General features: G+C 32.0%; 20 protein-coding genes, 1 long non-coding RNA gene, 4 other non-coding genes and 3 pseudogenes across 41 annotated transcripts; 15 read left to right on the top strand and 13 right to left on the bottom strand.

Moving 5' to 3' along the window:
* Window positions 1-23684: 23684 nt before the first annotated feature.
* Window positions 23685-26441, bottom strand: LOC107631924 (uncharacterized). Of its 2 annotated transcripts, none has more exons than XM_016335519.3 (2): window positions 25454-26441; window positions 23685-24513 (listed from the first exon to the last, which is right to left on the bottom strand). In XM_016335519.3, the coding sequence occupies exons 1-2, from the start codon at window positions 25861-25863 to the stop codon at window positions 24051-24053; spliced, it is 873 nt and encodes a 290-aa protein (XP_016191005.1). In that variant the 5' UTR covers window positions 25864-26441; the 3' UTR covers window positions 23685-24050. The 2 variants fall into 2 exon arrangements, with proteins under 2 accessions (XP_016191005.1, XP_016191006.1); XM_016335520.3 differs by having other exon boundaries at window positions 23685-24510; window positions 25454-26436.
* A 6211-nt stretch (window positions 26442-32652) lies between these two features.
* On the top strand, window positions 32653-34195 carry LOC148572596 (serine/threonine-protein phosphatase 7 long form homolog). Its single transcript, XM_088507620.1, has 3 exons — window positions 32653-33338; window positions 33422-33518; window positions 33599-34195. Exons 1-3 carry the CDS (start codon window positions 32653-32655, stop codon window positions 34193-34195), a joined length of 1380 nt encoding a protein of 459 aa, XP_088363746.1.
* A 5945-nt stretch (window positions 34196-40140) lies between these two features.
* Window positions 40141-45377, top strand: LOC107631922 (eukaryotic translation initiation factor 2 subunit gamma). Of its 2 annotated transcripts, none has more exons than XM_016335517.3 (9): window positions 40141-40480; window positions 41783-41948; window positions 42108-42169; window positions 42802-42914; window positions 42994-43096; window positions 43378-43605; window positions 43788-44006; window positions 44367-44627; window positions 44794-45377. In XM_016335517.3, the coding sequence occupies exons 2-9, from the start codon at window positions 41843-41845 to the stop codon at window positions 45100-45102; spliced, it is 1401 nt and encodes a 466-aa protein (XP_016191003.1). In that variant the 5' UTR covers window positions 40141-40480; window positions 41783-41842; the 3' UTR covers window positions 45103-45377. The 2 variants fall into 2 exon arrangements, with proteins under 2 accessions (XP_016191003.1, XP_016191004.1); XM_016335518.3 differs by having other exon boundaries at window positions 40280-40480; window positions 41787-41948.
* A 1062-nt stretch (window positions 45378-46439) lies between these two features.
* On the top strand, window positions 46440-47986 carry LOC107631926 (toll/interleukin-1 receptor-like protein). The gene is made up of 2 exons (XM_016335522.3): window positions 46440-46995; window positions 47484-47986. Exons 1-2 carry the CDS (start codon window positions 46529-46531, stop codon window positions 47755-47757), a joined length of 741 nt encoding a protein of 246 aa, XP_016191008.1. The 5' UTR covers window positions 46440-46528; the 3' UTR covers window positions 47758-47986.
* Window positions 47987-55892: 7906 nt separating this feature from the next.
* LOC107631925 (toll/interleukin-1 receptor-like protein) lies at window positions 55893-58555 on the top strand. Its single transcript, XM_016335521.3, has 2 exons — window positions 55893-56546; window positions 58096-58555. The coding sequence occupies exons 1-2, from the start codon at window positions 56053-56055 to the stop codon at window positions 58421-58423; spliced, it is 822 nt and encodes a 273-aa protein (XP_016191007.1). The 5' UTR covers window positions 55893-56052; the 3' UTR covers window positions 58424-58555.
* A 3069-nt stretch (window positions 58556-61624) lies between these two features.
* CRR28 (Tetratricopeptide repeat (TPR)-like superfamily protein) lies at window positions 61625-63610 on the top strand. The gene has a single exon (XM_016335514.3). The coding sequence runs from the start codon at window positions 61691-61693 to the stop codon at window positions 63536-63538; it is 1848 nt and encodes a 615-aa protein (XP_016191000.1). The 5' UTR covers window positions 61625-61690; the 3' UTR covers window positions 63539-63610.
* Window positions 63611-64026: 416 nt separating this feature from the next.
* LOC107633980 (uncharacterized) lies at window positions 64027-69231 on the bottom strand. The gene is made up of 4 exons (XM_088510075.1): window positions 68530-69231; window positions 66210-66884; window positions 65460-65751; window positions 64027-64553 (listed from the first exon to the last, which is right to left on the bottom strand). Exons 1-4 carry the CDS (start codon window positions 69040-69042, stop codon window positions 64519-64521), a joined length of 1515 nt encoding a protein of 504 aa, XP_088366201.1. The 5' UTR covers window positions 69043-69231; the 3' UTR covers window positions 64027-64518.
* A 1639-nt stretch (window positions 69232-70870) lies between these two features.
* On the bottom strand, window positions 70871-78929 carry LOC107631918 (uncharacterized). 4 transcript variants are annotated; one of them, XM_016335507.3, is made up of 3 exons: window positions 78444-78929; window positions 72001-75526; window positions 70871-71429 (listed from the first exon to the last, which is right to left on the bottom strand). In XM_016335507.3, exons 1-2 carry the CDS (start codon window positions 78771-78773, stop codon window positions 72068-72070), a joined length of 3789 nt encoding a protein of 1262 aa, XP_016190993.1. In that variant the 5' UTR covers window positions 78774-78929; the 3' UTR covers window positions 70871-71429; window positions 72001-72067. The 4 variants fall into 4 exon arrangements, with proteins under 4 accessions (XP_016190993.1, XP_016190996.1, XP_016190997.1 ...); XM_016335510.3 differs by having other exon boundaries at window positions 70871-71361; XM_016335511.3 differs by lacking the exon at window positions 78444-78929 and adding an exon at window positions 75706-78422.
* A 55-nt stretch (window positions 78930-78984) lies between these two features.
* On the bottom strand, window positions 78985-79056 carry TRNAW-CCA (transfer RNA tryptophan (anticodon CCA)). Its single transcript has one exon. It is a non-coding gene; the product is annotated as a tRNA-Trp (tRNA).
* A 1415-nt stretch (window positions 79057-80471) lies between these two features.
* LOC107631921 (uncharacterized) lies at window positions 80472-84263 on the bottom strand. Of its 3 annotated transcripts, none has more exons than XM_016335515.3 (14): window positions 83899-84263; window positions 83635-83787; window positions 83441-83539; window positions 83068-83169; window positions 82631-82774; window positions 82264-82358; window positions 82053-82182; window positions 81819-81923; window positions 81513-81622; window positions 81374-81425; window positions 81199-81288; window positions 81019-81103; window positions 80802-80866; window positions 80472-80696 (listed from the first exon to the last, which is right to left on the bottom strand). In XM_016335515.3, exons 1-14 carry the CDS (start codon window positions 83989-83991, stop codon window positions 80607-80609), a joined length of 1413 nt encoding a protein of 470 aa, XP_016191001.1. In that variant the 5' UTR covers window positions 83992-84263; the 3' UTR covers window positions 80472-80606. The 3 variants fall into 3 exon arrangements, with proteins under 3 accessions (XP_016191001.1, XP_088366198.1, XP_088366199.1); XM_088510072.1 differs by having other exon boundaries at window positions 80472-80866; window positions 83899-84019; window positions 84103-84235; XM_088510073.1 differs by lacking the exons at window positions 83441-83539; window positions 83635-83787; window positions 83899-84263 and adding an exon at window positions 83274-83431 and having other exon boundaries at window positions 80472-80866.
* Window positions 84264-84948: 685 nt separating this feature from the next.
* Window positions 84949-86621, bottom strand: LOC107631927 (glutathione S-transferase U17). The gene is made up of 2 exons (XM_016335523.3): window positions 86213-86621; window positions 84949-85771 (listed from the first exon to the last, which is right to left on the bottom strand). Exons 1-2 carry the CDS (start codon window positions 86534-86536, stop codon window positions 85385-85387), a joined length of 711 nt encoding a protein of 236 aa, XP_016191009.1. The 5' UTR covers window positions 86537-86621; the 3' UTR covers window positions 84949-85384.
* A 212-nt stretch (window positions 86622-86833) lies between these two features.
* LOC107631928 (glutathione S-transferase U17) lies at window positions 86834-88000 on the bottom strand. The gene is made up of 2 exons (XM_016335524.3): window positions 87531-88000; window positions 86834-87340 (listed from the first exon to the last, which is right to left on the bottom strand). Exons 1-2 carry the CDS (start codon window positions 87864-87866, stop codon window positions 86963-86965), a joined length of 714 nt encoding a protein of 237 aa, XP_016191010.1. The 5' UTR covers window positions 87867-88000; the 3' UTR covers window positions 86834-86962.
* An 836-nt stretch (window positions 88001-88836) lies between these two features.
* On the bottom strand, window positions 88837-88907 carry TRNAG-GCC (transfer RNA glycine (anticodon GCC)). The gene has a single exon. It is a non-coding gene; the product is annotated as a tRNA-Gly (tRNA).
* A 169-nt stretch (window positions 88908-89076) lies between these two features.
* Window positions 89077-91420, bottom strand: LOC107631929 (glutathione S-transferase U17). The gene is made up of 2 exons (XM_016335525.3): window positions 90985-91420; window positions 89077-89608 (listed from the first exon to the last, which is right to left on the bottom strand). Exons 1-2 carry the CDS (start codon window positions 91303-91305, stop codon window positions 89225-89227), a joined length of 705 nt encoding a protein of 234 aa, XP_016191011.1. The 5' UTR covers window positions 91306-91420; the 3' UTR covers window positions 89077-89224.
* Window positions 91421-102131: 10711 nt separating this feature from the next.
* On the top strand, window positions 102132-102818 carry LOC107633982 (uncharacterized). Its single transcript, XM_016337568.1, has one exon. The coding sequence runs from the start codon at window positions 102132-102134 to the stop codon at window positions 102816-102818; it is 687 nt and encodes a 228-aa protein (XP_016193054.1).
* Window positions 102819-103127: 309 nt separating this feature from the next.
* On the top strand, window positions 103128-103625 carry LOC107633983 (uncharacterized). The gene has a single exon (XM_016337569.1). The coding sequence runs from the start codon at window positions 103128-103130 to the stop codon at window positions 103623-103625; it is 498 nt and encodes a 165-aa protein (XP_016193055.1).
* Window positions 103626-114101: 10476 nt separating this feature from the next.
* BPEP (transcription factor BIG PETAL P (BPE)) lies at window positions 114102-116865 on the top strand. Its single transcript, XM_088508765.1, has 6 exons — window positions 114102-114549; window positions 114835-115050; window positions 115247-115312; window positions 115546-115614; window positions 115694-115765; window positions 116272-116865. The coding sequence occupies exons 1-6, from the start codon at window positions 114229-114231 to the stop codon at window positions 116398-116400; spliced, it is 873 nt and encodes a 290-aa protein (XP_088364891.1). The 5' UTR covers window positions 114102-114228; the 3' UTR covers window positions 116401-116865.
* A 1222-nt stretch (window positions 116866-118087) lies between these two features.
* Window positions 118088-140424, top strand: LOC107633984 (phospholipid-transporting ATPase 3). 4 transcript variants are annotated; one of them, XM_088508568.1, is made up of 27 exons: window positions 118088-118721; window positions 120813-120878; window positions 121642-121703; window positions 123403-123484; window positions 124231-124341; window positions 124911-124988; window positions 125077-125173; window positions 127219-127325; window positions 127779-127844; window positions 130356-130477; window positions 131183-131273; window positions 131363-131440; window positions 131522-131638; window positions 132221-132367; window positions 132455-132559; window positions 133535-133677; window positions 134349-134450; window positions 134545-134608; window positions 134701-134913; window positions 135789-135954; window positions 136050-136129; window positions 136208-136447; window positions 138118-138339; window positions 138430-138597; window positions 139100-139462; window positions 139570-139673; window positions 139904-140424. In XM_088508568.1, the coding sequence occupies exons 1-27, from the start codon at window positions 118539-118541 to the stop codon at window positions 140208-140210; spliced, it is 3684 nt and encodes a 1227-aa protein (XP_088364694.1). In that variant the 5' UTR covers window positions 118088-118538; the 3' UTR covers window positions 140211-140424. The 4 variants fall into 4 exon arrangements, with proteins under 4 accessions (XP_088364694.1, XP_088364697.1, XP_088364695.1 ...); XM_088508571.1 differs by having other exon boundaries at window positions 118289-118721; window positions 121647-121703; XM_088508569.1 differs by lacking the exon at window positions 120813-120878 and having other exon boundaries at window positions 118295-118721.
* A 4144-nt stretch (window positions 140425-144568) lies between these two features.
* Window positions 144569-159807, top strand: LOC148572595 (protein neprosin-like). The gene is made up of 7 exons (XM_088507619.1): window positions 144569-144718; window positions 144826-144912; window positions 145227-145427; window positions 146399-146563; window positions 147493-147546; window positions 147648-147794; window positions 159436-159807. Exons 1-7 carry the CDS (start codon window positions 144569-144571, stop codon window positions 159805-159807), a joined length of 1176 nt encoding a protein of 391 aa, XP_088363745.1.
* Window positions 159808-160740: 933 nt separating this feature from the next.
* Window positions 160741-162654, top strand: LOC107634797 (uncharacterized). The gene is made up of 3 exons (XR_015906919.1): window positions 160741-161397; window positions 161743-161852; window positions 162147-162654. It is a non-coding gene; the product is annotated as an uncharacterized LOC107634797 (long non-coding RNA).
* Window positions 162655-185201: 22547 nt separating this feature from the next.
* On the top strand, window positions 185202-189341 carry LOC107631931 (serine/threonine-protein phosphatase PP2A-2 catalytic subunit). The gene is made up of 6 exons (XM_016335526.3): window positions 185202-185831; window positions 186978-187092; window positions 187723-187831; window positions 187933-188010; window positions 188477-188668; window positions 188759-189341. Exons 1-6 carry the CDS (start codon window positions 185579-185581, stop codon window positions 188930-188932), a joined length of 921 nt encoding a protein of 306 aa, XP_016191012.1. The 5' UTR covers window positions 185202-185578; the 3' UTR covers window positions 188933-189341.
* Window positions 189342-190888: 1547 nt separating this feature from the next.
* Window positions 190889-191734, top strand: LOC107634799 (uncharacterized). The gene has a single exon (XM_016338216.3). The coding sequence runs from the start codon at window positions 190997-190999 to the stop codon at window positions 191459-191461; it is 465 nt and encodes a 154-aa protein (XP_016193702.1). The 5' UTR covers window positions 190889-190996; the 3' UTR covers window positions 191462-191734.
* Window positions 191735-191883: 149 nt separating this feature from the next.
* Window positions 191884-191955, top strand: TRNAM-CAU (transfer RNA methionine (anticodon CAU)). The gene has a single exon. It is a non-coding gene; the product is annotated as a tRNA-Met (tRNA).
* A 3880-nt stretch (window positions 191956-195835) lies between these two features.
* LOC107631932 (glycosyltransferase family 92 protein RCOM_0530710 pseudogene) lies at window positions 195836-197993 on the bottom strand (annotated as a pseudogene). The gene has a single exon (XR_015907720.1). The product of XR_015907720.1 is annotated as a glycosyltransferase family 92 protein RCOM_0530710 pseudogene (transcript).
* A 7686-nt stretch (window positions 197994-205679) lies between these two features.
* Window positions 205680-206315, bottom strand: LOC148572594 (secreted RxLR effector protein 161 pseudogene; annotated as a pseudogene).
* Window positions 206316-211227: 4912 nt separating this feature from the next.
* On the bottom strand, window positions 211228-211334 carry LOC148572593 (small nucleolar RNA R71). Its single transcript, XR_015908474.1, has one exon. It is a non-coding gene; the product is annotated as a small nucleolar RNA R71 (small nucleolar RNA).
* Window positions 211335-240838: 29504 nt separating this feature from the next.
* LOC107631935 (protein EARLY-RESPONSIVE TO DEHYDRATION 7, chloroplastic pseudogene) lies at window positions 240839-242385 on the bottom strand (annotated as a pseudogene). The gene is made up of 3 exons (XR_001618644.3): window positions 241714-242385; window positions 241339-241484; window positions 240839-241144 (listed from the first exon to the last, which is right to left on the bottom strand). The product of XR_001618644.3 is annotated as a protein EARLY-RESPONSIVE TO DEHYDRATION 7, chloroplastic pseudogene (transcript).
* Window positions 242386-244412: 2027 nt separating this feature from the next.
* LOC107631934 (paired amphipathic helix protein Sin3-like 3) lies at window positions 244413-248482 on the top strand. Of its 5 annotated transcripts, XM_088510203.1 has the most exons (12): window positions 244413-244544; window positions 244804-244858; window positions 245057-245091; window positions 245411-245566; window positions 245712-245898; window positions 246133-246231; window positions 246388-246495; window positions 246577-246694; window positions 246839-246975; window positions 247395-247470; window positions 247735-247901; window positions 248201-248482. In XM_088510203.1, exons 3-12 carry the CDS (start codon window positions 245069-245071, stop codon window positions 248204-248206), a joined length of 1077 nt encoding a protein of 358 aa, XP_088366329.1. In that variant the 5' UTR covers window positions 244413-244544; window positions 244804-244858; window positions 245057-245068; the 3' UTR covers window positions 248207-248482. The 5 variants fall into 5 exon arrangements, with proteins under 5 accessions (XP_088366329.1, XP_088366328.1, XP_088366324.1 ...); XM_088510202.1 differs by lacking the exon at window positions 248201-248482 and having other exon boundaries at window positions 247735-248097; XM_088510198.1 differs by lacking the exon at window positions 244413-244544 and having other exon boundaries at window positions 244610-244858.
* The last annotated feature ends 20961 nt before the right edge of the window (window positions 248483-269443 follow it).

Raw genomic sequence — 269443 nt, 5'->3', positions numbered from 1 at the left:
TACTTAATTTTAAGATCAAAATTTTTTATCTATGACACAAGTTTTGCTAGCCTATCATGCCTCAGGAGGGGCAATAATAGCCCTCCTAATAAACTTCAATTTTCTTTGTAAACTATGTGTAAATTTTGATTTATCTCCCTTTAAATTTTTTTTAATCTCTTTATATTAAAAAAATTAAATTTTGGTCCTACCCCAAATTTTATACTAGTTTCGCTCCTGCTGTTAAGAGGGTGAAATAAGAAAAATTATGAGAATGTGAAATAAGATGGAGAGTTTTAAATTGTACATAATTTATTAGAAATAACATCAAAATTTTTCAACTGACACAAAAAATTCTTAATTTTGACACTGAAATTTTTTAAATGTGATACAGGTTCTTAGTGAAACCAAAAATTTATGAAAATGTGAAATAAGAAAAAGATGATGATGAAGAAGAGAAGGAAGAGGAAGAAAAATTCTGAATTGTATAGAATTTATTAGAAAAATAACAGCAAAATTTTTTAACGGTGACCCAGAAATTTTTTTTACCAATTTTTCTTATCATTAAACTAATTGAGTTGTATTGAACTCATATATAAGAAGTTTAGTCATTTCTGTATTTTTTTATAATAAATTATATTTTTTAATTCCTAAACACATTTGAATGTATTTTATTAGTTGAGTGAGTTAAGATTTTCAATTTATGTTTTTTTAGATATTTTTTGTGCTATTTATAAAAAATTTCGGTGTCATTTTCAACAGATTTCTTGTGACATCAATTAAAAATTGTTGTCACTTTTGTTATTGTTAAACTAATTAATTGTGTGATATTAAATTAAGAAGAAAAAGATGGTAATGATGATGATAATGAAGGAAGAAGAGGACGAGAAAAAAAAGAGGAGAAAAATCAAATGAGAAAAGAAGAAGATGGTGAATACAATTTTTTAACTATTTTTTTATTATTGAACTAATTGACTGGTATTAAATTTATATATAAGAGGTCTAACTATTTATGTATCATCTGTAATAAATTATTTTATCTTTTTGTTTGAAAATATGTTTGAATATATTTTGTAAGTTGAGTGAGTTAAGATTTTAAATTTATATTTTTTTAAAGATTTTTTGTGTTATCAACTAAAAATTACTGTCATTTTGTTATTATTAAATTAATTGTATGATATTAAATTAAAAGAAGATGATAATAACGATGATAATGTGATGATAATAAAAAAAGAGGAAGAAGAGAAAAAAAATAAAAATAATGAAAAAAAAAAAGAAAAAAAAGAAGGTAATAGAAGAAGAAAAGATGGTATAATGATAATGATGATGAGAATAGAGAAAAAGAAAAAAGAGGAGATAAAAAAAATATAAATGTGCAGATATAAATTTAATTTAATTAGATTTAGTTAAAAAAAAATTGATTGGCTAGTATTTTTATTTTTTCATCACACATTACAATAAGCCTTTTAAAATAAAATCTATGAGCGGTTGTATGTACCAAATGAAAAATGGCGGCTCAAAGCAAAGGTGACAGCATCTTTAGTTTTATTATTAAAAAAAAAAAGAAAAGAAAAGATATTGATTCCCTATTTCTCTTTCTGTTTCCCTGGAGAGAGTTTAACCGTGAAATAATTAAATAAATTAAGAAAAAGAGCTGCACAATTGTCAACGCTTATTAAAATTATAGAGTAATTACCCAAATCAATTCCCAAGAATTTTAGAATCAGACATTCTAGTTTTAAAAAAAAAATTAATACATAGATCAATCTTTAAAGTTTTACTTCGGCAGACAAATCAGTTCTCAGTTCATTTTTCGGCAGAATAATTACCTAGATAGTCCCCAAAGAATTTAAAAACAGACATTTTATTCTTTAATAAAAATTAATGTACAAATCAATCATCAATGTTTCTCTCTATTAGACATAATAGTCCTCTGTCTAAAAATAAAATAAAATAAAATAATTATTATTATTAATTACACAATAATTTATTTTATATATATATATATATATGTATATATATATATATAGTCACTCAATAATAATAATAATAATAATAATAATAATAATAATAATAATAATTAGAGATTATTTTACAAGAAATTAAAGGTTAAAATCATTTGATATTTTTGTATTTAATATAATCAAAAGATGTCCTATGTAAAAAAAATATATATTTGTATTAAAAGAAAATATTTTAATTTAGATTTATATTAAATATATATTTTTTTAATACAAAAATATTTTTTAAAATAGTACATCTTTTGATTATATTAAATACAAAAATATCAAATAGTTTTAACCTTGAATTTTTTGTAAAATAATCTCTAATAAATTTATTGATTATTATTATTATTATTATTATTATTATTATTATTATTATTATTATTATTATTATTATTATTATTATTATTATTATTAATATTGTGCCATAATTTTTTGTATTTTCTAGATAAAAATAATGATAAATTTATTCATTAGATTCTTATATATGTATTTATATATACCAGCGGCTCAATAGTCACTATCGTGCCTGTTCAGTCGTTTTTCTATTTTTTGTAAGAAATTAATTTATTTTTTTTATGTTAATATATTATTCACTCTTTAAGTTATTAAATAAATATTTTTTATATTATTTTAATATTGACGTGATCTTATTTATATCATATTTTTTTACCATAAAATTATTATAAAAAACTTTTAAAATGTTAAATTATAAAAGCACAAAATAAAGAGGTAAGAAAAAATATAGTTCAAAAAATAATGATAATAATATTATCCTGATTTAAAAAGAGTATATATAAACCAAAATATATGTTAGTTATTTATAAAACATAATTTTGCTTAAATGCAATGGATTTTCATATTTGTCTTCTTTTTTTAAAGTGGTATGCTAAAATATGGATTTGAACTTGAATAGGCTTTATTTCTCTATAAATAGTGAAAAAACTAAAGAAATGAAAATGCTTATTTTTTTTTTATTTTTAAATATCAAACTATAAGAATAATTAATAAATAAAATAGGAGAATATAGTAATTAATGATAACTGCTTCGGTTGTTTTGGGTCATAGTGATAGAAGTAAAATAAAAAAAATAATTGGACACCAAACTCTTATATCTCTTTTAATTTATCAGGTAACTAATGAAATAAAATATTACTATTTACAGTATAAATTAAATTAAAAAATATTTAATCCGTAGCATTATAGTAGAAGGAAATAGTTATTATGACAAAAATTAAAATTGTCAATCATACAATAACACTGTTTCAATTGAATCATGTGAAAAAAAAATCGAATCTAAATTTATTAGGTATTAAATAAAATAAACTAAAATATTATTTGCACTATAAATTAAATAAAAAAATATCAATACTTTTAGAATTTATAAAATTATATTTTTAAAAATAAATAAATAAATATTTTATAAAACAACTACTATTGTACGTGAGAGTAATTGTACATAGTTTACATGACTCACTTCAAAATTTTAGTATTCAAACTTAAGTTTTAATATTATCTTTTATGGTAGAACTTCTCCCCCTACATTCGTTACATAAAGAAACCACCTCCACACGATAACTCATATTCTCTATCTTATTTTCATTTGTATTTCAATAACATCTTCTTCTTATTTTCATCTTATTTTCATCTCTATCTTATTTCAGTAACAGCCGTAGAAAAATCATGTGTAACCTCTTCTTCAATTTTCTACTCTATTAATTTACCTTTTAATTTGTTTCATTTCTTTACTTCTATTTCTAATTCAAGATGCACTTCTCTGTATGGAATAATTATTATTAGAATAAAAAATAGTCATTATGACAGAAATTAAAAAAAATAGTAAATAAAAATTAATAGAAAAAATAGTTATTATGATAGAAATTAAAGTTGTCAATCATACAATGAGACTATTTCAGTTCAACCATGTCAAAAAGAATAAAAGAAAATCCGAATCTAAATTTATTAGATATTAAATAAAATAAAATTACATAAAACATTATTATTTACCGTATAAATTAAATAAAAAATTACTAATATTTTTAAATAAATATTTTATACAACAACTGCCATATAAAATTCACTGAATAATAAAAAAGAGTTGAACATTAAACTCCTATATCCCTTTATATATTGTTATTTTGTTATAGTATAAATAATAATTTTAGAATTATCTAAATATTTTAATATAAATTATTTAATATTGTCAGAACTAAAAAAATTAAGAAATAAATTTAATATTTCTTCTAAGAATGATTATTTTTAAAATTATAAATACACAATAAAAAATTAGAGTACATTAAAATATTACTATAATAAAAAATAATTTAAAAGATAAAATTAACAAATTAATAGAATATATATACACAACTAACCAATGTTATCATCATTCAGTATATTATTTAGACTAATTCTAATACTTAAATATCTAAAAAATATATTATTAACATATAAATAATATTTTTTGAATTATCTAAATCTTTTAATATAAATAATTTAATATTGTCTTAACCAAAAAAAATTAAGAAATAATATTAATATTTCTTCTAAAAATAATTTTTATCAAAATTATAAATATATAATAAAAATCTAGAGTATATTAAAATAGTACCATAATAAAAAAAATCAAATATAAAATTAATAGTATAAATTTTTTAAGTAAATATTATCAATCATAATACGCTGTATTATAGATATATGTAACATACTATATTAGAAATAATTAAAAGTTTACTAATTATGAATTAAAGCTTTTAGAAAAATGATAATTTATACCCACTAATGTTATTATTGTTCCATTTATTACTTAGACTTGAACCAATTCTACTATTATTTTCAGTATCTGAATGTTTAAAAGGTAAATATATTATTGATATGAGATTGATGTATTTTTAAATTTTACCAAAAATAAAGTAATTTCTTATATAAATCATAGCTACTAAGAGTAAAAAAAAAGTATAATAATAATAATCAAAACATAAATCTAAACAAAAAAAATTATTATTTATAATTTATAATAATTAATTTAGATATAGTACCTCAAGTAAAATATCGAAGGGCAATAATTCTGGGCATGTGTCTATTTCTGTTTGTGATATTTTTAAGAAAAAGATAAATTAGATTAAAAGTAAATTAAATAAAAAAATTTCTATCTATATTCAATAATACTAATAAGGGATGAAATGAGAAGAGAGAAACGGACGAGAGGTGAAAGATAACGGATAAAAGTTATGTCAAAGGTGGCCAAGTAGTGGAAAAGTTAATAGAAAGGGTAATATTGAAATGAAATTTTGGACACCAAACCCATGTATTGTAGATATATATTGTTATAGATATATATAGTCACTCAATAATAATAATAATAATAATAATAATAATAATAATAATAATAATAATAATAATAATTATTATTATTATTATTATTATTATTATTATTATTATTATTATTATTAGAAATTATTTTACAAGAAATTTAAGGTTAAAACCATTTCATATTTTTGTATTTAATATAATCAAAAGATGTACTATTTTAAAAACTATGTTTGTATTAAAAAAAATATGTATTTAATATAAATTTAAATTAAAATATTTTCTTTTAATACATATTTTTTAATACAAACATATTTTTTTTACATAGCACATCTTTTAATTATATTAAATACAAAAATATCAAATAGTTTTAACCTTAAATTTTTTATAGAATAATCTCTAATAATTTTATTATTATTATTATTGAGTGAATATATATATATATATATATATATATATATATATATATTTATCATTATTTATGTCCAAAAAATACAAAAAAATATAGTACAGTATTATTGTACAAATAATAATAATAATAATAATAATAATAATAATAATAATATTATTATTATTATTATTATTATTATTATTATTATTATTATTATTATTATTATTATTATTATTATTATTATTATTATTATTATTTTATTTTATTTTATTTTATTTTTAGACGGTATGTCTAATAGAGAGAAACGTTGGGGATTGATTTGTACATTAATTTTTTTTGGGGACTAAAATATCCATTTTTTAAAATCTTTGGAGACTGATCTGGGTAATTACTTTGTCAGAAAATGAACTGAAAACTGATTTGTCTGCCGGAGTAAAATCTTGAGAATTGATCTGTGTATTAATTTTTCTTGGAGACTAAAATATCCAATTTTAAAATCTTTAGGGGCTGATTTGGGTAATTACTCAAAATTATGTTTACTATTATTATATTTAAAGGTTTGCTTGGATGAGATACTTTTTTAAATTTCATTATTCTAGTTCAAATAGAAAGCAAATTAAATACTATAATTAAATTCTCTTTAATAGTTTAATTTCAAAATATTTTATTTGGTTGAGATAATCATATTAGATGTAGTTTAAAACTATTTTGTTTAAAAAGATAGTTAATTTATCTATATTCATAAAATGTGTACTTGATTTTATCATTTATTATTTTTAAATATTAATTAATGCTTATAATTTTATTAATAAATTTATAAGAAAGAAATTGAAATCTTATAGTATTTAAATTGAAAATTGAAAATTGAAAACTGAAGAGATAAAAAAAAGAGAGAGAAATTGAAATTCATTCATTCTAGGTGAAAATTGAAATCTTATATTTTCAATAGTTGAAATTCTTTTTAAAATTTTTTGAAACTCGAAAATACTTTTGATTAAATAGACACAAATAAAATATTTTATCTTTAAAAATTTTAAATATTCCTAAAAAATAAATTCCTTCCTCAAAATCTCTTGAAATTTTTAAAATTCTCTCTAAAATATTTTCAAACACATTATTTTATTATACATTAGGAATTTTAAATACTCAAAACACACTCTAAAAGTTATTTCCATGTGTGATAAGGTATTTAACTCTATATTTAGAATTTTTTTATTATTATTACTTAAAGAGAATAGCATTCGTTAAATCAGATTATATATGTATAATATATAACAGGCCAAAATGTCAAAATTTTTTAAACAATTAGGTAAGGACGAGGCCAATTTTTTTTTATATGTGAGTTATGCTGAGTTATGGAGTATTGGGGAGATATACACGATTGTGACGGCGTTCAATTTTTTATTTTAGTGGGAAGAAATCGGACCGTCCGATTTTATTGCAGAGAGTGGATACACAAATCGAACCCAGAGTTTTTTGTCAGTACACAAATTGAACCCAAGATTTTATGCCAATACACAAATCAGACCCAAAATTTTCAGTACCTCCAATCGAACGGTCCAATTTATCTTGCACAATCCTCATACCCTAATAAAACATCATATACCTTCATAATTCTGCTATACACTAACTCTCTCTCCATATTAAAATTAAAAAGTTCTAAGGACGATGCTCATGTGATTTGAGTCATGTCAAACAAAGTCAATGATGAGAACCGCATCAATAATATATACCTTCTCAGCCTAACAAAACTTTTATTCCATATGCTAGATTGCTAGGTATACTATGTGCGTGTTTCACTTTGCTTAAAGTGTTAAGATACAACAAATATATATATATATATATATTTACCAATGTGTTACCTGTTTTCAAAACATTATTAAATTGTTATTCATTTAAAATTACTTATCCAAATGTTTCTTTTTTATATTATCATAATTAAAAATAAAGTAATCAGTTACCATTATAACAAAATAGTGATATATATATATATATATATATATATATATAATTTCAAAAAAGAAAATATTTTGATAATAAATTTTAAAAAAATTGACATATTGGTAAAAAAAAGGGCAACAAATTCATTTACATAAGACAGTATATTATTGCAAATTCAATAACTAACAATATAATATAAGAAGAGTGTTAGGAGACCAATAATTTTTGTGTTTTATAATTATTAATTGGCTATTAATAATATTTTTAATAGTGTGAGATTAAATTCAATAATATAAAATCATTCAATTTTTTTTAATAATTAAATACTGGCCAATTTCTTAAAAAATTGCTGACTCCTAGACTTTCTGATGATAATGTAATTCATAAGGAATTCAAGATGTATCAAAGTAATCCTAAAATCATAAATGTTATTAACCTTTCGAACATCCGAGAATCATCAGAATAGTGTGTCTTCTCTAGAATAACATGATAATATCACGAGCACAAAGCAACGGAAAGAATAGAAAAACAAAATAAAATAAGAGGTGAGAGTTACATGCATGTGAGAAGCGCGTATATATATTGGACAAAACATTGATATTCTTCTACTTTGATTTGTTGTGACTATATATGCACATTATATCAACATTTTGAAGTGTGATTAATGAGATATATATGATGCTGAGGCTATAGAGCACTACCACTCTCCAACCAATAATAATCCCAAACTTTTTATAATGAGGCCATTATTTGTGTCGGCATGCAGTGCTTAGTTACATCATTGATGGATATGCATCAGTGTCGGCAACTTCAATTCTTATAATTTTATGAAATTTATATCGACAGTAATATTAGATATTTTCATATATTAATAATATTATTATTTAATTATATTGGTTTTTTATAATTATTTATATATTTAATATAAAAAATAATTATTTTTACTGATATTATATTATGTATTAAATATATATGTAAAATTATTTTATATTAATAGTATATTAAAATTATTAATATTATATATATGAGAAATCGTATTCTATATTATTTAATGATAAATGAATTGATATCATACGCATGCTATGTATCACACATATAGATTAGATTAGTTACCCACTCTTGAAAAACATGGAAAAGTGACATTGACGTGATTTTTTAAATTTTTTCTTAAATATCTTCCTAATAATAAATAGTAATAAATAAAATAAAAACTAAATATAATCGATCAATGTCTTAAATCTTAAATAACAATTTATCTTTCCTTTAAGTTTGACTATCTTATTATAAGTGTCTATTCTTAAAATTTTATCTTTTTTCACGAATAAAGATTCATTAGCAAATCGATCAGTGTATTATTATTATTATTATTATTTTCCTTAATTAATTTATCGATGTTATTACCTTAATCAATCCTGGAATTAAATGTGTTGAGAGAGAAAATAGATTAAGTAATTGAAAAAAAATTATTACTATAATAGTTTTAAAATAAGTTTGTAAATTTATTTTTTATTTTTATAACTCTTACACTTTATAATCAATAAATAAAAATTTGAATAATACTATACATTTAAATTTTTATGAATTAAATTTAATTAAATTAAATAATAAAATTTAAAATAATATTAATTATAACTAATTTTTGTTACATTAAATCAATTTAGTTAAACTTAATTAATAGAAAAATTTAGATATATAATATTATTCTAAAAATTTATTATAGATAAACACCTGTCTAAATAAAAATGTTTGAAACTGTGTGGTCATATCAAATTAGTAGTAGGCGTAGATAATGTAGATAACTTTTAAAAGTGTGATGATTACGAATTCAAAAATACTATTTGGATAATAAAATCATCCACTAAAATTAGTTATCAATATATTTGTATATAAATATAGGAAAAGTATGAGGAGTTAATAAAATATATGTTGTTTAATTTATTTTTAATGTGTATTTATATTTTAACATGTGTGACCGATTTTAATAGCTGATTTTGATGTAGATATAGTATTAGTCGAATGAATTTACGATTTTTGTTGAAGAAGCCATGCTATAGGCCAATGAACTCAGCCGTGAGTTACGTTGAATCAAATTAAAGCGAAGGAAACACAAAAAGAAAGTTGCATTATCGTTTGGAGTTCTGTTAATAAACAGTATCGGTGAATTTTGGGATATGTTCGATCTCTAGAGGCACTTCATCGGTAGACCTATAACTTTATCCTGGTAACCCTAAATGTTTAGAAATCAATATGTAAATGTACTTAGGATTAGCAAATTAAATGTAAGCATTGTAATAATAATGTCTTCTAAGAACTTCATTAAATTATGTACATTCTATTTCACGTATTAATATGTTTTTTAGGTACATATATCTAATCGAAAATTGTTGTGATCAAAGTTTGGGGTCAAAAGTAGCTATAATTTTTCGTTTGTTTTTGTAATTTTGTTTGTATTCATTGATTTTCTCGGTAGAACGAATATATAATATTAGATATAATTAATATATAATTACAAATATTATATACATAAAATTGTAAATATTAAATTAAATAAAATAATTTTAAATTATTATCTTCTTATACTATTAAAAAAATTATTTTTAACAGTTATTTATTTAATTTTAGTGACAATAAAAATAACTACTAATATATTTATCGGCAATTAGATATTATAGTCTTATGTTGTGTTACTAAAAAGTTTTAGCGATAATTATATAATTGTCAGTAAAAAAATTTTAGTAATCGCAAAAAGTATATAATTAATATTACAACATATAATAACAATGATAAATATATAATTATCACAAAAATATAAGTTAGACAAACATATAATGGTTATTATATTATTACTATTAAAATTTTGCTACTAAAAATAATTTTTGTCATATGGTTATCGTTACTCTTTATTGACAAATTTTGTTCATCACTGGCAAAAACATAATAATAATAATAATAATAATAATAATAATAAAGGATAGTCTAAAAAATTTTACGAAATAAGAATGATAAATACAGTTTTAAAATTCAAATCAGACTGACCGGGTCAAGCGGATTAATTAGAAATCGGTTATTAGATCGATTCGGTTGATCTCATAAATCGCATGACAAAAAATCGATCAAAAAATTAATCAAACCAACAATTAACTGATAAACTGTTAGAACCGATCGATTTTTTAAAGAATTTTCAGTTCGGTATACTCCTTCACATAGCGCCGGTTTACCCCTTTAAAAAAAAAGAGAGAAGAAAACCCTAACTCCCCAACGCAGCCCCAGTCCCCCTCCTCTCCTCTCTGAAACTGAAAAGTGAAAATTTAAATTGAAAGAACAAAGAATCCTAGTCTCCGCAGTCCCGCTTCGTTATCATCACCGAACTCTTCTCCATTGGGGACAGGCGTCGCGTGTGGAAGTTCCGTCGCTGTCGTAAGAAGTTGTGTCCCCATCGTAGGAAGTTTCGTCGCCGTCCTAGAAAACTGTGTCGCCGTCCTAGGAAGCTCCCTTGCCGTCGTATGGAAGCTCTGTGGTCGTCGTCGTCTCCTCTGTTTGAGCTCTCTCTCTCTATCTCCGCTAGCAATTCCATCTCCTTTGTCGTCGCCGTCACTCCTCTTCCTCCTTTGCCGCCGGTAAGCACCGTTACTTGAAATCATTTTTGCTGGTTTTACTGTTAATAATATTGAGTTGCAAATTTTCAGATTTTGATAATACTTTGTAGTTTTGTTAATAATACTGGATTTAGTAGTTTATTGAATGTCTGAGTTGTGAGTTGCTGAATGATTCTGTCAAATATTTTTTGTTGAGTTAATTTTGTTCATGATTTTTTTTTGTATGTTAATGATGAAATCACAAAGTGATCAACAGCCACAAGACAATGCTGTGATTGATGTGGATATGCCTGATATTGTGATTGATTATTCTTCAAAATACAAATTTTTTGGTGGTACTTTTAAAGATGGTGACTTTGGATGATTACCTGTTTATGATAGAGATATTGGAACACTTAATGATGATTATAATTTGTGATGAGTTGTGCTTTTGATTAGTTGAAACCTTGTTTGTTAATGGTTCTTTTGATAGTAAAACATTATGTGTGTTGTTACTATGTGCATTTTGGTTGTTTTTAGTTATGAATTTTGATGTTTGAAATTGTTTGTGAACTTCTAATATTAAATTATGGATAATTTATTATGTAAAATTATAAAATTTTAAATTTTATTAAATTAAAAATTATTGAATTTATATATTTAAAATTATACATAAATTTTTTAATAATTTTATTTAATATTTAATTAAACCAGTTGAATTTCGGGTGAATTACGGTCGAATTAATAAATTATTGAATCAATAATCTTATTAGTTTATTGACCTGGTTCTCGCAACTTTGATAATAAAATCAAATTTATGACCAAAAATATTGTTTTTTATGCATAAAACACTTTTATTGTGTAGGAACATACATATTAAGAATTTAATTTTAATATATTATCTGTATAAAATAATTTTATATGTAGATCTAATAATATAATATAATATTAATAAAAATAACTGCTTTTATATCAATTGCATAAATAATTATTAAAAAAATAAATATAATTATATAACTGTATCAAATATTTTATATTGTCAAAACATCAAATCATTCCATTCAAAGTTAAATAAGATGATGAACATCGCAATCGCAAGTACTTTATCCGCTAAATTAAATAGATTAATTATATGGTGTTGGACAACACCAAAAAAGCTAATCCTACTGGAAGAAGAATGTCAAATGCATGCATGCCTCAGTCACCACTTTACTTACCTCACTGATGCATGTGTATAAACATAATATAATTATAATAATAACACTCTTAAATAAAAGGGTTGAAAAATTTAAATTCTATCTTGTATATATATTGATCCGATCCGGTATATATGTGTATGAAATTAAATATCAATGTGGGATTCAGACCAAAAGATTAAAAGAAGGAACAGTTTAGAAGCAGTGTATTAGTGTTCCTTTTTGTACTTGCATGCATATAATTCATGATTTGTTAATGTTTATGTCTTCGTCTGCGTCATGAAATCTACATTCTTTTCCCATTGAACCAAAGTAGATGCCACTTTCCAACTCACTTCGATTGTGTAACAAACACTTCACGCCAGGTTTTGTTTATTTATTTATTGTATATTGTCAAAAGAAAGAATTTGTATTGCGTCGCAAAAGTTCATCAAAGAATCTATTAAAAAAAATGAAAATCACCCTTTTTATTATATTTATATTTATTATAATATTTTAATTTTTAGAATAATTTTATCAAATACTATATATTATTATATCTTGTGTATATTTGTTGAAAGTAACTTTTATTTCATTTTACCGAATATAACTACTATACAACTTAAAAAAAAAATTATTATACATTTAAGTATTTTTATCGATAAAGTCTAACTAAGTTGTCCTAAAACTAATAAAAATCACTCACACAACCTGTGTATAAATTAGACATTTTTTTCTTTGCGTATTTTTTCTTTTTAATTTGTATCAGGATATCCATTAGGTCGGAAACCCAATAATTAATCTCTCGAGTACTGCAGAGGCACAAAGTGGACGACCTTCTCAAACAAGCAAATTCTATTTTCATCCTCCAGTGAGTATCGAATCCAAGAGATATGGTTAAGGACAAAGACCCTCATCTATCTGTGCCAACTTGCGTTGGTTGAGTATTTTTTATTTATTATCGTTCTTTTGTTGCTGCTATTATTGTGTTTTTTTATTTTATTTATTCTTCTCTTCTTTTTTTCTGATTATTGAGTTTTTTTTTATTTGTTTAATTTTTTTCATATTTTTATTCTTGTTAACAAGGTAAAATAAGAAGAATTATGAGTTGGTAAAATAAGAACGAAAAAATAAAGAAGAAAAGAAGAAAAAGATGATGAAGAATAAGAGGGGTATACAAAATTTTGAATGGTATAGAATTTATCTAGAAAAATGACATCGAAATTTTTTAACAGTGACATAGAAAGTTTCTTAATTTTGACACTAAAATTTTTTAACTGTGACACAAACTCTTATTAAAAGGGTGAAATAAGAAAAATTATGAGAATGTGAAATAAGATGATGACAATGATGATGAACAAGAAGAAAAGGAAGGAAATTTTTTAATACTGCAGAATTTATTAAATATAATATTAAAATTTTTTAATTGTAATACATGAAGTTTTTTAATTTTGACACCAACATTTTTTAAGCGTGACACAGGTTTTTATTAAGAGGGTGAAACAAAAAGAAAAGAAAAAAAGATGATGATAAAAAAGAAGAGGAGAAAGGAGAATTTTAAATTGTGTAAAATTTATTAGAAAAATAATATTAAAATTCTTTAATTGTGATATAGGAAGTTTTTTAAATTTGATACCGAAATTTTTTAACAATAATATAAAAAAAAATTTAGCAATTTTTTTTTATTATTGAACTAATTGAGTGGTATTAAACTCATATAAGAAGTTTAGTCATTCTTATGTCATTTTGTAATAACTTGTTTTATTTTTTCATTCAAAAATGCACTTAAATGTATTTTGTTGGTTGAAAAAGTTATAATTTTGGATTTCTAGTTTTTTAAAGATTTCTGGTGTCATTTATAAAAAAAAGTTGGTATTATTTTTAATAAATTTTTTGTGTCATTAACAGAAAATTTTTGTGTCATTTTTGTTATTTTTAAACTAATTGTGTGATATTAAACTAAAAAAAAAGCTAGTAAAAAAAAATGAAGATGATGATGATAATAAAAGAAAAGGAAGAAGAAAAAGAAGGAGAAGAAATTAAAGAAAAAAAGAAGATGATGATTAAAAAAAAAGAAAAAGAAGGAGGAAGGGTGGTTAGAACCGTGAAGGAGAAAGAGGAATAAAAAGAAGAAAAAGAACAAGGACAAAAAATGAAAACAAAAACGAGAATGAAAATAGAAATGCATCTATATAAATTTGATTTGGTTATATTTGTTTTAAAAAAAAGTCTTAGTTGTCTAATATTTTTGTAAAAAAATTAAATTAAAATAAAATAATAAAAAAAAATTTGAATTTCGTTTGGATGGTCATCAATTCACTCGTTCACTTAAGTAAATGTCGAGAGTTCGAATTTTACTTTATACATATAGCAATTTATTAACCAATAATATACCATTAAATAAAACTTAAATATGCAACGGATTAATTTTTGAGCTATTAGACTGATAAAAAAATACCCTAAGTAACTAAATTTTTTTTTTTAAAAACACTATTGATAGGATTTTCCCTCATAAGATATATCAGCATATAACCTTCAATTCACAAATATTATTATGTAAAGTAGGGGACGGAACATATAAAGTAAAAAAAGAAAGAAGACATGATAAGGTGGAACCAAACAGGTGCTCCCTCCTTCCAATTCACACATATCATTATTGCACACTGAATGTTTAATATGTTACATTTTAATTTATCCAGACATATACTCATTTAATTTGTTACAAAAGAATGAATTACGAATGAGTAAATACCCTTTTTGTTACTGATTATTTGTCTGAAAAACAAAATAATCTTTTATAATTCAAAATTTTTTAATTAGATTCCAGTCATTCAAATAATTGATTTAGTTAAATTTTAACTATTTAAATAATTGAAAATTAAATAAATATTTTTAAATTATAAAAAATTACTTTGTCCTTCAAACAAATTACTATGTTCCCAATTTTTTTTCCTTCCATATCCAACATGTTGAGTTGATTTTAATTTTCATCAGCTCAACCGTTTCAGTCCAACTCCCTCAAAATTCCATAATTTAACCTACATTTGTCATTTATGGTATTGGGGCTATATAAAATTTATTTTATGAAGACGCGTCGGAATTCGATTTTTGTTTGGTTTGTAAGAGAAAAGTTTGGTAACCAAACTTAGGAACCAAAATCAGCAAAAATTTTCTATTTTTAACTTTATTTAATTAGATGAACTAAATTTAATTAGAACTCTTTTACGCGCTTATCGTTTTTATTACAATATTTATTATATATAAAAACATTAATTATATATTTAATAGTATATTATAAATACATACTTTATCAATTTATATTCTTATTAAATGAATATAGAAGGATCTTCAATATATATAATTTATATTCTTATCAATTTATATTCTTATCAATTTTTGAGTACATTTTTTATTTATTATGTAACATCTATATATATATATATATATATATATATATATATATATATATATATAATTTTTATAATTAATATATTTTTACAATTAATATTATGTAATTTTAAACTATATTTTATTATATATTTCAAATTATTTCATATATACACTAATAATTATGATTCATATTTTAATTTTTTTTTAAGATAGTATACATTTAAATTAACATATAATTTTTTAAATCATTGATAATTTAAAAATTTGTTTCATATTTTTCAAAATGAAATTACTTATTTTGATTTACATATATTTTCAAATTTTACTATAATTAAATTTGAAAAAGGAATATCCAATACTTAAATTAATTTATTCAATTAGCAAATTTACTCATAACATTCATAAGTTCATACACATAACATTCATAGTTAGGTAAGGTATACATAACATCCAAAATTTCATATTAATAACATCCATAATTTCATATTACTAAATTTTAAACTATATGTCTTGTTATATATTTCAAATTATCTTATATGTACACCAAAGAGTCATAATTTTAATATTTTTTATTTACTATTTATACGTATTTTTATTTATTGATTTTAATATGACGAGTTAATAATTATTTTTAAAATGTTATTTCTTAATTTTTGTTTATATTTTATTTTCTATTTTTTATTTTATAATAATCTATATATAAAATATGAGTTGTATAACAGAAGTTGTTAAATTCTCTGATTTAATATTCATATTTTATACGTATAATATTTATATTTTTTTAAAATGTATTGAGGTGATTTGAAATTTTTAAAAAATTAAAAATATAAGAATTTGAGATTTTTATTTGGAGAAAAAAAGTTATAGAATTATAAATGCATATAGTAATAATGAGAGATAAATTTTTAGAATTTGATTAACATTAAATTTAGCATTAATTTTTAGTATAATTAAATGAAGAAAGATAATTAATTATAGAAAGAAATTAATTGTGTCAATTAAATTAAGAGAACAATTTACATTCTCTTATAAACGCAAATGTTATTAATCATATATCTTTATTTATTATCTATAATATTTTAGCTACGTAGCATTGCCCAATTTGTAAATACTTCTTTAAACCCTAAAAAATTTAAAATTTAAATCTATCCTAATTTAAACTTTTGTTTAAAAATATAAGATGTGATCATTGCCAAATCTAATTAAACGTTTGTTGAGTAAATAGCTAAATTGGTCCCCGAAAGATAGCCCATTCTTCAAACGAGTCCCCGTAAGAAAAAAATAATAAAATTTGTCCCCGAAAAATTTAAAATTGGTAACGTTAGTCCTTCCGTCAGTTGGATGATGACGTGGAGGGCTAATGCCACGTGTCACAATATGATTGGTTGACATGTCAGATCGGTGACACGTGGCATGCCACGTGTCAGGTCAGTGACACGTGACATGTCACGTGGCACTTGACATGTCAAAAAGTTATTTATAATCAAAATAGTTCTTGAAAGTTCAGATGTAAGTCATTTTCATCCCTAAAATTTTAAAAATTAATCAAATTAGTCCTTATATAATTTTTTTTATTTTTTCTTTTATAATATTAAATTTAAAATATTTTTTGATACTACTAATTTTAATAGAAATGTAATTGACAATCAAAAAATTAGTAATTGTATCTTTTCTTCTCAAAAATTTGTTCAATAAAATTATATCTCTCCTCTAATTCTTGTCAAAATCTCTTTTATTCTTTTCTATTCTAAAACCTTTTTTTTACATTATTACATTTTGCTGGAATATATATATACACTCAAAATTGAAATGTATGTATTTGTTACCCTAAATAAAGTTATATGCTCAAAATAAAAATTTATGTATGTTAACCTAAACAAATTTAATAAAAATTTATACATCTTTTTTTTCATTACGTTATTACTTTCATTTAGATTAACATACATAAATTTTGATTTTGAGCATATAACTTTGTTTAGGTTAACAAATACCTACATTTCAATTTTGAGTATATATATATATATTCCAACAAAATGTAATAATGTAAGAAAAAGGTTTTATAATAGAAAAGAATAGAGAGATTTTGATAAGAATTAAAGGAGAGATATAATTTTATTGAACAAATTTTTGAGAAGAAAAGATACAATTACTAATTTTTTGATTGTCAATTACATTTCTATTAAAATTAGTAGTATCAAAAAATATTTTAAATTTAATATTATCAAAAAAAATAAAAAAATTTATATAAGGACTAATTTGATTAATTTTTAAAATTTTAGGGATGAAAATGACTTACGTCTGAACTTTCAAGAACTATTTTGATTATAAATAACTTTTTGACATGTCAAGTGCCACGTGACATGTCACGTGTCACTGACCTGACACGTGGCATTAGCCCTCCACGTCATCATATGCCACGTGGCACTTAACGTGACACGTCATCATCCAACTGACGGAAGGACTAACGTTATCAATTTTAAATTTTTCGGGGACAAATTTTATTATTTTTTTCTTACGGGGACTCGTTTGAAGAATGGGCTATCTTTCGGGGACCAATTTGGCTATTTACTCAACGTTTGTTTATAAAAGTATAATTTATCTATCTTGTATCATAAAAATATATGTTAAGTTTATAAAAATATGATAATCTGATTTTGTTAATTTTTTAGTGTTAAAAATTTGGGACATAATGTTTTGAAAATAACGTATTGACTTCCAATTAATTTTGAGAGATACAAATAAAATAATAGATATTATGATAAAAACGGTGATGAAATTCATATTCATAAGTGGAGCTTCAGTTATCTTAAAAGAAATTTAAAAATAACATTTAGATAGGACTATCTTGCTTCTTAAGCAATTATTCTTTATTTTTTGATTCGCGGCGGTTTTTAAACCGCTGATAAATAAAGTAGAGAATCGTAGAACGTTTATTTTGCGGCGGTTTTTTAACAGATGCTGCGAAATACGTATTTAGCGGCGGTTATACCAGCGGTTGCTGGAAACCGCCGCTGAACTCAGTCCCAGCGCTCATAACCAGGGCGGTCATTATAGCCGCCGGAAATCTATTTTGCGGCGGTTTAAAACCGCCGCTAAAAGGATAAAAAAGCGCCGCTAAGCCCCGCCTGTGCTGTAGTGGTTACTTATTTTTAAATAAAAAAAATTTAAAAAAATTAATATACTTATTTTATATTTATTAAATAAAAATATTTAAAATTTTTTACTTGTTTTAAAAAGTTCGTGTTAGCTAAACTCATAAAAGTAAAAGTCATAGACTGCTTTAATTTGTACCTCGGGAAAGCTAATTGTTGTATAGAAATGCGATATATACTTGAATGTACAAGCTGGGAAAAAAAACCATAAAATACATGAATGGATTATTGACAATACTACTAAGGTAACATTTTTAAGGACAAGAATTATTTTGGGATCACATAGCAGGGAAGGTACTTATATTATTTTCAGTTTTTCACAATCTCATCGCATAATGATGTGCCTAAATTAGCTTTTAAGGTTCCATTCTATAGTTTGCTTTGTCACTTCTCTCTAGCAGAATCCAATGCCGTTTCAAAAGACATACTGACATACTATTACAAGTCTATAAAACTTTCCCTCTATCTTGCATTGTTAGTCCTTTCGTCATTTTAATTCTACATTAATGCACAAATGATATGTATCCATTTTTGGTCTATCATCATTATATATAAAAAAGAAGCAATTAATTAATAACCATTATCATGATACCCAATTTAGAATTTATGGGTTTTTTTTAGGCACTAATCTAATAAGAGATTATAAATATTTTATAAATTATTAGAATTATAATATTGATGTTTAGAAATTTTAATGGTATAGAATTTAATTGAATTCTATCAAAAATTGAATTCCAATTAGAACTTAATTGAATTATAGTATTTGAAATGAATTAGTTTTATAGAATTGAATTGAATTTCAGTGTTTAAAATATTTATCAAATGAATTAAAATTTTATAATAGACAACTTTATCTTTTATTAATATAACATTATATTTAAATAATAAATATATTTATTTATTAAATTATATAAATAATTAAAAAAGTTTTTTCTAACTAAAATTTTTTTCAACTAAAATTTATTCATCTCTTTTAAAAAAAATTAGATTAATCTAAAAATATTAAATTTAAAAAATATTATTATTATTAATTAAAAAAATTAAATAATTCTTTATGGTTGATTCCAACACAAACCAACAACAAAAAACAAACATGAACTATTAAAAATCAATTTTTTGAGTGGTTTAATGACATAGCAAGTAAAAAAAAGCTAGTTATTAACGATAAATTATAGTAACTAATTCATATTAGTGAAATGGAACAAAATTATGCCCTTTTTTACTAGTGTCGTGATTGGCACAATTTTACTTGAAATGTTCAGATACATTGGCAAACCTTTGGTGTCATTAATCTAAGTTAAACACATAAATCTATATATGTGGATCTTTTTTTAGATTTACATAGTAGACATTTAAAAAAAAAACTATATATTATATTAACTATATATTATATTAAGTGAATTGAAGGAAAAGAAAAGGAAGAAAATAAAGGTGGTGAGAGAAGAGAGTGTATGTGTTGAAAAGTGGGAAGCATTGAGTGAAAGTGAGCGAGAAAATTTAAGAAGAAGTAATTAGATTATAAGGATATTTTAGACATTTTAAGTTTTAAATGAAATTCTAATGGAATAGAATTTCAAATCCTACCTATTTGAATTGAAATTGATTTTGAGAAAAAATAATGAAATTGAATTGAATTCCATATAAACTAATTTAAATATTTTTGTTTTAAACACTGAAATTAACTTTTAAATTCTTTTTTGATTTCATGATGAAACTATAATGCGAACACGTAAAATTGAATATGTCCCTCTCTTGTTGTATTAAAAAATTGGATAGAAAGTTAAAGAGTTCATTCGATTCAATTCTCAACTTATGACATGAACAAATTAAGTTAAGGGTCTTTTTTTATTATTTCAAAAAATTAAATAAAAAATAAAATAATTCTCTTTTTATTCAACTTTAATCTATCTATCTTATTTTTATTTTCAATTACAATTTATCTTTTTTATTCAATTTCAATTCTCGTCTCATTTTTTTTTTTCCTTGTCATTTGGTCTAGTTTATTCTATATTCATTATAGATTATCATCCTTAGGATAGTCACACTTCACAATTGATATGTAGATGGAATGCATATTTTAATGGATTCAAAGAGACGGACAAATTAAAGCTGTTATGCTAGTAGATACCAACAATGTTTATTAATTTGTATCACTGTCAATTGAAGTTAAATGTTTCTTCGTTTTACTTATTATTATATCAATCTTTTTATTGAATTTTTTTTTTTTTTTGGTGATACAATCTTTTTATTGATTTAATTGGCATAATTATGTAGATGGCGATTGATTTCACAGCATGCAACATGATGTTTGTGGACCTTGAAAATTAATGGGCCGTGTTGATGTCCAACAATTTGCTGCAAAATACACAGGGGTTGGGTTTGTCAATATTGATGTGGACGAGTTTATGGTATATCCCTCCTTCTCTTTCACCATAACTCTCTTGTTTCATTCTATATAGCAACCCATTATAAGTTTTTAGATTCGGTGAAATTATTCTCACCTCCCATGTTTGGTGAAATCCAACCTTGTACTCCTTCTGTGTACATTGATTTAGTGATTAATTCACTAGTCCGCTTAAATAAATATCGAGAGTTTAAATTCTGTCTTATACATATAATAATCTATTGATTAGTGACAAACTCTTAAATAAAATTCTGATCCGTACTTAATTAGTCTTTAGTCTGTCGAATTGAAAGATATTTTGGACAATATATATATATATATATATATATATATATAGTAAAAATACATATGGTGTTCTTGTATATATATTACTAAAATGTAGTGTTAGATATTCTTGTAAATGTAATACTAGCCTTTCCTAAAACTTTATTATTTGATAAACGTCTCAAAACAAAAAATAAAAATGATCTATGAATATATAAATATATATACGTGTTTTATACATTTTTTTTTGATAAAATAGTCAACTACTAAATAAAAAAAAAATTATATTGTAAAATAATTAAATATTTTGCAATAGAATAATAGTTTTTTTTCTCAACATCAAATTAGTCGACCATTGAATTTTTATATTTTTATTCATATTTTAAATAATTATAATGCAAATCTAGTTTGATTATATTATTTATAAAGTTTAATTTTATATTTTTCTCTAAATTACAAATATATTGTCCTTTTAATAATATTTTTTATAAAGTATCGTTTTTGTCCCAACATTTGGAGTAAGTCCGAAAGTTATCCCTAACGTTTCAATCGTCCTATTTAAATCCCTAACGTTTCAAAACTGACTCAATGTTGTCCTACTGTTAGGAATCTGTTAACAAAATTGACGGCGGGACAAAATTGAGACGATTTTGAAACGTTAGGGACTTAAATAGAACGTTGGGGACAAAAATGATACATAGAAATAAATTTTAATTTTATCCTTCAATAATATCAATTTTTTACTATATATAGTATTCAATTATTTTTTAATCACATCTAAGTAAATTACACTTAATCATATTACTTTCATTTTAAATAAATTAATTTTTTTATAATTTTACTCTTAAAGATTTTGTTATCATGAAATGTTTGTAGAATGACTAGTATATAAACTTGCAGAAAAAAAATATATATATATACAATAAAATATAAATTATACCTTTTGTCTCTAATGTATCAAAATTTTTTAAATTTATAAAAAAATAAATTTATTTAAAATAAAAGTAATGTGATTAAAAAATAATTGAATACTATGTACAGCAAAAAATTAATATTATTGAAAGATAAAATAAAATTAAAATTTATTTTTATGTATCGTTTTTGTCCTTAACGTTTTCGTCCTATTTAAGTCCCTAACGTTTCAAAATCGTCTCAATTTTTTCCCTCCGTCAATTCTGTTAAGGGATCCCTAACGGCAGGATAACATTGAGTCAATTTTGAAATGTTAGGGACTTAAATAGGACGATTGAAACGTTAGGGACAACTTTGGAACTTATTCCAAAGGTTGGGGACAAAAACAATACTTTACTCTTTCTACATTTTTCTTTACTAAATAAGACCTTTTTTTTTTTAAAGAAAAACAATAGTATCTAGACAAATAAAGGTAGATCATGATAAATTTTACTAAATTTCAAGAAAAAAAAAAGTACAATTTCTTTATCAGCCTACCACAAAATTAATGATTGATTGATTCTAGCACCTATGAAACTTATTTGAAATCACTATTGTAATTGAAAACAGGTGTCTCAAGGATGAAAGATCCATGTGCAGGTAATGGCAACACCATGCTTATTAAGAAAGACATTCATAAAGTGGTTGGAGTTAGAAATCAGGAGCTACAAAGATGGAGGGAGAACAAGCAAGGTTATGTTGGATCACCTAAAAAAACAAAATAGAGGTGTCATTGTTTAATGTGATTCAAATCAGAATGAAAATTATTTTTCTAGACCTATTTGTCATGTGTCGGTGCTAATTTTAAAAATGGAAAACGACATAAAAGGGGTTACCGATTCATGTCTCTATTATTTGTAACCTCACATCCATTGGATTCTTTATTGATATTTGACACTAACACTACTCATCAAAGATTATATTATAACCATCAATATTATTTGGTCAACCAACACAATTCTCTCTTTTTTTTTTTTTTTCTTAAACAAAATAAATTATTATAAAATACAAGGCCAAAGGAGAATGAAAAAAAAAAAAAAATTCATGTCATGGGACCTTAGAGAAATATCTAGAGACAAGTCATTTTCATAATAAGCAATTAATATGAGAAACTAAATAAGAAGCCTATAACTTCTTTAACTGAAACCACTCATAAGATGAACCATACACACTTTACACATAGCAAGTAGCAACGTGTTATAATAATATTAATAAAACAAAATCCAAGGCAACTTGTGGTGTTACACTTATTTATGTAAATTACAATATAACTATAATTAACTACCTTAATAGACCAATTCTCAAGTTACAATCACAAAAAGTTTTCACACACCAACGATTTTCTGCTATCAATTCAAAACCTGGGTAGCAGCAACCAACCATGCCTTGTTTATTAGTATTATGCACAATTTCTTCAAGACTAGAGCTGGAAATTACATTACATATATATACAGTGTAAGTAATAAAAGATTGAGAGAATTAGTTTATTTATATATATATATATATATATATATCATGTTCATGATGACAGTTTATAATCCTTTCTCATAATCTTCTTAAGCTCATGCTTCTGATGTGTGGAAAGCCTTGAAGGGAACATAACATCAAACTTGATTCTCAAGGATCCTTTCTTCCCTGGTTCTTTAGAAATTGGCATCCCTTCATTTGGGACCACCATAACATGCCTCGGTTTCACAACATCGGTCACTTCGATGGCGATTTCTCTTCCGTCCAAGGTTGTCAAGTTGAGTGTCTTCCCTGAGAGTGCCTCCACAAGCAAGATCTTCTGTGTGATCACTAAGTCATTTCCATCTCTCTTGAACACAGCATGTGGTTTCTCATCCACTACAAAGACTAGATCAGAAGGTTGAGACCCTCCTTGTTCTTGGTTTCCTTTTCCAGGGAATGTTATCTTTGTTCCTTTTTTCCAACCTGGTTTAATGTCTATCTTCAAGGTTTCTTCCACACACTTCAACTTGCTGCTAAAACCAAAAACAGAGGAACTTTTTTAAGTTCACTCAACCGCTTATTACTAGGTCAATTGTTGTGCATTCGCAACGATATAACTCTATTTAAGAACCGTTAGATAATTTGATATATCTGATATAATACAGTGGTTCTTAACTATTATTATAAATCGGAACTTAGGGGTGACGCTGGTAAAATAAAACTAAGGTATATTCAAATCAAACTTAGGAATGAAGAGATATTGTGATTGGAATGGCTAAGTTGAAGATTACTACAACCAATAAAAAAAAAATACTGTATTCAACTTAGTAATTTTTTATAGTTAGTTGTTAATGGAAGAATGGTCTTAGCATTTTGTGTATTGTTATTTGTTAATAACCAATTAAATAAACACAGGAGGGACCAACACAAATGCCAAGAAATAAATAAATGAAACAAGAAAATTGATTTTTTCTGTGGCATGTGGATACACATGTAATCTTGCGTGTCTACACATTAGGCCTACTCAATGTACAGCCAAAAATTTCAGTGTAGTAGCCACAGCCAAATTAATTACAGAAAACAAAATTCTGCAGATGAGTTAAATAAAAATGATGGCCAAAGCAAGACAAAAATCATAGGGGTATTGATTGAAGTTAGGAAAAGATTCAAGTTCAAGAATCAAGAGCCTAAAGTATATGTACTAAGTGATAACAATGAGTTTCAGTACTAGTAGATTTTCAATTAGTTATAGTCCAAACATGTAGCCGACAAAGGCATGCAACATTAATAATATAGCTTAACTAAATCAAATAACATCTCCAAAATTTGTAAATTTGTAACCAAATCAAGAAGCAGAAAACCATCACAAAATCAGACCTAAAGCCTCAATTCAACACTTGTAATGCATACCGCAATGTAAAACCATGGCATGGATTAATTAAAGAAAGAGGAGTAATTGTAACTACTACTTACCCGAGTTCATCAACAACATTTCTTGAGATCTTCAACTTCTTTCTACAACCTTTGTAAAGCTCCTCAAGGGTGCACACAAGTTTGGTCTCAACCACCACCCCTGCTTTCTCCTCCTTCACATTATTATTCCTACCATCATAGTCTTGTTCCTTTTTGTTAACCTTCATGGAATTGAGAGGGTAGTGGCCATAGAAATCATAGATCTGGCGCTTTTTGGGGTCACTCAAGACATCATAGGCCTCAGATATCTGCTTGAACTTTGCTTCAGCTTCTTCCTTGTTCTTCACTTCTTGATGGTGGTTCCTATCTGGATGCCACTTCATTGCAAGCCTCTTGTATGCTTTCTTAAGCTCCTCTTCTGTGGCGTGACGATTCACCTTCAGAACCTTGTAGTAGTCCCCTGCACCCATCTTCTTCACAATTCACCTCAATTTTGTGAAAAAAGGGGAAAAAAAATACTTTTGTAATGGGGTTTATGGAAACTGAAAAGTGAGAAGTTTCTTCTTTTGAATTCACAATTCAGTTCAATTATATGGAAAAAAGATTATAACTTTCGTGATGGGGTTTATGAAAAGTTTCAATTTTTGGGTTTGGTATGTGTGGTTGCAAAAGGGGGTGGTTGTTGGTGGTGGAGGGTTAGTGAGTTGAAGAAGAAAGGAGCGTGTTAGTGCTACAGTAATAAGCAGTTCCAGCTGTTGAAAGAAACAAGGGACAATGCACACGCGCAAAAGTAGCAGGATTCACGTTCACCTTCCGCCAGAGAGAGAGAGAGAAAAAGAGAAAGAGAACACTGACAGAGAGTTAGGACTTGAGAGTGTGTGTTTATTTGAAGAAAGAGAGAGATGAGATGAGAATTAAGGTTGGGTACTTGGATGATGCTGATTGATTGCTGAGACTTGCATTTTGATTTTTCGGAATATTTGATTTTTTCAGAGAGAGAGAGAGAGAGAGAGAAGAGTGTGTGCTGTCATAAGCACTTGTTTCAGCAAGCACCAATAGATAAAAGCCAGGTATTCATATCAAGTTATATATTATTCTGGAAAATCCTTTCTTTTTCTTAAAATAAAAAAAAATGGTGAGATCCCTGGAGGCTAGAATACATCTCTAATTTCTCAGACCGTTTTGTGGACTTGAAACGGAGAATCACTCAAAATATGGAATTGACAGCACAGTCAGTTACTTGATTTTGAATTAAGTTCTCTCTATTTGATTTACAGATTTAGGCCTTTATTAGGGTCCTTTTTTTTTTCCTTTTGTAAATAACTAGAATTTATGTATGAAAATAAATTATTTGTTACCAATGATGCTTTAATTTAGTTAAAATAGATTACGTCACCAATACCAAAAAAAACCCTATTAAAATGTTTGTAAAGTAACAAGAGATTAATTCTTGTGTTTAACGATAATAAAATTTTCGATTGTAAATAAAAACCATCAATATTACACTTGAAAACTAATAAATAAAAGAATTTTGTTAACTTATAGTCTTATACTCTAAAAACACAGGTTAAAATATACTTTTAATATACAAATTAGCTAAATTCTAAAGAAAATAGCAATATTTTGGTTAATTTTGGAAACTTGTAGGGTGAGTTACTTTTGAGTTTTGAGTTAGAGAAATGAAGCTAAGACTTGAATGGGTTTGATCAAGTTTGAGAAAGGACAAGTGCTTAGTTTTTGATTTAAGAAAGAGAAGGCAGAATTACAGCGAAGAAATGCCTGGCGAGTGGAGAAAGAAGACATGTTAGGTTTATGAGATAGTGATTAAAGAAGTGATCAATATTATAATGAGATTGAGAACGTGCAATGGAGTGGGATGGTAGGCATAATATAGCTGGAGTGAAACGAAAGAGAGGTACCACCAACCATGATGTTTCTTTTCCTTTTCCAATTCACTGTTTCCTTCCAAAACACTAAGGACCCAGAATCTAGTTGGTGCTCTTAGAGGGATCTTACACTTAAAATACAGGTTTAAATTAATCTTCTTTTTTTTCTTATTTTTTCTCAAGCATATCTAATGTCGGATTTAATGGTTTTCATAAAACTCCCTCTTATTTTTGGATCAAGGCCTTTAAAATTTGGATCACTGTGTGGGGGGTGATGGAGCCCTTTAAATAAATATCCTATTAAGCCCAATTCTCAAAAAATAAAGAAGCCCAAGGATCTATTAAAGTTTATATGAGAAACAATTCAACTATTCGAGACATAACTAAAACTATGCATTCATACAACTAAAACTTTGTAGAAATGGTTTGTGTAGTTATTTCTGTTTTGTACATTTAAGTTGATTAATATTTTTTCATTATTCATAGTTTAAAGCTACCCTCAATTGTCCATAACACAATTTGTAACGTAACCCTACTAGTGTCAGATTGTACCAAAGGGGGGTTAAAGGCACTGTGTTCCAATTTGATTTGCAACAACCATCACCGACCAGATCTTTTGTTCTAATCAAAAGTAGGGGATGAGGCTTTGTGATTAGACACTATTCTGCAGTGCCAAGTGCTATAGTCAAGGATTAAGTTATAAAGTCAAACTGACGTAATAATCAGCAATTCAACATCATAGTGAGTGTCTTGTTACCACTTGATGATAATTGATAATGCTTCACATTTTGTGCAATTTTTATTTTTAATATGGAAAGTAAAATTGTGTTTTCGCTCAATATTGATATTCGATATTTTGTTAGTTTGTGGAGCAGGTTTTCAATATGCAGGAGACAATAGGGGTGTGCATGGGTCGGGTGAAACCGGGTTTGATGTAACCCAGACCCGACCCGAAATATATATCGGGCCTATTTGTTAGACTCGGACCCGACCCTAGACCCGATGAAACCTATACACTTTCGGGCCATGATTATACCGGGTAAAAACCGGGTGAAAACCGGGCCGTTAACATTATATTACCTTGATACCTTCTTGTAAATTAGCATGTAAAAATATCCAAATTTCTAAGACTCCAACCATTATTTGACATGGTAAAATTCACTTAGAAAAATATAATAAGAACTAACTCTTCTCTAAAATCAAAGTATAACCATAATCAATACTAATATTGCCTAATAACACCAAATATTTAAATCAATACAAATAACACAAGATTATGCATTAGTCTAAAGTCTTATGCATTTTAAACATAAAACATTAACTTATAGTCTTATATATAATGACTAATAACACAAAATATTAAGGTTTACAATACTTAAATTTCACATAATAATAGCCATCATCCATCACTAATAACACAAAATATTAATTGTGTATGATGACCGGGCCGATTTCGGGTGACCCGAGCTATGGCCCGGACCCGACCCGAAATAATGACCGGGTCTACTTTTGAAACCCATACCCGACCCTAGACCCGATGAAATCACATCAAATTAGCCCCTAAAGTGTTCCGGACCGGGTCGGATCTTCGGGCCGGACCGGGCCATGCACACCCCTAGGAGACATGATGAAACAGGATCGTCAGCAACATAGCAGCATCCTGTCAACACACGGGGTGTGATGAAATAGGAACGTCAACTACGTAGCAGCACCTTGTCAACATGCGGGTGGCATGGTGCTTTAGAAATTTACTAGCTTTTGTATAGATTAGCGTGCGTTTTCGAGGAATAACATATATGCGAAATAGACCAAAACTTTTTAAATAGAGCTCCTTCTTCTTCAATTTGATGTCACCGAGTGAGAGTGCGTTTGAGAGAGAAGCTAAAGTGAAGAAGAAGAAGAGAGTTGGGTTAATAGTGTTAGTGTTAGTGTAGCTAATTTTTTTTTTAAAAGAGTGATTATACAAAAAAAAATATTAGTTTCTATTAATAAAAAATAGTACGTAATTGTACTGCACCCAAAGAATATATTATTAAGGGTAAAGTACTAAATTAGTCCCCTATGTTTGGGCGTAATTCTGTTTTGGTCTTTAAGGTTTAAAGTGTTCTATTTAAATCCAAAAAAGTTTCATTTAGCATCAATTTAGTCCCACACTGAGGTCAAAATTAAATAATTAACAAAATGTCCTACATAACAACAGTTCAAGAACAAAATCGATAATCTGGAGAACAAGTACAAGCTCCAGAGGCACAAAATCAATCATTGATGCATCAATACATTTATTTATCATTTTCTTTAGTTTTATAGAAAATATTTTATTTATATTATAAAAAATAATAAATAAATGTATTGATGTATCAATGGTTGATTTTATGCCTCTGGAGCTTGTACTTATTCTCCAGATTATCGATTTTGTACTTGTACTGTTGTTATGTAGGACATTTTGTTAATTATTTAATTTTGACCTCACTGTGGGACTAAATTGATGCTAAATGAAACTTTTTTTAATTTAAATAGAACACTTTAAACCTTAAGGACCAAAACAGAATTACGCCCAAACCTAGGGGACCAATTTAGTACTTTACCCTATTATTAATTATTTGGATCATCCAATTTATGTAAGTTGATAAATTTTTATTTTTTATGTATTTAAATTTTTTTAATTTTTATTATTGTTAGTATCATATGAAAATATAGCATTGTTATTTTATTTTTTTTATTTTATTAATATTTTTGAATAATATTTTTATTTGTCCAAAATAATTATATTTTATTTTATATAAATATGAATATATAATTTTTTTTGTTATAATGGGTTTTTTTTGTACATTTAATGAATAATTTAAATATTAATAAATAAATAAATATTTTTTAAAAAAATATGCGAATATTTATTAAATATTTTAATAAATAAATATTATAATAAATATGTGAATATTTATAAAATATTTTATTTTTAAATATTGAAAAAATAAATATTTTAATAAATAAATTTTATTAAATATTTTTTTATTTATAATATTTAAATAAATAAATATTTTTTATTTATTATTAGAACAATATTTATATTGATGTAAATTAGTATTATAAATATTTATTTGTAATAATTTTTATTTATTTAAACTAATTTATTCCCTCGTCACTACCTGTATTTACATATTCGAAAAATTTTGGTGCATGCATGGTGTCAAGATCCAAAATATGCATAAAAGGTGGAACGCCCATCGGTTGACTTACTACGGGGGGAACCGCTACATTCTCCACTACTGCCTCACCTCTCACAACACCATCCTCGTCTTCGTCACCGGCTTCATAAGTAGTTTCGAAGACCTCTTCGCTATCATTGTTCATTTCTTCGTACACTTCAACTCTATCATCTTCTATATTTGAATCATGTTGAATTCCATCTTCTTCTACATTTTCAAACTCAACATAAAGCTCAATCTTTGGCTGTCGTACTTGAGTCTGCCGGTGAATATAAAACATATTCTGTATACTTGCTTCGTCAATGATTAGCATAATATCAAACTGTATTAGACTACCAAAAACTATAACGGGATCTCGATATAGAATATAGGTCACTCTCCTGAACATATCGTTCTCCATGTTTTGATAGAGACCGTTTTGAAGCTCAATGAACGTCATAGTAAATGGACCACAAACAAAAGTGGATTCTTACACACAAAGCTCACTCCCTTATGAGTATTCCATATAATTTTACCATTGTGATACACCATCAAATTGACTGTACCCTCCATTACACTAGCAATACACTTAAACAACTCTCTTTTTCGCAATGAAATGGTACCGAGTTTTGCCTTATATAAGGGGAACACTGAGTACACTATTCAAGTGCTGCTTTACCAACTAATTAGACTTTGACACGTGACAGTACGCCCCCACATATTGACTCAACATGCTTCCTACGTGTTGAAATTTCTCTATGACACATCTACTAATTTGTAAATACACTAACTACACCCATCTCTAACTAAAACATCAATAATATTTATATTTTATAACAAAATTACACTTTTTTATTTTACATATTGGGGAGAAGATGGTGTGTAACACGGTTATGGGCATCCATGGTGCTTCATGCAGATGTGACGGCTGTGATGAAAAATCGGACGGTCCGATTTGATGCCAGTAATCGGACGGTTTGATTAGGGATTGGAAAGGTACACAAATCGAACCATTCGATTTGTGCCCCCATTCACGTGTCGTGCATGCAAGTGTCCCCTCCCACCAAGATGTATGCATGCCTTTACTGATTGAATCCCCCCATTCCCTTTCACTTTCAAGCAGCAACGAAATTCTCTTCTCCTCCAACCCCACCACTAGCTTCATTCTTCCATGGCCCTCCATTGATGAAGCTTTGAATTAAAAAAAAAATTGGACCACTCATTTTTAGCAATGTCTAGAAGAAGAAGAATAAAAGATGTCAATCGTCCGGAACTCCACATTACTAATTATCTTGATCATTTTAATTATGTAAGTTTTTATTTTAGAAATTTTTATTTTAATTAAAATAATAATAATTATAATATTAGAGATTAGTAGTTTATTATAATGATAATGTTAGAAATTAGTGTAGTAATAATTTTTAAATATTTTAATCTAATTAAAATAATTTTAGGGATTAGTAATAGTAGATTATAATGCAAATGTTAGAGAATAGGGAATAGTGTAGTAATATTATTTAGAAAAAATGATTATTGTATATTATGATAATAAATTAATTATTGTTATTAATAGAATAATTGCAATAATAATAATAATACTGTTATTAAAAATGGAGATATGATAAATAAAATAATTATTATTAATTATTATTAATGAATTTATAATAATAATAATAATAATAATAATAATAATAATAATAATAATAATTGTTATTTACTACTGATGGTTTAATTATTATTAGAATACATCACTAATATTAAGATTGGTAGTACGTGTGATAATAAATAAATTAATTAGTATTAATTGTTAGTAATAAATATTTTTTTTGTAGTAATAATGTTTATTATTAAGCTTTCGTAGGATAGTAAAATAAATATTATAAATTAAAAATTATTAATTTAATTATTTTTGTTATAAGTATAACATAAATATTTAATAAAGGATTAATGATTGATTTATTATTGTATGTATGTTGTTAGAATATAATTGAATAGTTACTTGAGTATTAGTATATAATATAATAGTTATTTATTTAGTAGTATTGTTATTATTATTATTTTTATTGATTGTGGATATGTTTTACTGGTTATTTGATAATGAAATTTTTATTCTGTTAAATTTAAGTTGTTAGTTAATTAATATTATGTTTGTGTTTAGGGTTCTAGAATGTTGCAATGTGACCACTACATGCCGCCGGATCGGTACCATCCAATAGTGGAGGGGTATTTACGGGACACCGACTTTTATCATGTTTCACAGATTGGAGTTGTCCAATGTCAGTCGGCACTGATTAATGCTCTGATCGAGAGATGGCGCACTGAGATCCACACATTCCATTTTCCGGTTGGTGAGCGTGTCATGACATTGGAGGACGTGGCGTTAATTCTTGGTCTTCCGGCGAATGGTCTGCCAGTTACAAGACCGACACTCGGTAGTTACGAGGCATTAGATGGTGAATGCTTGGATCAGTTTGGTGTTGCACCTAGGAAGGCATATTATAGGGGAAGTTTCATCAAGTTGACGTGGTTTCGAGGATTGAAAGATCGTTTAGTGTTGGTTGACGATATTCAAATTCAGAGGTACGTGAAGTGCCACATAATGCTACTGTTTGGGACTGTCGTGTTTGGAGATAAGTTTGGGGCATGGGTGCACTGGAAGTTTCTATTGTTACTCCGTAATTTTGTCGGGATCATACAGTTCAGTTGGAGATCGGCATGCTTGGCACACCTGTATAGAGCGTTGTGTAGGGCAACTCGTGTCGACTGTAAAGAGATTGATGGTCCGCTGACACTTTTACTTACCTGGACTTGGATCCGTCTACCATTCATTGCGCCTATTCCTGGCAATCCTCGAATCTTTCCGATTGCAAATAGGTAAATTTAATTACTAAATGCTTTCAAATAGTGTATTTTAAATTGTATTGATAAATGTAAATTAATGAATTGTCTGATGTCAGGTGGCGTAACTGGGAGCGTGAGAATCGGCCTTACAGATTTCATACCCTAGCTCATTTTTGGAGAGAACTGATAGTCTGCAAGAAGGACAGGTTTGTTGTAATAAGTAAGTTGTTGTTTTCGTTTAGCCGTATTATTATTCAGTGTGTAATCCTCTTTTACTTGTATAATGTGTGCAGTTTGTTTGGGAGGTTTATGCAATTAGTCGGATCGATCCATACGTGATTCCTCCTGATATCCGTCAGCATTCGACCACAGTTCTGCTTATATCTATTGAATGTATTGAGTGGCATGCATCTGATAGACTAAGGAGGCAATTTAGCTTGACTCAGGGCATTCCTCATCAAGAGCGGGATCTAGGTGAAGCACACGGCAAAGTTCTGATAGGTCCGAAGAATCAAGATTGGTCTGGAACCCACTCATTCTGGGTTATGCATTGGACGAATCAGTATAGTCATGTTCTTGTCGAGCACATGGTGCCATCACAGCACCAGCTAGATATCTACTTGCATTGGTACCGAGGTACATATGGTGACCACTTGCATCTATCAGATCTCAAACCGCAAGAGAATCAGGACGGTGATCCTATGCAAAATCAGGAGAATCAACAAGTACAACCACCGCCACCGCAACCGCCATCGCCCCCCCAACCACAAGCACAACAAGAGCCTGAGCAGTTCACACCATACATTCCTGAGACGCATTCTGCGGATTACTTCACACCACCAGTACATCAACAGTATTGGAGTGTCTTGCACCAAGAATCAGGTGAATAGGGTTCGTTCAGCCAGCTGCTTAGATTCATGGCTCCTGTGCCAGGTTACTCACATCCAGCTTATAGAGACATTCCCACAAACCAGAGGACCCAACCGAGTGGGATTGCTCCAGGTAGATTGTCATTGGATACGAGACCTCGTCAGCTCACTTCCTCTGGTAATTCCGGAGGTAGAATTTCTGTTGACTCAAGTAGGAGTGATGATGCCACGAGGGGGATCATACAGAGCAGAAATTCACGTCGTGTTCCGATGTGTCTAATCCAGGAGAGCTACCAGACAGTTGATGATGGTGCTGATGACTTTCTGGTTGACCATCCGGATGGGATGAGGATGAGGATGAGGACGATGATGAGGATGAGGAGGTTGATGATGCTGATGATGAGGGGGCAATGGTCTAGTGCCTAGTGCAGGTAAAACAATTTATTGGTTAGACTGGCTTGATTTAATTTGATTAGTTGGTTATTGAGTTAGTTGACTTGATTAGTTGGTTTCATTAGTTGGTTATTGAATTAGTTGGTTTGATTTGATTTGCTTAGTTGATTATTGAATTAGTTAGTTTGATTTGAGTTGATTAGTTGGTTTGATTAGTTGGTTATTGAAGAAACGGGTCATCCTTGGCCGACCTTTGGATACTCGTCTGAGGAACAGATTACCTATGAATCGAGGTTCATGATAGACAGGCCATGTTGTGGGATTCCCTAGTGGTCTAAACCTAGCCCTGTAAACACGTCGAACTTAGTCCATTTTGTATACATCATGTACATACAATTGCTAATCCATCCGCTGGTTTGCACAACAAGCAAACATATGTCGACACGGATGCCGATCGACCTGGAATACACCACACACACCGATGTTGACGAAGGTTCACTGCATACTCTACACCACTTGGACACTCACGCACTTCAAATACCTTATTCTGTCGGTCAACGCAAGTAACTTGGATGTTACCCACTGCCCACTGATTTGCATGCAGTTTGGAGGTTACAATCTCAGAGAACTCATGTCCTGCATTGATCCGAGCCTCAGCCTCGGCTTTTTTTCGGGTGAACAATTCATTAAGCATATAAAACGTTGCCTTAACAAGTGCAGTGACTGGAAGATTGCGAGCCCCTTTCAGTACCGAGTTGATGCATTCCACTAGATTGGTGGTCATATGACCCCATCGATATCCCCCATCAAATGCTAAAGCATATTGCTCACATAGAATCCGATCCAACCAGTTGGTATAAGCCTCACCCCTATCGCGTAAACGCTGATAACGCGTCTCATACTCGCGAACTGTTCGCGAGTATCTTGTCAATAAAAAAAAGACCCACTATAAACAACGTTCATCATAATAATTGGGTTCAAGAGTAACTATAATCGTAACTATCATACCGATGTTTACGATAAGCTTCTGTAGATACAGAGCCTTGAACTTCCTCAAAAAGTTGGACTCTATATGTCTGATGCAAAACATGTGGAATGCTCTGGGAGGAGACCAAGTTCCGTCATTGCGAGCAATAGATGACCTAATAGAATCATGTCGATCGGAGATAAGGCCCACACCATCACGTGTCACAACATGCTGTCGCAAGTTACTTAGAGAAAAGTGCCAAGCCTCAGATGTCTCTCCCTCAACTATCGCAAATGTAATAGACACGATGTTGTTGTTGTCATCCTGTAAAACTACAACCAACAAACAACCCTTGTATTTTCCATACAAATGAGTTTCATCTACCTGCACTATTGGCTTGCAATGTCTGAATGCTCTAATACAAGGGTAATAACTCCAAAAGACTCGGTGTAGTACACAAATATTAGGAACCAAGTCATCTCCCTGATACCCAGGCATTGTTTCAAAATGAACGACTGCGGATGGCTCCTTGTGACACATGGCCTCAAACCATATCGACAAGGCTTCGTACGAAGCTTCCCAACCTCTGAAAATTGACTCCACTGCTTTCTGTGTTGCCAACCATGCTTTGTAATAACTTATGGTGTAGTTAAACTTTGACTGCGCTTCTGCAATCACTGATTTCACCTTTAGAGACGGGTCAACTTCTACCAATGGCTTTATTGCTTCTGCAACATTGTTGGAATCCACCTTCGAATGATCTTGAGAAATGGTGGCCCTAGTACAGGTGTGACTGCCATTGTACCTTCTTATCTCCAACAGTACTTTCTGGACATTTTGCTCACCCTGATAAGCCAATCACATCCTGCGCCATACTGGGTGCATTTAGTATAGAATGTCGTTGGCTCTGACTCATGCACCCGATAATTTATACCTCTGCGGATAGTATAATCTTTCATCGCCTTAATTACTGCCTCCCTAGAACTGAATTCCATTCCCACGGTAAATTCACCATCTGGCATAACGGGAAGCTCTGCTGCAATCACATCACAAATTTTATAGTTGTCAGAACTAATAGTGTAATAAACTAACAATCACACAACAATGGAAAAAATAGTAAGTTCAAAACTGAACCGATCATCGAACCGGTCAGGTTACTGGGTTATCACATCACTGGTTCAATCGGTGGGTCACTGGTTCAACCGATTGACCCGGTCCTATGTAAGTAAAAAACAATCCATAGTAAAAAATATTCACTAACATTTTAAATATATCTATCTATTCTAAAACAATATGAAACAGTAACAATAAATATTTTGTTAACTTTACCGAGTTTGACTGGTTTTAACCGGTTCACTCCAGATTGGATCGGTTCACACCGGTTCGTTGCTTTGTGCAGTCTCATCATCGGACTGGACTGGAATCTGGTTCATCAGTTTTTGGTCAAACCGGCCAGTTCGATCCGGTTCATCAATTTTCCGGTTGGACCAGTTGGTCCAGACCAGTTCACCGATTTTTTGGTCAAACCGACCGGTCCGATTCGGTTTTAGTAACAATGATGGCAAATACTAAATATCTCAGTATACATGTTTACTTGATAATCAAACATTAAACAATTACTAATTATATGCTATATTTACCGTTGTCTTGAATATTTGTCCTAAACTCAAAACCTATGCACAAATCATACTTTAAGTCTTTAACAAATCTTAATTTAAAATGATGACGTACTTGCATTTATATATTGAGGAAACTCCGGTGCATGCATGGCGTCCAAATCCAATGATCGCATGAAAGTCGGCTCCTCAAATGGCTGCTGGTTTGTTAGTGCATTTGCCACATCCGCCACATCTGCCACCATATCATCGTCAGCATGATCCTCGTCTATACCCGGATGAACGTTCTCGTAGTTACTTTCAAACTCTTCTTCACTATCACTGTTGTAAACTTCCAACTCAATATCTCGGTCCGCTGGAGATTGCTCGAACTCAATATACAGTTCGATGAACGATATTCGGGACCGACTTTCAAGATACACTGAAAATATTTCTTTCATGCTCGCTTCATCGGTCACGTATTTCGTTTGAAATTGAACGAACTCACCAAACACAGATATCGGATATCGTGTACAGAATATACGCCATTCTCCTGGATACTTCAGAATTCATCTTTTCACAAATGACACCTTTTAATTCTTCAAATGACAGTGTGAATTGAATAATAATATCTAACGGATTTTCACACAAATTTTACTCCTTCTGATTTTTGTAATAAAATTTGGCCATTATAATACACCTTTAATCTTACTCTATCATCCATGATAATAGAGAAGAAGATATCTACAAAGAAGAAGAAGAGATCTGCAGAGAAGAGCTTTAGGGTCTTGTAGCACCGGAGAAGAAGAAAATGAAATGGGTTGGTCAGCTTGGGTAGGTATATATTACACTGAAATCGGACGATCCGACCACTTGCATGGTCATTCGAATTTTTTGAACCAAAAAATCGAACAGTCCGATTACTAAACAGCCCGCCCAAAAACATTTGAAACCCAGAAATCTTTGGGTCCGATTTGGGTGTTCTGCCAATTTTTTTGAATGCAGCCCTCAAATTGGTGGGTCCGATTTGTTTGGGCCAAAAAAATTTTCTCACCCATGCAACAAATCGCATGGTCCGACTTCTGTGCACAACTATCCACCAAGCACAAATCGGACGATCCGATTTGTGTTCCCTCCCACCTGCAAGAATTCGGACCGTCTGATTTTCTTTCGTCACCTAACCACCGTCACACTGGTGTAAAACTCCTATAAGTTCCATAACCTGCCGTTACATCAAACCTTGCGTCATATGCAAAAAAATTAGCCGACACATATTCCTAACAAATTTTAAAAAAGATTCTATACTATTTTCTGCAAAATTCAAGTAACAGATACTAATGTGAGATTGATCAATGTAATGTGTTTTTAATCAAATGACACTCATGTTCATGAAAAAAATAGATTGATATTTGAAAATAGAAAATATATATGTAAAAAATCAAAATTAATAAGAGTAAAAATTCAAAATTTAATTAATGTTAATACACAAAATTGGAATTTTTATTTTTGTTAGTTTTATTTTTTTTATATTTTATTTGAATTAAAATAAAAATATTTTTTATTAATATGTATATTTTAAAATTAATTATTTTTTATTAACTTAAAACCAAAAAATGTCAATAAATTAATCTGTTTTCTATTGTTTTAATTTCGTTGACACCATCGGTTAAATTGCAATAAAAATTTATATTTCGTAAATAATAATTATGAAATTGAGTAGTTTTTTTTTTTTTTTTACCAAAGATAGAAGACTCGAACTCGCAACCTCTTACTTGAGTATAGAGAGATTATGTCATTTGAACTATAACTCATTGGCATGAAATTGAGTAGTTACGACAAAAAGAATACATAAAATAATAAATATTTATATTTTTATATAAAATTATAAATATACAACTTTTTTTATAAAAAAAATTCTTAGAGTCAGTAATTTTTTGTATTTTTGGCTATTATTTGGTCAGTACAAATACTAAATTGTCTTTAACAAATAAATTTTATTAATTTATGTGTGTAAATTTTAAAAAAATATAAATACAAACTGTATTGATTCATATGTGTAAAATTTTAACAAATATAAATGTAAAATATATATTTATTATATACAAAATGTCTATAAATATAAGTATAAATTATTGTTGACTAAAAATAATAATATTTATTAACCACGTAACATTATTATTTTTTTATAAACAAGGTACATTAAAAACTCAGAAAAAGAGAGAAATGTTAACCATTTTTTCTATTTTGTTAGAAAAAGAAAATAAAAAACATGCTTTTCCTTGTCTCATATTCCATTATGTGACATTTCAGAATTTCACCCAATGATGGGTCATATGCAAAATTTTTCCCCAATATTAATGCGCTTTTTTTATGAAATTAAATTAATATAAATTAGGTGATTCATATATTATTTATTTATTTTTACAAAAGTTATAGCAAAATACAAAATAAAAAGGAGAATAACTTTTTCCCCAATTTTAATGTGCTTTGTCAAAAGAAGGTTAACGCACTTTGAAAATTGAATAACCCAATGGAAAATTTAATCTAGTAACTGGATTTCAACCGGTCCGAAAAAAAAAAAAAACTAGATTTAAAATAAAATATTTTAAAATTTCATATCAAATTAGTCTTTATTCTAAATTTTTTTTTCACTCGAGATAGAGAGACTCAAACTCGCGACCTCTTAAATGAATATAGAGAGACTATGTCATTTGAATTATAACTCATTAACTTTTATTCTATCGAATTAAAATATACTATAAAAAATTAAGAAATAATTTTAAGATTTATTATATTAAAATAATATTACACATTTAAATTTTTTTATGAATGAAATCTAACTAAATTAAATAATAAAATTTAAAATAATATTAATTATAACTAATTTTTATTATATTAAACTAATTTAATTAAATTTAATTAATAAAAAAATTTAAATGTATAGCAGATTCTTGTACTAAATTGAACCAGCCTTTTATTGATAACAAATTAACAAGTAATAACATTTTCCTACTGGTTCGTCTTGTAAAAATATCAAAACAGAAAGTAATCCATTAAAATTAATTATTATGTAGACATTTAAAAAACAATTTTCTGTATTTCATTTTATTTTTTTTATTGATTTCAAATATTATATTTTATTCTTTTGACATGAGCATTGTCATTTCTTGATTTTCTTCTGAGCAATTACTATAGTTAGGGTTTCTTTCTTCTTTCACTTGGCTTCAGCCGCACGCAGTCTCTCTGCACTCTCCTCAGCTGCCATCATCTTCCTTCTCCTCCTCCTCCTCCTCCGCCTCCGCCGCCGCTGCCGCTCCGCTCAACACTTCTGAGCTGCTCTACTTCTTCCAGGTTACTTCTCTCTCTGTCTAAGTCTACTAATTTCAATTTCAATAATCATTCAATTGTTTTTTTTTTGGCTAATTTGGTTTGGTTGTGTTTGCTTAAGATTCGATATTTTATATTTTATATTTTATATTTTTCAAAATAATTTATTCTGCATCAGTTTGATGTGTCTCTTGTATGATAGCTTTTGCAGATTGTATGATACTGAAGAGTTGTCTTTTTTGTTCATTTGTATTGGATGATTGGGTTTTAGGTCGTATATATGGGATTTGATTAATTTAGACATTACGACTTTCATTAAATAGAATCAATGATTGGATCGACTGTTTGAAGAGTATGAATTATGAAATGCCCAATTTTATTGTAGTGTTCTTTATTGGGTTTTTGGAGAAGGGGGTGGAGATTGGGGTTTAAGGAGTAAGAGGCATTCAACTTTCATTCCTTTGCAATTTTTAGCGATTGACACTTTTTGCCCTTTCTGTTAACTGTTTTAGTAAATAGTTTTGCCAATATTCTCCTTTCAGTTTTGTAAGTTTCTCATCAAAATGTGTTGTTGTTGTTGTCGTCGTCTTGAGCTACATTCTTTTATTCACAAATGATGCTGTATTTTGTATCTTTTCCTCTCATTTTCCTGACAGTTTGAAGAGTTATATGGTAGTGCGATGCTAATTGGCATGTTGTATTTATAAGTGTCTGTGTGCTTATGCTGTGAGGACTGGAAGGGTTTGGGGTGGTATGGGAGTATAGCTAACAACTGTGTTAATGTGCCATGTACAATTCAGAGGTGTGGATGAATAGGAAAAGAGAGATACTATGAAGAGTTATGAATCATTTGTACTAGGTTATAAACAATCTCTGTTTGTACTTATTATGCCCTAGCTAAGACTCCACCATTTACTATATGGCTTAAGATCAAAACTATTAACATACTTCTTTTCTTGCTTCAATTTATTTCTGAGGGTATCCAAGTAAGAGTGGTAAGTTTGAAATTCATTAGTAGTAATTTTTTGGTAGATGGTGAGAATTGAGAAAATTGTGTGAAGGGAGACATTTATCAAATTGTTGGGGGATCTGTTAACAAAATGGAAACAATCTGTTGATATTTCCAAGAAATTGATAAATAATTTTATAATCTCTGAAGATAACGATAAACTAACACTATTAGGGATGAATTTCTCTTAATGTTGACTATCGATGCAAGATATTTTGGATGTTTGTCACTGCCACTTTTAAAAATGCAGATTTTTATCAAAATAGATATGTTGATGCTGATGCAGGTTTCTTGTCCTGTGTTTTTTTAACCTTTAGATAGGTTACCATCACACATTTTGAATTGTAAAGTCATTCATACCATCTTAAACATCCAAGATGTCGCGGAAGGGTTTGATGGAACAAGACCTGAGTAAACTGGATGTAAAGAAATTGGATCCACTCTCTCCTGAAGTCATATCACGACAGGCTACCATTAATATTGGTAATATTTTCTCTAATGTATATCACATTCATTTGTCAGCTTTGTTACAGCCATATTTGAGCTGAAACAGATTTTTATTCCAAAGGACTAATGTTATTTCTTCCTTTTTATTAATGAATAATGATACTTGGAACTTATGATTTTTTTGAATCTTTGCAGGCACTATAGGTCACGTGGCACATGGCAAGTCAACTGTTGTGAAAGCAATATCAGGTGTTCAGGTATTTCTCTCTCTTTAGTTTCTCTGTTTTTAACTTTGTCTTTTTATATACCAAATCCTGGTAACATCTGTTGCAATTTGTTATTGATGCTATTGCTATACTATTGTATGCCTTTTTTTCCTCATTTATTGGTCATCTTAAAGCTTGAATAATAATTTTTCCATCATGGGTGCCACCACTATGATGCTGTATCACCTGACTGGATTATAATTTTGGAAATCCTTGTAACAAAAGAAAGGAAGGGTCAATAATAATGTCTATTGTTTCTTTCAACTTTGCAAAGAATAATATATACTCATTGTCATATAGGTCGTCACCAAGGAATTTCACTTAGTTTTAGACACAATACTCAGCTTGTAAAATTCAGTTGTTTGTCAAGGGATAATTAAGTGGCTTTGGAAGTGGTTTTAGCATTTTGCAGATAAGAACATTTTTATTTTCCCCGTTGATCAGTGGTCACAAAGTCTTTTGACAACATACATGAGTTCCATGTGATAGTTGTTACTTTTTTTCCTTGGATTTGTAGTGTTAAAAAGAAATTTTATTAATAATTTCATTCTATCAATAGTATATGTTCCTCGAGTGTTAGTTAATCATACACTGTTAACCTCTTGTATACTGTGAATGTGCAGACTGTTCGTTTCAAAAATGAGTTGGAGCGTAATATTACAATTAAGCTTGGCTATGCAAATGCTAAGATATATAAATGTGAAGATGAACGTTGTCCTAGGCCTATGTGCTACAAGTGGGTATTGATTTTATGAATGCTATTATATTATCAGTTGATTTCAACTTTCATTATGGTGATCAGCTTTCCTCTTCAGGGCATATGGAAGTGGGAAGGAAGACAGTCCTATGTGTGATGTGCCAGGGTTTGAAAACAGCAGGATGAAATTGCTGAGGCATGTTTCTTTTGTGGATTGCCCGGTAATGCCTTGATCTGTCATTTATTATTTTTGGCCGTCTTTTCTCTACATAATTTCATTATAATATATGTTTTGCTTTTTTGTTGCCTTTTCTCTGCTGTTTTTACTTTTTTTTTTTCTCCATATGGCATGGGATTTTCATATTTCTTGGGTTATCCCTTTTTAGTGATGTTAGTATGTTACCAGTCACTAATCAGCGCCAATTATCTAATTTAATATATCTCTAGTTTGCTTGGTTTTACTTTTACATGATATTTATCTTTACTTTTCCTATTTGTTTAGGGACATGATATTCTCATGGCTACAATGCTTAATGGAGCTGCAATCATGGATGGAGCTTTGCTACTTATAGCTGCTAATGAGAGCTGTCCACAACCACAAACCTCAGAGCATTTAGCTGCTGTAGAGATTATGCGTCTGCAGCACATAATCATCCTTCAGAATAAAGTAGACTTGATTCAAGAAAATGTGGCAATCAATCAACATGAAGCAATAACGAAGTTTATTGCGGTTAGTTTTTTTGTGAATAAGTTTTCTGTGAGAAAGATTTTGTTGTGCAAGGAAGCCCTCTTTTATTTAATTGTATACTCATTATTATTATTATTATTATTATTATTATTATTATTATTATGTTCTTAGTGGGTCCCTTTCTGCAACTTACATGTTCTCCTTTTGGTGGCTATCCAATCCAGGGAACTGTTGCTGATAGTGCACCAGTAGTACCTATTTCAGCACAACTGAAGTATAACATTGATGTTGTGTGCGAGTATATTGTAAAAAAGATCCCAATTCCAATAAGGGATTTCGTCTCTCCACCCAATATGATAGTAATTCGGTCATTTGATGTCAACAAACCTGGTTTTGAGGTTGATGATATAAAAGGAGGTGTAGCTGGTGGAAGTATTCTGAGGGTAAGCCTTGTTTGGTACTCCTGACCATGTATAATACATGTTTTTAAAATGTTTAGCTCGTCCTAAATTTAAATTGCTCTTGCTCTATTTGCGAAATGTTATACAAATAGGGGAAGAACCAAAGAAGGCATCACCATGTGCTAAAAGGTGGATGCTCAGTGAATGAGAAACAATGTCTGAGCTGATTTATTAGCACCTCATTAATCTTCTTTCCAATGTATACTTTTTTTAATAACTATAAACCAAGTTAATGTGTTAGAATATGACATAAATTTATGGCTGGTTAGAGGCATTCTATTCTTACTCTGTGTCTCTCCCTGACATCTTTGGTCAAACACATCTGACGATTTTTTGCCGCAGGGTGTTTTGAAGGTAAACCAATTCATTGAAGTTCGACCTGGTATAGTTGTTAAAGACGAGAGCGGGAATATCAAGTGCACCCCTATATACTCCAGAATAGTATCATTATATGCTGAGCAAAATGAGCTTCAATTTGCTGTGCCTGGAGGTCTCATTGGTGTTGGGACGACAATGGATCCAACTTTGACACGTGCTGACAGGTTGGTTGGGCAAGTTCTTGGTGAGGTTGGATCTCTGCCTGATGTTTTTGTTGAACTTGAGGTACGGGGCTACATACTTAACTATCTGCAATTTAGCATACGTTCATAGTCTCACTATCTCTGCCTCCTGTTTTTTTGTGCTCTCATTATTACATCTGCCCTCATTGCTTGGTATTGTGAACACCTGTCTTGCCTGTTTGGTTGTGTTTTGACTTGCGGTCTTGCAGGTGAACTTTTTCTTGCTTCGACGGCTTTTGGGTGTGCGGACAAAAGGCTCAGAGAAACAGGGGAAGGTATCGAAGCTTGCTAAAGGAGAGATGCTTATGTTGAATATTGGATCAATGTCAACGGGAGCCAGAGTTGTCGCTGTGAGAAACGATTTGGCAAAGCTGCAACTTACTTCCCCGGTGTGCACCAGCAAAGGTGAGAAGATTGCTCTTAGTCGGCGTGTTGAGAAGCATTGGCGTCTGATTGGATGGGGACAAATCCAAGCAGGAATCACTCTGAATGTCCCGGCCGCTCCCCAACTGAGTTAAACAAGAGAGAGTAGACCTGTTATTAAAACTTGAGAGGGATTTAAGAGATGTGGGAAGGAAGAGAATTGCTGGGAACCATTTTTTTGAGGTGGAGAAGAAAACATATGAATGACGATGAGTTTTTGTTTTTGCTTTATTATTTTTGTATACTGTTGTCTACCTATATTGAAGTTGTATGTTATGCCCAATTGAGTTTTATACTAGGCTTCAATAATTTCACATTCACGCATAGTTGGCACGTTCACGTTGAAATGAAATGGCGGTACTTGTGAATAGAGGGTGTGCAGATTTGTGGTCAATATTTTTAATATGCATTATGCACTGCGTATACCTTCCTCGAAAGAATGAATGCACGAATTGTCAAGGCTGAGAAGGGAAGTTGTTGAGGAGTTTTCTTCTTTTATATTTTTTTTGGTCTTGCGGTGGGGGAGTTTCCGGAAACGTTCTCTGAGAACAATTTCATTTTAGGGGAAGTATTCATGCGAGTTGTATATCCAATTGCCCATTTAGCTGTTGATTGAACTATAAATGGGTTTATGAACTGAAGTATTAGCCGGTTAGCCCTAAATGCAGCTCTTTGAAAATCGTCGCTTTGTTCTTTTTTCTCTCCAATATGCCGCTCTTAGGTGTTATCATTTTGTCAAGTTCTATTTGTTAGTTTTTTGATTATTGGGACACGTCTCTAATATTTGAAGGTTTATTCTATGGTGTTTAAATTTGAGACATAGAATTCAAAAATAAAAAAATGTGTCTCATCTTTCTCTATCTTTATTTTAATATTTTTATACAATTTAAACACAAAATTCATAATCACTTAAAAATTTTCCAATATCTAAAATGCTATCATAAAATTATTAATTATGCTATATAAATCAGCAAACTTTTAAATTTGAAAGATTAAAAAAGGTGTGTGTGTTTCAATGAAAATTCAGATGTAATTATTTTTATATATAGTTGATAATTAAAATTATTAGATATCTAATCAAGTTGGGTTGATCTAGTGGTTAGCTCATTAGTTCGTTTAAGCAAGTGTCGGGGGTTCGAATCCCCTCGGTCAGCACTCAGCAGGAAGGTCACTATGATAAAACACTGATACATAAATAATTTAAAAAATGTGACATTTTAAAAATAAGTTCCAGAAGCATTAACATATAGGGGAAAAAAAGAAAACGAGAGTCGTTGAATAATCAATCTCTAGCTTCCAGGGATGATCAAGGAAATAGACTAACCCACTTGTTTTCCTTTATCTGCGCCCAATGTTTCCATATAATCCAAAGTCAAAGTAAACTCAAAATTACAATATTGTCCTACCACTTCTCCCAAAAGTCAAGCATACAACGTATAAGAAGGAGTAAGCATTTTATCATTTCATCCAAAATCAATTAAGTAACATATTGCAGCGTACCTGTTTGTGAAAAATCCAAAGATGGCAAAGTCAAGTGAAGAGAAACACGAAGTGTTCATATGCTTTAGAGGTGAGGACACACGCAACACCTTCACCAGCCATCTCAATGCTGCACTAAGAAGGCTAGAGATAAGAACCTACATAGATCACGACCTCAGAAGAGGAGAAGAGATTCCTGAGAGGCTTCTTAGAGCAATCAAGGATGCTAAGCTTTCCGTCATTGTTTTCTCGGAAAACTTTGCGGCTTCAAAATGGTGCTTGGATGAGGTTGTCAACATATTGGAGTGCAAGAAGAGGAGTAACCAAATTGTTGTGCCTGTTTTCTATCGTGTAGATCCGGCCATGGTGAGGAACCAGATCGGAAGTTATGGTGACGCATTTGGCAAGCATGAACAACGGTTTGAAGGTGAGATGAATAAGGTCAGAAAGTGGAGGGAGGCTTTGACTGAAGCTGCTAATCACTCTGGTTGGGGATGCTCCCTCAACAAGTAACTTCCTTTCTTTTCTTTTCTTTTTTTTTTTATTTGAATTTAATTTTGATGTGCCGATAATTTTACACATTTAAATAATTATTTATGCAGTCATTATAAAATATAATTGTTTTTATTAATGAAAGTGTTACATAATTGAATTTTTTGCAGGAACATAACATTTTTCAATTAATTTTTTAATATTATTTTATTTATTTTAAATTTTTTGTATTAAATCCTAAATCATTAATCTTATATTTTAAATTATAATATCTAAATTTTAAAATTAGTTAATGTTAATGAACTAAAAGTTAGTTTCTCGCTTAATAAAGCAAGATAACATTTTTTGTTATTATATATGATTGCTTTATTTTAAACAGTAGACTTGTTGGTATGAGTTATATTTAAATTCAACCCTTTTTTCATACAAAACATGTTCATATTACGCACATTTCAAATAGTTGAGATAATAATAAAGTTGTTTGAGTGATATGTTGGCGTGACAGGGTGGAATATGAAATAGTTGAGGGAATCGCAAAGGATGTGATGGAGAAGCTGAATCATGTGTATGTTGGTGACCTGGATGAACAAATAAGAAAATTTGAGCAACTTGCAGAGCTTCAAGATCAATATTACAATGCTATACCAAATGTGGAAAATTTACAAATCTACCAGTCAACGCTTGAACGCATCACCCAACTTAAAATGGAGAGAAGCATTCGTCTCCTTCGTTTAACTCCTGACATGCTTCCATATGTCGGAAATTTCAAATCCCACTAACTCTTATTCATCATTGCATTTAATTATTACTGCCTGCTTAAATGCCTTCATCAAGAGTATACTTGGTTAATTCGATCCTTGTTACAAGTCGTTTCATTTTCAATTTGTTGACTTATGTACTTCCTGATCAAACTTTTCATAATGTTTTTAATTTCTTGTTGAATGCTCATTATCCGAGTCATTAATGATTGAATATGTCCTCGTTGAAGGAATTGAAAACAAGAACAAATGCATGTGCCCTGCCCTCGTTATACGTTAGGAAAACTTGGTTACTCTTAAGAATTAACATTAACAAATGGGCTTTAAGTCTTTAACTAAATATATCATCTTTAAGATGGAATAAAATATGAGATGAGCAAACTAATAAACTGAAATTAAGGAATACTAGCTAATATAGGAAGCTCGTGAATAATTTAGGCATAAAAAGAGCTAAGAAAATTGCAGATTCGTTGAATTACATGTATAATAATTTCTTTCTGGCGTACAAAAAAAATATATATACAAGGAAACTCAACATTTTTTATTAATATTAGTTAATATTTTAAATCAATACTTTATTTTTATATTATTAAAATTTACGATTTAACGTTAATAATTGCTATGATGTTTAAAAAATAGTGACTAATTTGTTCAAAAAGGATTAACAATCAGTTTTAATTTAAAAAAATATAATAAAATGATTTTTAAATATTTAAAATTTATTATGAAAAATAAATTAAATAAAAATTAGGTACTAAATAATAAATACTATAAATTAACTTTTAATATTTAGAGTTTAAAATTTAGCAAACTCATAATGTTCATAAATGTTCTAACTATTTGAGTAGTAACTAATGTGATATATAACTATGTTAAATGTATATTAAAATTAATTATTAAAATAAAATATATATTAAAAATAAATTAAATTATATGTGTTTAATTATAATATAAAATATATAATGATGTTTAATTTTATATTTTAGTGTGATTAATTTTAATGGGTAAATAATATTTTTGATTATGATTTAATATGTGATGTTACTGTACCAGCCGCAGCCGACAACATGCCTATTGAATAAGTAAAATACTGTTTTAAATGGTTGAGTTGAAAATGAAGAACGCGGTTTTCTAATCATAATTCCGCCACTCCAATTAGATATCCGCAAAACAAATTGAACGTCATTTTAATTTATTTTATTCAAGTTTGAACAACTTAACAAAAGAGGATGTTAATGTTAGGATAGTAGGGAGGGATGGATCTAAAAAAAAAATAATAATGGAGGGGTCGAAAATTAAAATCTTGTATAATTAAATATAATGTTATATATTTAATAATAAATATAATTATAATTAATTTTTAATTAAAAAATTAATAAATACTTATCAAATAAAAGAATTATCTCAGTCTTTATAATTTTTTATGATTATATATAATAAAATTATCTATTTTTAAATATTTTGTTAATTAATTTATTTTAGTAAGTATTTATATGTAATGAGTTAAATTTTTATGTTTTATATCATTATAAAATATGATGTAAAATAATATAACTTAATGTCACTAACAATTTTGTTACGTGAATTTAAAATATACTAAAATATTTTTATATAATAATAGGGGTAAAAAGTAATAAAAAAATAATAAAAAATAACTAATAATGCCAATTAAAAAAAGAACAATATTATTATAAATAATATTAAAGTAATTTTTATATGATTATAGATGTTAAAATTAATTTTAAAAAATTAAATGTAAAAAGAATTCTAAATCAAATAAAAAAATATAAATAATATAAATATATGTAAAAAAATTTAAACTCTAATACATAAAGAATACTAATTCTTTTTATTATTATTATACTATTAAATTTTACTTTATATAATACATCTATTATAATAATATATGAGTTTAAAATTTGTTGGAGAGGCCAAAATTACTACTTACCCCCTTAAGTCCGTCCCTAGTAGTAAGGTATAGTAGTAAGGTACAAACAATTATTTTCATTTAGAAAAATATATTTTGCTTCTATTTTATTTTTATTACGAGTTTTTATTTAATTTTATTTGAAAAAATAAATATTTGTGCATATTTATAGATATTAATCTTTAAATAATTAAAAAACAACACAATAAATTATATTCTAATACAATTTAACTAAATTTATTATATTAAAACACAATCCAAATATAAATTTAACGTAATTCATGTATATATAAAATCTCTAATATACACGTTTATCAAAATGAAATAGAAATAATTTTCAATAAAATAGAATAATATAACATAATTTTATATATAAATAAAAATATTTTAATAATTTTACTTTTTACAAAAATTTAGTAGATTTTTATAAGGCAAATATCTTTATTCTCGTCGCTATTTATTCGTAGAAACGTATTTCTATCTCCATATAAATTTTGCGAGTCCTTCTTAATCCCTTCATTGCCACTACAACAAAAATACTTTTAAATAATAAATTTTTAGTGACAATAATATAATAGTTACTATAACTTTTTTTTGCGATAATTATATATTTATCGTTATTACTCTATGTTATAATAATAATTATATATTTTTTGTAGTCATTAAAAAAAATCTTTATTAACAATGATATTATTATCGCTAAAAATTCTTTAATTTTCACCCAATATATTAGCGGCTATTTTGATTGTTACTAAAATAAAAATGTATTACCGGAGAAGCGGAGATATTTTTACCATTCCTAATTAAGGAGGGAATATACATAGTTAAACGAAATTGTTACTAGTCACCAAAAAAAAACGAAATTGTTACTGAAATACAAACACTTGACAATCCTTTTCAAAGCGAACAAATTGGTTATCATCGTCATTAATAAAGTGTCTACCGGATTCAAAAGGTAGCTATAAATCTATGGATGTATGGAACTTATAGCATAAGACGTTAAGCTGAAGTATAGTCATATTAGAATGAAAAGAAAGAAGGAGAAATCAACAAAGGAAGCTGTTGAAATGAGTTGTCACAGTAGCCCCACTAGTACTACTGTTTTTGGAAGCATCCATTCACTATTTGTGTAAGATTATTGGTGTCAAAATTTCTCATAGCTTTTACATCTCTGATCTTATTGCAATTTGGCTTCTTTCTTTGTGGCTGGTTTGTGACAAATGCTGCTCTACGTTTCTCCTTTTCACATGGTCAACTCTTTTATCGTCTCCACATCTCACAGATTCTTATTCTTCATCATCGACTACATAACTCTACCCGTTAATCATTGCATAATTCTATAACATACCCCAACCCCCATACGTCATTGTCTGATTATACATTTATAATTATCTAATAATAATAATAATAATAATAATAAATAATTGGACTTTGTCAAATGTAATGATGGAATTTCGTGTGTGGACTTGCTTTCATTGATCGGTTGCCTGGCTTTTATCTTTTTTCAGATCGAATTAAATCTTTATTAAACATTATATTCTTATAAGTTAATATACTGGATTATAATAATGAGCTCATCCGATAATGAATTCAATAGTAATTGAATATTTAGAAAGTTTTGTAAAAGAAGAAATAACCGTGTTGAATCTTACATTTAATTCAAAGATATTGAGATATATATATGAGAGATGAGTATGATATCAATTAAGAACGTAACGAATTAAGTGAAACTCATATAACATTAAAGAATTCATACACCAACCAGAAATTTTAAATAACCAATATTTTTTTGTTTTCATTTTGAATCAATAGTAATTAACTACTCTTTATTTTTTAATATTAATTAATAGTATTAGTCCATTAACAATTTTACCTGTTCTATTTCTCTCCAACAAGAAATCGCTCACTAGTTTATAATAAAATAACGATAAAGAGGACTTTTTTACTTTTTAAAATTCAATCACTTCATCATCATTATTATTATTATTATTATTATTATTATTATTATTATTATTATTATTATTTAATTTTAATATACTATTAATATAAAATAATTTTATACATTCATCTAATTATAATGTCATGTTAATAAAAATAATCTATTATTATTATTATTATTATTATTATTATTATTATCAAAAATGTTAATTGCACACTAAAATTAGTCACTAAAATAAATCACTATATATTTATGTATAAATATATGTAGTTTAACTAATTATAGTATGTATTTTATATTTTTACGTGTATTCTATACTGATAGTTGATTTTAATGTATACCCACCCGTAGTTGTATTATTATTGTTGTTAGAGTAAAGTATTATTTTTGTCTCCAACGTTTGGAGTAAGTCCTATTTGTGTTTCTAACGTTTAAATCGTTATATTTGTATTCTTAACGTTTGTAAAAGTGATTCAATGTTATCTTATCATACTGTCAATTACACATCATGAGCTTTAGTTGGAGTTCTGAAAATCTCTTTTTAAAGTTAGAATATAAATATGTGAAACAGAACTCATGATCTACTCCGGATAATAGCTCATTAAAAGTTGAAACTAATCCCTGTAACATTTACATAATTCATTTTTAGGGACATAATTAAATCTGAACACAACTAACGGATACAATATTAAAATCGAACACATCCAAGTGAGATCTAATTGAGAATAAATACATTTAAGTGAGAATAATTGACAAATACAATCTGATCTATTAGTAAAATTGATGGCAAGATAATATTAAATTACTTTTATAAACGTTAGGTGTACAAATAGGATGATTTAAACATTAAAGACACAGAATTTACTCTAAATATTAAAGATAAGAAGGATACTTTACTCTTGTTGTTTTTATTATTATTATTAGAGAATAAAAAAGAGGCCACTCAGATAAAGACGCCTAAAACGTCTTTTTTTAAAGATGTTTCTATGTTGTGTTTTAATTGGTTTCTGTATAATTTATTCGGTGTTCCTTATCACATATTATTAAATTCCTCAAAAGATTTTCTTTCCAAAAACAATAAAAAATATTTAATTAACTATTAAATTTTTTTTAAAAGATTATTTACATAAAAAAATATATCACATTCATCAATATATATATATAACAAGCTTAAGCCTTTTAAAATTTTTATAAATAAAAAAATAATTAATTTATATTCGTACAATATATAAAATAATTACTATATTATTATTATAATATTATAGATTAAGATTCACTAATTTAAATTTTCTTTTTATTTTTAATATAAGTATTAGAAATAAATAAAATTTTTATAACTAAATGTAGTGTAACAAAATATATATAATATTAATTAGTTCTTAAAAAATTCTAAAAAAATAGTTTCTTTCATTTTAGTAAAATAACTATTTATTAAAATAGATAAATTAATTATTTTTTTTCATATACAGTTTTTTTAAGAAATAAAAGTAATTAATTAGGACATTGGTTAAGATAATTAAAGTCACTATTTCATTAAATTTTTAATGTAAAGACAAATTCTAGTTAATTTTTGTATAGAAATTTCGAATTTGAAAACATTGATAAAAATTATGTTGAATTTTGATTTATTTGATTCTCATTTAAATTAATCACTACATAAGTTAAAGTTCTGTTTTGAAATTATATTCGAGCTTTAATCTGATTTTTAAAGTTTCAACTTACTTAGTTTGATTTTTTAACTTAGGTATCCGTGACTCATATTAGGGTTTTAAGTGTTTAGTTGAAAAAAAATAAGGTAAAAAAAATTTCAATTGTCACATCAAATAGTCGCTAGAATGTATAATGTAGCAGTCGTTAGTCCATCTCAGCATGTCGTTAACAATTTTATGAGACAGTGACAAAAATAAGATTAGGAACCAATGTGAGTCATAACTATTAAGTTGGGAGACTAAATTAAGTAAATCGAAATTTTTGAAATTAGATTGAAACATAGTTATTAGAACCGAACCAGTGATCGAACCGGTCAAGCTACTGGTTCACTGGTTTATTGGTTCAACCGATAAATCACTAGTTGAACTGATAAAACCGATCTCACGTAAATATAAAATATAAAATAGTTAAAAACTTAAAATTAAAATTTGAAATACATATCTTCACTAACATTTTATGAAGAATCAAGTCTCAACTTCTAAAAATAACTAATATAAAAAAACCATAAAATTTTAATACTACAATAGTATCTTATTTTGACACAATAAAAAAATAATTAATTCACAAAGCCTATCATCTAACTATAATATCAGTAGATTTTAACACTAACACCAAAACAAATAACTTTAATCACAATACTAGCAATAAAATAGATCAAGTAAATTAATAAATTTTTAGTGAAATTTATATTTATATTAATAATGGTATATAATTAAAATATAATTAATTTTAAAAATAGAAAAAACAAAAATTAAATTAAATTAGATATTTATGTATACTATATAATTAGTATTTGTCAAATACAATACTTAGAAGTGCAATGGCTAAGTGGCAAGTAGAGGTTGCTTTTGCTCCAAGGTTCTTTGTTCGAGACCTTGTGGAGACATTTTAAAAATTTTTTTAAACAGACCAGTTTGGTTAGACCGGTTTGCACCAATTTTTATCGGTTCACACCGATTTTATTCCTTAAACGGTCCAAGGAGTAAACCTAGTCTGGTTCCGATTCTAGTACAGTTCACTAGTTTTTCGGTCGAACCAACCGATCCAGTTCGGTTTTTACAACTATGGATTGAAATATAAACATAATTTTAGAAACCAATAAGTATTATAAGATGATCAGATTGGATCGAATCGGATCCACACTCTAATCAGATAGAAGTAAATATGTTTAAAAAAGTAAACAAAAAAAATTATTGACTTTTTTTATAAAAATAAATTTTTTTAATATTTTTTATTTTATGGATATATTTGATATCTGATCCAAACATAAAAAGTGCGAATATCGAATTTGATCTAATAAGTTTAGTGCGGATTGGATCGAAATTTCAGCCATATCCCACTATAAACACCCCTAGCAATAATAACTAAAAAATTATAATAATTGTATTTTTAACTAAGAGAAAATGCAAAAAAAAAAGTACTAAATACAAGAACATTTAATTAAATATTAAAAAAATTTTTACTTTAAAACAGTTGGACTTTTTTTGCTTTTATATATATATATATATATATATATATTATATTTGTGTGATATATAAAACAATTATCATATTATTATTATTATTACATTATATATATATAATGTAATAATAATAATAATATGATAATTGTTTTATATATCACACAAATATAAACGTTTTTTTCTATAATCTTAAGAAAGGTTTTGTAAATCCCTAACCTTGTTATCGATTTTTGTAGTGTTAGCCCTCATATTATCAATTTGATTCATATATAATTCGGATGATAAATTATTTGGTGACGTACTTCCTTTTCTACTGTGATATACTTGTTTTTTTTTTTTTATTATTATTATTATTATTATTATTATTATTATGTACATTAAAAAATAACAGGCCAAATTATTGCCATAACATAATAGAAGTATGAAAGTTTATCATTCTTCTCTAATGGAGAAAACAAAATTCTTTTCAATAGTTTATTTAATGTTTAGTAGAATAAAAATAAATTTTATTAGAATAAATTTTAGTATGAGTTTAATATTTTTATTCATCATAAAATATTTATAGAATTACTCGTAGATAAATTTTAGAAAAAAGAAAAAAATCATGATTTTTAATTTTATTTTAAATAAACTTTATTTTTAATTTTAAAATAAATTTTATTTTTATTTTTTAATAATATTAATTTTTTATCGAATATATTTATTTAATTATTTTTTAATCATATATAATTAAAAATAAACGGTGTTTTCATGGTTTAAAATAATTATATATGATTAAAATAATTTTCATGGTGTTTACCGTATATAATTATTTATAAAATTACCGTATATAATGAATGTGATATATTTTTTTTATGTAAATAATCTTTTAAAAAAAATCTAATAGTTAATCTATTACCTTTTTTGTTTTAGTCTAAATTAAATATTTTTTATTGTTTTTGGAAAGAAAATTTTTTGAGGAATTTAATAATATGTGATGAGGAACACCGAATAAATTATACAGAAACCAATTAAAACACAACATAAAAACATCTTTAAAAAAAGACGTTTTACGCGTCTTTATCGGAGTGGCCTCCTTATATAATAATGTAATGTTTGCTTGTATTTGTTCCTACGAAAAGTTCAATAGAGATATTGCCTGAATTCTACCCCCGGAAGGTACATAGGAACTAACACCTACTAAAGTCAACTAATAAGGCAAATGGTAATAATGCTTTAATTTCTTGCATGTTTTCACCTATTTAGGAGTATTTGAAACCATAGAGATCGAGAACGAAGATGGCAGCAACGTCTTCATCGTCCTCCACCAATAATGGTGTTCACGAGGTGTTCCTGAGTTTCAGGGGCGAGGACACAAGGAAGACATTCACCAGCCATCTGCACGCTGCCTTCAAGAGATTTGAGATCAGAACCTACATAGACTACAATCTTGAGAGAGGAGACGAGATCTCGGGGACGCTTCTCAGGGCCATAGAGGATGCGAAGCTCTCCGTGATCGTGTTCTCGAAGAACTTCGCATCCTCCAGATGGTGTCTTGAGGAGGTGAAGAAGATAATTGATTGTAAGAAAACGAGGGGGCAGATGGTGCTGCCCATATTCTACGATGTGGAGCCTTCCATTGTTAGGTACCAAACGGGAAGCTTTGCAACTGCTTTCGCCAGACATGAGGAGCGGTTTCGTGATTCTGATCGCCCTAACAAGAAGATTCAGAAATGGAGGGATGCTCTTGCTGAAGCTGCCACTTTCTCTGGCTGGGATTGCTCCGTTGACAGGTTAATCATAATATACATCTAATGAACTCCAGTTTGTGAAAATTTACGTGCAGCTATCTTTAGGTAGAGTTGATAAATAATAATTTAGTCAAACTTATCAAATTATTTGACCAAATCGATCATTAGGTCAAAGATCAAAACTCAAGAGATAAAAATTAGGTGTGAATGAGTAATCAAAATGTCAAATATGATTTTTTAGCTGTTTAAATAATAAAATATATAAAAAAATATTTTTATTATATAATATATTATTTTATTATATGTGATTTAATTTTGATAGAATTTTTAATTTTTAAACTTTTAACTCTACAAATTCAATAGTTGGTTCAATTTTAGAACTTTGGTATGCTTATAATATCCTATTTATTACCTTAATCCTAAGCCAATTATTAAACACACTAAACCACGGACTCACAATTCTTGATAGTGGTCAAGCTTCTATTATTTTTGAAAGTTTACACGGCAAAAAAAATTTGATTATCGTTAAATTTACTGTTAAATTTTATATACAGAATCGACGATTTTAAGTATTATTATCAGATTTATTTTGTTGAAGAAACACACAACGTTAATGTATTATTATTGAAATTCTAAAATTTGACGATAATTACCGTAGGTTTTAAACATTTTTCTAATAGTGTTAGAAAGTGCAGTTTTTCCTCTTAAGATTATTTTATTTTAGGGTCAAAATATTGATGGTTTAGTTTAGCTTGAGAATATATAATTAAATATTAATGTAAAATAGTTTATGGTAATGGTACACTAAACTAATATCTCTCTATATGTTTCTTGTTTATTTGTACATGATGATCCAGAAAATCAATAGAAAGTCAAACAATATGCCCAAAGTGGTTATTTTCTTGCTTATTATATATAAACCTAGATAATCATATAACAATAATGTCAACTCTTCACACTTGTATATATATGGTATAAGGCAAAGTTAAATTATGAAAAGGTATATATAAAGTAAGGTGACTTTACTTTTCTAACTAGAAGTTTAATAAGTGAAGGAATAGAATAACTCATTAATTTTTTATCATAGAGAATATTTTAATAATAAAAGAAATAGAGTAATTAATATAATGAGATAATAGAAAATTAAAAAAATGCTTCAAAAGCGATTAAAAATGTAACATATAGTTTACCTCTACTCTTAAGGAAAGAGGAGTGTATATATTTGAAAAGAGTTATGTTAGGTGTACACTAAAATTAGTCACTAAAATAAAATCAGTCATTAGTATAAAATATATATTAGAATATAAATACACATTGAAAATAAATTAAACCACACATGTATTTATACACAAATATATTGGTAGTTAATTTTAGTGGTTGATTTTATTGTACAAATAGCATTTTTTATTTGAAAAATATAAATTAAAGAATATGAGTAGTGTAAATAATAAAGTAGTTTCTCAAGTAAGAAATTGCAAGTTTTGAAATATATATATATATATATATATATATATATATATATATATATATGTATATATGGTCACACATGCATGTAGGAATTTTAATGTTTGCAAATAATATATGTTGATAGGTTGGAATCAGAGATCGTTGAGGAAATAGCGATGGATGTGCTAAACAAGTTGAATAGAGTGTATGTTGGGGACCTTGATAAAGAAATTGCAAGGTATGACCAACTTGCTAAGCACCAAATGCAATATTTTCAAGGGAGTCCTCATCCATTGCATTACCAAAATTACAAAGACTCTCTCAATCGCATTAGAAAGCTTCAAATGGAAAGGCACCAACGTTTGCTTCGCATTCCTCCTAATATGTACTCACAAGCTGATGATTTAAACAACAATAACACCAATATTGATAATGGTATCTATAATCTGTGGTCTAATGTTTTTAGATTTTGATTACTCGTATTATTTCTGTAGCTACTGGAATTTAAACTAATTAAGTATATGTCCTCGATCGTTTCTATTTCATGTAATCCAAATTATGGAACACTTATAATAACTACGTCTGTCTGTGTTTCTTTATTGAAATGTCCTCCGTCTATATGTTTTTACTTGCCAAATTGTTTGTTTCATTATTTCACATTATTGTTATTCATATATGATGGAAATGGTTAGGATTTGAGAATGGAGTTGAATCAAGTTAGCTCAAAATTAAATTTCTTTAGTTCTGTTTTCACGAAAGTTAAATATGTAAAAAAAAAATTTGTTTTGTCTCATGTACAGAAATAAAACAGAAAAAGAAAAAAGAGATAGAGACTAACATGTATCTTGGTTCAGTTTCTAAATGCCATAAAATTTATATCCAGTTTCTACTACAATTATAGTGGAATTTTCACTATAATCAACAGATTACATTCATTAATACTATTGAATTACAATCTAATTCAACTAGTATCTACCATTAAATTTTCTTCATCAAAGCTCAACTTTTTAAGTGCTGTCCCAACTTAGAAGAGGAACTTAAACAGATTCAAACTCACCAAGTATAGTGCTATCCCAACTTGGCAAAAGGAACTAGTCCTAGTTCAACCATTCAATTACACAGATTTATTAGTGGCTCTTTCATGTATCTTTCTTGCTTTTTCTCTCATGACTTTTTCAACTCATATATTCAATCTTTTCTCAATACAAAAGATGACACAAGATAGCCATAACAAAGAAAATCAGAAATGAAGCACTAGTAGAAGAAAAAGAATTCAGCTCAAGTCTGTTGAGATGATGCTCTTGAATTTGCTCTCTTTTTTTAACTTTCAACTGTTGAAGTGAGGTCTGTTTTATATCATCACCTTGCTCTCTAATTTGCCTCTTTCAATTCCTTGTCCATCAACTCGTTGGAGCTGTCTTTGATGATATGCAGTCTTTGCTCCATTTTACTCCACTACCACTGCTTGTCGAGGAACTACTCCACCACCTTTATTGTCCTTTGATTTGCTTTCTTTCATGGAATGCATTTTTTTTTCTCTCTACTCCATTACTTCTGCTTTCCGATGAGCTGCTCCACTACTTTTACATTCTTGCAAGTTTGTGTTTTTTTCTTCCATATTTTGAGCTTTGCTTTACTGATGTCTTTAGTGTAGTGAACTTATCCTTGTGTCCTTGTTTTTGTCTTGGTGTTACAACTGTCCTGTGATGTCAAATGTCTTTATTCTCTTTTTCTCTAATTCCGTTCTCTCTTTTAGCATGTTTAGTTACTCATCAAAATACAAAAGGCTAATGATTTGTATCATTTGAAGTTGCTGAAGCACTGTAGACTTGGACTAAGGAGTAAGTAATTGGGCCTGCATCAGTAGCACACACATTAAATAATATTAACCTTTTAACTCAAATAATGTTTGTCATCATATATGAGCCCAAAATCAACCTTAACTCAACAATATGATATAACGAGAATGTAGAACTCAGGATTCAATTTTATACACTTACAGGTTGGTGCATAAAATAATTTTACACATTTAATCAGACTTTAAAAGACAGTCACTCACATAAAATATATCTTGAACTATAAAATACATATTAGAAATTACTTAAACAAGGTAAAAATTTAAATACAGTCAATTTTACGTAAAGTTGATAATTGAGAGTCGTTAGATGAAAATTTAGTCAAATTAATCAAATCATTTAACGGTTCTTAACTATTAACTTCACGTGAAATTGACTGTACTTAAGTTTTCATCCTTAAACAATACATATATATAGGTGAATATTCACGTGAAATTGTTTTCATGTGAAGTTGATCATTAAAAACCGTTAGATGATTTGACAAATTTGACTAAATTATTATTTAACGATTTTTAATTATTAACTTTATATGAAGACAAATTACATATGAATTTCTATCTAGGGGTGGCAACGGAGCGGAAAGGGGCGAATTTTCGCTCTACTTGACCCGCCCCGTCGTACAACAACCCGCATAGAATCCGTCCCACTTCTATCCGCGGGTAGTAAAACGTTGAACCTTAACCCGCCCCTGCGGGTATCCGCCTCCCCCATACCTGTCCCTATAATTATTAAAATCCAATAAATTAAATTAAATTTCAAATTTTGTATAACCATCATCACATAAATAACATAAATTAAAGTAAAAATTTAAATATGATACAATATTATTAATCATTTACTAATTATTTTACATATATTATACATATTATATATATATATATATATATTATATATATATATAATATATATATATAGTAAGGCGGGTATTACCTAAACCCAATCTCGTTCCGCCTCTCCCAAAAACCCACCACAGTGCGGGACGGGTAATTATCCGTCTCGAACGAGTAGGGATGGGGTGGGTACCCGCAAGTTTGGGTGGTTTTTTTTTTTTTTTTTTTTACCAAATATATGAAGACTCGAACCCGCAACCTCTTAGATGAGTATGGAGAGATTATGCCATTTGAACTATTACTAAGAGTCAGGGATTGAAATAAATCTCAGTATTCTGTTTGGTGTAAAATGGGAGACAGGAATTGAAACAAGAATGAAACTCTAATTTAATTTGCACAAAGGGTAAAATTGGAATTAATTAATTGAAATAAAAGTATTTTAGGTATAAAATGTTATTAAAGTTTCAGTCTCCATCTCTTAAAATTCCAGTCTTTTGTGTCCCTATTTTTTGGAGGTACTGAAATACTGAAATTTTAGAGACAGAGACAAAAATTTTAGTACCAGTCTCTGAACTAACAAATACGATACTGAGTCTCAGTCTCTCAGTCTCTGTCTCAGTACCTTAAAACAAACGCTACCTTATTCATTGGCTTGGGTGGTGTATGTTACCATCCCTATTTCTATCATATTTATATAAATAATGACTAATTTAAAAATTGGTTTTTTGTAAACATAAATTTTAATAATAAATATATGACTCCGTATTATAATAACTTAATTTTGAGCTATATAAACTATAAAGTATCAAAATTGAATTAAATAATTAAATTATTAGGGAGAATGGGAGATACACTAAATATTTAAGCTAAAAGCTTTCTAATGTTGATATAAAATTATAATCGAATTTGATATTTTTTAATTGTTAAAGTATAATTACTTATATATTTTTTTATATAGAAAATAATGAATAATAAGATGTTTAATTTGGTAGCATGGTTCCACCTTATCTTGTTGTTGATAATAAGTAGGAGAGAGAAATGAATAGCATTGGGCATGGCAACAACTCAAACTCCATTGCTTTTCTCCACCAACAACAATGGCCAACCCTTTATCCATAACAGCCACACGCGCCTCTTCCACTTGCTCAACCACTCCATTGTTGATATCTCTCACTTGAAGCAAATCCATGCTCAACTTCTACGTACCATTCACACCAACCATCATCCACAATCCCTCCTTCTACACAGCAGAATCCTTCACCATTCTTCTCTGCTTGATCTTGGATACGCCACTCGAATTTTTCATCACTTTCAGAATCCCAATTCCTTCATGTGGAACACACTCATAAGAGCCTATGCTAGAACCGCAGACCAAAAACACAAGTCCATGGAACTTTACAAAGCAATGTTAATGATGGAACGAGAACAACAAAGTGCAGCGGTTATTCCTGATAATTACACATACCCTTTTGTTTTAAAGGCATGTGCTTACTTGTTCTCTCTTTCTGAAGGGAAACAGGTGCATGCTCATGTATTGAAACTTGGGTTTGAATCGGATACTCATATTTGTAACAGTTTGATTCATTTTTATGCAACTTGTGGGTTTCTAGACTTGGCACACAAGGTGTTCGAGAAAATGTCCGAAAGAAGTGAGGTTTCATGGAACATCATGATTGACTCTTATGCAAGTGCTGGTGAGTATGACACTGCATTGAGAATGTTCTGTGAGATGCAGAGGATTCATGATCCTGACGGTTACACCATGCAAAGTGTGATCAGTTCCTGTGCTGGATTGGGTGCTTTGTCTTTGGGTTTGTGGGCTCATGCTTATGTCTTGAAAAGGAGTGACAAGAACATGATTGGTGATGTTTTGGTTAACACTAGCTTGGTGGATATGTATTGCAAGTGTGGCTCAGTGGGATTTGCAAAACAAGTCTTTGAAAGCATGCCTTATAGAGATGTGAATTCATGGAATTCAATGATTTTGGGGCTTGCCATGCATGGCATGGCTGAGGAGGCGTTGGACTACTATGCAAGAATGGTGAAGGTAAAGGGACTCATGCCGAATTCAATCACTTTTGTTGGTGTCTTGAGTGCATGTAATCACAGGGGCATGGTTAATGAAGGGATTATGTCTTTTGACATAATGACCAGGGAGTACAAAATTGAGCCAAGATTAGAGCATTACGGATGCCTCGTTGATCTTTTCGCTCGAGCCGGACGCATCGAAGAGGCTATGAACTTGGTTTCAGAAATGCCTATGAAACCGGATGTCGTGATCTGGAGGAGTCTGTTGGATGCTTGTTGCAAGCAACATGCAAGTCTTGAGCTAAGTGAAGAATTGGCCAAGAAAGTGTTTGAGTCAGAGGGAAGTACTACATATAGTAGTGGTGCTTATGTGCTATTGTCAAGAATCTATGCTTCAGCTAGCATGTGGAATGATGTTGGATTGCTTAGAAAACTAATGACTGATAAGGGTGTGAATAAAGAACCAGGTTGTAGTTTGGTAGAGATTGATGGTGTCACTCATGAATTTTTTGCTGGGGACACTAGTCATCCTCAAAGTGAAGATATATACAAGTTTATGAGTGAAATTGAGGAGAAGCTAGAAGCAACCGGGTATGTACCTGATTATTCAGGTGCACCTTTAGTTGATGAGGTTAATGAGGGAAAAAAGAATACTATGAGGTTGCATAGTGAGAGATTAGCTATAGCTTTTGGATTACTAAGGTCAAGACCAGGCATGCCAATAAGAGTGTTTAAGAATCTTAGAGTGTGTAATGATTGTCACAGTGTTACAAAATTACTATCAAGAATTTATAATGTAGAGATAATTGTGAGAGATCGTGCACGGTTCCATCATTTTAAAGAGGGAAACTGTTCTTGTAAGGATTATTGGTGACGAAAAATATGCACAATCATATATAAATGAAAAATCTATGGTGAACTAATATATCGTTAAAAAATTTTATTGGCCCGGGTTTGATGTTATGGATTTCTTAAAATTTCATGTGACAATAGAGAATCCTATCTTCACAGCAATTATTATAATCATATATCTCTCTGGATATTAAAAGCGACACGAATGATGAATGATTTGGTTCAACTAATAATAGCCAGCTAGTTGATACTAGTGAAACTGCCGGCCACATGCATTCCATTGACACAAATTCAACGGACGAACAGTAACACAAATTGGTTTGATATAAGATTGTACCAGAGAATTGAATTTTATTTTTTTTAGGTTCAAATTGTAACTTTATATATATAATGCACATGAAACTTTTGGTCTTTGTCATAATGCTTGACGCTCATTGATAAATTTAGTTTGCATCTCTCTGTTTTGTTTTGTTCTGTCATTTGTGAATTAGAATCTCACCCAATAAGACATACACATATAAACAGAACCTTTTCTATTAGAAAAATAAGCCTGTTTATAAGTATTGTAATAAATAAATAAAAAAAAAATCTATACAAAGGCATACTGATACACTAACACTGATACACCTAAGAATAGCATAGTCAAAGAAAATTTACCCCAATACAAATGAAATGAAATAAATGAAACAATAGTAGTGCACATGAAGAATTGACTAAGTTATAACTATAGCTCAAATACATAGGAAGCCCAAAAACAACTACTACCAGAAGAAGGGGACAATATGCTGATATGATCCTAGCCAATGCAAAATTTAGGGCACCTCCATTGAAGGTTGGTAAGACCTTAATGAATTGTGCTTTTTCAACGCAATGAAGATGGTGTAGTAGTGCAACATCTTAAATGCTTTCACATGTATAATTGATATTTGAACCCGCTTGGATCTCTATGTACATACCCCTTGCATTAATGTAATTGATTCAAGACTCCACAAATCTCGCTACTCAAAGTAAACCTTGTGCCTCAAAGTCTTTTGCAACTGGAATGGCATAATAGAAAAATAAAAGTTAGGGAAATAATTGAAGTATAATGCGCAAATATCAAATCATTTTATATAAATTCTTTTGGATTAATGTATCAATTATTCTCACATTTCTATGATGAATTTCCAAAGTATATCCTCCACTCAGATTAAACAAAGTACAATAAGATATAAAAAACAAAGTACAATAAAAATGTTAATGATGCCATAAATTAGTTGTAAATAAACTGTTTCGGTAAACATTGGTTAATAGTGACAAATATTATGCATTGGAAGGAGTATATTTTATTTTTAATTTATTTATTTATAGGATGTAAGATTAGCGAGATGTGTGAAAGGTAGAGATGCCACATCCTTATTTCTTAACTATTAAAAGTCACTCTAAATGGCTAATTATTTGTTGTATAACATTTTTATGAAATTTGACTAATTAAGCCAAAATAGCATTAACTATTATTTTAAATTACTTCTATTATAACAATTCAGCATTTCACCTTGAAAACAAATATGACCATCAATCAAGTCCTCCACTTGATTTTTCTATAAAGAAGGAAGCAAAGCAATGCATATAAGTCTGAACAATGTCTTAAAAGGCTTGATGTTAAGGATCCTAGAAGATTTATATTCCAAGGGAGTTAATAATTATGTAATTCAAATGATCCATAATTTTTCAAGTGGTAGGCTTATGTAGTTTAGTCCTACATCAACTAGAGACTAGCTATTGTAGAATTCCACACTTGTAGTTCAATCCAATTCTCAACACCAAATTATCCTTTCTCAACTTCGTATAATATCAACTCAATCTGATTTCAATTGATAATCTATGACAACTTCATGAAAATACTCTGATGCATGTAACTGACTACTAGCAGCTCAGCATCCATAAGAACTCTGAAAACTCACCTTTTGACGATTGAAGAACCAAAACAACCTGCATCATCACATTGTTTGGAGGAAGCTGCAATCGAAGAGGATAAAGCTTCCCATTCAAAGGACTCCGACTGCACACAATAACTCCCTCTAACCCTGTCTCCTCCTCGAACTTCTTTGTCAATTCTTCCACCCCGTTCCCTTTGAAGATCAGAGAATACCCCTGCACATTCTCATCGTCCACTTCCCCATCATCCTCGGCAACATGGTAGTATATAGTTCTCCCCTCCATCTTCGGCGGCGAGCCCACATATGAATCCGACGACTGCCAGCAAACAAATCAAGACAAAATCATCATAAAAAAACCGCAGAACCTTACCATAATAAAAGTATTATGTTTCCCTCTACGAAAATCATGCTTGTCCAGTATGAAATCACAGTCAGAATTAGTCCTTAAATGATAGTCAAAGGCCAATATATATTTCTAGGAACTACAGTAATTTAATTTTAACCGCACAAACAAACATCCAACGACCAATTTCATGTATCTAATCTAGCTATATCATAAACAATTAACCAAGCTAATTACAGCCCTCCCTCCATTCCATATTAATAGGTTCATTCATAAATCAATGTAACTATCCAGACACACTACACCAATTTAGTCAAAATAAGCATTATTTTGAGAGCTAAAAGTACCATCAAGAAAATAAAGAAATAAAGTCAACAAAAAATCAAAGGCAGCAGAGATGAAAATTTCAAAACTTTTCCCCAAAAGCATACCTCCTGCCTAGAAAATTGAGCAGATTTGGCATCAACAGCAGAAGGAGTAGACGATTCAAAATTGAGGGAATCAGAGTGAGTAGGAGGAGGAGGCGGAGGAACATAATCAACATGAATCTCCAACACATCAACATCCCACAAGACCCAATCCTGAGTGGAAGTCCGATGCGGAATATCATGTGTAACGGAGTTCCTCCACGGCGGCAAGCCACCGTTGGCCCGCAAGAAGTTGCCGTAACGGGTCTTGAGCTTGACCTGGGCGCCGTCTCTGATGGGTTCCCATTCGACGGAGGAGTCAAGTCTTGAGGGGTGGGTTTGGAGGACCTTCCGGCCGGTGACGCCGAGGAGGAAGGGCTGGTTTGATGCCGTGAGGTACTTGTTGTAGCAGCTTTTGAGGCGTACGATGTTGTCGTATTCGGGAACTATTTCGACGAGCCACTTGGCGCTCTTGGTGGCGCCGTTGCGGTCTTGGACGACGGATTCTTCATCGTCGTCGGCGGTGAGGTACTTGTCGTGGTGGCTGCGGAAACGCACCACCTTGGCGCGGTGGAAGAAGTCCATGGCGAACAGAGAGAGAGAGAGAGAGAGAGAGAGAGAGAGAGAGAGAGAGAGATAGATGAATGGAAAGTGTGGGAGCTTTGATTGATTTTGAGAAGTGATATTTGGACTTGGTCTCTTATATTGTGGAAGAGAAGAAGAAAGAGAGAGAAGAAAGGTGACTACTTTTCTTTCTTACCATTTTGCTTATTTATTATTTATTTATGAAAAAGTCTCAGTGCAGTATTTTCATTGAAATTTAATTAGTATTTAATTATTAAAAAATGTGTAATTCTACATCATTAAACAACAACTTAAAAAATAATTTAATTCTATATTATAATTTAATTTTAAAAATTACATCAAATATTAATGCTATTATTTTTTATAAATCAAAAACTCAACAAAATAATTTTTAAAACTTTTCAAACGAACCCTAATCCTTTTAAATAATTGGCCATATCAAATTTTGAAAATGTAGGAGATGATTTATTCAACATTGTGTGCTGTAAGGGGGAGCCAGCAATAACAAAGCAGAACGCGGTTGTTAGCTGGTGGCGGTGGACGCGGCCATTAGGTGGCCAAAGTGAAAGTGCTAAATGCTAATCTCTTCAGGAACCACATGAGCCAATCACGTGCACCACCACCCTACGCTGCTGCTTCACAGTTCATCAAACCAACTATTTCTATTTAGGACTCATCTTCAAAATTCATGTGACATTTAATTTTAATATTTAAATTATATTAATATTCTTTAAGATCAAATTAGAATATCAAATTTTTCTTAGACCAAATTATTTTATGACATAATCCTTCGTAAATCAAACATTAATCTTCTACTTTTGTATTTCTAGTTTCAAATAATATCTACAACTACGGTTGGGCATTCTACGATGCCTATAATTACGATGCCTAAGAAAACTATGTTTTGATCCTGAATTTCAGTGATGACATGTAGGAGTAAGATTATTCAATAATTAACTGGTATGCAAGATTTGGAGTTGGGCACGTGGATTTAGAAAGTCATAGAAGTTGATTTGGACTTTTCTTAAGCTGAAACTGGAAGGTGTTCATAGAAAACAAACCTTATGTAATTTACAGCCTTGGAAAGTGTTTGGGGATACGGTGAAAATGAATCTTTAGAAAATAAAATTAGGAATAAGTTTATTTAAATGTTTTAATAAAACGAGTGTGAAAAATAAAACACCTATCTGAAATAAAATTGTCGACATTTTATTTAAGTGTAATTTTGATGGCAAAATATTTAAAAAAAAAAAAAAGAATTGTAATGTGGATATAGAGCATTTGAGAACTCGTAAGGAAGCCATAGGACGTCGTCATTATATTAGTGCAGAGGTTTTGGCCCAGCATTGGCCAAACACCGTCGCCATTTCGTGGCGGACACTGCTCTCATCACCATCTAACCCTACGTTTAATTCCCCCATCTCCACCCACCCATAATCAATCCAATCACAAGATAATATCTACTAATTAATCACAGATGCTTTACCATCGTTATATTTAGAAAAACTTAAATGCCATAAGTCATCATATCATAAAAATTTGAATAAAAATATTGCTAGCTAAACTTTCTCTTTTTTATATTTTAAAAATATTAAAAATGGTTAATATTCGGTTTATTTATTTAAATAAATAAACAAATTAGAGAATCAATATTTTCAATAAAATCTGAGAGACGTACCGTAAGCTGCAACTCCGCGGGGTCCTCACACAGCGGCAACGACGACGGAGATCTTACATAAGAATCAGAAAGCGCCGCCACAGAAACAACCGCATCATCATCATATCTCTCTTTGGAAAAAGATCCAACTATAATGTTGTCAACAACCTCCACAGTCCACAAGATCCAAGAGTGAGTGGTGGAACTATGAGGATCGTCGTGCGTAACTGAATTCCTCCAAGGCGGAGTGCCACCGTTTCCCCTAAGGTAGGTCCCACACCAACTCCTCAGCTTCACGTGGTTACTCAACCCTTCCCTTCGTGGCTCCCACTCGTACTTCCAACTCGAACCTGCTGCGTCCATCTCCGACTGCACCGCCCGGTTTCCGGTCATTCCTAGAAGGAACGCTGTGTCCGTTGCCTTCAGGTACAGACCGTGACAGCTCTTGAGCCGAATGCTGTGGCTCTTCCCTTCTACTAACTCCACCTCCCATATTGCGTTCTTCGCCGAGCTTTTTCTGCTCTGGTAGAGGCCTTCGCCGTCCTCGTCTGCGATTAGGTACTTGCCGAGGTGGCTCCGAAGCTTCACGGATTTGGCTTTGTTGAAATACTCCATTGCTACGTAGTTGAATAACGTCTACCAAGTGTTCGATGAATGTGCTAAGTGAAAAATGATCATATATCATATATCTACTAATAATCTAATATGCTACAAGTTGACCCGGTGGTCAACAATAACATACGGCATTACTTGACCCGCACATAAGAATCATGGAAACTTTAAAGAAAACATGGAACGAAGAAACAATTTGTTACTTGGAGGTATTAGCTAACCGACAAGTTCCTTAATCAATCTTCTTATAACATAATATATATCTATTTATAGCCTCAACAATACGAGTATAGTAATCAGATTTATGGTTTTTGCAATATATATCTTATTTTCAAATAAGACTAACATAATGTCAACTTTTCAAAAAAATAAAAATGAAAAAGAAACACACAAAACTATGAATGAACAGTGGTTTGACTCCAAGAGATACATAGCGATACCAACCCAAGTCTAGAAGACATAAGGGTAGTCAACGTTCAAAGGAAGACCAGATGATGCTACGTTGCAGTATGCAGATTCTGACTTCGATAAACTTGGTCTTTGCTCTTGCCATTATTCAAATAAGTAACAATGTCCTAATCAAATTCCATTTTTCCTATGTTGTGCGTAAACTAAACAGCGCGGCAAAATCACATCATTACAAGATCTAGGAATAATATATCCTTGTTAAGTGGGAGAGAAACAGCAGAGGGAGTGGCTTCTTCCTCTGCTCGTTCTAATTGGATTATAAACGAACCAAATTTGTATAAATATTATTAAATCACGAATATATATTATTAAAGTTCTTTAGCAACATAACTTCAATGTAACGTTAATAAAATGTAGCTAGCAAAGTTGTTCACATACACATATATTCTTAATGATTTAATACAGTTAAACCAGAACAATAAAGGAACAAAGTTCTGCAAGAGGACAAAACGGATGAAGAGGATAATTTATAAGCTTTGTGAACGAATTTAGTCGTTAGCAATGTTTGTTATATCTATTCCTTAGACATTTCTATAGGTATACTACGACTTGTTATAATAGGCATTGGTTGGTGTCCCTGCCATTGCATTTCTTCCTTTGACTCGTCTTATAGCCGACGGAAACAACAATAGAAAGGGGCCAACAACAACGTCGATATTTCTAAATTAAAAATATTATGAAAAAATCAACTATTAAATCATATATATATAGAAAGGGGCCAACAACAACGTCGAATTTTTATATATTATCAATATATCTTTTTATTGCATGCATCTCATATGAGTGGTAATTAATCACTCATTTTTTAATTTACAAATAACAATTTTTTCTAAATTGCTTATCTTTCTTTTTAAATAAGAAAAAAAGTTATTGAATTCTCAAGCAGATTGTTAGGAAAAGTTAACTTTATATTATTATAAATCAATAAAAATGATAGCTTCTGGAAGATAACGGCAACTGGAAAAGTTATTAATCCCCAAGATTTTCACTTTAGAACTGCCATTGCGTTAAGGATTCAAATCCAAAACAGTCAACTTCTTTGTTTTGGTCTGGGCAAAACTGTCAAGTTTTTTTTTTTTTGTTTCCCACGGTATCTCCCAACCCGACAGGTCAAGGACTAATCCGTCGCGGATCTGAGCTCCATTCAAGGATCTGCCGCTGGCCAATGAGTTGCTGCATGCACAAGGCAGGATTCGAACCCCCCGACACTTGCTTAAGCGGACGAGTGAGCTGACCACTCGACGAACCCAAGTTTAAGTGGGATATTCTCCCAACTCCACCGGTCTTTTAAAAAAAAAATCGATGTTTTTTAAAAGAAAATGAAGATAAGAAAAAAAGAAGGGGGAGGGAAGGGGCTCAGATGTGAAGACTGAAGAATCCAATGAAGATTAATTGCCAGTGGTGTGAATAATGTCTGAAACTCCTCAACAGCAACACAAAAAAATTATAATACACATAATCTTCCTCAGAAAAGCTAGCTTCGAATGTACAGTGGTCGCATTCTATAAAACAACACAATACCACCATACGCGGTTTACAATAAAAGACGGATTCAGGAAAGTGGAATCACAACACTAGATCAAAGTCACCCTCCACCCATTCATCCAAGAACACAGAGAATATAGGCCCGTGCTCAAGAATAAAAGTTAAACTTACATGTGAAGAATGACTGGAAATCAATAAGAAAAATGAATGTCCATCTTACTTTTGGGAAACTCTAAGACTGCTCTCAAGCAAAAAGGAAAGATCACGCATCTGAGAGACATTAACATTTCCACATCATTACCTTTTGACCCTACTTGTGCAGTGGAAACTTCTCTCGAGTCTCATCGCCTGGTATCCACATCAGCCAGCCTGGACATGCAACATATTGGATAAATTTCTACTTTTCGGTATGAAAGATCAACATGTAGGTTTGTAGGCTGACCAAAAACCACATCAAGAAAACACATCATCAGTGATAATATGTAAAGCCTGTCCAGGGTTTAAAATGAAAAAGGCATTTCCAAGGTAGACAGTACTGGAAAGGATAGATATGTTGGGCCATGGATTTTGTAATGAATGATAAATATTAGAACCATCCACTAATTTGTTCCTTTCTACACCATCTCTCCTTTGTACTATCCACATGCAAGATGTAAACCCTTGTTGTAAATGCTAAGAACTATTCCATCAGTCAAAGTCCCGTTCAACTTGTCAAACCAAACAGAACAAAAATACCCTTTAACACCTCTCCAATATCAAATTTAATTGGCTTAACTAGACCATCAGTTTCCTCGCAAGACTTGCTGTATAGACAGACATTCTTTTTAATGAATCATATACAATACTACTAACATAATCTGAATGATTAACCTCAACCATTAGTGTTGGAACATAAAAACACATTCTACTCCTCCCACTTGTATTACAAGTGGTTGAAAGCTTGAATTCACTTACACATACTTTTCAAAAAGAATAACAATGCATCTGAGTTAATGTCAGTCAAGTTACCTGTTTGTAGAAGCAGCTTCAGATTGTGTACTTGCTGCAGTAGTACTCTGTGGGCTGCTAAAACGTCCTAAAAATTCACACTATGCGATTTGTTTGAGGAGCTGAACAAATTCAAGACAGAACTTTGCTCAGAAGAAGTCTGAACTGGTATTGAAATAGTGCCGGAAGAATCTCGTGTAGTGGCCTTTTGTTTGAAGCCATTCCAAATATCATCAAATGAATCAGAAACTACATTAGTAGTTTTGGGATCATTTGATTTTTTTTGGCTAACTGGGCATAGGTCATTTTGCATCCAATCAAAACTTTGAAGTTGAACTGAAGTATTAGCACCAACTTGTTTTTTGGTTTGATGAAAATCAGAAGTCACAGATTGCCCAGAATATGAAGCATTACTAGAAGGATTTTGTGTAACAGAGGAGCCGGTAAAATCATTCCAATCATCAAATGAATCAGCACCTTCATTAGCAGTCAAAATACCAGAAGCCTGTTTTTGGCTCCCCTGCCATTGATTATCTTGTTTCCAGTCAATATTTTTAGAGGAATATTGTGCATTGGCTGATCCAATGAAATCATTCCAGTCATCAAATGAATCAGCATCTTCATTAGCACCCTTGGTATCAGTTGTCTTGTTATTTTTACCTGGCCATCCTTCATCTTGCATCCAGCTGAAATCTTCAATAGAAGAGCTATTACCTACTTCTGTTTTAGTTTGATGACAATCAGAAGAAGTCTCAGATTTCCCAGCTAGAACATTTATCTCAGAATATGAAACACTACTGGAAGGATTTTGTGTAACAGTGGATCCAGTAAAATCATTCCAATCATCAAATGAATCAGCACCCTCATTAGAGGTCGCAATACCAGAAGCCTGGTTATGGCTCCCCTTCCATTGATCATCTTTCGTCCAGTCAAAACTTGATGAGCCACTAGCACCAACTGCTATTCTTTTATCATCACTATCCTTTGCAAATTCAGATTTGCCCGTCTTGCCAGTTGTCTCAGAGTTGGAGGGATTACTTGATGAAATTTGTGCATTGGCTGATCCAGTGAAATCATTCCAGTCATCAAATGAATCAGCATCTTCATTAGCACCCTTGGTGTCAGTTGTCTTGTTATGGCTATCTGACCATCCTCCATCTTGCATCCAGCTGAAATCATCAATAGAAGAGCTATTACCTACCTCCGTTTTGGTTTGATGAGAATCAGCAGAAGTCTCAGATTTCCCAGCAAGAGCATTTATCTCGGAATACGAAACACTATTAGAAGGGTTTTGTGCAAGAGAGGATCCAGTAAATTCATTCCAATCATCAGCTGAATCAGCATCATCATTAGTAGTCACAATACCAGAAGCCTGGTTATTGCTCCCCTGCCATTGATCATCATTCATCCAGTCAAAATTTCTAGATGCACCACTAGCACCTTCTGATATCTTTTTATCATCATTATCCATGGCAAAGTCAGATTTGCCAGTCTCACCCTTTATCTCAGAGTTGGAGAGGTTACTGGACAAATGTTGTGCATTGGCTGATCCAGTGAAATCATTCCAGTCATCAAATGAATCAGCATCTTCATTAGCACCCTTGGTATTAGTTGTCTTGTTATTGCTACCTGGCCATCCTTCATCTTGCATCCAGCTGAAATCTTCAATAGAAGAGTTATTACCTACTTCTGTTTTAGTTTGATCACAATCAGCAGAAGTCCCAGATTTCCCAGCTAGAACATTTATCTCAGAATAAGAAACACTACTGGAAGGATTTTGTGTAACAGGGGATCCAGTAAAATCATTCCAATCATCAAATGAATCAGCACCCTCATTAGTGGTCGCAATACCAGAAGCTTGGTCATTACTCCCCTGCCATTGATTGGCTTGCATCCAGTCAAAATTTCTAGGTGAGCCACTATCACCCCCTGCTATTCTTTTATCATCATTATTCTTGGCAAGTTCGGATTTGCCAGACTCACCTGTTATCTTGGAGTTGGAGAGATTACTGGACAAATGTTGTGCATTGGCTAATCCAGCGAAATCATTCCAGTCATCAAATGAATCAGCATCTTCATTAGTACCCTTGGCATCAGTTGTCTTGTTATTGCCACTTGGCCATCCGTCATCTTGCATCCAGTTGAAATCTTCAATAGAAGAGCTATTACCTACCTCTGTTTTGGTTTGGTGAGCATCAACAGAAGTCTCAGATTTCCCAGCTAGAATGTTTGTCTCAGAATACAAAACACTACTGGAAGGATTTTGTGTAACAGGGGAGCCAGTAAAATCATTCCAATTATCAAATGAATCAGCATCTTCATTAGTAGTCACAACGTCAGAAGCCTGGTTATTGCTAACCAGCTGTTGATCATCTTGCATCCAGTCAAAATTTCTAGATGAGCCACTATCACCTCCTGCTATTATTTTATCATCATTATTCTTGGCAAGTTCGGATTTGCCAGACTCACCTGTTATCTTGGAGTTGGAGAGATTACTGGACAAATATTGTGCATTCGCTGATCCACTGAAATCATTCCAGTCATCAAATGAATCCTCAACGTTATTAGTACTCTTGGTATCAGTTGTCTTGTTATTGCTACCTGGCCATACGTCATCTTGCATCCAGCTGAAATCTTCAATAGAAGAGCTATTACCTTCTGCTTTGGTATTGTTAAGATCAGCGGTAATTTCAGATTTTCCAACCTGCTCAGTTATATTTGATCTGGAAATAATACTTGAAGGATCTTGTGCACTATCTCTAGCTGAGCCAGTAAAATCATTCCATCCATCAAATGAATATTCAACCGCCTCAGTAACAACAGCAGCAGTTGTTTTATTATCACTCCTTTGCCATTGGTCATCTTGCATCCAGTCCAAATTTCTGGTAGAGGAACTGGTAGCGCTTTCTGCTGTTTTGGTATCATTAAAATCCACGTTCAGCTCTGGTTTGCCACTCTGGTTAGGTACCTCTAGGTTAGAAGTTCTCCATCCATCAACCTGAAACCAATCATTTCCTTTGGACACTGAATGATTGAAATCATCTTTCGAGGATCCAGATACTGTATCTTGAACTTTAGAATGACCAAATGATGACTCGGGCTCTTCATTAACTGGACCAGAACTAGCGGATCTAAAGTTGGCCGCCCAACCAGAAAAGGAATCATCACTCTGATCTTCCATAGACCTTGTAGGTGTAGCCAATTCTGAAGCTTGGACATTCTGAAACAAACTAAGATTTTCACTAGCTTGGATGGCACTATAAGAAGCAGTATCACCCACTTGATCTCCGAAAGCCATTGTCTGTCCAGACGCATTTGAATCGGATTCCCTGTGATCGAAAAAACCATCAAGATCAACTCCAGCCAAACTCAACGAACTCTTCCCCTGGAATGCTTCCGAATCTGAATTACTAGACAGAGTTCTCTCTGCCTCACTTGGCCATCTAATTTCCAAATCTAGCAGCTCAGATAAGGGAATCTCATCTTTAGATTCACTCCTCCTCCTGCTTGATGAATTCTCCTCCTCCTCCATAGGTGCCACCATCTCCTGCAAAAGCACACGAAAACATTATTTTCAAACAAACTACCAAAACTATTTTTATACCCAAAAAAAAGGGCACTGCCATAATTCTTTTATTATTGATGACATAAACTCTTAAAATGTAAATTTTATCTAGTAGCAAATCTTGGCTATATAGGTGCGACTCTGGTAATCCCGTATCCCACCTTTTTGTCCAAGTGTTATATGACCACTGCATTTCAACTTCATGGATGCTAAGTCTGATGCTTCATCTATGTGGAATTGATGTTCTCTGCAGCATCATAGTGCAACATGCATGCATGCTTTGTGACGTGTAGCAGCATGAGTAAATGAACATTGAACACTTTGAATGGGAGGAAGCAAGGGTGCAGGATACAACCTTTTTGAAAGTTTTAAGCAAAGAAGGCAAATACTATTCAAATATGCATGCCTCATTAAATCTTAGGGAGCAGATATCGGAGACATAGGGTAGCTTAGGTTATCCTCAATTGTAGAATATTAATCCAAAAGCAATTATTTCAGCAACCAATTTCGAAAATTCAAATTGTCCAGCCAATCCATGTTTCTCACCTATTATATCTCTATTTATACACTATTCTTCCTCCATCAAACATGCAATGCCAACACAGAACTCAAATTGCTCGGTGAATATCAATCAGTGAGAATCCAAAGATAATTAGCCACAGAAATGGATGAGAAAATTTATATACTCATTACTCAAGGAAGTTAATCCCAAGAAACTAGAGTTGTGCTTCAATGTTTGGGTTGTTAGGCTTTGGAGAGTTCCACCAAAGTGGAATGAGCAAGAGATTAATACCATTGAAATGGTTCTTCATGCTTCAAACTTCAAAGTATTCTCATATTCTTTAACTTCCAGATTAAATATTCTCATATCAAGGATTGCCCCACTATAGATGATCGGTAGTTTCTGTCTGTTAATCTCTGTTACTTAATGAATGTGTTGAGTTGTTTTATTTTCTCAGCAAACTTTATGGGTATTATTATGGTGTCATAAATATCCAAAAATGAAGACTCTTGAATATGTTCCTTCAGAAACATTAATCAATTAAGAGACTTGAAACCAAAACTCATTTCACAGCAGCACATTTTCAAGACCCCCATATACAAACTATCCTTTTACTAATACTGTAACTGTACTTACTGTAAAGCGGATTTAGGTGGAGTATAAAACAAAGACACTCTTTAAGTTTAATGACTGATTCATATTTAATCCAAAGTAGAAATACATATTAATCCATGTTCAAGGGTCGTGCTTATGCTTATTGGCTGCGAATGCTAGGGGACTTCTCATGCAATATTCTATTTAATTTGGATTATAAAGCAACGAAGAACACAAATCCACACATCATGCATAATCTAATAGTTAATATACGCCACTAATTTTGGATGATGCATCAATGCATATGTTAATGGAGGTTTGTATTGGTCAGATAATGAGGTTTATTGACTTCTCCAAATTCCACATACTTCACTTTTCATTGAAAACAAACAACCAAAAAGAAAAACAAAACAAAACAAAACAAGAAGATAAAAAAGAAAGAACGAATGAATGAAAGGAGAAGCTATGAATAAGAATTTGAAAATATCTAAATCATTGCCAACTGTTCCATAAAAATACAAAGTTCCCATATGGAATGAATCTGTGAGATCTTACTAAATTTCCTTGAGAATTTCTCATTAACTTAATCGTAGAGCACTCTATCTTAGTCAATCTGAACCATTTAAGTGGATCAATAATGCCTTAGATTATTTATTGTGGTGCTTTGCATATAAAGCAAAATTACTATCTATCTCCAAAAGTTGGTCATGCATCAATGATTACAACCAAAATTTTAAGAGAGCCATGTTATTAGCAGCTTAAACATTATATGGCCAATTGTATTATAAGTAAGAGTTGTGCTTCAACAAGTTAGGAAATGATCCTACTGTTTAGAAATGTGAAAAAAATACTATGAATAAAAAGTCTAAAGCCAACAAGCCAATTTAACTGCAGTCAAAAATTCAAAATATTGTAAAATTATGTTAGGAAGTTTAGAAATAATGGAAAATGCAAGAAAGAAGTAATGGCCTATTTACAATCCAAGATCCATAAGTCATTGTCATGAAACCACTCATCCTAAAAGCGTAAACTGATAGGAAAAGCCAACATGAATAGTTATATTTCTAGCACTCTCCCTCAAGCAAGAGCCTCTTTTGGATTTGCTTGATTTTTTGCTTAGGCCTTCTTTTTTTTTTTCTTTTATTTGCCTTATGATATTTTTTTCACTTTTGGGGTTCACCAAGAATCGAACCCTAGACCTTTCAGATATAGAGCTCTAATACCATATCATGAAACTCATCCCAAAAGTTTAAACTGATAGAAGAAAGTAACATGATTATATCTCTAACAGTCATCATTAGACAGATGAACATATATCCCTAGAAACATGCACTTAATAGACAGGTTACATAAGTGCAAGATTAAAAGATGAAGGTTCCAATGACTAATCAATGTGAAAAATATTTAAAAATCAAAGCAGTTGCTCCAAGATGAGTTATTAGTTAGTAACAAACATCATATTCAACAAATCTCTATCAAATAAATATGACTGGAATTATCCCAATTTTTTATCACATTTAAATGTATTTATCCCACAGTTCTAGAATTTTTCTTTTTTCTTTTAACAAGAGATATGATGGGTAAATTATATGTAAACATTCTAAGTAGTTGTACATGTAAATAGCATGGATCCACAACTACGCCAATTAAGCCACACCTAGTTAAATAATTTGCACAATTATGCATAAGAATTCATCAAAGTGCTACATACAATTTCCCAAATTCCAGCACTATAGGAGAACAATTTCAACAAATTGATCAGTAGAAAACTGATTATATATAATTAAGGAGATTTGACATTACCGATCCATCGAGCTGAAGGGAATCAAGGAGCCACTTGTAACCGAGTGTGTCCTTGAACTTGATGGGCTCGGGAGGGAGATCCTTGTGAGGATTGGCGCCGCAAAAGACGCAGATGGAGGACTGCACCCCGCGGAGGAGCCTACCATCGCAGTTCTTGCAGCGAAGGTACGGTGGCGAGGGATCGAGATTGGCGACGGTTTCGGCAACGGAAGGAAGCTTGGGGAGGGAGAGTTGGTCGTTCTTGTCGGTGTCGTACCACGAGAGGTTGGCATCTTTGCGAAGCAAGATCTGTAACTGCTTTATCTGATCCAATGGCATCTCGAACGCCATTCTTAGGTTTTCGTATTTCGAGTTTCTTCGATTCGCACTGTGCTCTTCTTCTTCCTCTTCACACTCGCGGTTCAGGATGAAATGAGATCTCAGTTTGTTAGCAGAGCCAAACGACAAAACGCCGCCGTTTTGCAGCTTAAAATGCTCTGAGAAGTTGAGAATAAAATAAAACAAATTTTATTTTGGTAGATAAAAATTGTGATCCGGGATTTGAACCCGACGTGAATCGAACACGCAACCTTCTGATCTGGAGTCAGACGCGCTACCATTGCGCCACGGATCCGATGTTGATGAGTTGCTAACTGATTTTATTTATTTTAATTTATGATATTAATTATAATTGTTCACTAATTTTAAAATTTGGATAAACTATCAAAATCGCGCTAACTTTTTAATACGCTGAGAAAAATATCCTCCAAACGCTTTAAAATGTGACAAAAATTCCAAATGTGAAATATATATTCTCAAAATATTTTAATACAATTATTTATAAACATGATTAGAAAAAAATAAATTTTTTATCTTTAAAATTTAGTAATTTTATGGTAAGTATATTTTTTTGCAATTATTTTTGTTAATGGTTAACAAAAAATTAAAAAAGAATCTAAAAGTTAAATTTTTATCTGTCATTTTATTCACTTTTTAAATAATTATTTAAATATTCTTATACAAAATTAGATCAAATGCATAAACGATTTTACAAATACCAAAAAAATTTGTTACTTATATTATATTTTTTTAATTATTTTTGTTGTATTTTATAATATTTTGTCAACAGTTTCGAAAATCGGGGATAGAGGTGAGCACGGGTCGTTTGGTTCGGATTTATGGTAAAATTAGAAGCGAACCGATCAAAATGTAATTAGTTCGGTTTGGTTCAGATTTATATTCTTTTTATATGTACCCGAACCAAACCAAACCGATTAAAAACAGATTGGTTCGGTTCGGATAATTGGTTTTCCGATGACTTTGAAATTCATAAAAAAAAACCTAATTTTTTATTTTAAAAATTCAACAAGTACAATAAACATGTAACATCAATAACAATAATTCAAACATGTTAAACACTAAATACATTAGAAACTAAACTCATTAAAATCCAAACATATTAATAATGAATAATCATTGTCTAATGAAAAAGTCATATATATTTTTTTATTTTTTTATTTAATTTATATATGATCGGGTTCGTGGGTTGGTTCGGGTTCCGCACCCCCAAAACCGATACCTGAATCGATCACTAACAAAAGTCATCAGTTTGGTTCGGGTTGGACCCGATTATCCGTTGGTTTCAGAACCAATTTAATTGGTTCGGATTCGGATTCGGACGGGTAATCGGGTACCCGCTACCCGTGCTCACCCCTAATCGGGGACGGGTTTGGTTGTTTATCCTAATGCCACATAAGTTTGACAAAGGCCAATGAGCTATAGCTCACACGGCATTCCGCCCCTTCCTCATCTCAAAGGTCTTGGGTTCGAGTCCTACCAGCTGCAGTCGAGAAGAAAAAAATTGGTAAGTATGTGAGGAGTGTGTGGGTGTGTATTGTGTACCTAGGATTGGGGGTTGTCCAATCCATTGGGGTACCTAGGATTGGGGTTGTCCAATCCACCGACCAAAAAAAAAAAAAAAAAAAAGTTTGACAAAGTAAGTGTCTTTGTTTTCTTTTACCAAATTAGATTAGATTAAACAACACAAACTAGACAATATGTAAAATTTTATTTTATAATACTACTAGTTCTTAGTTCATACTTCTTACATTAGCACAGATGTGTGCTAACTCACTATAATTCATCAACTTATTACTGGGATTATTATGTAATTGTTTGTTCCTTTCACTGGAAATATGCACACTCCAAAGCTCTTGCTTTCTCATTTGCTATAGTAGCTTCTTCTGGCATCTTTGCTAGTTTGTATGCACTCTCCTGAAACACAAATTTGAAATAACAATATGTCATCAACTCTGCTACAATCATCAGATCATAGCCCCTCTTGTTATTCTCCAAAACCATGAGCAAACAGAGATGTACCAGCAGACGCCACAAGAACGCGAACCCCTGCCTCTTCTCGATTCGCCTCTCGAACACTTCAATAGCTGTATTTAAGTTATCATGGTCAGTCATGGCTGATAGAGTTAGTTGTTTAGATTGTGTGGATAATGAGACTGATTTCTGAAAACTCCTTACAAAGTTAGCAACCAACTTGAAGTTGTATTAGATAACATTAGACTAAAGTTTGTGATTTTACCCTTGATTGCTTCACCAGCATTCAGCAACATGATGTACCAAACTTCATTGAACACATCTAGTTGTTCATCAGATGCACCAATCAGCTGAAAATGAGAGTTCAATTGATATTGTAAATTCCAAAAAGAATTTAAGGAATGTGGAGCCACAACTCAAAAAATAGGTTGATAAACACCACAACCTTAAAAGAATGAGCATCGAAATCTGGACCAAGTATTTCCAACCCATGTCTGTCATTGCCACTCCCATAAGCATAAACTGCCTCTGCAAGCTATGTTAAAAAATAGAAATGGAGAGATGAATTTTATCTATGGAAATGTATCATTCAGGTGAACAAAGTCGTATCTCGGGCATACCACCAATCCTCTATGCATTACTCGTTGCTTCTTTTTCGTCATCCTCGAAATCCTATGGTAAGAAATACAGTATTATAATTCATGATGCTGTAGGTCTAGAATACTTTCTGCAAAAGATGAGTTAACACTTTCTACCTGCCTTTTAAGTTTTAATCCCTCAAGAAGCTCTTCAGCTTTGGAAAATTCTCCAGTCTTTGCAAGAGTCCACACTGTCAATATATCAAGTTGCCACTTCATATACCAGTTGGCCTAAATATTTAAGTATACAATGCAAATAAACTGTCAGCATTTATATGCTTCGATTGCAAGCCAAGTTAGCAAGTTTTTCTCCACTAGCTAGATAATACCAAGAATCAACTATCATAAATTTCACCATCAAATCTACACTACCATTGCGAGTCTTCGCTCATATAACTTGTAAGACGTAGAGTGTATCCTAACTTACTTTATCAGTTAGGTATTCTGCTAGGATCTTGAGACGATCTCCAATGATATCCATTTCGCCACGTACACACAACCGCAAAAGTAGGCCAGCAGCATTTAGATAAACCTATTTGTGTAATGTCAGAACTCATTAAAAGGAACCAAGAAAACTAGAAACTGTTAGATGGAATGATGTTGGTGATTTTTCTTTTTCTTTCTTTATTTCTTTAAGAGATGATGTTATGAAATAACAAACCTCTGCAGCCACAGCATCAGGTTGATCTAACTCCCTCCATATATGATGATCATATATTTCAAGCACTCTGTTCATTGGACCATTACCTTCTAAGTAACAAAGTGCTACATGCCACCAATTATGGGTCAACCTGAAAAAATGGAAACATTTCAAGTTACTGATAGCAAGAGAAACAAAACTCTTGTAATAATAAATCAAGTGCCTTGCATACATAAAGGATGAACAAGAACTCCATGAAGGTGAACATTCTTCCATGAACTCCACAGCTTCTTTAAAACGGCACTCGTACTGATAAATATGGCACAACTGCATAAAATAAAGCCAGTGATTACAGTAATTATTTAGTTTAGTATATAACTTATTACAAGGTCTTTTTCAAAATGCATTTCTAGCATGTGTCCATGAATCTAAACAAAACTAGAGACAATAGTCCCAGCATGATTAACTAATTGATCATTTAACAAAATTGGAAACTTCTATGACATCAAGATTTGATAGTTAAACATCTTTTAGAAAGCACATTGCAAATCATAAGGTAGAGTGAGCATTCCCTTGTTCAATGGAATATGTTAACTTACAGCATGATGTGCCCAGCTATCTTGCTTATTAATTTCAAATCCCCTTTTGGCAGCTTCCTCGGCTTCTTTCATACGACCGAGCTCCAATGAAGGAAAAGAAAGCATGCCATATATGAAACTTTCTCCCTTATTTTGGGGTAGTACCTATAAAACATAGGATAAGGTTCTCAAACTGTCCAATTAACCAATGGTTTGCAGTAATACAATTGTTTGCTTCAAGGGAAGAATTTTGATTAACTCTCAACTCTTTATAAACTTCAAATTAGGGAGCCCCCTTCATTGTACATGCTGATTCAATATTTACATATTCTAAATTCTTCAAACAATATAGAATATAGTGATAATAGCAATGTACTTTTTTATGGCCAAAGAAAAACTACTTGCTGCATGCAAATTATAACATACACAAAGTGATAGTTCTCTGATTAGTAAAGAACCTGATGAACAAGAGATAAAGAAAGATCAGGCCGGCCTGTGATGAAGCATAGCACTTGCGCCCTCTTCAGAGAAACAAGATCTCTCGGGAACTCTTTTAGAAGCTACGAACCAAAGTGAAAGATGTATTAATCAAGAGAACCTATACTAGAAATATAGATAAATTTCAATACATAGTGCAGGAATATGCAGTAGGCCAGTAGCATACCAAGTAAAATAAGTCGAAATTCAATTTTGAATTTTCCAAGCATGAGTAACAACTAGTCCTCAAACTCGAGAATAAAAGCATCAGTTATTAAGCAGAACATAACTGTGATAGATAAATATGCAGAGATATAGAACAAGAACAATGAATCAAGGGGGAGGTGAACTCACTTTAGCATGTAATTCATAAGCCACATCATCATCTCTATCTTTAGATATTAAATAACTGACAGCATCAAAAACTAGCCTCTCGTACAAGGTAGCTTGTTCCTGTCACAACTCACAACTGAACTCTTATTATGTGTGAAAAAATACAATTTGGAGTAAGCAAGCATAATTTATAGCAAAAACAAAAGGAACATTACCAGATTGGATTTAGCAGAATCAAGAAAAAAGGAAGCTTTGGAAGGATCAGAAGAGTGGAGAAAATGGGATGCTAAGATGTTGGCCAAGGTACAATCTTTGTCATGAGCTACAGCTTCAAGAATCACATGCTTCTCTCTGCCATAGCTTAGTACCTTCACAACATTCAAAAACCAAATTCCAGGCAAACCCCACTCGTCAAAATTGAAACTTTATCAAACACATAATTAAAAGAAAGAAGATCAACCATTTATGAAATTCCACACCTGATGATAGTAGGCATTGATGGCTGAAATACATGCTTGAGAAGAAGTTGTCACCTCATATCCCCAGTTATCCAATTTAACAACTTTCTCCATTTTCCTGCTATCTTATCTAATTTACTATCTTTTTTTCATATACCAATCTCAAGTTAGCTTTTGGGTTCAGACTTGAACATAAGAACATCCCAGGAAAAAGACAGGAACTACCTTGTAATATTTGGACTGAACTGAATCAACTGGTGAAGTGTGTCAGAGGCTGAAAACTCCAACTGTACTATGATGTTTTTCGGTGAGGATAATGAATAGTGAATAGTATGATTTTTATTTTTTTTAATTTGGATTTGATTTTAATGCTAGTAAGATCTCGTACATTATTATTTAAAAGATCTTTTCTTTTTATAAATCTGTATTTGGATTTAATATTCAAAGATTTCGTTCTAGTAATTCTAATAATTCTATTTTTAGTCTTTTTATTAAAAATATTTTCATAAACATATCAAATATTTTAAAAAGATATTTTTTAATTAAATATTTTTTTCTAATTATAGAATAATGGCTCCCAAAAAAATTAAATTCAAAAATAGATATGCACAGAGTCTTCTTTTTTCTTGAACTTTCTTTTGAAAAATTGATTTATAAACAAAACCAATCAATTTATAAAAGAAGTATACATGTGACTCCAAAGATATACTTAATGTGATTATGGGAAGTGAAGGAAAAGCTATAGCAATTCATAGCAGCAAGAATCTAAGTGGCAACACAAATATGCTTATGCCATTACATTACTCCTCTTCTTGATAGTAGCAACTTCAAAGAGGAGATTTTCAAGCAGCAAGTGCATTTGATGTTGAATTACTTGCAACAACAGTTTAAAAATACTATTTCAGCTTACAAGCTCAAAAGCAGAAGAAAGTTAAGGTTAAGATATAAACAATTCATTCATGAGAAATATACTACAACCTAAGAGTATTGATATTTTCACATAAACATCAGCATCTGCAACAGCACATGTTATGAACACTGCATGTGACAATAAACCAAAATGAATCATCATTGTTCAAACTTCAAACCTTGCAGTTAAAAGGAATTAAGCAATGTTGTTTAACTGTTATCAGATAATGAGAGTTGTTGATCAGGACAGTTACATAACATTGAATCATCTAAGCAAACCAGTAACTTGATACATGGAACTGTCACTAAAAATGAGATAACAACTTTAAAGCTCAAAAACAGAGGAAAATAGATCAATGCAATTCTACTTTATTTTTCACACAATCTTTGATCATTTGTACTAGCAAATCCCACTCCAAATTCTCTCGAGAAATAATAATTGCACGCTCGCAAAGCGCACTAAGGCGGATTATGCTCCATCTATTCATTGATAGAGCGGCATTTCAAACGAAACTGACCCATGCCATTCTATGAGTAGATGGAACACAATTCGCCTAAGTTTCCGGTCTATGAGCATGCAACAATTTCTCATTCTTATTCAATATTTCTTGCCAACAGCAGCTAAAGCTCTCCATTTGATCTGAAGAGGCTTGGAAATCTCAAGAAGCTTGTCATGATCAGGAATAAGCCCCTTCACAGCAGGATCATCAGCAAATCTCTCAGCCCATTTCACCAAAGAAGGAGCCTTTGCCTCAACAAGAACCTTCCTTCCATACAAAGATTCTGTGACATGGAGCCACCCTAAGAAGCTCCCAAAAGCAATGTCAAGGAATCCAACACTATCCCCACCAAAGAAGGGCTTCCCTTTGCTGCACTTCCCAAAAGCCTCTTCCACCCTCTCAACCACTTCTTCCATCACCTTATAATATGGCTCCCTCTCTTCTTCTGTTTCAACAGTTATAATGCTCTTCATGGAAGGAAACCACTGCCCCCATTTGCACAGAAAGGAAAAAACTGTTAAGAATCAATTGATCTACAATTGACATATAGTTTTTCGGTAGAGACAAAATCACATATAATAAGAGAAAGCTAACTCATTAGAGTAATTACTATAACCTACCAACTAATCTTAAGTTATTAACTAACAACATGTAACAAACTTCCATGTAAGTTTATTTTATTGAAATAATAGTATAATCAATATAATTAATAGAACTAATCTAATAATAGTAAGCTAGTTGTAAGGTTGTTAATAAAGAATCGAATTACTGATAGTTTTTAAACAATTAAAAGTCTCTCAAAACTCACTAACATAAACTTTTAAGATCTTCTACTCAAATAATTAGAAATAATCCAACTTACAATCCAACTTCAGGGAAACAATGAGAAAAGAAGAGTGAAAATAGGGAAAACAAAAAGGAATCACCTTTTCATCTATATAAGTGGCCCAAAAGCGAGCAATTGCTCTGTCATAAGGATCAGAAGGAAGGATTGAAGGAGAGTTATTATTGGACCAAGTCTCATCAATGTATTCAACTATGATGAGAGACTCAGAGATGGGTTTGCCATGGTGGATTAGAACAGGGACCCTGGCATACACAGGATTAGACTTGAGAAGAAGATCACTCTTGGGGTTCAAGGTCTCTTCAAAGTGTTCATGTTCAATGGACTTGATTCTGAGGGCAATCTTCACCCTCATAGCATAAGGGCTTGACCATTTTCCAATCACCTTCACCTCACTCTCACCCATGGCAGAAATCAGAATCAAAGTTGGATACTCCTCTTTGGAATCTTCTTTGGACCGAATATTTTATACTACAAACTTTCAGATACATACAAACGCATGAGTACCATACTTTTATAAAAAAAATATTAATTATATAATTTAATTGATGTCTCAATTTCAAATAAATCGGCTTCTCATTATGTTAGTTTGTCTATTAGGAAGATTAATTTTAAATTTAAGAGACCAATTTAATTATCGATTACAAATTAGGAGATTAATTAATTATTATTTCCGTAATTATATAATACAAAATCATATATATTATTGAAACCATATCATATAATAATGTTTATGTCTTTTATTCTGTAGTAACACACCATATAATAATAGTAAAGGTTAGAATGACACAATACATTATTAATGATTCCACCTAGTATTAATTAACCAAAATTACTTAGGATTAATGACAAGATCCACATTGGCCCTTAGCATCTTAGAAAAGGCAATAAGCTTGTCAATGGGTGGCAGAACATCCTTAACAGCATCATGTGCACAAAACTTTTGAAGCCACTTAGCCAAGCCAGGAGTGGTGGTTTCATGCACCAAGTTCACACCTTCAGTCACCTCCACCGTCTTCAGCCATGCCAAGAAGCTTCCAAACCCAATATCCAAGTACCCAATTTGGTCACCTCCAAAGAAATCTTTTCCTTTGCTTATTTTGTTGAATGCATCCTCTAACAATGCCAACCCTTCTCTTACTTTTTCCAACTTTTCCTCTATGGGCTCTGTGTCTAGTCCCAACACAATGGATTTCAAGGGCGGGAACCACTGTCAAAACCACAAAACTAATTACCACATTCAACTATGAATCATTTTTTATATGCACATACATATTCTAATTTCCACTAACATAGTAGAACTCACTATAATTATTCCACTAGAAAATAAAATAAGAACCTTTGTTACACTAAAGACAATAATCTATGATTTAACATATAGAATGGTTATAGATAGATACCTTATCATCAATATAAGTAAGCCAAAATCTAGCGATGGCACGATCATAAGGAAGAGAGGGAAGAATAGGAGGACCTGAAGAGGACCAAGCTTCATGGATATATTGAACAATAATCATGGATTCAGCTATGCATTTGTGACCATGAATCAGAACCGGGATTTGCTTGTTGACAGGGTTGGACTTTAGAAGTAGCTGGCTTCTCTTCCCAAAAGTCTCTTCAATAAAATCATATTCCACTGATTTTATGTTGAGTGCTATGCGAGCTCTGATCACAAAAGGGCTTGGCCATGCCCCCAACAACTTCACCTCACCATTACTATTCTTCTTCTCTGTCATACTCTAATGCAGAACAATAATAGTCTAGGATACCCAGAACAAAGCAAATAGAGTGAAGTTACTTATATATATGAGTGACTACACTTTGGTAAACGGTCAACATAAAAAACTGCATTTTCAAAATTATAGAAATAGAAATAGAAATGCTACATCACCTTAGAAATTAATACTGGACAAGTGCCATAAACTTTAAGCTATTAGCTATGATGCAACAATAATTAATTAATTAATACGTAGATCAAAATGTCCCTGTTGACTATAACACTGTTAGACTGTTAGTGTAATACATCAGACACCTAATCTTGTTTTGCTTTTTTATTTATTGAATTTAGTTCATCTTATATATATATATATATATATATATATATTAATTTTTTTATGTTAATAAACTATAAAAAAATTTAAGTTATGTATGGTTTTTTATAAAATAAATATATTTTATAATTTTAATATGTATTTTTAAGACATATATTAACCAAAATTTTATTTATTTATTTACTATATATTGGTATATTAATTTATATTTTTATTTATAAATGTATACAAAATATATAATAATAAAAAAAAATTAGATTCAAGTTTTAATTTATAAAATGTAAGACTTGGTAAGTTTGTTATAGTTATATGACAGTGTCACCAGCAGCCGTCCTCGGACGCCACCTTCTATGACATCAAAGGGAGAATGAAAACAAAAGCTTGAGAGTTCATTTAACACTCTGAATGATGATATTGCATGCCATTGTTGACTTTATTTTGGAATATATATATATATTTGACTCATATTTGTTGCACAATTAATGTTTGAACTTTGAAGTCCAACAAGTAAAACTACTTATTCAACAAACAAGATCCTATTATTTTTTAGTCTCTACTAGCTAGTATGTTATTTAAGAATAAAAAAAATTCATCAGTTTTGAACGGGGGTTCTAACTTCTAAGAATGCAAAAAACATAAAAAGGAAAAGAAAAACTGCACCAGCCGGGAATCGAACCCGGGTCTGTACCGTGGCAGGGTACTATTCTACCACTAGACCACTGGTGCCGTTTGCCTTCACATTACAACGTATTTTTAATATCATATATTTAACAACGACTATGCTACCTGCAAACAAAAATCAGCCATCAAAATTTGCCAGCAATATAAAATATATATTAAAATATAAATACACATTAAAAATAAATTAAACCATACATATATTTATACACAAATATATTAGTAACTAATTTTAGTGACTAATTTTAATATACGAATAATATTTTTTATTTAACAAAGCCTCACATTAGACATTACAAGGCACAAAAGCAAAATCTCACTCACTCAGCAACAATGGCTTAATTATTACACTGCATGTTCCTCTACTAATTTGTTAAAATAGGAGCCAGTTTGGTCATAAGTGTCTTAGCAAACTCAAGAAGCTTATGAGTGTGAGGCATAACATCTTTGACAGCAGCATGTGCAGAGAACCTCTCAGCCCAATTGACCAAACCAGGTGTGTTGACTTGGTCAAACAACTTCACACCATTGGTTATCTCTGTCACCCTTAGCCACCCCAATAAGCTACCAAATGCAATATCAAGGTACCCAATTTGGTCACCACCAAAAAATAATTTGTTATTTCCTTTGCTGGTGATCTTTTTAAATGCATCCTCTAGTAGTGCCAATCCTTCTTCCACTTCCTTTATCAATCTCTTTCTTTCTTCCTCTCCTTTTGCTCCTGCAATGGATTTCATGGCTGGGAACAACTGAAAAATAATCACAAGTTGGATTTAGAAAAAAAAAAGAACGGACTGAAGAATCAGAATTTATTACTCTCAATTCTGTTATACTTTCATGTATGTAACCATCTTCAACTCTTCATCATCCCAAAATTTATTTATACAAAATAAAAAGTATTTTTTTTCTCGGACAAAAGAAGAGTTGAATTAAAGTAGGGCCTTGGGCCTAAAGCCCATTTAACAAAACTATATTCTAATTTGCATCAATTTCCACTTTTAATATTCTTAGATGAATTCACTAAAATAAAAAGTGAAAACTTTCATAGACCTGTCTATTTCTATCATTTAGTGGCAAACGGACAATTTTTTGACGTGACGAATCTAGAAAATTTTGGTAGTCGGGACAAAATTTATATAACATGATAATAATTTTTATAATAAAAATAATGTGTATATAAAAAATTAAATATTAAATTATCTATTAATTATTATATATCTATGTATAAATATATGTATTATTTAACTTATTTTTAAGGTATATTTTATATTTTAATATATATTTTATACAGATAATTATTTTTTATGTATATATAGCATGATTATTGTTATTATTATATTTTGTTATTGTAAAATATGATTAGCCTTTAAAATATATAATATACAAATTAAAATACTAAAATAGTAATTTAAATAATAATATATAATTTAAAATTCTATTCTTTTAGGTTTTATATTTTTAAAAAATTAAGTAATTTTTCTCTTAACACTACCATTAAAATTTCGCTCTTTCCATATATATTACTAAACAATTATTTAAAAATTCACTTCCCAATACAATTAGAAGCCGACTCTTATTGATATTCATAGTTAAAAAAGTTCTTTCAATTAATACAGTTGCTACGTAAAAATTAAAGCTAATTTGAAAAGAAGATAAATAATATTCTTTTGAGTTGATTTTTAGAAACGAATACTAATTTCGTTTAAATATGAGAATTGATCATTCTAACGAATATCTAATATAAAATTTTTAAATTAACGATTAAGTACTAAAAGTTGAATAAAAAATTATTGTAGAGTTAAATTTAATAATCTAATGAGGGCAGATAAATATTATTATCATATATTACTCAAAAAAAATTTCAAATTGTAGCCCCTACACCACTGCACTTTAGATCCGTCCCTGATTTCTTGGTTTTATTTATGTTCTTGTCTCACTCGGAATATATTTAGTTTCACATTATCTAAGAATCTAGTTACAATAAGATACTTTTTTAATTTCTTACTTGGTTAAATTCATTCAATTCTAATATACTATCAAAGTATATTCGCTTGGTTCTTAAACCCTAAATTCTAAATCATAAAGATTATGTTATGAATATCCAACGAAAGTTGTATACATATACCTTGTCATCAACATAAGTTGCCCAGAATCGAGCAATGGCGCGATCATAAGGATCCGCCGGAAGAATAGAAGGGCCGCCGGAGGACCAGACATCATCGACATACTGAACAATGATCAAGGACTCACAGATAGGTTTATTTTCATGAATAAGAACAGGAATTTTCTTGTAAACAGGATTGGATTGAAGAAGAAGTTGGCTTTTGGGTTGAAATGTCTCTTCAAGGAACTCATAATCCACTGATTTTATGTTAAGAGCAATCCTAGCCCTCAATACAAATGGACTTGGCCATGCACCCAACAACTTCACCTCACTCTTTGCCATGAATATATGATAATTGATAATTGATATGTTAATGCATACTATAAATAGAAGACTAATATTAATGGGACAGAAGAGAAGTTGATGTGGGTGTTAAAGAGGTTAAATGATTCATGGTGTGATGACTGTGATCATTGAACATTTCATGAAGTTTTGTACCAAACAACCAACTACTTTTTTAATTACTTTTGCATGTTTTTCATTTAATTAACTGTCACCACGGCCATTCTAGTTAATCACCACACAACTACTACCTACTTGTTGAGATTTAAAATTTAAATCCAAGCTACAATATATTATATATTATATATAGCTCCCTACTTAAACAAAAAACTATGTGAAGAGAAGATATTATCATAGGGATCATGCTACATCATTTAGTTAAAAAAAGTGAAGAAAAGGTTGGTGAGTTTTGTGGCTAAGGATTAGACACGTGCGTGATCTCTCTATGTCACAAGAGTATCTGTTTTAGATCCGTTTTTTAAATTAAAATTCAAAAGTCTCCATATAAAATAATTTCTTAGATCTCAATAAATTTAAAATTTTCTTTTATAAATTTTAAGAAATTATTAATCTTTTCATTTTAAATTTACAAGTGTGTGAATATGTATTTTTTAATTTAAATTAAAACCCAAAATTTAAATTTCTATTATTATTATCCGTTTAAATAATTATATATATATATTTTTTAATTTAAAAATTATATTAATGTTGTTATTTTAAAATTAATGGAAGTAAAACAAATTATTAGAGAACATATACTTTGTAGTAAAAGTGTAAAACTGATTTTGCCAGATATTGCTGGCTACAAAATATGGCCCAAGTTTCGTAACATAATTTCGCCCCCTTGATATCGAAATATATGGGGAAGATTGAACAAAATGACAAATCTTTAAAAATTTACACTAATTGGGATTTGGGAGAGCCAATAAAAGAAGGGAAAAAAAAAAAAAAAAGAAACGAAGCGATTTTTTTTGGGCTGGAAAAAAAGAAAAGCGTTTGAAGATCATTATATTTATACTACGATGGAGTCACCAAAAAAAAAATATTTATACTATGATGGGCGAATATTGACACGCACACGTTGACACGCAAATTTTAAAATCTTATATGACACGGGAACACGCATTCATATAAAATATAAAGTATTTTTTAGATAAATCGTAACGATATTTTGATATTTTATTGATATTAAAATATAAATTAAATTTTTTTATTATTTTTAATGTCTTATTTTAATTATATCAAGTATTTAAAATATTTTTTGGTTTTAATAAATAATAATATATGCTATATCTAAATTTATTTTAAGAATATATGTTAAGAATAAGACTGAACACATTGACACGTGATGATATTTAGGTGTGTCCAGACGTAGACGTGTTCGGAGAAGAATTTTTATTTTTTATTAAGATACGGTTGGACACAGCAAACATGCGTGTCGGACGAGTGTCGATAAGTGTCGTATTCAAAATATGTCCGACACGCGCGCACGGCAACTCAACGAAGTGTTTGTGCTTCATAGTATTTATATATAAATAATTAGATATCTTGTATCCAGCAGGATACTTGGGCCTGGATTTATATCCTTGGGCCGCATCGTATTTCTAACTATCTAAGCCTCCTTTTGCAACCTTTGGGCCTTGGCCCCATGATATATGAAATTCAGAACTTTATATTAAAAAAAAAATTTATTACCAAAAAAAAAAAAAAAAGAGAAAATTTTATCCCTGCCAATTCAATACCAGAGGTGGAAAGATATTTTTTTAGATTTTATTTTAGATATAGTCTCCTTTCTCTTATTTGCGTTCTCAAATAGAAGTAGTTTTTTATATGTGCTTTAAGCCTTTAACATATGCTATGGTTTATTTCTCTTTTTAATTTATAGGTTTTAACTTTTAACTGAAGTTTGAATAATTTCTCTTTATTTTCAAAATCTATTTTAATTTTTTTTTTAAAGATGAGAGAGTCGTATAGATATGTGACAAATGGGGAGGTGGATCCTTTTGTCCCCTTCTTCTTCTTCTTCTTTCTTGTCTTCTTCTCTTGTGTTTGCTAAATTTTGTCCTCTCCTATTTTAATTTTGTGCACATATATGGTCAATGTTTATCATTTTATTGGCTTGCATTTGAACATTGCAGTTTAATTTTGGTGTTAAGATTTTGGGAATTTCTCAGTGACATTTGATAACCATATTATATATTATTATAGTATTTAAAAACCAAATTAAATAATCTGTGTTTAAATAAAAAAAATACTAAATGTATATTAAAATCAATCATCAAAATCAATCACTATTATATTTATGTATAAATATATGAATAATTTAATTTATTTTTAATATTTTTATATTTTAATATATTTTTAACTAATAATTTTAATAGTTGATTTTAATTCGTAACATTCTTGTTTCAAATAACATGCATGTTAGTTGTAGTGAGAATTTACCACAGAGAGAGAAAACAGGTATAAATTAAAAATCCAGAAAGTAGCTAGTTTCTTTCTTAAGCTTATATAACCCAACAAGGGTACAACATCTACCTTCCTATTCATTAAAGAAACGTCAACCACAGCGGTGGTAAACTGATTATTCAGCATAGAAAATTCCAGTACCAAAATTAAAGTCCTTTATTATGCAATCTTACTTCCTTCTCTCATATTTATATTTGTAATAAAGTGTGTCAATTTACTCAATTAGCTTGAGCTATGTGAGTTATTAATTATTGTAATGAGTAAGAACAGTGGAAAATCTATAGATCAGATTTGTGAATTCTTAGGTAGTGAGTTTGAGTGCTCTTAATTGCTGGGAGTTTGAGTGTTAGGTTAAACCGTTAAACCAATCCAATAATATCTAAAGGCTACTTGATCTTCTTCACTAAACTTCAGTGAGAATTAAACAACTACAGAAGATTCTTTATAAAGACAACAATTAACTATTGGCTATTAAATTACAATTCACTAATATCGTATTAATTAGTATTTGACACATAAATAATAAGATTTAATTAATATGTATTTTAAAAGATAAGTGTTAAGAAAGCAAATAGAAGATGTTTTTATTTGTGTTCGACACTAACTATCTAGATTTATCTTTAAAAAAATAGAGATTTTTATGAAAATTCATGCTCTGAGTGCAGAGTTTGTGAAGGTAAGTGAGAAAAGTACAATGGTGTTTATATACACAACTAAAAATGTAATTAACTTCTAACTATAGCTAACAAACTCATATTAACATCTAACTCTAGTTAAGTTATTCGGTACTTAAATAGCAGCTGCAGCATAACTGCCTCTATATATGTACATCAGTGAATTATGTAGTGCATCACTCCATTTCTTCTATTACTGGTGAATAAGCTCTATTGTCCACATCCCCCCACAAGTTAGGAGCATGAAAATTCAATGTTCCTAGCTTGGAGAGAAAGGTGCTAAAGGGTCCAAGAGCCAGCGCTTTGGTAAAGACGTCGGCTAATTGATTAGATGAAGTAATGGAAAGAAGTTTGATCATCCCACATTGACCCTGGTCACCCACAACATGGCAGACAATTTCTATATGTTTGGTACGTTCATGGAAGACGGGATTTGCAGCAATATGCAAAGCCGATTTATTATCACAAAACATACGAATGGGCTTAGACAATGGAAGTCTGAGGTCAACGAGCACATAAGAGAGCCAAAGACCTTCACATGTGACCAAGGCCAGGGCGTGATACTCAGCCTCGCAGAGAATCTAGCAACAGTGGTCTGTTTTTTGCTCTTCCAAGAAATTAGGGACTTTCCAAAGAAGAAACAAAACCCAAAAATAGAACGCCTTGAGTATGGGCAGCTTCCCCAATCTGAATCTGTAAATGTTGTGAGAGAAAGATCTGGAGAAGGAGGGAAGAGAATAGAATTGGCGGATGATTGCTTGAAATAACAAAGGATATGCAAGGCCGCCTTGAAATGAGAATCAGTAGCATAGTCAAGATATTGATTGAGTTTGCTTACCGCAAAAGTAATATCTGGTCTAGTGTTGGTGAGGTAAATGGGTCTTCCAATTATTCTTCGATAGGCAGTAAAGTCTTCCAGCTTCGTACCAGTAGTTCTTGAAAGTTTCATTGTGTAATCAATAGGAGTTGATGCGGGTTTGGCATACTCGAGATGAAACTCCTTCAAGAGCTCCAAAGTGTACTTGCGTTGATAAAGAGCAAAACCTTGAGTGCTTATAGCTATCTCCATACCCAAGAAGAATTTGAGATTACCTAAGTCCTTAATTTTGAACCGGTCATCAAGGAGTTTCTTTATATGTTGAATATATGCCAAACAGTCCCCAGCTACCACCAAGTCATCAACATAGATGAGAATACAAGTGAAACCTCGAGGGGACAGCCTAGTGAACAAACACGGATCAGCCTTAGATTGCAAATAACCTGATTATGACAGAATAGAGAAAAGTTTGGTGTTCCATTGACAACTCGCTTGTTTCAACCCATAGAGGGATTTTTGGAGTCTGCACACCATTCCCGGAGGTGCAGCCAGGCCCGGTGGAGGCTTCATGAAGACTTCTTCTGGAAAATCGCCATGGAGAAATGCCGTATTCACATCCAATTGGTGCACGTACCAATCTTTGGAGGCAGCAATGGTAAGTAACAAATGAAATGTAGTCATCTTTATCACCGGGCTAAATCTGTCAAAATAATCAAAACCAAGAGTTTGGGTGAAACCCTTGGCCACCAAACGAGCCTTATACCTTTCGATGGAACCATCTTACTTGAGCTTCACTTTGAACACCCATTTACACCCAATGGCCTTTTTTTCCTTCGGTAGTTTGGTCAGAATCCATGTCTTATTTTCATTTAAAGCATCAAGTTCAGCTTTAATAGCTTGTTTCCAACCGTCATCAAGAACGTATCTTGCTCATAGCTCGTAGGTTCTATGGTGTTAGTAAGTGTTATAGAAAATACTTTGTGCTCAAGTGATAAAGATTTATAGTCCAGATAATTGGAAATGGAGTATTTGAGTGAGGGTGCAGGAGTAGAGTTAGAAGAGGTTTGAAAACAATGATAGTCGTAGAGATAAGATGGTTTGTGTTTATCCCTAGTGGATCTTCTTAATGCATGCAGTGTTGATGTATGTACTGTACTAGGGCCTAGTTTGGGTAACCAACTTAATTAAGCTCCTTTTGATAAAATAACTTAAACAATAAATGATTCTGTTAAAAGTAACTTATAAATAAGTTATTTTGTGTTTAGATTTTTAACTCTAAAAGTGCTTATTTTATAGAAATGTGATGAAAAGTAGAAGTATTATGAGAGAAGTCATTTTTTTAACTTCTCTATAAGCTCCTAAATAGCTTCTTAGAAAGTTGCAATTTAGTTTTGAAAATTGCACCAGACATTAATACTACTACTTTTCATAAGTCAAAAGTTAAAAAAAGTTATTTCTAAAGTTTTCCAAACGGGCCCTAGGTGCATGTGGTACTATAGGAGAAATACATGGGACACTAGAATTATGAGATGCAGGTGAGACGGTGGTATTAGTACTGCCTAAGGATGCATGCGTTGAATTGGAGGAAAAACATGAATGAGTACGAGAATGTGAGGAAGTAGACATTATGGCATCAGAGGGAAGGTGAGTGGAATCATCACCATCATCCATGAAGTATGAAGAAGGAGTGTTGTTTATAGTAAAATCAACCTTTCTATTGGATTGATGGTGAAGGTTTAGTGTTATGAAAGGGAAAGCAATGCTCATAGAATTGGACATGTCTTGAGATTAAAACCTCTATGGTTTGAACATCCATGAGTACATAGCCCTTGGTACCAGTTCTAAAACCCAAAAAAATACATTTTCGAGCTCACTTATCTAGTTTCTTTCGATGGGCAACTAAAGTAGAGGCATACGTTAAGCACCCAAGAATTCTAAAATGACTGATGTCAGGTAGTTTATTGAAGAGTTTTTCATATGAACTGCAATCATTAAGAACAGAGCTTGGTACCTGGTTCACAATGTGTACAGCATATGCAGTTACATATGCCAAAAATTTTTAGATAAATTCGTGTGAAAAAGCAATGCTCTTGTCATATTTAGAATTTCTTGGTGCTTAGGTTCCACCACAATATTTTGTTGAGGTGTCTCAACACAAGAGGTATGGTGAATAATGCCTTCTTTTTAAAAGAAATCACCTAAGATAAATTCCTTGTCATTGTCTGATCTTATGCATTGTATACTGCAATTAAATTGCGTTTTTACGAATTGAACAAATTGTTTCAAACAAGAGGATGTCTCGGATTTATTTTGCATAAAGTACAACCAAGTAAATCTTGTTTTGTCCTCAACTATAGTCAAAAAATACTTGTGACCGACAATTGAAGAAATGTTAATGGGGCCCCAAATGTCTACATGAATGAGGGAAAATTTTCTCTCTGATTGAGTGATGTTAGTGCCAACTGGAATTTTCTTTTGTTTGGCAAAGTAACAAGAGTCATAAGACACACCAACATTAGGACCAATCAGAAAGGGATATTTCTTTTTCATAGAACTAAGCCTATCTAAAGCCAATTGTCCTAATCTTTGATGCCAAATGCTACTGTCTCCAATGGAATGTCTGATGTTGTTTGTGTTGTGCTGAGATTCATGTGTAGTGTGAATGTTGTGGTTGATGACATGTGTGAAAATAGTCTCTATTTATGATGTATAAACCTCCTAACTGTTTAGCAGCTCCAATCATCCTCAAGGAAAGGAGTTCCTGGATCTTACATGCATTTTTATCAAATGAAAAAACACAAAGCAAGGATTTAGTGGCACGTGAAACATAAATCAGATTGAAAGAGAAGAACAGAAGAACAGAAGAAGAGCCAGAACTAACCGCAGAAGGGCACAAAAGGCCAGAGCCAGGCGACGACGCTTCGGTGACGGTGAGTCGGTGACGACAACAAGCCGACGACCCGCGACGGTGAGGCTTGGCTCCAGCATCTGTTTCGTTTGACGGTGGTTGGTGTCCTTCGTAGGCAGAAGCTTGAAGAGATTAGGGTTGGGAGTGGGAGGTGACTAGGTCCAGGAGTCTTTTTCGAAGAGATTAGGGTTACAATGCATTAAGACTTCACTTCACTTCAGCCTTCTTTTTTTTTTTATTTAGCGCCAAACGACGCCGTTTCGTTACCTGGGGGGAGAACTGGTGCTTGCAGAAACCCAGCCAGTTCACCCAGTTTGTCGGTTAACCACCGGTTTGGCCGATTTTTTGTCGGTCTTTTGCAGGACGGTTTTACAGGTAGACCAGACCAGCTAGATGACCGGTTTTCGGTTGAACTGGCCGGTCCGGTCCGATTTTCAGAACATTGGTTTCAAGTATTTTAAATTGGATGTTCGATTCAGTAGGATATCAGATGTTTATTATCCCTGGTAGCCGGATGGTTATTCTAGATAGTATGAGTGTATTGTGTTTGATAAATTAGTAGTAATTTACCCTGGATATTCGAACATGTACAATATCGGATGGTTACTTCTTCTTATACGCAGATAGTTATATAAAATTGTCATGGCTTATTGTGTGTGGTCTTAACCTGGATGGCACAACTTCGATTGAACCGCCGACGTCCTATACACCTGTGACCGAGGGTGAGCCGCTGGAGTCTGGTGGGCGGGAGACACGCGACGGAAGCTAGCGGTGAAGGATGCTCAGCGCTGATTAGAGTTCCATTGGGGGAGACAGTGGGATGTTCAACATTGTATGTGAATGGTTTGGTTTGAAACGTTACGGTAATGGAAGAAAGGGTGATTGAGAAAAAATTAAGATTACTGAATATATGATGGTGGTTATCTCAAAAATGAACATCATTTTTGGAATAAGGGAAAATGTGGGTAATTTTGATTTTTTTTATTTTTATTCATATTGGGCCAAAAAATTAATCCATTATACACATTGTATACTTACTCTATTGGCTCTCTAGCGGAATTCTTATAATATATCTACTATGAATTTAAAAAATATTTATAGTAGATTCTTACCGAATTTAACGAGATACGATATAGTTCGAGAATCTTGTGCCTAATTATATCTACAAAGAGGTGTGTTTGAGCTAATAAAATGCCTTAGACTCAGTTGAAGATACTAAACCGTAACAATTTGCATTTTTATTTTGTCTTTATTTTTAGTATTTTTCTTAAATAAAAAATATTTTTTTTGTTTTTATTTTTATTTTCTCTTTTTATTTCATAAAAGTCCAAAAAATTGATAATGATAAAAATAAAATGTGAAAACACAAATCAAACAAATTCTAATTTTTATATTTTCAATGCACTTTTGAAGTATTAAATGTGTAAAAAGAAAAATTGAATATTATTACTTCTAGTGTCTTTAACAAATTAAATGTCCTAAAAATATAAATTAGCTAATTCTTTGATAATAAAATAAATAAAAGGATTTTGTTAATTAGAAAATTGGTTAAAATTACTAATTAAATCTTTTTGTGTAAAACTTATATTTGTTATATATTTATTAAAAATTTGTATAAATACTAATGTTAAACCTACCTTAAATTAAAAAGTACGTATTTAATCTCCCAATAATCATGAAAACTATTTAAAATAATGGAATATAACAAATTTTAAATATTTAGATAAAGTATATTTTTTGTTTCTGAAGTTTGACAAGAATTTTAAAAATATTCTTAAGTTTTATTTTGTTTCAATTTTGTTCCACAAGTTTTTAATTTGCATCAAATATACCACTGACAGCTAATTTTTCAAAAAATTTAGGATCAATTCAATAACAATTTCATAAGAACAACCTTCAATATAAGCAAATCAAATATAATTGTCATGCATTATTATTGGATTGGTCTTAAAATTTTTGAGAATTTAGCTGTCGGGAGTATATTTGATGCAAATCGAAAACTTTTAGGACAAAATTGAAATAAAATAAAACTTAAAAGTATTTTTAAAATTTTTACCAAACTTCATAAACAACAAATATACTTTACCCTAAATATTTTAAAAATATTAGCATTTTAATAATTTTAATCGTTAATTTTAGTTATAAAAATATATAATAATATATATTAATTAAAATTAACTAATTAAAATCACTAAAACATTAATATTTTTAAAATATTTAAAAATTTTCTATAATATATACAATTAAATTTTGATAAGCTATGGTAAATGAAAATGAGGGTTTTTTATTTAAATAAATTATTTGTCATCCTATTTTACCTGAATCCCTTAAATGATTTTTTTGAACGTGAATCTCCTAAACCATATAATATATAAATCGTCCTAGGCTCGTGTGTTTTAATTAATATATAAACCATTGTACCTTGGGACGATTTATGCGTAAATTGCATAAGTGAATAAGGCATAAATCGTCCCACCCTAGTGTGTAATAAAAGTAACACATAAATCGTCCTAGGCTAGTTTGATTTATGCGTTTTACCCTAAAATCCCATACCCTGGCACGATTTACGTGCAAATCCCAAACCCACAAGCCCCTGGGACGATTTATGTAAAAAACTTTATCCCTCAATACCCTAGGACGAGTTATGTGTTACTATGATAAGACACGTTAGTGTGAGACGATTTATGTGTAAAAACACAATACCAGACACCATGAAACGATTTATGTGCTGGAAGAGCCTATAAATACAGGAGGAACATCATTGTCGAGCCATATTTCAGCTGAGGGTTGCGGGAAGATGGCTGAGAGTGTGTTCTTGTTAGTTCATCATCGGGAAAAGATCGATAAAAATACAAGTGAGGGTGTAACGTTCAGTTGCAAGAAATAGATTGGAGTGTTCATAAATCCATCAACGAGTTTAGATGATTTACGAAATAGCATACTACAAAAGTTAGGTAAGTGCGGTAAGAAGCTTGTGAAGCAAATGTTTTTCAGGATCCCTATCTCACTCAGGCAAGGTTATGTGAAGTTTGGAAAATATGAGATGCTAGGCGATGACGACATTCGTGTTATATTTCACAGTCAATCGAGATTTCCAGATTTGGGAGCTATGGAGTTGTTCGCGAAAATGGATGATGTGGAGGGTAGCTCCGGTGGATCTACTCCAAATCCGCCCACAGTCGGGGTAGATGGTGCTTCAAGTGCCATTCCTATTCGTCACGACGTCACCGCCCACATTTCATCTCCATCATTTGCAGCCGATCTGGCAGTTCATGCCGAAGATGGGGATTGCTTGGGTGATGCACGAACCTTCGAGGAGCTTGCAGCGGCAATCAGAGAAGGACCGGTATTGGATGGTGCAACTACGTTTATGGAGGTCGGAGATAGGGATCCAGTTGTTGAGGCCATTGGTGATGATGATTCAGATTCGGAACCACCCGTTATCGGTGATGAATCTGACGATGAGGATGACACAAGAACAGTTGTGAGATCGCAAGGCCAAACAAGCTCTCAGATACAACATTACCCTCCACACTTCTCTACATTGGATCTTGAGGCGATGAATCAACCAGCATTTCCAGGTCGACAAATGTCAAGTATTCACAGAGACGAGCATGGTATGCATGCGGCAGAGGAGTTTGAGGTCGGGCAGCGGTTCCAGAGCAAGGAGGAGGCAGTGTTGATGGTGAAGAATTATAATATTCTTCGTGGTGTTCAGTATAAGGTGTTTGAGTCGGACTAGTTGAAGTATCACGGGAAGTGCGTCCAGTTTGGGAATGGGTGTAATTGGCTGATACGCGTGACTATGCGGCAACGGAAAGGATAATGGGAAGTCCGGAAGTACAATGGGCCTCACACATGTCTTGCAACCGAGCTGTCCACCGACCACAGGCAGCTTGATTATCATGTGATCTGTGCATCAATTCTATCGCTGGTTAGGGCGGATGCGGCAATCTCGATGAAAGTACTGCAAAATGCGGTGTCAACGACATATGGATTCAAGCCCAGCTACCGGAAGGTGTGGATGGCTAAGCAGAAGGTGATTGCACAGATTTATGGTGATTGGGAGGAATCTTACAACATAATTCCGAGGTGGATAATCGGGGTTCAGATGTACATGCCGGGCAGTATTGCAGTATTGCGCACTTCACCTGTAAGGTCTGGTAATACGGTTGATGAGTCGAGGGTGTTTTTTCATCGATTGTTTTGGACGTTTCCGCCATGCATTGAGGCATTCAAGTATTGCAAGCCACTGATATCCATTGACGGTACCCATCTGTATGGCAAGTACGGCGGAACGTTACTCATGGCGATTGCACAAGATGGAAACTCGAACATACTCCCAGTGGCATTTGGACTTGTTGAGGGTGAGAACACTGAGTCATGGAAGTTCTTCCTTGCTCACCTTCGCCAACATGTGACCCCGCAACCCGGCATTCTAGTTATATCTGACCGCCACAATGCAATCAAGGCTGCGTTAGTTGCAGAAGACGGTGGGTGGCTCCCACTGGCCACCTATCGTGCATATTGTGCTAGGCACATAGCTGCTAATTTTGCGCTTAACTTTAAATCCAAGGATGCACGGAAGATTCTGGTGAACGCAGCCTATGCAAAGTCCGAACAGAAGCATCAATATTACATGTAGATCTTGAGGTCCGAAGACCCGACTATGGTTGAGTGGTGTAACCGGATTGGGTTAGGGTTATGGACCCAATATCGGGATGGTGGGCGCCGGTACGGTCACATGACAACCAACATATCTGAGTGTATCAATGCCGTCTTGAAGGGCACACGAAACTTACCGGTGGGGTCACTTGTGAAGTCAACATATGGACAATTGGCTGAGCTCTTTGTTAGGAAAGGAAAGGAAGCGGAGATGCAACTCGGGGCAAGGCAGAAATTTTCGCAGATGCTTATGAGGGCGATTGAGAAGAACCAATAGGCCTCCAGAAACATGCGGGTTGAGCTATATGATAGAGGAAACACAGAGTTTGTTGTGGACGAGATTGCTCCGACGGGAGGGAGAATCGCTCTGACTGCATGTAGGATATCGCTTTCGGCCAGGACTTGTGACTGTGACTATTTTCAGACCCTCCATTACCCATGTCGTCATGTGCTTGCAGCTTGTTCGTATTGCAGACTGGATTGGAGGATTTACGTGGATGACGTGTATCGCTTGACAACCATCTTCAATGTTTATAACATAAGTTTCTCCCCTCCGATGGCAGACGACTTGCTTCCCTTGTACGAGGGTCCTCAAGTTATCCCAGACCCCGGCATGATGCGAGCGACCGTGGGTCGTCCTAGGACTACACGGATAAGAAACAGTATGGATGAGCCCGAACCGGACAAGACGAAGAGATGTGGTATGTGTAGGGTTCCAGGTCATACTAGGAGACAGTGTCCCCTTCGCGCATGTGCATCCGGTCCTCATGAAGGGACTAATGCATAGAGCCTCGAGTAGCATTATAGTTTATGTTATTTTATTTGCCTTAGCATAGTTAGATTGTTGCTTGATGTCGCTCTTTACACTTTGCATTTAATGGTGTTCTTTGTCGTTCACTTCATTTGTTGTTAAAGACCTTGTGTTAGTCGGTTTAAATTTCACTTCTCGTTTACTTTCAAAATAGTCCTTAAATCTTTCCATAGTACTAGATAATACATAATATTAACGAAACGGCAACAGTGCTTAATAACAACATAACAATATCGAAACGACAACAGTAAAAAGTACTAACTGAATACCATAACAATAACATAAGAATACCCCACTATCTAACACATATGTGACCCGGTGCCACACTTGGCTGGCCTGATGATGCGCTTCCTCCTCTGTGTGACCAGTACATATGTCTCCGGTGGCTGCACCTCCATCCCAGCAGCACGATCGGGCTCGTCAGACAACTCTGTGTGTGTCTGTCCCTGCACGGCAGATGCCGGAGTACCGCCCATGGCAAACGGACCTCACTGATAAGTAGTCGGCGATTCATTCAAATCGACGTTAAGATCCACTGTCCCTCCCTCAAACTGAGGCCTATAATCACCATCTGTGCTGGAAAACTCCCGTATCTCAGCAAAAAAATCACTCCCCGCACTAAAAACCTGCTCCATCTGGTTCGGGCTGCAGAAGTCAGAGAACAGTGTCGTACTCTCATCTTTTGTTGCCTACGGATAGTCCGTACACACCGGGTTGGCTGATAAGAAAATAACAAGCACAGTCACAACTCAACATCGCACAACAACCAAAAACATGTATCAGAAATCAACCAAACCCCTAAACTAAACATGACCCTAACATATCCTAAACATGTTAACCTTAACATTTCACTAATTTCTAACACAACAAGCATTTTTTTTCAAAAGAATCACATTCTTGTAACTAAATACATCAACGACATTGAATATATCAGTTGTAAATCAAATTAACTACTAACCTCTTCGTCGATAAAACCTGCCACGTGCGCGATGCCGTTCAATCGGTACATGTCGTTCCTCGCCATCTTCGACCGCCCCCCTAAGCCACCAAATCAGCCTCCAACAGCCGCCAACCCAACCTTCAGAAGCCGCCCTCCGCCGCCGTCAACGCCGTCCACCGGAGGCCACCTCTTCCGAACCCTAACTAACCCTCCACTGCCGCCGACCACACCCTTCCTTGAATTTTTTCCCGGAGCTCTCCTCCCCTCCACTACCCTCCTCGCCGCTAATGGAGTCTCTCACGAATGAGACTTTACTCGTGGAAGGTAAGTAGGGTTTGGGTCTTTACACATGAATCGTTCTAGGGTGCTGAGGGGTATATATGCACGTAAATCGTGCTGGGTTGGTGGGGGTTAGGTTTCCACATAAATCATCCTAGGGGCTTGTGGGTTTGGGATTTGCACGTAAATCGTGCGAGGGGGTTGAGGGTTATGGAGAAGCACGTAAATCGTGCCAGGGTATGGGGTTTTAGGGTAAAACGCATAAATCAAACTAGCCTAGGACGATTTATGTGTTACTTTTAATACACACTAGGGTGGGACAATTTATGCCTTATTCACCTATGCAATTCATGCATAAATCGTCCCAGGGTACAATGGTTTATATATTAATTAAAACACGCGAGTTTAGGACGATTTATATATTATATGATTTAGAAAACAGGTTCAAAAAAACTATTTAGGAGATTCAGGTAAAATAGGATGGCAAATAATTTATTTAAATAAAAAACCCTGAAAATGATGAGGGAGGAGGATCTCTACAATGAATTAAGTGAAGAGTAAGAGAAGATAAGACACCCTGTCTTGTAATGAATTTTGATTATTTGTATGTTGTCTTATTGGTTGCTCTCCACTGTAAGCTAAGTATGTGCTACGTAGGACACACACATATATATGCATATGCCAGCTAAGTGAGCTAACTTATCAATACCACTTTTCACTCATTTCTTTCAAGTGGATAAATAGATACTTATTATATGGCTGGCACAGATAAGACATTAGCACTTCACTTCACCACACACTAATCAGGTACCACCTTTAATTTCTTTCAAGAATATATATATTGAACCTACATTACGTCACTCATCATTATTCATCAATTGATAATATACCGCAACTGCCAAATACTGCTCATGATATAGACAACCATACATTTATACATTTAATTTAATTACTTCCCTTAATTATTTTGTTTAGTTCTCTTGAATTGCTTAGTTAGGTCACAAATATATGCATATCAAAATAATACAAGAGTGATTTTTGTAACCTATTTTTTACTCACCAAAATGTAAATTAAATTACCTAGAAAAACAAGGGCAAGTGTTATAATTGCAGGCTTACATTCATAGTTAGCAATCATAATATAATTATTTAAAGGCTTTGTTAGCGAGCTGACATGACCAGACTTATGTTTGTATTTTCCACTATGTCAACATGAAGTCCTTCAATTCATAATAAAACAAAGGAAAAGTTTAGGGAGAGTAATTTTTTTAAATTCTGGTAAGTATGTAATCAGTAAAGAAAAGTGAGCTATTGGATAAAATTTCACAACAATCTCACACCATTAAAATCATCATTAATAGCTATTTAATGACTATAAATCACAAAAATTGATGGCCTAGCACTCCTCTAAAACAAAGCAAGAGAGAAAGATTGGTTAATTAAAGCAAAAGTAAAAAAGTAAATAATAAACAAAGAAAAGGAAATTACAAAAAGGGTAGCATGCATATATAACTATTGTTTTTGCATGGGTGTATAGATGGTACCCAGCTATGAATAATTGTGGACACCTTTCTTCTTCTCAAACTTGAAGACTATACTTAGAATCTTTCAGAAGAATAAATGCAAAGCCATATCCACCACCATAGCCATAGCCATAGCCATACCACAAAGCTTTAATTTTTGCCCCCAAGCTAAATATGAACCCCTCCCTCTCTCTTTTCTCTTCTCCCCACAAAGCTAAGTTGTTAATAGAAAGAAGTTCGAACTACGAATTGTGGCCACTCCCATTTCAAGCAAAATAGCACATGGTGTGTTCACATAATTCAATTCGGCCCCCATTGTTAAATGTGAAAATTCCCTGCCCAAGTTTATTTCAGAATTTTGCACATGCATGAAAACCACACACACAATGCCAATTCTGAAACGTGCTCAAAATAAAATTTTGATCCTTTGATTAATTAGTTACCCTTTCATAAATATTTTGATAAAAAGTTAGATTATATAATAATATTTTTGATACAAATAATTAGTTAATAAATTTTGAATATAATAATCTAATCATTTGTTGAGTAATATAAAATAAAATTTAATTATTTTATATTTTTATGTTGCAATTTAAAATATTATTTTAATATTATAGAAATTTTATTACATAATAATTAATTTTAATAAATAAAAAATATTCATATTTTTTGTATTTATGTGTTTTATATTTATTTATTTAAAAATAAAAAAATATATTTCATTTAAAGTATTGTATATTAAAAAGTATTAATTTATATACTATGATATTCTGTATTTATTAGGTTCCATCAATACTTTTCTTTTATATTAGCTAGTATTTAATTTTTACTTAATGAAATCTGATGATTTATATAAATGTGACACATTTAATGCGCACAAAATTATTTTACTCGTTTTAGATATATTCTAAATTCTCGTACTCTGTATTAATATCTATCTATTATTCTACTAGCTATTTTTAAATTTTGAAAAAAAAAGTTGAGAGCCATCAATTTTAATTTATATTGACCAATATTTTTAGCTAATAGTTCAACATTTTTAATTTAATAATCCAGTACGTACAATTTTCTTAGTCAATATTTTTAAATATTACTAATTTATTACTGACAAAAAATAATAAATTATACTGATATTGTTCTTAATTTTTTTTTGTGTTATAGTCTTTATTTTAACACTAATATATAATGGTCTTATTATTTTTTTACTATTAATAAATTGAGTTTGGTGATAGAAATGTTTTAGGGTAAATTGACTCCAAAAGATCATTTGAGCAAAATAGATTTTAAATACAAGAAAGTCACCGATAATTCTATGAAAGTCATAAATTTGTTGGCTGATTTTGAACCCTTTTTTCCCAAAAAATAAATTGTTAAATTTCATGATCTGTAAGCGTCATAATACAAAAAATATTTAAAAAATAATAAAAAATCAATTCGAATTTATTTGATTTTACATTCTTTAATTATCAATTGCTTATTTTATTTTGCATTTGTTAATTACCACTAAAATAATAAAATAAAATAAAATAATTTAAAATTATTGTTACTTTAGTATTAGCATATTGGTGAAAATTCAGGTGAAGTCAACTTCACGTGAAGTTGATACCCGAGAGCCGTTAGATGAAAATTTAGTCAAATTAGTCAAATCAACTAATAAATCTCAGATATCAACTTCACGTGAAGTCGACTTTATCTGAATTTTTACCTAGTATAATCGGAGAATAATAGTTTAGCAAAGGGGGTATTATATACAGCGCGTGAAAGGCATGGGAATAAAATCATAATGAGGATGAAGTCACAAACATGTGCTGAAAATTGTTAAGTGCACGGATAGGACTTCTTTGAGGTGGTATCCAAAGTAAGAGAAGGAGGTAACTTTCTGGCTATTATCTATGTCTAACCATATTTGATATTAGATATGGCAAAGTATTTGGCGTGACCTGAGCATGAATCAATGTCACACTTTGATCAAATCGTACTTTTGCAATAACTCTAGGGACCAAATTAGGTCACCTTCGATTGCTAGTGCATACTAACACACAAACTTCATAATAATAATAATAATGTAAATAATAATAATAAAAAAAAGAATAGCATCCAAGAATTCCAACTGCTTATTGCATTGCCACTATTGGTATCATAGAAAAGGGTAGCACATAAAATTGAACAAGAATTTGAGTGAATATGGAATGAAAACGTGTTCAATTGGGTGAGTAGTAGTGTGTGAAAGAAGGGTTAAACATGATGTTGACTGTGTGGTGAGCTTAGTCTTTTTCATTGTTGGCATATAAATATAAAAGCTAGGTATTACTCTTCCTTTTCATGATAAAGCCATTTACATTTCCATTTTGGGTATTTGGTATATATATATATTTTTTTATTTAATTGGGAATTTCACTTAGTTCCAGCTGCCAAATCCTTGATTTTTTTTTTCTTTCTATGCAACACTTTTAGCACGTGAAAATTGTGCTTCATAAATTGTTCACTCTTCTGCTTTTACTTTATCTTCTACTAGTTGGAACTAACAACAAAAACAGTTTTTTAAAGGCATCTAAAACACTTCGATTGAGACTTTTATATGTTAAAAGCATTAAGAGAAATCTAAGATGTTGACCCTTTTTTAGTAACCTAGTAATATGTATGTAAATAATTGGGATAAATTCGGGAGGATGTCCTTTTTATACAACTCACACTGATTAAGAATCAAGAAAGTGAAAATAAAGCAACAAAATAAAATTCAGAGTTTATGGATATCGTTGGATGATTGAAGAGGCTAACCCTAAATAAGTTTTTTTCTTAAAGAGTGTATTTTATATTATCGTTATAATAATTTCATGATATATTTCACCACATTATTCATGCCTTTATATTTGCATAATTTTTTTTAAAAAAAAATTACTGAATGAAGATCGAGAATATGTTCTTAATCCTTCTTTTTGTGGTCCTTCTTAGCTTCTTCCTTTACTTCTGGACTTCTAGTGGTGTTGCATAATTTTATGAGCATTTACTATTTATATAAAAGAGTTAGGTTTATTTTTGAAAGATGGAGATTTTGCAGAATGGTTTTATCTCATTTTTCAGAAAGACAATAATGAATGAATATTTTGTAATTAACATTCTTTTTCCAAAAGTTATTCCCCACAAATAAAGTGATTAACTAGCTAGTAAGAATACGAAACTAATTTTGTACGTCACAGAAAATACAAGTAAGAAGTTCAATTATATATCGAACTATACCTACCTTGAGTTTAATTTATTGTAAATTTGTTATATAGTGATGATTCTAAGTCTGGAAAAATAAACAGGAGTGTTACGATAGATTTTTTATAGCTAACATAAAACTGTCGAATGACCATCAGATAAAATAATACAATTAAAGTGATAATTAGGTCCTTAATTTAAAGATTTCCACCTTGAACTACTAAGAAAATTAAAAAAAAAAAAAAGTATTAATTTGATTCTTTATGATAATGAACAGTGAATATGTGACGCTTTTCTATTAACTTATCATGTAAAATTTAATTATGGTGCTTATATGTATTGTTAATTATTGTAACATGTCTATTTATAAAAGATCGTCGTGTAGATAACAATTTTTAAAATGAAACTTCACACATTTTGATAGGATTCGTGATAAAGAAAAAATAGTTAATAAATATTATATAAAAATTCAAAAGATAATAAATGTTTTACTATTCAAAGCTGTCTTTTTATGTTCATGTAGCTGACTATAAATAACAAAATCTATGGACAACTCTATTTCATTTTATACTATCCATTAAGGGAAGGACATATATGTCTATTATTTACTATTGTGGATGACTTAGAGCCCATTTGAAAAATAGTAGAAGCTACTTTATTTGACTTTTGAATTATGAAAAGTCACAAAAAGCTTTTAATTTCCCGAAAAGCTAATTCACAATTTTTTAAAAAAGTAGAAATATATGACTTTTCCTTTTCGATAAGTCATTCTATTTCTATCATTTTCGTAAAAAAAATTGACTTCAAAACAAAAAAGATCTATTTCAATTATTGCTTTGTTAAAAAATATTTTTTATTTCTGCTGAAAATACTGACCATCCACCACCATTTTTACGCAAGGTTCCATCTGTTATAATTAAAATTTTATTACTATTCACCACATACAAGAATACCGTTATGGGTGAAGATGAAGTAGAAGAACCAGTTTCTAATGATATTACATAAGAAGAATTAATTGCCTACAAAATGAAACTAATAAGAGAGCAAATAAAAAATGAGTTGTCTAAACGATTGTAATCTTAATTATTAAATTATGTAAAATCAACATTCAATATTGAAAAGTATTTGTTATCATCGTTTTTTTAATATCTATTTTTCTATGTAAAGAAAATTGTATTTTTTGAGTTATTTATGTAAATGCTACAACTTTAAATAAGTAATTCTATAACTAAAAATACAAACAAAAAACAACTTATTTATAAGGTGCTCTTAATAAAAATTCTTATCCTTTAAATTCTTTTTTCAAAAGAGCTTATTTAAGTTGTTTACCCAAACTAAACCTTAATTGATAGTTTTTTTTTCCAAAATTAATTAGTCCAAAAGTAAAATTCTCGAAAATCTAATTATCATTTTACTCCTCGTATAATGAAGTGGATATTTTTTTAGGTAAAGTGATAATATCATCACTCTTAATTTTATTAAATCTTTATAAATATTTTTTGAGAGTATTATGTCCCAACATGGGAGATCAACATCATTTAAAAGTGACAATATCCATTTTGCTTTATGATAAATTTCTAAATGATTATTCCAAATTCTTACAAAATTAAAATATATCTAAAAGCTAAAAAGAATTCTATATATCAAGTTCAAGTTATTTCAGCAAAACAAGGCTTGATGAGCTTACTATAAACTGTTTACTGTTCCATATATAGAAGAACAAACTCAATTTTTGAAAGAAAAAGAAAGAAACAATTAAGTATGCAACAATCATTAACACTTAAAAGTGTCACTAATCCCTTTTAGCTTTCGCAAACAGAACTCTCCACCCTTTCCTTTATGGCCTCCTCTACCAGAATTTAAATGCAATCAAACCAACATAATGTACTGATCCAATTGGTTAAGATTGAACTACTACTCATTGAATAAAATTTTTAATCTTATATATAAAATATTGAATCTTCTATAAATGGTTCTGCTAGAATACCAATTTTGATTTTTTTTTTCAATAACTAATCAACAAAATATAAAATTAGTAAAGGCTAAAAGATTGAGTTATTATATTATAGAGAAAAAATAAAAACTAAAAAGTACTGACTGATTGCTAGTCGAAAAAATGTTAAATTGTAATAATTTCATAGATAAATTTTAGAAATGAGATAAAATTTCTTAAGAAACTTATGTTTGTATTGTGGGATATAAAATATTAAAATAGTCTTGATCACGTGCTGATGTCTAGTTTGGACCACTTCTCCACTCTTCTACAGCATATATTGCCCTTGACCTAACGCGATTATTTTGTTGCCATCGTTGCTTACTTGAAAGAAAAAAATCTAAAACTATGGAACAAGTGAACAGCTATAAATTTAACTAGTTAAGGTAGCGGTTTCCTTTAAGGTGCACCAAATTAAAAGCATAATCATATTAGAAATATTATTTTTTAAATTTTTATAGTATATATAAAATTTAGGTTTATTTGTTCTGTTAATCTTTATAATTTTACTAAATTTTTATATTTTTTATTTTTAATTAAATTTTTATACTGTTTTTAATTTGTAGTTAGGTAATTTTTATATCAAAAATACTAAAATAAACAGAATATTTTTCCTAAAATACATGTGATTAAAGATCTAGTTAGGTTTTTAATTATGAATACTTTCAATTTGCGAAAAAATATTCAGTTAATTCAAACATTTTTTACACTAGAAATGACATAATTATAAAATAAAAAAAGTGTAGAGATCCAATTAAAAAAAAGTATAGGGATCTAATTTAAAATTTGACGAAACTATAAGGATCAATAGAGTAATTAAACCTAAAAATTATTATTATTATTATTATTATTATTATTAAGTGTTGATTTTGAAGATACTTTTAGAAGCCCAAAAAATATTTTGAAACAACTTTAATTAATATATATTAAACAAAAAGGCATTTTAAAACAATTGTTAAACAAACTTTAATTAATATTCTTTCATCACTAATTCACAAAGAGGGTAACTAACTAATAATGAATTTATCTATTTTATGCTATAAGAATACATTTAATAGTATAATAATATTTTTTAAAATTTTTAATATATTCAATATATTAAAAAATAAATTTAAATAATTTTAGGACACATGTTAACAATACCTGACTAACTAAATGCCCTTGAATTAATTACTATTACTATTACTATTAATTACAACCCCCTCTCTGTCCGTTTGTTTTGTATGTTCATCTAATCGAAGCCAAAGGAGATGATATTAACAAGGTGCTACTTTTGGCTTTCATTAATCCATGTCTTTAGTAGTGTTATTTCACTTAATTGATAATTATTATAGCTAGGAAATGGGACCTTGAATTATTATCCAACAAAGTGGGGGACATCCTGGTACATCAAACATGGGAAGAGAAAAAAAAAAAAAAAGAAATTAAAATGAGAGGAACCAAAGAAACAAAACGGATCAGCATTAGTGGACAAGATTAGTGTCAACATCAAAACAAACTCCATACTGAACCAGTTTAGCTTGTGGGCCTTCTTTAATTTTCATCCAAAACACCGCCTACTTTTCCCATAATTTTTTTTTAAAGTTATGCTAATTTTACAATTTAGGAGTTGCCCTACAATTTTATTTGAATGATGAGCATATAAATCAAATAAAATAGTAGTTATCATGAGTATTTCATTATTGGAATACGAATTAGTCCTACAATTTTACTAGAATATTTTACCTATTTGAGTACAAATGATTGATTATGACTGATTATTTTTTTTTTTAAATGTACATATATGAAATTCATTTTATTTTACCTAAATCTAATAGAAAATATGGATCTTACATGTTATATTAATTAAATTTATTGAACAATTATCGAATTAGAAAATTAACATAGCTTAGACATTGTAAGTCCATTGAAAATAGTGAATAACTAAATATTAGCCACTTATAAAAATTCACAAAAATTAAACTAAAAAAAAAAAGAAAATCTAGTAACTTGTTTTAGTCCTAAATTTTATTGACTTTTGTGACTATAAAAAAAAAAAGAAAAAAGAATAATAGTTTAGTAGTAGCGAGTGTAGTAGTGTTAGTTCCTAATTAAAAATCCATAACTATCATTATTAAGAACTTTATCACAAATTGACCCCTCTCACTAAAGTTATCGAAATGAAAACAATGATTAATTATAGCGCACCTCTTCCCCAGTCTCTCAGATCCCGAGCCCCATGGAAGCCCCCTCTTACGTGGCAGATCTTGATTGGATGAAACAAATCAACGGCAGAGATGAAGGGGGTCCCTATGGAGGGTAGTTCAATCGAACGGCAGAGAAAGGAAGACCGAGAAACCTCAGGGGAAGCGACTTGGTGCGCAGCTACCGAGGTGAGTGTGAGAGAAGTGAGAAGAGAGAGTGAGAGATATAAACACACTGCGCGCACCATTCTCCACTGTCCAAGGAGATCACGCACGAAAGCTAAGACCCCTCTCTCTTTCTCTCTCTCTCTCTCTTCTTTTCTCTGTGAGTGTTGTGTTTGCTTCTAAGGTGCTTAAGGAGCACTCTATTGTTTCTGCGAGGTTTCAGTTTTTTTGGTGAATGGTGGTGTTGAGCTGATTTCTTGCTGGTTTGGATTCGGGTGACCCGATTGGTTTTGGAATGGATCCGGGTGCGATGATGAACGAGGGCTCCTTTGGGAATGGGGGAGGCAATACGGTGCCGTTTAGCTTGGCGGAGATCTGGCCGTTTCCGCAGGCCGTCAACGCTGCTGGAGGCGGCGCCTTGGGGCTCAGGAGGCCGCAGTTTGGCTTGGGACAGTTTGGGGATTTCATTGCCGGTCCCAACCGGGAACCTGGACCGGTTGCTTCAGAACAGAAGGCGGCCAGCGGTGGCGGTGGCGGTGGTAGTAGGAAGAGGCGTGAATCAGAGGAGGAATCCCCTAAGGGTGTTTCCACCAGCAATGTTGCACCTAATGCCGTGGTAATTTTCATTATTGCCTCTGTTTATCCAATTACTACAACTAATTTACTGTGTCTCGAATTAATAAGAGAGAATTAAATGGAAAAATCATGTTCAATGCTAGTATTTTTTTTTTTCTCTGTTTCAGTTAAAATAATGGAAATGGATCTGCATCTAATGATAATCATAGTTCATGTTATACTTTCTGATTGCATCTAGTTGCAATTTGTTTATGTAGTTTGAATTAAGTGTAGTGAAAGTATTGTGAATTGAATTCATGTGTGAGTGTCTGTGTGGATTGGGCAGAATGATGGGGATGGAAAACGGCTTAAAGGAGGAGGAGGAGCGTCTGGGAGCAGGAATGAAAGCCGTGACGCGAAGGTTGAAGGAGCAGAAGCCAGTTCAGGAAAGCCTGCGGACCAAAATAATCAGACACCACCACCTGACCCTCCTAGGCAAGATTACATCCACGTCCGAGCCAGAAGGGGTCAAGCTACTGATAGCCACAGTCTTGCTGAAAGAGTAATTCTAATCCTACAGTTTTTGTTTCTGTAGTTGTAATGATAAACTTCCATAAGGATGGTCCATTAAATGATAAGTCATATCATAATCTTGCCTTTGTTTTTTGGGCGCGGTGGTTGTTAATTTTTAGGAGATATTGAATTTATGGATCTGTTGCAATTAGGGTAAAATTGACTATTTTTCTCACTGGTGACAGGCTAGAAGGGAAAAGATTAGTGAAAGGATGAAAATTCTTCAGGATTTGGTCCCTGGTTGTAATAAGGTATTGTTTTTCTACCAGTTGAACTTCTTTTCTGCTATCATGGAATATGTGTGCATAAATCAGAAATGGAAAAAAAGAAGAAGAAGAAATGGGTGGAAATTATGTTAATTCAGTCAGAAAAGCAACGAATAATGTCATATTCGGATGTTAGTATTGTATACTACTGTCTAGTAACGTGACTATATTGATAACACATCTGAAAATCATTCCTTACTGTATTTTCTTTAATTCAGGTTATTGGAAAAGCATTGGTCCTTGATGAGATAATTAATTATATCCAATCCCTTCAGCGTCAAGTTGAGGTATCAATTTTTACCCTGATTTTGGTAGTTATGAAATTATAATGTTTTTGTAGTTGATTTTGGTTATTGGGTTTTACAGTTTTTGTCAATGAAGCTTGAAGCAGTGAATTCAAGACTGAACACTGGCATTGAAGCTTTTCCTCCTAAAGATGTAAGCCTTCAACGGTTTTTATATTGGGACGTCGAATTTTGTTGAAAGCTTGTTATTATCCCCTTTCTTTGAAATTCTTCCTTCTGATCATTCTTTTCAGTATGTTTTTACCTGTTGCTATGCAAGGCATCTATTCTTGAGTCATACTCTTGACCTTTTCAATCTTAAAGAGCTTTCCTCTTTTTTCTTCCTGGTCTAAAAAAGAAAGAGAAAGAAAGAGTTTTGTTTTTAAAGACAACACTGAAGATGATTTTGATATCAATACCAAGAAAGTGCCACTTCTTCTCATGTTTTCATCTAAAAAATCAATCAAGCAAACATCAATATACCATAGTTGACATTTTTGTTTCATTTGCTAATAAATGAAATGCTTCTGGCGCTTTAAAGAAACCAGGAGTGAAAATTTCTATATTTGGTTGACAATAACAAAGCCAAACAATTATAATTCTATATTTCATCCTTGTTGAGTAGTCTTGATTCTTAAAAGACATCAATTTCTGTTTCAGTTTGGTCAGCAAACATTTGATCCGGCGAGCTTGCCATTTGGTTCTCAGGCTACTAGAGACTATAGCAGAGGTTCTTCCCCAGAGTGGTTACATATGCAGGTAGGAGGTGCTTTCGAAAGAACAACGTAGACTGTGAAATCCCTTTACATTGTAATAAAAATGCATAAACAAGCAGTATTATTCCGCCCTCCAGTGGCTCCCAGAAAAGAAAAAAGAAAACAAAAAAGAAAAAAGAAAGCAAATGGTATACTGAAGGTGTTAAGACTAATGAGCACCTCCTCCCCATTTTCTACACATGGAGCTATTATCGTTTTTACGACTGCTTTAGTTAGTATTTTAAGGATCCCCCCATTATGTTCTGTGTTGGAAAATGAATTCATTTACTCAAGAGTATGTAGTATAGTGGACTCTTCTTCAGGCTTTTCCGTGGTGATACCCAACATAACCACTTAAAAATGATTATTCTTGTTGTAAAAGAATGTTATTGCTTGTCCTGAATACATAATGCTTACATATTGTGTAATAGTCTCTCAACATTGGTGTTTGTTTGTGAAAGAAATGTTGAATAAATGAAGCAAATAGAACTTTGTTAAATTCATTTTTTGGCATGTTACACTACCCATTTGAGTGCAGCAAAAATATCTTTGCCATATTATAGACTTCTGATAAGATATTCCATAGAAACACTTGATATTTGCTGGAATCAAATTGTAGCAACTAGATATTGCTAGACATGAAAGATGTCTAATATTCTCCAAACTAAAGTTGGAGCATGGATACTTTGATTACGTCATCAACATTAGTTGTAAAATAATATGGTGAAATCTCTTATTTTCATTATCTTGAATGGGCAATATATCATTAGTGATTCAGGTGAGCTTTATTTCATACCTTATTTACCCTGTGATTTTTCCTTTCATCTCTTTTTGAGGTTCAACAATTAACGAGTACATACGTGAATGCATTCTCTGAGAATAATTTATGCAAACAGGGAAACTAGATTAATACCCCTAAATAATTAAATATGCATCACATAGATAGAGTCTTGATTTGGAGATCGTGAACTGTTGACGAGTTTCCTTAGCAGTACAAACTTTCTGAATTGTGTTACTTCTTTCAAATCAGAAGTCACCTAGCATTTCTTCACCTTAAAAATTAGCATATATTAAGGAGTATGATTTGCTTTGTCGCCCATCAAGGACTACAGACATGAATTTGAGATTTCGTCTAATGTGGGAAAGGAGGTTACTCTTATGGATTTGAAAGCAGCTTAATTGGTCAGGATTTGTGCTCTCGTTTCATTGCATTCTTGTTAGATACTAGTGGCTTCTACGCTTTGATTTTGTGTGTGTACTGTATACTAAGGGGTACGTGAATCCTATTGGATCTAATCTCTCTTTTTCTACTTTATTTTTTCCCTCTTGCTGGGGCATGATTCAATCAGATCGGATTTATCGACATGACAAATTGTAAGAAAATAAAAAAAAGCTGATAATGTTGGGCCTATGTTTGAGATCTTTTTCATTTTTTGGGCCTTGTTGATATGGGACTCCCAGAGCAGCAATGGCTAATCTGAATGGAAACAAAGGCTTGGCAAACCATCATGAATATGTTATATGTTATACAATAAAAAAACTACTCGAATAAAGATGTTAAAAATATCTTTTCATAATCTTAAACTAACAATGGTTTCAAACTAATGGAACAGTACGTTCCGGGAAGTACCCTGTCATACCAGAACCGCTTCCTATGCTTTTTCCCTGTGACCAGATTGTATAGAGATAGAAATTATAAAAATCGCAACACTTCCGCATTCAACACTAACAAAAAACTGGAAAACAAGTATATTGAAGAAGAATCAATGAAGCTCATAGACAATGAAAGATTCTGAGTAGTATATTAAAGAAAAACAACATTTAAAATTTGAATGTTATTTATAGCAAACACAGTCATCATAAAAAGCAAGGGTTATTAAATAAAAAAAAACCATATATAATTGCACACTAGTGAGTGCGGAGAAGATGGAGGGAAAGGAAAGCTGCAGAGAGAATTTAGCAGTGGAGATGCAAATATAAGGTCCAAAATAGAAAGAGAGAAGGGGCAAAATGGGGAAAAAAGAGGTGAAAGCGGTTACCAGAGAAAAAAAGAGAGCGGTTTCTGCTTTCAGATTTTCCCAAAATTTACGGAACGAAAGAGAAAGAATACGAATACGAAGAAGGAGGAAGAAAAAGCGATAATCGAATCGTGATAACGCATGATATCGGAAGATGATGAAGGGATTGGGTGGGATTGATTCTCAACCAGGTTCTTCTTTCGCGCGAACGAGTTCCAAGATGCATCAGCGACCCCCCTCTCAGACCATTCGACTCGGCCGGGTCCAGCCACAGGCACCTTCCTACCGTACCATCTTCTGCAATGATCGTGAATCCAATTTCCCCGTTCGCTTCAAGGTTCATTTTATTATTATTATTATTATTATTATTATTATTATTATTATTATTATTATTATTATTTGATGAATGCGCGGCTAATGTTTTTGGTTCAATTCGTGATTGCGTTTCGATTCGTGATTAATGCGGTGGCACTCGTTTAGTGTTTGTTTAAGTAGGATTGGGGTCAGTGGAGCTATGATGTTAATGGTTAGCTTGATGTTGATATTAGGTTAATGATGCACTTCATGTTAATTTAGAACGAAGGTGGTGGTTAATTTGGCTTTGGCAAGTAGATTTCTACGTAACGGGTAATTGCATTGTTTTCTAACTACAAATTGGTTGAAGAACTTCTACTATGCACATATTGGCATTACTTGAGAAATGCCTTCTGTCACATTATAGCTGGTAGTGACATTTTTCCATGCACGGACACTACGGACTTTTTAGGGGAAGCATTGTAAGTTGAAGCTAGTCAGAAGTAGAGGCTAGTTGAATTTTGCCGTTTCTTTTTCTTTTCTTTTTTTAAAGAATAAAACCCCATATAGGTCCGGAATTTTTTTATTGTGACTTACGTCCCTGATCTTTGTTTTTTCGCCGTCAGTCTCTCAACTTTCAAATTGAGACATATTGGTCTTTCTTTTAGTAAGGGCTAAAATGTTCAATTTTGCAAATTTAGGGAACCTTTTCTTTTCAAATTTGTATGAAGAGTAAATTACTCTCCGATTGCTTGTGTTTTTGGTTCCTACTTGATTTTGAAAACCTACACAAAGCTTTCCTGTAATCCTATTTTTGGCAATAAAAAACTTACGACAAACTCCAAAATGCCATTAAGTGACCTAACAAAATCTGATTTGCATGGTTGTGGCTATTTTGTTGGCAAGTGCAATTTCTATTCCTCGAATGGCACTGTTTATGATGAGGCATCCACTTATTTTGCCTGCCCTTGCTCCCTCATTGGGCCACTCACACCACCATCAGGTCATGGTCTCATCCGTTTCATAAGTTCCCTTGCATTAAAAGGTGTTAAGTACTAAGGAAAATGCAGAACCACTTTCTTTATTGCAATATCAAGCATTCCATACTATTGGATGTGGAACTTTGTGCACCCTATGATAGCTAAGTCTCTAAAAAAATGCCACACTCAAATTAAGCTATTAGCATAACCCCGAAAAACAACATAATCAAGGAATCTGCGGAAGAAAACTGGCATACCACATCAAAATTAGATCTCCAACTCTAAAGGAATATCAATTTTGCGATTAAAAATTTATGTGGGGGTTGCATATATACTAGTACTAGCTTCCGCTTGTCATCTTAGCTTGAAATTCTTAGGGCATTTCAAATTCACTAGAGCATCCTCATTGATGACCCAAAAGAAACCCAAAAAGCAAAATGTTCACAACTTTATTGATGATGGCAAGTGTGCAGTTCAGTTCTTCGTTATAGTACTTGGTGTCCTTGAACTTCAATTCCATCCCTATCTCTATTCTAGCCTCAATGAACTTGAGGTTAGTGGTATTTCCCTCTTTATTGTATCTAGGTTATTCAAGGAACTTCAATTTGGAGTAGCTAAATAGTTGGTGGAAGTGGAAACCATCATGTGAAATTGTGAACCACTGTTGTAAAGAACTTTCAATGGGATGCAAAAGAAGAAAGGGGAGAAGCTAAGTGAATCAAACAAAGCTTTTGTGGGAGTGAGGATGGGTTCCCCACAAATGCATGAAGAAGAGGAGTAAATCATAGATTGAGTTCATGGATGGTGGCAAAGTAGAGGGGACCGCCATGGATGGCAAGGGAGGCGATGGCCACTGATTAGGGCATAAGGATGGAGAAAGTGTAGTTTTTTGAGAGAGATTGGAAATGGATTATTAGGGTGTAGCATGATGCACCTTGCTTAAGAACTTGCATTGAAGAAATGAAATCGTACAGATTCTGTTTGTGTTTTCCTTCTACCTCTCCATGTATGCATACACCTTGATATCAATTTACTAACCTACGGTTTTTTAAACTTCAAGAAATTTCGGACATGCTCTTCATAGTTGATATTATTTTGTATTTTTGACATACTTAGATTTGCTCATTTTGATTAGTTAATATCGATTATCTCAGGGAAATTCAATATCTACTACAAAATACAACGTTTTAACCTTTTTACCAAAAGGATTATTTGAACAGGTTAGTTACTCTATCCTTTTAATTCTTGATAGGAAACTGAGATGCTTTTGATTTCCATGTTTCAAAAAAATATGGGTTCTGGTTGTCATTGCATGAATTGTTGTTGTAACTTTTTGAAATTATAGTCTTGTGAGTAGTTTCTGGAAACTGTTCTTGTAAATAGGATATTTTGGACTGCATGATTTGTTATGTGCGAGCTATTTTACATTTTCTTTTGAATTTTTAAGAATTAGTTTCTAATATTTTGCTTCTAAATATTTAAATTGAAGAGGTTTGGTTGGTTGTGTTTTTTGGTTCTTGGGTTAATTTAATCTAGGAGCATCGTTTCTTTTTATTTATGTTTTCTTTAACTTTTTTTTTTTCAATTTTTATAAATTTTTTTTATTTTATTGTGTGATTACTTCAGGTATTAAGTATTGCATATTGCTGACTATATATGTTCGACCATCTTGGTGTCATTCTTTTTCCTCTTTAATTAGCACTCTTCGTCTCTTCCCATAAATCTACTGGCACAAAATCATTGGGGTGAAGTAGAAGTGGATTTTTAGTTTATTTGAGCACAAAGAAAATGACTCATACTTTCTTTACAATACATAATGTTAAAGCAACATGTGCTCAAGTTAATTTGTTATAGCTTTTCTTGTCAGTAGTTGTTGATTGCTGATTGAAGGTAAATCCTGTTTGTTCATGATGAGTTTTATCCTTTGCCACATTATTTATGTATTTTGCCACTTAGAAGACATAAATTTTGTTTGTGATGCAGTTCAGACGGGTGGCTAATCTCTACTTTCTTTCAATCTCAATTTTGTCAACCACACCAATTAGGTATTAAAATGCTAGTCAACTTCAAAGTTAGATTATTATTTTTGTGCTTGCAAGTTTAATTGTGATTTGTGAATATCATCGGTAATGGATGATTACAACATCATCTTTTTCTGCAACAATATTTTCTTCAGTTGATTACTTTCTACTAGTTACCGGTGGTGGTAGCTTTAAGGAAATCTCCATTGGCGATAATTTGTGTATGGATAAGATGTATTACAACTGCATTTTACTGTTGTCTTCCTCATTCTATTTTTGATATGTAAGAAATTTGGTTATGCATGAACATGTATATCATACTACATGAACTAGGAAATAGGGCAAAATGGCAGTCCGATGCACAAGCATCCCATGTTAACGCAAGATAATGTTGGCAGGCCATGAAATGGCTAGGTTACAACATATTAAACTAGTATATTTTTTTTCTTCTTTTCCCCTTTTTTTTTTCTATTTTAAATAAAGATTCTGTTATATGGAGATTCATTATATTTGGTTTGAGTGTGATTCTCCAATTTTCATTGATAGATTTTCACTTTAAGGCAAGTAAGTTTGGGGTTGATAAGAGGTATTTGATCCCCATCTGGTGTAAAAGACATTATTGATTTCTCTCTCAGATAAGTTGGAGATACAAATCTGTTTGTGTGTGTTTTGATTCAAAACGGCTTTTTAAAGAGAATTTTATATCCTTTCGCTTAGTGTTCTTATACGAAGTATGGTAGCATCTATCTAATTATTGTGATATTTCAATCCTCATTGGCATGAAAAGTTGAAAATAAATAAATAAACGTTAATGAATTTATGGAATTTATGCTGGAAGATTTGAAGTGTCCAGTGTGAGTATAGGACGGTGAAAGGTTTTGTTAATTTATGGTGGAAATTAGTGGGTTTGAAAGTTCATTGGGTTAACTGAACAGAGTAATTTAAGAAGCAAGGGATAGGTTCGAGGATCAAGTTGGTTTGTTATAAAGTAGTTAAGCACGAGTTATCTAGTTTTTTTTGCCTTTGTATTTTGGTTTTGATTGTTCAAAATTTCACATCATGCTGTGTATTTGTATTGTACTTTTTCCCCTGAATTTTGTTACTTGACCCTTGTTATTATGTTTGTCTCATATCTATTTGTTAATTTATCGTACACCTGATGGAATCAGCCAAGAAAATTGAAGGAAAAGGATGCTGTTTTGATGAAAATGAAATCTGAAATTCAATGAAAACACTTCGAGACTAATAGTGATATCTTACTTACAGTTCTATAGCTTTTTTAAGAAGAAGAAGCCTCAAATGGAATTAAGTAACTAAATTTGCTTAACTGTTTTATTGACTTAACAGCACAAGCTTTAATTAATTAATTGAGTCCTGCTCATACTCTAACATAATTATAACTGATTCATTTGTAAGGTAATTACCATTCTTGTTACAATTAAGTGCTATTCAAACTGCTGCGGTATATGTTTTCTTTCTTTCGTTCATCTTTTACTTGGTTTCTTTTATTTTATTTTTTATTCGTTTATTTTATTTTTTACTTTGGGAGGGGAGGGGGGGTTGGTTCATCATGCTTTTTTACCCTGCTTTAATTGTTGTGAAGATTATTATCTTTAATATGTATTTTCTTATGCCGAATGCTTTTCATATTTACCCATTGGCTAATCTTATACTTTGGTTATTCATCTGCATAGCCCTAATCTCATATTTTCTGATTTTGTAGTCCTGTCTCTCCAATTACCAATGTACTTCCTCTATCCTTGGTTCTTCTCGCATCTCTTATTAAGGAAGCTTGGGAGGACTGGGTATGAATACTATTTACTCTCCTTGTACAATGCTTTCTTTTTATTATTTAGCTGAAATGTTTGGGTTATGGAATTTAGATTTTATCATTCCGATACTTGGGACATTCCAAGATTTTTCTGGAAAACATTATAATAGATAGCACAGACACAAGATTTTAGTGGCATGTACATGTGTTCAATCAGACATTTGTGCAACACACATAATAATTACATCTTCATTTTGCTAAATATATATTCTCTTCTTTTTTGAAACACTACAAATATGACTTGGACATAATGTAGATAAGTTCTGGAAATGTCAACAAAACTGATATTTTATAAAATTTTCAAATGAACTTAGTAATGGTAAGTATTAACTACTGGCACAGGATATAAGAAAATAAATGTTTCATAATGTTTTAGAGGAGCCTAGAAAGTATTGAATATTGGAAGTTTGGGATTTATGAATATTTGAAAATGTATACATTTTGAAAATATATTTATGTATGTACTGTATCTGTGTCCTACCATTTTAAATAGTTGGTCTGTCTTTGTTAGTGTCTCCATCGTATAGTGTTAATGTCAGTGCTTCTATGATACAGAATAGGCATTTATCATATAATGTTTTTATTGGTTTGTAAAACATTATGCTTCATTTGTTTCAAAAACCGTCAATACTGTCTCGTGGATTATATTATGGAAAAAGATTTCTATGTGTATTCCCCTTATTAATATATTGTTTTCCCCCCGTTAAATGTTTATAACAGAAGCGCTTTCAAAATGACATGGCCATAAACAATAAAATGGTAGATGTTTTGCAAGATCAACGGTGGGTTTCTGTACCCTGGAAAGCGTTGCAGGTTGGAGACATTGTCAAGGTGAGTGAGCTATAAGTTTCTGTGCTACTGCTAGAACATTTTGACACATCTGCATTTTGCAATCGTACTTGTAAGGAACTATACATATTATGTAATTTTTGGTATAGATTTAGTTTCCATGTATAAGCTTTGTGATTGTGGAACACACTTTTACTCATGTATATCCTGAAGATCTCATTACCAAATTTGGAAACACTCCTAGTTGTCTTTACTGGTCCATTTCCAGCTTTAAATTGTAGAATATTATGTAGCAGTGGTGTATATAATTTTATAACCTCTTGACATATTCTGGTTTTCTGAATAGTGTTCACCTGTACCCTTGTTTTTTTTCCTCTTAAAAAAAATGTTGTAGGACAGATTTATGTTTATAAAGTTTCTTCACTTCTGTTAGTTTGTGGGTTATTGATGAAAAATAACATAAAATCTCTTTTTCCAAATATATGTGGTTGAGATAGGTTTGAAAGTTGTCTCTTTTTTTCAAATAAAAAAATAAAGCTAATGCTAACATGCCAATTTCATTTACTGACAGTAATTACTATAAGCTAACTTTTTCCTTTTCTTTTTTGCAGGTTAAGCAGGATGAATTCTTTCCAGCAGATCTGCTTTTCATGGCTAGTACAAATGCAGATGGTGTTTGCTACATTGAGGTTTAACTATCTTTAATTTTCAATCTGGTTTTTTCTTGACGTTGTTTAGTAGTGAGTGCAGTTTAGTGACCTTGGATATGGGTGACAGACTGCTAATTTGGATGGGGAAACCAACTTGAAGATAAGGAAAGCATTGGAAAAGACTTGGGATTACCTGACTCCACCGAAAGCATCTGAGTTTAAAGGTTTATATTTGATGTTGGTTAACCTATAAATCTGCACTACTTGTTTATGTTTCTGGTTACCTGATGACAAGCTTTCCAAAACTTTCTAAAATCACAATGTGTTCTTTTATACATTTACAGTAATAGAAACTTTTTTCTGGTATTATTTCTATAAACATTTTGTGCCGTTATCATTGTTTTGGCTCATTCATCTGAGTAATGAGTGTAGCATTAATCAGTTCATTGTGTATCTTACAGTGGATTATATGCATCTTGATCCCTTTGAGATGTGAATTCTGCTCCCAATTTGATATGTATAAGTTCAGAAATGTACATCATCCTATCGATTGACATCCTCCATTTTGTGAGAGTTTAGTTGGTGAAATATTGTTTTACTCCAGTTATCTGGTTTATCTACCTTCCCTTAAAGTTGCTTGTCATCTCTTCTCGATATTTGTATGTTCAAATATTCATGCTCACCAGCTACTTGGCATCAGTACTAGTTAACGCTAAGTAAAAGATTATAAATTACTGTGATGATTGGGTTATGTGGTAGCAAATACAGCTAGAAATTCTGAAATAACCTGTGCATTGATATTGAAAGGATATTCCAAGGTGAAACTCAGGCTCTGTACGTATTCAAGTATGGAAAACAAGTAAAAAGTGCAGAAATAGAGAGTCTAGACTCTTGAGAACAGTCTTGGGTATTAAACGACCCATTCACCCTCCTAATCTTCACTCACGAATGGTTAACCAAATTCCCTCCTCAGTTTACAGATTCAGCATAATCTTTATTTTCTCTCTCCTAGTCATCCTAACAAAATTAAATTTGTCTCCACTGGCCCGTGCATTTTTTGGTCCTGGTCCATTGTACCCCCCTTATCTTTCTAGCATAGACTATATACTTGGGCTTGGTAGGGTTCCTATCATACTGAATAGTGATCCTCCAATTAGATGGGAGTATTCAATATGAAGATCAGAACTATATTTATTTATTGAATAAATGATCATTTGCATCCATAAAAGATGAAGATACTGACATATGTACCCACACTAGATCGAAACTAAACTTGTACCCACGCAAGATGTCCTCCGTGTGACAAAAGTACCCTACGTGGCACTCCAACCCTTCAAAGGCAGGGTACTTTTGTCACACGGAGGGCATCTTGCATGGGTACAAGTTTAGTTTCGATTTAATGTGGGTACATATGTCACACGGAGGGCATCTTGCATGGGCACAAATGGTCATTTATTCTTTATTTATTTTTGGATAAAAGAATTATTACATTAAGATGAGGAGGATTGGGGATAAGAGTTCCCTTATACAAAAGCAAAGCAAAAAAGGAAATATTTATCTATAAAGCATAGATTTCCAATATCTCAACTCGTTTGAAAGGGGAAGTCTCATATCCCTTGAAACATGCTTGTCAGGAAATCTGTCATTGAAATTGTGTGGATTATGCTGCAACCAAATAGTGCAAATAGTGCAAATAGCGGCATATATTGCACAGTGCCCAAAGGTTTTGCCTCTTTCCTGCTACCAAACCCTAGAAACCTAGTCAATAATTGTTGATCTAGGGTTGAAGGGCACACCCAACATTCATCAAAGATGCTAAACAAATTGTCTCATTAAGAAATAGCTATCGGGCAATCAAAACATATGTGAATTTGATTTTGAATTTTCCTCACACACAACACGCACATCAAGGGACTTGTAAAGGTGTGTTCATAATGAACAATTAATCAATTTATGTTTGATTATGTCTGAAAAGTGGTTTTTTGTTTATTTTTATGGCTTATTTGCCTGTCTATTATTTGTTCCTTAAATTGTAGTATGTTGGAAATTTATAAATTGTAATTCTCTTGCTCGTTACTTTTGTATGGCTCTATCAAGCTGATTGCCTTTCATTTTAATTTGTTTAGGCATATTATTGTGAAACCAGTGCAAGTATCATCATCATATAATCATATTGATGGGGACGTGTCAATTCTAATGATAAATGCAAAATTTGTTCTTGATTTTATGCATTTAAATTTATGAGTAGCTGTTTTATAATGCATGGCAGGTGAAATTCAATGTGAACAACCAAACAATTCGCTGTATACCTTTACTGGAAATCTTATATTGGACAATCAAACATTGCCTCTCAGTCCAAATCAAGTTTTGCTGCGAGTATGTTGTACTTTTTCTACTAGTTCTGTTTAAAGTATATTTTGTTGTGAGCTCCATTTTATTCATAAACTAGCTATAATTGTTGCATTGATGATTGAAATGCACCTTCATTGTTGGATTTCATTTAAAAAACTTGAAAGTAGCATGGAGAAAATAGAGATGTAAATAATTTTTTCAATGGTTAAACTGTATAGAAACCATTACAATATGCAGGCATCTTGCCATTCTTACCTAATAATTGCCTGATACTAATTTTCCTTAAGCATAAATAATTACATCTAATTGGATATTCATATCAATCATAATTAAGGAAAATCAGGACATAAATCTGTATACTATCTCAACAAATATATTATATATTTATTTTTACAATCAATAGATAGCAATATTTTGTTTATGGGAAGTTTATGAAACTGAACTGGCATTGGTTTATTGAATCTTCTGCATATTCAGGGATGCAGTCTCAGGAATACGGAGTATATTGTTACGGTGGTTATTTTTACAGGACATGAAACAAAGGTTTGTTGTTAATGATTTATATTTATTTTTATAACTCTGCAATATTTATTCCATGTTCTGTTACCTGGTAGATAGTTATACACATGTTTGGTAGTGACGCATTAATTGTCGAAATGCATTACTAATGACATGCTTGCTGCATAAGATAGTCTACATGTAATGTGATTGATTTGTAAATATAGCACAGATGCTATGCTATTATTTGTCTTATTTGATATGGATTGTTGTAATGTTTGCGTTATACCCATCTATTTCTTTTCAATTTTATCATCATTTGAATAGCGTTATGTTCTGCAAGTTTTTGAATTTCTTTCTCTTGTTTAGTATAGAGAGCATTGTGCATTATTATTTTGTTGACATGTTCATTACATCTCTCATCACAAAGAATGTGAAGTAGTGTTTACAAGCTAAAGCGAGAAACAAGAAACATAACTGAAGCTAAACACTCTGAGTCTCTGACTAGGGGCATTTCTCCAGCATGTCCTTTTATGTAATTCATTTTCAAAAAGTATTTTCTTTCATTTTTATCCAAATAAAACTAAAAGTATTTTTAATAATTGAAAGTGCTTTTTAAAGTCTTTCCAAATGTGAAATAGATTTATCTACTAAAAAAATAAAATCTAAAATGTAGATATTTTTTCAAAAGCCAATCCAGACTAACCCTTAATATTGGTACATCCTTCATGACCTATACTATCACTATTTTGCTGCTGAGGTCTTAATTGAAATTTGAAACTCTATTCTTGAGTATGCTTTGAGAATTTCACGCTATCAAATCATCCATAATTTTTTTCTTTAATATTTTATTGATGGTTTTTCTCTCCATTATTCTCTTGGGTGAATCACCACTGCTGTTGTGGCATCTCTCAAACAACCTTTTCTCCATTAGATACAGCTTGGACACACATGAACTCAGGGTGGATACATAGGAAATAGATTATTATTATTATTATTATTATTATTATTATTATTATTCGCCTTCTTTCTTTCAAAAAGTTTCTAATCTTTCTCTCGATGAGCCACGGTTGGAAACAAGAAACTTTCTCACTGAAGAAAATGAGGTGAATCCTTAAATGATCACTTTGATTGGGTTTTTTGTTTCAGTGTCACCCCCCCCCCCCCTTCTCCTTCTTATACATGTATTTGTACATGACTAATTTTCTTATGACGAACTCATTAAGGACTTTTTTTGTGATACAACAACAACAACAAAGCATTATTCCACTGGGTGGGGTCGACTATATGGATCAAACAACACCATTAAGTCCTATCATGTATCATGTCTACAATAAAACTATTTACATGGAGATCTCCTTTGACCACCTTATATATGGTCTTTTTGGATCTTCCTTTACAATTCCTCCCCTTTTACTTTCCATCTCATCCACTCTCCTAATTGGATGCTCTGTCGATCTTCTTCTCACATGCCCAAACCAACTGAGATGAGATTCTACTATCTTTTCTACCATAGGTGCTACTCCAACTTCCTCTCTTATATCTTCATAACTTCGTTCCTTATTTTGTCCATACGTGTGTGGCTGGTCATCCATCTCAGCATTCTCATCTCTGCCACACTTAATTTATGTTCATGCTCATCCTTTGTCACTCAATATTTTGTTTCATTTAACATAGCCAGTCTAATGGAAAAAGAAAGAGCCAAGCCCCATATTTTGTTAGAGGGAAACAGAAATAGGGGATATACAAGATACATGATATGCTCCACTTTTGTGTGTGTGTACATGTCCCTGTCAACACTATTTTTGTGTGTGTGTGTGTGTGTGTGCCGTGTACATGTCCCTGTCAACACTATTTTTTTTTTATTATTTTGGTGTGTCATTGTGTCCGTATGGTGTCAGGTGTCTATTGCTCATTGTTGTTGATATACTCTCCTTGGTTGATATTTACCACCCGAAGTTTCAATATCAATGGGATTTGGAATCTCCAACATTTTTTCATATTGTTCCAGGTTTCCTGAGTCTTTTCTTGCTGTCAATTATTGCGTTTTGTGAAATTTCCACTAACAATCACTCAAATGTCTCTTCTTCCTAATGATGCAAAATATTCGATCAACCTCTTTAAGCGGAGGCAATTCAGCTGCCTTACCAGTGTTTTATAGAGTTCAATGCATATTTCTCATGTTGCTAATGGTTCATTTGTAACAAGCTTAATGTTTAGTAAATTAGTCTTTCTTTTTATCTTTAAATATCAATTTTCTGAGCGCAATATTGTTTAATAAAAGCATTAAACCTAAGCAATTCATACTACCTGTTTTCTTTTGTTTTTCTATAAATTAAACTGAGGGTGTTTGTTTTCTGTTTCCAGTTTAAAACATTGTGTAGGAAATTGTGGAAAAAGCCAAGACTCTTTCCCTCGAGTTTCTGTACAAAATTTTAAAAAACATAAACTGAAAATATCTCCTTTTTGTTTCCCATCCTCTTTCATAATAAAATGGTTACCTTCTGTGATTGTTTATTGGATTCTGTCTTACAGACAATTTGAATAACATTGCAGGTGATGATGAATTCAATGAACGTTCCTTCCAAAAGAAGTACATTGGAGAGGAAACTTGACAAGCTCATACTCACTCTATTTGTAACTCTCTTTGTGATGTGCTTTGTTGGAGCCACGGGCAGGTGCGTGAGTTAAATAATGATTTTTCCTGGACCTCTTCCAATTCATTACTAATTTTTCCTGGAATGTGAGCACACTATCAAGAAGGCACTAGAGTTGGTTTGTTTCAACTCTATATTAGATTTACTATTATTATTAATATATTAGCATGACGAGACGTTATAACTAATAATATTTTGTAAAAGTGTGGAAGTTCCAGAGAGTAGCTCTTTTAATATTTATGATCCACTTACAACTGTGAATAACTTTTTATAGATTACAAATTTTGTAATTCCAACTGTTTAATTGAGACATTTGACCCTATAGACCAATTATGTGAAATTTCCCAAAATTTGGAAGCCATTTGATATATCACCATACTACTCAATTTTGAACTATAATATAGTTTCAAAACACAAGTAAATACCGACCATTAGATTGCATATTTACTGATGTTTGAAGTTTATAAAATTTGGTTATTTGATTATCTAATCAAATAATGTCATTCAATGGTTGGATTGACGAAATTCATAGTAGATAAAAAAGTTATTTGATGGTGTAAGTCAACAACCCGATGGAAGTGGATCCCTGCTCTTTATGTTTAATTGAATTATGACTGAAATTTTGAAAAATTAACAGAAGTATGGCCAGATTGGGGATCTCTTATTTAATAATTAGTAGTATGAATTAATTCTGTTTTGAATGTTAGATTTTTGTTGACATTACAGTGCACTCTTCGTAGACAAGAAATATTATTACTTGCATCTTGATTCAATTGAGGAGGGCTCATCACAGTTTAACCCTAACAACAGATTTTTGGTACTTTATAATTGCAAAGTCAATAACAATATCATCTCCTTGTTTTGTTTATTTTAACTGAATATTTGTTGACTCTCTCATTTTTTCAGGTTCTTATTCTGACTATGTTTACCCTTATCACACTATACTCTTCAATCATTCCCATTTCTCTTTATGTCTCTATAGAGGTTTGTTTCTCAGTCATATATGTGCCCATAAAATGTGTTTCCCAATAAGCCAAAATGTTAATAATTTTATTTTTTTATCAGATGATAAAATTTATCCAGTCTGCTCAGTTTATTAACAAGGACTTGCATATGTATCATAGTGAAACCAATACGCCTGCATTAGCTAGGACGTCAAATCTGAATGAAGAACTTGGGCAGGTAAGTTGCTACCAAATTTTTCCCCCTTGACAGAAAAACAGTTGTTATTGATGAAAGCGCAAAGAGAGAATAAGATGTGCTCAAATGGACAAAAAACAAATGAGAAATAGTAAAAGAAATAAAGAAATCAATGCAAGGGCTCCAGAATTAAACAAATAACCATTTAAGAACACCATAATAAAGGTGTTTTTTTAGTGGGAACAGTCACATCTTTTCCAAAGTAGACAAAAGGTTCCCTACCGACAGGCTTCGGTCAGTTTTCTTTACAGACTTACAACCATAATGAAGAAAGATAAGATGGTAATCATCAATGTTATCATATACAAAGAGATGGATTGGTAGCTTTGTTGCATGGCTTATACATATAGGACCTAGCTATTAAATCTTTTTCCTTTTTACTTTTTAAACCTTCGTTATTATCTAACTTTTTCCTCTGTTTGTCTCCCACTTTATGTATTGTTGAAAATTTTTAGACTTGAATTAACATAAAGTGCATATTTACGGTAGATGTCTGATTGCAAGATCTATTTGTTTTCCTCACCAAATTTCTGAGATACACAATTTTCTTGATGATTTGACTAGGTGGAATACATTTTCTCTGACAAAACTGGGACTCTTACAAGAAACTTAATGGAGTTCTTCAAGTGTTCAATTGGTGGGGAGGTGTATGGACATGGTGTGACAGAAATTGAAAGGGGAATAGCAGAGCGCAATGGCATGAAAATTGAGGTAAGATGTTTCTGCATGGTAAGAAAATAACAGGTCTATGTCCAGGGATTGCAGTTATAAATTATAATGTGTTATGTTTCATTACAGGAAAAAAGATCACCCAATGCAGTGCAAGAGAAAGGTTTTAATTTTGATGATACTAGGATTATGAGAGGAGCATGGAGGAATGAGTCTAATCCTGATATCTGCAAGGTAAATAGTTCTGCTTGACTTTGAAGTAGTGGCAAAAATTTGGAATTTCCTGTTTCATAACTCATGTTTGATTTTTTGCTAGGTAGAAATGTTCTTACATAAATCCATCTACTTGCATGTCTCATGTTATTCGGAAATTATTGTTTGTGTTTTTCCTAGAAGAAGCTATACAAAGTTTTTCAACTGTGTCCATGTGTCATGAGAACATACAACTGAACTTGATCAGCTGGGTAACTTAGAAATCTGTTACTCCTTATTTATATGGGGGTTAGTCTTTCTTGTTGGTCTCATCATCTATAATTTCTGCTTTATAGTTTCATAAGCACTGTGTTTCGTCTGTAACCTTTGCACACTGAAATTTCACTTTGCATGCTTTCCACATTGGAGGAGCTGGCATTTACCTTTTTTTTGTCTTTGGAAAAGAAATTTTATTAGAAGAGAATTTGTGATTCTGAGTTCTTCTCATCTTCTGAACAATTTGAATTATTTGGCTCAATGTTACTGATGCAATAGTTTTGAATACTCTTACTATGGACACATGCCTCAGAAAGAAGCATATTGCTTTCTTGACAAATTTTGTCATGGATTGAGAAAGTAGTGTATCCACTTGGATTTGATGATGAAAACTCACTTCCTAGTCTATTGTGAGATCTTAATCTGCTGCAATTTTATGGATGTTAATAAATTTTGGGTTTATACTATGTAGTTGGTAATAAGAATAAGAATAAGAATGTCAAACTCCTTATTTTTGCATACTAACCAGGTGTAATGTCTATATTGCCTAATTTTCAACTAGCTGGCATAATCTAGATCCTTCATCTTAAATACTAATATTTGCTCAAAGAGAAGATGATTTTGTTCAACGATGTGCTGTTTGATACTGTATCTTCCTTTTTTCTGGTAAAATGCTTTAATTATGAGAAAAAAACTGCTTACTTACTATGTGCTCGTGTGATGATTTGTTTCGCTACATAGGGGTTCTTCAGATGTCTTGCTATATGTCATACAGTACTTCCTGAGGGTGAAGAGTCCCCTGAAAAGATTAAGTATCAAGCTGCGTCTCCTGATGAGTCTGCTTTGGTTATTGCTGCAAAGAACTTTGGTTTCTTTTTTTACAGGTACAGAATTATTAATATTTTCTGCATAACTGTCTGTTTAGTTCAACAAATCATATCAAACTTCCATGGTTACTCTGTACAACTACATAATAGTTTAGTCTTTTGATAGGGAAGGAATATTAACATCATGACCAAGTCATAAAGATCTGGGCCAGTTCCAATTTAGCTAGCAACTCACTGGCTTTTTGCACATTATAGTGTGATGTGCATCCCTTGAATAATTAATTTCCAGATGTAGCTCTCAGTGGTTAAGTTACTTCACTTTCATCTATGCCAGTTCCAATTAAGCCACACTGCAAGAATTTTCCATGTTAAGTGTTTTTATAACGAAGCTTGCATATTTGCAAATTATCCTTAGTCTGGGACTTCTTATTGAGCTGGGATTTTTATGCACTTTCTGTCAAACTTGCCTCATCTGCATCTTTGTTACAGAGGCCATCTTGTATTCTTCCTGTTCTATTGGCCTCCATGTTCTCATAATGAAATTTCCTTATTCTGAAAGAATGGGGTAAGGCCTGTGTCTGAATTTACCTTTCATTTGAGACTTGCAGTGATTTGAGGTGTATGGAATATACCTTTAATAATTGCTTCTGCTATTGGTTTATTAATAGTGCTGCCGCTTTAGGTTATTTCTATTTGAGTTGATCCTGATCAGTATTTTACCTTGGCAGACGCACACCAACAGCTATATATGTTCGTGAATCTCATGTGGAGAAGATTGGCCATACTCAAGATGTATCCTATGAAATTTTAAATGTACTCGAGTTTAATAGGTAACCATCCCTTCCCTCATGCTGCTATAGTTTAGATTTTAAGATTTGAAACTTTTCTTTTTAACAATACTTGTAATCGTTGTTCCATTAATAGTACAAGGAAGCGTCAGTCTGTTGTATGTCGTTATCCAGATGGGAGGCTTGTATTGTACTGCAAGGTAATACCTTCTTGAGGATTCTCCATTATGAAAAATTGCTTACCTTCGGCTAATCAGATAACAAACATCTTTTAAGGACTTGCTTATAACAGGGTGCTGATACTGTAATCTTTGAGAGACTGGCTGATGGTAATAATGAAATCAGGAACTTGACAAGAGAGCATCTGGAACAATTTGGATCTGCTGGACTACGCACATTATGCCTGGCCTACAAAGAATTGCATCCTGATGCTTATGAAAGCTGGAATGAGAAGTTTATCCAGGCCAAGTCTTCTCTACGTGATCGTGAGAAGAAGTTAGATGAGGTAATTTTTATCCTGCTATGGTAGCTTTTCGCGAATATTAAGCATCAAATGGTTTACATTTTTGTAATAGCTTACCTCAATGGGTAGTCATAGTGCACTAAACTATTGTTTTTATTATTCCTCTGTAAAGTTCTGTCAATGTAGAGACTGCTTTGCTTTTGCATTTTGTCTTGTTAAAATCCGATTGGTTCCTAAAAGGATCAGAAAGGGGTATATTATTTTGATTCATATGCTTGTCTTTGTTACCAAACCTAGCTGAAGTGTAAAAATTAGAAAGTCACGACGGTGCTATTCAGCATATTGAAAAAGCATGAAAATTCAGTAGCCTGCTAGCATTACTCATAAGCTTGGGTTCAACCCATGAGGCGTTTGCCATCAATTACAAATGCTAGTTTCGATTCTGATTGAAGGTGGCTCTGCTTCCTAAAGGACTTATTGGGCTCTTTTTTAACTTAATTATTAAAGTGAGTTTCCGCTTGAAACCCTGAAAGAACTGCAAAGCATAAAGCTACAAAATTTGGAAAATCAAGAATTACTTCCTTAAAATATGGAAAGCTAAACCTGTCATCTAACCATATCATCTTATTGTTCATTAAATTACATGCTGCAACCAAAATGTGGAAACCTGATAATTGTTAGTATAGAGATTAATGCTTGTGCTACTTTTTCGTAATTCTATATTTACCTTTGTAGCTGCATATTTTTATTCCAATTGTTTGACTTTTCACTTCTTATTTTAAAAACTAGAAGTATTCTTGTCACTTTTCAAGTCAGGCTATGTTCTAAATCTCAAGCTATTAAAAATTTGAAATTACATTATAAATTTTCTAGAATGAATTATTCTGTTCTTACTGATATTTCTAGAAATAATACAGGTTGCGGAACTTATTGAGAATGGTCTCACTTTAATTGGTTGCACCGCCATCGAAGACAAGCTTCAGGAGGGAGTACCAGCTTGCATACGGACTCTTCAAAAGGCTGGTATCAAAATTTGGGTTCTTACAGGGGACAAGATTGAAACAGCAATAAACATAGCCTACGGTGAGTCTCTTGTTGGGTCAGTTGATTTCTTGTGTCCTGAACCTTGTGCGCCCAAAAACTTTGTTCACTCTCGTTTTATTAATCCTCTGCTGCAGCATGCAATTTAATAAACAATGAGATGAAGAAATTTATTATCAGCTCAGAAACTGATGCGATAAGAGAAGTTGAAGAAAAGGTAAGCTGCTCTTTTTGGCTTCCACATGCTCAGTTATTGTTTCTAATTGTAGCAACTGTGTTGTTATTCGACTTTTAGGGTGACCAAGTGGAAATTGCACGATTTATTAAAGATGAAGTGAAAAAAGAGCTAAAGAAATGCACTGAGGAAGCACAGAGCTATTTTAACTCTGGATCTGCACCAAAATTAGCACTTGTAATTGATGGAAAGTGTCTAATGTATGCGTTGGATCCAAGTTTAAGAGTGATGCTGCTGGATTTAGGTTTGAACTGTCATGCTGTCGTTTGCTGCCGAGTTTCTCCTTTACAGAAAGCACAGGTAAAACTGATGCTCTGTTCAATAACTTCTTACTGCTATTGTTTATATGTAGAGAACTTATGCTAGTATAAGGAAAGATGCTTTGACTCTAGTTTGGGCAATAGTTTGTAGCAGAAGTTGGTGCTGCTTGTATTGGGAAATTTTACCAAATACCGTCTTGTGTTCAGGACGGATGTACGAGATAAATTTTCTTCTAATGAAGTCTTAAAACATAAAATAAAATAAATTAGTTGTTCAACTCCAACATATCCTAACTAAATAACTTGTGACATAAAATGCAAATGTATCCTTCCTCTACCAAACCTTATCCAACCTTCTTATGTTTAGTAAGGAATGGAGAAGAACGAGATAATTCTGGTATTCTATATATAAATGGGTAAATTAAGGGAGGTTAGTGTATATGTTGGTCAACTAGAGGGGTGATAAGTGAAATTTACTAAAAAATATGAGATAACTTATAAATAATAATAAGAATAATAATATTATCAGTTTTAAATTCTTATCATTATCAATATTCTAGCCGATTAAGTTTCAAAAGGGTTATATTATATACAACTATTTTTATATCAACAAAATTATAAAAGCAAATGCATTTTAAAAGTTTTTTAATGAATAAAAGGAAATTAATTTATTATTTTCTCTCCCCTGTTCTTTAATAAGAGGAAAATAAGACAAAAAATTATACACATATTTTAAAGAATAACACTGTTTAAATAGAAAGTTGATTTATACAAACATCTAGTCCTTTTATAAGAAAAACAATGTATTTCTCATTATTTTCCTCTCTCTTTTTTAAAGGAAAGAATTCTATAGAATCATTGTTTAAAGCTTAGCATTATTAAATAGTTTTATTTTTAACTGTAAGATCTTGTTTATGTTTGTATATTAGTCTTTGGAGGAATATTTTATGTTTAGCTTTATATTTATTTTAAAATATTTCTAATTATAAAAAATAAATGTTTTTTTTCATCCTTTGCAAGAAAATAGGTTTATAGATAATCCAAAAATTAATTTCATATAATAAACTAACTCTGTTATTCATCATATATTTCAAATTTCAGCATCTAAAAAGTATCATTTTATTTATTCTGCCTCCAAACTCTGGTCCACTGTTTCAGGCTTCCAAGCCTCCAATTTAGACAAATTATATAAAATCATTTTGCGTAAAAACCATTTCATAAAAATGAAGTGTAAATCAATTATAATTTTTTAAAACAACTATACATTTTAAATTCTTTTTTTATAATGATTTTCATGTAAACCACATTTATAATTTTTAATATATTTTTAAAATATTAAGAATTCTGTGCATTTTAGTAAAACCAGTGGAAGAGTGAAATTAAATTGATGGAAACGATGGAGGGGTTGGGTTGAAGAGAAAAGTTAAAATGGCTTTTTCTTTTTGTTGTTGTAGTGAGTTTTATGCTTTGAAGCTGTTAAATACATAGAGGAATGTGTTGTTTGTTTATAGTTGGCTCAAATATTGTATTGGACTCGAGAATATAACATTTCATTAAATAAAACTATTTTAAAGTCTTTGCAGTAATGGAAAGATTTCTTAGATAGTGAAACAGACAAAGACCAGTTGATTGACACATGTAAACTTTCCAAGTTATCGACCTTGAATAGTATAGCTAGACTAGATGTTCATTCACTAAATCTACTTACAGGTAACAAGTATGGTCAAGAAAGGTGCACATAAAATAACACTTAGTATTGGTGATGGAGCCAATGATGTTAGCATGATTCAAGCTGCTCATGTTGGTGTTGGTATAAGTGGGTTGGAAGGAATGCAAGCTGTGATGGCTAGTGACTTTGCCATTGCACAGTTCCGTTACTTGGAAGATTTGCTGCTTGTTCATGGCCGCTGGTCATATCTACGTGTATGCAAGGTCTCATGTTTTTCTAAACTCCACAATACATGACCATGCATAGTTTTTCTTTTCTTTTTTTAAAAGCTGGTTCAAAATTGGTTTTTGCAGGTGGTATTATACTTCTTCTACAAGAATCTCACATTCGCTCTCACTCAGTTTTGGTTTACTTTTCAAACTGGGTTTTCTGGTCAGAGATTCTATGATGATTGGTTTCAGTCATTATATAATGTCATCTTCACAGCAGTACCTGTGGTCATTGTTGGGCTATTTGACAAGGTAGCATATTTTCTACGACAACTTGGAAATTGGACCTCTATTTTCTTTTGTGAGTGTGTATTTTATCTCTGGAGACTGGAGGCATGCGTCACTTGCTTTTATATTGCCCCATTCACTAGTTATAAAGTTCTGACTAAGATGTGAAATCATTCATGGTCCTATTGTCTTAGAAGAGAGATCTCATGATATGGTATGAGAATTTTTATGACCAAATAGACTTAAGTTTGCTTCAATTTTTGTCTGCTCCCATTCTTCTGAATTAGAATTAGATTTAGTGCCTATTCCATGTTTGAAACCCAAAAGAGACTTTTTTTGTGGTGTAGAGAGAAGAGAGAGAGGAAAAAAGAAAAGGGGGAAGAGGGGGGGGGGGGGGGAGGGGGGGGAGGGGGGGATTAAGCTATACGCAACTGTTTAGGCTTTTTACAAGAAAGTTTTGTGAAACTTGCAATATATTTTTTCTTCATGGATGATATGTTTTGAAAGGTTATATGCGTCTTTGCAGGATGTCAGTGCGTCTTTATCCAAGAAGTATCCTGAGCTATACAAGGAGGGAATAAAGAATGCCTTCTTCAAGTGGAGAGTTGTGGCTGTCTATGCCTTTTTTTCTATATACCAGTCTCTAATATTCTTCTATTTTGTGGGCACAACAAACCTGACTGCTAAGAACTCAGATGGAAAGATATTTGGACTCTGGGATGTCAGTACAATGGCGTTCACATGTGTTGTAATAACTGTCAACTTGCGACTGCTTTTGATCTGTAATTCAATCACAAGATGGCACTATATTAGTGTCGGTGGAAGTATATTAGCCTGGTTTATTTTTGTTTTTATATACTCGTTGATTTGTCATCTTTTTGGTCGACAGGTGAATTGCCACTTCCTGTGTCTACATTGTTGAAAAAAATTTGGAACCTTCCTTATAAACCCATAAAAACCTGTCTAACCGAGTTCTGTTTCTACTATCTGCTGCAGAATGTTTATTTTGTCATCTTTGTCTTGATGAGTACATTCTATTTCTACTTCATACTACTACTTGTTCCCGTTGCTGCACTCTTCTGTGACTTTGTTTACCAAGGGTAAGTTTCAGATTGAATAACTCCATACGTTGCCTTTGCCTGTATGTTTTATTGATGGGGATGTCAATATCCTCATGGGGCTTCAAAGGTAAGATGCAGCACATTAGCTCAAAGCAGAAAGATATACAACTTTCGAATAAAACCTTGTTATGCAGATGTGTCTGTTTATATTATTATCACCCTTACTGAAGGGTCTTGTGCTATGTTCATTTTAGTTCATGTGGTTACAGGGTTCAAAGATGGTTCTTCCCCTATGATTTTCAAATTGTTCAAGAAATGCACAAGAATGAGCTTAATGACACCGGTAGGGCAAAATTGCTGGAGGTAGAGAACCAGCTTACGGAAGATCAAGCAAGGAGCTACGCTGTATCTCGGCTCCCACCTGCAATATCAAAGCACACTGGGTTTGCATTCGATTCACCAGGGTACGAGTCATTCTTTGCTTCACAGATTGGTGTATATGCCCCTCCAAAGGCATGGGATGTTGCAAGACGAGCTAGCATGAAATCACGGCTAAAGATTGTGCTGCAAAAGTGATTTAGAGTAAGATTACTGTACATTACATTGGTTTTGATCTTCCTTTTGTGAGCAGCCCTAGGAATTCTGTAAAATCAAAATGTGCCATATTAATTATCTGCTTAACTTATATTTAGGATATATTCTGTTTTGGGCCATTTAGAGTAGATTTTCAGGAACCTCGCAGATGTATATTCCACGATAAACAGCAATTCATATATAGCCATTTTTGAAAGAGTTCAGTGCTTCTCATTTGTATTAGATTGATTGATTGGTTTACTTTTTTTAAGTTCATGCAGAAAGACGATTTCTGACATTGCGTTCAGCATATTTGAACATTCTATAACATGATTTTATTTGTGTTAGTGTCAGAACTTTTGCCTGAACATCAACAAATTCAGGTAGAGAGTATCAATTAATGATACAATATCTAGTTTTAGGTGACTAGCATTATGACTTCTCTCATATTGTAACGTTTGTTTTGCATATTTAGATTTGGCTGATGCTATATAGGTAGCTACTAGCAGAAGGAAATTTCTGTTTCCTGTTTGAGACTTTCTTTTCTTCAGTTCTCTTAGACTGTCATTTTCTACATCAATAAAAGTATATTTATAGTTTAATTTTTTAATTAAAGATAAAAAATTTATTTATTCTATTACAACTCAAAATACATAAGTATCATTTCTTAATTCCCTACAATTTACAGAAACTTTTTCAATTGAGGCCAAGTTTATATTCATTCTTTCTATTCTTACGTTTCAAAACATTCACTTTGAATATCAGCATACTATTCGATGAGCACTCTTGAAACTAGCTAATAAGATCTTATCTCACAGTACATTGTATCTTATTCAATTTTATAAATTATGTGACAACAAATATGGCATCACCTCCATCTATCTTTTGATTTTAAAACAACTTTTTCTAAAGTCTTGAGGGTGGAAGATCTCAATCAGTATCTCTTGATCTTAGTCACTTTGTTTTGTGTGGGTTTTGAGACTGTCTTAGGCTTAAGCTTTAATTTCGAATTAAAATTGATAGGCCTTGGTACTATTTCTTTAGCTTGCGGAGTATTGGTCACTGTGGATTTAGGATCATTAGTTGCTTTGCTCACACTCAACGGAAGTAGCTTTACCGTAGTAGTTTTGGGACAAGGGTTTTGGACAGTGGTGACATTTAACTTTGCTTATTCTCTAAGATCCCTTACTTGGTCATCAAGGTATACTATAACCTACTGTCCTTTTTAGTATCTCCGGTGATGAAATTCCATATTCAATGTACACATCAATAATACCATTTTTTCTCCTAAAAAAACACAACTCTCTCAACTCATTATCAGAGTTTAAACGTCTCAACCCCACTTCCTTCATTTTGTCATAATCTAACTCATTAGTAGTTTCTCAGATAGAACACATCTAATCTGTTCATATCAACCTCACCCAAACAATTCTTATTGCCAGAAGAATAAGCCAACCTCTCATCTTTATCCTTTTCAAATTTTTTTCTATGATGAAACATTATATCTAAAACTGCATCCATCTGCATCATAACAAAACAAGAAAAAACTTAAACCACATGCAACTAAAGAAAAAAACAAACACACACGACACCATCAAAAACAGTCCCTGTTCTATTCAACAAAAACAGAGCATCCAAACTTCGTTCAAATATATAAACAATAAAAACTCTAACAACAGATCATTCCGAAAAAATTATGAATGCAAACGAAAAGAGTAAACTAAAACAACCCCTCAAGGGAAGAATGATAAATGAGCCAAAAAAAATATTTAAAAAAAAAAAACTGATATTGAAGATAGCTTAAATAACTTCCCACCCTATACTTCAATAGCTCTCCATGGGACTTCCTCCAACTTTCGCTCAAAGAACGAAACAAATCAACGACGAAGCAGCATTGCCCTAATCTATTGCCATTGTCTCTAGCTATAGAGGAGACGAAGCGTTGATGTTGGTGAGAAAAGAGGAAGAAGACATTGTAAGTGATTACCCTTCTCACCAAGCAACCTTTTCATTCCTTTGCATAGTAAAACGGCGATGTTTTACTTTCAAAACGGACCTAGGATCAAAACAGTGTCATTCCATTCATTCCATGTGGCACTGGCCGGGCCACATCAACTTTTCGGCTGCTGATTCATGCTTGAAATTGTACTAGGGACCTGTATTTAGTCCGGAGTTCAATCTAGAGGTCCAAATTAGTGCAATTGGAATCTCAAGGGTCAAATTGGTGCTCCGCGCAAATCTTGGAGACCACTTTGAAAATTTAGTCGAGGCTAATGCTTTTGCATGAATGGTTGTCATTTTTATCAAACTAACACATGGTGAAGGGACAAACAAACTCGTCCGAGGATTTGTAGAAATTACAAACTCCATGTCCATGTCTTGCGAAACTGCCAACTTGTCATAAACTCCCTATCTGCTTGTTCATGCACGAGTAATATACTAATATGTGTATTTTTTTTTTTTTTTAACTAAAGATAGCTAAAGATAGGGAGACTTAAATCCACTACCTGTTAAGTGAATATGAGAAGACTATGTCATTTAAGTTGTAACTCATTGGCATACTAATATGTGTATTTGCCCGTGAAATACCTTAATAATGCATAAACGTGTAGATATTTGAAATTTTGGAGAAAAATATAAATAATGATTTTTATTTAAATAAAAAGAGACAGAATAAAGTGGCTTTTTACTATCGAAAAAAAAAAAAAAAGAAAAACACTTGTAAGAAGAGTAATATGGAAAGTTAAATATATTTTTTTAAAAATTGGTGACAATATTTTAAATTTTTAAAACATCTATTGTATATTTAACGAAAAAAAATTAAGTGAAGTCATTTTTTTTAATTGCTCACGGTATTTCTTAACCTGAGAGATTTTGAATTTCATTTAAGGATTTGCTGTTAAACAATAGATTATTGGCTTGCTGAGTACATAAAGTGAGATTCAAACTTTCAATATTTATTTAAGATGAAGAGTAAGTTAACCACTTGACTAATTTAAATAAAATAATTTTAATAAATATCTTAAGGCACTCATTAACAAAAAGCCCATTAAATTTATAGATGTTTGTACCATTTTAAAATCTTTAATTCTGGAAAAAAAATGTCTTTAATTGAATTATGTTTTTCCTTTCATAGTAGATACATACTGTTAATGACATATTGACTTGAAAATCACAAAGAATGTAATTGGGTTGAAATAATCTGCTGTTTAGGGAAGGATTTCATTTATGACACGTGTTACAGATTCGTGGTGAAAAATAAAATAAAATCATATTAATGCATGTCTTAAAAAAATAACTCAAAATCAAAAGTGTTTAATGACTTAAACACACAATATATTTAATATTCTTTTTTAGATTTGACTAACATATATTCTGAAAATATATTTTAAAAATATTAAAAAATAAAATATTTGATCAATTATTATAAAAAAGATAAGTGCTTAAATGTATCAAATACATTAAAATTTTAAATTTATATTATATTTTTAAAATATGTCACTAGAGCACATTTTATCTAAATTATTTTTAGAATGGTAAACAATAAATATTTTTATTTCTTGGTATACACTTGAATGACACACATTAATTGCTTTTTTTTTTTGGAGAATTTATAATGATATCTTTTTTTATTTGTATTTTTTTTAAGTAAATATTTGATAACAAAAAATATTAGTAAAAATAATTAAAATTTATTTTATTTAGTATTTATTTTGAGGGTCTGAAACGTTAATTTGGATCTGAGTGTGAGGCCCAAACTCCTTATGAGAGCGTGTTCAACTTGTTCTTACGTCGAGGTACTGCCATCTGAGTTTCTCGTAAGGAGGTAGGAGGTGGTACTTACAAGAGACTCTGATGTTTAAGTTAGTAAAGACTTTAGGCAAATTTTTAGTATATTAGAATGTGAATATACTTTAGTAGTGTCAGTTAATAACTATCTTTTGGAGTAGTTCATTTTACCTTTATTAAAAGATAACCGTTTTTTTTTTTATTTTGAGAGTTTGTTGAAATCTATTTTTTAGTGGGGATAGAAATAATAAGAGAAATTTGGAGAAACAATTACTTATTTCTGATAAATAAAGTTTGACGTGTCTAATCTCTTAAGAGATTGGATAAATTATAAAGATCATTCTTTTTAGGTGAATTCTTTTATTTTTATTGAATCTGACTTTATATTTTGGTTCAGAATATAAAAATTATTTATTAATTATTATTAAAATTAATAAATATTAAATATGATAAATTCTAACTATTTTTTTATTTTTCTAATATTACCAATTTTTTAATTGTGTGTGTTCCTAACATGGATTTGTCATAATAGCTTTAAGGATCCACATAAAACAAGTTTGAGAATTCTGAAAATGGCCAATATTTTATTATTCTTTTTCTTTTGCTTAGCAGCCAATGATTACAGGGTTGATGCTACTACGTTACCCATATCTACAACAGAAGAAGACGAAATAAAGAGACATCTGAACCTCATCAACAAGCCTCCCATTAGGAGCTTCCAAGTATTATCATTTATTTATTAAAATATACGATATACTTCTTTAAATTCTCATAATTTAATTTTTTTATTTTTATTTTTATTAAAAGATATAGTGTGTGGTACCTGCAGACAGAAGAAGGTTATATTGTTGATTGTATTGATATCCACAAGCAACCAGCTTTTGACCATCCTTTCTTGAAAAATCATAAGCTTCAGGTACTATATTCGGCTATTTTTTTTTTTTATATTATAAAGTAAATGGTGTAATACAGGGTTGTTATATCAATTTAATGTAATATATCGATATGAGTTAAATCGGTATCAGAATAAATCATCACAAAAGGACAAAAAATATCATAAAATGTGACAAACGATTTGAAAAAGAATGAATTACTCATTTTTTCATATTACATATATTTATCCAATGGTCATATTAAAATAAAAGTGACTATATTCTAATGGGGTAAATAAATTTTAATTATTTATTTATTTATATGTTAATTCACTATATAGATTATTTGTTGATGCAGAGAAAGCCAACTTTTCTAGGGAGAAGGGCGCATGCTTTTAATTATGTAACAAATAAAACACTAGATTTTGCGTTAGAGAAATTGTCTTGTCCAAAAGGGTATGTTCCTATCCGTAGAACATCTAAAGATGACCTTATTAATGGAATCAAAACCACTTCTTTTGCTCATCATCACTTCACTCAAAGCTTTCCAGGAAATCATGTAAGTAATTTTCTTTTTCTTTTTGGAGACGGTAATTAATTAACAAAAATGTTTGATAACTAAATAAAATTAGTTAAAATAGCCATAATTTATCTTATTTAGTATTTATTAATTATTGCGATAATTAATAATGTTAAATAAGGTAAGTTCTAACAATTTTTTTGTCTTCCTAACATTAATGGTTTAATTATTCTATCGGTCGTTATATATAATTTTATTGAGTTTTTAATTAGATCTCTATAAAAAAAATTTATTGAGTCCCTATATTATATCAGATTTTGTAATTAAGTTCTTGCTTGAAATTAATGGGATATTCTGTTAAGCAAAATGAATATACTTAATGTATAGAATATTTCATTGATTTTAATATTTTTATCACAGTAGAAACTTAGTTATAAAATCTAATATGATATAGGGACATAATTAAAAAAATATAAAAATTTAATTGAAAATTCAATAAAATTATAAAGACTAATAAAATAAATTAATGACAATTATTTTAAGAGAAAAGGACAAATAGGTCCTTGACCTTTTGTCCCGCGGACATTTTCGTCCCTGACCATTGAAAAATACTTTTAAGTCTCTGATCTTCACAAAACTTGGACGGATCAGTCCCTAACGGAGGCATTTGGACGGATCAATCCCTGACAGAGGCATTTGGACGGAGGAACTGATCCGTCCAAGTTTTGTGAAGGTCAGGGACTTAAAAATATTTTTCAATAATCAAGAACAAAAATGTTCGTGGGACAAAAGTCAGGACCTATTTGTCTTTTTCTCTTATTTTAATTTGCGTTTAGTTTTATGGATGAACAATGCATTCTACATGGAATGTTTCTGTATTTCTAGGAGTCATTGAAAAATGAATGTATCTGAATATTTGTTTGTCTAAATATATTAAATTTATTAAAAAAAATGAAAGAAACAAATAATTTAAGAAGAATGAATAATTATTACATGATTTTAATTTGTAGCTTGTAGCAATGATAATGGACAATAGAGAGGGTGGGTATATGGGAGTTAATGGCCACATCAATGTTTATCAACCAAAAGTAAGGAAGTATCAAATGAGTATTGCTCAAATTGCGGTTCAGAATGGTGAATCTGATGGAATTAACACAATCCTTTTTGGATGGCAGGTAATGTTCAATTTATTTAATTAATTAATCTGAGAAAACCTCTCAAACAAATATGTAAACGACTACTATCCATTATTTATGTCCTTCCTTTTTTGGACTTTTTAAAAAAATTATTTATTGGTTTCGAACAAATATAAAATGGAGATAATTAAATTTTTATTTCAACTATTTCTTATTAACAATCAGAGTTAATTAATTCATTCAAAATTAGTAAAAGTCAATGCCAATGTATTAATGACATGTTATTAATTGATTAATACTATTTAATCCTTAAAATTAATTGAATTTAGTATTGATGATAATTTTTCTTAATTAGTACAAAAATTCAATAAACATCCATATTTTAACATTAATTTTCATATAGTGAATCAGAATTAATTATTGTTATTATTAATAGTTTATTTTATTAATATATTAACATAATTAAAATTAAAATGATCCGATGCACAATTGCACACACACTCACACTCCTATCCTATGAATAAAGGGTATTTAACTATTTATGCAAGCTTCTTGTTTTATAAATAAGTATTCTTTTAATCAAAATATTCTAAAGCTAAAACTAATCTTGTTCGGAAAAACGATTTTACATTCAACTTTAAAATAACTTGCTCTCAAGAACTCATTATTATAGTAAGTATTTGCTCAGTCAGAATAATTTGCACTCTTTTAAATTTTTAGTTTCTGTCATTAAACAATTTAGTAGTTGGTCTCTTTACCACGAATTAAGGAAAGATAATACTTATATAAATAAGTTGATGATAATGTTGATAATGTTTGGCTATAATTTGTAATTAAAATGTTATTTATTTTTCTCTCTTCCTAAGATTATTCTCTTTAGAGTAATTTCTGTTTAGTTCTTTCAAAAAAACATTCACCCTCTTATATTTAAAAAGAAATAGTAAGTATTTGATCATGTATACATACAGGTGTCCCCACAAATTTATCACAACAAATTAGCACACGTTTTCGTTCTATGGACGGTAAGTAAAGAAATGTTGTACAATCATTATTTATTATTTTATTTGCATTTTAATTTAATTTTGAATTAGTTAATGAATAAGTTGTTGGAAAATGATTACAGTCGGATTCATTCAGGACAACAGGATGTTACAATATGATGTGTCCAGGTTTTATACAGACTGATCCTCATTTCACTATTGGCCTCCCTATCATTAATCTCTCTACTTATGAAGGCCCACAATTCGAAATTTCTTTATCAATTTCACGGGTAAGTACAAAATTACAACAATTATTATTAGACTTTTTTATATATATAAACATTGGAAACACTTTCATTCCTGAAATACGCATGCTTTGAAATTTTTTCTTAAATACGCATGCTCATATCAAGATCGTCGGCCACGAAATGGAGATGCCTACCATCTTACAACCGGCGCCCGCGAAATGAAGGGGACAGGTGCAGGGTCCAACTCAACTCTGACGCACACGAAATGGAGGGATAGCCATTTAGTGGCTGCCATCCACGAAATGGGAAAACCTGGGGTGGCGGTCACGAATTGGATGAAAATCACGTGTACCGTCCACGAATTGAGACCAGAATTTGGCTATATAAAGGCTCGTAAATGACCCGAAAAAAGCCATTATTTTCACTCTCCTCTCACTCTCGAAAGTTGCTCTCAATCTCTTCACCCTCTTTCTTTCTTAAAGAATTTCTGGTGTTAAGATTTGTTTGTTATTTCTATGGCTTCGGAGAACGTTTACGTGATTATATACCCAAACGGTGAAATTTCTCATACAGCAGAAGGTATTACATTCGTTTGCGATGATCCACTGTGGATAATGATTCCGCCACAGACATCGTTGCAAGAGTTGAAGAATTTGATTCTAATGCATACCGGAATGGTTAGAAAAAAAGAAATCAGGAAGCTGACTTACAGGATGCCGGTTGTAGTGACCAACTCGTTTTCCTATCAAAAAATGCAAATAAAATCCGATCAGCATGTGTCGATGATGTTTTCTTATCATCGCAGCATATGAAGCATCTATTCGTTGGAGCTTTGTTTGAATCTTCAAGATATTGGTGGAAGCTCATCCAGTTCGAATAATGTGGAGGGTGTGAGAAATCGTGGGGCGACTGATTTTGTTCCGGCTCGGGATACTAGTAGGGCCCCAAGTCCAAGCTTCAACGCGTTCGTTCCGCGGGAACAGAGTGTAGGTATTCGTGGAGCATGCCCCGCCCCTTCTACACATGTTGGGGTCGATATGGTTCTTGATGCTGCTATTGCAGATACGTCTGACGAGGATGACATTGAAGATTTCAGTGATGGTGAGGCAGAAGCCGTTCCGGAGACGCAGCCTCTACATGGCGATGCTGTTCCGGCAACACGGGTCGAACCGGAAGGTGGTGGTGTATCCTCATCCACACCAGCACACTATCTGTCCCTAAATCTTGCAGCAATGTATTCCAGTAATGCAAAGGACGGACCGAGCAGCTACCCTTTGTCAGGAGAGATGGAGCTCGAGATTGGGTTGAAATTTCCTAATCGGGAAACAGCGATGCTAGCAGTAAAAAACTATAACATCCGTAGGAGTGCAGAATATAAGGTGGTAGAGTCAGACCAAAGTAGGTATGTATGTCGATGCAAGCAGTTCGGGGATCAATGTCGCTGGATGGTACGGGTTGCGAAGACAAGGTCCTCTAGATTTTGGAAATTTCGAAAGTACGAAGGGCCTCACAGTTGCTTGGCAAGTTTAATGTCTCAAGACCACGCTCAACTGGATAGCAATGTCATCTGTCAGCACATATTCCCTATGGTGCATGCTGATGCGACAATATGTGTAAAGGTATTGCAAGGATCGGTAGAGTCAGCGTACGGTTACAAGGTGTCATACAAGAAGGTTTGGCACGCGAAGCAAAAGGCAATCGCAAGGATCTATGGTGATTGGGACGAGTCGTATGACCAGCTGCGTAGATACCTCAATGCTCTGCAAGCTTTCCTCCCAGGTATTACTTGCGTTTTATTATCGAATGGTCTTTGATATTTAATGTCCTTTTAGTCCTTCACATGCTTAACTAAGTACGCATTTTCGCACCAGGGACAATTGTTGACCTCCAAACGCGGCCGTACTATGTCGGAAACACACTCGACCGTGATAGTGTCATGTTTCACCAGGTTTTCTGGTCGTTCCCTTCATGTGTTGAAACTTTCAGGCACTGTATACCACTGGTGTCAGTGGACAGAACACACCTGTATGGTAAGTACGCAGGCACCCTTCTCATGGGCATAGCACAGGACGGCAATAACAACATTCTACCCGTGGCTTTCGCACTTGTCGAAAGAGAGAATACAGATTCATGGTACTTCTTCCTCACCAATTTGAGGAGGCATGTCGCAACTCGGCCAGGAGTGCTGCTTATATCCGACAGGCATGCGGCAATAAAGGCCGCATTGGAGCGTGAGGGGTGTGGCTGGGAACACAATGTGTATTGTGTACGACATATTGCCTCCAACTTCGCAACCAGTTTCAAGAGTAAGGAAGCCAAAAGACACCTGGTTAATGCTGCATATTCGAAGACGCAAGAGCAGTCGTAGTACTACCTGGAGCTTATCAGTAGCAAGGATCCGGTTACATCTCCGTAGATGATGGAGTGGATCCGAGGGTTAGAGCAACCTAAATGGCTGCAGCACCTTGATGAGGGCCGACGATATGGTCACATGACGACCAATCTTTCTGAGTGTATCAACTCCGTGCTGAAGGGCACTAGAAATCTACCAGTCTGTGCAATTGTCAAGTCTACTTACCATCGCCTGAATGAGTTGTTCGTCCTAAAGGGTCAGCAAGCACAAGCGCAGATTGCAAGCGGTCAGGTGTTCTCACAGTTCTTGCAAAAAGGCATACTAGCGAACCGTGAGGGGATTCCACAGATGTTAGTGACGTCATACGATAGAAATACTACTATTTTCACGGTCGACGAGATAGCTGTTGTAGGGGTGCAGTCACAGTTCCGGGTTAACCTTCAGTACCGCAGATGTGATTGTGGTTTCTTCCAGGCGTTACACTATCCTTGTGCACATGCTTTGGCCGCCTGCGCATATGCGAGATTGGACTGGCAACAATACGTTGATTTAGTCTACCATGTTGAGAGCGTGTTTCGGGTCTACGAAAGGGAATTCCAGCCAATGCCGGATGAGAAGATGTGGCCCCCTCCAGAAGGACAACGTCTTCGTCCCAACCCCCTCCTACGACGTTCAATGGAAGGACGTCCGGTGTCTACTATGATTCGGAATGAAATGGACGAGGTTGAGCCGGGACCAGGTAAGAGGTGCGGCCTTTGCAGGCAACCAGGACATACCAAGCGCAGTTGTCCGCATGTTTTCGCAAGCTAAGTTTCAACCAATTTAGTCTAATGTATTTTGTTTCCAAGGGTTTCTGTTTTGCTGTACTGGGAATATCCCAAATGTTTAATCTTCAACCTATTTAATGAAGCTTGATTTTGTTGTGTCTGTTACATTTGCATTCTCGTTTATATTTTAATGATGTTAAAGTGTGAGGGTATCATTACTAAAGATACAATCGCGAGTAAAAGGATCACAGCAAAGTAAGTCCATACTTAAAACAAGTAGCGAAATGGCACATAAACAAGTAACGAAACATCACATACGCCTTAAATAACTAACGAACCAGCGAATGTAAACAAAACTAAAGAGTAAAAACAACAACAGAAATAAACTAACATAACACTAATGGTGCTCGTGACCCAATCTACCTCCTGTGCCACACGATGGGGCTCGAGTGTCCCGGCGGGGACGAGCAGCAGGTCCCTCAACCTCGTCCGGTGTAGCATCAGCCCCCGTATAAGAAAGACGTCGTCCAGGCATCTACATGGCGTCATATGGTCGAAGTGGAGAAACAGCCGTGTCACCAACAGAAGCGGATCTCCTCCCTGCATAGGCAGGCTGAGTGTACGTGTCGGAGCGAGGAAGGGCGAGTGCAAGATCTGTGGGCGTGTGTGGGGATGACTGCTGAGGAATGAAATGGTCCAACCCGTCGAATAAGGAAGAGAAATTTGTCCAGCCAACTCTGTCCATAGAATCAATCAAGTCCTGCGTGCCTCCCTGGGATGAACCCCCAACCTCGAAGCTACTATGATATGGCATAACTTGCTGAATGGAAGATGGCTGGGGGGGTCCGCTGATACAACAGGTTGCGGGTAGTAGTAGTCCCCTGCGGCTGGAGGAGCATGCAATGGAATATGGTGTCCCATGTCTGGCTCAAAACTGGGTCGGTCTTGTTCAGGCAAATCTTGCTCATCCTCCCCATGTTCTGCATGACCTTCAACTCTGGCTCTGCGGGGACGGCGACGCCGATGGTCTCGGGGAACCGGAGGCAAATTAACCACGGGGCCTCTTCCATACTCCGCCGGCGCGTTTGCGGGGACAACGTCACCTCTCGGGTCATGCAATGCATCAGGGGTGGACAGAAACCTCCTTGTTCTCTGAGAGTACCACTTATAGTAATCCTGGCTGGGACGCAATGTATCTGCATGATCAATCCGCAGCTGGTATGCATCCGTGCACCGGTTGGCCCATACCTCAAACCACTCGGATAGTTGAACCGGCCACCATCTGTCATCATTACGAGCCGATTGTCAATGGAAGGTATCTATATTAAGCGGAGGGTTTGGAGGTCCTTGCTTTCCCTCAAACTGTCGCAACACCCGGTCAACATTTAGGATCTCAATCCACCTGAAAAATATTAGAGGCACAACGGCGGTATAGAAATCTCCATGCGGGTGGCCGAGGAATTCGGCAGGAACTCTAGACAGAAACCAGGGCTCCAAGTACGGTTGCCAAACAAACTGCAAAGAAAAGGAACCCCGTCACAACAGCCATATAAGGTGTTATTGAATACATATTAATAACTACGGGCACCAACCTCGTCGACTTGCAGATTATCCAACCGCAAACGGTGCCTAAGTAGGCACTGCTCAGCATAGTCATTTTGTCCTTTTTTCCCTGCCCACCTGTTTGACAATGACAAACTTAATAAAAAAAATCTATTTCCGACATGAAAGGATAATTGATAAAAGTCACAAAGTGTGGAGATCGATAAAATACCTCGTGGCTAAAGGAAAACTGTACGGTGTCGTGACATTCGGGGCCCAGAACGGTAATCTGTAGTATATCCACGACATGAGCAACGTGTGACACCCGGTCATACCCTCAACACTGTAATCCATTGCTAGGCACATAGCACGATATAACCAACAGAGGACGGCACTACCCCAACTGTAGGTACCTATGGCATCATACTCAGCCAATAAAGGCAGATATCGAACATGGACTATGTTGTTGGCCTTATCTGGAAGAAGCACGCCTCCCAACAGGTAAAGTATGTAACATCGTGCATACTGCATGAGGCCATTATCATCTAAGTCAAGCGTCATCTGTTGAAGACGAGTTCTGAGCCACTTCAACTTGATGTTGTACTTCGTTGTCCCTACGTGGCCGGCGGGAACCTCACCTGGAAGTTTATGACACCATTCTCAAATATCTCTTTGGTGAAACTTACTCCATGACCTTAACGTACCGCTAACAGGCTGACCATCAACAGGTAGACCTAACTGCATGGCTACATCTTCCAGGGTTATGGTACACTCATCAAAGGGAGATGAAAAGTATGAGTCTCCGGTCACCATCGTTCGACAAAGGCACTAATAAGTGGATTGTCGTACTCAAAGCACTTGATCAGCGAGGCATGATAAAATCCGGTGCGTCTCAGATATGGCTCAAGCCTCTCCCGCCTAATTTCCATGGTTGGATCCTCAGCCTCTAACATGAAAACATCAACCAGCGTGCCATGAGGAGTAAGAACACGTGTGGGCTACAACATAAGAAGCCAAGAAAGACAACAGTTACGAATACTATATAAAATTTTTAAATATCGAAGAAATTAGTTATAACAATCCCTAACAACAGCAATTCGATTAATGACGTAAACTAACCTTATGGAATAAATGTGCCGCTATATGAAGTTCGTCCAACCGGTTCAAGTTCTCCTCCACGTTCACCCCTCCCCCACTCATATTAAGTTAATTTTTTTTTAAAACTCACCACCACAAACTCACCCCCTATCAGCTTTCATTTACCACTCTCACAACTTTATTTTTCTACCCCTATTCCAATTTCACCGTGCATGAAGGCTCTCCCCACCCCCCTTTTATAACACTCTTGTCTCCATTTCCAATACACCCCTGCCACCCAACACGCCAATGCATGTGAGCTTCCTGCTGCTGCCGCTTTGACCACCCAACTCGTGCCCGCCAGAAACGAAGATCCCAATTCGTGGTCGCCGCCAACTAAATGGCCCATTTCGTGGCCGGTGAGCTAGAGATGCTCCATTTCGTGTGCGCTGTCCAGGAAGTGCCTCATCTCCTTGGTGGCAGCCACGAATTCGCAGACCCTGCACCTGTCCCCTCCATTTCGCGGGCGTCGGTTGTGAGATGGTAGGCATCTCCATTTCGTGGCCGACGGTCTTGATATGAGCATGCGTATTTAAGAAAAAATTTCAAAGCATGCGTATTCCAGGAATTAAAGTGCTTCCAATGTTTATTTATATAAAAAAGCCATTATTATTATTTAACATAGGCTAGATAGTAGATACTAAGTTTTTAATATATTTATTTATTAAAATAAAAAATTTAAAATATTTATTAATAATAACATTACCATGTAATTACTCATATTAGCTGAAATCTTTTTGTCCTCAATAAACTTTTTTTTAACTGGTTTTACCATTTAACTAAAATTAAAATTCAGTGATGACTTATTTATTACTTAACATTTTATGTGAAACTAGTTAAGGACGGAGTTCTTCATCATCATCTGTTTAGTTCTCCTCCTATTATTATATTTATGCATAGTTATTTGTAAAAAATAAGTTGTTTCAACTTACTTTTTCATTAGTCATGAACATAAATATATATATCTTTTAATATAAAATTATATCAAATTTTTTATCTTAAAAGACATAATTTTCTATTCTAGTAATAAATATATACAAAAATATTTTTTGAATACTGTATCTATATTTAATTATAGAAATATTATTAATATAATATTTTTATGTATATCTAAATTATTCATTAATATCTCCTTAAGGTGGAGCATGCAAGTCTTCAATGCCCAACTTGACCAATATTATTTCAAATTTTTTGGCATCAAAAGACATAAAAAGGTCGGTCAAGTGGGAACATAAGATGGAAGGAGGCGTTGGTGTATGATCTCATCCCAAACAAGATGACAGTCTACTTCAATGTGCTTTATGCGTTCATGAAAAACTAGATTTTTAGCAATGAGACGAATGGGAACTTGGTGAGGCACGTATAGAAAGGAGAGTATATCTTTAATCCACTTCAATTCTTTTGTTATCTGAGCCATTGAACGATATTCAGCCTCAATAGAAGAGGCAGACACTGTCTGTTGTTTCTGAGTTTTTCAAGATATTGGTGAGTTACCTAGTTGGATGAACTGTCATTGACTTGCGAGTGAGTGGACAACTAGCCCAATAGAGTCACACCATCCATAGAGCTGCAAATCATTCTCTTGTGGGAGAAGAATTCTTTGGCCAGGGTGTCCCTTTAAATAGCGTACAACACGTAAAGCGGCTTGCCAGTATTCGATGCGTGGATTTTGCATGAACTAGGATAACATGTGAATATTGTACACTAGATCAAGCCGAGTAAAACACAAATAAATTAGTCTTCCAACAAGCCGATGATATATATCAGGATTGAATGAAAGAGAACCTATAGCTAACCCCAATCGATGATTCTCTTCGCACGGTGTTGCTATAGGCTTAGCACCTAGAAGTCCTGTTTCGGTGATTATGTCCAAAGCATATTTTTTTTGGTACAGAAAGATTCCAGTCGGAGATCTGGCAATCTCAACTCCCAAGAAGTACTTCAGTCGGCCTAAATATTTCATGTAAAAATATGTGTAAATACTAAATACTATTTGAAACGTTGAATTGCAGCACCATTATTTCCTGCAATTACAAGGTCATCAACATTCACTAAAACTACCAGTTACACGCTATTGTGACGAAAGCTAAACAAGGAATGGCCCATTGGGGATTGCTTAAAACCATATCGAAGGAGGGCAAATAAAAAATTTTGCAAACCAGCAATATGGAGCCTACCGCAGTCCGTAGAGAGATTTATGAAGTTTACAAACAAGTCCTTGTTGAGGCACTTTGACAACCAGGGGGAAGCTTCATGTAAACGTCCTCATCAAGTTCTCCATGAAAAAATGCATTGTGGACATCCATCTGGTGGAGTTTCCAATTTTGGGCTGCTGTCACTACGAGTGTTGTGCGAATTGTTACCATCTTTACCATTGGAAAAAACGTTTCATTGTAATCCAAGCCTTTCACTTGATTATTTCCTAAAATTACCAGTCTTGCTTTGAACCTCTCTATTGTCCCATCAAAATTGTATTTAATTTTATAAACTCACGTATACCCATGTGCTTTCTTTCCTGGGGAAGAGTTGTGAGCTTCCAAGTGTCATTAATTTGAAGCACACGAATTTTTGGGGACATTGCTTCGTGCCAACGCTCATCTCTAACTACTTGAGAGAAAAATAGAGGTTCCTGTTTTGTCTGGATAGAGGCAAGAAAACTGCGGTGTTGTTTGAAAAAAGAATTATAATTCACAAAATTTTGTATAGGATAGAACACACCTGAGGATTTTGATGGAGAGAGAGGTTGGTCGGTAGAGCTTATTGGTATCGTGGCAGCAGAGACAAAATCACGCAACTTGACTGAGGGTGTCTTCATGCGGTAACCCCGACCAAGTGGAACGTCCATCGTGACTAGTGGTAAATCAGAAGTCGGTATTATTTCTGCTGCACTTGGTTCTGATGCATCGTCAACAATGTACTCTTCAATCTCTTCATTAAGCTCATGTCCTCCTTGTTTGTCAATAGGTACTTCAATAAGGGAATCTCCAGTACAGTCATTTAAGTGTGGAGTATTGGACTCAAGTGTGGGTGCTGAACTTGGCTCATTGTGTGTGTCTTCTTCAACAATTGTTTCTGTCATAGGAGGTCCAATATCCTGATTCCTTGGTTCCAAAGCCTAATCCACTTTAAAAGAGAACACATCTTCAACAAAATGGACGTCACGAGAGACAAAGAAAACTTCTTTTTCCAAGTCAAATAGTTTTCATCCATTTTGTCCAAAAGGATACCCACATTTTCAGTTGTGGCTGGCAAATTTGTCTTTTGCCTATTCTGATTTTGAGCATAACACAAAGAGCCAAAAACCCGCAAGTGCTCATAACTTAGAATTGTTCCATGCAAAACCTCATACGGAGTCTTGCCCTTCAGTATTGAGGATGGTGTACGATTAATTAAATAACCAGCAGTTAAGACACATTCTCCCCAAAACTGAATAGGAAGATTGCCTTGAAAGCGTAATAATCTAGCAACATTGAGAATATGTTGGTGTTTGCACTCCACTCGTCCATTTTGTTGCAGTGTATTAACACATGATGATTGGTGAACAATGTCTTGTTGTAAGAAGTATTGTTTTAAACACATGAATTTCGTTCCATTATCAGATCGCACCATTTTAACATACTTGTTATATTGGCGTTCAACCAAAGTGAAAAAAATTTTCAATGTGATTGATACCTCAGCTTTTTCTTTCAACAAATTTATCCAAACTGCTTGTGAACAATCATCTACAATAGTTGAAAAATATGAAGCACCACACGAGGAGGGAGTTCTATAGGGTCTTCACAAGTCACAATGGATTAAATAAAAAATATTGGAAGCTTGATAGTCACTTAAAGAAAACTTATCTCTTGTTTGTTTGAATTTTTCACAAATTTTATTACTTGTAGATCTCTCACTTACATTACGGAGTATTTACACAATTTTAAATGATGGATGCCCTAGTCTCTTATGCCGAAGTACTAGTTGATTCTCTGTTCTGGCATGACAAGCTTGAATCTTGTGTGCCCCATGATACCAATAGAGCCCATCTTTCCGCTCACCCGCTCCAATTAGCGTTTTCGAAGTGCGGTCCTGTATGACACAAAACTTATCAGTTAATTGTATTAGACAGTGTTCTTCATCTGTTAATTGAGAAATTAAAAGCAAGTTGCAGTTTAATTGAGATACATAGAGAACATTTTTCAATTCAAGTCCTCCTTCAAGTATCACTGTTCCTTACTTGCATGCTATCACCTGCTCTCTATCCGGTAAATCTACTGGACACATACATATAGTTTTCTTTTTACATGAATTTTTCAGGGTTCTCGTCATGTGGTTGAAAACTCCACTATCAATGATCCATAAATAAAAAATTCTCTTACCAGTTATTTTCTCAGAGTCATTTGGTTTTTGCTTGTTAATCATATCTACCAATACTTTCCATTGCTCATTGGTCAATTCAGATATCTCATGTCTCGTGTCTTCTGTGGTGATAGCATGGCTACCATTTCCATCAGTGTGTGCTACATGTACACGTGCTGAAATTCTTTGAGCACGTGTGCCTTGTTGTTTGTAGCCTTTGCCACCGTCTCTTCCTTCATTCCTTGGTCGATCGCCCCACCATTCTGGATATCCTACAATCTGAAAGCATCCTTTAACATCATGCCCACTTTTGCCATAGTTAGAGCATATTGTTGATTTTTGACTAAGATCTCCTCGTCCTTTTATCCTGTTCCCTGCGAGTCCCACAATCAACTCTCTTTCTGATGCCTTAGCCATCGTCTTCACTCTCTCCTCTTGGACTAGCATTGCATACACACGATTCAGCAATGGTAAAGGATCTGTTGCCAGGATATTTGACTGCACTGTTCCGTAACTCGCATCATCTAGGCCCATTAGAAATTGGTGGACCATCTCTTATTCCTTTTGCTTCTCAAGTTGAGATCCAATCTCGCACTTACATCCACCACACGCATTTGGGAATTTGCTCGCACTGTGCTAATTCATATACTTTCAATTTCCCATAATATGCCATCATGGTCATTCCTTTCTGTTTGCATCTCGTCAAATCTTACTTCAGTTATTGTATTTGTGGTTTGTTCATAGCAGAAAACCGCTCTTTGATATCTTTCCACAGTGTTCGCACATTTTCAACATACGCAACGGTTGATCGTAAGCTTGGTTCAATCGTGTTCAAGATCCATGATACAATCATGGATTGGACTGCCCACCAATTCTCAAGATCAGATGCACCTTGTTCTGGTTCCGTGAGAGTTCCATCGATGAATCTCCATTTTCTCCAAACCCGAAGTGATGTTTTCACAGCTCTAACTCATTCCTCATAGTTTTCTCCATGCAGTTGCACCTGTGTAATTACATTTCCTGGGTTGTCACTCACATTGAAGTTATATGACGAGTAAGTTTTCTTAGTTTCTTTTTCTGAAACCTCTGGTATATTTACAGAGTTCTTTCCTAATTCTGTAGCCATGATTATGCAGCCTAAGTTCTTTTTGTGTTTGTTGGTATGAGAGTATACTCTGATACCATTAATATTGTTATTAGGATAAAGTACTATTTTTGTTACTAATGAGCTATAATTCAAATGACATAATCTTTCCATACTCATTTAAAAGTTGTGGGTTCGAGTCTTACTCCTAACTTTAGAAAAAAAGTACTATTTTGATCTTCGACATTTAAATTAAATTCTAATTTTATTTTTAACATTTCAAATTATTTATTTTTATCTCCCACAAATTGAAATAGGATATTTAAAAATTTTGAATTAAAATATAAATTTAAAATATTAAAGATCAAATTAAAATTTAAAATATTAAAGATTAAATTAGAATTCGACTCAAATTACTTTGTCCTTGTTATTATAATGTTATTCCCCCAAATTACATTGCAGGATTCCGAAACAAAAAACTGGTGGCTAGTAGCACAAAACAGACACATTGGATATTTTCCAGCAGCACTATTCTCAAACTTGTCAACGGCCAATAGAATTGGTTGGGGTGGCAGAGTTTCTGGTGTTATGAAGGGTCAGAGTCCACCCATGGGCTCCGGTCACTTCCCAGATGGGGACCTGACACATGCCTGTTTCATCAGAAAGATTTCATATGTTGTGTCTGATGGGTCAACCCAGGAACCGGTTCAGGATGTTCCAAAACTTGGGGGTGATAATCCTCAATGCTATGGCCTCAAATATTTTGGCTTTTTGGATCCCCAAAATAGATTCACCCTTCAGTTTGGGGGCCCTGGTGGATCTTGTGCCACATAAATTAAATGTGAAACAAATATCATATAATTAATGTATTCTTGGATCAATAATGTTGGTTCTCATTCTTATTTTTAATTCTTGCAATAAATAAAATACTACTACAGGATTTACCGGTATATGCCGGTATATGCCGATTGAATTATACATTTTTTGACCTTTTATGTTAGAATAAATTACTATTTGTACTCATAAAAGATATAGATGCTGACAAATATATCTATATAAGAATAAAATGATAATTATAACCACAGAAGATGGTTTTTGTGTGTGCCAATAGTATCCGAACGTTGGTTACACAATTGGTCCGTTAGGGTATTCTTGACACACAGAAACTATATGCCGTTGATACAATTATCATTTTATTCTTATATAGATATATTTGTCGACATTTATATCTTTCATAAATACAAATGGTAATTTATTCCTTTATGTTATGTGTAATTCAGAATCCAAGAGAACATCTGAGTTTTACAACTAACAATTTGATTAATTGATGAAATGCTAAGGGATAAGAACTCTATTCCCTAAACGGCTAAATCCTTTGAATCATCATATTATATTATTATGCATGTATGTTCCTTCAAGGTGAAAGCTGTTACAGAGACCGCATTGGATTCTCCAACCAGATTTCACTTTTGTTATGTTTTTTTTTTTAATTATTATTATGAGATTCATGTAAAATGGATAAGACAAAAAATGTGCTTGCTTTATGCTTTTTCATATTTTATTTTTACTATTTAAATATTTGGCATAGAAATTTTTTATTGATACTCTAAGAGATCAAAAGCATATAATTTTCTATTAATATATTAAAATCAAGACTGCTTCAAATTACTCATCGTTAGGAACTAGTTAGAAATTATGTTCATAATCTTAAGATGATGACATACATACTTTGCTGAATATTTTTTCAAAGCATAATAAGCTCTTAATGCACAACCAAATGATTCACTTAAAATGCTTTGAAGTTTGAATAGAAAGGATTAGTCAACCATGAGAAGAGTAATTTGAATCTGTTGTGAGTATGAAATACAAAGTATATATGTACATGTATTATATACATGAAAATACAAAAAATGCAAAGCAAATTAAAAGAAGCTTGTTCTCATCACACCCTATCATCTATAAAGAAAACCAACCACAACACACCCTCCATACTCTATCCTTTAAGCTAAAAGAAAAGCTTCTCTCTTATTCCCTTCACTTGTCTTCTTCTTACAATCCACAATCATCATGCAATGATAATTAGATTTTATATATATTTATCTTCTTTCATCCTATGATATAACAAAATAATATACAAAGGTATATTATATATCATATGCATAAAAAAGAAGAAAAAGAAAAGAGAATTATTATTGCATATATGGGTAGTAATAGCATTTTTGTTGCAAGGTTATTGTTTAGAGCATTATTAGTGTTGGTCTTGGTGGGGCTTGTTTGTGTTTTTGTATTAGTTAATGGTGGCAATGGAGGAAGAACAAGAAAGGCTTCAGAAACACTACAAGTGAAGAAGATAGCTAGAGATAACAACATGATGAGCAATAACAATAGGAGGGTTTTCAATGGACCAGATCCAATTCATAACAGGTATTACAAGTCTCACATCACTTAAGAATATTTTTTTTATCTGTTTTATAAATATTTTAGAGTTATAATTTTTTTTATTTAATTAATCTACTTAATTTTATGATGTTCAATTTTATAAATATTTCCTGGCACAAGTGCACAACAAATAAAACTTGTTCAAACAAGTGCTCTTCTTATGGAATATTCCAGAGTCATCAATCTCAAGTTTCTTTATTACTGTATATATTTGCTGAGTTAGAATTTTGATATAAACATATGGATATTTTATATTATTGTAATTTTATTAGTGTCAAAAACATGGATTTAACAGAAATAAATTATCTGATTTTTGGTTCAGGAGAGCAGGAAATAATTCTGGTCAACCTCCCGCTCAATCTTAGTCAACATAAAATTCTACAAGCTTCACTCCCACCATTTGACGAGGAGTAATTCTTGCATATACACCTCATATTTTGGTATATTTAATTATTTATAATAAAAGTAGATTCTATTAAATTTATTTAAAGTAGATTAAATTGTTTATGGATTTTATTAAAAAAGTTTAATTTTTTATGTATTAATTTAGACAATTGTATACTATCATTTGATCATATTCTTTCCTTTAAATAATTATTCATGCGATGATTGTAAAAGAGTAATATTTTTTTTAGTAATGATAAATAAGTGGATGTAGTAGTGTTAGCTTAATTGCTTCTTGTAATTCAAGTATGCATAGCTAATTCCACTACCACACAAAATTGATTTGTTAGGGACATATATGGAAGGCTAAAGAGGGAGGGGTAAAAAAAGAAAAGAGAAGCTTGTGCCACAGAAGATAAGCTCAAAGCAGTGAAAACAAAGTTTTGTTATGTCTGAGAAGTGCAGCGAACTATAGTTCAAATGACATAATTTTTTCGTTTTCATTTAAAGGTCTCGAATTCAAATCTGTTCTTGCTGAGATTGGTCGGTGTATAACTCGTCTGCCGGAAAATGCTTGTAAGCTCTCTGTCCAGATGAAGTATATGAAAGAACAAGGGGATGGATACCTGCAAAAGACACTCCGACGCTCAAGTCAGTAAGTGTTTAAGAGGTATATAATAATTCTATGAATATAGAATGTAAGACATGAATTGAAAGTTATCATGTGTTATGTTGTGTTTATAATAATTCTATGAATACAGAATGTATTATTGAGATTAGATATAGAAGGTTCTTTTTATAGACATAAAATTGATTAATAGAATTGATGTTATGACCGTTTGGTCATTAAGATAGAAATGATGAAGGTGTCAGTTACAAGCAAAAGAATGAATGATAGTTAACGCCGAGTTATAACTCATAATGCATAATAAAGACTGAGTTATAAGGTATAAGGTGACGGATCATAGCCCCAAACTTTGTCCGCTGATCATATGATCCAGGCTAAGCTTAGAAAATAAAATAAGTTATAACTCGGTTAAAAGATAAGTGAATAATGATATGGTGAGCCCCCAAGCTTAGTCGGGTTATTATGTCGCCACTTATTCAAAAAATAATTGAATGATAAGAGTCATTCAATCAAGATAGTTGTGTGCGGATATTTTTCCGCTTAAGAACAATTTTAGCATTTGATTGTATGTGAACTGAAAAGTTCAGAGATAGATATCCATTGACGGAATCGATTGTATGATCCGAGGATATAATGGTTAATTATCTTGGGAATTTTTCCGGCCCACAACAACTTATTGATAAATTTCTCGCTCAAAGAAATTAGTTATTGAATATTTACAATTTATAGTGAAGGTCTGACATGAATAAGATACATTGAGAAAATGAATAGGTATAAAGTCGCAACATATATTGAATAATATATATTGTAAAAGTAAAATAGTTCAAAATAAAAAAATATACCTTGAAAGTTGATAATTGTAGAGAAGAAGACGACATATATGAATGTCATACATGCCAAATGTGAATATCTGAATTTTGTTTTGTAGGACATGCTTTAATTTGATAATAAAGTAATAAGATAACAGTTATTAAATTATACATTTAGTATAATGTTTCTAGCAATTATAGTATGACGAAGGATTTTTCTCGTGCAATAATAGTAAATTTTGAATGTTTGCATGTGTTTTTACTTAACTTTTTGTATTAAACAAATAGTAACATAAAAGTTAATAGCATAAAGTAAATAGTGTAACAGTTATATACAATTGATATACAATTAATTTTGATGGAATCCAATTTTAAGATTTGAACTCATTATTACCGTCATTTAAGAATATAATACATAATGAAATAAAAATGCAATTGACATGGTTGTTATATGTCATTATTGTATAGAACATATATTGAGGTTTGAATATAACTAATAAATCAGTAAATATTAGTTGCACAAAATATAAATGTAAAGTATGTTGAATAAAAAAATATAATTTTACGTGTAAATAGAGAACTTTAAAAAAGTAAGCAAAATTGATAAGTGAGTTTATGCTCGAATTGATTGAAAATCGAGATTGTTCTCGAATTGATTGAAAGCCGAGTTTGTTTTTGGATTGGTTAATTGATCGATTATAAGATGTGAAATATTATGATAGGTAAAAGTGAAGCAATTTGAAGGTATAAAATACAAACCTTATAAAAAGTTACGATAGATTAAAATTTGATAAGAGGTATTAAATAAAATCTTAAACAAAATTGTTGAGATTGGTTCAAAAATTTGAATGTAAATCAAGTTTTATGAACCTAAAGGGAGTAGAAATTATTTTACTCGTCCCCACAGACGGCGCCAATTGTTCTTGCTGAGATTGGCCGGTGTATAACTCGTCTGCCGGAGAATGCTTGTAAGCTCTCTGTCCAAATGAAGTATATGAAAGAACAAGGGGGTGGGTACCTGCAAAAGACATTCCGACGCTCAAATCAGTAAGTGTTTAAGAGGTATATAATAATTCTATGAATATAAAATGTAAGACATGAATTGAAAGTTATCATGTGTTATGTTGTGTTTATAATAATTTTATGAATATAGAATGTATTATTGAGATTAGATATAGAAGGTTCTTTTTATAGGCATAAAATTGATGAATAGAATTGATGTTATGACCGTTTGATCATTAAGATAGAAATGATGAAGGTGTCAGTTACAAGCAAAAGAATGAATGATAGTTAATGTCGAGTTATAACTCATAATGCATAATAAAGACTGAGTTATAAGGTATAAGGTGACGGATCAAAATCTCATTACTAACTTAAAAAAAATGCAAATTTAGTGAAATTTATACCATTTTGTTCTATAGCAAAAGAAAATTAATCGTTATGGGTGGTTTTCCATGTAACATAATACAAATATATCTAACAATGCCAGTATGAGAGAATGAGAAGCACTTCGTAATAAGGTTATATAATATTGGTGAATATGTTCTAATAACAAACATTTGATGGAGAGTGATATTTATAACGAGAAACTCTTGGATTAGGAATTTTTAGTATTTTTAATCTGCACAAATATTAAATTATTTGTAATAAATAAATTTTATTAATTTATGTATATAAATTTTAAAAAATATAAATATAAATTATATTGATTTATGTATATAAATTTTAATAAATATATACATAAGTTATATATCTTTATATATAACTGTTACGTTGGGTAACCGGAGATTAGTGGGTTGGATTAGTCTGGCTGGCCCAATCGTCTGAATGAGGAAGTATCCAAGTGGATTGATGATCCAAGACCACCGTCCGACTTCAGTATGAGAAAATGGGGGGTGGTACCTGCAAAGACACTCCGATGCCTAAGTCAGCATGGGGTTAAGCAGATTTAGAATGTATTGGAACTTAGAGATACCTGAGGAGTGTCAGGGTATTTATAGTAGTGATCAAATAACCACCGTTGGAGTAGTGCCACCTTTTTAGGTGGATAACCGTCCCTTTTTATCTAGGAATTGTTGGGATATGACTTCTAGAAGTGGGTTGAGAGATTTTAGGGGCAGTTACTTATTTTAATAAGCGTTATCTGCCAGCTATTTCTTGAGCCCGACTTCTTTGGAAAGAAGTCTGTGTTGAGTCCGACCTCTTCTGAAGAGGTCGGTGAATAACGAAGGCCAATATTTGGATTGGGCCTTTTGGTGTATTTAGACCTGGGCCTTAGTGTTGGGTCAGTGTATGAACAGTGCCCCTACTCGAGTTCAATCTCTTTTTCTTAAGAGTTGGATTCGAGTATTTGAATTCGGGCTTGTAGGCTCTGTATGATTGGTTTTAGCACATCTTGCTTAACCAAAGAATATTTCTTGTCCTAGTTTCATACAACTCGTTCAATTCGAGTTGTTTTGAGGATACATGACTTGTTTTAATACAAATCACCTTTCTGAAACTTATTCTGATTTCTTACGACTTGTTTTGATACAAATCGTTTATTTCAAAACTCGTAATTATTTTTTAGTATAACCTCATCTAGCTCGTTCGATGCGAGTAGTTTTAAGGTCTTACGATTTGTTTCATTTCAAATCGTTTAATTAAAACGTGGCTATTTCTTGATCTAATTTCATACAACTCATTTAAATTCGAGCTGTTTTTTAGGACTTCACAAATTGTTTCAAGTACAAATTGTTTATTTTGAGTCCTTTTAAAGTATCAGATCATCTTTATAACCATCGGACTTCGTTGCTTTATCCATTATGCCCCTGCTCGAGGTCAAGCTTTATGAAGTCGGACTCGAGCAATCAAGTAGAAAGGATTTTCGAATGAAGCCTTTTTTTGTTGAACTCATTCATTCTGAGTTTATAGATGACTTGTTTTTTATACAAGTCACTTTTTTGAAGCACAACTCGTTATATATCAAGTTGTTTTGCGCAATTTGTTTTAATACAAATTGTTTAGATCATATGGTTATTTTTTACTCGATTTTGTTCAACTCATGAGTTCGAGTTGTTTTAAATCATCAAGCCGTATTATCACCATTGGACACCAATTTGAACCTCGTCGCTTTATCCGAGCGACCATTGAAAAGATCAGCTCGTGATTTTTGCGCTTTGTCGAGCATAAATTGGCGCCTTAGGTGAAGGGATTATATGCTTATTCCCTCCCCTTTCTAGTTTTTACAAGGTTGTCATCCTTGTGTATGATACAACTCGTTTTACCCAAGTTGTTTTGGAGGATAGTTTTTACGTTTCGATTTTGTTCAAAAACGTTTACAATCCTTTCTTTCCTTTTTAACTCGTTTCTATACGAGTCATTTGGTTGAAGGATTTTTATTTTGATTTTACTTTAATGATTCATTTTGATACAAATTACCTTTTAATGCTTTGCTTTAATGATTTGTTTTTATACAAATCACTTTTAAAGCTTTGCCTTTAGATAGACACGACTTATGCTTGACACAATTTCGTTGAAAACATGGTTGACTGGCATAACTCGTTTAATCCGAGTTATCCTTATGTTGTTGTGAATACTAGAACGAGTTTTCTTGGAACAACTTGTTTTTGTGAAATTGTTCTATTTTATACGACTAGGTCGTTTATTTTTAGAACTTGTAGAGATGAGATCGTGGGTTTGAGATTTTGTATGATCCATTTGTTATCCGTGTGGATCGAGTTGTTAGATCGTATTTATGCCTCAAGGGGCATATTTAATTAAGTTACTTTTGCGACTTGTTCTAAACACAACTTTTTCAACCCATTTGGCCCGAGCTGTTTCGAGGTGTTTTCTTTCCAATTCGCATATGTAACTTCTTTCCACCAATTGGTTCCTCATCGCTTCATCCAGGCGATTTCTATATGATCGGCCCGTGATTTTCGCGGTTTATCGAGCTTCAATTGGTGTGTGTTAATTGTAGAAAATCAATTTTCATAAGGAATTGTTTTATCTCCTTATGTTGGAGGTGTGTTGCGACCTGGGTAGTTCATCACCTTTGAGGTGGACACTTTGTAGTTGCCCTTTTCTAAGATCTCAGTAATCTTGTAGGGTCCTATCCTTTTTGTTGTCAGCTTTCCTTCGCCCGAACTCAGTAGCCTGATATTTTTTCTTATCAAGATGAGGTCTTTTGCGACGAATTTTGTAGCCATCCTTTGTCTCAAGAGCTCTTTCCTTATCCGAGTTTGCTCTCGAATTTCCGGAAGGGGGTCAAGCTTTTCTTTTTGAACTTGAATGTTATCAACTTCATTGTAGAATTTCTCAAAACCTCTTTTCTTATCTGAGTTTGCTCTCAGATTTTTGGAAGGGAGTCAAGTTCTTCTTTCGTGCTCTAGCATCATTGTAGAATGTTGTCTTTGGTTAATAATTTTGGACTTGGCTCTCATAATAAGCCAGTGCCCCTACTCGAGGTCGAGCTTCATAAAGTCGGACTCGAGTATTCACTCATGCCATTCTTGAATCTTACTATTTGTTGCTATGTGACTTTTACAAGTTATTTTGGACTCTCTTTTTGGGAGGTCGGATAACTTGTTTTATACTTGTTGTGTCAACTTAGTAAGGTCGGATACTTATCTCTTGGCTTGAGGAGGCATTCTTATAAATCGCCATCCTTTTTCAATTTGTTTTAAACAAATTGTTGTGAGGTCAGGTTTGCATCCTCTTCGTGTTGATGTTTGATTATGATCATGCTGTCCTTAAGTTATTTGTGCAATTCGTTTTAGGTTTGCCCCTTGCCAGCTTGATTTAGTACAAGTGGCTTAATGAGGTCGGACCACGATTTGCATTTATAACTTCTTACACCACTTTGGATCTCGTCACTTCAAGTCAGAAAAAGTGTGCATTAGGGAGTAAGGTGCGCTTTCTAGCTGTAGTATCCCTTTTGTTGTAGACATGGCATAATCTAGGTAGATTGTTTTCGAGTAAGTCGAGTATGTTGTAGTAGTTCTTTTTCAAGTCTTAAGTGACTTTGTTGGGATTTTTTCATTTTGGTGTTGGCTTTTCTTCGTCCGATTTTGGCCCGATGTCATTTTGGATCAAGACGAGGTTGTCGGTTGAGAAATTTCTTCGTATGACCTTCTCATGGCCATTTATCCTTGGGATCTGGCTCTCGAAATCGTACCTCAAGAAAGAGGTCGGACTTTTCTTTGTGAGCTCTAAAAGAGGTCGGATTTTCCTTTATAAATTCAGAGATTTTGACCTCATTGTGGTCTGACCTTTAAAAGAGGTCAGAATTTCTTCATAAGCTCTAAAAGAAGTCGGATTATTATTTGTAGACTTGAATTCTCAGAAGAGGTCAAATTATCTTCATAAGCTTGGATCCTTAGAAGAGGTCGGATTTTTCTTTCTAAGCTTGGAAAGAGGTCGGACTTTCTTTCTAAGCTTGGAGGTTTTCGACCTCATTGTAGACTCTGATCTTTAAAAGAAGTCGGAATCTCTTTCTGATATTCTTCGAGATTTTTGACCTCGTTGTAGAGTTGATCGTGAAAGAGGTCGGATTTTCTACAGACTCCAAAACGAGGTCGGATTTTTTCCTTGTCGGTTCTAAAGAGGTCAGATTCTTCTGAGCAATGAGGTTTTAGACCTCATTGTAGAGTTTCACCTTTAAAAGAGGTCAGACTTTCTTCGTGGGATCTAAAAGAAGTCGGATTTTTCTTTATTAGTCTGGCGGTTTTTGACCTTATTGTAGAGTCTGACCTTTAAAAGAGGTCGGACTTTTCCTTCATGAACTTTGCAAGAGGTCGGATTTTCTTTATGAGCTCCAAGCTTATCCGACCTTGTTGTAAAGTTTGACCTTTAAAAGAGGTCGGATTTTCTTTGTGAGCTCCCAACTCATCCGACCTTGTTGTAAAGTCTGACCTTTAAAAGAGGTCGGACTTTTCTTCATGAGCTCTCTAAAAGAGGTCGGATTTTCTTTGTGAGCTCTAAGCTTATCCGACCTTGTTGTAAAGTCTGACCTTTAAAAGAGGTCAGACTTTTCTTCATGAGTTCTCTAAAAGAGGTCGGATTTTCTTTGTGAGCTCCAAGCTTATCCGACCTTGTTGTAAAGTCTGACCTTTAAAAGAGGTCGGGCTTTTCTTTGTTGTAAAGTCTGACCTTTAAAAGAGGTCGGACTTTTCTTCACGAGCTCTCTAAAAGAGGTCGGATTTTCTTTGTGAGCTCCCAGCTCATCCGACCTTTGAAGAAAAGTCTGACCATTAAATTTCAGTTTTCTTCCTGGAAGACATCCATCTTTATTGGTGTGCAAACAACATCAAATTCTACCACAGGAATATTTCTTTCCATATTCATTGGCAGTGATGTAATTTGTGAGCAACCAACGAAAGATGTACCATGAGAATTTTTTGTGTTATTCACTGCTCTGTTGTAATTGACATGTGAATCCACTGAAGAAAAAACTGGATTCATCACTCCGTTGTCGGATTGGGTTGCATTCAAATTGGCTGATGCTGTGTATTTGGAACATGCAACTGCTCCATTTCATGAGTGGGTATCATGGATTTTTCCGAGATTGTAAGTTGGCACAGATGTCATTGTCCATCCTATTTCACGAAGAGGTTGGGATTAGTCACGTTCCCTTTTCCTCTTTTTTTTTCTTCACGTAACTTCTTTTGCCAATTGAATTTTCTGAATTGAAAATTCTTTTATTCAATTAGCTTTCGAGTTCATTTTTTTCACGTAACTTCTTTTGCCAATTGAATTTTCTGAATAGAAAATTCTTTTATTCAATTGGCTTTCGAGTTCGTCTTTTTTTTTCACGTAACTTCTTTTGCCAATTGAATTTTTTGAATTGAAAATTCTTTTATTCAATTGGCTTTTGAGTTCGTCTTTTTTTTTTTCACGTAACTTTTTTTGCAATTAAATTTTCTGAATTGAAAATTCTTTTATTCAATTGGCTTTCGAGTTCGTCTTGGTTTGCTTTCTACAATGGCCTTGGGACGGTGCTTTCTTCTCTTTTAATCCAATTTAACTATAGAAGTAGAATCATCATCCCTATTTGATATCCTTTGCCCGTTGGGAGAAGTTTTTACGGGATTTCTGGTATCCATAGAAACTGTATTCCAACTTCTTTTTAACATGCTTGCATCTTATTCATGTCGAGTGGTTGTCTGACTATGTTGTTAATCATCCGCCATTATCAAGAGTTGAGCTCCAGGTCCCCGACAACGGCGCCAATGTTACATTGGGTAACCGGAGATTAGTGGGTTGGATTAGTTTGGCTGGCCCAATCGTCTGAATGAGGAAGTATCCAAGTGGATTGATGATCCAAGACCTCCGTCCGACTTCAGTATGAGAAAATGGGGGGTGGTACCTGCAAAGACACTCCGATGCCTAAGTCAGCATGGGGTTAAGCAGGTTTAGAATGTATTGGAACTTAGAGATACCTGAGGAGTGTCAGGGTATTTATAGTGGTGATCCAATAACCACTGTTGGAGTAGTGCCACCTTTTTAGGTGGATAACCGTCCCTTTTATCTAGGAATTGTTAGGATATGGCTTTTAGAAGTGGGTTGAGAGATTTTAGGGACAGTTACTTATTTTAATAAATGTTATCTGCCAGCTATCTCTTGAGCCCGACTTCTTTAGAAAGAAGTCTGTGTTGAGTCCGACCTCTTCTGAAGAGGTCGGTGAATAACGAAGGCCAATCTTTGGATTAGGCCTTTTGGTGTATTTGGACCTGGGCCTTAGTGTTGGGCCAGTGTATGAACAATAACATTTTTATAAATATATATAAATTATTATTAACTAAATATTAATAAAAAAATAATAATATTTATTAGTAATGTAGTCATTTATATCTGTTTTGTCACTCATTTTTCATTTACTAATGAAATAATTGTATATCCAACTTCACACTTATATTTCTTCGGAAAAATGTTATCACAAATTTGGCAGAAATTATTTTTGATATGGAAATAGAGATGGTATTTTAGTTGAATATTGACATTTAAAGTGTATTGCATTATTGTGGAAGTCATTCAACACACTCCTGCGTGTTTTAACACGTCCCTCACGTGTTGGTCAAGATGCTGCCACATGTCTAACACGCCTCCCATGTGTTGGCCAGGATGTTGCCATCTGTCTAACACGCCTCCCACGTGTTGCAACACGCCCCCCACGTATTGACTTTATACCCGCAAAATTCACCTACCTGTAATTACATTAAATAATCTCATTTTTAACAAAAACACCAATAATTTTTTCATATTAAAAAAAATCGATACACTTGATATTTTTATTTTTTTTTCCTTTTTCTTTTTTGTAAGTAAGGACTAAAGTAAACTCCACCATTTAAAGGGGTTGGTACTTGGTAGCTAGCCCTAGCAAGTAGCATCAGAAAAATAAAGGAGCTAAGGGTATGTTGGTCTTTTTAACCAGATTCCTTTGGTGAAAGTAGTAAAACTACTTGGTCTTTGGTCCAGTCCATGCAACAGATTTTATTGTCTCATGTACAGCCTATGTTCTTCAATGTCGTAGGTTGGTCTAGATGATTAGTTCATTAGTTCAATTAGTTGGGTAGTTCAATTAAATAAATGTTAAAAATTTAAATTTTATTTTGTATATATTGTTAGAAATAAAAGATTAAATTAAAAAAAATTTATGTATTATTGAGTATATTCAAGTTGTCTGGAATGATACAATATAAAAAAATATTTATAAGTATTAAGAGAATCGTAATAATAAAAACGTAATATTCTATAATAAATATTTAGATATACTAAATAATCCTAATGAATACTAATTGATTCTAATATATTTTGACATATGTAATAATTTAGTGATTAATAATAAATTCTTATATAGAGTTTAAATTCGTAATCGATTAATTATTGATCTAACACATTAAAAAAATATCGTGAGAGAAAAAAAAAATGAAAATTAAAGGATGCTCATTATTGCTAGCTCAATAATTTTTATCTGCTTTCTCTTTTTTGTTATTGTTGTTTTTTTTTCTTTTTCATTTTTAATTGTAGCAAGCGAAAAATGCGTCCAAAGCATGTGAGTTTAAAACCAAGCCAACAAAGAGATAAATTTTTAATCATCATATATATCAACAAAGTCGAGTGCGAGGTAATAGGGGTGTTCGCGGTGCGGTTTGATTCAGTTTTTGAGGGAAAAGCCATTCGATCCGATCTTATAATTAAAGTGCGGTTCGGTTTGGTTCGTTTTTTTGTCAAGGTCATCCGAACCAAACCAAACCAATTAAATCGGTTTGATTTGGTTCGGTTTTTTCAATCAAATAAAAAAAATTCTACCATACTATTATGCAAAGTCGTAACATTGAAATCGACAAACCGAAATACACAATAGCTAACAAAGTCTTGATATAATGAAATTTAACGACAACAGAATTCAAATACGACAATTAAAGAAGTTCAATAGTTCAACAGTCAACACAACTGAAAATAAAAATAAATTGTCATTAAACTGATAGCAAAGTTATGGTGTCTTCTCCAACAAAATAGCTAAACTTCTTAATGCACACCAACCTGAAATAAAAAAAACAGTTGCATAATAAGAACAACAACAACAATAATAATTATAATAATAATAAGGGTAAAGTACTAAATTGGTCTCCTGGGTTTGGGCGTAATTCTGTTTTGGTCCTTAATGTTTAAAGTGTTCTATTTGAATCCAAAAAAGTTTCATTTAGCATCAATTTAGTCCCACAGTGAGGTCAAAATTAAATAATTAACAAAATATCCTACATAACAACAGTACAAGAACAAAATCGATAATCTAGAGAACAAGTACAAGCTCCAGAGGCATAAAATCAACCATTGATACATCAATATATTTATTTATTATTTTTTTATAATATAAATAAAATATTTTCTATAAAACTAAAGAAAATGATAAATAAATGTATTGATACATCAATGGTTGATTTTGTGCCTCTGGAGCTTGTACTTGTTCTCCAGATTATCAATTTTGTTCTTGAACTGTTGTTATGTAGGACATTTTGTTAATTATTTAATTTTGACATCACTGTGGGACTAAATTGATGCTAAATGAAACTTTTTTGGATTCAAATAGAACACTTTAAACCTTAAGGACCAAAACAGAATTACGCCCAAACCTAGGGGACCAATTTAGTACTTTACCCTAATAATAATAATATAAGGAGAACAATTCCTACCATAACAAGATGTACTCAATAGCAGAATCTTCTTCATTGGGATCAGGAGTGGGTGCAACTTCTACAAAATATATAAATCAAGAAACAATCATAACAAATAATATATATTAATAAAAACCAGATTAAAGTAAAGAAAATTATAAGTAGAAACTTAACCATACCTAATTCCAACTTCTCCAATTCCTCGATGAGTTCCTCAAGGACAAGTTTTGGAGAGTTTCGGAGCCAATAAATCAAAGCCAGAAACACAACAAGTTATCAGCCAGCAGCAATCCAACAATACCATAAACCAGCAGCAATCCAGCAATACCAATTACCAAGTTATCAAAACTTAACAATAATTCAATAACCAGCAAATTAAACAGCAATAAACAGTAACTATATTGACTTGGAATGGTTCAAATTAAACAGCAATAAATAGCAAATTAGCAACCATAAACAGCAAAGAAGGCAAGAAATGTCAAGACTTTGCACCACCTTTAGAACTCTTCTACCTTTTGAATATATTAAGGTAGGTAATTAACTTTTTATGCATACCATACATATTGTATTTTATTGTTTATGTATTAATATTAAAATTTGAAACCAAGTATAAACATGATTTTTTGGACAGTTAATTATTTGTATTGTTTACTGATGATGACCAAAATCATTAGGGAAAGCGGTCAACTTCTGATCACATGCATGAGGGGGTGAAATACATCAAACACTTACAGAATAGGGTGGAAAAGTTGCAAGCCAAAAGGGATGAGTTAGTGAAGTTGATTAAACAACCATATTAAACAACCACCACTAAACAGCAACTTGGAATGAACAGCAATAAACAACCAGTAAACATCAATAAACAGCAAATTACCTGAATTGGTGGCTCAGACTATATGTTGACTTGGGAGGAAGGCTGACTGGGAGACTTGGTTAGGGTTCTGCCGTGCTGGGAGTGGGTTGAACTGATGATAGTGGCGCTGAGTGGGAGAGCCCAGAAACACTGCTGGCGCTGGGTGGTGGCGTCTCAACGGCGACGGCGTGGTGCTGTGCGTGGGCGACGGCGTCGTGCTGTGGGTGGCGTCTCCGCGAAGAGGAAGGCTTCGGCGTGGTGCTGTGGGATGGCGTCGTGCTTTGGGGATTTGGAGAAGAGAGAGCGAGAGCGACTAAGCAAGTGAGCACTGAGCAGTAGAGAGTAGATACTAGAGAGTAGAGAGCGCAGCCGCAATTTAGGGATTGGGGATTTGGTGGATTAGGCCTTAGGGTTAGGGACGGCTTGGGGGGGGGGGGCGCTCTCACACTCGCGCAGCAGGGCCAGGCACTTTGTTCGTTTGGGGGGGGGTGGGGTTAGGTGTTTTTAGGGTTTTTTCCAAACCGGTTCGGTTTGGTTCGATTAGGGTTTTCAGAGTCAAAACAAAACCGAACCGAACCGCATAAAAAACAGCAAAATCAATTTTTTCGGTTTTCGATTAATTCGATTCTCAATTTTTTCGGTTCAGTTCGTCGGTTTAGTTCGATTCAGATCGATTTTGAACATCCCTACGAGGTAAGAAGAATAAGAACATGGTAAATTGGGGCCTTACCAAGAAAAAATGTATAATTCTCTTAGTAAAATAAAATTCAAGACATTAGATGATAATTTTAAGAATTGTAAAACTAAACAAGCTTGCATGCATTAGCTATTATATCCCCTACAAACTAGAAACAAAGTTTGCATGTATATAATTGGTACTTAGTTGGACCTTTTAAGTATTTAATTTAAGATTTGAACTACTGGCTAGCATCAATAAAATATGAACACAAAATACGAGATTTAACATAATACGAAATATACTAACACACTAAATTTAAATTTTTCTAAGGTAAAAAACACGACATCTATATGAATTTTAAAGAGTTTTTTAGATAAATTATAATTATATCTTAATATGAACTAGTTTTATTGGTTTTAATGTGTTTTTAATTGTATAAAGTATTTTAGATAATTTTTTATATTAATAAATAATAATACAGAGTGTAAGGGCTTGAGCTTGGGCCCATCTCTCACAATCGTCACACCTCGTACATATTGACTCCAATATTTCTCACTTATTGTTGACCCAACAAAAATGGGGCCCAAAAGCTACCGAAAACTTGATTATGAAAACTTGATTTCAGGGGTTAAACTAGCCCCAAATGCACCTTCTTACTATTTACTAACAATTGTATTATTTTTTGAGGAGGTGAGGAGGAAGAGATTTACCAAGTCATACAAATCTTGAAGTGCTACACCTCGGCCTCGGGAATCACATTTCAGGAGCTCAGGAGGAAGAGACTACCGAGCATGCTTTATTACAGTGCACTTGGTTCGGGTCTCATATACAATGTAACCCATCAGCAGATTCAATCACAACACTCAGCAAGTCAGACCTCATCAGCAGTATACAATAAAAGTTTTCCAGACCCGAAAGCCGAAATACACAATCATAATGGCCAGACAATTAGAATCTAACTATAACAACCTAGATGAGAAAAAGAACCAGCAGTTAATAAAACCTCAAAGGAGAAATAGCTTACTAGTGAGATGGAGAGACTGGCTGAAGGCTGAAGATCAATATTGATGCAACATTCTCAGCAAACACAAAATCAGGACTATGCTCGCGTCGTTATGCAAATTTCAATCCACGCGTACGCGTTGCTGCAAATTTTTCCATATCGCGCGCACGCGTCAGCCATGCGTGTGCGTCGATATTCGCTGATTATCTCCTTATTTTCTTGTGTTCCTTTTATTTTTGCAAGCTTCCTCTTCATTCTCTAAGTCATTCCTGCCATATAAAGCCTGAAACACTTAACACACGGATCACGGCATCGAATAGTATAAAAGAGAATTAAAAATACACAAATTAAAGATTCTAGGAAGCAAGCTTTCAACCATAGATCAAGACTAGGAAGGGATTGTTCATGCAAATCATATGAATAAGTGTGTAAGGAATTGATAAAAACTACTCAATTGAGTACAAGATAAACCATAAAATAGTGGTTTATCAACCTCCCCACGCTTAAACATTAGCATGCTCTCGTGCTTAGTTCAAGGAGATAAAATAGATGAGTAGAAAAAAGTAAGACTCGTGCAATGCAATGCAACCTATGTATTAATGCAACTATATGATTTTGTCTACTTGGTTAAAAGTAAATAAGTTCTCAAAGACAAAAATAATTCAAATTCCATTAATTCTAATCATATAATAAAAGACAAGTAAACTTGTAAGAAAATAGCTTATAAAAGCAGGAAACATAGAATCAAGCATTGAACACTCACTGATGGTGTATGTGCACTCTAGTCACTCAAGTGTATGTGGTTAATCACTCTAGTCTTTCCTAGTCATGCTTTCTAAACTTTGTTATTCACCTAACCAATCAACAATATTTAATGCACCAATACAAACATCATGAAGTCTTTTCAAGGTTGTAATGGGGCTAAGACAAAGGTGAGGGTATATTGAATCTTTGACTAACCTAAACTCTCACCTATATACACACTCTATATAACTCCTACAATTATGCCTAACTACCTATAATTTTCCACTTTTGCATTACATACTCATGCATCAACCTTTCTTTTAATTTTTATCATATATGCATTGATCTTTTCATTAACTTAACTTAACATTGGGGTAATTTTGTCCCTTTATTTATTTACTTATTTATTGAATATTTTTTAATTTTTTTAATTTTTTTAGAAAAAATAAACATAACATCTCAATGCACATGAATTTTTAATTTTTCTGGTCTCACATGAGTAGGTACCCAAATTCCAAATATTTTATCATTTAAACATTGTATACTTTCATTAACCTAAGTTCCCACAGTTTTTTCACACTTAATTGGCACACAATTTCTATCTTAAGCTAACCAAAGATTCAATTTGGGGTATTTAATTATTTTTCCGCTTAAGGCTAGTGATGTGGTAAAATATAGAACAAATGGGGATTAAAAGGCTCAAAGTGGTTAATAAAGGTGATCCGTCCGTTGGCTATAATTCGGCTCAGGTAAAACTATAAATCGGAATATAATTAAAACTAAATAAACACGTGATATTTCAGGAGTACGTAGAGAGTATGTACTTTGATCTTCTAACAGACTTATCCTATCAAATCAAATAACTACGTGCCAACAGGAATCTCTCCGTAAATCTCTCTAAACAAGCTCATTAAAGAGCAGTTACCACAATATTAGACCCACTAAGTAACCACAACAATTCTATAAATATATCCACTCCTGACATGAAAGAGGTACACTATTCATTCTGAGTCATTTGATATTCATCTTTTACTCTTACTAACTTGAGCGTTGGAGTCTCTTTACAGATCCCAACCTCCTCCGGTGTTCCTTGACGGCTGAAGTATAGCTCGGCGTCTGTGCTCTTAGGACAGAAAACCCCATACACACGGAAGAAGGAGTTATATCTCGGCACTAGAAGGAGTTATACCTCAGCTCAGATTACTGTACATGATAGTAATGATAACGACTATACCCTGGAAGCTAACGACTATACCCTGGAAGCTAAAGCCGCGGTGATAGACACCCAAAGCTCATCAGACGAGATACATACATTTTGTGGCAATACTCTAACAAGTATACAAAATATCTTTGTCTCAGATGTGTCAGCTAAGTTCATACGTCGAAACACAGTTATGTGCTCTCTTTTATTAATAAAATATCTTTACCTTTTTTACTTTCATTTTTTTTTTCTATTAATCTTCTTTGATCTATTAAGCCATTTAGTACACGATCAAATCAAAGCCGAACTATACTCTAATTTCTGAAAGCACAAGATATCAACCTATCTATTATGTTCAATTATCTCTAATAACCGACCATCAAGATCGGACACTCAAGCTCAAGTACAACTCACAGAAGTGACACTTTGATGCAATCATTCAACTTCAAATCAATTAATCAATACGAGAAAATAACTTTTTACCAATAAAAAAAACAAACTTAATTAGCAATGATAAGTTACCTTGATACATAGGTGATGGACTCATCCCTTTTATTTTTTTATTTTACAATAATTTATGCATGTTTACTTTCAACTCATTTTATTTATGTTACAAATCTTTATTATTCACTCAATATTCAATAATTAATTGTTTGGACAAGAAATTCGTCAATAAATTATTGTGGGTCGGAAAAATTCTCAAAGACAATTGATCATTACATTCTCGGATCATACAATCGATTCGATCAACGAATACAAACTTTTCAGTTCGCGTCAATCAAATACTATATGCCATCCATGAAAAATTGTTCTCAAGCAGAAAAATATCCCCCACATAATTATATTGATCGAACAACTTTTACCATTCAATTGTTTTTGAATAAATCTCGACTAATTGACTAAGTTCTTTATTTATTTGTTTATCTATTTCAGCTATTTCGCTCACAATCTTTCAATCTAACTTTTTTACTACCGATATTTTTTCTTTCTTTTTCAATACAACAAGTTGAGTTTGGGGCTGCTATAATCACAATTCTGATTTAGCTCAACCTGTTTAATTGAAAATTTTCAGGGGATATGATCCGTCCGTTGGCTATAATTCGGCTCAGGTAAAACTATAAATCGGAATATAATTAAAACTAAATAAACACATGATATTTCAGGAGTACGTGGAGAGTACGTACTTTGATCTTCTAACAAACTTATCCTATCAAATCAAATAACTACGTGCCAACAGAAATCTCTCTAAACAAGCTCATTAAAGAGCAGTTACCACAATATTAGACCCACTAAGTAACCACAATAATTCTATCAATATATCCACTCCTAACATGAAAGAGGTACACTATTCATTCTGAGTCATTTGATATTCATCTTTACAGGTCCTAACCTCCTCCGGTGTTCCTTGACGGCTGAAGTATAGCTCGGCGTCTGTGCTCTTAGGACAGAAAACCCCATACACATGGAAGAATGAGTTATATCTCGGCATTAGAAGGAGTTATACCTCAGCTCAGATTACTGTACAGGAACAAAAGGTAATTGAAAGGGTAGGTTATTTGGGATAAGTGAGCAAAAACAAGTAATAGCCTCAATCATATGCATGCATATAAATACACTAAACATTGGACATGTAAGGTGGAACAAAATATATATTATAATCATAGAGAAGAAAAACACACAAGAATAAAATTTTATGGTTAAATAGTGTAATCATGTAATTAAGCTCAAGTCTCACAGATTATGTGTTCTTAGCTTTAAACCATGTTCCAAATACAACTTCAAACAAATTTAACACAAAAAGGTTTTAATTTAAATTAGTAAAATTTTTTAAAAATATGATCTTAAAAAGAAAGTTATTATTTTTTAACCAAATAGAACATGCATGCAAATAACTATTACTATGCAATCTATTATATCCTAACAAAAGAAAAATAACCTATTGGTGTTAAGAAAAAGAAATTACTTCGGCAAGTCAGGTATTGACCGACCTCCCCACACTTAAAGCTTTGCACCGTCCTCGGTGCCATCAGTCAGAAACAAAGGGGTAGGGGTGCACATGGGCCGGGTGAAGCCGGGTTTGATGTGACCCAGACCCGGCCCGAAATATACACCGGGTCTATTTATTAGACCCGAACCCGACCCTAGACCCGATGAAACCAATATACTTTCGGGCCACAATTATACCGGGTGAAAACCGGGCCGTTAACATTACATTACGTTGATACCTTCTTGTAAGCTAGCATGTAAAAATATCCAAATTTCCAAGACTCCAACCATTATTTAACATGGTAAAATTCACTTAGAAAAATATAACAAGAACCAACCATTCTTCAAAATTAAAGCATAACCACAATCAATACTAAAGTATAACCACAATCAATACTAATATTGTCTAATAATACTAAATATTTAAATCAATACAAATAACACAATATTATGCATTAGTCTAAAGTCTTATGCATTCTAAACATAAAACATTAACTCATAGTTTTATAATGACTAATAACACAAAATATTAAGATTTACAATACTTAAATTCCACATAAGAATAGTCATGATCCATCACTAATAACACAAAATATTAATTGTGTATGATGACCGGGTCACCGGGCCGACTTCGGGTGACCCGAGCTATGGCCTGGACCCGACCCGAAATAATGATCGGGTCTATTTTTGAGACCCTTACCCGGCCCTAAACCCGATGAAATCACACCAAATTAGCCCCAAAAGTGTTCGGGACCGGGCCGGGCCTTCGGGCCGGGCCGGGTCTGTGCACCCCTACAAAGGGGGGCTGGTAGCAGTATCTCCACAATCGGGACCGTCATATCTTCCAAGGATGATTTGCAAAAAAATCAAGTCCAACTCAGCATTGAAACCGAAGCATTGGTAATGGTAGGGTAGGGTAGTGTTTGTATCAAACCTTAGTCCTGCGAGTTGAAATTTTTATATAAACTCATCTATCTACAAATTAAGAATACCTAATCCTACCAAGTTTTTAACTCGTGGTATTCGATTCTACTCGCAAATTACAAAAAAAATACAACATTATTATTATATAATTTGATGATAATTTAAAATAAAACTAATTTTTGTGTAAAAAAAATATTAAATTATTAATTAATAATATTTTTTTAGTGGTTTATAATTTTTTGTATTTAGTAAGAGGTCATTAGTTTAACATTCACTTGAAATATATATATATATATATATATATATATATATATATATATAGTGTGGGTTGGTCGGAAGTGTTAAATTTTAACCCGCACTTTACTCGACCTACACGAGAACCTATTATATTCTACTCGCTGCAGATCGGATTGTCAACTCTACTCAACTGAATTAGATCAGATTGAGTACTCGCGGTAGGGTGCATGTTGGCACCCTTAATTAATTAGGCATGAATAAAATTATAAAAATTCGTAAAGAGTTTTTAACTTTTTATTTTTTCATTAAGGAAAAAAAAATAACGTTTATCATGTGCAAGCCACTTGTGTAGATAGAAATTACTGAAGTCTTTTAAGTTATTTTCACTTTTCAGGATTAATTTTAATTTATTTGTGATATTCTTGGTCAAATAATATTCGATATTATATGATACAAACAAATCAACACATACCTTTTTCATGTTTTATTACTTATTATGTGTAGTAAATATTTTTGTTTAACAATACAAAGAAAGAAATTAATAAAAAAAATTAATATTTTAATATTCAACTTGGTTCTTGTCTATCTTTACGAAGGACAACATGATTTCTGTCAAAAAAAAAAAGAACACTCCAATTTTCGACTTTTTTATTTTGAGATAATACGATTATTCTGTTAAAAAATATGTTAAATAATAAACAAAAATTAGTTTTGTGAGAGATTTTATTTGTATTTTGTGAGATTTTTAAACCTCCACAAACTATTAATAAGTTTATTTTTGAAAAATTTATTCACCAATGGTGGTTAAATGAAGAAAAATCATTGATGAAAATAATGCCGCAAAAAAAAGTAATTGTAGTACAAATACAATATCGAATAAGAAATGAAAGAAGAGAATTTTAATGTTGATAATATTGGTATTAGTGATGATAACGGTAGAGGAGATAATGATGATGATAAAGCAATAAAAATAATAGAAGTAGGAGTAATAATAATGAAGATAAAGGAGGTAGTAGTAGTATTGGTTATATTGTTGAAAAGAATTTTATAGAGGTTTAAAGCCCCACAAAATACAAATAAAATCCTACAAAAATAATTTTTGTTATTATTTAAAAACACCACCATAATAATTTTTTTAACAAAAGAATCGTATTGTCCCAAAATAAAAATGTTAAAAACTAAAATATCCATTTTCTATAGACAAAAATCGAGTTGTCTTTCGTGAAAATGGACATAGACCGAATTGAGTCTTTACTCTTAATAATCAAATAGTAACATTTTCACTTTTCAGGATTAATTTTAATTTATTTATGATATTCTTGGTCAAATAATATTCGATATTATATGATACAAACAAATCAACTCATACCTTTTTCATGTTTTATTACTTATTATGTGTAGTAAATATTTTTGTTTAACAATACAAACAAAGAAATTAATAAAAAATTAACATTTTAATTGATTAACTCACATAAACAATAAATTGGTTTTATGACTTTTATCTATAGAAATTATTAAATTGTTTAATATCGTAATACATTATGCAAAAATACTCATAGTAAAAAATAAAAAAATAACTTAAATGACATAGTCTCTCCATACTCAATTAAGAAGTTGCAGATTCAAGTCTCATATCTTTAGTAAAATAAAAATTAAAAAATAAAATAAAAGAAATTTAATTGGATTATCAAAATCCAAATAGACACAGTCATTGAGTTGAATACTTTTATGTTATAGGAATGAGCATGCCATTCAAATTCGTGATGCTGTCACACCAAAAAGTCCAAAATGGAAACTACTATTGAAAATTTCATATATAAATTCTCAGGTGGCGAGACTTCAAAATTAAAGTAATCAAATAAAAGATTAAATATTGTAAATTATTGCAATCCTCTTAAGATCCTACAAATAATTGAATTTATTTATAAATTATCCAGAGAAAGACAAATCAAAGAAAGCAGGCGACATGGTTTATTTTAGCTGCGAAATTAGTAATGTACTAACTCTAGCCACCCAAATTGCAAAAGTAATTAAAAAAAAAAAAAAAAGATAAGCATGCCTAACAATTAATAAAAAAAGTAGTTTGAAGTTTGAAGTGTTCAACTTCAATAAGTGTTACCCACAAGCTCACATGTGTAATCTCTTGAATTGACTAGGCATGGCCTTTCAACTTCAAGGGAGAGAATAAATAGAAATAAAAATAAAAAATCTCGTTAATTTCTTCTTTTCCTGAAATTATTTCGAATTATTGATAATGTATCCTCATTCATTATTTTAAGCTGACAAACTTGCGAAACTTTTTAGAAAACTTTTATACAAACTTTCAATTTTTGAAAGTCACATCAACAAAAATATTTAACTTAACTATATACTAACTTAAAAATATTACAAACATAAGAATGTGATTAAATCATTATTAGTACATTAAGAAATTTCTAGTGATAAATATCTTTTGATTTATTATTATTATTATGAAATGTATAGTGACAATTCTCATTATCTGATATCATTTTTTATTAGCTCAACACAATAAGATGGAGCATTAACATCTCAACAGAAAAGTACTAAACAGATAAAATAAACTAATTCTTAATCATCTTTGACAAAAGTCATCAACAACCCCAAAGATCAAATACCACTCTACTCTTTGTAACTTTTAATCCATCTGCTGACTACTCTTGCAACACCTGATTCTTAATTCCTGCAAATTTTGTTATTTTTTTTCAACCAAATGCTCCAAATAATAACAATAAAACCAAATTCACCAATATTTTATTTCTTTAATTATTATTAATTTTATGCATATCTTTTTTCTTGTTTCTGTTTTTATGTTATAAAGCTTTTTTATTTTAATATATATATATATATAAGTATTTTAAGAATGCTATGTATATTTAAAAATTAACTAATAAATAAATTATTATATATTTATATATAAATATATATTATTTAATTATTTTTAATGTGTATTTTATATTTTAATATATATTTTATATTAATAATTAATTAATTTAATAACTGATTTTTAATGGATACCTAGCGTAATTCTAAATGTTTTATATTTATTCACTTTTTTAAACAATGAGCTTATATATACTAATAATGTGAAAGATCAATCTAGTCTATATAATTAAAATAAGAATGTTATTTGTATATTAAAATTAGTTACTAAAATCAATTATTAATATATTTGTATATAAATATATGTGTGATATAATTTATTTTTAATATGTATTTATATTTTAATATATATTTTATATTGATGATTAATTTTGGTGGCTGATTTTGATGTACAGATAATATAATCTTATTAAAAATATATGCGAATACTTTATTTTTTAGAAGAGTAAAGTATCATTTTTGTTTCCAACGTTTAGGATAAATTATATTTGTGTCCTTAACATTTAAATCGTCCTATTTGTATCTTTAATATTTGTAAAAATGATTCAATGTTATTCTGTCGTCAATAGCACATCATAAGTTTTAATTGAAGTTCTTGAAGTTAGAATACAAATGTGATAATAACTCATCAAAAGTTAAAACTAATTCTTGTGATATTTATATAATTCACTTTTTTTTAAGGATATAATTAAACTCAAACATAAATACTGAGTACAATATTAAAATCAAACACATCCAAATAAAATATAATTAAAAATAAATATATTTAAATAAAAATAATTAAAAAATATAATCTAATCTATCAGTATAATTAATTATAAAATAATATTAAATTATTTTTATAAACCTTAAAAATATAAATAAAATAATTTAAAAATTAAAAATACAAATAATACTTAATTTAAATGTTAAAAAAAAAACGATACTTTATTCTTCTTTAGAAATTGCAATAATTTGTTGTCATTTCACCTGCATTCGAGTTTCATTTTCATTTCTAATATAGCTCTGCCTTCCAGCGGGTCCCTCGCCCCCCTTCCTTATTGCTTATTGTACGTAATTATTAACAAAATTAAAATGAAAAAGAAAATATTTTTAAAATAATTAATATTACTTTTATTTTTTATAATATCATTTTATACATATTTTTTTACTCTCTGTACATAATTTTTTTTAATATAGTATATTTGCATAAATTTATAAAAAAAACAAACAAGTGATAATATTATTTTTTGTGTACAGTGCATAATACATTATTTAATCTTTCAAGGCAAAAAAAGAGAAAAGAAGTATTTTTTAATTTAGTTAAATTTTGTAATTTAGTTTTTGTCCCTGTCTGAGTGCGAAACACAGAGAAAGAGAAATGAGAAAAGAGAAAAGAGAGGAAGGAAAAAAATAACAGAGTCGGGAATGATTCAAAGACCGAAACATTCAACAGCGACGCCATCTCTAAAACGGTGCGTTTTGCTCTCCGCGTTCCGTTCCCCAACCCTAACCCTAATCCTGCAGTCGAACACCCTCCGGTCGCGCTAAATCCATCCATTTCCCGGTCGATCTACGGAAAAGAAGACGAAGAAGGAGGAGGAGGAGAATAAGCGATCTTGAAGGGCTTTTTTGGATCGCAGGGAAATATTTTTTTGGTGGTTTTGAAAGGGGAAAAACGATGCCGTCACATGCGGATCTGGACCGTCAGATCGAGCACCTGATGGAGTGCAAGCCTCTGTCGGAGGCGGAGGTGAAAGCGCTGTGCGATCAGGCGCGGACGGTTCTGGTTGAGGAGTGGAACGTGCAACCGGTGAAGTGCCCTGTCACCGTCTGCGGCGACATTCACGGCCAGTTCTACGATCTCGTCGAGCTATTCCGCATAGGTGGCAATGCTCCTGATACCAATTACCTCTTCATGGGTGATTATGTAGGTGAGTTTCCCCAAATTTCGTATTATTGTGGCTAGGGCTTGAATATTCCATTTTGAAAGGTTGGTTTTTTGGTTTTGTAAGAAGAGAAGAGGGCTTGATACAGGACGTTATTGAAGTGTGTATTACTATTTTGACGATTGAAAGAAATTACGTGGTTGGATATGGAAATTGGAATAACTGATATTTTATTCATCTACAGGTCGTTTGTTTTGTGTTTTGATTGTTTTTTTTTTTTTTTTTTTTTTGGGGTCAAGTTTGGATTTTATGGCCGGAGTATTTGCTTTAAATGTTGATGATTGTGTGTGTATGAGAGACTTATCCGATGAGTGTAGATTATGAAATGGTCTTTGTTTATTTCCGTACCTGTTGCATTGGTACCACTGTCGAAATATACAGGGGGTTCAAATTTTGAGTTCCTTTGTTTCAGCTGTGCCAACCCAACATCTCTTAGGTAGAGAGCAGTTTTGTGGAACTTGCTTCCTCCCCAGCCCTTTCCTCCCTCCCAGTGATGTGATTGCGGTGTGTTTGCTGTGTGTTTAACAATAAGGATTTTGCTAATGGCTGTTATGATATTGAAAGTGTTGTTATTAGATCTTGACATCTTGTAATGGGAGTGCGGTTATTCTTTTACACTATGGGCAGTGAGGTGAGACATGACTGATGAGTAATGAATGTGGAGGAATTATAAATATCCAGATTGGTGTATTTTCTATATAGTTTTCTTTTGATCATTGGAATGATGATGGCATGAGATGCTTTTCTAGGATGTTTTTCATTGAAGACCAAAACTTTTGATGTCCATGTTGTCCTTTTGATATTTTGCTGAGAACATAATAAGTACAAGTTATGTAATGTTTTTATTGAGTGATACAAATTGAATTAAAGATTGATACGTTTTCAATAATCTTAGTCTATAAGTGAAAACCTTTGGCTTTTTTACGGCAGAAAGTAAGCCCCTAAGCAGGAGTTAAATATTTAGCTATAATGGTCTCAACTTCCGTGAAGGACATTATGTTGAACAACTTAAATGTAATGGAATCATTGAAGAATGTTATAATAGGATGTGTCCTTTGAAGATCACATTATGTAGCCTTTGAATCTATGAAGCTACTGGCATTTCTCATGATAATCGCTTAATTAATGCAGATCGCGGGTACTATTCTGTGGAGACTGTTACACTTCTGGTGGCCTTGAAAGTCCGCTACAGGGATAGAATTACACTTACCAGGGGAAATCATGAGAGCCGTCAAATTACTCAAGTGTATGAATATTTCATTGCATTCTATGTTTCTCACACAACACACTCTGTTGTTATCCATTGTAATTTTTGTGACTGTGTAAAGGTGCAGCATGTTTAAGGAGAAGTTTTAGTATAGATTTTGCTTGAAGTTTGTGGTAGATCATGTAGCCTCTATCATTGGCTTAGGCCTTAGGATCAGTAACCTAGTTTTATGTGGGTTTCAAAATTATTCTTCTAATCTTGAATCTTCTCTTTCTTTCTTTGTCTTTCTCATAACTCTTTGGCTGTATTATTTAGTGTTAGACATTTTAGATGATATTACTGTGCAAATTGCAAACATACATAGTTGTTGCTACAGATCCCCCTTTGACTCTGGTTAATATCTTAGTTTCTTCCATTTATTTATAGAAAGTATTGTAATTTGTATGCGAGGGTATATATAAAGCCTGTGTGATGCATCTGATTGAGGGTAACTAAGCATGAATCACATGGCTTATGCTTGCGGTTTCACTTCATTAGTTGTTTGATCGAAAATTCGAAATGTACGAGGGAAAAGAACAAACAATCTTCGGTTGACTAAACAATTTTATTTTGAAAAATTGTTTATTTATTGATTTACCATTACCTTTGTCATTGGCTTTCTCCTTTCAGGTACGGCTTCTATGATGAATGTTTAAGAAAATATGGAAACGCCAATGTCTGGAAATACTTTACTGACTTGTTTGATTATTTACCTCTGACTGCCCTTATTGAGAGCCAGGTTTGAATTAAATTTGTTGTGGAGTATTACTCTGACTATTTTCAGGTCAGCTTCTTTTCTTTTGGTATTTTATTGTAGCTTCTAACTTTCACATATAACAGATTTTCTGCTTGCATGGAGGTCTCTCACCTTCTTTGGATACATTAGATAATATCAGGGCATTGGATCGTATACAAGAGGTTTGTGTGAAATAACTAGTATGAATTCACTGCATGATCTTTCCATCCATTTTATATTAAGAGAATTTCCATATAAAAGAATTATAGCATTCGATGATAGTTGACCTTTTCATAATAGCTTCAGTCTCTGGATGTTTTTAGAAGAATGGTGTTTGATGCCGTATAAAGTAGTTTATATGTTGTGATTGTGGTGTCTAATACTGTTGTAAAGCTCTTAGTTGTTACCTGGTTGGTTTTGGATCCTCTTTTTTTTCACCCTCTCACTATTTAGTTGACTAATATTTGTATTATTAGTTATTAGTCTTGCCATGTCCATTAGTCATTACGCATTTTAGGACTCCCATCTTTTTGATTCATAATGGAATATCAATATTCATATTATCCAAACATGTATAGTCATGAGGTTAATTGGATGGACAATGATTTCCCATATGGGTTGCCTAACAATTGTTCTTGTGCACAACAGGTTCCACATGAAGGACCAATGTGTGACCTCTTATGGTCAGATCCAGATGATCGCTGTGGATGGGGAATATCTCCACGTGGTGCTGGTTATACATTTGGACAAGATATAGCTGCTCAGTTTAATCATACCAATGGTCTCTCACTGATATCTAGAGCACACCAGCTTATTATGGAAGGATACAATTGGTGCCAGGTGACATATTTTGAATCAGTATTAACTTCTTCCTAGGTTTGGGTGGCTTTTCAATTCCATGTATTAACATTGTGTCTATCACTTTTCCAGGACAAGAATGTGGTGACTGTATTTAGTGCTCCAAATTACTGTTACCGATGTGGGAACATGGCTGCAATAATGGAAATTGGAGAGAATATGGAGCAGAATTTTCTGCAGTTCGATCCAGCCCCCAGGCAAATTGAGCCTGACACTACACGCAAGACTCCAGATTATTTTTTGTAACTTCATATATCTGCCTGTTATTAGTTATCGCTTTCTGCTGTTACTGTAGATTTGTCTTTAAGAAAAGACGAGTTTCACTGTTTAAGTGGAGGGATGTTCATCAACATAATTCTTTGTTTTGGAGTTGCCTGCTGCTGCTGCTGCTACTACCTTATTTGTGCAAGAAATCTATAGGAGAACTGACACAAGCCACCAATTGGGATTGTATATTTTTGGGGAGGAAGCGGCAATAACATGGTATATCTTGTTCTGTAATTTTTTTTCTTTTTAATTAAATCTCAAGTTAGAGAAGTGATTTTTGTGTCCTGACAATGATGTTCATTTGAGACTCGAGGCCAAATGAAAGTGCAGGTGTTCATTCTGCATGATTGAATTATATAATGTTAGAAGGGTGAAAAAGGTTTTCAAAGTGGAGATGTTAATTATCTGGTCAAGTTTCATTAAACAAAAGTTTTAAACTGTCCTTACATATGGAAGAATAAATACAAGAGTAAATTTTTGAAGTGGTCATTTTGGAACTTTGATCGAGGTAAATTACTTAAAGGGCCCCAAAAAAATTAAAAGAAAAAAAGAGAAAAAGGTGTCAAGATCTAACACCCTCTAAAGTAGGGAATTAAGCACTTGCTTAGATCAATGCTTATTGTTATACAAACATGGGAATTCTCATACACGTGGAAAGTTACTTGCCTTAGAACCTGAAGAATAATGCAACTCATCATTAACAAAATAATGGATCGTTGCTTTGCATCTTCGAACATTTACAATCATATTCTCTCCCATTTCAAGCTATAAGTGGGTTTGAGGCTTGCACCCTGTATCATCCAAACAGAGAGGATCAAACTTCTGTGCTTTTATATATAATCTATTATTCTTAGTCTTCAAATTTATGTATTATTCATTTCTTTTTACAGAAACATTTTTATTTACAAATAATACAACTATATAAATAAGTGGCAAAATCTTAGACAGTACAACTCAAGATGATGCTGGTTTTTTAAACTCATATCGCTCGATATTATCTTTCTCGTCTTTCCTTTTTATTAACAACATATACTCAGTCACAAAAAAAAAAAAAAAAAAAAAAAAAAAGAACACACACACACATACACACACACAACTCCACCATATACACTAGCTTGCATATACGTGTTGGTCCTCTAAAATCTAAATGATAAACATTGCACTGAAGTGGCCGTGGCAAAAAGGAGCACGAACTGGTTAAGAATGCATATCTTATGCTTTTCCTTAACAACACGCATGAAAATTGTAGTAGTAGGAATAAATATGATCATGCCAGTTAGGAACAAGTATTTGAGATGACATGCACAAGAAAAGATACTCAGTACTGATTCTGATACAGGCATTGGTCCAAATATGGTTTGGCTTTATCTATTCTACTATAGTGGCATGCCTGTGAAACAAGCAAGTGCGGCAACAAAGAAGACAAAAGAGAAATTCATTATAAGATATTAGAATCTTTGTAGTGATCTCTTCACCAGCCATGTGTGGGCCTCCCTTACAACTTTAAAGCATTATTTGATACAAGTAAAGATAAAATAAATAATGATAGGTTGAATTGAACTTAAAAAAAGAATACAAATAATACTAGAGTACAGTTTTATGGTATAAAAAATACAGAAATCCTCAACAAAGCTAATAGTTACAAGGTCATTATATTAGATAATTAGAGAAAGAATAGCTGTTATTTTGCATTGTTTCTTCAGTTTCAAAATTGTATGCTTTAGAATTTTTATACATTGATGATTTAATATATCTAAATATCAACATAGAGCAAGTAATTGATGATTTGATGGTCAGATGGGAAAGAATTCGAATATGTGAAGTGGTTGCAAGGACCATGACGCACGTGGTTGCAAAAACCATGACGCAAGTGTGTTCCATTATGTTCCACCAAATACTAATAATAGAACTCACCCGAACCAAGAACCTAATTCATTTTTCCTTTCTTATTAGAATAAATAATGAACCCATTTTCGCATATAACACAATACTCAATATAAGATCACAGTATATTTTTGCTCCTTCATTCTGTTGCATGCTGCAATGGCTAACGACAACAACAAGAGATCATCATCATCATCGTCAATTTGTGAGATTTCAATGTTGTTGGTGGCCAACATCATCAGACTCTCATCTCTCAGGTTCAGTAGTTCTTCAAACTTGTCATCATCATCATCATCACAGCATCATGAGATTGGTGGCGACAGTACCAGAAACTCTGTTGGAAAAATCATGTCCAACAAGAACAGGAAGCACTTATTGTTACAGCAGCCAGAGTTGAACCCTAAAATGCCACGTTCCTATCTAATGAAACCCGAAAAGGAGGAAGAGGGTCCAACAACCACCACCTTTGTGAACGACGATGTCAATGTCGATGCGGACAAATTTATCAAAAAGATTCGTGCCAAGATTATTAATGGGAATAATGGAAACCCTAATGCTACTGCTGCTCCTCCTAAACCCAAACCTTACTCCTCATCGCCCAGTATATATAGTCTCAAAGATTAGATATAGCTTTTCTCACTCAGTTTGGCAATTCTTTGATGGAGGAAGATCAAAGAATCATATATTAGGATTAGACACAACAAATCAATATGGTGATTATGAATCAGATATGTTCTCAAGTGTATTTATTAATAATTTAATATAGATAATCTTGATATTAAAGGATCCTAAATTTCCAAAAGTAAATCATATCAGAATCTAAGAATTTTTAGGAGTGATTTTGTTCATGTAATGGCTTCTTTGTTTTGCTCGCATGTATCATCAAATACAAAGTTTAAGTAAACGAACGAAATCTTTCGTATTTAATCTAATATCTGCCACAGAATCTGCGGAGACCCTAAACTCTGGCCAATCAGCAAAATAATGCCAGAGCAAGTAGTGTAAGATTCATTAATTTTATTTAATTTGTGAGAACTTAACCAACCATCAGAGTGGCGCAGCGGAAGCGTGGTGGGCCCATAACCCACAGGTCCCTGGATCGAAACCAGGCTCTGATAAAATAGAGAAGCTTCCTTCGTTTTTTGCTCTGCCTTTTTAAGTTTTGAAGTATTCATGAATTCTTGTGATTTTTTTGGCATTTGTAACATCAATAAGGTTGTTGGCCGTTATCATTTCCGAAACAGAATGATGATGTTCTACTTCCCTCACCTACAAGATATATTATTTAGTTCCCTGTGTTGATCAATCCAATTACAAAAAATATGTCAAATCTCAGTTTCTGAATTTCATTCTCTCAGTTTATTATGTAAGTCCTCCACTTTTTAACTAATTTTTAAATTTAGTTAACTTGCTTGTATTAGACATAACCAGAATAGTACCCTTGCAAAATTAAACATAGAGTAAAGTATTATTTTAATTTTGCAAAAAAATTTAGGGTCACTAACAAAAGCGTTTAATTTCTTTTTTCCTATTTATATATTAAATATTTTAAAAGTAATTCCATATTATAATCACTTTTAAGTTTTAACCCCCACTACAAATATTAATGACGATGCAAATTTTCTTAAGCTCCATTTTTTTTTGACAATTTAATACATAAAAACATGGTCTTATATTGGATATAAAACTTCATGATACGATGTAAAGAGGGAAAAAAGACAATAAAACCCTAAATTTTTTATAAGTTAATTTTCGTTATTTTTCTGTGTTAATTTTATTGCTTTTTAATTTTAGTCATTTTTTAAATTATTAACAAACCATATAATAGCAGTTTGTCACATTTACCATTTACTGTATATGTCACAACCTTCAATAATAATTTGTTGTTAAGTCAACAATGAAATAACATTGAACCATTTTTAAAATGTTCAGGATATAAATAAGGTTAAAAAAATATTAATTAAAGATAATGTTAATGTTTATCTCAAATATTTGAAATAAAAATAAAAATTTAATATTGATACACTGTTAGTGTAAAATAATTTTATTATAATACTTGATATCCATATAAAAAATCTAACAAAGTTATCTAAGCATTTTTTTGTTAACGCGTCTCCCTCCTCTCCCCAAGTTACATGAAATACATGTACATTTCCTTCTCCGTCTTATTAACGTAACAAAATTATGTAAACATTCTTTAACGTTAACGATTTGGATCTGCAATTTCTACTGCCGATCGTTCTTCTTCTTTTTTTTTTTATTTTCTGCTCATTGTTTTTCTCTGTTGTTCGTCCTTCTTCTTCCTATTCTTCTTCATTTTCTTCTTTAATTTGTGGATTTATCTTCTTTGTTTTCAGATTTCAATATTCTATCAAAACAATGAATGATTTAACTTCAAATAAGTTGAATGAGAGTGATTTGGATTATTCTTCTGAAACGAATCAAGCAGACGAGGTTTGGATTATTTTTTGAATCGAATTGAATGGAATACAATTGCTAAATTGAATTGAATTATTGTATTGAATGTACGCATATGTTTTAAATTGAATTGAATTGAATTGATAATCTCTAAATTGTAGACACAGGTGTTTTGAATTTGATTTTATATAATAGATAATGTTCCATTCATTTAGTACTATACAGTTGATTTACCTTAATAACGTATTCGATTCATTATGCAAAAAGTTGTTTTGAATTTGATTTTATATAATGGATAATGTTCCATTCATTTAGTACTATACAATTGTTTCACCTTAATAACATGTTCTGATTCATTCTGCAGAAACCTGTTTTGAATTTGATTTTATATAATGGATAATATTCCGTTCATTTAGTAATATACAGTTGATTCACCTTAATAACGTGTTCGGTTCATTATGTAGAAAGTTGTTTTGAATTTGATTTTATATAATGGATAATGTTCCATTTATTTAGTACTATATAATTGTTTCACCTTAATAATATGTTCGGTTCATTCTGTAGACTAAGTGTGTTAGTTGTGGATAAACAATTTGTCCCAAAATGGTTTATTGGTAAAATAAAATAGTAAAAATCCAAGAAATGTAGTTTTATTAGTAACACAATAATAAGGCATTAAGTAGTAAGTACAGTGAAAACTGAATATAAACTAATTATAACAGAGATAAAATTATAAAGTAGAGACACAAAATAAACATATGCATGTTAAAGCCACTAAAAATAAAATCCTCAAACTTATACAGGCGTTGCTAATATTAATAATATGCAAATATTGTACAATCCCTTCTGAATTTCATTAGCTCAGCAACATATCTCGCAGATTCAGCAGCAACAGAGAGCAAATAGGCTGCATCAATCATAACAATTGCATAAAAAATTAACTATTTTTATTTTTTATTTTTATTTTTTTGCAATTTCATTACAAAATAGACTTTATTCAAATGAAAGGCGATAAATATATTTAATGTGTATATATGCTTACGTTATAGTGCATAGTTCTCCTTCTTTGTTACCATTGTCTTCTTTATTTTTGCTGTAAGGACAAAAAAATTTGGTCAATAATTCACTCAATACACTGACAAGTACAAGCATGCACATTTTAATCAAGTGAATCAAAACGAGTAACTCCACTTAACCAAGCAACATTCATGTGCTGAATAAAACGTGATAAACATTTAATCATTAATAAAAATATTTCTGCATGCACAAGTACTCAACTGAATACACTAACAATCAAGCGAATCAAAATGAGCAATTCCACGAAACTGAACAACATTCATATGCTGAATAAAAATGTGATAAATATTCAATCATCAAGAAAAATATTTCTGCATCCAAAAGAACTCAACTGATGAACACACTAACAATAAAGTGAATCAAAATGACAACTCCACTGAACTGAAGTCCATTCATATTTTGAATAAAACGTGATAAATATTCAATCAGCAAAAAAAATATTTCTGCATCCAAAAGAACTATACTGAACACACTAACAATCAAGTGAATCAAAATGACTAACACCAATGAACCGATTAATATATCAAAGAAAGAAAATAACAATATATTTTCTATTCGTATGCCCTAGTTACGCAATAAAAATAGATTCAGAATAAGCCGATCTACTAAACAAAACAACTCATCAATCCACTAAACCTTAAATCGAACTAGGAGAAATGCGAGTTTTGAGAGAAATTAAATGAACATAATAACGATAGTTTTTCTCATACCTTACGGAATCTTTGTTCTTGTTTTTATTTATTTTTTCTTCTTCCTTTCGAAAGCTTGACGCGATTCTGGAGTAGGAACAGTTTCTGCAAAGAACACGATGGAGGTTTGAGAGATTTTGAGAGAGATTTGAATTTCTCCGGTGGTGGTTTCGAGGTTGAAGAATGAACGTTGTTTCATAATGAATGCGCGAATGAATGTTAAATGTTTCGGGGGTTTGGGCGCATGAATACACGCTCATCATTTAATGAGATTGAGTTTTTTGGGTGTTGAGCCAGCTTGAATGGACTTGGATGAAAAATTATATGGATGTGTAGCCCAATTGATAATTTTATATGTGTATCTAATTACGTAATAAATTACATCAACAAAAATAACTACCTTTTATATTAAACGTGTGAATGATTATCTAAAAAAATAGATGTAATTGTACAAGTGCACCACTCATATAAAGATGGCAAAAATAACTTTTTTTTAAGTTGTTTATTTGGCCAAAAGAAAAAAATAATTTAAAAAATATAAATTAATAATAGAAATATAAATCAGGAATAAAATAAAGATCTAAAAAAAAATAATTATATTAACGATTCTAACTAATATTAATTTAAATGACGTTAAATTTTTTGAATTAATATAGAATAATTTTTTTCTAAAATCTCAATTTCACAATAAATTTTATTCAAAAAATTAAAAAATAAATAAGAAATATTAGACTAAAATAAAACAATTAATAATAAGAATTGGCAATTAAAATATATATATCTTAAAAAAATCAGAGAAAAGTAAAATAAGATTAAAAGAATTATACTTCATCCTTCGAAATAAATATAACCATGCACCTTCTACATATTATCCTTTCAGGAGACTTGTAATTAAAAGAATGTTTTTACAATTCAGAAAATTTTACACAAAATATTATATCACAATAATTTTACAATATAAAATTTTTCAAATGTGAACCCTCACATTAGTTTTTTTTTTTTTTTTTGAATTTGAGCCTGGTTATATTATATAATCATAACCCCCCACCCAAAAAAAAAAAAAAAAATTGAAAGTAGTATAGTAAGTGTTGTTTGTCAGTGTATAATGTATATACGTATAAACTAACTAATCCCAGGTGAATGCGGGTTGAAAATCTCCGTCGAAAGTGCGAGTGCATACTAGTCCTCTCTCTCATTGCTTGTTTCCCAAGGCATCAACCCTGTAACCGGATCAACAAAATTGGAAAGAAGAAAATCCCTGAGGCCAGTATCCCAAACCTCACAAAACCTGAAGCGCCAGTCAGCCGGTTCAACAGCTTGAGTTCCAAGACCGGGTACCCGATCCTTGGAGGCTTTGCAAAGGTCCTGATGCCAGTCCACAACATACGTAGCAGCCCTCCTATGGAACTTAGCCTTGAAACTCTCCCACACTTGGTACTTATAGTGGTTCACCACCATACTCCCCTCACCAATGTTCCTGTGCCCGTAACCCTCCCTCAGCTCAAAATGATGCACCACATTCAACAAACTCGCGTCAATCATTTCAGGCCTCACTATTGACTTGTGCCTCTCGCTGCTCCTTACCCTGCATGTGTACCCTAAACTCACCCCTCGTTTAGGGTGTGACCTTAGTCCAGAAGGGCCGAAACTACGACACTCTGTTCTTATCTCCGCAACCGAATTCGAAGATGACAAGTTCGAAACCACGGATCTCAGTGCATTCTTTCTATCCCCCAATTCGTTGGGGAAATGGAAGAATTCATCAACGTCGAAGAACGCAACCCAGTTACAGTGTTCTTTGGCCTTCAAAGCGCAATGCGAAAACCCTGCTTCTTGCGTCTTAATCCAAGGCCACGTCACTCTACTAACGTTGTAGCCTTTAGCATCCAGATCCTTAACGACGCCGTCAATTCCGTCGTCGGCGTCGCTGTTGTTATCGTACACGAACCACCGTTCGACGCCGAGCCACGAGTGGTACATAACCCACTCTCTCAACGCGCGCGCTTGATTCCACACCATGGTGCACGCGCACAACTCGTGCTTATTCTTCCGTGCTCCACCATTATTCCTAGCAGTGTATCCGTGGACCCTAGCGACAGATGGCATCACCTCGCGAACCGGATGTCTCACGTGACCCGTCACGTGACTAACCGTTACGGTTATTTGACTTATTTCCTCAGCTTTGTCATGGTAGTTCTTGATGGAGTGCGGCAAGGAGCACCTTACCACTTCTTGAGCTACGGTGACGGCTTTCGTTGTGATAGAAAACGCAGCGTTTTGGGAACCGGTGAGTCCGAAGTGGCACTGGAATCTGGTCGGGTCGGAGATTCGGTGTGGACGGAGGTTGAGTCCCTTGACGAAGACGACGGCGGTGTCGCCGTCGAGTTCGGCCACGTAGGCCAGGTTGTTCCAGCTGAGAACGGTTTGGTTGTCGAGGGCGGCGAGAGTTCCGCCACCAGGGTCCCCGCGGCGGCGCAAGTCAACGGCAGAGAAATTTGAGCTGGTCGCAGGGAGAGGGCACCTTACTATGGAACTCAACTGGTCGAAGCGGTCGGTGGAGAGGACCGGTTCAACGTGGAGGTGGTTGAGGGGGGTGTAGAAGAGGCATTGGAGGTGGTTGGGAGGGGGGAGAGTGTGGTGGGGATTGGAGAGCGTGAGGAGCACGTGATGAGGGAAGAGGATTCCATGATGGAGTCGGAGTGGCGTTGATAGGAGAAGAGAGTGTGAGGTGGAAGAGTGGAAGGAGTAGTGAAAGTGGTTGAGGAAGAGGAATAGGGAGAGTAGTATGGAGAAAGAGAGGAAGAGGGGTGGTGAGAGGTGGTTCCTCTTGCGGCGTTGGTCTGAGAATGAATCCATTATTGATCGGAGAAGAGAAGAAGAGAGGTTAAATAAGAGAGATAGTGAAAAGCGTTGGGTGGGAGAGGAGGCGTACATGAATCAAATTGGCTGAGCCGTCAAAGTAGAAAGAGATACACATCACATGCAAATGGGTTTTGTGTATTATCTAATTCAATTATATTATACTATATTTCTGTTCACAAATCTTTCAAACTATGGATAATGAAACAGATTTCTTTTTAATAAGGACATAGACTAAGGTTTCACCTCACCTATCCAGCCACTAAGCCAAACTTGTACTATAATTTATGATAAATTATTAATTATTATATTTACAAAAACTGTTGGAAAATATCAAAATATAGTTTTTGTATTTGTAACTCTAAATGCATGTGGCAAAAAAGAAATTAAATGAAACGAAGAGATGTCATAATATACAGCTTAATACAAAAGTTTTTCTTGAAATATAATGAAATATGACCAACTCAATTTCTTTTAGAATATTCTTTTAAAACAACCAAAATTGTTATATTTATTTATTGTTATATCTGATTAAAATAAGAACTAATTAATAAGATTATATTATTTGATTTCATTGTTATATATTGTCTTTTATTCATTTAGTTCATTTTATTTTTCTACTTCAGCAATTGTTTTTAAAAACTAAAGTAAAGTTTTTTTAAATATGAACTAATACTTTTCCGTTGCTCTGCTCACATGCTCATAAGCTTGAAAACCTTCTTAGTTTACTTGTATTTTCAGAAAAAAAAAATTAAAAGCACAATAATCCAACTTCCTTAGCTTCTCAAGTTGTTTAGCCTTTTTAATCCACGTACTAGCATTGAATTAAACTAAAATATCCAAAATATTGTTAGAGATAATTTTTTGGTAACTATTGTTAGAGATATTTACAAAATAGAAAATGGTTAAATAAGTACATGAATAATTAAAAATACGTCAAATTTTAAATATAATTAATATTTGAATTAATAAAATTTTGATGTTATTATTATTATTTATTATTATTATACGCCAAAAATGCAAAGCATTATATAAATGTATTTTTTTAAACATCCTAATACAAGAAAATAATAAATAATTTTAAGAATTTAACTAATATGTGTCATAATTTTTTATAAAATTATTAATTTAAAAAATTTATAAATAAATATGTAAAATTTAAGTTTTTAATAAATTTATTATGTATTTATTATTCAAAATAAAGGTTTAATATATTATAATAATCATATTTAATTTCTTGAAAATATATATCATGTTCTTAACTAAGTGGTGGTGGCCGCCACAATAAGTGGAGCCTTGCCGATTTTGACTCTGAACAAGTATACTTTTTCTGTTTGTTTTGGAAACGTGGGCACGGCAAATATTAAAATATATGATAAAATATTATTTTGATATTTAATATTTGGGTTCAATAATCTTAATTTGGTCTCTAATATTAGAGACAAAAAATAGTACTTTATCCTAAAATATAAAATACATATTGGATAATATATATTCTGTAATTGACTTTTATATTCACATAATATTTTTATTTTACATAATAAGATTGATAGGTTTTTCAAAGAATTTTATTGTAAATTCATAAGTTCTTAAAAAAATATAAAATCACACATAAGCATTTTAAAATGAAATAAAAAAAATTAAAAAATATATTTTGTTGGTTATTATTAGGAGTGTTCAAATCCAAACCGATCCAAATTAAACCGCTCATCCAATCCGATCTAAACCGAAAACCGATTAAAAGCGCATTAATTCGAATTTGATTGGATTTTATTTTTTGCAAACCGCTGGATTGGATCGGATTTCGGATCTACTTTTCATAACTGATCCAATCCAATCCAAACTGCACAATGTGCTATAATATTATTATTTTATTATTATATTTACAATTATACTTATAACATGTTCAATTTGTTATACATTTTTCTATTATTCATGTATTATTATTATTATTTAATAAATATTTTATGTTCAAAATGTTATTTATTTATTTTAACTAACCTATAATTTTATTTCTATTGTTATATTATCGTTGGCTTTTTAAGATATTGTTAAGACTTGTTATGTCATTGTTGATTATTTAAAATTTGATATTGAGACTTGTTATATGTATTTAATTTTTTTATTTAAAAAACCGTAAATCCAAACCGATCCAAACCGCTTGTAATCGGATTGGATCGGATCGGATTTCAAAAAAAAAATTCATCAAATCCAAACCGCACCGCACATAGATTAAGCGTTTGGATCGGATGACTTTTTCCTTTAAAACCGAACCAAACCGCACCGCAAACACCCCTAGTTATTACCCTATTTTAATTTATCAGGCTTAGAAAATCAAATAAAGTATTAATGTAAGAGACAATATAAAGTTGTTTCATAATCCATTGGATGCAATTCCATCTTCTTTTATTTATTTTAGGTGCGGGGTGTAGGAATTAGGGTGTTAGATCAAATAAATTCCCCACACACAATGTTAATTTCTTTTCGAAGATTTCTGATTGTTCGTGAAACATGGCAGGATTTCATGAGTGGGAAGTTAATGCATCCAAGAAAATCGGAACAATAACAAAACATGTGTTTGCATATCAACATTAAACAATTCTGCATCCCCTTCTCTAGTGAAATATATGTTACCTTTCTTCCAACTCCAACAATATGCTGAAACATAACATCGTCTAAGGACTAAGGGTGTTGTAACAACCTCATCTAAATTAGAAAGATGCTATTCTTGTAAGATTTTTTTTGGCATTGGATGGTTGAAGAGGAGACACGGATCTTTATAGTCTATGAATGGTGTTTTTATGCTTTGTGATTGTAACAATTGTGTAATTTAGTTGTTATACTTTTGAGATGTGAATGTTGTGTTGATAAGAACTAATAATTTGTGATCTATTCTTGATGATAATACCAAAAGAAATAGATTATAAATTAGTAGACTTTCTCTTTTATGGGTGAGTTTGTACAACGTATCTAAAAAAAAAAAAATAATAATAACCCTTAGCTTTGGGATTAGACCTCATCTAAATCCTGTTGAGAGAATAAATAGACCAATTCGGCCTACTAGCAACTAAGCCCCATAATTGGTTTGACTTTGCCAGATTTTAAACCCAGTGTGCTTATATGAAATTACAACGGTTTCAACCTGATCAAAAGTCTTTAAAGATAGAATAAGAAAAAGGATGCTGAGAAATTGTTAATTGGAGAGAGTATTGAGATAATAACAAAGTGGGTAGGAGATAATAACAAAGTGGGTAGGAGTTAGGGTTGGAACTGAGTCAAGTCAACTTATAAGCCAGTTTGAGCTCGACTCATTAATAGCTCAATAAGCTGAACTCATGAGCTGGTGAGTCGAGTGAGCTGGTGAGTCGAGTTTGAACTTGAAATTGAGCTAATAAATTAAATGAGTCGAGCTTGAGTTTGAATAAGGCTCATTAACTTGTGAGCTAGCTAGATTATATATAATATTAAAAGTATAGATTAAATACCTATAGGATATGCATATTAATAATTTAATATATATATATATATATATATATTTTAATTATTTAAAATTTTATAGTCATTTTTTATATATAATTTTGATGTAGGACATAAATAAAAAATTATAATTAATAGATAGACAATATATAAAATTTATCTTTTTTTAATTTTTTTAATTGATGGTTCTAGTTGAACTTGAGAAAAAGGGGAGGGGGTTGAATCAAGTTAGCTTAAAACTTAAAGTTTCAAACTCTGTTTTAGCAGTAGCTCGAGTTGCAGGAGATTATTTCATTTTATCTCATATGCAGAACCAGTAAAGAGTAGGGAAGAGGAGATGAAAACCAACATGTATCCTGGTTCGGATTCTTTGTGCAATGAATCCTACGTCCAGTCTCCACCACAAACCATAGTAGAATTTTCACTAATCATTCACAGATTACATACACCAATATTATAGATTTTCTCCCTAATTCAACTAGTATCTACCCCTAAACTTTCAATACCAAAGCTTAGCTTCCCATAGTGCTGACCCAACTAGAAAGGACAATCTAAAGTGATTCAGCCTCACCAAGTGCTCACCCAACTTGGCAAAGGGGAACTAATCCTAGTTCAACAACTCAATACATTAGAAATCAGTGGCTATTCTGCATCACTCATGCCTTTTCTCTCTTGGCTTTTCAACCTCTCAATATTTGTCTTTTTAAAACAGGAAATAACACAAGACAGCCATAACACAAAGATCAGAAATTAAGCTCGAGTATAAGAGAAAGATTCTAGCTCAATGTTTGAGATGGTGCTCTGAATGTGTGCTCTCTTTTTCTTGTTTCTTTAATTGATGAAATGAGGCTTCTTATATATCTTCAGCTTGCCTTGTATTTCTGCCTCTTCCATTTTCTTGTACCAGCAGCTGCTCGTTGGAGCTGTCACAGCTGGCTATAGTCCTTCTTTATCATGCTCCACTACCTCTGTGGTCCTTGGCTTGGCTATCTTCCTTGGCATGCTCTCCTTTTTCATTCTTCTCCATAGCCTCTGCTGCTACTGCTCTTTGCCCGTTTGTGTTTTGCTCAACCACAATCCAAAGTGGTGCTCTGCTGATATCCTTGGGTTAGTGGGGTGTAGCAGCTGTCCTTCTTTGCTTTTACAGAGCCACACCTGTCCTTGTTTTTGTCCAACTGTCCTCATTTACTTTTAGCAAATACATAACCATTTATTTTTCTGAACGGTGCTATGAGGAGCATTGGCTCTTTTACATGGCTGAAGCATATGCTAGTCTTGGGCTGTGTAGTTTTTTGAATAACCAAGTGGATAGACCAGCTTCATTGTTTGGCAGTGAGAAGTGTTATGGGCCTGCCACAATAAAACACACACATTAAACAATATTGGGCTTTCAACCCAATTGAATGCTTGTCATCATTTATATACCCAAAATCAACTTAGACTTAACAATCTCCCCCTTGATGACAAACATGACAAAATAGGAAAATTAAAGACTAATTTGAATGAGTTAAGAACACTTCCCTTTGATGACGTTTGGATTGTGAGTTGCTCCCCCTCAATGCTAGCGTTACTCCCCCTTGATCATGGCTTATACCTTTACCTGGGCAAAGCTTTGAAACAGCCAAGACCAATATTTCCAGGCAATATAATGCAGTAATAGTGACTTTAAACATAGAGCAATTAACACTAAGCATGATACACAGCACAGGATAAATTAAGGTTGCATCAAGGTTGCATCAAGCATCATTGTTCTTAACTATCACTATTAACCCCTAAACCAAGGCTAACATAACATTCCTTTTCTTTTCTCCCCCTTTTGTCATCAAGGGAGGAAAGAAAAAACCTGCACAAAAATTGTTAGTGGCTGGTGCATAGAGTATAAGTAGCAGAGTAGTTAAGGTCTTTACAATCATCCAAAAAATAAACAAGTTCAAAAAGAAACTGAGTCATAATCATAGATGCGATAAAAGAGCTAGGCATCAGAGTTGGATTCATCAGAGGTTCCATCGTCCTCCCCCTCATTGTTAGTAGTTGTGAGACCAACTTCAACATCCTCCACAAAGTCTCTCAGAATCCGAATTCTCCCTTTGGTCTTCTTGAGAGCATTTTCCTCCATAACTTAGTTTCTTTTGCGCTCGGCACCATGTGTGAGAAGAAGGTCTGTCAGATTGATGAACTCCTCAAGCACATTCTTCAGAATGCGTGTCATGACCTTGATAGTTGTGGAGGTTGAAGGGGGATCAGAGGATCCTCATCAACCGAGGGAACATCAGTGCTGTCATCAGTTTGGCGACGTCTGGGTGCTGTTTTCTTTACTGCACCACCCCCTTTTATGTATGAGTTACAGTCTTTAGAAATATCAGCCCCAAAATCAACATTATAATATTAAAAAAATTTTGTAAGAAGCGTGGCATATGGTAAAGCATTTTTGGTACTGACACAAGCTTGCATATGTCTTACAAGCAAGTAAGCAAAAGAAATAGGAGTTTTAGAAAGAAGAGCAAACAGAACCAATGTGTCACAGAATGATACACGTTGAAGAGAGCCACGCTGAGGCAAAATGATGTGGTTAACAATCCTTTGCAACTGGGCACGGATAGGGCCAAGAGACTTGTGAGTAGGAGTAGTACCTTCTAAAAGAGGGATATTGACACACACAGTACACAGAGCTTTAAAGTAAGACACATTCATGGTATCGTCCCACTTACCCGATGTATACACATCAACCTCCCTGTCCTGATAATCTAGGGCTTTGCTTATGTGGTATTTGTCGAGGATGATCACGTTACCCTTAACAAAAGAAGCGATTCTCCCTTCTTTATAGGATAGATTGCTATAGAACTGCTTCACCAGATCAAGATAAATTTTCTCCTTAATGGATAGAATGGAAATCCATCATTGACATGCAAACAGAGGTGTAAAGTTCAGACCTTTCCTACGGAGTTTGTCTAGATTGACAAGCTTTGGGGGACAGAGAGTGCGCTTATAGATGTCTTTGCAGAAAAATAGGTAGTTCATGAGAGATTGAAAACGACGATGATCAAAAGACTAATGGGGAAAATCAGCATAGAAAGACTTATAACCAATGGGGTTTGACAGCTTAGGTTCGGAAACAGAACGTAGAGGGAAATAAATGACTGTACTGCGGGTATGGCGATTCTAAGTGGGTGGAGTCTCTTTGTCTTCGTGAAGAGGTCTCTTGCCCCTGGAAGAACTAGGTCTGGATGAACTTGGTTGAGAGGTATTTAGAGGAGGAGGAGTAGGACGAGGAGCGACACCAGGTCGGCGAGCAGTTGTCTTAGTGCGAGCCATGTTTGGAGAGTGATTTGGAGGTGATGGAGGGGAAGAGTGAGCAGGAGAATGTGATGGAGAGGAGTGTGTGTGATCAGAACGATGGGTGCCACTATGAGAGCCTCTGCGGATAGCTCTTTTCTTCCGTGCCATATTTATAGAGCATTGGTTGAAGGAGAAGATGAAAGAGTGGAGAGTGTAATGGGGAGTCAATATAAGTGTGGAGGAGTGCAAAGGTTGAGTCTTGGAAAGATGATAAAAATGCGAACTTTGAAAAAAGCATTGAAAGTTACCGCTGTAACCTTCGTACATTCAAAACAAAAGACAAAAAGGGAAACAAAAAATGGATTTAAAAAGAAATTTAAATGAGGCCCAAAAAGAGTGTAAAGCTTATTGCCAAAAAATGTGAGAAAGCAACAATGAAATGGGCTCAATGAATTCAGTAAAGAAAGCCCATATGTCATGAATTGCTCCAGCACATGAGGTCCATCATTCATTATGGTTAGGTTTGAATCCAGTAGCTTCATAATGACTTAGGCACAGTTTGGGTAAACAACTTAATTAAGTTACTTTTGAAGAAATAGTTTAAACAATAAATGCTCATATTAAAAGTAGCTTATAAATAAGTTATTTTGTGTTTGGTTTTTTAGTTCTAAAAGTACTTATTTTAAGAGAAAAGTGATAAAAAGCTTTTTATTATGAGAGAAGTCGTTTTTTTTAACTTCTCCTTAAGCACCAAAAAAGCTTTTTAGAAAGTTGCAATTTTGTTTTGAAAATTGTACCAGACATTAATACTACACCTTTTCATAAGTTAAAAGTTAAAAAAAGTCACTTATGAACCTATCCAAACGGGCCCTTAATGAAGTTTACTTATCATCTGCCAAAAAATCTCACTGCGATTTATGAGACAAAACACAAAAGATATCATTATCAGAGTCATTAAGAAAAAAATATGAAGCAAGAATGCCCAGTTCAGTCCGTAACATGCAGAACCTCTCTTTTAACAATGGTTTGGTGAAAATGTCAGCAAGCTAACTTTCAGAATTCACAAACTGAATGTCCAAATTTTCATTTTGCATATGTTCTTGTATAGAATAAAATCGAACTTCAATGTGCTTTGTTCTTGAGTACAAAACAGGGTTTTTGGAAATATTTATGGCACTCATGTTGTCACAAAACAATGGAATATTAGAAACATTCAGCTTATAGTCAGCTAGTTGAATTTTCATCCATAATAGTTGAGAACAACAAGAGGAGGCTGCAATATACTCAGTTTCAGCTGTTGAAAGTGCCATTGTAGCTTGCTTCTTGCTTGACCAAACAATGAGTGATTTTCCAAGAAAGCAGCACATGCCACTTGTGCCTCTTCTATCAACTCTGTCCCCAGCAAAATCTGCATCACAGAAACCCACTAATTGAAATGAATCAGTCTTAGGAAACCATAAGCCATAATTAGTGGTACCAAGCACATATCGGATGATTCTCTTGACAGCTGAGAGATGTGACTCCTTAGGCTTTGATTGAAACCTTGAGCATACTCCAACACTTTGGATGATATCAGGCCTTGAGGAGGTTAGGTACATCAAAGATCCAATCATCCCTCTATAGCGTGTCTCATCAACATCTCTAGCATGTTCATCCTTATCAAGCTTGATATTAGCATGCATGGGATTCCCATTGGCTTAGCACAGTCCAGCCCAAATTTCTTGACAAGTTCCTTTGCATATTTTTTTTTATGGATGAATATGCCTTCAGCAGTTTGTTTTATTTGCAAACCTAGAAAGAAGCTGAGCTCTCCCATCATGCTCATATCAAATTTATTGGTCATAAGCTTTACAAAATCTGCACACAAATCCTCATTAGCCGAACCAAAAATAATATCATCAACATAAACTTGCACAAGAATAAAATGATCATGATAATTCCTAATAAATAAAGTGGTGTCAGTGGCTCCTCTTTGAAAGTTGTTTTTCAATAAAAATGAGCTAAGCCTCTCATACTAAACTCTAGGAGCTTGTCTCAAACCATAAAAGGATTTAGCTAGTTTGAAAATATGGTTAGGAAAAGATTTGTTTTCAAACCCAGGTGGTTGAGTCACATAAACCTCTCTATCTATTATGCCATTGAGAAAAGCACACTTTTCGTCCATTTGGAATAGCTTGAAGCCACAATGAGCTGCATAAGCAAGGAGCAATCTGATGGTTTCCATTCTAGCTACAGGCGCAAAGGATTCATCGAAGTCAATCCCTTCTTCTTGATCATAGCCTTGAGCAACCAATCTGGCTTTGTTTCGAACAATGGTTCCATCTTCACCCAACTTGTTTCTGAAAATCCATTTAGTGCCAGTGACTTTCTTCCCATTTGAGTGAGGCACTAATGTCCAGACCTGATTTTTCTCAAACTGTTGTAATTCTTCCTCCATAGCTAACACCCAAGATGGATCAGCAAGTTCTTCTTGGATGTTTTGAGGTTCAATCTTTGATATAAGAGCTAAGTTGTTGGATTTAGCTCTTCTCAAAAATGATCTAGTTGATATTCCTTTGGAGGGATCACCAATTATGAACTTCTCAGGATAGTTTTTCAGAAACTTCCATTCCCTGGGCCTTCTTGTTTGAGTTGAGGATTCAGGTTCCTCTTGATCAACAATGACCTCTGCATCAGTGTTTTCTGCAGCGACAGGAGATAATTCCAAATCGTCTCCTGCAGAATTTGAGTTTTCGCTACTAACAGGTGCAACTTCATGAGAACTTGAATTTTGAGGAACTGGTTCAGCATTCTTGGACAAATCAGCTTCAAAACCTGGACTATCATCAATGCAAACACTAGGAACAGAGTTAGACTCACAGAATGTGACATGCATGGTTTCCTCAACAGTTCTGGAGTTCTTGTTATAAACTCTATATGCCTTGCTATGAGTGGAATAACCAAGAAAAATGCCTTCATGTGTTTTATGATCAAATTTTCCTAAATTTTCTTTGATATTCAGTATGAAACACTTGCACCCAAACACATGAAAGTAACTAAAATTTGGGGGATGCCCTTTCCAAAGTTCATATGGGGTTTTCTTTAAAAACTTCCTAATGATGGTTCTATTTAAAACATAGCAAGCTGTATTCACAGCTTCAGCCCATAAGAACTTGAGAATTTCATATTCACATAACATAGCTCTAGCCATTTCTTGTAAACTCCTATTTCTTCTTTCTACAACACCATTTTGTTGAGGTGTTCTAGGACAAGAGAAGTTATGTGATATGCCTAGTTAATCACAAAAAGATTCAAAATATTGATTTTCAAATTCTTTGCCATGGTCGCTTCTAATTGAAACAATTTTTAGACCTTTTTTATTTTGAATCTTCTTGCTGAATTTTTCAAAAATAGAAAAGGCTTCATGTTTATGAGCTAGAAAGAACACCCAACCAAACCTAGTATAGTCATCCACAATTACCATGTCATAGCTTTTTCCTCCAAGATTTTGAGTCCTAGTTGGTCCAAACAGATCAAGATGCAACAACTCCAATGGTTTCTTAGTTAAGACATCTTCCTTGGATTTGAAAGAGGTTTATATTTGTTTACCCATTTGACAAGCATCACAAATAATGTCCTTATCAAACTTTATATTAGGAAGACCTCTAACTAAGACTTTCTTTACAAGCTTAGAGATTTGGAACATGCTAGCATGTCCTAATCTCTTATGCCACATCCATTTTTCAGATTCCATTGAAGAGAAACAAGTTACATTTTGAACTTTAAGATCATCTAGTGTGAGACCATAAACATTGTCACTTCTTTTGGCAACAAACAAAATAGCCCCTGTTTTCTCATTAATGACTCTACAATCAGATTTTCTAAAAGTTACAGCATATCCAAGGTCACACAATTGACTTATGCTCAATATATTATGCTTTAACCCATCAACTAAAAAGACACTATCAATGCAAGTAGAAAAATCTTTGCCAACCTTACCAATGGCAATTATTTTACCTTTACCATTATCTCCGAAAGTGACAAATCCTCCATCATACTTGTTGAGTTTAATGAAGAAAGTATCCCTTCCGGTCATATGCCTTGAACATCCACTATTAAGATGCCACATGTCCATTTTCTTCTTGGATGTAAGGCAAACCTGCATGTTCTTTGATGCGTGAGAATCTTTCCTATCTTTTCCTAGTGAATTTGCATCTAATTTGTTGAGTTTAATTAAGAATTAATTATATTTTAGCCACTATGGATGCTATTTTGAGTTTTGTGCAATTTTATTTATTTTAGGTAGTATTCAGATGGATTTGATGAATTTTCTGCAGAGAAAGAGAAGAAACCAAGGAGATGACCAGAGAATACCGACGCGGACGCATGGCTCACGCGACCGCGCGAAATGGAGGAGATCGCAATGACGCGATGGCGTGCCTGACGCGAACGCGTGGACTGGAATCTGCACAAATGACGCGAACGCGTGGACAACGCGGACACGTCACATGCGCCACGTGCAGAAAATGCTGGGGGCGATTTCTGGGCTGTTTTGACCCAGTTCTTAGCCCATAAATCACAGATTAGAAGCTGCAGAAGGGACAAATCAAGTGGTCCCCACCCATCAGCTGAAGACTTGTTAATTAATTCGAATTTAAATTCAAATCTTATTTTAGAAAAAGATATTATTTTTTATTTTAATTTTAGAAATTTGATTTTTAAATTATTAGGATTAGTTATAAAAAGGGATCTGATGCCATCAGATTGAAACATTGTACATTTTACCTGAATCCTTATTTTCCCTCTCAATTATGAGCAACTAAACCTCCACTGTTAAGGTTAGGAGCTCTGTCTATTTCTATGGATTAATTTTATTACTTTTTCTATTTTAATTCATGTATGCATTTATAATTTAAGAATTATTTTCGCTCTTTATCTTATGAATTTGGGTGGAACAGAAGTATGACCCTCTTTCTATTTGAGTTCTTGTAAAACTTGGAAAAACTATTTACTTGAACAACAGCTTGAAAACAATTTCTCCTAAATTTTAATTATTTGGATTTAACGGGATACGTGACATATAATCCTTTCATTTTTGGGTAATTAGAGTTTTTGTGGCATATAAACTAGAAATTGATTATCACCCTCTAATTGGAATTAATTGACCAAGGAATTGGCAGTTAATGAATTTTAGAGGAGACTAGGAAGGTCTAAGGAATTAGGGTCTAGTCACATACAGTTTGCCATAAATTAAATCCTGCATAATTAAATTAGTTAGTAAGAAAAGTTAATCCGGAAAAATAGATAACTCTAAAACCTTAACTGTCTTCTCCATATATTATTCCCAACTTAATTACTTGCCCTTCTTTAATATTTTTGCTATTGTTTAATGTCTTTGAACTCCCAACACTATTTTCTGTATGTCTAACTAATCCTATCAAACGCTATTGCTGCTTAATCCATCAATCCTCGTGGGATCGACCCTTACTCACGTAAGGTATTACTTGATACGACCCGGTGCACTTGCCGGTAAGTTAGTAGGTTACAAATTCCGTACCAAGTTTTTGGCGCCGTTGCCAGGGATTGACTGTGATTAACATCTATTAGTTATTTGATTGCTTAGATTAGATAATTTTTTTTTATTATTATATTTTTTATTTTATTATTAATTTTTATTTTGCATTTTTTTTCGTTAATTTTTTCTTTTCTTTTACGTTAATTTTTTTCTTTTTTTCCTTTACGTATTTAATTTCTTTTCCTTTTCGTTTATATCCCCCCTCCCCCTGTTTCGTTTTTCGTTCTTTCTTTTTATTATTTAAAAAAAAATTAAATAAATAATTAATACTAATAATTTTTTTTAATTTCTGAAATTAAGTTTGGTGTCCCTTAGTTAGTTTTATTTTAATTTAATTTACTTAATAATTTCAAAATTTTTTAGTAATAATTTTTCTAGTAAATTTTGAATTTTAGTGTTTGTTTGTTTTATTCAATATTTTTATCTCTTTATTCAGGTTACTTCACAGGGACTTTTCTGCACTCTGACGTAAAGAGTCCTATTTTTTTGTTTTCTGCTTGTGTATGCGCAGGAATAGAGACAAAGAATATCTTTTAGACTTTGATCCTGAACCTGAAAGAACTTTCAGGCGATATTTACAACAAGCAAGACTTTGCAAGGCTGCAGAATCCACTATGGCAAATAATAATGCTAATGCCAATGTGGTAAATCCGAATGGGGATGATCAACAGAGGAGAGTGCTTGGATCTTATTCTGCCCCTACTGCGGATCTTTATGGAAAAAGTATTGTGGTGCCTCCTATAACTGCAAACAACTTTGAGTTGAAGCCACAATTGGTCACCCTGGTGCAACAAAATTGCCAGTATCATGGTCTTCCTCACGAAGACCCAAATCAATTTATATCTGATTTTCTGCAGATATGTGATACTGTGAAGACAAATGGAGTGAACCCAGAGGTGTACAGACTCATGCTTTTTTCGTTTGCTCTGAGGGATAAAGCAAAGCTATGGCTAGATTCACAACCCAAGGAGAGTCTGAATACTTGGGACAAGATTTTTACAGAGTTTCTCACTAAATTTTTCCCACCAAAGAAGTTGACTAAGCTTAGGTTAGAGGTTCAGACCTTCAGACAGAAAGATGGTGAAACACTTTATGAAGCTTGGGAGAGATACAAGCTACTGACTAGGCAATGCCCTCCGGATATGTTCTCCAAATGGACCCAACTAGATATCTTTTATGAAGGTTTGGGTGAGATGTCCAAGATGAGCCTAGACACTTCTGCAAGCGGTTCACTGCACAAGAAGAAGACACCAGAGGAGACTATTGAGCTTATTGAATTAGTTGCAAGCAACCAATATTTATACTCATCTAACAGGAATCATGTGAACTCTGAGACCTCTCAGAAGAGAGGCGTGTTGGAAGTGGAAGTTGTTAATGCTCTTCTTGCTCATAACAAGCTTATGTCTCAGCAGATAAATCTACTTACTCAACAGATGGGTGGCATGCAAGTCTCAGCTATCAACACCCAGAATCCATCACAGGAAGTCTCTTATGACATGGCAGGTAACTTTGTGCAAAATGATAATTATGATTATGCTCAACCCTCTTCTGAACAGGTCAACTATATGGGGAGTGGCCCTAGAAATCCCAACAATGATCCATATTCTAAGACATACAACCAGGGATGGAGAAATCACCTAAACTTTGGGTGGAGGGACCAACCTGAGAGATCTCAGAACTTCAACAATAGTTCTCAGGGCAGTTTCCAACAGAACAATGATTTGGAAGCAATATTGACAGGTTTTAGACAGGAAACCAGAGCATCCATCACGAACCTGGAGATTCAAATGGGTCAATTAGCCACAAAGGTTAATGAAATTGATCAGAGGACCACTAATAGCTTTCCTGGTAACACAATTCCAAATCCAAGAGAGTAATGCAAGGCTATCACCGTAATAAGTGAACAAGTGACAAATACGGAAGCACAAGTTATATAGGAAACCAGAGCCTCTATAAGAAACTTAGAGGTGCTAGTGGGCCAACTGAGCAAGCAAATACTTGAGAGGTCTGCAAGTACATTTCAAGGTGATACAGTGGTGAACCCAGAAGAAGATTGCAAGGGTATTCAATTGAGAAATGGTAAAGTAGTTGGCTCTGAGACTAAGGCCAATGAAGAGCTAGTTGAAAAAGAAGCTCCAGAGGAGAAGAAGGAAGAAGTAGAACACGCCCCTCCAAAGCGTGCGGACAACCCATTCCCAGACTCTCTTGACACTTATCCTACTTTGCCAAAGGCTCCTGAGTACAAGCCTAAAATGCCATATCCTCAGAGACTTTAAAAGGAGACCAAGGACAAATAGTTTTCAAAGTTCTTGGAAGTCTTCAGAAAGCTGGAAATAAATATTCCTTTTGCTGAGGTTTTGGAACAAATGCCTCTCTATGCCAAGTTCATGAAGGAGTTGTTGTTAAAGAAGAAGCCTTTAAAGGGAAATGAGACAGTGGTCCTGACTAAAGAATGTAGTGCCATCATTCAGAATAACTTACCAAAGAAGATGCCAGATCCAGGGGGCTTTCAAATTCCATGCACCATTGGGAGCACAACCTTTGAGAAGGCGTTATGTGATCTGGGAGCAAGCATCAATTTAATGCCCTTGTATGTGATGAAGAAGCTGCAGATCCAAGAGGCACAACCCACAAAGATAGCATTACAAATGGCGGACAAATCTATGAAGCCTGCATACGGATTAGTGGAGAATATCTTGGTCAAAGTGGGTAAGTTCTTCCTCCCAGCAGATTTTGTGATTCTTGATACAGGGGAGGATGAGAATGCCTCTATAATTCTAGGAAGACCATTCCTAGCCACTGGAAGAGCTCTGATTGATGTAGAAGTGGGTGAATTAGTGCTTAGAGTGCATAATGAGCAATTGGTCTTTCATGTCTTCAAAGATGTACATTCAACAGGTGAAGAAGAGAGGTGCATGCAGGCTGAGCTTATTGATCCAAACCTTCAAGAACCCCCTGATGATGCACAGCAGAATTTGCAACTTAAACCTCCTGTGGTGACAACCGATAGAATTCCGCCTGACATCAAACCTAAGTTTGGTGTTGGAACTGCATCATCCATCAAGGAGGAGGTCCCCAAAAAGAAAAAAATACCCAGAGGATGGAGAAACAAAAAGATCCCCACTGAAGGTTTCTCCCCAAGAATGAAGGTGGTGTTGACCAGCAATCCAGCATGGTTTTATACAGTAATCAGAATCCTCTCTCTAGAGCATATTGAGCTACGTTATGGAGACACAGAAAAGAAGTTCAAAGTAAGGGGTGAAGAGCTGAGCCCCTATGATCCTCCTCCTTAGAGGAGCTGACCGTCAAGCTAGTGACGATAAAGAAGTGCTTGTCGGGAGGCAACCCGATAATTTCGTATCCTTAGTTATTTTTCGTAGTAGTAGTTTTCTTAGTTATTTTATTTTTATTGAGTTCTTACTAATTTTCTGATCATGCAGCTATATTCTTCCAGGAACCGAACACCTCAAGCTATATTTCAAAAAAAAAAAAAGCACCCGACGTGCAAGAGTCGCTGACGCGAACGCGTCATTTAGGGGTGCGAGAAAAATAAAAAGTTACAGAGAGTTGCGCGGGAGTGGCGCCAGAATGGAGCCTTTCACACAAACGATCCCACGCGATCGCGTTCCTCACGCGTTCGCGTCATTTGTGATTCTCGCCATTCACGCGGGCGCGTCACCGACACGAACGCGTGACCTGCAAATTCGACGTAAAAGAGCGTTTGGGCAGAGAGTTGTGCCGGCTTGGGGTAAGAAGTGTGCTAAAAGCACAAATTTGGTCACGCGGACGCGTGATTGACGCGTTCGCGTCAGTTGCACATATGGCCATCCACGTGAGCGCGTGCATGACGCGAACGCGTCGTATGAAAATTTGGCTCCCAAGCCATGCAAACAGAAAGCCACACGGGCGCGCGGCTGGCTTCGTGTGACTCGCACAAAATCCAGGGCACGCGGACGCGTGCCTGACGCTAACGCGTCATTACGAAGAATGTGCGACGTACGCGATCGCGTGCACGACGCGAACGCGTCGTTTACGCCGCCCAGTTTTCTTTTTCTCTCTCTCTCCCAATCCCTATTCTCGCTTATTCCTTTATCCTCTTCTTTTTCTTTCTTCATAATAATTTATCTCCTTCTATTTTCAGTTCTTCTTTGCTTGAGAACAAGCAAACCTTTAAGTTTGGTGTTGACGCTTCGCTTAGAAGTTTTCTGTTTATTCCTATAGCACCAAAAAGGGAGGCGAATCATCTTCACTGAGGAGCACAACCTGAAGAATAAATGACTGCTAAGATAACTAAGGTGGTTGAGTTCCTTTCATTTTTTATTCCTCCCCTCTTTGTCTATGTTATGTTCCAGTTTTCTGCCATTTTTCTTTGTTTGTTGCATGATCCTTTATTAGTTAGAATCCTAGGACTAATTTAGTTCTCCCTATTGCTTTAATTCTGAAAAGATGTCTCATGTATTACTCACTGAGCTTAAATTCAAATAAAAAAATACAGGAGTGATATATTGCATGAGAAAGTGGGTTTATATTGAAGAATAGTCTTATTTACTTAAATGTGGTGGTATTTTATGTGATTCTGAATGCATGACATGAATAGTGCATATTTTTGATAGTGAAGTTTATGAATGATAAAATTGTTGGCTCTTGAAAGAATGATGAAAAAGAGAAATGTTATTGATAATCTGAAAAATCATAAAATTGATTCTTGAAGCAAGAAAAAGCAGTGAAAAACACAAAGCTTGCGGAAAAAGAATAACAATAATAATAATAAAAAAAAGCAAGCAGAAAAAGCCAATAACCCTTTTAACTAAAAGGCAAGGGTAAAAAGGATCCAAGACTTTGAGCATTAATGGATAGGAGGGCCCAAATGAATAAAATCCTGGCCTAAGCGGCTAAATCAAGCTGTCCCTAACCATGTGCTTGTGGCATGAAGTGTCAAGTGAAAAGCTTGAGACTGAGCGGTTAAAGTCGTGATCCAAAACAAAAAGAGTGTGCTTAAGAACTCTAGGCACCTCTAACTGGGGACTCCAGCAAAGCTGAGTCACAATCTGAAAAGGTTCACCCAGTTATGTGTCTGTGACATTTATGTATCCGGTGGTAATACTGGAAAATAAAATGCTTAGGGTCATGGCCAAGACTCATAAAGTAGCTGTTTTCAAGATTCAACATACTGAACTAGGAGAATCAATAACACTATCTGGATTCTAAGTTCTTATGGATGCCAATCATTCTGAACTTTAAAGGATAAAGTGAGATGCCAAAACTGTTCAGTATTGTAGTTGTAAACCCCACTATAAGAAGAGACATGGGATTAATCGAACTCTCATTCTCATGCAAATTCACATCCTAAACTTATATTAGTTTTGGTTGCTTGAGGACAAGCAACAGTTTAAGTTTGGTGTTGTGATGCGTGAGCATCTTTCCTATCTTTTCCTAGTGAATTTGCATCTAATTTGTTGAGTTTAATTAAGAATTAATTATATTTTAGCCACTATGGATGCTATTTTGAGTTTTGTGCAGTTTTATTTATTTTAGGTAGCATTCGGATGGATTTGATGAAGTTTCTGCAGAAAAAGAGAAGAAACCAAGGAGATGACCAGCGAATACCGACGCGGACGCATGGCTCACGCGACCGCGCGGAATGGAGGAGATCGCAATGACGCGATCGCGTGCCTGACGTGAAAGCGTGGACTGGAATCTGCACAAATGACGCGAACGCGTGGACGACGCGGACGCGTCACATGCGCCACGTGCAGAAAACGCTGGGGGCAATTTCTGGGCTGTTTTGACCCAGTTCTTAGCCCAGAAATCACAGATTAGAAGCTGCAGAAGGGACAAATCAAGTGGTCCCCACCCATCAGCTGAAGACTTGTTAATTAATTCGAATTTAAATTCAAATCTTATTTTAGGAAAAGATATTATTTTTTATTTTAATTTTAGAAATTTAATTTTTAAATTATTAGGATTAGTTATAAAAAGGGATCTGATGCCATCAGATTGAAACGTTGTACATTTTACCTGAATCCTTATTTTCCCTCTCAATTATGAGCAACTAAACCTCCACTGTTAAGGTTAGGAGCTCTGTCTATTTCTATGGATTAATTTTATTACTTTTTCTATTTTAATTCATGTATGGATTTATAATTTAAGAATTATTTTCGCTCTTTATCTTATGAATTTGGGTGGAACGGAAGTATGACCCTCTTTCTATTTGAGTTCTTGTAAAATTTGGAAAAGCTATTTACTTGAACAACAGCTTGAAAACAATTTCTCCTAAATTTTAATTATCTGGATTTAACGGGATACGTGACATATAATCCTTTCATTTTTGGGTAATTAGAGTTTTTGTGGCATATAAACTAGAAATTGATTATCACCCTCTAATTGGAATTAATTGACCAAGGAATTGGCAGTTAATGAATTTTAGAGGAGACTAGGAAGGTCTAAGGAATTAGGGTCTAGTCACATACAGTTTGCCATAAATTAAATCCTGCATAATTAAATTAGTTAGTAAGAAAAGTTAATCCGGAAAAATAGATAACTCTAAAACCTTAACTGTCTTCTCCATATATTATTCCCAACTTAATTACTTGCCCTTCTTTAATATTTTTGCTATTGTTTAATGTCTTTGAACTCCCAACACTATTTTCTGTCTGTCTAACTAATCCTATCAAACGCTATTGCTGCTTAATCCATCAATCCTCGTGGGATCGACCCTTACTCACGTAAGGTATTACTTGGTACGACCCAGTGCACTTGCCGGTAAGTTAGTGGGTTACAAATTCCGCACCAAGTTTCAACTAACCTTAGGTATCCAAATCCACTTGGATCCTTTGATGTGAAATCTTCTTGGTTGCCCAAGAGCATTTAAATCATGAACAACTTTATATAATTTACTATCATTACCAAAAGACTTAAGAAAGATGAAACATTGAGGAGGATCATGACCATTTCTATTGCACTTGTAGCATTGATTCTTGCTCACTGATTTTTTAGGTTTGCTGAATCCTTTTGGTTTGAAAAGCTTGGAAGAGGAGGCTTCAGATTTTTTAAAATTTTGTTTGAAAACAGCCTTATTTTCCTCTTTGAATCCAAGTCCAGATTTTTCAGACCCAAACCTTTAACTAGCAAGCAGTTTGTTTAGATTTTGAGAACCTTGAACAAACTTTGCTAAGTCTTCATTCAAATTTTTTATTTGTTCATTCAGCTTTTTGTTTTCAGAAATCAAATCAGTGGAAGCAGTAACTTCATGCTTGAGTTTGAATTTCTCTAATTCAGCTCGCAAAGCACAATTTTCTTCTTTTAAAAAATTTTCATTAACAGTTTCAGTAGCTTTAACCCTTTTTAAAAGAAGATCATTTTCTGTCCTCAATGCCTAGTTTTCTTTCTTACATTTTGCATATTTATCTAAGAGTTTCTTAGAGTTCACAGAAATGTCTTTGATAATGTACTGCAGTTCATCAATGGATAAGTCAGAGAGATCTACCTCATCGTCAACATCATGATCTGCCATTAGACATAGTTGAGCCTCTTGATCTGAACTCTCTGAGCTGGTGTCGTTCTCCAAGTCCTCCCATGTTGCCATCATCACCTTCTTTTTGTCTTTCTTGAATTTTTTGCCTTTCTTAAGTTGCAATTTGACTTGAAGTGACCGGGTTCCTTGCAGTGGTGGCGTGTGAATTTGACTTGATCTTTCTTGGAGTCTTTGGATGAAGAGCTTCCTTTGCCTTTGTTTTTGTATCTCAGTAGTCTTCTTATTTTTCTTGCAAAGAGTACCATTTCTTTATCTGAGAAACTGTCATCAGATTCTTCTTCTTTGGCTGTCATTCTTGATTTTAATGCTATACTTTTCTTTTTGTCATCTTTGTCTTGAGACATGTGAGTAGTTTCATAAGCCAGCAGCTTGCCTCTTAGCTCATCATAGGTGATTTTGATCAAATCATTCCTTTCAGAGATGGCTGTACTTTTTACTTCCCATTTCTTAGTAAGACTTCTCAGGATCTTCCTTACTAAGGTTTCTTCAGAGTAGTTTCTTCCCATGGCGTCCAGATTGTTGATGATTATTGAGAACCTTTCGAACATTTGATCGATGCTCTCATCCTCCTTCATACTGAACATTTTATACTCCTTCATCAGCATGTCAATTCTGGTTTTTCTCACTTGCTTAGTGCCTTCATGAGTGAGTCTGAGCTTGTCCCAGATTTCTTTAGCCATTTTGCACCTTGACACTTTTCTGAACTCTTCAAAACTGATTGCACAATGCATCAGGTTGATTGCCTTGGCATTGAGTTCAACCTTCTTCTTTTCTTCCTCTGTTCACTCGTTGTCTTCTTTTGCCACAACTTCTCCATCAGCATTTTGTTTAGTGGGAACGTTTGGTCCGTTGAGGATGATCTTTCAGATGTTGTAATCGATTGACTACACGAAGATTCTCATTCTTTCTTTCCAGTAAGAATAGTTGCTGCCATTGAATTAGGGAGGTCTATTGTTAGACTGCCCTTCAGTGAGAGTGAACGCCACAATGTTGGGATTCATATTGTTGGCCATGGATCTTTACTCCAAGCTGTGAAGCTTGACTCCTTTGAAACCAGGCTCTGATACCAATTGATGGTTCTAGTTGAACTTGAGAAGGGGGGTTGAATCAAGTTAGCTTAAAACTTAAAGTTTCAAACTCTGTTTCAGCAGTAGCTCGAGTTGCAGGAGATTATTTCATTTTATCTCATACGCAGAACCAGTAAAGAGTAGGAAAGAGAAGATGAAGACCAGCATGTATCCTGGTTCGGATTCTTTGTGCAATGAATCCTACGTCCAATCTCCACTACAAACCATGGTGGAATTTTCACTAATCATTCACAGATTACATACACCAATACTATAGAATTTCTCCTTAATTCAACTAGTATCTACCCCTAAGCTTTCAATACCAAAGCTTAGCTTCCCATAGTGTTGACCCAACTAGGAAGGGGAATCTAAACTGATTTAGCCTCACCAAGTGCTCACCTAACTTGGCAAAGGGGAACTAATCCTAGTTCAACAACTCAATACATCAGAAATCAGTGGCTATTCTGCATCACTCATGCCTTTTCTCTCTTGGCTTTTCAACCTCTCAATATTTGCCTTTTCAAGACAGAAAATGACACAAGACAGCCATAACACAAAGATCAGAAATTAAGCTCGAGTAGAAGAGAAAGATTCCAGCTCAATGTTTGAGATGGTGTTCTGAATGTGTGCTCTCTTTTTCTTGTTTCTTTAATTGATGAAATGAGGCTTCTTATATATCTTCAACTTGCCTTGAATTTCTGCCTCTTCCATTTTCTTGTACCAGCTGCTCGTTGGAGCTGTCACAGCTAGCTGTAGTCCTTCTTCATCATGCTCTACTATCTCTGCTGGATGAGGAGCTCGTCCACTACCTCTGTGGTCCTTGGCTTGGCTATCTTCCTTGGCATGCTCTCCTTTTTCATCCTTCTCCATAGCCCCTGCTACTACTGCTCTTTGCCCGTTTGTGTTTTACTCAACCACAATCTAAAGTGGTGCTCTGCTGATGTTCTTGGGTTAGTGGGGTATAACAGTTGTCCTTCTTTGCTTTTACAGAGCCACACATGTCCTTGATTTTGTCCAGCTGTCCTCATTTGCTTTTAGCAAATACATAACTATTTATTTTGCTGAACGGTGTTATGAGGAGCATTGGCTCTTTTACATGGCTGAAGCATATGCTAGTCTTGGGCTGTGTAGTTTCTTGAATAACCAAGTGGATAGACCAGCTTCATTGTTTGGCAGTGAGAAGTGTTATGGGCCTGCCACAATAAAATACACACATCAAACAATATTGGGCTTTCAACCCAATTGAATGTTTGTCATCATTTATATACCCAAAATCAACTTAGACTTAACATTAATGTATATAAGTTATAATTTATTAATATATAATTATAGATTATGTTTCTATTATTTGAGTCAGTTCATGAGCTCGAGTCAACTCGTGAGCTTTCGTTGAGCCAAGATTGAGCTTACGAAATATGCTCGATTATTAATGAGTCGAGTCGTGAGCCAAGCTTAATTTTCATTAATCGAGCTTGAGTTTGGTCTAACTCGACTCAACTCGACTCACTTCCAGCCCTAGGTAGGACTTAGACACTGCAGATCGAATTGTATTTATTTATCCCTAGACACAAAATCTAAAAAAAATTACATATACACCATTTAAAACCATATTATTCTATCAGTAATAATAATTAAAAGATTAATTATTTAAATTAGTTCTTAAAATTTTTAAAATTAGATATTTTAGTCTCTCAAATTTTAAAATAGACAAAACAATTTTCATTTATTTTCATTAATTGCTAACGGTGATAGCTAACATGAAACATTTACTCGCACACATAACCGTTAAGTACCCACGTGTGCGAGCTGGAAAATTGGTCCCTAAATAAAGTGAAGTATAAAATAGTCCTCAAAAAAATTTAAAAAATTTCAAAATAGTCTCCAAAAAAAAATTAAAAACTCTAAAATAGTTCATTCGAATGTTTTTAATCTTTTTCAGAGAAGCTAATGTCTTATAATATTTTTATTAATTAAAATAATAAAATATTATTAAAAAATATATAATAATAAAAAATATAAAAAAAATACATACTAAAAAATAATTTTATTCATTAATATTGAATTATCATAAAAAATAATATTATTTAATCATTAATTTATGATATCTACATTAAGATGGTGTAGGAAGTATCATAATTTATTAAAAAATAGCACAAGAAGAAAAAAAGAAGACACCGAAATTTCTTAAGAAGAAGAAGAAATTTTGAATTATGCATAATTTATCAAATAATAGCACTAAAATTTTTTAATCGTGTAATTTTTAATTTATCAAAAAGAAAAACACTAAAATTTTTTAATTGTGTAATTTTTAATTAAATGATGTACTTTTCTTATCTTTAAATTAGTTGGATAATATTAAATTCATATATATGAAATTTAGTCATTTATAATAAATTAATATATATATATATATATATATATATATATATATATATTTTAAAATAGTTGAATGTATTTTATTGATTATGTGGTATTAAGCTAGAAGAAAAAGAAAAAGAAAAGTTTTAAATTGTATAAAATTTAAACTACAAGAAAATTTATTGGTGTGTATTTTTATAATTATTTTTATTAGAATACTAGAGATAAAAAATAAATAATAATAAATGGTAATATAATAATTTATTTATAATAAAATAATAATTTAAAGAAACTTGAAAATTTCAAAATTTTATTAATTATTTTTAATACAAAAATTGAAGATATTCATTTGAAATAAACATATATAAAATGGTATATATAACATTTTTTCTAAAATAATTATTGGTTTTTTCGTCTTTATCAAAATTAGATTTTGGCTAATAAGAGATTCAAAGATATAATTAAGGATGCAGCTAATAAAAGTTTAGAAAAAAAAAATATGTAAATTGAATTCAGTTTTTAAATTTTCTAGATATGAAAAAAAACCAAACTTTTCTCTTTTATTTTCTTAACTAATGTCCTCACATCTCATGGTACTTTTTTTATATAAAAAAGATATAATATTTTTAATTTCTTTTTTTACGAGTTTAAATTTTTTTTTTTAATTTAGTGTATATTTTTATAATTTTATCTTTTATTAGAATATAATAGATAAAAAAGTAAATGATAATAAATGATAAAATAATAGTTTATCACGAGAGGCTTGCTACACATACAAGTCTTTTTTACTTACAAGTTTTACAAGTTGCTACACATTAGGGTCTTTTAATGCGTTATTCAGTTTCCAAAGCGCTACACTCACAGTGGATTATGAACGACTTTTCTTCCTCTTCCTCTTCCTCTTCCTCTTCCTCTTCCTCTTCCTCTTCCTCTTCCTCTTCCTCTTCTTCTTCTTCTTCTTCTTCTTCTTCTTCTTCTTCTTCTTCTTCACTCACCGTGGATTATGAACGACTCCTCTTCCTCTTCCTCTTCTCCTTCCTCTTCTTCTTCTTCTTCCTCTTCCTCTTCCTCCATGTATTTCTTCGTTATTCTCTTTGCCTTTTCATTAATTGTTTTACTTGCGTTTATTACTGGTATTCTTGCTTCCTTTTTTTTTTCGATTTTCATGGTTTCTGAAATCAAGCTTTGAAATCGTTTTGAAGATAATGGAACGTCAGAAATACACCCAAACGATTACAGAAATACACCCAAACGATTATAGAAATACACCCAAACGATATTTCTTCGTTATTCTCTTTGCCTTTTCATTAGTTGTTTTACTTGCGTTTATTACTGGTATTCTTGCTTCTTTTTTTTCGATTTTCATGATTTCTGAAATCAAGCTTTGAAATCGTTTTGAAAATAATGGAACTTCAGAAATACACCCAAACGATTACAGAAATACACCCAAACGATTACAGAAATACACCCAAACGATATTTCTTTGTTATTCTCTTTGCCTTTTCATTAGTTGTTTTACTTGCGCTTATTACTGGTATTCTTGCTTCTTTTTTTTTTCGATTTTCATGGTTTCTGAAATCAAGCTTTGAAATCATTTTGAAAATAATGGAACTTCAGAAATACACCCAAACGATTACAGAAATACACCCAAATGATTACAGAAATACACCCAAAGGACACCTTATGCATAATTCAGAACTCTTTCTCTTTCTCCTCCTCATCTTCTGCTGCTTCTTCTTCTTCAAAAACGATTTCAGAGCTTGATATCAAAAAATAATGGAAATCAAGAATAACGAAAAAAGAAAACAAAGAGAAAAGCACGTAAATGAAGAAGGAGAAAGAGAAGGCAAAAAACGAAAGAAAAGAAGAAGAAGAAGATGAGGAAGAGGAAGAAGAATGTGCAGCAAGAAGAAGAAGACGGTGCAGTGAAATTGTGCAGTAACGGTTGAAGAAGGAGAAAGAGAAAGCAAGAAACGAAAGAAAAGAAGAAGAAGAGGAAGAGGAAGAAGAACGTGCAGTAACAGTTCAAGCGTGTTAATACTTAATATAATAACTTGTAAAGACTTGTATAAAAAAATACTTGTATGTGAAAAATTTCTCTTATCACAAATAAAATAATAAATTAAATTTAAACATAATAAAATTTTCTTTTGAAAATTAGAAATTTCGAAAATTCCAGAACGTAACAAAAGCAAAACAATCGCTCTTCGAATAATTAAATTGTGTACAATAATTTTATACAATTTTACTTTGCAAGTCCAATTAACTAGAATGAATTATATTTTACTTGTTTATTCATAATTCTAAAAATGATAATGAAAATACCATTATCATTTTTTCCTCAAAACTAAAATGTTACCGAAATATGAGAATAATTAATATTAGACTTTTTTTTCTTTGAAAAATAAAATAAAATTATATCAAAGGTGAAAGTATATCGTTCTCATGTTACGGAAACAATTTTAAATGGTTAGGAACAAATGTCTCGTAATAAAAGCGAATCACTATTTATGAATAATTAAGTTTGATTCAAACGACGTTATTTGTAAAAAAAAAAAAAAAAGTTAAAATTTTAAGTTTAACCACTCAATTAAGGCTACTCTTAATCTTGAATCTCACGAGAATTTTATCCCCAATTTGTTTAAGTAAAACAGTGGGTACTCAAGTTTAAGTTTTTTTTTTTTTTTTTTTTTTTTAAATAAAAGCAACTAATTTTCGTGCTAATTGAGTAATTCTTTTCATAGCCCGAGAAGAAAAATACGGGACTGGTCCGAACCTTAAGATATAAATAAATTTGAAATTTAAAATATATAGATGTAGAAATTAATCTCTATAAAAAAGATTAGATGGAGTGAAAAATATCTACATCTAGAGCTGATTTATTTTTAGAGTTGATTGACCATGTCTACATGGCACGTTAAATTAATGATGTGTCAGTTAAATGTTAACTTAGATGGATAAATTAATGGACTATCCAATTCGACCCCTAACAATTTCATTAAAAATGAACAAGTTTCATATGTGATGACACAAGACTCCTCTTTTAGTCTTTAGAATTACAAAAAATCTTAATGCTCTTCCTTCTAAAATTCGTTGAAGACGCTTCACTTAGAGGAATACGTTGGTCTCGACGGAGCTATTGACGGCGTTTTGACAGCGCCATGACAAAAAAATTGTCTATTGAGAGGTAAGCTTCATTACTCACTTTCTCTGCCATTACATGTGTATGATCAAATTGAAGGTGGTTTTATTCACACTTTTTGTCATTGAACATATTTTGAAACCTATGATGGAGTATTATTTATATTCAAATTTTGCATGAAGGGTTGAATTAGAACATGGCTTAGGATTCAATAACAACAAATATGCTCTGTATATTTTGACCAAGAAGCTTATGTATTTACAAAAGAAAATCGTTCAGTACTCCTGCTCCCTCTGAGTTTTCAATGGATTCGCTTGTGTTGTCAACTGGTGTAGGCTACAACTAATGTGATTGGAGGCTGCTAAAAATTGTGTGCTTTGAGTTGGAATCCTGAATTTATATGCCGCTAACACTTAGTAGATCCTTAAATTGACCATCAATATTTAACAGTCCAAGGAAACTTATCTGATCCGAGGTCGTAGCTACTGCATATACGTGCACTAGCACATGAAAACTATTCAGTGATCATAAATTTTCTGTGTAACATCCTAATACTTTTAAACTGAGTTAAGCTTTATTTGAATTATATTTAGTAGCTGATATTCAAAACCTTGCGAAATTTTTCTTTTAAAACAAATGTGAATAATTTATAGATAAAAATATTGAATAATTAGTTTTTATTAGAATAGTTACTAGTTGAAAAATATAAGTGGATCTGGAAATACTCACATGAAAAGTGGGTGTGCTAAACTATGAAGGTACAACAATGACATGCTTTACTCATATCAAATAATCATAACAAGAAACATCATAGTTACGATTGCAATCACTCAATAAAAATAAAACAAGACATACAGAAAATCCTAATTCTCTTAATTTGTTTAACTATGGCTAAAACAATCGCATATTCTTCCTTCTTAAGGTAAACGTTTAATGTTTTGTATCTACGTCCTCGATAGCTTGCTCCCATTAGTACACCTGTCTTTTCACCTCAATTGTATTGCTTCGTACTACATCGTTCCTGAAGATGGTACGGAGAGAGGGGTAAGAAACAAAAATTTCTCAATAGTTTATCTATATGGTGTCATCGTATCCATCCCCAGCCACTCCGAGTTTTAAAATAAAAACAGTGATGATGCAATGTTATTCAATTATTATTTTCAAAAGTCTTGATTAGTCGGAGTGGTGTGACTTTTAGATGCTTCTCATTTACTTATGTTATGACATGTGTAATGCATATATACAAAATGCCTATAGCGTTAAAACATATAAAGGTAACTCATAAACCTTGGTATGATGTTCTCATAGGCCATAAAGTAAGACGAAATAAATAATAAATAAGAGAAGAATAGTAACATTGTCATAGATAAGTCAAACAAAATAGATCTGAATAAAATAAAGATCTTAAACAATATCATACATCATACAAAAAGGAACTTTGGAAAAAGAAGGATCTTTGAATGCAATAATAAACATAATCATAAATAAAAAAAGATAAAAGAAGAACAATCATGATTACTCTTTTCATTACACTTTTCATTACTTTTTCTCGTGGCTTTTATGGAAGGTATTGAGCTCAAACCGGTATAAAAGGTGGGAGTCCCCTTCCCTTACCGAAGGTTCTTATCCCAAACGTTTTGGCGATCACCTTCCCTTACCGAAGGATCATCTCGATCGATCACCTTCCCTTACCGAAGGATCATATCGATATCTTGTCTTTGGGGGTCACCTTCCCTTACCGAAGGATCATTCCCTCGGTTCAATTTACAATCAAGGTTATTTAGACATACACAAGAAAAGAGTTATATCAACAAAGATATCTTATTATATAAAATTGATGGAATAGTCCCATTCCCTTACCGAAGGTTCCCAAAAGTTTGCCGATCACCTTCCCTTACCGAAGGATCATCTCGATTATGTTGTCTTTGGGGGCCACCTTCCCTTACCGAAGGATCATTTCCTCAGTTCTTTAATGCACATAGGATTGTTATTATAATGCATAATGTGTATGAGAAACATTATATCATGACATGCAATACTAACATTCATATTCAAAATCATTTAAGATATGACATATAAAAATTAGCATAAAATTCCCTACCTCGAGTAAAGTTCCGCTAGGTATTCCGATGCAGATAGATGCGATTTGTTAGTGAAGAGAGACTTGTTTCATGGCTAGACTTTGTGTATACTAGAATATTTTGTATAGAAAAAGGGAATAGAATGAGAAAGGAAGGATCAAATAGCTCTCAGGTATGTGCAGATTATGTTATGAGACATTTAGGTGAAATCTTCAATCTGAATCATCACTTTGTGAGTCCTATAAATTTTTCTACGTTTGGAATTTGGAAATATCTATTAGAGATAAATTTATAGAGAATTGAATTAGCTTTAAAACGAATTTTAAACGAAGTCAATCGGATAACCACAGCTTGAGATATTTCCGAAATACTGTTAGTATATCAGGCTGGCTGATAAGAGTGCGATTTTCTACTCTGAACTCGTAACCGATTTATCTACCTAATTTAATTTGAATTTGATTTTATACTGAACTTAAGGAATAGAGCTAGTATTCTTATCTTTTCATATAACAAAATATCATTCAAATCTAATAAATGTAGAATTAGTTATGATTATGTTTTTAAAAGGTTGTTTATTGTCGGTTAAAGATTTACTACTACTAGTGCTTTCATATGTTTAAATTTTAAATTCAAATCTTAAATCATTACCATTTTAATTAATTAATTAGTTATTAAAAAAATGACTTGATTCAAAAAGTTGGGATGTTACATTCTGACCATATTATGATTCAAAGCCTCAAGGTTTTGAGTCTTTGACAACATTCTAAAATGAAAAATGAAAAATGATATAACTGCGCCTGTTTAATCATTATTTATTAAGATATGGCATTTACTGCACACTGCAAATTTACTGATTTAGTAAAGCGAATTTACTAATTTACTAATGTAGTTTACTGCAATGTAATATTGTATCTGTTCTGAATCTTACATGTTCTTATTAAAAATGATATTTTTCTTTGCTCCACCACGTATACGCACACACAAAAATATTTCATTGGTAAGAACTAATCTATCTGAATTTTAGATAAATTGATATATAATTCACATTGTCCTGTTTAGTGAATAACTTACATTAAAATTTGTCTATCTATGTATTAAAATTTGATAAATTGATATATAATCTACATTAAAATTTGATATATCAATCATTAAAATTACTAAATAATCTACATTACTTTTAAATATATCTATCTGTTACCTATTGTTATTGTTGTTGAATTTATCTTTTATTGGTGCTGCAGATGTCTAATTTTACAGTACCCGTGTTTCACCATGGTGGGAGACTTGGGAAGGATAGTAATGAAGTGTTGAAGTATTTAGATGGAAAGGTACATAAATTTCCTCTAATGAACTTAGATTTAGTGAACTTTTTTTTATCTAGAAGAACTACTAAAGAGTTTAGGATATGCTGATTATGTTGTAATGTACTGGTTAGAACTCACAACTCAAAATTTAGAATTTGGTCTGCATGTAATTAAAGGAGATTCTGAGATAAATGATTTATGGAACAATTTATTGGGAAATGACTATTTAGAATTTAATTTGTACTTTGAACACCCAGTTGGTGAGCCTTGTTATGTTAACGAGAATTTAGGTCAAGCTGCCGCTCAAGTTAAGGATTCTTCCTCCTCATCCTCATCTGATGAAGATGATGGAAGTTCAAAGGATAAGGCATACAATCCTCCTTCAGATGTATATGATAAGAGTAGTGATACTGATAGTGACAAAGAGATAATGAAGCTGAAGACACATACTAATAAGAAGGCTGCTGATGAGAAAGATGATTGTAATAATGGGAAGGGTGGTGCTGACGGAAAGGCTACTAGAAATGTGAATACGGACAAGAAGGCTAATTCAAGAAAGTATGCGGGAAAAAGAAAGAAACATACTTGGCCCAACTTTAGTCATAGTGGAAAGGGTAATGTTAGATTTGGTTCAGGAGGCAATATAGGTGGACAACATACTGGATTTAGTGGTTCTAAGGCCCAACCTGACTCTAGACAAGATAAAAGTAGGTCAAGTCACACTAAGGATTTTGAGCCCATTATAGAAGAAGTTGATTTTGAAGAAGAGAAGGAGTATGTTTATGAGAGTGAAGCATTTGTGTCCCCTGTTCCATCATATGATGAAGGAGGTAATAAACACCAATGGCCAGAGCACAAAATCGGTTATGGCTATGGAGAAGTGTACTTTGAGTTAGGTATGGAGTTTGACATAATGGCTCAGTTCAAGGAGTGCTTGAAGGATTACTTTGTTTATGAGGGAAAGGAATGCCGATATATTAGGAACGAACCAAAAAGAATTAGGGCGACGTGTGCTGAATCTATATGTTATATTTGCATCATCATTTTCAGGCAAAGGCAAAAAAGTATAAGAAAAAGATGCCAAAAGTGAAAGCTTCGCCCAATGTAGATTTTGGTGAAGAGATTGATTTATCTCAATCTGCACCTCCTAATGATGGACCTGTGAGTATAGGATTGTATTTGGTGACTTTAGTCTTGCTCATTTTTTGTGCTGAAATGGTTCTTCTATCTTGTGCAGGCTACACAGCAAATTTCCGAACCTCCTGTTGGGTTTCGCATGAAGCAAACCATTATGAAGCCGCCAATACCACCCACTTAAAACCATTTAGAGCCACTTGGACCAGCTACCTCAGGGGTATCCGGCAGCTTGTTTACCTTCATGCCAACACCTGATTTTAGGCCTCCAACTAACACTTGAGGAGATTCATTAATGGATTAAAAGCACCAAGTAAAGACTCATGTATTTTGTTGGTCTATAAGTGAAGAGTTATATGTATCTTATAAACTCAATTAATTATCTTTTGGTTCCTTAATAGTTGTAAATGAATTTGCTGGTATATTAGTTAGAAAATCGACAATTTAGAGACATATTATTTTGCTATTGCACAGCACAAACAATCATATTTTGGTGCTAAGTTTATTATAATAGATTATGGAACTATTTCGGATTGTGTTTATAACTCCATTTTTATTATCATATAGCACATATGAAAATCATATTGTACAGACTTTTTTTAATTTGATGAAACATATATTTAGCTTACAATTATTGTATACCCAAATTTTTATATCTTCATCCATTAAAATATATGATTACATATTTGTAATATAATCTAATTTCTTTCAATACAATATCATCTCAGATTAAAGTGATAGTAAATTCATTAACATAAAACATAATATTACACAGCTTTAATTACATCTTAAAAACATTACAACGCAACATAATTATCACAAAATGTCACAGCTAAGGTTATGACAATTACTTAAGACATGTCCTAAAGACTACAGCAATTATGATACTAATTATACCCAAAATTATAAGCCTAAAACATCTGAAGTAATATCTACCACCTTGAGATCCAATTTTGTTTTGATTTTTCAAATTCAATTCCATCTCTAACTCCTTCATTCTATGTTCTACCTCCTTCAATCTCCTTTCCATTAAAATAGCATTCTTAGAAGTAATGTCGTCATCAATATTTTCATGAACTAATACATCTAGCCACTTGAAATACTTGCAATGTGGAATTGGTGCCTGGAAATAAAAAATTTTGATTATAAAAAAAATCAAAATTACATAAATTTTTTAAATTTAAAAAATATACAAAAAAAAATTAATACTTACATTGTAATTAGGGCATCCCAAGAAGAACCTATCTGGATTAAGTTCTGTGCAAGATTGGAAGAGAATTGCATAGGACCCACAGTGACATTTTAGAGACATGAATTTTTTCTTTTTTGGCTGCCTAACTCTTCCAGAAGAAAATGTGCAGCACTTATTCTCTTCGCCAGCATTATAACCATACAGGTTGCGACTCCTAGTTTTCGAAGAATGATCTTCATGACTCATGGTGGTAGACAATTAGGGTTCTACACAATAAAGAAGGAGGAAGAGGCATTTAGGATTGATCATGTTCTGTGAAGTGCAGATAAAACACGAAATTATATTTTCAAAAATTGTCAGGAATCGAGTTGAGTGATTCATTAATATACCAATCCAAACGGGCATTTAACGGACACATCATCATCTTAACTTGCCACGTATTCATATTCCGTTAAACCCAACAATAAATTATTGACGTAGGGACTAATTTGTCTAATAAAAAAATTTCAAAAATCGAAAAATATTTTTTTTAGGAATCTCATTGTCTTTCGCAAAAATTATCAAAAAGGCCAGATTAAGTATTCACTCTTTCTTTAATTGCTTGGCCCAATTACGCATGATATAAATATTAAATAGTTAAATACGCATACACACATCTGTCAACTCTCTAATCTCAACCCTCACACGTTCTAGTTTTTGTACGTTTTTTTTAATTCTCTCTATTCCTTTATTTCTGCCCAGAGAGAAATTAATTAGAGAAGAGAAGAAAGAAAATTTATTTTTATTGTTTTTGTAGCTTCGAAAGTGATAAACTTCGCTGCAATAGTAATAGTGTTGTGTTTCTCTTTGGTACAATCAAAAGTTCTAATTGTGTTAAAATAATCATAGATGTAAAAACTGTTACACATATATACAAAGCTTCAATTTTTTTTCTTCGTTTTTGTTTTGTTTTGTTTTTCACATATCTATCTGTTTTTTTCGTGTAGAGGAAAGACGTTGTTGTGGAAGAATACTCTGCAGTTCGTGCACTTCACAACCACTGTAATTTTTTTTTTTAAATTTTGTTTTGTTTTTTCTTTTTATTTTATTATGTGCTGCAAATTGTGACCACGTTGCATTGCATTGAAGTAATGCAAATTATGGTTTTTGATTGTGTTTTTGTTGGGATTTGTTTGGCTTTTTATTGTGGATGGTGATCTGTTTGCAATTCGATCGGGTCTGGAATTGTTGCTCGTGGTCGTTACCTGGATGCTTACATGAGTTCTCAGATCAAAAGACCAATGGTATCTTCTAGAGGAAAAGCGTAAGTTCAATTTGCTTTTTGGCTTGTCTTCTTTCATGGCTTTCTTTTTTTGTTATTATTATTTTGGTGTGATGGAATACATTTTTGCTTGATGAAGCAGGTGAATTTTAATTGTTTGTTACAGAACTATTTAGGTTCAGTTTAGGATATATTTAAAATCAGTTCAACTATTTTATGTGCATTAGATGCACTATTTTTTATGAACTATTAAATTTTTTAAATAAAAATAAAAAAAATATTATGAAAGAGGTGTATTAATAGACTATATAAATATAGAATAGATTAGTATATATATACATAAATATATTTTAATACAAAATATTTTAAAAATAGCAAGTATAATCTTTTACTTTAAAATAAATATAACACATATAAATACATAAAAAAATATTTTTTATTTATTACGATTTATTATTATACAGTACTATTTTTAATTACATAATATAAAAAATTAAATTATTTTATATTATATGAAAATAATTAAATTATTTTATATTATTAAAAATAATTAAATTATTCATTAAAAAATATTTGATAATAATTAATTTTATTAAAAATATATTATTATATAACATAATTTTTTATTCAAATATTTGTAAACATATATTATATTTAAAATAATATATAACAAAATTAATTATTATATAATATTTAAAAAAACGTGTAATATTTTCATGTTTTATATATAATTTAAAAAAATATTTTGAAAAAATTAATTTTAGAAATATTAAATGTGTAATATTTTTATGTATTATATATCACAATAAACATAAAAATAATAAACGTGTAATATCACAATAAAAAAATTTAAAAAATATTTTTATATATTATATATAATATTTTAAATAAATTTTATTTTTATAAATATTTTAATAAAAAATTATATTATATAATAATATATTTAAAAAAATAATTAGTTGCTAAATTTTAAATATAATAATCTAATTATTTGTTAAGTAATATATATAAAATAAATTTTAATTATTTTATATTTTTATGTTATAATTTAAAATATTATTTTAATATAATTTTTTAATATTATAATTTTTTTTACATAATAATTAACCCGAATGAAAACAAAGTACTTATATTTTTTGTATTTATCTATTTTTTGTATTTTAGAATAAAAAACTTCCATCTTTATATAATAAAATATGTGATAATCTTTTATTTATATATATATATATATATATATATATATATATCACTTGGATAATATATCTAATACATATATAAAGAGTGAGTGCACTAGCAATAGACACATACTAGTGTAGTATAGATAAAAATAGAATTGTTAGTCTCTCAACTTCACCTTTTCTTTTTCTGGTTTGTGGAATTTTTCACATTTAGAGCCTCAATTCAAGCATACTATTCTCTTTCAATGTCTTCTAAGTTCTAACTATGGATTTAATAATATATATATTAATTTTTTATATATTAAATAATTATAATAATATAATAATATTGAAATCAAATAATATATTAAATTTGTTACACTAAAACTAAAAAATTATATTTTATCCTTAGATTTAACAAAATATATTTTTAATAAATTATATAAAATGAAAAATATTTTATAAAAGACATTTATACATCAATTTCTCATATATATATATATATATATATATATATATATATATATATATATATATATAAATTTTGTCGAGTTAGAGAATAAAAAATTTAACTAAAAAAATAAAAAAATATTTAAAAATAATAAAAAAATATCTTATTATAAATATATAATTATAAATATTATATATATGAAACTATAAATGTTAAATTTAAAAAGTAATTTTAAATTATTATCTATTTAATATTACCACACAAAATAAATATGAATAAGAAAGACTCGAGAAGAAAGTCATGAGATGACATATATATTAGAGAGTCTAAAGAATAAAAGAATATATACCAATTTTATATCAGTCACTATTATATACACATATAATACATATACGTAGTTGATATATATTATTTATTTAGTTTTTCTTTAAAAAATTTTAAAAAATATTTTTATGTATTATATATAATATTTTAAATAAACTATATTTTGACAAATATTTAAAAAAAATATATTATATAATAATATTTTTAACAAAAATAGTTAGTTAATAAGTATTGAATATAATAATCTAATTATTTATCAAGTAATATAAAATAAAATATGACTATTTTATATTTTTATGTTGTAATTTAAAATATTATTTTAATATAAATTTTTAATATTATAAAATAATTTGCATAATAATTAATTTTACATAATAATTTTTTATGTTTTATATTTTTAATTTTGTAAGCCTGATTAGTTTAGATCTTACTAATATAAGTAAATATATAATGTGATAGGTATGTATTTAAAATTATATTATTTATTCCGTTTTTTTTTTAAATTAAAAAAATAAAAAGTTTAATATATATATATATATATATATATATATAATATTTTAAATAAATTATATTTTTGAAATATTTTGATGAAAAATTATATTATATAATAACTTTTTTTTTTTAACCAAAGATAAGGAGACTCGAATCCGCGACCTCTTAGATAAGTATAAAGAGACTATGCCATTTGAGTTATAACTCATTGGCATATTATATAATAATATATTTAACAAAATTAGTTAGTTAATAAATTTTAAATATAATAATTTAATTATTTTTCAAGTAATATAAAATAAAATTTTATTTATCTTATATTTTTATGTTACCATTTAAATTTTTATTTTAATATAATTTTTTAATATTATAAAAATTTCTTGCATAATAAATAATCATATTGAATAAAGAATACTCATATTTTTGTATTTATAAGTTTTTTATTTAATTATTTAAGAATAAAAGATTCTGTTGCCATTTAAAGTATTGTGTATTAAAATATTACCATTTAAAGCATTTATTTATGTACTAGGATATTCGGTATTTATTAGAGTCCATCAATACTCTTCTTTCATATTAGCCTTTTATTTTCATCTAATAAAATCTAGTGGTCTATATAAATGTGGCGCATCCAATAAACACATAATTGTTGTGTTCATTTTAGACATACCCCAGTTTGGGTAAACAGTTTAAATAAGTTCTTTTTAATAAGTTTTTTTGGAAAAAATTTAAAGTATAAAGATTTTTATTAATAGCAACTTATAAATAAGTTATTTTGTATTTGAATTTTTAGTTATAGAAGTACTTATTTTAAAGTTGTAGCTTTTGGATAAATAACTAAAAAAAATACAATTTTTTTACACAAGAAAATAAAAATTAAAATAACGATGATAACAAATACTTTTTTATATTGAATGTTAATTTTAGATAACATAATTATTAAGATGACAATCGTTTAGGCAATTAATTCTTTATTTGCTCTCTTATTAGTTTCATTTTTTAGACAATTGGTTATTGCCAAGTAATATCATTAGAAATTGATTCTTCTACTTCTTCACCTTTATTCATAACGGTGTTCTTGTATGTGGTGAATAGTAATAAAATTTTAATTCACAATAATCTTGATGGCAATACCAAAAAAATTATTATGTAGTTAGTGTTTGCTATTATTGTGTATGATATGGTAGGTGAAAATAAAAAATAAATATAAAATGTGTGTCAATTTATATTTTGTTTTTTTTTATTTTTTTTTCTACTCCTATTGACCCTCCTCCTTTACTTGGGTCAAAAATTTTTATAACTAATTATTTAAATAATAGTATTTTATATAAAAATAAAATCACATGTGAAAAAAATAAAATTAAAACTACCACACACAATGTTAAATACAAATTTAATAAAAAAAATAAAACATTGCGTGAAGATGGTGGTGGAGGGCCAGTATTTTTTTGAAGTCAATTTCTTTTAGAAAAGTAATAAAATGACTTATCTAAAAAGAGAAATCACTTTTCATAATTCAGAAGTAAAAAAAAAAAAAGATAGCTTCTACAGTTTTTCAAATGGCTCTTAATCTTGTTAGAGATTTAATTTTATCACTTTTGCTCTTAAGAGCCTGTTTCTGCATCATTTTAAAGAAAAGTTTTTAACTTTTCAAAAAAGTTAATTCACAACTTTTTTGAAGGAGTAGAAATGTATAATCTTTTTTCTTATTGATAAGTCATTCTATGAAATACTGGCCCTCCCCCCTATTTTCACGCAAAGTCTACTAGAAATATTGGCCTTCCACGATCGTTTTGACTATTGAACCTCGAGTCCTCCGCCACCATTTTTAGACAATGTTTCATCTGAACTACTGCATGTCATTTTACAAGTCTATTTTTATTATTAAATTTGTATTTAATATTACATGTGGTATGAAATCTCAGTTTTAATTTTATTTTTTTTATATGTGAGTTTATTTTTATATAACTTGCTATTATTTTTATAGTTAGTTATAGCAAGTCCTTAACCCCAATAAAAGAAGGAGTTCTAATAGGAGTAAAAAAATAAAACAAAAATCAGCAATAAAATATACATTGACACACATTTTATATTTGTTTTTTATTTTTACCTACCATATCATACACAATAAAACAATAAATACTAAATACACAATAATTTCTTTGACATTTGCCATCAACATTATTGTGAATTAGAATTTTAATATCCATTCTTTTATGTAAAAAAAAATTATATTTTTTAATTATTTATCCAAACGTTACAAACTTTAAAATAAATATTTTTATAATTAAAAATTTAAATATAAAATAACTTATTTATAAATTATTATTAATAAAAATCCTTCTAGTTTAAACTTTTTTTTTAAAAGAACTTATTTTAGTTGTTTACCAAACTGCTCCTAAAGCCCTTATGTTGATGTTTTAACTTGGTGTGATAAGATAACATGTTTCTTTTACTAAAATGTGCTTGAATAGGGTTGATAATGTGCCGAAATCTTCTTGTTGATTTCTCAAATTGTCTAACTAAACTTTTTCTTGGACTGAAGCTCGGGGCAACCCCACGTTGCGATTGATAATGCTGTTCGGGTGACTCAAGATGATGCCGTAAATTACCTGAAGGCCGTGAAGGAAGCGTTTCATGATAAGCCGGAAAAGTATGCTGACTTTTTAGAAGTAATGAAAGATTTCAGGGCTCGAAGGTGTGATCATTTTGGACCTCATTATTACTTTCTTTTATGGACATGGAAATATTCTGATATCTTGGTTCTATTAGCAAAATTGATTTGTCTATCTTTTGTTCATACGTAGAACTGATACGGATGGTGTCATAGCAAGAGTGAAGGAGATATTTAAAGGGCATAGAAATCTAATTGTAGGGTTTAACAACTTCTTGCCTAAGGAACATGAAATTGCACTTCCATGGGAGGATGAACAACCTCAGCAGAATAAGCCTGTTGATTTTGTAGGCAAGGTCAAGGTAAGTTTTTGAATGTGTAAGCCTTTCAAGTTGCATTGTGCACAAGAAACTCAACAAAAAAAAAGTTTTGGCCAACAATAAATTTCAGGCTGCCAATCTTATTATTGTTGGCATTGTTATTGGTATTGTTGAACAATCAATTGTTGCAACTTGCTTAAAGCTCTTATTCTTTTTGCAAATTATGTAAGTCTTCCACCTTTTAACTAATTTTTAAATTTAGTGAACTTGCTTGTATTAGACATAACTAGAATAGCACCCAAAATTATACATAGAGTAAAGTATTATTTTAATTTTGCGAAAAAATTTAGGGTCACTAACAAAAGCGTTTAATTTCTTTTTTTTCCTATTTATATATTAAATATTTTAAAAGTAATTCCATATTATCATCACTTTTTAAGTTTTAACTCCCACTACAAATATTAATGAGGATGCAATTTTTTTTAAACTCCAATTTTTTTTTTGACAATTTAATAGGTAAAAACATGGTCTTATATAGGATATAAAAACTTGATGATAGGATGTAAAGTGGGTAAAAAAGACAATAAAACCCTAAATTTTTTATAAGTTAATTTTCGTTATTTTTCTGGGTTAATTTTATTGTTTTTTAATTTTAGTCATTTTTTAAATTATTAACAAACCATATAATAGCAGTTTGTCACTAAGCCAAACTTGTTCTTGTCACGATAACTGTTAATAATAATTTCTATATAATTTAACTATCATTCAATAATAATATTGTACTATAATTTATGATATAACATGATTTTGCAAGTTTTGATTTGGTAAATAATTATTTTAAATTATTATTATATTTACAAAAACTGTTGGAATATATCAAAATATATATAGTTTTTGTATTTGTAACTCTAAATGCACGTGGCAAAAAAAATTTAAATGAAACAAAGAGTGATGTCATAATACAACTTATTACGAAAGTTTTTCTTGAAATATAATGAAAGATGACCAACTCAATTTCTTTTATAATATTCTTTTAAAACAACCAAAAGTGTTATATTTATTTATTGTTATATATGATTAAAATAAGAACTAATTAATAAGATTATATTATTTGATTTCATTGTGTTATATTGTCTTTTATTCATTTAGTTCATCTTATTTTTCTACTTCAGCAATTATTTTTAAAAACTAAAGTAAAGTTTTTTTAAATATGAACTAATACTTTTCCGTTGCTCACATGCTCATAAGCTTGAAAACCTTCTTAGTTTACTTGTATTTTCAGAAAAAAAGTTTAAAACCAATAATCCAACTTCCTTAGCTTCTCAAGTTGTTTAGCCTTTTTAATCCACGTACTAGCATTGAATTAAACTAAAGTATCCAAAATATTGTTAGAGATATTTTTTGGGTAACTATTGTTAGACATATTTACAAAATAGAAAATGGTTAAATAAGTACATGAATAATTAAAAATACGTTAATTTTTAAATATAATTAATATTTGAATTAATAAAATGTTGATGTTATTATTAGTATTTATTATTATTATACGCCAACAATGCAAAGCATTATATACATGTATTTTTTTTAAACATCCTGATTTATCTATTGTTTTACTACTTTTTCTGATACAAGAAAATAATAAATAATTTTAAGAATTTAACTAATATGTATCATGATTTTTTATAAAATCATATTTAATTTCTTCAAAATATATATCATGTTCTAAAACTGAATGGTGGTGGCCGCCACAATAAGTGGAGCCTTGCCGATTTTGACTCTGAGCAAGTATACTTTTTCTATTTGTTTTGGAAACGTGGGCACGGCAAATATAAAACAGGGGAAAGTATTAAATTGGTCACTTACATAAGCTTTTGATTTTGAAAGTTTAAAGTATTCTATTTGAATCTAAAAAAGTTTTATTTAATTTTAATATAGTTCTACTGTGAGGCTAAAGTTACATAATTAATGAAATGTCCCGTAAGGGTGTACATGGCTTGGCCCGATCCGAAAACATGGCCCAGTCCCGAACACTTTAGGGACTAACTTAATGTAATTTCATCGGGTCTAGTACTGGGTAAGGGTCTCAAAAATAGATCCGGTCATTATTTCGGGTCGGATCCGGGCCATAGTTCGGGTAGCCTGAACTCGGCCCGGTCATCATACACAATTAATATTTTGTGTTATTAGTGATGGATGATGGTTATTCTTATGTAGAATTTAAATATTGTAAATCTTAATATTTTATTTTATTAGTCATTATAAGATTATAAGTTAATGTTTTATGTTTAAAATGCATAAGACTTTAGACTAATGCATAATATTGTGTTATTTGAGTTGATTTAAATATTTGGTGTTATTAGACAATATTAGTATTGATTATGGTTATACTTTAATTTTAGAGAAGGGCTAGTTCTTGTTATATTTTTTTAAGTGAATTTTACTATGTGAATTGTGAAATAATTGTTGGAGATTAGGTGATTTTTACATGCTAAAGACCCGGTTTTTACCTGGTTTTTATCCGGTCCGAAGGTGCGTAGGTTTCATCGGGTCTAGGATCGGGTTATGGTATAAAAATTAGGCATTGTCTATATTTTGGGTCGGGTCTGGGTTAAGCCAAACCCGGTGTGGCCCGACCCATGTACACCCCTAATGTCCTGCATAATAGCAGTACAAGAACAATGTTGATAATTTGGAGAATAAGTACAAACTCCAAAAATACAAAATCAACCGTAAATGTATTAGTACATTTATTTATCATTCTCTTTTGTTCTATAAAAAATATTTTATTTAAATTGTATGAAAATGATAAATAAATGTATTGATACATCCACATTTGATTTTGTGCTACTGGAGTTTGTACTTATTCTCTAAATTATTGATTTTTTTCTTGTAATGTTGTCATATCGGACATTCGGTTAATTATTTAACTTTGACCTCACGGTGGGATTACATTGAAACTAAATGAACTTTTTTGGATTCAAATATGATACTTTAAACCTTAAGGAGCAAAACAAGATTATGTCCAAACGTAGGGGACTAATTTAGTACTTTATTCTATAAAATATAAGGTAAAAGAGTAATGTTACATGTACATCAAAATCAGCTACTAGTATGAAATACATGTTAGAATACAAATACATATTGAAAATGAATTAAACTACACGTGTATATTATTTATACACAAATACATTAGTAGTCGATTTTAGTGGTTGATTTTGGTATACAAATAGTATTTTTGAAGGTAAAATATTATTTTAGTCGTTTGAGTTGAATCTTAATTTGGTTTCTAATATTTTAAACGTCCTATTTTAGTTTAAAAAATTTTTAAACAGACGATGTTACGGATCAAATTAGGATTTAATCCAAAAATCAAAATAGTACTTTATCCTAAAATATAAAATATATACCCGATAATATATATTCTATAACTGGATTTTATATTCACCTAATGTTTTTGTTTTACATAAAAAGATTGATAGGTTTTTCAAAGAATTTTGTTGTAAACTTCATAAGTTCTTTAAAAAATATAATCACAAATAAGCATTTTAAAACGAAATAAAAAAATTAGAAAAAATATTTTGTTGGTTATTACCCTATTTTAATTTATCAGGCTTAGGAAATCAAATAAAGTATTAATAATGCAAGAGACAATATGAAGTTGTTTCATAATCCGTTTGATGCAATTTTATCTTCTTTTCTTTATTTTAGGTGTTAGATCAAATAAGAGTTAATATTTAAAATCGTCCCTGAAAGATACCCCGATCTCCATTTTGGTCCTCGAAAGATAAAGTTAATCGAAATCGTCCCCGAAAGATACACGAGTTGGTCACGTTAGTCCTTCCGTCAGTTGGATGATGACGTGTCACGTTAAGTGCCACGTGGCACATAATGACGTGGTGGGTGATGCCACGTGTCACGAGATGATTGGTTGACATGTCATATCAGTGACACGTGGCACGCCATGTGTCAGGTCAGTGATGCCACGTGTCACTTGACATGTGAAAAAGTTATTTTTAATCAAAATAGTCCTTAAAAGTTCATATGTAAATCATTTTCATCCCTAAAATTTTAAAAAATAATCAAATTAGTCCTTATATAATTTTTTTTAATTTTTTCCCCAAAGCCGATTTTTTTGTAACTAAATGTAAGTCGGTAGGAATCTGCATTCCACGAGTGAAATTAGTATGTATAGTTAAAAGCTCAAAATCACCCAACAGATAGTAAAAGTAGCTCAAATACTTATTACAGTAGAAGCTTCAAGAGCTAAAAACATTGAAAAAAATGTACTGCAAATTTTAGTAATTCCATATGCACAATATCATAGCATAGTTCTTGATTAATATAGAAAGCAAAATCAGTATACTATGTACAGCAAAATTAGTATTATCCAAAATTTCATAAACCTAAGATGCACTCTGGTTCAGTCAAATAAAATACACCACAAAACTATGATGCAACCCACGCGGGCCAATGCTTCCAATATACATTCCAGGTCTTTTCTTAACAGGATCCAAGCCTTCAAGTACCTATGAAAGTTACAACTATATTAAGCCTATGCCACTTCTAAAGCATATTTGGTGAAGCAACCCACAATAAGTGAAAGAAATACAGGCACTCAATTTTCTTTTCAACACAATAGCACATATCACTTTCAATATGCAGTTAACTAGTTTCATTAAATTGCATTATTAATCCAGATATGAACTAACTAAAAAAATACCTGAATTTGATCAGAACCATAAGCTTTTGAACTTTCACTCTTCTGAGAAGTTTCAGCTGCTGAGAGTGAAGACATAATACGCCCTTGGTGTGACACCATTTTGCACCAAACGGAAACTAGGCAACTTTCCCAACTGTAAACTCACCCTATTAAAACCACAAAATCTCTCATCACTTAATGTTACAGTGTTAAAATGCAAAACGAACCAACCCCTCATGGTTTAAATATTCAGCAAAACAAAGCAGAAGAAAAGGGCATTTAGAAAGATTTTGTTGGGTTGTTGGCACTAAAAATTCTTCCCTTTTTTCCCAACAAATTGGGGTACCAAGTTTATTGATATGCAAAAACATGTAAAGAAATAGAAAAAGGGGGTACCTGGATTTGAAGAGTGAAGAGTGAGAGGTGGAAAGAGAGAAAGATGAAGAGAGAGTAGCAGAAGAATGGGGAAGTGGAACCCTATTGCCCCTTTGACGCAATCGTCAACCCATAGCTCAGCAGATCGGAACCGTTCTTATCTTACCCGCGGCTACGCTGATCTTCTTCGTCGGAATCGGAATTGGATTCGGAGCCCTTGGGAGGTCGGAAGGAGAAAAAGTAGTGAAAGTCGTCGACCTTGACGGCAGTTTCGTCCTTGGCGAGGGGCCATTGGATCTTGTCGGCAACGCAGGCGTCAACGGCGACGGCGCTGTCACCCTGCCGGAGGCGGATGATGGAGAAGTCGCCGGAAGCGAGCTCGACGCTGTAGTGGGTGTCGACGAGGTTGAGGATGGCGCCGGGGATCCTGATGAAGACCTCCTCGGTAGCGGCCGGTGGAGCAGACGGCGAATGAACACTGCCATCGCTGCTTCTGGTGTCATTTCGGGGAAATAGGGTTTGGACAAGGTCGCTGAGGTCATCAACGTCAAGGGAAGGATAGAGAGAACTCTGCTGTTGATGATTAGGTTTTTGGAAGGACGAATTGGCTTCGAGGTTGGAATCAATTACTTCTGGGTAGTGAGAGTTTCTGGGTTTAGGTTTTTGGGAGAAAGAATCCATTGATGAATAGTTGTTTGTGATCGAAATTCGGAAACTTACCCCCTTTTGAAGATAAAACGGCGACGTTTCAACGCCAGTAGGCATTCTACCAAAACGACGTCGTTTTGGTTCTTTGCCACCTTGGCAGTTAACGGGCCACGTAAGCGGACGTTTGCCATCTCAACTGCGGAGATAACGGAAGGACGAACGTGATCAAGTCAGGTATCTTTCGAGGAGGCTTTTGATTAATTTTGACTTTCGGGGACGAAAATGAAGATCGAGGTATCTTTTAGGGACGAAAATGACTATTAACTCGATCAAATAAATTCCCCACACACAATGCTAATTTCTTTTCGAAGATTTCTGATTGTTCGGGAAACATGGCAGGGTTTCATGAGTGGCAAGTTAATGCATCCAAGATCCTCATTTTACAGTGTATTAATATTAATTCGGAACAATAACAAAACATGTGTTTGCATATCAACATTAAACAATTCTGCATCCCCTTCTCTAGTGAAATGTATGTTACCTTTCTTCCAACTCCAACAATATTAGGGGTGTACGCGGATCCAATCGGATCGGATATAGTCGAAAATTCGATTCAATTTGCACAATTTTCATCGGATCGGATATGATATCCGTGCTTTTTAGTATCGGATCGGATATCGGATATATTCGCATAATTGAACATTCTCTTTTTAATCATATTTCTATGCAAAAAATTCAATAAAAATATTTCTTTCATACTTTTAAATTTATTTATTTCTAAAATATTTTTAATCAAATTTTTTTTAAATAATAAAAATAAAATAATACAATATATGAATAATAATTATTAACTAAAACATACAAACAAGTAAATATAATACTAAACATATATATTTATTTATTTTTTAATTATTATTGTAGAGATCCGCGAATCGGATACGCAGATGTAGAACAGATATCCGCGATCCGATCCGTAAAGGGTACAGATTGAATCTGATCTGATCCGATCAATTTGAGAATTGGATTGTATCTGCAATTTTCAGATCGATATTTATCGCGAATCTACGGATATTTACTGCGATTTGCTGATTAGATCCGATCCATGAACACTCATAAACAAAATGCTGAAACATAACATCGTCTAAGGACTAAGGGTGTTGTAACAACCTCATCTGATTTAGAAAGATGCTATTCTTGTAAGATGTTTTTTTGGCATTGGATGGTTGAAGAGGTGACACGAATCTTTATAGTCTATGAATGGTGTTTTTATGCTTTGTGATTGTAACAATTGTGTAATTTAGTTGTTATACTTTTGAGGTGTGAATGTTGTGTCGATAAGAACTTGTAATTTGTGATCTATTCTTGATGACAATACAAAAAGAAATAGATTATAAATTAGTAGACTTTCTCTTTTATGGGTGAGTTTGTACAAGGTATCTAAAATAATAATAATAATAATAATAATAACCCTTAGCTTGAGGATAACACCTCATCTAAATCCTGTTGAGAGAATAAATAGACCAATTCGGCCTACTAGCAACTAAGCCCCATAATTGGTTTGACTTTGCTAGATTTTAAACCCAGTGTGCTTATATGAAATTACAACGGTTTCAACCTGATCAAAGGTCTTTAAAGATAGAATAAGAAAAAGGATGCTGAGCAATAGTTAATTAGAGAGTTTTGAGATAATAACAAAGTGGGTAGGATATCGTTCTCGTGTTACGGAAACAATTTTAAATGGTTAGGAACAAATGTCTCGTAATAAAAGCGAATCATCACTATTTATGGATAATTAAGTTTGATTCAAACAATGTTATTAGTAAAAAAAGAAAAAAGTTGAAATTTTAAGTTTAACCACTCAACTAAGGCTACTCTTAATCTTGAATCTCACGAGAATTTGATCCCCAATTTTTTAAGTAAAACAGTGACCAGTGGGTACTAACTTTCGTGCTAATTGACTAATTCTTTTCCTAGCCCGAGAAGAAAAATACGGGATTGGTCCGAGGTCCGAACCCTAAGATATAAATAAATTTAAAATTTTAAAATATATAGATGTAGAAATTAATCTCTGAGAAAGATTAGATAGAGTGAAAAACATTTACGTCCAAATTTTCTTAATTGCTTGGCCCAATTACGCATCATATAAGTACGCATACACACATCTGTCAACTCTCTAATCTCAAACTTCACACGTTCTAGTTTTTGTACGTTTTTTTATTCTCTCTCAGAGAAATGAATTAGAGCAGAAATAAAATTCATTTTTTTTATTGTTTTTGTAGCTTCGAAAATGATAAACTTTGTTGCAACATTGGTGTGATTCTCTTTGGCACAATCATAGGTTCTGATTGTGTTAAAATAATCACAAATGAAAAAACTGTTACACAAAGGTTCAATTTTTTTATTCGTTTTTGTTTTGTATTGTTTTGTTTTTCACACATCTATCTGTTTTTTCTTTTTGTGTAGAGAAAAGACGTTGCTGTGGAAGGGTACTCTGCAGTTCGTGCACTTCACAATCACTGTAAATTTTTTTTAATTTTCTTTTTATTTTATTATGTGCTGCAAATTGTGACCACGTTGCATTGCATTGAAGTAATGCAAATTATGGTTTTTGATTGTGTTTTTGTTGGGCTCTTTGTTGTGGATGGTGATCTGTTTGCAATTCGGGTCTGGAATTGTTGCTCGTGGTTGTTACTTGGATGCTTACATGAGTTCTCAGATCAAAAGACCAATGGTATCTTCTAGAGGAGAAGCGTAAGTTCAATTTGCTTTTTGGCTTGTCTTGTTTCATGCCTTTCTTTTTTTGTTATTATTATTTTGGTGTGATGGGATACATTTTTGCTTGATGAAGCAGTTGAATCTTAATTGTTTTTGTTACAGAACTATTTAGTCTCTTCTGGAGATTCAATTTTATTGCTTTTGCTTTTAAGCACCTTATGTTGATGTTTTGACTTAGTGTGATAAGATCAGATGTTTCTTTTACTAAAATGTGCTTGAATAGGGTTGATAATGTGCTGAAATCTTCTTGTTGATTTCTCAAATTGTCTAACTAAGTTTTTTTTTTGGACTGAAGCTCCGGGCAACCCCAGGTTACGATTGGTAATGCTGTTCAGAAACTGACCCATGATGATGCCGTAAAATACCTGAATACCGTGAAGGATGCGTTTCATGATAAGCCGAAAAAGTATGCTGACTTTTTAAAAGTAATGAAAGATTTCAAGGCTCAAAGGTGTGATCATTTTGGACCTCATTATTACGTCTTGCATTTCCTCCAAGCTTTTCTTTTATGGACATGGAAATATTCTGTATTATTTGGAGTAGAGATTTTAGTTCTATTAGCAAAATTGATTTGTCTATCTTTTGTTCATACGTAGAACTGATACAGATGGTGTCGTAGCAAGAGTGAAGAAGCTATTTAAAGGGCATAGAAATCTAATTGTAGGGTTTAACACCTTCTTGCCTAAGGAACATGAAATTGCAGTTCCATTGGAGGATGAACAACCTCAGCGGAATAAGCCTGTTGATTTTGTTGAAGCTGTAAATTTTGTGGGCAAGGTCAAGGTAAGTTTTTGTTGAATTTGAATGTATAAGCCTTTCAAGCTGCATTTGTGCACAAGAAACCAAAAGAAAAAAGTTTTGGCCAAGAATAAATTTCAGGCTGCCAATCTTATTGTTGGCATTGATATTGGTATTGTTGAACAATCAATTGTTGCAACTTGCTTAAAGCTCTTATACTTTTTGCAAATTCAACACAAATTGGACAGTTTTAAATGGGATTGAATTCTTTTCATGCAGAGCCAGCTTCAAGGCGATGACAGTGTCTATAAGTCGTTTCTTGATATATTGGAGATGTACAGAAAGAAAACCAAGACTATATCTGAGGTTCTCTTAGAGGTTTGTGTTGCATATGTCTCTGTGTTGCCATCAGGAAAATTTGTATTGGCCTCTATTTCTCTCTGTTTTTTGCGGTTTGTTTTGTTTGGAGTATTGATAGGTTGTGAATTTAGATACTCATTTTGATCATATTGGGACTATTTACTATTTGCATAGGTTGCTGCACTTTTCCGTGGCCATGAAGATCTTCTTGAGGAGTTTATTCGTTTTCTTCCTGATAAGAGCTATGCAATGCCAGCTGTTGTACCAATGGATGTTGAGAAGGTAATCTTTCAGCTTATTTGTGTGTCCCTTTGATTTTTAGTTAATTATTAAGCAGGTAATGTTTCCCTTTCTCTATCACAGAAAGAAAGTACCATGGCTTCTCATGGGGACTCTGGTGCTGAACCATTCCATGATGAACATGAAAAGTTTGACCTGTGCCCTATGTCATCTACTTGTGAAGATAAAAGCTCTTTGAAAAGTGAGTTTGTTAATACTTTGATCATGGATGTATGTTGTAACATTTTCAGAATTTCTTTTACCTTGCCAAACATATGCTTTGAACTTCTTCTATGTAATGTTTTAAATATTTGAAATCATAGACTCCAACTTCTGATCCCCACAGGTATGTGTAGTCAAGTCGATGCTTTCCTTGAAAAAGTCAAGGAGGAATCTCGAACTCCTGAGGTTTACCAGGAATTTTTGAAGTGTCTACTTTTCTACAGCAGGGAAATAATTACCCGACAAGAATTGCAGTCATCGGTATGGTTGATGGATTTATATATAGAGAAACTCTTGAGGCCAGCAACTTTTAGTATTTTTGACCTGCATTTGCCAGCACAAATATTAAATTGTCATTTTATTAATTTGCATGTGCAAATTCTAAAAAACATGGATGTAAATTGTATTGATTCATAGGTGCAAATTATATACTTCTTGTGTGCAAAACGTCTGGAAATATGGATGCAAATTATAACTGGCTAAGTGCTGGCCAAAAATGATAAATATTTGCTGGCCATGTAGCATTGCTTTTATATGTATTGATTTTCTTGGCTACATTACTTGTTTTGTTCCCATAACCAGATAACCTGTCAATTACTATTACTTATTAGTGAATCTGGTGTGAAGAAAGCTGAGGCTAGAATTATCTTGATCTGATCATTCACTATTTGTTCTTCCAGGTGGGTGATTTGCTGGGGAAATTTCCAGATCTTATGGATGGATTTAATGATTTTTTGGCACAATGCGAGAAGAATGGTAATATTCAACCTATTCTTTTTTCTTTTTCCTTGAAATCATTTTTTTTTTTTTTAAATTCTTTCTTCTCATTAATCAAGTTCTGTCATGGATTTTTTGCTGGCATCATGAATAATAGTACGAGACATGGTTCTCTCTTCTGCTATCTTATAATATGTGCATCCTGTTTTATTATTATTATTATTATTATTATTATTATTTTTGCTCAAATGAACAATTTTAGTTTCAGCTTGTGGCTAAACTGTCTGATTGTTATGTATCCAGAGTCCTTGCAGAATGAAGGACATGGATTGAAAGCATTGAAGGCAGAGGACATGGATATAGATCAAGGGGTGGAAAAAGAAAGGGATGGAGAGTCACCAATTACTGCCTCATGCATCGAAACACTATTTGAAAAAATAGTCATAGGATGCAAAAGCATAATAAAAAAAGTTAGTTGCTTTACAGACTAGTTCGCTCTACTTTTGTGTTGAGCTTTTTTGTTTCAAAAAAAAAAAAAAGTTAGTTGTTGTTTCAAAATCAAGACTCTTAACTCCAAATGCAAATGATGTGTTTGGAATTTTATTCTAAACCGAAGAAGTCGAATATGTTATTGTTCTTAAATTGAATAAAAAATTAAGAATTTTGCATATTCAAGTCTCAAAAAGTAGAGTTAATGAAGGTCTAATTACATGAGGGATGATTGGCTAATAGTGTTCCTCACTGTGTTCTGGTGTGTCTGGAAACACAGGAATGAAATTGTTTTCAAAAATGCACCTATCCGTGGAGCAACAAGCTTGCAAAGAGGAGAAGGAGAAAGGTGTCAAAGCCACTTTCAATGCTTTGGTCTACCTCACAATGAACTTGGAGAGCTTTTGAAATATTCAAAGACTTGTTATCCTTTTTCCTAATTTCTAACAAGTAGTTCATGGAATAAATGTAAACCATTGGATCTTCCAATATCATGGTGTATCAGAAATTGTTAATTGGAGAGGGTTTTGAGATAATAACAAATTGGGCAGGATTGAAGAAAGTTCTCAAGTGGTTCCACCAGAAAATTCTAACTTCCAATCATTTTAGTTTAGTTGTAAAGATTTTCTTTTTCAGATGGGTTGGACATTCTTTAATCTTAGACATTATATCATTACAAATTGATCTATATCGACTCTCACATAGTGGCACACAATATTTTAAATCTTCCTATCCACTATTAATTGATTACTTGTGAGACAAATGAATTACTATATATTACGCTAACATTAATTGTGAATTGTCTTGTCTTCTATCAAATTATACTGTGAAGTGTGAATATTGCAAATCAAATCTGTATTTAGTCACCCATAAGCAGAATGTAAAAAAAAGTTACATATACATTATTTAAATCCATATTATCCTATCAGTAATAATCTATGATCCACTGACACGGACACGACACGATACGGGACACGCTGACTCGCGAATTTTAAAATTTTACATGACACGAGGACACGCATATATATAAAATATAAAGTATTTTTTAGATAAATCGTAATGATATTTTAATATTTTATTAATATTAAAATATAAATTAATTTTTTAAATTATTTTTAATGTCTTATTTTAATTATATCAAGTATTTAAAATATTTTTTGTTTTAATAAATAATAATATATACTATATCAAAATTTATTTTAAGTATATATATTAAGAATAAGACCTGACACGTGATGGTATTTAGGTGTGTCCAAGTGTGTCCAGAGAAAAAATTTTTATTTTTTATTGAGACACGGTTTGGACATAGCAAACACGCGTGTCGGACGAGTGTCGGTAATTGTGGTGTCCAAAATGTGTTCGACACGTAGACACGACAATTCAGCAAAGTGTCCGTACTTCATAGGTAATAATAATTAAAAATAAATATGATTCAAAGACTGCATATTATACTATTAGTCTATTAAAATTAAGATCTCTTTTATAGTGCTTACATTTACTGATAGACTTCAAAAATAAAGAGGTGAGCCTTATTTTACTCTATCTCTACTTTAGATAAGTTAAACAAAAATTTTGTAAACACTAAAAAATCTACCTAAAATTAAATTAAAAAAGAAAAATCTAAATTATTCTCTAAATTAACGGACCTTGCAACTTGTTAATTGAGTTCTTAACCCATTATCGATATTATTTGGCTCATGCACCGTCAAAACTTTAGTTTTCTCTATTAAATATTTAATATGGATTAAAATATATGAGTTAAATTTCATGAGAAACAAAACTAAAATTAAAATGGTTAATTATTTTACAGAAAAAAATTATTTAGTCTAATCATCAGGAACACAGGCAATCACGTGGTTTAACCGGTGGATTGAAGTTCGTTCGAATCAGTTATTGGTTAGCAGTTAATTCTGTTACATTGTATATATACGCCATTCCTCTCTTGAATCCAGTAATCTTGACTACTACTACTTGCTCATTATTCTTCCCTATCAGGTAATAAAACTGAAAGAGTGATTTCATATTAAGAGCGAAAGAAAAACCTAAAATGGTGGCAACTTATGAAGAAGCCAGAGATTATATGGCACAAGTGAAAGAAGTATTTCGAGATAAAATAGAAGTCTATCATCGCTTTATGCAACTTCTCGAAGATTACAATACTGGAAGAAGGTTCTTTTATTATTATTGTTACAAGAATAATGGAAATTTTTATTTTATTATATGATATATATGTTAATGTTTGTGCCTTCTCTATCTTTAATTTCAATTAATTAATAATATATTGTAGGACTGATATAGAGGGTGTGACAGCAGAAGTAAAAGAAATTTTTGAAGGACATGATCATCTAATTTTGGGATTTAATAAATTCTTGCCACCTCAATATCAGATACAGCTTCCATTGGAGGAGAATCAGGAACAACGTGACTTTCAAGAAGCTTTAAACTTTGTTCGCAGAGTTAAGGTAAAATAATAATGCATTATTATGAGGCAGTGCAAATTATATTATTACTTAATAATTTGCAACAAGTAAACAATAAAGATTATGATTCTTTAATTTCCCTGTATACATATATATCCTTTTCTTATTGCAATAATATATTTTGATGATTATAGTGTTGTGCATTCATATGCATGCATCATACAGACTCGGTTGGAAGATGAAGGTCGTTATGGTTTCGAGAGGTCCATTCAAATGGGAATTAGATCGTGGAGAATGGGAAAAATTTCTCGACTTGAGGTTTTTGATCAGGTTTCTATTCTTACTCATCACTATATATCTTAATTAACGTTAATATTATTATTTTAAATTAATATTTAGTAAATAATAATTTATATTTATATTTATAAAAAAAAATTTGAAAGTCACCCATTTTTAGTATTTTTTATCATCTTTTGTCCAACACAAATACTAAATTATCATTTTACTAATAATTTACGTGTGCAAATTATATTGATTAATAAATATAAACGATATTAATTCATGTATGTAAAATTCTAATAAACATAGGTACATATTATATACTTTTTGTATATAAAATGTATGTAAATATAAATATAAATTATTGTTGACAAAAAATAATAATATTTGTTAGTTATATAATATTGTTCTTTACTCTTATATTTATTACTAAAGTTTATACATATAAATTAGCACAACTTGAATTCATATTTATTAAAATTTATATACATAAATCAATAAAATTTATTTATTAAAGATAATTTTTTTAGTATTTGTATTGATTAAATATTAGTCAAAATTGTTAAAAACTGCTTGTCTCTAAAATTTTCTATTATATTTTTATATATATCTTTATGTGATTTATTGTTATAAACAAATATTTTGTTAAAAAATTAATTTAAAAGATAAATGCATTCTTTCTAAGAAGGATATGTATTCAAATATTATTATTAATGTAACACTATTATATTTTTTTCTCAAATTTGTTATAAATTACCTTTGGTCTTTCACTTTCCTTTTGAATATATATATTTGACACTGATTTTTTTTTTTTTTTTATGTTTACTGGACTTGTGAAGGTTGTTTCAATTTTAAGGGGCCATGAAGATCTGATTGAAGAATTTATGTCGTATTTTCCAGAAATAGTCAATTTTCCTTCTTGGGGCCGAAAACGGCCAAGATCATCAATTCATCGTAGATAACATAGCAGCAAAGATTCGCTTTTTGTTTAGTAAATATCTATCATGGTATTACCTAGCTAGCTAGATGAATTACATATGTTAAATATTAAATATTATAGTTACTATTAGTCTCTGATTGTTGATCAACTGTGTTTAGTTACGTGAATAGTACAATTTTGTACTCATAGTATTACTAGAATCGATACTATACTATAGGATAAAATATATTTTTTATTTTTGAATAATTTGTTAAAAGTTTTAAAAGTATATTTATATTTTATTTTAGTTTATTTTTATTTTAAAAATTTTTTATTTGTATCAAGTACGTCTCAATTAATATTTTAAAAATTTAAAATCAATTCAGTAATAATTTTATAAAAATAATCTTTAATATAAATAAACAAAATATAATTATCATATATTGTAGTTGGATTAGTTCTAAATTTTTTAAAAATTTTGTTATAAAAATATACCTAATATAAATAAAAAAATTTATAGATAAAATTAAAATAAAATAAAATTTAAAAATATTTTTAAAATTTTTAATAAATTTTAAAAATTAAAAATATATTTTATCCATTATTTTTATTAAGAAGTTGATATTTTTTTTCATCCTTTGCTCTTTACGTGAGTTGTGAACTTTTTTTTTTTTCTTTTGGGTTAGATTCTTCTTTTCTTTTTAGTTTGTTGCATTATGCTATGTTACTATTTGAGTAGTGTTTTAAAGTTTGAAAATTGACCCGGCTCTTTTTCAATTCAATTGTTATATGGTCTAGGCACAAAATTCATGTCAATTTTTTTGAAAAATAATAATAAATTTGTGATGAATTGTTAGATATTTATCTCAAATAATAATGTTGTTCATATTCACATGTTAACTAAAATTATTTGTTTATATATATATGTTCGTATGTTTTGGTTGGTTATGAGTTTGTAAGATTTGGAGATCTAGTTTTAAATTATATCTACATTAAGTCGAGAGCAATCAAAGGCATTCCAAAACTTAAATCAATAATATACTTAAAAAGATTTGAGTATATCTACATTCATCGTAAATTCTCCTTTTTTTTAAATTTTATACTTTATATAGGTATTCTGAAATATATTTTTGGTGATTGAACATAACACAAAAAAAAAAAAAAAACATCTAAGAAAAAAAGTAGCACTCATCTCTAATAATAATGTCTAAATTATTAAGGGGTTGTAACCACTCTAGGTACACCTGCTTGTTTAAAGCAACAATTTTAGCCATTAAATCAGCCGCTCTGTTAAATATATGTTTTATTGTCATAATTTACTATTTTGTCGACTTAATAATTTCTTAAACGGCTACATTATTCGTTATTCTTGCATGAAGTTAGTAATGTACGAATCCTTTTAACCAAATTTTCCACATTTCATTCTTGTCCAGCAAAATATATAAGATTAAAAATACTTAAAAACAAAAGTCACATTAATTGTTTGAAATATTCACACATTGGTAAATATTTAAATATATATAGGAAAAAATTAAAAGATCATTAGCATGAACTCACGAAGAACTTTAATTTCAGGAGAAAAATAAGACTTAATAAGAGTGTTTAGTTATGTTTAGTTAAAGTTATGCTATTTGCTTTGGAAATCCCTTTTTACATTGCTGTATAATTGTCCGATTTGGACCCATAATTTTTGTTCATTTTTCATTAATAAATAAATATCACTTTGTCTTTAAAAAAGAAAAAAAAAAGATCATTACTTTTTTATAATTATTAATAAATAGTGTTTTTAATCTTAACCTTTTAAAATTGATATTTGCTTACTCTCAAAGAATCGTTAAATTATTAGTTTATTGCTTTCGGAAGAATCTTTAACTTCAAATTGAAATTTTGAATAAAAGAAGCAATATTTTCCTATATTTAGATTTCAAAAAGTGTCAAAAACTAATTAACAAAATCACAACACAGATAAATATGAGTCCCTACCAATTTTTTTTTTCAAATTGACAAATATAAAAAATGTTTAATAACAAAAAATTATTAAAATTTATTACTTTTGACTTATTTAATGTATCTTCTATTAAATAAATATTAAATGAAATAAATTTTCACTATTTAAATTGATTATTTTTTATTTTTTAATATTATTAGACTAATTAATATATACCCCGTATTCACTACAACAAAACCTAATTTCAGCTACCATTTAGGGGAAGCGGTCAAATAGAACCGACGTCGCTGCAATTCCTACTTTCACGTACCAGCAGTAAAAAGCGACCGCCTCTGAAGCACAAATCCGGTGGCGGCCATCATGTTCGCTCCACGGCGGTTTATGAAATTCGCGCCATTACTTGCTTAAACCGCCTAATTCCTCTTGGGAGGGTGTGTATCCGGTGTTAAAGAGGGTTCATCTCGAGAGGGTTTAGAAAAGTCATCCAATGTCTCTTTTAGAGATAAAGTCATTGGGGGTAGAAAAGTATAAGGCCTTTACATTAGTAGGGTCTTTATCTGATGGTATCGCGACTGTGATAGGTAAGCAGGTGATTCTCGTCCACCAAGTATCAGTTTTACTAAGGAGGCAAAGAGCTATCTAGCTGAACCTCATAAAGAAGCCATTGTGATCAAGGTGCTGGATAAGCATTATGGTTACACGGCTCTTATGCATAAGCTTCAGATAGTATGTCACATCAAAGGAGGGTTTGATTTGTTGGATGTGGGGTTTGGGTTTTTTTTTTGTTAAATTTGATATTGCTGCGGATCGTGAGAAAGTCATTCTTGGTGGTTCGTGGTTGATAGACGGTCACTATGTTGCAGTAAAGCCTTGGGACGTGGATTTTAGGCCATGCGAAAAATCTTTCGGATCAAGGCTAGTATGGATTCGAGTCTCCGAACTTCCAATTTGGTGCTACCAGGAACAATCAATGCTGCGAATTGCTTTTGCAATAGGGGTTTCGGTGAAAGTAGACTTGGCCACTAAGCTTGCAGAAAGAGGAAAATATGCCCGAGCTTGTGTTCAAATTAATCTTGGGTTGCCTATAACCAAATATATTAGGAAAAGTATGAGGAGACAATGTATGTTTTATACAATATGTACAATGGAGTTAATTTGAAATTAAAACTAAATTATAGACAACTAATTAATTTTGAATAGTTTCCAATTTGAAATTTAAATCAAATATTAGAATTACCGTCAGTTTTAGAAACAAATAATCTACCTCCCTCTCTCACCTCTCTCTCTCAATACGGTTTATCAGCGTTCTATGCCTTTCTCATCGAGTCTCGCCGGTACACTAACGCCATGGTCACCAGCCACCATCGAAAATCGCGTCGACATTGTTCCGACTGGCGCCGTTGTCGCACAAGCTACCGCCAAGGGAGGACGCGCATATTGTCTGGGTTGAACTAACGGCACCGCAGCAACCCGGACGTCCAGCGCCTCTGTCGCAGCCGGTGTGTGCCTTCTTCCCGACACCGTCCTCACCTCCTCCGATGCGCCTTCGCTTTCTCCCATTCCTTCAAGTCTCTTCTCACCGATGATACCACCATGCTCTTCTTCTTTTTCGGATCCAAGCATGGTTAGCTTCTTTCATGATTTGAGCCCTATGCTTCACAACAGTGCCGCTTTGTCATGACTAGAACTTCAAAATTATGTTTCACCACAATAATAGTTTCTTCTGTTTATTCATCTTCTTTTATTTTAATGGTCAATTTAGGATGGTCATTTTACTAGGTATACTGATGGTTATTTTATTTTTATGTAGAAGATTATTTTGATTAGATTGAGTTTAGTTATATATAATTAAAATATGTTAGATGTTCAATTCATTAGGCATGCAGATGATTATTTTTATCCTTAAGTGGATGGTTATTTTTATTAAGGGTGAGTGGCGTGTGGCAACCCAAGTAGCAACGGTGAAATGGAATGATTATTGATGAATGTGGGTAGGCCACTGGTTGAAAAAGAATAGAGTATCGGAGGATTTCAGATGGTTATTTTTTTGAAATAACTAAGTGGATTTTTTAAAAATTTAAAATTTGAAATTGGAGAATTTGAAATTTGAAATTTGATGTGAAATGATTGAATAAGAGTTTTTAAATTTATTATTTTGTGGATAATTTTTATTTTTAACTCATATTTGACTAAATAAGCAATCCATTGTACACATTGTACAAATACCCTATTGGTTCCCTAGCGGGACTCAATATATTATAGTGGAGGGTATGACTCATGAATTGGAGTACGAGAGTTTATAGCTGAATTGTTTTACTTGTGCACGGTATGGGCATGATAAATCATTGTGCATGGAGAAGGAGTCTTTGGAAGGAAAAGGGTAATTCTTTTGGTGATGGAAAAAATAATGAAACCCCGACACTAGTGCCACACAACAATCATGAGATTTAAAAAGAGGCTGAATCGGAAGCTCGCGATTTGGGTGAGAATTCTCGTAATTTGGGTGAGAAATTAGGAGTTGTTAAAGGAAATGATGCGGTTACGAAATCATTGGCTCCTCACGTGCCTGATGGTCATGTTAATAAGGCATGCATAGATGATGGAGAGGGCCAGCAACAAGTGTTGCGTAAGAGAAAATTCACAATGGGCCAGCCACCAGGTTTGAAGGACCAAGATGGAAAGCAGTACAAGTATGGTTCGAGAAGAATTCCAAGACCCAATTTGCATGGTGATGGAGGCAAATCAATGGGTATTAGGATGGGGCAGCAAAAAAAATATGAAATTGCGCCATCTCCATCGCGCAGAACTCCTACACGTCGTGAAATTTCTCTACGGAAGCGTCCGCGACCTTCCTCCCTGCAGAACTCGCCAGTTGATAAAAATGGTGGTGTAACAGAGAAAACTTTAGTAGATGGAAGCATGGCAGGTGTAGCATTAGGGAGTTCGAGGGTGGCAATTATTGAGGATCAAAGTGTGCCAGTACCGTAGGATAAACCACCTATTGAGGTTGGTGATTCTATTTAGAGTTTATGTTCTTATTTATTCTGTCTCTATTATTTATGGATAGTTTAAATATGAGTATTTAGAATATTAGGGGTGCTTCTAATAAGTTAGCCCGGGTGCGTTGTAAGGAACTTGTTAGAAAATTTAGACTTGTTTTCTTTATTGTAGTTGAAACTCACTCTCCTTTTCAGCATTTAAAATTATTTTGGGAAAGGTTGGGGTATCACTCTGTTGGTATAGTGGAAGCAGAGGGGCATAAGGGGGGTATTTGGTTTCTATCCTCTATAAAGGGTGTTTGTTGTAAGTTCATTGATACTTTTGATCAGGGTGTTACTGTTGAGGTTCAATCTGATAATTTAATTTGGAGGTGTAGTGGTATTTATGGTGGTCCTCAATTTAATAAAAGGGTTCTCCTTTGAGATTATCTTGTTGCACAATCCATGATTTTTCAAGGACCTTGGATTATTCTTGGTGATTTTAATGAAGTCATATTTTCTTATGAATTTAAGGGTTGTCAATTTTCTCATCAAAGAGCAAACATGTTTGCTACTTCATTAGGGGATAGTTGTTTGTTTGATCTGAAGACTATTGAGAGACGGTTTTCTTGGTACAGAAGGGTGAAAAATTATGTTGACGTGGCAAAAAATTTGACCGAGTCTGTATAAATAGTAGTTGGTTATCTATCTTTCTAGAGGCTTATACAGAAGTTTTAAATAAGCTTCAGTCTGATTATTGCCCTATTTTGGTGCGTTGTAAAGGTCGTCCTCAGCCTAAAGGGAATCGACCTTTTTGATTTATTACTGCTTAGGCTACTCACCCCGGGTATAGGGATATTGTGAATCAGTCATGGTGGACTGGTAATAGAGGGATTCATGGCAAGCTTTCGGAAGTGCAGAAGAATTCACTAGAGTTTAACTCGAAGGTATTTGGTAACATTTTTGTTAAGAAATGTGAATTAGAGCAGCAAATTAATTATTTACAAAAGCGTTTGAAAGTGGTGGATAGCATTTATTTGCGTCAGAAAGAGCAACAGTTGCTTGATGATTATAATAATACTCTAGTACAAGAAGAGCTCATATGGTTCGAAAAGTCCAGAGAGTAATGGATAAGGTTCGGGGATAGGAATACAAGATTCTTTCATATTCAAATTCTTGTGCGAAGGAAGCATAATAAGATTCATGGCCTTTTTCTCAATGATGGAGTGTGGAAAACTGATCCAGAGATTCTGAGTCAAGAAGCAGTGTTTCTCTGAATGAAGAAGCTTGCAATAATCTTACGGTACCAGTTACTATGGAGGAAGTTAGAACATCTATTTTTCACCAGTCCTCCTGGCTAATAACTTGTCCACTTGCCTTTGAAGCTCTTTTATCTCTTCAGGATTACTCCTATAGGCTGGTCTATTAGGAATGCTAGGACCAGGAATAAAATCAATTTGGTGTTCAATCCCACGTAATGGAAGCAAACCACGTGGCACGTCAGTAGGAAAGACATCAGCAAATTCCTGCAACAAAGAGACAAAGCTATTTGGCAAATTTGGGTTAAGGTCAGTGTCAAAGAATAAAGTATCCCTAAACCGAACCATAAACAAAGCTTTCTTACCTATTAAAGCACTCTTTAAATCTCTCTCTTTTGTAAAGAAACACAATTTGCTCTCAACTTTCTCAATTTTCTCTGTATTTGTACTACTCTCATGACATGGACTCTTTTCTTTCTTTTCACTCACCTTTGGGCCTTTTGCTATATTCTTTTCTCTCATAGCCTCTTTTCTCTCAGATTTTTTTTTTATCTCACATCCCATGTTTCTCTTGATATCCTGTTGAAGTTTCAACTGGTCAAGGTAAACCTCCTTAGGTGATAAAGGAGCAAGAGTGATCTTGAGACCATTAAAATCAAAGGAGAACCGATTCGTGTGACCATCATGAAATGCTCGACGGTCGAACTGCCAAGGTCTCCCCAATAATAAATGATAAGCTTGCATTGACACCACATCACACAATGCCTCATCAACATACTTTCCAACAGAGAATGCAATTGTCACCTATTTGTCAACCTTGATCTCTCTACTGTCATTCAACTACTGCAACGTATATAGTTTAGGATGTCGAACACATGTCAAACCCAATTTCTCTACCATAAGTGGACTAGCCACATTAGTCCAACTCCCGCCATCAATAATCAGACTACACACTTTGCCACCCACCAAGCATCTAGTGTGAAAAAAATTTTGGCATTGCTCTAGGCTATCTTCTTTCACATGCAAATTCAAAGCACGTCTAATAACAAGAGATTCACCATGGATTGCATACTCAACATCACCATCAGAACAATCCTCCAAAGATGGCATACTATTATGATCAGAATCATCACCATGATCAGAATCAGACACAATATCATCTCCTCTAATAACCATCAATCTCCTGTTTGGGCAATCACTAGCATAATGACCCATACAATGACACTTGAAGCATTTAATATCTCGATGTCTAAAATTAACAGAAGAATAGTTAGAATTATCCTTTTTTTCGTAGCATCAAACAATGCATTAGGTTCAACACCGTTAATCTTTGTTGTGTCAGCACTATGAGACTCTCACTTTGGATTAGCATGAGATAATCCTCTTGGTGCTCTTCTTTGTTGTTGTCTCTCCACCTTCATTGCCATACTGACCAAATTCTCCATCTCCACATAATGATGTAACTCCACCACATCAGCAATTGCTCTATTCAAACCACCCACAAATCGTGCCATAGTAACCTTAGTGTCCTCTTCTATGTTGGCAGTAATCATAAGCATCTCCATTTTCTTATGGTAGTCTTCAACGGACTTGGAGCTTTGATTCAGTCGATGTAACTTCTAATGCACTTTCCTATAGTAGTACGAAGGCACAAATCATTTCTTCATGAGGCACTTCATAAGATCCCAAGACTCTATAGGGTGATCATCATTCCGCCGTCTTGTCTTCACTAGTTCATCCCACCAAAGCAAGGCATAGTCAGAGAATGCAACTGCTGCTAAACGAACCTTCTTTGCCTCAGAGTAATTATGACAAGCAAAAGTTCTTTCCACCTTACGTTCCCTCCCCAAATAAACTTTAGGATCATTTCCCCCTTTAAATGGTGGTATTTGCATCTTGATGGCGTTGATATTTCTATCTTGACTTTTATGTCGAGGTGTTATAACCCCATCAGAGTCATCATCAGAAGGTACATGATTCTGAGGCCGATTCTGGAAAGGTCCTTGTTTAGTATTCTTGGATAGTGTCTGTGTCACCTCTTACCTCCATGCTTCCAATTCTGTCAAGCTACCAGTTAAGTGTTGAATAGACCTTTGCATCAACTCCATGTCAACTAAAGTATCTTCGGAATGAGCTACCATAATATTGAACCTGTAACAAAAATATTATAAAAGGACCTCACAATCACTTGCTCACGTGTGTTTCACTCAAAGATGGACACTCGTGTTTATTCTTAAAATTGGCTTTTACCCTCTATTGAACTTACCATTCTTGTCTTTTACCACTCTTGAATCTCTTTGACTGTTGCACTTTAGAAATCAAATAAAAATAAAAAATAGAAAAAATCCGACGTAACAATAAGAGAAAAAGATGGAAAGAATAATAAAAAGGGACAAAGACACAAAAGACAAAAAGCTAAGAATAATAAAAAAATAAAATAATAAGAATAAGAATAATAATAACGTATGTAATGATTTTTTTGTTGAGATTATTGCTTTGTTTTTTTTATAAGAACACAACGCTTTTTTTGTGTGTGTGTGTGTTTTCAAAAAAATTCATTCAAAAAAAAGTGGCTACCAAGTTTTAGAAGGTTTTTATACCTATTAAATTTAAAACTCTAACTCATAAGTTCACTACAAAAAAAATGGGCCAAATCATAACTGGGCCTAAAACAAACAAACAACAAAAATAAAATAAACATAAAATAAATTCTAAGAAAGTGACGTCTCTTTTAATTCATCTTAACTAATGAGAGTCTTCAATACATCTTGTAAAATAGTAAGACGTTTGACTTTTGATAATCGTTAATCATTGTCTTGCCCAATTCTTGATGCATCTCCTGAACACATGATTTAGCCATGTTTGCAAAACCTTCTTTTATTCTCTTAGTTGTTGCTCTTGTAATTGAACCAATTGGCATATGACATTTCTCAGTTTATCCCACAAGGCTCGTATCACGGGGTCTTAGACAAAGAGACCCTATGTCACCCTATCTTTTTGTATTGTGTATGGAGAGATTGGCATGCTTTATTAGTCATCAGGTTGATTTGGGTTTGTGGAAGTCGGTTGCTGTTTCTAGAGGGGGACCAAGAATATCCCACTTAATGTTTGTGGATGACTTGCTTCTATTCTATAAAGCTACAAAGAGACAAGTGCAAAATGTGATATTGGTTTTAGAGACTTTTTGTAAAGCATCTGGGATGAAGATTAATGTGAAGAAGTCTAAAGCGCTTTACACCAAGAATGTCTCTGCAACAAGAAAAGAGGTTTTCACTGGGGTATCCTCTATCAGATTTGTCCAAGACTTGGGCAAGTATTTTGGAGTTACCCTTAGCCATTCTAGGGTGACCCGTTCAGCTTTCAATGGTGTCTTGGATAAGATTCAGAGTAGACTAGCAAGCTGAAAAGGCAGTTTACTCAATCGAGCTGGTAGACTTTGCTTGGTTAATTCTGTTGCAGCCGCTATTCCCACGTACTAGATGCATGACTCTATTTTTTCCAAAGGAATAATTAGTAAATTGGAGTCTATGATGAGAAATTTTCTTTGGAAAAGACAAGTTGATGGAAGAAGATTGAATTTTGTTAGTTGAAAGGTACTAGTTACTCCAAAAAAATATAGAGATTTGGGGATTAGAGATCCTTATTGTGTGAATATTGCTCTTCTTGGGAAGCTAGTTTGGACTTTTTTCCAACAGTCAAACAAGTTATGGGTTCAATTGTTGGATGCCAAATATCGATTATCTCTATATGGCTGTTTTAGTTGTCCTAAGAACAAGGACTATCCCATTTGGAGGAGTCTTTGCAAAGTTTGGAAAGTGTTAAAGGATGGGTTTGCTTGGTGTATTGGGATTTGAACCATCATTTTTGGTTTTCTAGCTGGAGAATAGAAGGACGGTTATCTGATGAAATGGATTATGTTCACCTTTCTGATTTGAATCTCCAGATACAGGATATTTGGTCAGTTGGTAGGTGGCATTTGGATACTCTTTATTCTCCTTTATCTCAAAATCTGAAAGGTAATATTCTCTCTTACAATCCAGATGTGCAAGCAGGTCCAGAAGTGGGTTGGTATTGGTTTGGGTCTGCTGCCAAAGTCTATGACTCACACAATGGTTACTTGTGATTGTGTAAGCAGCTATTTGGTTGGGAGAAACGGAAAAATTGGCTTTGGTTTTGGCGCCAGCTTATTCCAAAAAAGCACAAGTTTTTGGCTTTGTTGTGTCTTAAGGAGGCTCTTCCTACTGCAAGTTTTCGCTTCAGAAGAGGGATGTTGTCATCGAATAGGTACCCAAGATGTCTTTCTAGTCAGGAATTAATTTTACATTGTATTTGGGATTGTCCAAAAGCTCAGCTTGTATGGCATAGGTTGGATATTTCTTGTCATCCTTTGGATTTGAAGAACTGGTTCTTGTATCATAGCAGAGAACATCCGTTCAAGTTCTTTTCAAGACTTTGGTGGATATGGCGAGTAAGGAATAATGGCATCTTTAATCCTCATGAAACTTGGCCTCCGGAAAAAGTGATTTGTCTGCCATAACGTATTTTTGAATTATAACGTATGTCCCTTCCCTCTACTTTAAATGGTTTTTGGAATCCCCCATCCATTGGTACTTTCAAGATTAATTGTGATGCTAGTTATCTTGGTTCGGGTGATAGTGTTGGTTTTGCTTGTGTTATTAGAGATTGTAATGGGAGTTGGCAAAGGGGATGTTTGGGAATGATTGAGAGTAATAGTATTCTTTAAGGAGAATTGTTTGCTATTTGGAGAGGATATCTCTTAGTCTGGGATGTGGGTCAACGAGATATTATTTGTGAGACGGATTGTGTGGAAGCGTTTAATCTTGTTACTAATCACCAAGATGGTTTTGGGTTTATTGATCCATTTGTGCTCAAAATAAGAGATATCATGCATTGGAATTGGCGTGTTGACTTTCGTTTGATTATGAGAGATACAAACATGGTGGCAGACACTATGACAAAAATGGTAATGAAGTTACAACTTTCTCATGTGGAGCTTCCTTCATCTTGGGAGGAGTTTAAGAGTAATCTTAAACGAGACTTTTCTTCTATTTAAGCAGTTCCTTTATTTTATTTGTTTTGTTTTTCTTTATTTAGTTTATTTCCATCACCAAAAAAATATATACCCTCTTGCATCATTAGCTAAACTCAATGCTTAAGGGTGTGTTTGGATTTGCGTTGGAGAAGAGAGAAGCGCGTTTGAATTCCTTGAACGTTTCATTTTCATGTTTGGCAATGTTTTTATCCTCTAAACGCAGAAGTGATTTCTATCTTTAACTCACCTTTACCAAAAGCTATAAATTCTAGCTTTTCCATTCACCTTTTCATGTTGGATTAAAATTTGTGTTCTATGTACCAATTATGTCCTTTATTATTCATATGTTTGTTGTTTTTTTTATAATAATTTTTTCTAATATTCTCTTATGCATATTATAATTTTTGTAAAACTTCTGTTTTGTTTTTGTTAATATGAGTTCTTTTACTGTTATTGTTATTTTTTTACTTTGTATTATTGTTCTATCAATTCTATTAGAGTACTAAAAAAATATTAAAATTTATTTAAATATTTAAAATAAAATTATAAGATAACATAAAATAATTATTTAAATTCATGTAATTTTCTTTAATTTTTTTTATCTAGAAGTGATTTTGAATAATGTAATCAAAACAATATTTAGTTTACTATAATCCATTTTGAATAAAAATTACCAAACATAAACTACGTTAATACTAACTCACTTTTGATCAAAATCAATTTTACAAAATCAATTTTATACAAACTTCTGTTTACAAATGGTAATTCAAACGCACACTTAGTTGTTGCTCAAATAGAATGTCCATTTAGATTTAGCTATGATTTTGTGAGGAGTGCTAGGACTAGCAGATTTTGTGATTTGTAGCCATTAATTAATTATTAATAGTATTTTTAATGGTGTGAGATTACATCTAATGGTGGAGAATTACTCATTTGGGTAATGTTAGGTAACCAATGATTTATTTAAACAACATGAACAAGAACCTTAAAATTGATCCATTTTTAACTAAAAGACACTACACCCTAATTTAATGCAACTAATTAAATTTAGGATTAATTTACTCTTTTAACCCTATTATTCACATTGTTCAACAATGTTGTTAATTACCTATACTTTTCTTTTTTTTGTTTTTTTAAAACAAAAAGCTCAACATAGTAAGGTGGAGCATTTAGAAAGTTCAGAATTACAATACAAACACTAAAAAGGAAACCGTAGTTATCTCCGACATTGCCATCAACAACTAGACGGAACAAAGTCAACCCACTCTTTGTAGCTCCTAATCGACTTGGTAATAATTTCCGCAACGCTTGTTTCTTGATTCCTGAAAATCCTGGCATTTCTTTCCAACCACGTATTTCAAATGATAGCAAAAAAGTCAATCAGCCACCTGTTACGTTCGTCTTTTCTTACAGGAGCTCCTGTCCAACTCTCAAAGTGTTGCTTAATGGTTCCTGGAATAGACTAAAGTTTATTATAGGCATATAACCAAGCACACCAGACCTGCCACGTGAACTCACAACCAATGAATAAGTGGAAATCATTCTCAGTTTCTTTTTTACATAAAACACAAATAATATTCCTGTGATCAATAATACCCAATCTAATCGATCTTTTCTTAGTATTGACCCTACCAACTAACACAAACTAGGTGAATAGCTAAATTCTTGGTGGTACTAGTCCTTTCCATATAGATCTAGTGAAACTATAACTCGTAATGTCCTCCGGGAGAGTTTCAGCCTACAAAACCTGCACAAATGAGTTAGTAGAATAAACTCCTGATCTATCAAATTTTTATACTATTCTGTCCTCCTTCTCACTTGTTAACCTGACAGATTGTAGAACTCTATGAAATTGGTTAACTAATTCTAACTCCCATTAGAATAGTATCATTTTCCAATAAAAGTTCCATATCTACTCCAACCCATTCCAAAACCCACAATCCCCTATTACAGATCTGACTTGATTTGAAATTGAAAAAAGCCTTGGAAACACATCCTACAACACACCACATAGTAGCCAGTTATCTTCCAAAAAACGAATTCTTCTACCATCACCTAGCTCTAATAATAATCCTCTAACTATCTTATCTCTCGCTTACTATTCTCTTGGTGATACTTTTCCTTTTTTATTTTTCTAATTAAGTGTTGATCAAATTTTAATAAAAGTACTGATTTTTAGACTTTCTCTTATTTTAATTCACCAAAAAACTAGGAGTCCTAAAACATCAAATATTTTCCTATTTGGGATTGTGAGCTATGGTTGATGTTGAATTTTACCAATTTAACTAAACATTTTAATTCATCACAGTTTGTATATAATTATATGATTTAAATTTACGTTTTTATTCTCGTATAAATCTCTCTTCTTAGCTTCCTAAATACATCCTGAAGTAGTATTTTAAATTTTATTATCTATAATAAAGCATGGTTTAAAATTTTAAACCAATAAAAAAAAGTGACATTATTTTTTTTGAACCGATCAAACTTACTCATATATAAACCAATATATATATATATATATATATATATATATATATATATATATATATATATATATATTATAATTTTAAGTTTAATTACTCTATTGATCCTTATAATTTTATTAAATTTTTAAATAGATTCTTATATTTTATTTTTAAATTGAATTTCTATATTATTTTTAATTTTATAATTAGATATTTTTTAGTGTAAAAAATATTTGAATTAGCTGAATATTTATTTACAAATTGAAGGTATTCATAATTAAAAAACTAATTAGATATTTGACTGCATGTATTTTGAAAAAAATATGTTATAAATTTTAATGTTTTTGATATAAAAATGACGTAATTACAAAATTAAAAACAGTGTAGAGATCTAATTAAAAAAAGGTATAAAAATTCAATTAAAAATTTAGTAAAATTATAAGGATTAATTAAACCATTATTTTATTTGTTAAATACTCAAATCATGCTATTTTAGCATAGTAATATTATTCTACTACAAATAGATAAATAGAATTCTCAACCTATTTATTTAGTTGTGGATGATAATTACAATATCCTATAAAAATAAATAAATATTTGGATCAGATATTTTTCTCGAACAGGAAAGTGTCCTGTGTGATTTCAAGTGAATATTTTGAATTTGTTCGCAGAAATTGATTTATTCTATTTTTGTTCAGGCGTAGAGTTTATATAGTGGATGAAAAAGTTAGGGTACAGTCCCTTCTTAATGGGTACAAATATCTTTTGATGTTTAAGTACAAATTGCGAGAGAGATATGGTGACAACAAACCTCCACAAATAATGAAGTCTTTTAAATATGCAGAAGTAGCTGAAAATCTTGTGAACAAGATTATGGTAAAAACTTTATTAAAAGCGATACTACATTTAGATACCATGCAGTTGAAAGTGATTTTAATGATCTATTCTGTTGGATTTTATTTTACCATAAAGGGTATCAATATTATTTGACTAACATATATAACATTTGATACAAATGGTTTTGATTAAACATAATAATTATGTAATGTATTATTGTCAAACATCACAATTAAATTATTATTATTGGTCCTGGAAGAAATTGATTTTCGTATGGATTTTTAAAATCTTATCTTTATTTTAATAATGTTATATGGCTACCAAAAGTCATTCATAGTATAAGATAAATATTTGGTATTTTATTATTTGAGTGGTTAATTATTATATTATTAGAAAAATCTGTGAAATCTATATAAATAATTTTTTTTAATCGTTGGAACATTTTTTTTGCTTATTTTAGTATCTATACTTTTCTAAACCATATGTGGATTTGAACAGGTTCAAACATCTTTTCATCAAGAGCATCTGGATCTTGTTGAAGATTTTGCTTCTATTTTGCGCAACTTACAACTTTTACTCCTCTTGATTAGTTTGCTTGTGCTTGGAATTCTATATTTTGTGAAACTATATATTAGAGCGTGAAATATACATTAAAAATGTGTAAAATAATACATATATATCAACTATATATACATATAAAATACACCTTAAAATATAAAAGAGAAAATGTAGGGGCATAACTTTTGTTGAAATCTGGCCAACACTTAGGGTGTGTTTGGCAAACGCGTTACAAGAGAAGAAGCACGTTTAGCCTTCTTGAAAGCTTCGAACTTTTGGTTTGGCAAATTTTTGATTCATCAACGCAGAAGTAATTTTGCTTTCAAAACCATGGTTTACAAGAAGCTACAATTTTGAGCTTCTGCGTCACCAACGAGCTTCTAGTCATCAATACTCCATCTTTATTTACCTTTTACCAACTTTATCCTTTATGCATGTTATTATATTATTTATGGAATTCTTATTGTTTTTGTTTACATGAACTCTCTTTTATAATTATAATTTTTTGTATTATTTTTATTATCTTTTTATAATATGATTTATTGATTCTATTAGGTAGAGTAAATTAAACAAAAAATTAATTGTAAATAATAATAATAATAATAATAATAATAATAATAATAATAATAATAATAACAATAATAATAAATTATAACATACTAAAAAAGAATACTAAAAGTACTAAAAATATACTATATAAAAAATATCATAAATTTTTTTCTATTTATTTCAATTACTACCAAGATAAATATTTAATTTTTTTATTATTCTTAGTACTCTCTAAAATTTATATTTTGTTAGTTTTAATTAAAAATATATTTTGTCAATTTTTATATATTATTTTTATTTTAGTGTATAAATATTAATTTTATTATAGAATTAATTAATAAGATCTATTCAATTATCTAAATTAAAATGATAAGATAATATATAAAAATTATTTGAGTTGGTGTCTATTTTAGTAATTTTTTATCTAAAAGTGATTTTGAATAGTATAATTCAAACAATATTTATTTTACTATAATTCATCTTGATGTAAAGATTGTCAAACATAAATCACCTTAACACAAACTTACTTTTCATCAAAATTAAGTTTATAAAATCAATTTTATTCAAACTCCCGTTTGTAAACTGTAATCCAAACACACACTTAATCATCAAAGGAAAAATGATTAATCATATATCATTAGATCTCATCTCACACCATTAAAAATATTGATGATGGCTAATTAATGGCTAAATATTATAAATTCTACTGATTCCTAACACTCATCAATATAAAATATATATTTAAAATATTTAAAAAATATAGACACATATATATAATAACTGACTTAATAATTAATTTTTTATATATACAAAATATGATTGTTGGTGAAATTAAGTATATGCTAAATAAATCACCCCAAATGTGAGATCAATACACGTTGAGAACCTTATTATTATTATTATTATTATTATTATTATTATTATTATTATTATTGATAGAAATCGTTAGATATATTTGTATTTGAAATTAATTTCGAGTCGTCTTAGTGGTTTATTATATTAGTTTTGGTAAAAAACTAAAAATTCAGGTTCAATTTATTTAAATTTATTAAATTTTTTAGCAATTCTCAACTATCAATTTTACATAAAGTTATATAAAATTAAGTGTACTTAAATTTTTACCGTATTAGTTTACACAAAATTTCGGCCAAATGCCCGGGTTGCTTCCTTGATGCTTTCAGGTCGGACTTTGCCTATTTTGCCAAAAAATAGAATACAAAAAAGGCCTGCAATTTGGGCTTGGCCCAAAAAAGAGCACAAGTTTAGGGTCAGAAAGTGAATTGTAGTGGTGGTCATGGACTCATGGGAAGCCGAGTCCCCATCATAGGTCACAAGATCTGCCATGATGGCATCTACGTTGAAAGACCCCCCAAAATTATTATGATATGGGTTTCATTATATTTTTTATAAATAAATAAGAAATTATATTTGTATTATTTTTTTGTTATACTGTTAAGTTTAATTTATATATTTTTTATTAATTATTTTTAATATAAAAATTGAAAGTATGATATAAAGCATAATAAAAGCGATACATATAACATTATTCTAAATTAATCATTATTTATTTAGTTTTTAGTCTTTACAAAAATTGAGTCTTTTGCTAACAAAGATCTAAAGATACTAATTAAGGATACTACAATAGAAAGTTTTGATAACAATGTAAATTAAATGTTAGTTTTTTAAATTTTCTATATATTGAAAAAAAAAAAAAACTTTTCTCTTTTATTTTCTTAACTAATGTGCTTAGACCTCCAGATATTTTTTAAGAAAAGAAGAATTTAAGATTCTTAAACCATTTTTGCTTACAGGTTTAAAATAAGGAAAAAAACGGAGAATTTGAATGATTAGTGTATATTTTTATAATTATTTTTTATTAGAATATTAGAGATAATAAATAAACAATAATAAATGATAATATAGGAATTTATTTATAATAAAATAATAATTTAAATTTAAATATCATAAAATCTTCTAATGTAAAGAAACTTGAAAATTAAAAATTTCGAAAATTTATTAATTATTTTTTAATACAAAAATTGAAGGAATACATTTGAAACATATATAAAATGGTATATAAAACATTCTTCTAAAATAATTATTGGTTTTTCAGTTTTTAGTCTCTATAAAAATTAGGTTTTTGCTAATAAGATATCCAAAGATATAATTAAGGATACTACAAATAAAATTTTGAAAAAAAGATGTAAAAATAAATAAAAAATAAAAGTATATCTTTCACATGTTACAAAAACAATTTA

Source organism: Arachis ipaensis, chromosome B3, assembly GCF_059453495.1.
Source record: "Arachis ipaensis isolate K30076 ecotype BB chromosome B3, ASM5945349v1, whole genome shotgun sequence".
NCBI lineage: Eukaryota > Viridiplantae > Streptophyta > Magnoliopsida > Fabales > Fabaceae > Arachis > Arachis ipaensis.
Note: the sequence above shows the minus strand (reverse complement) of the source record. Positions and strands in the feature narration are given on the sequence as shown.

Bases quoted from the DNA above. Each gene is read 5' to 3' on its own strand.
- LOC148572595 (XM_088507619.1), top strand. From the start codon at position 144,569: ATGGCCAATATTTTATTATTCTTTTTCTTTTGCTTAGCAGCCAATGAT. The intron at 146,564-147,492 runs GTAATGTTCAAT...GTATACATACAG, and splicing joins CAATCCTTTTTGGATGGCAG to GTGTCCCCACAAATTTATCA. The intron at 147,547-147,647 runs GTAAGTAAAGAA...AAATGATTACAG, and splicing joins ACGTTTTCGTTCTATGGACG to TCGGATTCATTCAGGACAAC.
- LOC107631918 (XM_016335507.3), bottom strand. From the start codon at position 78,773: ATGGCGTTCGAGATGCCATTGGATCAGATAAAGCAGTTACAGATCTTG. The intron at 75,527-78,443 runs GTAATGTCAAAT...GTGCTTTTGCAG, and splicing joins CCCTTCAGCTCGATGGATCG to GAGATGGTGGCACCTATGGA.
- LOC107631921 (XM_088510072.1), bottom strand. From the start codon at position 83,991: ATGGAGAAAGTTGTTAAATTGGATAACTGGGGATATGAGGTGACAACT. The intron at 82,359-82,630 runs GTAAGTTAACAT...TATTTTATGCAG, and splicing joins ATAGCTGGGCACATCATGCT to TTGTGCCATATTTATCAGTA. The intron at 81,426-81,512 runs GCAGGTAGAAAG...TTCTTACCATAG, and splicing joins GAGGGATTAAAACTTAAAAG to GATTTCGAGGATGACGAAAA.
- LOC107631922 (XM_016335517.3), top strand. From the start codon at position 41,843: ATGTCGCGGAAGGGTTTGATGGAACAAGACCTGAGTAAACTGGATGTA. The intron at 41,949-42,107 runs GTAATATTTTCT...GAATCTTTGCAG, and splicing joins ACAGGCTACCATTAATATTG to GCACTATAGGTCACGTGGCA. The intron at 43,097-43,377 runs GTAATGCCTTGA...CTATTTGTTTAG, and splicing joins TTTCTTTTGTGGATTGCCCG to GGACATGATATTCTCATGGC.
- LOC107631931 (XM_016335526.3), top strand. From the start codon at position 185,579: ATGCCGTCACATGCGGATCTGGACCGTCAGATCGAGCACCTGATGGAG. The intron at 187,832-187,932 runs GTTTGAATTAAA...CACATATAACAG, and splicing joins CTGCCCTTATTGAGAGCCAG to ATTTTCTGCTTGCATGGAGG. The intron at 188,669-188,758 runs GTGACATATTTT...TCACTTTTCCAG, and splicing joins AAGGATACAATTGGTGCCAG to GACAAGAATGTGGTGACTGT.
- LOC107633982 (XM_016337568.1), top strand. From the start codon at position 102,132: ATGAAAGTACTGCAAAATGCGGTGTCAACGACATATGGATTCAAGCCC.
- CRR28 (XM_016335514.3), top strand. From the start codon at position 61,691: ATGGCAACAACTCAAACTCCATTGCTTTTCTCCACCAACAACAATGGC.
- LOC148572596 (XM_088507620.1), top strand. From the start codon at position 32,653: ATGCCGCCGGATCGGTACCATCCAATAGTGGAGGGGTATTTACGGGAC. The intron at 33,339-33,421 runs GTAAATTTAATT...GTCTGATGTCAG, and splicing joins ATCTTTCCGATTGCAAATAG to GTGGCGTAACTGGGAGCGTG. The intron at 33,519-33,598 runs GTAATAAGTAAG...TAATGTGTGCAG, and splicing joins GCAAGAAGGACAGGTTTGTT to TTTGTTTGGGAGGTTTATGC.
- LOC107631926 (XM_016335522.3), top strand. From the start codon at position 46,529: ATGGCAAAGTCAAGTGAAGAGAAACACGAAGTGTTCATATGCTTTAGA. The intron at 46,996-47,483 runs GTAACTTCCTTT...TTGGCGTGACAG, and splicing joins TGGGGATGCTCCCTCAACAA to GGTGGAATATGAAATAGTTG.
- LOC107634799 (XM_016338216.3), top strand. From the start codon at position 190,997: ATGGCTAACGACAACAACAAGAGATCATCATCATCATCGTCAATTTGT.
- LOC107631929 (XM_016335525.3), bottom strand. From the start codon at position 91,305: ATGGCAAAGAGTGAGGTGAAGTTGTTGGGTGCATGGCCAAGTCCATTT. The intron at 89,609-90,984 runs GTATATGTATAC...ATTATTTTTCAG, and splicing joins CAACTTATGTTGATGACAAG to TTGTTCCCAGCCATGAAATC.
- LOC107631925 (XM_016335521.3), top strand. From the start codon at position 56,053: ATGGCAGCAACGTCTTCATCGTCCTCCACCAATAATGGTGTTCACGAG. The intron at 56,547-58,095 runs GTTAATCATAAT...ATATGTTGATAG, and splicing joins TGGGATTGCTCCGTTGACAG to GTTGGAATCAGAGATCGTTG.
- LOC107631924 (XM_016335519.3), bottom strand. From the start codon at position 25,863: ATGGGTGCAGGGGACTACTACAAGGTTCTGAAGGTGAATCGTCACGCC. The intron at 24,514-25,453 runs GTAAGTAGTAGT...TTTTGGTTTTAG, and splicing joins AATGTTGTTGATGAACTCGG to CAGCAAGTTGAAGTGTGTGG.
- LOC107631934 (XM_088510197.1), top strand. From the start codon at position 244,706: ATGAAAAAACTGTTACACAAAGGTTCAATTTTTTTATTCGTTTTTGTT. The intron at 245,567-245,711 runs GTGTGATCATTT...GTTCATACGTAG, and splicing joins AAAGATTTCAAGGCTCAAAG to AACTGATACAGATGGTGTCG. The intron at 246,496-246,576 runs GTAATCTTTCAG...TCTCTATCACAG, and splicing joins TACCAATGGATGTTGAGAAG to AAAGAAAGTACCATGGCTTC.
- LOC107631928 (XM_016335524.3), bottom strand. From the start codon at position 87,866: ATGACAGAGAAGAAGAATAGTAATGGTGAGGTGAAGTTGTTGGGGGCA. The intron at 87,341-87,530 runs GTATCTATCTAT...TGGTTTTGACAG, and splicing joins TTACTTATATTGATGATAAG to TGGTTCCCGCCCTTGAAATC.
- BPEP (XM_088508765.1), top strand. From the start codon at position 114,229: ATGGATCCGGGTGCGATGATGAACGAGGGCTCCTTTGGGAATGGGGGA. The intron at 115,615-115,693 runs GTATCAATTTTT...TGGGTTTTACAG, and splicing joins CCCTTCAGCGTCAAGTTGAG to TTTTTGTCAATGAAGCTTGA. The intron at 115,766-116,271 runs GTAAGCCTTCAA...TTTCTGTTTCAG, and splicing joins AAGCTTTTCCTCCTAAAGAT to TTTGGTCAGCAAACATTTGA.
- LOC107633984 (XM_088508568.1), top strand. From the start codon at position 118,539: ATGATGAAGGGATTGGGTGGGATTGATTCTCAACCAGGTTCTTCTTTC. The intron at 135,955-136,049 runs GTGAGTCTCTTG...CCTCTGCTGCAG, and splicing joins AGCAATAAACATAGCCTACG to CATGCAATTTAATAAACAAT. The intron at 136,448-138,117 runs GTAAAACTGATG...ATCTACTTACAG, and splicing joins CTCCTTTACAGAAAGCACAG to GTAACAAGTATGGTCAAGAA.
- LOC107633980 (XM_088510075.1), bottom strand. From the start codon at position 69,042: ATGGAGTATTTCAACAAAGCCAAATCCGTGAAGCTTCGGAGCCACCTC. The intron at 66,885-68,529 runs GTGGCGGCGCTT...CCACAATATAAG, and splicing joins ATGATGATGCGGTTGTTTCT to AGACCAAGTCCAAATATCAC. The intron at 65,752-66,209 runs GTATGCTTTTGG...GTTTGCTGGCAG, and splicing joins CTCAATTTTCTAGGCAGGAG to TCGTCGGATTCATATGTGGG.
- LOC107633983 (XM_016337569.1), top strand. From the start codon at position 103,128: ATGCGGGTTGAGCTATATGATAGAGGAAACACAGAGTTTGTTGTGGAC.
- LOC107631927 (XM_016335523.3), bottom strand. From the start codon at position 86,536: ATGGGTGAGAGTGAGGTGAAGGTGATTGGAAAATGGTCAAGCCCTTAT. The intron at 85,772-86,212 runs GTGATTCCTTTT...AAATGGGGGCAG, and splicing joins CCACTTATATAGATGAAAAG to TGGTTTCCTTCCATGAAGAG.